This window comes from Ambystoma mexicanum, chromosome 12 (genome assembly GCF_040938575.1).
Source record: "Ambystoma mexicanum isolate Mex_15411 chromosome 12, UKY_AmexF1_1, whole genome shotgun sequence".
Classification (NCBI taxonomy): Eukaryota; Metazoa; Chordata; class Amphibia; order Caudata; family Ambystomatidae; genus Ambystoma; species Ambystoma mexicanum.
In genome coordinates, this window is record NC_090936.1 from 19,292,608 (window position 1) to 19,580,965 (window position 288,358).

At 46.2% G+C, this 288,358-nt stretch overlaps 2 protein-coding genes across 3 annotated transcripts in view; both read right to left on the reverse strand.

The window, feature by feature from the left end:
* Positions 1–56,119: 56,119 nt before the first annotated feature.
* SUV39H2 (SUV39H2 histone lysine methyltransferase) lies at positions 56,120–231,925 on the reverse strand. 2 transcript variants are annotated; one of them, XM_069627834.1, is made up of 6 exons: positions 231,815–231,925; positions 196,651–196,796; positions 181,364–182,035; positions 157,443–157,589; positions 150,039–150,168; positions 56,120–57,274 (listed from the first exon to the last, which is right to left on the reverse strand). In XM_069627834.1, exons 1-6 carry the CDS (start codon positions 231,897–231,899, stop codon positions 57,168–57,170), a joined length of 1,287 nt encoding a protein of 428 aa, XP_069483935.1. In that variant the 5' UTR covers positions 231,900–231,925; the 3' UTR covers positions 56,120–57,167. The 2 variants fall into 2 exon arrangements, with proteins under 2 accessions (XP_069483935.1, XP_069483936.1); XM_069627835.1 differs by lacking the exons at positions 56,120–57,274; positions 150,039–150,168 and having other exon boundaries at positions 157,507–158,052.
* A 47,908-nt stretch (positions 231,926–279,833) lies between these two features.
* HSPA14 (heat shock protein family A (Hsp70) member 14) overlaps positions 279,834–288,358 on the reverse strand; it is a 71,758-nt gene continuing 63,233 nt past the window's right edge. The window contains exons 12-14 of the mRNA XM_069627836.1: positions 284,268–284,441; positions 280,999–281,066; positions 279,834–280,250 (exon numbers count right to left, since the gene is read on the reverse strand). Coding sequence (XP_069483937.1) covers positions 280,172–280,250; positions 280,999–281,066; positions 284,268–284,441 — 321 coding nt within the window. The 3' untranslated portion in view covers positions 279,834–280,171. The remainder of the gene's footprint in view (positions 280,251–280,998; positions 281,067–284,267; positions 284,442–288,358) is intronic.

A 288,358-nucleotide genomic window follows, 5' to 3' on the forward strand; every position in this document is an offset into this window, starting at 1 on the left:
TCGGAGTCGTTATCAGGGGTTGAGACAGGATCGGATTTCACAGTCGACTCCAGAGGGGTTCGTTGAAAGGCAGGCTTAGCCTTTTTCCTTTCAGCCCTTCTTTCCTGGATACGAAAGTCTATTTGTAAGGCTAGATTTACCAAAGCCTGAAACGAACTGGGGCGAGCCACTCTGGCTAATTCATCCTTGATATCGTCATTTAGACCCCTGCGAAATAAGGTGAAACTCGCTTCAGGGCCCCAAACAGCCCCTTTTACCAGCTGTTTGAATCTGGTAACGAACTTTAGCATATCCTGGGATCCTTGCCGAAAATCAAGTAGGCGTTCCTGGGCGCTGAACACTTGTTCGGGGCGGTCAAACATAGACTTGAGCGCCTGGATAAATGCATCATAATCGTCCAGGAGGACGTCTCCAGAGTTCACTAGGGGAGTGGCCCAAGATAACGCATTCCCTGTAAGGTGGGAGATTATGAAGTCCACCTTGGCCCGGGAAGTTGAAAAAAAATAGGGCTTGAATGTAAAATGCACCAAGCAGGAATCCAGAAATCCACGTAAGGATTTTGGCGAGCCATCGTATTTGTCTACCACTCCACCCAGTATCACGCTTTCCTTATTGGCAGAGCCACATGACAGCACTAATTGTTTCAGGGCTGCGTTCTCTGCCTTTAAGTTCTGTACCTCGGTTGTTAGCTCCTGCATGCCGCGCATGAGGCCCTGGACCGCTTTCTCCATAGCGGTATCAGTGTTGATCGTTTGGCGTCTCAATCTGTCAAAGGTTTCCCCCCGGCTCACCTGAGTTCTCTTCTTGTGGCATTCCGCGGAGGACTCCTTCTTCCGGGCGGACCGGGACTTATATAAGTGCGCGCGAGTCGAGTCTGACTCCAGCGCGAGCGTTCAAAGTTCCAGGAAGTTGCGTGTTCCAGGAGGTCAGGAAGAGGATCGAAGAACGGTAAGAGATTCTGGAAACAGGGGAAAAGGGAAGGAAGAATAAGGGAGTTGGTCAGGAACTTGGAAGGGTAACGCCGAGCAGCACACACACGTCGAGACACTACCTAGAGATAGCGTTGAGACGCGCGGAGGCGTGGCCCATTTATAGAACGTGCCGTGTCCGACGTACAGGCTAGTACGGAACACGGCACAGGGCACGGCCATGTTGGAAGTATCAAGGAGCACACTCTCCGTCTGGACCAGGACCAGGAAGACCAGAAGGGGTTATGTCCATGGTTCATAACACCACTAGCAGTTCTATATCCATGTGTGCCCTGGGATACAGGGCACCAGTGCTTGCTGGTTACAGGAACACGTAAGAAAGCATGACACAGATTAACATTATCACATGGAATGTAAGGGGCCTACAACATATATACATAGAAATAGATTTAAAACATATCTTCAACGCAAGAAGATCTCGATTGTCAAAGGTTTCCCCCCGGCTCACCTGAGTTCTCTTCTTGTGGCGTTCCGCGGAGGACTCCTTCTCCCGGCCGGACCGGGACTTGTATAAGTGCGCGCGAGTCGAGTCTGACTCCAGCGCAAGCGTTCAAAGTTCCAGGAAGTCGCGTGTTCCAGGACGTCCAGGAAGAGGATCGAAGAAAGGTAAGAGATTCTGGAAACAGGGGAAAAGGGAAGAAAGAATAAGGGAGTTGGCCAGGAACTTGGAAGGGTAACGCCGAGCAGCACACACACGTCGAGACACTACCTAGAGATAGCGTTGAGACGCGCGGGAGCCTGGCCCATTTATAGAACGTGCGGTGTCCGACGTACAGGCTAGTACGGAACACGGCACTGGGCATGGCCATGTTGGAAGTATCAAGGAGCACACTCTCCATCTGGACCAGGACCAGGAAGACCAGAAGGGGCTATGTCCATGGTTCATGACAGCATGCCTCCTCCGAAACCCCGTCCCACCAGGCTTGCCAGGGTGTATGAGATGGAATCTTCTCAGCAATCGAGGGGTGTTTAGGTTGGATAGTGGTTCCCATGTTCTCTCGCTAGGAGGATAGCCTTTCCACTCGACCAGGTATTGAAGCCGACCCCGTTTGTACCTGGAGTCACATATTCTGGATACTTCATATTCCAGCTGATTGTCCACAATCACAGGAAAATATAAGTGTGGTTACGGGAACCCAAGAAACCCAAAGCAAACTGTATTTTGGAAATAAAGGCGCAACAGGGTCTGGAGGACCCCATTAAAGTAACAAGTGAGAACAAACCAGAAGGGTTCAAATATTTTACAATTGGGACAGTAAAGGGAGATGAGAAGAATCCCTCGAATAAACAGAACTTTAAGTTGAAACCATTATCAAGAACAGATACATCTCATGAGTGTGAAAGGGGTGAATTATAGAACTTTTTTGTGAGATAACGGATAAAGATAATTTTGCCTTTAACCGATAAAGGAAGTTTTGTGATATTTTTCTAATGAACACTTTTTTCTTTGAGATAGAAAGTCGGCTTTGACGGAGGACCATTTATTTTCTTTAAAGGGCAGACAAGCACACATTAATTTAGTTTCGTAGGTAGGGAATACCCTTGTAGCAATAGAGGTAGTGAGGCCTTTCTTTATCATTTAAAAATAAACATCCATGAAATGTCCTCTTTTGGTTAACCACAACACACACAAAGTACTTTTGTTACATCAAAATACAGAGATTGGACAAAGGCTAGGAGTCTACTGTTTTTTTTTCTCGTAATAATGTTTTTAGTTTACTACACTGTAACTGCCACCATGAGTTAGATGCAACAAAAGGAGGATGTCCCGAGTGGATTTCCAGGCTGAAGTCATTATCACGCCCTTTGTCAAGGGCGATATGTAAGGTTCAGAGCGAGCCGCTGGATTTGACCAATCTAAGGCCCATCCCAGGCTCAGACTACTCAGGAGACAACCACAGGCTCAGGCATCAATAGATTTTTCGCTGTCAAATCACAGGTGTAATGACGGATAATCAATAACTTACTTTTCTTTCAATTTCTTCTTCCCAGTTCTCAGGGTGCTTGTGTCTTATCCCCACTGCATCAAGGTACCTAACTCCCACAAGGCTGACATTGAGTTTTACTTCCTCTCAAATCAGGCTTTTAGCTTAGTCAGGATCTTTGACAGTACTACCAAAAGGTTGTGGGCAAAGGCCTCCCCTATTAACCCAGATACAGGGCTACCTCGCACCGCCCTTCTTCAATTTCCTCTCTCCATCTTGTAACTGATGTTCCATTTCTTCCTGCTTCATTTCTCTCTATATCGCTCTCTGGCACTGTGTAAACACTAGCCTTCTGCTCAACTGTCTTCCTTCCTCCTTTCTTGTGATCTTTCCATTCTCTAGCTCGAACCTTTCCCTTGCATGCCTTCATTCTCCTAGAATATTTCCCTCCACCAGCTCAGGCTATTGCCCTACTCTCCGCCTGTGTACCACCTCCTTCTTGAATTAGTCTCTCACAACTCCATTCTACCATCACCTTTCCAACTCACTTGCTTGAAGGCTGCTCCACAACCCCTTTTGTACCAGGGCCGCTGAGAAGAATGACGAATTAAGTGTTTCACTGAGGACAAACAGGCCCTGTTGACAGTGGCTGGATGGGCTTGCAGAGGTTCGAGCTTCTCCGTTCGGCATGTGTGCCAAATATTGGCTAGATCATCTGTCACAAACTCACAGCCCTTTGGGATGAGATGATAAATGGGGGGCCCACTATCTTGGAATGAGACGACCCAGTCATGGCAGCTGCCTGAATTCCCTGAACTTGTTGGTGTGTGCAGGCCTTCCCAGCAAATTCTCTCTTCCTCTCCCCACTGCCAAAAAGTGTGCACGTTGATACAGATGGCCTCAATGAAACACAAACTTGCAGATACTGTTCAAGTATTATAAAAAATTTTTTAGCAGTGGGCCGAATGGCCGTACCTATCCCTCTAACCTACGAAGGGGCGAACCCACTCTAACCCAGGCATCCCTCATCCTCAGGCTGGCACTAGAGATTGGTAACGCTACTATCTTAAGAGCCATCTTCTATCTTACTATTGGTGATATCCTAAAGCCTTTTCTATCTAAGTTTCCTCTGGGAACAATCTACAGGTTCCCAACCAGCAGTTTTCCCCGAGAATGATTTGTGCCTGGCAGACACCCTGGGCTTCACCCTCGCTGTTTCGTCCCACTCCCTGTATTTCCTTTCCCTGATTCTCTATACTATTCACCCTCTTCTCCCTCCACACTTCTCGCTACTACTCCACCCACCGTCTACCCTCATTTTCCCTCATGCTCCTTCTACTGTCCTTCCTGCCCTACTCACTCTCTTTACTGCCTCCATAATGTTCCTCCCAGTAGGTTCTACCCCCACCCTCCAATCTTACCCGCTTGTACTACTTCTCCCTCTCAGTACTGATACTCACTCCTATATGGGCTACCATTCTCCTCTTTCTCTCGGTTACTACTCTCCCCACAATTCCTCTCACATCTCTACACCACTGCTCTCAACACCACTGCTCTTCCTCCCCACACTACTACTCTTCTCCCACCTTCCTTCTCTCACTCTCCTTTCACTTCCCCACACACAACTTCATATTCACTCCCTACGCTAACCTACCGTACACATGCACATTCACATCCAGTACCATTTTTTCTCACTGTCTAATACCTCACCTTTCTCACAGCCTGTAACAATATCTTCCCACATGCTCCTCAGCACTGTCCTTCCTCTGCCTGGTCTCTTGGTCTACCTCTGCCTCCGCTGACCTCACCTGAACAACCCGCAACTTCCTGCCTCTCAGCTCTAACTTTACACTTGCCTCTTTCTCCCCATTCGTTATCTCTTCCCACTAGTTGCCTGTACCAATCATACCATGCTCTCCCACCCAGGAGATTTTACAAACAACAGAAGATACAAAAGGGAAATTAAGCCCTCCCCTTTTCCATGTGCGGGCCCAGCTAGTTTCAGTAATGTCAGCCCTTGTTGTTGATGTACGGCGTTCAAGGTCTAGTTCCTATGAGGGCTTGTGGGCATATCAGTCTTCTAGGGAGCCTTTCAGCAGCTCTGTTCCAGCTAGCTACAGTGTTCGTTAAGTCCCAATTCTCATGTGGACTTGTTAGTCCGGTTGTGTAACTGGGAGCCATTCCAAGGCTCTCTGCAAGTCAATTGCATTGTTCACTGAGCGTTCTGTGGGTGTGCGCGCCTCTGCCTCTTCTGGTTTGTGCATTTCCCATGCTGTGCAGCTGATTCCCTGCGGCTGGGACACCAATCATGTCTTGCTCCCCACACTGTTGGTACCTACGCTCAGGCTCTCAGTCACTCAGGGTAACTTCTGTTCTGCCTGTAAAGGAGCTTGTCGATACTGTAGTTTTTCTGAAAATAAGAAGACTGCTCAACATCATGCAAGAAAGGTATGGTGTGATAGTCAGTGGTGATGAAGACAAGAAGGCCGGCACTACGAGAAGGGAACAGGGATTGGGGCCTTCCCAACTGCCACCGTCCTCCTCTGGGGTAGGACTGGCTATTGTTCCCACCCTTATGGGCCTCCCACCCCAGGCTTAGGGGGTCCTCAGTCATATTTGACAAGGTCAGCTTACTGACCTTGTCACAGTGTGCTGCTTATAGTTCCCTACGGCGATCAGAGTTAACCCCGCCGACCGCTTTTATCGTATATAGTCTGAGTCTATGTTTCCTGCTTTACATATTTCTGGATGTGTGTATGAGACAGCTGAGAGTGGGGGAGATGACCTAGGGATGCTACATACAACCTCAGTCATCAGCTCTGCAAATAGGACTGCGTTCATTGGCCCCCAGGGTCTCCTGCATCCCGCCCCCCATCTTCCATGCCTCTCACTGTGACACTAGCCTGAAACCTGAAGAAAAGAATTGAATATCACTCTAGTAAGGGTAATGTCATGTTTACAGAGGGTTGAGCTAATTTAGGATATGGGCCATTGCAAAAAATCAACAAGCTTCTGGGACCTGTGGTGTTTAGATAAGAGTGCCAGTCACTGGTGGATCATCATGTGATCACATTTATTGCCTTGCTTGTTTCTCATACATCCAGCCGGCCTTGTCATTGCGGCCATCTTAGTAAGATGTATACGCACAAATATCGTGCTGGGTAACAAATTGATCAGCAATAAATTCCTTTATGCATTGAAAAACTATTCATGAACTGATTAGAGGAGGGAAAGAATAGAGGTGAAGTTAGGAGTACACTGAGAGCGGATTGTACAAGCAAAATGTGCCTTGTCATCTTTCACATGGTAAAATGTAACATTTTTATTCATTGCATTTGTATAGCGCGCAAAACAACCCGTAGGCATTGAGGCGCTGTTACAGGTACAAGACTTCTAGTCAAGCTGGAGTCATACAGGCATAGTTTAGTCATACAAAAACAAAGGTGACATAAGTACATTAATAAAGTGGCAATTATCATACATGAACAAGCAGTAGGGTGGGGGGGTTCCTGGTCAGAGGCCGGAGGAGGTATGGGGGGGGGGCGGTTCAGGTTTAGGTGAAAAGCGAAGTTGTTCCAGAGTTTGGCAGCCAGGTATGGGAAGATGGAACCTCCGGCTTTGTATCTCTTTACTTTGGGAACAATTAGTCGATCGGTGTAGGGGGTCCTAGTGGGTCTCGAAGAGTGTGCTCTGGCAATTCTTTTGGAGAGGTATGGAGGGGCTGTGTGGCTGTGTTGGAGAGGCCCTTGTGGGCAATGGAGAATGTTTTGAAAGTGATCTGCTCCTGGATGATGAGCCAGTGTGCTTCTCTTCTGGCTCTAGAGATGTGCTCTCTTTTTGGGATATTCAGATCTGCTCTGAGGGCGTTATTCTGGATGACTTGGAGTTTGTGGATGTTTCTGGATGAGGTTCCATTGAACAGGGCATTTCAATAATCGATCTTGGAACCAATGATTGCACGGCAATGGTTAGGCAGTTGTTTTTAGAGAGGAAGGGTCTGGCTGTATTGAGGACCTTGGTAGCGTAGGCTGCTGAGGAGGCAATGGTGCTTACTTGCCTGGTCATGGTGAGTGAGGCATTGAGATAGACCCCTAAAGTCTTTACGGTGTTTAAGACAGGAATTGAACAATTGTCAATTTGGAAGGCAGTGTAATGATTGTTCAGGATCTTTAGGGCGCTCGGTGGACCAACAACTAAGATTTCTGTTTTGTCGCTGTTAAAACAAAGATGATTGGCTGCCATCCAAGTCTGTATTGTGGAGTAGATTGAGTTAAATGTGTTTGAGTCATCTGTTAAGTTGCCTGAGAGAGGGATCAGGATTTGAATGTTGTCGGCATAGTTGGTAATACGCTATGCCGAGGGAGTCCAAGATGTGGAATAGGGACCTGGTAAAGATATTCTATAGTGATGGGGCGATGCAAGATCCTTGTGGCACACCACAGGTGATAGGGCAGGGAGAGGCGTTCGCGATCTCTGAGATTCATTCAGGAAGGATGCTATCCAGGCAGTGGCTGTGGGTGAGAATTGACTGTAGGTGGTGGCAGAGGATTTGGTGAATGACCAGGTCGAAAGCCGCAGATAGATCTAGGAGGAGGAGCAAGGCAGACTTGCCCTCGTCCCTAATCTCGTCTAGTTGTTTTTTTAGGTCGAGCAGGGCAGATTCTGTACCATGCCTTGGGCAGAAGCCCGATTGATGCATCCCTATAATTTGATTGTCCTCCAAAAAGGGCAGAACTTGCAGGTAGGCTGCTCGGTCCAAGATATTTAGGAGGAAGGGGACACTGGTGATAGGCCTGTAGTTTGAGGGGATGACTCGGTCTAAGTATGTTTTTTCAGGGGAGGGAGGAACCATGCTTCTTTGAGGCTGGCTGGAACAATACTTTGAGCGAACGAGGCGTTTATGATGGTTCTGATGAGGGGGGTTAGTAGGTCGGCACAATCTTGATGAGGGATGCATGGCATATCTCACCTTTGCATTTTGATGGTTTTAGGCTTTTAATCAATTTAGTGACTTTTGTTTGGGAGAGGTCTCTGAAAAAGAACTGAGTGGTGGAGGAAATGGGGATGGGGTGAATAGCTGTTGCTCGTGGCCTTGGGGACTATGTTGAATTTTGCTTGTTGAGAAAGGATTTTCCTGTTCAAGGTGTCAATTTTGCCTAGGAGTGCTACTTGGATGTTTGAGCACCAGGTCTTGTCTTTAGAGATGGTTGTGGGGGCACTGCTGGGGATTCAAGTTCTCTGTAGATGGTGAAGATCTCTTTTGTGTCTGACTTGGCATTGCTGATTCTGGTGTTGAAGGTCTCAGATTTTGCTGTGATTATGGCGGATTTATAGTGTATGGAAATTCTGCCGGTGTCCTGTTTTGCAGAGATAGGGGGATCCTTTAACAAAGTTAACTGGGCTTGTCATGTCAGGGTGCATAGTTCTAAAAGGTCGGGAGTAAAACATGAGTCGAATGTCTGACTATCTTCGATTTGTGTGGAACTAGGGGGCTAAGGTGTTCACTGCCTTAGAGAGGATTGAATTGTAGGTATCCACTAGGGAATTGGGGTTGTTGGTGAAAGGAGCCTGGAAGCAGGGGGTGTTGAGCAGGGGCAGGAGATTGTCTCTGGTTAGCTTCCGTGAGCTCCTTGTGACAGCAGGAGGAAGTGGGTTGGGTAGTGATTTGGGCGTTTTGGGCTGTGTTCTAGAGAAATTGATAATATGGTGGGCTGACCAGGGACAGGGTGTGTTGGAGCTAGTTGAGATTTCACAGTTGTGATCTGCAATCCAGTCCAGTGTGCAGCCTTTGTTGTGGGTGGGATTGGTGATGCGTTGGGTGACGACTAGTGTGTCAAGGGCATCAGAGAATGATTTAGCATGTGGGTCATGGAGGCCCATGTTGAAGTCTCCTACCAAAATTATTTTTGAGGAAGCTTTTAGGTTATCCTGGAGAATATGAAGTATGGTTGGCTCAAAGTTTAGAGACGGGCCAGGAGGGCAGTAGATGAGGTGAATGGTGGTATTACATGTGGGGGATGGTGAGAATTTGAGTGATAAAAGGCCTGTATTTCCATCAATGGAGGTGTTAACTTGTCTGAGGGGGATGGATTCTTTAGCAATCATGGTGATTCCGCCTCCCCTGGAGGAAGGTCTGTCATTCTGGAGGATAGTGTATCCTGTGGGCATGGGTAGGGCTAGGGCAGGGCCAGATGCTTCATGAAGCCAACTATCAGTGATGGCTAGTGTGACAAGGTTGTATTTGGTGATTAAGTCATTGATATTGAGTGCATGGGCAGGAAGGGAGTGTGTTGATCAGGGCGCAGGTCAAGAGGGGCTGAGTGTCAATGGGCAAGGTGCCAGAGACTGGATCGGGGGTGTGCCTTGATTTCAAGAGGCTAAGTGGTAGGTTGGGGAGGTGTCTGATGTTTGGGTGAGGGTTGGTTGGGGTGGGTGCAGGGTACTTTGGATGCTGGAAGAATGGAGTTGCTAAACGATTGGTGTTGTTGAGGATGGGGTTTTATGGGGAGGCTTAAAGCTCTGAGGGGGGACCTAGGGCTAGCCGTCTCTGTTGGCTGGGTGTGGTCAGGTAGTGTGCTGATGCATAATGTGTGGCGCAAATATTTTTGCTGGGTGCAGGGTTGAGAGCAGAGACTGGGTAGTGATTGTAAGATTGCGCTCTACAATTAAGTGCTAAATTAGAAGTGATATGGGGGTAGCATTGTGATAGCTATTCTGTCCGAGGGGGTTGTTGCTAGGCAGAGTGCTGCAGGTTGAGACCCATCAGTATTGGGACTACTGCGCAGCCTAAGGCGTGAGTTCCTTATGTGAGTTTCTTGTGCTGTAGTTTGGGGTGGTTGTTTGCAGAAACGTGATCTCAGTCTGCGGTTTCTGCTAATTAGCACCCGGGCCATTGGATGTGGGAGCGCAAGAGTCTGGGAGTGGAGGAGGCGTGCTTGAGCTGTGGGCAAGTAGTGGTTCGGTGAGTGGGTCACCTGCAGCGTGTCTGTAAGGTAAAGATTGCTTAGGTGTGTTTCCCGAGGACTGGGTAGACACCGTGGATTGGGAGCGTGTGTGTCAATTACCAACGTGTTGTGAAGGAGGCAGGTCGGATTGCGATTGAGGGATACATTGTATCTGGAACGGCTCGCAGAGCCAAAGATTGTGTGAGCGTGAAACGTACTAATAGGCCGAGCTGTTGTCTGCGCATGTGTGTTCGCATGGGTTTCTGGGGTTGGTAGCTGTTTATACGGGAATCGCGCGGAGCATTCCTCTCTTCAGAACGCTGCTCCTGCAGGGTGGGTAGCTTGTGTATGCAAATGAGGCGTGGGAGGGGCATAGCTGTTTTTGCTCGCTGTAGCGTTACTGCTTAGGAGAGAGCTGGTGTTGCTCAAGGAAACAACTCTGTATTTAGCAAATGCATCCTTGTGTGTGTCTGCAGACCTATCTTTCATTGTAGATATTGACAAAGTTGCAAAGGGGAACTTCTCGCAAACGTAAGCGGATTTGAGGTAGACAGTGGCAGCCATATTAAAACTGCTGACTTGCTAATGCTGGTTTCAATGAAGGGAAATGCCTTGGGAGAATCAGAATGTTCCCTGATAACAAATGAATGTCAACAATTACCAAGTGTTCTTAGCTTCAAAGCATCTGTTAAGACAACAAGGATGGTCATGCTAGAGACAGAAAAAAGGAACATTATTCAGAGCTACTTTTCTTAAGATTTTACGCAAGAACCAGCATCTCCTATATGAAATTCATTATTACATCGACACTCAAGCCACAGTCATCTACAGTGATAGCCGGTCCGATAGCACAGCGAGTAGAGCGCTCGCTTTGACATCTGTGCAGAGCCTTCTGACGCAGGTTTGAATCCGAGCAGGACCAAACTCAACCTTTCATCCTTCCGAGGTCGATAAATGAGCACCACACACTGTGGGTAATAATAAGTAGCACTCAGATGCTTGAGGGTTCGTAATGCTATGTAAATGCTAAATTATTATTATTATTATTATTATTACAAAAAAGCAAGTACACCAAAAAGTGTGCTTACAGTAAGCTGTCTTCTTACACACAAACAACAATATCTGACATCAAAACCATATGAATTGTCCAAAATAAGTAATTGGAATCTGTTCCAATTTGTAATGCCCGAGAAATTAAGACATCAATGACCACACCCAAAAAATGGCATTTCATGAACTACTACATCACCTATATGGTCTATGTCATTTAATGCATATGTAAGCAGACCCATGCTGCAAATATGACTAGACTAGCAAGACTACGCATTAACAACAGGAGGATAGCTCTGTGGCAACGCGCGGGTCTTGGAAGCAAGACCACGCTGAGCAAACACAGGTTCGAATCCCAGACCCATGCTTGGGGGTTGGGGGAAAGCACGTCATAAATAACCTGCCATAAATAACCTACCCTTACACAATTAAATTAGCGCCTAGAAAAACTACAGGTTATGTGCCCTGTAAATAAATACAAACAAACAAATATATCGGAGAAATCCAAAACAATCACAAATGCCGGCTGGCACAACACTGGCAACATGAACATGCAATGGATGAGGTTGATCAGCTAAAATACATTGCTATCCAACAAGTACTCAAATCCCCAAGCAAAGAAGATGGAGGACCATCACTTTGTTACTCACCGGACGGTGAATGACCGAGGCAGGAGACCACGTCTGTGTTGCCCTGGGTTTTGTTTGAAGAGCTTGAGTTGGAGTTCTACACACGAGCCTCCTCTCTATGAGGGAAAAAAGATCTTTTCGATGATATGTCTCTTTGCTGTATGAAAAAAAAGGTAAAGAGACTGATCACCTAAAAGAGCGGGGAGAACACACCGCCACGGAACCAGCTGAAAAGAAAGAACAGGCAATGAGAAACAGGTGGTGAAGGTACTTTTAACAATCCCCAAGACTCTACAGGACTATACCTGAAATACTCTCTTTCTGGCTTGTTACGAGGGACTTCTTTCTACCTACAATACAGAAAATAGCTATGAAGACCTATCAAAACCAACAGGAAGAAATATGAAGAGAGGTGGTACTCTTACCACTTAGTTGATTGGGATTTCCTTCAAGGAAAGACAACGACAGTACAAAATAACAAACAGGGAGGTAAGTGAGTGTCCTAGTCCCGAACAGCACGAGGAGCGCGCTAGATACGGGTTGGTGCACACTCTGCAAAGCATCCCCCTGTGCACTTGAGAATACTAGAATGAATTGCAGTCCCAGTACAGTTTGTAGGAGAAAATGCTGCAATGAGGAGCATATGATGTCCCAGGTAGCAAGGTTCAGAGGAGACAGCAGTGGACACTCCAGAAATCCCAACGTAGTGTAAGTCCCCGGGTAGCAAGGACTGTCTGCAAAGTAGGCTGATTGCAGTTCCCCAAACACACTACAAAGCACTTGTCAGACTCAACGTGTTGGAGCAAGGCTAAGACGTTTGCTGGGTAATGCAGAACAGCAGGAGATTCCGGGAAGAGGAAAGAGTCCTGCACGCATGTTGATGGGAGATGAATCGCCGGCAGGCAGAAGGAGGCAGTGTAAGCAAGTAAGGCGTTCGATAAAGTCAAAAGGCAAAAGGAATCTGTGAAACAGGCAACTGGGTTCTGGTACACGGGCTGGCAATAACTTGAACAAGACGAAAGGCAAAAGGAATCCTTAAAACAGGCAAAGGTTTGATACACATGAAGGCATAAACAATTAGGCACGAAGACGAAACTTCAGGGAGCCGGGTTCGGAACTTTAAACAGAAGCAGCGTTCGAAGGCTCACGGCTGCTTTTATGAATGAAAGGATGTAACCCGGAAACGAGTCAATGTTACGTGATTGGTGGAGCAGCTCACGTGACACAGAGCTTCATGGGAACTGTAGTCCGTATTAACTCTTTCTCCACGGCAGCTTCCACAGGGCGTAGAACAGAGCGGTAAAACGCTGCACACCATGATGGAGGGCAATGGATCTGTGTGCATTCTTCTTAGGATGAGTCTGCCTGCCCTGACGTATGGGGGAGCCCCGAGGTGCAGGGAGCAAACAGTGAAGTGTAACAGCATCCACCCCCAAAGGCGGCGCCAACCCCCTGCGGTCATGGAAACGGCGCACAAGGGCAGGGGAATGAATGTTGTGTAAAGGTTTCGAAGATCTGTCCTCAGGACCATAACCCTTCCAATCAACCAGATAGCAGGGACGACCCGTGCGCATCTGGAAGTCCAAGATATCAGCCACCTCATATTCCAAATCACCGTCCACCTGAACAGGAGGCGGACGAGGTGGCAGTGTACTAGAGAGAGGACATGGCTTCAAAAGGCTCACATGGAATACAGGATGTATCTTTCATGAGGTAGGCAAAGAAAGACACACCGCCGCCGGGTTGTTCACAGCCGCAACAGGATACGGACCGACATATCTCAGGAGAAGCCTGCGTTTCCCTGGGATCTTCAGATTGCGTGTGGAAAGCCACACTTTCATGCCCGCCTTGTAGTTGGGAGCGGGAACCCTATGCCATGCAGCGTAATGCTTTGCCCTATTCTCGGCTTGAAGTAAGTGCAAACGGACCGATTCTCCGGATTATCAATAGGAAGAGACGGATCCAGAGGTAAGGATGCTGCTATCAGCACTATCAGACTGATCAATAGGATTGGCTAATGGGTCAGCAATATCTTCATCTTCACTTAAATAACGGAGATCTCCCGATTCCCCCTCCTCCTCCTCCTCACCTGATGAGGTTGAATAGTCCAACTTCTTCCTTCGGGTGTGTCGAGCGTTGGGCTTCTTTTTCTTGAGCAGATAGGGTCTGCCTCGAAAGGAAGCCACTGTGACTCTAGGTCTAGAAATCCACAGTGGCTCCCCTCCGTGACAGCCAGTAATGTTGCAAGGAGAAAAAGTCTTTGGGCACAAAAAAATCCTTGGTTCGTTGGAGAAAACTGAAGATAGCCGGAATAGCTGTTGATGAATTGGCTGGGATGGCAGGAGTAGACACGGCTGAAGATGCTGAACTGGCGACTGAAAGTACCAAATGCAGGATGGAAGGTCCTCAGGATGAAGCGGCACTGAAAACGTCTCTCCTGGAGGAAGTCTGGCGGAAGAGACCACGTAAGTAGTCCAAAAACAAGGGCAGGTGAGAAATCCAAGAGGAATGGTAACGGGGGATGAGAAAGAAAAAGAATGCACAGGCAGCGAGAGAAGGCTGATGCGAAGGTTGGAAGGGGGCAAAGCCAGGAAGCAGAGGGAGAGAGAGAGCAAGCTGGAATAAGCGGGTGGAAAAAACACCACCCGGAGGAATACAAAACGGAGCGCACGCAACGAAGAAAAATCACAGTTGCAACGCGCCGAGAGCCGAATGGTAAATACACTCGGCGGCGGCCATGTTGGAAGAAAAAACTATACCGTCAACCACGTTGACAAGGAAACGTGGCGGCACAGTCTAATGGCGTCCTTGTTTCCACCTTCTCCACACACGCCAGTCGCCCGCGGTTTTGACAGTATGCCCCCTCCGAAGGCCTTTTCCTCCCGGCTTTCCTGGATGAAGTCTGTGGAACTTGAGTAACAAACGGGGGGCACGAACATGAGTATGAGGTTCCCAAGTATCCTTTGATGAAGGGTATCCTTTCCAGTGAATGAGATACTCAAGGCGGCCTCTGTGGTACCGGGAGTCTCGGATTTGAGAGACTTCGTATTCATCAGAGGCCAGAGTGGGCAAGATCCATAGTTTGGGAGTAACTTGCTTCCGGGTATCTGGTACGAAAGGGCGTGGGAATGAGGAATGAAATAATGGATGAACCCGCCTAAGAGTCTTTGGCAGTTTTAGACGATAGGCAACGGGATTGATCCTTGACAGTATTTCAAAAGGTCTGATGTACCGGGGAGATAGTTTGGATGGACGGACCCAACGAGGCAAAAACTTTGTGGACAGCATGAACTTAGTGCCCTTATCCCAAGCAGGTACTTGTTTCCGATGTTTATCTGATTGCTCCTTGTAGCATCTGTTTGCCTCTTGTCGACTCTGTCTGGCAGTGCCATGGGCTTTCTTGAGCTGCTCAAGTGTAGTCTCTAATGATGGGATGTTTTTTTCTCCCCAAAAGGTAGGTACGATGGATTAAGGATGGAACCTGTAGGTACAATGAAAAGGGCTAATACCAATGGCTGTATGCACTGCGTTATTGTATGCAAACTCTGCGGTGGGGAGCAGGGATACCCAGTTGTCCTGTTGCTGGTTGACAAAGCACCTCAAATATTGTTCCAAGGTTCCGTTTAGCCTTTCGGTCTGGCCGTTGGCTTGGGGGTGGAATCCCGAAGAAAGGGCCCTCTCAATACCCAGTAGGTTACACAAGGCTGCCCAAAATCTGGAGGTGTATTGACTTTCTCGATCCGATACAATCTTCTGGGGGAGACCGTGCAACCTGAAGATATCCTTCAGAAAGACTTTGGCCATGACGGAGGCTGACGGTATCTTGCACAGTGGGGAGAAATGCGCAAGCTTGGAGTAAGAGTCCACGGTTACCATAATACAAGTGCAACCTTGGGAAATAGGTAGTTCAACAATGAAGTCTGTAGAGATGTACTTCCATGGACCCGGAGGGATCTGTTCTTGTTGTAACAACCCCAAAGGCCTTAGAGTAGAATGCTTGCTCTGTAAACACACTAGACATGACTGTACGTAGGCCTGGGTATCAGCCTTCATGTTGGGCCAATGAAAAGATCTTTGAAGCAATTCCAGGGTACCTCGTACGCCTCGATGTCCGGCAGTCTTAGTGTCATGACACCACCGAAGGACTCGTAGTCTAAGTCTTTGAGATGGAACGAACAATCTTCCGCGGATGAAGTACAGGCCATCTCTTGTATCGACTGGCAGATTTCCAAGGCCTAGGGTTGACTCATCCGGAGAAGCTTCTCTTACTTCTTGCAAAAAGGAGGTCACTGCAGTAATGATCCGAGCATGGGAAACATAATTTCCTTCTTGTAGGTCGGGTTAGCGTCGTCTCTGCGGGACAAAGCATCAGCAATCTGATTTTGGGAGCCTGGAATATATGTTATGGAAAAATGAAATTGAGCAAAGAAATGCGCCCATCTGGCTTGATCGGTGTTGTAACATTCTTGTTGTTTGAGTATTTGAGATTCTTATGGTCAGTCCGTATTTGAAAAGGATGCAGAAACCCCTGGAGTAAATGCCTCCACTCTAGGCAAGCCAGTTTCATAGCAAGAAGTTCTCGTTCTATGACGGAGTAATTTCGTTGGCTTGGGCTCAAGGTCTTTGAAAAAAAGGGTACTGGATGTTCCTGGCCTTGGTCAGATTGAAGGAGAACGGCACCCACCGCCGCAGCTGAAGCATCAGTTTCCCGGATAAAGGGTTGTTGTTGATCAGGCTGTTTCAAAATGGGGGCTGTGCAGAATCTGCGCTTTAAACTGAGAAAGCTGTCATCAGCTTTCTTGGACCAGGTGAAAGGAATGAAAGACTTCTTTAGCAAAGAGGTTATTGGAAGTGTAAATTGAGAAAATTCTGGAATAAAATTCCGATAAAAATTTGCCAGTCCAAGGAACTGTTGAATCTCTTTGACCGATGAGGGCAGCAGCCAGGCTAGAATGGCATCTACCTTTTTTGGGTCCATGGTAATCCCTTGCTCAGACAGGATAAACCCCAAGTAGGATAAGGAGGACTGAGCGAATGCACATTTCTCCGGTTTCACCAGAAGATGATGCTGCTGCAGTCTGCGTAGAACCTCCTTAACATGTAGTGTATGTACCTCCTGGTTGCGGGAATCAACCAGTATATCATCTAAGTAGACCACCGTGTTTTGACCCAATAAATCCGAGAACAAACGGTCCATAAATCTTTGGAAAATCGAGGGTGCGTTGACCAGGCCAAATGGCATCACCTGGTATTCAAATAGACCGTAGGGAGTGCGAAAGACCGTCTTCCATTCATCCCCTGTTCTGATACGGAGTAGATGAACAAGTTACTTCTTACCTTGTAACGTTCTTTCGACGGGATGTTCCTCCGACGTATTCCTTATCTTTGAACATACGTTTCCAGCTTGCTGGCCTTGGAATTTTTTTCTGTAGAGGGTGCTGCGCGTCGACGTCCGCCGAGTCGATGTCCCTCCACGGCCACCGTATCGGCACCGACGTCACCATGCCCATAAATAGCCACGCGCTGCGTCTGTTGCTCAGTTCCGTTTTGTAGCATAAGAAAAGTCATGCCTGAATTGTTTATTGACCTTGAAGGAGCGTAAGCTGCAACCACAAGGGAAGTATCACTGCGGGGATGGATGGGAGGGGCGATAAGGAATATGTCGGAGGAACATCCCGTCGAAAGAACATTAGAAGGTAAGAAGTAACTTGTTCTTCGAAGGGATTGTGTCCGCCGACGTATTCCTTATCTTTGATAGACTCCCATAGCAGTGGCATGTAATTGGAGGTGGGAGTGAGAATGTTATGTATACCTTTAGGGATGGACTGAATGTAATACGGCCTTGCCAAATCTGATCTCTTGACTAGTGGAGGAATCCAGATTGTAAAATTTTGTGAATGTATGTGCGGACGACCATGTGGCAGCCGCACATATGTCTCGGACCGGTACCCCTCTTTGGAGAGCCGAAGAGGCTGCGATACCCCTGGTTGAATGAGCCCTGAGATTTTGGGGTGGCTCTTTCCCTGCCAGTTTGTAACATTCCAGAATGGCCAAAATCTTCCACCTGGAGATGGTTTGTTTTGTTATGGGTAGTCCCAACTTGTGACCTGAGTATCCTACAAACAGTTGGTCTGCTTGCCTGATCCTAGCCATTCTGCTGATGTAAAAGCTGAGAGCTCGCCTTGGGTCGAGCCTATGTAGCCTTTCTTCCTCTTTCCCCGGTGGGGAGGAGGGTAGAACAAAGGTAAGGTAATTTTCTGAGTAATATGAAATTCAGAAACCACCTTTGGGAGGAAATTAAGCTTCACCTGTAGGACAACTTTGTCCTTGTGGAAAATTGTATGTGGGGGTTTACAGGAGAGAGCTTGTAGCTCGCTCACCCTCCTAGCAGATGTTAGTGCTACCAATAGGACAGTTTTAAGCGTGAGAAATCTCAGCGAACAAGAGTGAAGTGGTTCGAATGGAGTGCCCATTAGGAAGTTTAAGACTAAAAAAGTCCCATAAGGGAACCTGGAATGGTTTTGGAGGATAGACATTAATTAATCCCTTGAGAAATTGTATCACTAGAGGAAGTTTGAAATACAATGGTTCCTCCGCAGTGCGCTTGAAGATAGAAAGCGCTGCGAGATAGCCTTTTACAGTGCCAACTTGAAGGCCTGAGTTTGCCAAGTAGAGTAGAAACGATAACACCGTTGGGGTACCACATGAAAAAGGGTCGATATTCACTTCCCTACACCAGCTGCAAAATTTGTTCCAACGGCAGCGGTATAAAGACTTTGTTGCTGGCCTTCTGGCCGAAAGCAACACCTCCATGACGTCATCAGGGAGATCCCAATCCTTGTACCTCACCCTTTCAGAAGCTAAGCGTGAAGGTTGAGGGTTCTGGTGTCTGGATGGAGAACCTGACCTCCCTTCTGCGAGAGAAGATTCTCTTTGAGTGGAAGACGGATTGGAGGACAGGTGGACATATCTAGAAGGTCCGGGTACCACGTTCTCCTGGCCCAATCCGGGCCAATTAGGATCATGGTTTTCCGGAATCTTCTCAACCTCCTGATCATTTCAGAAATAACAGGGACTGGTGGGAACGCGTAAAGGAGTGGAAGCTCCCAGTCCACTATGAACGCGTCTCCTAGAGCTCCTCTCGGGGGAAATTCCCCTGAACAGAACAGATCGCACTTCCTGTTGGTGCTTGTGGCGAACAGATCCACCTGAGGGGTTCCCCAAAGGGTGAAGATCTCTTGAAGGACTTCTTGAGCTAGCTCCCACTCGTGGGAGACTGTGCTCTGCCTGCTCAGAGCGTCCGCTGTCAAGTTCTTCTCTCCGGCTAGGTGGACTGCCGATAGAGAGATTCCTTTTTGGATTGCCCAAAACCAGAGCTGCATCGCCTCTCTGCACAGTGGCAGTGATCCTACGCCTCCTCTTTTGTTGAGGTAGTGCATGGCCACCGTGTTGTCCGTCATTATCAGGACATTTCTCCCCTGTACTGATGGCAGGAAAGCTTTCAGCGCTAGTCTGATCGCTCTCAGCTCCAATAGGTTAATATGTAGTCTGGACTCCGATGGAGATCAACGACTGCTGATGGTCAAGTCGTTGGCATGGGCTCCCCACCCTGTGAGTGAGGCGTCTGTGACTACCGTTATCTCCGGCCATGGTTGCCAAAACAGTTCTCCTTTCAAGATGTTCTCTGGATAGGCCCACCATTGAAGGTCGCGGGCTACCTTGTCCGGAATCCGGAGAAGATCTGTCATTCTCCCTGAGAATTGCAACCACTGACTTCTCAGTGCCCACTGAAGAGATCGCATTCTCAGACGAGCCTCTGGCACAAGGAGGATGCAGGATGCCAGGAGGCCTAGCAACCTCAAAAAGTCGAAGGCTGGGAGACGTTGGGCATTTTGAAACTTGGTGACCATCTGTAGAATATCTTGAGCCCTCACCTCTGGTGGCGAGGCTTTTCCCAGGGAAGTGTCCAGGACCGCTCCAATGAACTGGAGTCTCTGTGATGGTATCATCTGTGACTTCTTTAAATTGAGGGAGAAGCCCGGTTTGTGAAGGAAGTGGCAGACATAATCTAGCTGGGCCTGGACTTGTTTCGAAGATACAGCCCTGATCAGCCAATCATCCAGGTAGAGGTAGACGTGGATCCCTTCCCACCCTAGACTCGCCACCACTACCGACATCAGCTTGGTGAAAGACCCTCGGGGCGGAGGTCAGCCCAAATGACAGAACTCGAAATTGATAATGAGAGTCGCCAATTGCGAACCTCAGGCATTTCCTGTGTTTGAGATGGATTGGCACATGGAAATAAGCATCTGAAGGTCCAGAGATACCAGCCAGTCCTGGAGCTGGAGGGGCTGAAGGATCTGAGAGAGAGTTACCATCTTGAACTTGTCCTTCCTGAGGAACTAGTTAAATTCTCGTAAGTCCAGGATGGGTCTCAGTCCTCCGTCCTTCTTTGGTATGAGAAAGTAGGCGGAGTACCAGCCCTTGTTCCTGTCCGCTACAGGTACCGGTTCTATGGCGCCTTTCTCTAGCAGGTCTATAATTTCCTGCAAGAGGAGCGGATCTGGAACTTTTAGAGAGCTGTTCCCCGGTGGATGACTCTGAGGGATGTGTAGAAAGGGTAGGCAGTAACCCTGGGCAACTGTCTCCAATGCCCAAGCATCTGACCTTATAGCCTGCCATTCCGTCAGATGGCGAGTTAACCTGCCCCTTACAGGTGTATTGTATGGAAAGGCCTCAGAGTGGTTTGGGGGCGGCTGATGCAGATGCCGAGGGTAAAGAGGCACCTGCTGCTGCTCCTGCGGCCTTAGTACCTTTGACCCGTCCACCTCGGGTGGATCTCCTTTGGCCTCTTTGAGCCGGCTGTCCTCTGCCTTTCCCGAATGCGGAATAATAGCGAAAGGACTTTCCTCTCCCAGAGGTTCCTGAGGGGCGAAAAGGAGTTTGGTGGATAGCAGCTCCTAAAGATGTTGCTGCTGCTTTAGAAGTCTGCCACTTTTCCAGACTGTCATCAGCCTTTTTTCCGAATAGTGAAGAGCCGTCAAAGGGCACATTCAAAAGTCTGGCCTGTACATCTGGAGCAAAGCCAGACTTTCGCAACCACGCATGCCCGCGGATTGTTGTACTTGCCGCCATGGCCCTGCTGATACTGTCAGCGGAATTGATGCCAGTTTGAAGTGATTCGCACATGGCATCTTTGCCATCTTTAATAATGTTAAGGAAGGCTTCCTTTTCCTCTCCTTCGAGTATGCAGTCAGCCGCTGTTGAAGCACACTCCCACAGTGTGTGACTGAACCTGGTGAGCGTACAGGTGGCGTTGATGGATTTCAACGCCATACTACAAGCAGAGAAGACTTTCTTTGCCATAGAATCATACCTCTTGTCATCTCTATCCTGTGGGACAGTAGGGTAAGCGGTCCTACTGCTAGATGAAGTTGCCGCTTGAACCACCAGGCTGTCTGGAGTCGGGTGTTTTGATAAGTATTCAGGGTCAGCAGCCGCTACCCTGTACTTGGCTGACAATCTTTTATTGACCGCTGGGATAACTTCAGAAGTTTCCCAATTAGATGTAATTTTCCTTTGTAAGGCTGCATGGAAGGGGACCACAGGGTCCTCCTGTGGACCTTTGTCTAATATGTCTGTTAGGCCATCCTGTTGAAAAACAGGCGAAGGTGCAGACCAACCCATAAATTCAATAATTCTTGCCATAAGGGTTCTATAGGGTGTTTCGGCATGTTCCTGGGTCTGGCTTAACAAATTCCATTTCTGGGGAAGTGTCCAGCCCACTTGCCTCATGTAGTGACTCCTGTAGGTCCTTCAACCTTCTTTCCTCAAAGGTGAAATCCTCTGAAATATGCAGTGTGGTCCTCTGTAACCCAAATGTTTCCTGGTCAGAATCTTCCCCCTCTTCATAAATTGAAGATAGTCCAGGGTACTCTGACCTCTGAAATGGTGTAAAACCCATCTCTAAGGCAGAAGGAGCCAAACTCGTCATTATTGGGTGAGAAAACGTCGATGTCGTCGATGCCGATGTGACAGGCTTTGAAGGCGCTGAGAACGACGTCGAGAAAACTGTAAGAGGTCTCGAAGAACTCGAGAGGATCGGGATCCTACTCGAGGACATCGACGACGGTCTCGGCATCGTGCAAGAGGCCCTTGGAATCACCGTTGGCTTTGGAGTAGCCTTGGTCTTCTCTTTCATCCGCGTCGATGTCGGCGTCGACGATGGTGTCGAGTCGATCGACCGATGCGTCGAGGAACCCTTCGACAACGGCGTTGATGGCGCCGATCCATGCGTCAAATGAATCCTCGACGACGGCGTCGAAGATGGCGCCTTCTTACCCGATGGCTCGTGGCGCTCTCGGGTAGAATGTTTCGCCGGGTGCTGCGACTCGCAGCGTTTTATCAGGAAGGGGATCTTCGACGTCTCTTTTTTGAGTGTCTTGATCTCGACGAATGGTGGGAGCTACTTCGAGATCTAGAATGGGAATGTTTTCGACGGCGAGGAGACGAATGCCTCGACTCAGCTGAAGAAAACTTCGAGGAGGTTTTACCTCTCTCGAGCTTCCCCTTGCGCTCCTTCAAGGCTTTCGCCGTCATGGACATGCAGTCCTCACACTCCGAACAATGGTGCTCGGCTCCCAAGCACCACAAGCAGATCCTGTGTGGATCCGTTATCAACATTTTTTTACCGTAGTCTCGACATTTCTTGAAGCCGCTTCGGGGCGTCGTCGGTTCCGATGAAGATACCATCGAGAACGAGTAGGTATTTATTCGAGTAGATATAGGGTTATCCTGACTGGACTGAGCAACGATGTTCCTAGGCCCCACGAAGCGCGGGAAAACAGAACTGAGCAACGGACGCAGCGCGTGGCTTTTTATGGGCATGGTGATGTCGGCGCCGATACGGTGGCCGTCGAGGGACATCGACTCGGCGGACGTCGACGCGCAGCGCCCTCTACAGAAAAAAATTCCGAGGCCAGCAAGCTGGAAACGTATTATGAAAGATAAGGAATACGTCGGAGGACACAATCCCTTCGAAGATAGGCATTCTGTAGGTCGAGTTTAGTGAACACCACTGAACCCTGAACTGCTTCCAGTATTTCTGAGATGATGGGCATATGATAGCGATCCTTGATGGTCACTTTGTTTAATCCTCTATAGTCGATACAAGGCCTCAATTCTTTGGTATCCCGTTTGGGTATGAAAAATAATGAGGCCCCTGCAGGTGACTTGGAAGGTCGGATCAGTCCGTTAGCGAGGTTGTCATCGAGGTAGCTCCGGAGTACCGCCTTTTCTGACATAGACAGGGGGTACATCCTACCAAAGGGAACCAAGGCCTGAGGGACAAGGTCTATACAGCAGTCCTCGGGTCTATGCGGAGGGAGTTTAATGGGTATCTGTTCCTGGAAGACCTCAGAGAACTCAGAAAAACACCCGGGATACAATGAATAGAACTCCTTTCAGCCGCACATACGGTCTGGACGGTTTCGAACAAAGGCTCAGGTAGGCACTCTTCTTGGCAGTATTTGGAGTGAAAACTCAATAGATTGTCCGTCCAGTCCACAGTGGGGTTGTGCTTACGGAGCCAACCAATCCCCAATAGGACCGGAAAATGGGCTGCGCGGATTATGTCAAACTTTATCAGCTCTGTGTGTTGCTGTATGGAAACCTGAACTTCTTCCGTGGTATGGGTTATGAGTCCGGAACATAAAGGAGTTCCGTCTACTCCCTCTACCTTTTTGGCAATACTGAGCAGACCCACCTTATCCGCCCATAAGGTGTCCAGGAAATTTCCCGCTGCTCCACAGTCCAGTAGTGCCTGAGTGTCAACTTCTTTTCCTCGGAATCGAAGTTTGATAGCTATTACCATCAAGCGCAAATCTTCAGCCAACTTGGCGGAGGTTACAGAGAGAGTGGTGTAGGAACTAGGGAATGCCCCTCGATAGTCCGTCCTACCAACTACCGAGGGTGTTCGTTTCCCGACCTCCTTGGGGGCACATCTGGGCAATCTCTCAAGAGGTGTGTGGCCGATCCACATTACATACATAGACTTCCTTCACTTCTCCTCTTTTTCTCTTCAGCAGTCAATGAGGCTCTGGTAGTCCCTATTTGCATGGGTTCATATCGGGCAGTGAGTGTAACAGGTGAGGAGGCTGAAGTGTGTGTCTCCGGAAATGGGGTAGAACTTCGAGTCTTTTTCTTTTCATTCTTCCGTTCTGTCAGGCGGAAATCAATTCGTAGGACAGCCGTTAGGAGATCCGAGAAGGATTCAGGACGAGGGATCCCGGCAAGTTCATCCTTTAATTCTTCCCGCAAGCCCCTACGGAAAATAGTGTACTGGGCCTGTTCTTGCCAGCCAGCCTCTGCGGCCAGTTTCTTGAAAGTGGAGATGTAGGAAAGTAGGTCAGAGCTTCCTTGGCGCACATCTAGTAAGTCCTCACTGGATAAATGTGCGCATTCTGTCCGAAGAAAGGTTTGTTTCAGGAGGTCCTTAAATGCAGCGTAGTCTTGTAGAACAGGGTCAGACAGGGATACCAAAGGAGTTGCCCATACCAAGGCATTCCCCGTCATATGGGTTATCATAAAACCCACCTTAGCATGATCAGTGGAAAAGGCGTTTTGTCTGAATGTGAAGTCTATATTACAGGCTTCCAAAAATTCCTTCACCTTCCTTTCTGAGCCATCGAACTTCCCTGACACCAGAGGTAGAAGGGGTAAATCTAACGCCTGTTGTTCCCTGGCGGCTACTCTTTGCTGGAGGGCCGGGTTGTCGGTCTTGAGTGCCTGAACTTCCACATTAAGGTTCTGGACCGCTGCCACCAGCTCTTGCAGCTGTTGTGGCGTTGCCATATCTTCACCTTGGCGTTGCAAGCTATCAGGACTATCAGACTGATCAATAGGATTGGCTAATGGGTCAGCAATATCTTCCTCTTCACTAAAATAACAGAGATTTCCCGATTCCCCCTCCTCCTCCTCACCTGATGAGGTTGAATAGTCCAACTTTTTCCTTCGGGTGTGTCGAGCGTTGGGCTTCTTTTTCTTGAGCAGATAGGGTCTGCCTCGAAAGGAAGCCACCGTGACTCTAGGTCTAGAAATCCACAGTGGCTCCCCTCCGTGGCAGCCAGTAATGTTGCAAGAGGAAAAAGTCTTTGGGCACAAAAAAACCCTCGGTTCATTGAAGAAAAGTGAAGATAGCCGGAATAGCTGTTGATGAACTGGCTGGGATGGCAGGAGTAGACACGGCTGAAGATGCTGAACTGGCGACTGAAAGTACCAAATGCAGGATGGAAGGTCCTCAGGATGAAGCAGCACTGAAAACGTCTCTCCTGGAGGAAGTCTGGCGGAAGAGACCACGTAAGTAGTCCAAAAACAAGGGCAGGTGAGAAATCCAAGAGGAATGGTAACGGGGGATGAGAAAGAAAAAGAATGCACAGTCAGCGAGAGAAGGCTGATGCGAAGGTTGGAAGGGGGCGAAGCCAGGAAGCAGAGGGAGAGAGAGAGAGAGAGAGCTGGAATAAGCAGGCGGAAAAAACACTGCCAGGAGGAATACAAAACGGAGCGCACGCAACAGACAAAAATCACAGTTGCAACGGACCGAGCCGCCAAGTGCCGAATGGTAAATACACTCGGTGGCGGCCATGTTGGAAGAAAAAACTAGACCGTCAACCACGTTGACAAGGAAACGTGGCGGCACAGTCTAATGGCGTCCTTGTTTCCACCTTCTCCACACACGCCATTAGCCCGCAGTTGTGACAGCTGCCCATACAAAGCAAAGAAAGGAGACACACCAGAGGCTGAATGCACAGAATTGTTATAGGCATATTCTGCTGGAGGAAGCATAGCCAACCACGTAGTTTGGAACTGAAGATAGAGACAACAAAGAAATTGTTTAAGAGTGGCATTGACCCTTTTGGTCTGTCCATCTGTCTGTGGATGATAAGCTGAGCTAAACCGGTCCTCGATGCAGAGGGATGACGTCTAAGCTTTCCAAAAGCGTGATGTAAATTGTGTCCCACGATCCGAGACCACAACCGAAGGGAGACCAAAAAACCTGAATACATTTTTGAGAAACAGGGCCACCAGGACTGGGGCCGAAGGGAGGCAAGTGCATGGAACAAAGATTGCCATCCTTGTGAAGTAATCTATGACCACCCAGATGGTGTCAAATCAGTCTACAGGAGCCAAGTCCACTATAAAATCCATGGAAACCATGTACCAAGGCTTATGTGACACTGGGAGCGGTTGCAACAGGCCAATGGGCTTAGAGCGTGAGGTCTTACATTGGGAACATGTAGAACAGGAGGCTAGATAGTCAATAACGTCCTTTGACATTGAAGGCCACCAGGCCCAAAGTGTCATGGACTTCCTGGTCCCTGACACATAGGGGCTTGCACTCAGCAGTACTCCCAACATGGCTGTCAAACACAGAACGCTGTTTACCAGATTCCACGTCGGACGCATCACGTTCTATAAAGCAGACACGCCCAGCGGCCCTGCGCGTCTCTACGCTACCGCTTGCAGTGGCTAGACGTGTGCTGCCGTAGTTCGCTCTTGTTAACTTCTTTGGTTCATGGTCCCCCTATTACTTCCTCCTCATTCATTCCTTCCCTTTTTGTCCTCACTTGCATCCCGGATCTCTGTGTACTTGCTTCCCGAGTACACGCTTCGCTGTTTCCAGGACTTCCCGGACATTCTGAACGATCCAGGAATCGGGATGCTGATCGCACGCCTGAACCCGAAGACATACGCACAGGGTTATACAAGACCCGCACTGTGCGCAAGAAGACTCCATCGAAGAACTCTAATAAACAACACAGACAGGTGAGAAGGGGGGAAACCTGTTACACAAAGGCGTATAGATTCCAGGGATTTTGTCATGATTCCTGCCCCTCATTTCCCCAGCCCTCCAAGATGTCAGGCTGGAGCCAGGCCACGATCACCTATATGGGCCTCAAGGGCCTCTCCATCCCTCCAAAGACCCACTTGGAGTCAGACATGGCGCTTGTGGCAACAGACTCACTCACTCCCATAGGATAACATTGGGGTTTGGACTTGTAGTGCATTGTGGGGACAAGATGGATGCCTCCACATATTTTGGTTCCCAGAAATGCATGTGCAGTCTAGTCTTTTGGGTGTGGTTCAGCCCAAAGACACCTGGGATACCCAGAGACTATTTAAGCCACGCCCAGGCTGAGAAACATGCTTTGTGTTTTCTGCACCTGCAGCGTGACACTCACCGTGTTCGGATCGGTCTCCAGTAGGCCTGCATCTTTCTTCTGGGCTCAGCTCCTGCAAGAACAAGAACACCGTTGGGAACAGCCTCACCTTGCGGCTCTTCTGCCCATCATTCATCGCTTCTTCTGTTCTGCGGGCATCTTCGGCGGTGTCATTCCCATCCCGGCACGCCGCTTCCTAAGGAAAAGGGAAAAGGACAGAAAAAAGGCATTAGTAAGTATTCAGCAAATCTTCGCTTATTTTTAAAGACTGTACGAGCTTCAAACGCTTACCTGAATCCCAGCCGCTCTAAGGGAACTCTGTCTCCGGAACTTCTCATCCATCTGCAAGAGGGAAAAGACACTCCAGGTTAGCGTGGAAACATCTAGAGGTGCCGCATACCGCGCTTACTCACTGCATTTCTTCTTCATAACTGGCATCCATGCTGAAAACATCGCGGCACCTAAAAGACACAGAAAAATAACTCAGTTCAATACAAATACGAAAGGGTCACATCGCGCATCGCGCTCTCACTCACCTTCAGCGCTACTCATCTCAGCAGCACGTCGCCATCCCCGCACGCCGGCCAACATCTAAGGAAGGAAAGGAACGAAGTTAGAGAACTGTTCAAAAGACTCATTATACTTACCTGTCAGGCTCTTGCCAGTGAAGTAACTAGGCAGCAACGAGCCCGCATCAATCAACGTGCCCCTGCGCTGAAAGCAGGACGGAGAGCACACTTTCCAAGAAAACAAGGCCCAGTCTCCAGTCGAGTAGTCTCCAGGGAAGGGTTTGAGGTCGTAAGAGGTCAGAACAGGCTGAGTGACGTCCCCGTGGATACCAGGTGAGCATTACAGTTTTCTGTTGGCATGGATGTGCCGCCAACAAAGAGTCATGGGATCAGCACGAAGACGCGTCTCGCCTGGAGGCAAGTACAGTCCACCTTGAATAAATGGCAAACCCTGCACAACATCCAGGTTGAGATCAACAGATTCCGCAGCATGTGAGGAAACCCAATCGGTGACCAGAGATCGCAGGGGCAGTTGTGGAGTACATCCACAAACAACCCTGCAAGGCAAAACCAAAGGATGTTCAGTTGAAGTACTCCGAGACCCGGGAGCCAGACGAGACAAGGCGTCTGCACATGTGTTGAAATGGGCATGACTATAGGTGATGGTGAAATCAAATTGAGAAAAGAAGAGATGCCAGCGGGCCTGACGAGCAGTGAGGCATTTCATTGACTTGAAGGCCAGGAGACGGCGATGGTCTGAGAAGACAGTTACAGGATGGCAGGCACCCAAACAAATGGTGTCTCCACTCGGAAAAAGTGTCCTTAATAGCCAGCAATTCCCTTTCTGTGATGGGACAGTTCATCTCGTATTGGATGAGTTTTCTAGAAAAGAAGGAAATCGGGTGAATCCCCCCTGAATCAGGACAACGTTGAGACAGTATTGCACCGATCGCCGACCCCGAGACATCTGCTTCTACCAAATAGGCCAATAGAGGGTTAGGATGTTGCTTGTGGTCTTGTGCAGAAGGGATGTGACCTAGCAGTTCGGGCTGGACTACCCCTTTGGGGGTGGGACCAAGCCTGATTTGCGTATGGTCTTTCCCCTTTTGTAATGGCTTGGCAGGAGAAGAACGATGTTCTGGAGGGTTGCCCAGAGCGATGCCAGAGGTTAAGATTCATTCTAAACCTTCCAGCCATCACCTCTTTTGTTTAGCTATTGTCACCCCGAGTGGGACGGGTATGCCCAGACGTGGGTCCCGTGCCTGCTGGGCCTAGAGACCCAAGCTACTCCTCACTGATGACGCCCAACAAGGCTGAAACATGTCTGGGGATGCTTGTGGTCTCGTGCAGAAGGGATGTGACCTAGCAGTTCGGGCTGGACTACCCCTTTGGGGGTGGGTCCAAGCCTGATTTGCATATGGTCTTTCCCCTTTTGTAATGGCTTGGCAGGCGAAGAACGATGGTCTGGAGGGTTGCCCAGAGCGATGCCAGAGGTTAAGATTCATTCTAAAACTTCCAGCCATCACCTCTTTTGTTTTGCTAGGATGTTGCAACACCAGAGCAGATGAAAATGCCGCCTTTAGGGCGTCAAAGGCCTGTTGCGCCTCTGGGTTCCAACGATACGGCTTCTTGGAGCTGGTCAAAGCAGTCAGAGGGGCCGAGATGGATGAGAACGAGTGGATAAATCGTCTGTAGAAATTTGAGAAGCCCAAAAACGACTGAAGCTCTTTACCGTAGTAGGAACAGGCCATTCCAAGACTGCCTTGACCTTGGAATTACTCATTCTGATGCCGTGGTTGGTAAGGTCTTAACCAAGGAATTCCACCTCCGTAGAATTGAATACGCATTTCTCGGCTTTGACAAACAAATGGTTTTCCCCAAGTCTTTGTAGGACGAAACGCACGTGTTCAGCATGCACCTCTGTGGATGACGAATATATCAAAATATCATCCAAATAGACCACAACGAATTGGTCCAGGCAGTCATGGAAAATGTCGTTCATGAATGCCTGACAAGTGGCCGGGGTGTTGTACAACCCGAAGGGCATCACGAGATATTCGTATAACCATACTGAGTTTTGAAGGAAGTCTTCCATTCGTCCCCTTTTCATACGCGAACGAGATTGTATGCACCCCGGAGATCCAGTTTAGTGAACACTACAGAGGAACCAATTTGATCCAGGACCGAAATCAACATGAGACGGTATTGTTTTTTTTTACCGTGATAGCTTCCAAAGCCCTGTAGTCGATGCAAGGGCAGAGATCACCTTCCTTCTTTGGAACAAAAAAAAGAGGGGAAGCCGCAGGCGACCTGGACGGCCTTATTAACCCTGTGACCAAGGCATTATCAATGTACTCTTTCAGTACTCTGCCCTCTGGTAATGTAAGAGAGTATACTCTCCCAGCTTGAATTTTAGCCCCAGGTATCAGGTCGATGGGCCAGTCGTAGGGACGATGTGGAGGTAAGTGGTCAGCACTACCTTTATCGAAGAAATCCCGGAACCCCATATACTCTGAAGGAATGCTGGTCCATCTGTTGTTGGTAATAGCCCAGGTAAGTGCTGTGGAGGGGACCAAGGCCTGGCAAGAGGAATCTGGAGATACACTGGTATTCTGGAAGCAGTGTTCATTAAAGGAAGGGAATTCAACTACCATCTTAGCCCTATCGATAGAGGGGTTATTGTGCTGTAGGCAGGGTACCCCTAATATGATTCGCAACTGAGGAGCTGTCAGAATTCTATGAAATTCATGGTTGGAGTTCTGCTCCGGCAGTTAAACCCGTTGTGGAGCCGACGAGTTCTTTCTGCCAATGTACCTCTCAGGGATGTATAAAAATCGCCTGAGAAGTCTATTGACCCAAAGATGGATGGACGCCACAGGTTTCCACTGACCTGCTATGGAAAGTCAGGGTTGATACCACAATTTATTTACGTGAGCAATAAACAAGGCACGATTGTGATCCTGAGCAAACATTAGAGCAAATGAGGACTTGCACCTTTGGACTAGCGGGTAAGGTCCCTGTAACAGGATCAGTAATCCTGGTCTAAGGTTCACTGTCGTATCCTATGAAAAGGATAACAGAGTATGGGAAATGGGTTATTTAACCAATGAGTGTAACAGTGGCATGAACAATATGACAAATAATGACAATACTCTTCCCATATGCCCAAGAGTAGGGTTCCGTAGAATGTAATATCCGGAATTGGATTTGTTATGGAATGATGTCGATACACCTACCAGCCGTAAGACAGTCCTAGTACAACAGACGTGAAGAAGATGCTCCTCCTAAGACCCGCCTGCTCGAGGACGCCTAGCAGAGTTCTCAGACGACAGTCCAAGTTCAACAGATGTGAAGAAATGCTCCTCCTAACACCCGCCGGCACGAGGATGCCTAACAGAGTTCCAGGAGGCAGTCCTGATACGCGAGAGGAAGGAAGTCTCAATAAAGGTAGTATTCCTAGGCTGAATGCGGGAAGGGTTTTCTGAGTCCGTACGATGAACAGCAAGTTCCGAGAGCAGGAATAGGAGTAAGGTGGGTTCCGAGTCAATAACCGTGCAGACAGAATGAAGTACAAAATCGGCAGACGTAGAAGGTCAAATAGCGTTCCAATGGTCATAACATAGCTTTCTTGAATAGACAGACAGGGAGCAAGGCAAAGAAATTCCATAAGACGTAGCTGGGTAGGTAACCAAGAAAACAATAAAGCAATATCACCAGATGCAGAAAGGCTGTAGAAAACAAATTCAGAAGCAGTGAATTCAAAACAGGCGGGGTCTAAGTAGGAAAAACTGAATCATATGACAAGGTGGAATTGGGCTAACGTGAAAAAGACACGTGACCTGATGAACGCGGAAGGACCTCGTTTCCATGGTAACTCCCAACGCCGCCGAACAGATGCACGGCGGATATGCGCAGCTTTGGGAATATGTGGAACAGATGCCTGACAGTGCGAACGTAAGTGAGAGCTCGGGAACCGACCCCTTGCTTGAATACGAGTTATTAGTTTCCCCGAATGTCTGGGCCGCCACAGTTTCCCGGCAGGAGCCTTGATCAGGTCAAAAGATATGTTCTCCACATGTACATCTTCTGTCTGCATTTGGACGATAGAGGTATTTTGTGTGACTAATCCGGAGACCAACGAGGTACCGTCCACAGCGTGAACGGAATCAGGCTGAGCCTTAGGTAACAAGGGAATGTTGTGGGAGACGGCGTAATCGTAGTCCATGTAATTCCCTGTGGCTCCGGAGTCAATGATAGCCAGAGAAGAAAAAGAGATGTCAGGTGCCATAGTAAAGACCACAGGCAAACTAACAGGAGCAGAGGTTATTTTGTGAGAGTCCAAGGAATGTACCCCTGGCGTAGGGACTCTAACTACCGCCGGGTTCTGGCATTTCCCGCCTTCTTGACGGGTTACTTTGGACAATCCTTTATTTGATGCTCATCCGAACCACAATACATGCAAATATTGTTTGTTATGCGGTATTCACGTTGAGCAGGAGTCAGGGGGCCACGTACCGCCCTTACTTGCATGGGCTCCGGGGCAGAAAAAGGTGGACCGGCGGCGTCCAAGAGGGGAGACAATGGGGCAGCTGATTTGTGTTCCCCTTTTCTCTCGGCTCTTCTGGTGTCTATCTGCAACACCAGATCCAACATTTCACCGAAAACAGTAGGAACCACAGGTATGGTTGCCAGAATGTCTTTCAGTGCCTCGGAAAGCCCCTTGTAAAAGACTGCTGACTTCTTTTCTTCCGGCCAGTCAGTTTCTGCTGCCAATTGGTTGAACCTAGTAAGATACGTGAACAGGGAAGACGTCCCTTGACGCAGATTCAAAAATTCTAGGTCTGTGGCTTGTGACTTATACCACGTATCAAATACTCTGTTCATAGCTGTAATAAGAGCATCGCAATCGTATAGAACGTAACTATTCGATTCAAGCAAAGGATTGGCCCAAGCCCCTGCAGTACCACCAAGTTTAAAAAGGACAAACGCAGCTTTGGTAGTAGAATGGGGAAAGGCTGTGGGACGACAAAGAAAATGCAATTTGCACTAATTGATGAATGTCCTGTATTGCTTTGGATCACCAATGAACCTTTCAGGGGGGTCCAACGGGAACTGCGAAGCCATAAGAACCGGAGCCAGAGAAAAACCTGAACCGGAGGCTGTAGAAACCCCTGAAGCTGATGCAGCCGCAACAGACGTGTCGATACCCAGATTTTGAGGAGTGGAAAACTTTGCAGGCCGTCAATCCTATGATGCAGGGCATCATGGGCTGCCGCCATGTCTGCTCGGAGCTCGGCCACCAAACGAACCATGGTGGCCAAGGGATCGCAACTTTAAACAGAAGTAGCGTTCGAAGGCTCACGGCTGCTTTTATGAATGAAAGGACGGTAGCGGACGTAACTCAGAAACGAGTCAGTGTTACGTGATTGGTGGAGCACCTCACGCGACACAGAACTTCATGGGAACTGTAGTCCGTACTAGCTCTTTCTCCAGGGCGTAGAACGGAGCGGTAAAACGCTGCACACCATGACAGAGGGCAATGGATCTTGGTGCATTCTTCTTAGGATGATTCTGCCTACTCTGCCGTATGGGGAAGCCCCGAGGTGCAGGGAGCAAACGGCGAAATGTAACAGCCTTAGAACCCCAGCACAGACGAAGAGCAGGGATACTGTTTGTAAAAACTCCAACTCTAATAAGCGGTCATTCAACTGTACTGAAAAAGTGGTCAGACTCTTTGCATGAGGTAAGAGACTGTATCCAGAACCACATCTGTCCTATGGATTGACATCAGCAAAAAAAGAAAATTCGCAATTCTCAAAACACGTCAAATTCTCAGCAGGAGTTTAATATGAGCTTCCCAATGCAGTGAATATTGACACTGCAGAAGGTGGCCTCTTTAAACCTGCACATGTGAATTTGTGTTTCAACTCTGCTTAATGGAATGTTTTTTGACATTTGTAGGTTTGCTTGCTTTATCTCCTCAAACACTTACAGTGGATGTTGCCTCCTGTGAACAAAGCTGCACTATACACTAAAATATCTACCAAGATATGTATGAGAACTTTCAGCTCTATGAACAAGTGCACAATTAATCTGCATCCCTTTTCGGTTTATAGGGCTGGAGCAGTCCAACTGATCTCAAATAAAACCTTTCTTCAAAGAATTTTATTTGTTTTATCTGTAGCCATCTTTTTACAAGGACCACTTCCATATAAGAGGCTGTGGGAGAGTTATGTTCACCCCTTACAAAGCCCATTAACAAATGGCCACCACTTCACGGGCAGTCAAAGGATGCACATTCTTTAACTGTATTTGTGCTATGATCTTAATATGCCCAGTGTAAAAGACAATTATTGTATTTGACGTACCTCTTCATGTATAACATGGGTTAGGTTTGTGTGCCGAGCCCAGTGCAGGCTATAACCCTACGTGTTTATAATTTAAACACAGTAAGTGTCACAAGTCTCTCCCCTTCTCACCTGTTTTTGTTGTTTGCTTGAGACCTTCTTTGTTGACTTCTTTCGCACGGTCCGGGATTTGTATAAACCCGTGTGCTGGTCTTTGGATTCCAGCGTGAGGATAACAATCAAACTCCAGGATACGTTCAGATGTCCAGGACGGAGACCAGGAAGGAACAATATCCGAGCTCGTAGACACGGAACGCCGTGACCTGAGCACTGGCAAAAATCCAGGAAGTTATAAGGTAAGTTTGAGGAAAAGAAGGTGGAAGGGGGATTCAAGGAACCGGGAAACAGGATTCAGTAGAAAGCACGAGCGAACTCCGGCAACACACGTCCAACTACAGCAAGTGGTAGCGTTGAGACGCGCAGAGCCGCGGAGGCGTGTCTGTTTAGTAGAACGGAGTGCATGGAACGCAAAGACTGGCGAGCAGCGTCCCGTGTCAAATGGCCATGTTGGAAGGATTATGGCATTCAATCCCCTATGGGTCAGGAACCACGAGGTCCAGAAAGGACGTAGCCGACGGTTCATGACAGTATGCCTCCTCTGAAGCCCAGCTCCTCTGGGTTTGCCTGGATGGATAAGATGGTATCTTCGAATCAGCCTGGGGGCATTCATGTTTGATACGGGTTCCCAGGTGCGCTCACTGGGAGGATAACCTTTCCACTCGACCAAATATTGTAATTGACCACGTCGGTATCTAGAGTCACGGATTCTGGAGACTTCATATTCGAGTTGGTCATTGACAATCACTGGGGTAGATCTTGGACCAGTTCGAGAGGGCTGAAAATATGGTTTTAACAGAGAGGTGTGGAAGACTGGGTGGATCCTTTTCCATGACTCTGGTAGTCGGAGTCGAAAGGCCACTGGATTGATGATTTCTTTTCTCTTACTGTCATGAACCATCACCTATGTTCTTTCTGGACTTCGTGGTCCCTGACCCATAGGGGATTGAATGCCGTAATCCTTCCAACATGGCCGCTTGACACGGAACGTTGCTTGCCAGTCTTTGCGTTCTACGCACTCCGTTCTACTAAACAGACACGCCCCTGCGGCTCTGCGTGTCTCAATGCTACCGCTTGCTGTAGTTGGACGTGTGTTGCCGGAGTTCGCTCGGGGCTTTCTACTGAATCCTGTTTCTGTTACGCTTACCTGTTTCCACGGGGCGCCACCCAGCAGTTGGGGTTCAGATGTCCCAGATGCAACCAGCAGAAGAGTTCTGCCTGGAATACAGGTAAGCTATGTTCAGGACTGGGCAACTGGGGTAAACAGCCTCCCACCTCCCTGTAGGTCTGCGACCCTTCTGGACTTCTCCTCACCTTGTTTTAGATGTTGGCGGGTTCTCCGTCCTGCTGTCTTGGCAGGGGCACATTGAGCTTGGTGGGCAATGGCGATCGAGTTGCTTCACTGATGCCAGCCCGTCTTGAGTCTTTCAGGTAGGTCTTATTGCTGTGAATATTGCTGTTCTTGCATGCCTTTTAAACAATGTCTTTTCTTCCTAGGTACGCGGAAGTCCAATATGTGGCAAGGCGGAATCTGTGTTTCGCCGGTAAGTATGGGCGTTTTAGGAGCGCCTTGATGCGGTGAGTAGGCGCTATGCGCTGCGCTTAAGATGCCTTGCCTTTGCTAACCTCTTATCTTTTCCTCTCCACAGGTCATGGTACTCGGCCGGAGTATGGAATTTCCGTTGTGATGCTGATTGAGGGGCGGCCGGCGAGGTTAGCCTTTCGGCACAGTTTGTTAATTGTACAATGTCTAATGCCTTGTTACTTCTCTTTTTCAGGTCCGTCGATCCGGAGGAGCGCTGGTTCCAGGATGATGGTCGGAAGAGCTGCGGACCGCTGGCAATGAAGTTCAGGTAAGCTGCTGCCTTTTTCTCACGATGTCTTCTCCTTTCCTTTGCAGGTGCTGTCCTTACGAGGTTCGTGGCTGAAGCTGAACACGGTGAGCGTTACGTTGCAGAAATGCAAACTAACCCGAAGCGTGTCAGTCTATTCGGGTGTGGTTTAAATAGCTTCAAGAAAGAAGTCCAGGTAAAATAGTCTCCATGGTACCACACCCAAAAACACTACACTGCAAGCCTGGTTTCAAGGAGCCAGGTTATGAGGATGCCTCCACATGACTGGCATTAATGAAAAGTAGTTCCCAAGCACAAGTCCATATTCAAACATGAGCCTGGCACCAAAGAAGGCCTATGCTACAATTTCTTGGGTTTAGTGGGGGCTGGAATCAATACTCTCCCTGGCCCATAGGTTGGCCAGGGGGTCTTCAGAGTGTGGGTCGTGACAGCACTCCCCCCCAAGGCCCCTCTCAAGGTGTTCCTTCTGTCCGGCCCAGGCTTAGTTGGGAAGTTTCGATGATAGCTTTTCATCAGTCGCAGTGCGTGAACATTTTCACAGGGTTCCCAGGATCTGTCTTGGGGTCCAAAACCTTTCCAATCTATTAGGTAGTATAGTCTCCCCCTTGAGTATTTAGAATCCAGTATGCCTTTAACTTCGAATTCAAGTTCTCCGTCGACAAGAATGGGTTTCGGAGCTGCTTCAATCCGTGTACCAGGTTGCATTGGTTTTAAAAGGGGCACATGAAATACCGGATGGATGCGTAGATTGGATGGTAAATCTAACTTGTCGGCCGCTGGACTGATAATCGTCTTGATGGTGTAGGGTCCCAAATACCTGGGTTGAAAGGTCCGGGTTCCTTTGATGGGTATAAACTTGGTGGCTAGCCAAACTTTATCTCCTACTTGATAATCGGGGGCCTTCGTCCTGTGTTGGTCGGCAAATTGTTTTTGCTTGGCTTTGTCGTGAATCAGATGTTCTCTGGCATTTTTGAAAGCCTGAGTGATGCTGGTGTGAAGGGTTTTAAACACAGGCATTTCCAATTTGGTTGGGAGATCCAATTCTGAGGTACGTGTGTGTCTACCATATAAGGTATAAAAAGGTGTTTGCCCAGTACTGGAATGTAAGGAGTTGTTATATGCGTACTCAGCTATCCATAGTAAGTCCTTCCAGTCTCTCAACTCGTGATGCAACATACACCGTAAGTATTGCTCAAGGGTCTGGTTGGTCCTTTCGGTCTGACCGTCCGTTTGGGGGTGGTGGCTAGTGGATAACCGGACGTCAATTTGCGCCATAGCACAACACTTTCTCCAAAAGTTGGAAATGAACTGACTACCTCGATCAGAGATCAGGACTGATGGGAATCCATGTAATTTAACAATATTGTCCAGAAATACCTTGGCTAGAGTGGATGCATCTGGAAGGCCTTTGAGTGGAATAAAGTGGGCCATCTTCGAGAATAGGTCTACGACTACAAGACTGGTGTTAAACCCTTGACTGGTAGGCAGATCCATGATGAAGTCGAGGGAAAGGTTGTGCCATGGCGCTGGAGGAATGTCCAAAGGTCTCAAAAGACCAGATGGTTTATGTTTTTGCGATTTGGTTTGTGCGCAGACTCCACAAGATTGAATGTATTGGATTATATCTCTCCGCCAGGTAGGCTACCAAAAGTTCTGTTTACCCTTGGCTATGGTCTTGGTGATTCCAGGGTGCCCTTCGATTAGGGAATCGTGGTAACCTGAAATGACTTGCTGTTGTAGGTCCTTAGTGGGTATGTATAGGCGGCCCTTAAAAAGGGGTAAGCGGTCTTGGATGGAATATTGTTCTCCTTGCGCTTGCCATGCAAGGAGAGCATCCAGATTCATGATTTGTTGAATTTCCTTTTTCAGCTCCATGTTTGTTAAGGCTGTAGTCAGGCCTAAAAGTTTGCCTTCAGGTATGATGGGGACTGGATCTGGGGCTGTAAAAACCAAGTCATCAGTTCCTGTACGAGAAAGTGCGTCAGCCTTTCCATTCTTGACGCCTGGTCGAAAAGTTATGACAAAATCGTATTCAGCGAAGAAGAGAGCCATCGCAGCTGGCGTGAAGATTGGGCCTTTGCTGTTTTAAGATACTGCAGGTTTCGGTGGTCAGTAATAACTGTAATGGTGTGTCTGGCTCCCAGAAGGTAGTGTCGCCAGGCTTTGAAGGCAGATTTGATTGCCAAGAGTTCTTTGTTGGTGATGGCACAGTTAATTTCTGGAGGTAAAAACTTCTTTGACCAGAAGGCCACTGGATGTAGCTGGCCAGTTTCGGGATCTCTTTGTGAGAGGACAGCTGCCATTGCTATACTGGAAGCATCCGTCTCTACGATATATGGGTGGTCAGGACGTGGATGTCGTAAGATCGGTGCTGAGGTGAATCTTTTCTTTAGTTCCTGAAAGGCTTTTTCTGCGTCTTCGGTCCAGGTGAATTTCTTGTTATTTTTTTTGTAACAACACGGTGATTGGGTGTACGATTTGGGAGAAGTCTGGTATGAACCGACGATAAAAGTTCGCAAAGCCTAACATACTTTGTACTCCCTTTATTGACGTTGGTGATGGCCATTTCAGAACGGCGTCGACCTTGTGCAGGTCCATCCTGATGCCTCGGGAGTAAGGATGAAGCCTAGGAACTCCACTTCAGTTACATGAAAAAAGCACTTTTCCAGCTTGGCAAATAAACGAGTTTTCGCGGAGCTTGGCGAGGACTGAACGGACGTGCTTGATATGGTCTTGTTTGGAAGTTGAGTACACCAGGATATGATCTATGTACACTAGGGCGCAGACATCAATTAACTCTCTCAAGACGTCATTCATGAAGTATTGGAATACTGCCGGTGCTTTGCATAACCCAAAGGGCATGACTTGATATTCGAATAACCCATATTTAGTACGGAAAGCGGTTTTCCATTTGTCGCCGCTTCTGACCCGAACCAGATGATACGCTCCCCGAAGATCCAATTTGGTGTAAATTTGAGTGTCCTTGACCTGGTCCAGCATTTCCGGAATAAGTGGCAAAGGGTAACGGTTCTTCACCATGATCTGGTTTAATGCGTGGTAATCAATACAGGTCCTTAAATCCCCTTCTTTTTTCGGCACAAAGAACAAAGGACTGGCTGCCGGGGACTTCGATGGACGGATAAATCCATTTGCGAGGTACTGGTCAAGAAAGGACTTCAGGTGAAGATTTTCAGGTACAGTCAGAGCATAGATCCTCCCACAGGGGACTTGGGCACCAGGAACAAGGTCAATTTGACAGTCGTAGGGACTGTGGGGCGGCAGGGCATTGGCTTGGTCCTTCTGGAATACATCCTGGAAATCGTGGTATTGCTCAGGTAAGGTACTGGTTACACCTAAGATAGATGTCGTGGTTCCGGGAGCGTAGAATTACTGAAAGCAGTCTTCTGTTCTTGATAGAAACAGGCTGGAGAGCAGTCACTGGGGAAAGTTCATTTCCTGTCTCGCCAGTTAATCGAAGGATTATGAGCGACTAACCATGGCATCCCTAGTATAAGCCGAAATTGAGGTGCCTTGATGAGGACGAACGAAATGAGTTCCCTATGCCCATCCTGGCACAGCATTGTTACCTCAGCTGTGCATTGGGTTACGGGTGCGGAAGCGATTTCAGTCCCATCCACTGTAGTCACCTTATATGTAATCGGCTTGGAACATAAGGGAAGTCCCATCTCTGCAGCCAGATCTCGATCAATATAATTCCCGACTGCCCCACTGTCAATGTAAGCTTCTATGGCATGCATTCTGGACGACCGTTGGTTATTGATCAAGATCACTGGTATTGCAAAGTGTGAGGTCGGTGGCTCCTTTCCCTCACTCGACAAACTGACCTCTACGTTTGCCGAGCTGGGTAGTTTTCCGATTTATGTTCTTTCTCTTGGTCTTTTTCCGTGGCCCCAACGACCTTCTTAGGGGGTTTTCACCAGACAGTCCTTCAAGAAGTGCCCAGATTTTCCACAATACAGACACAGTTGTTGTTGCCTTCTTTTATCTCGCTCTTGTTTTGTTAATGGGGGTCGCACTCCTCCAAGTTGCATGGGCTCAGCAGGGTTTTCTTGTGCATGAGCTACATTGTCTCTAGACCGAACATACACCGCCCGTGGATCCATTTTGGAGCAATCTGCTTTTCGTTCTTGCAGCCGGTGGTCTATTGTACAACCAAATTTATGAACTCCGAACAGTCTCGAGGAGGGTCCACTACTTGAGCTAGAACATCTTTTAATTCGCCTCGTAAACCCTGATGAAACAACATGGTTCTTTTGTTTTCAGGCCACCTGGCTTCAGCGACCAATCTGTTGAAAGTAGCAATGTACGTTAACAGGTCCTGATTTCCCTGTCGGAGGGAAAGGAGTTCATTGTCCACTACATGTTCTCGGGTATGACGAGCAAAAAGTTTCTCCATTTCCCTCTGAAATCCCCCAAAGTCATGTAGCAGAGGATCATCATGTGTCACCAATGGAACTGACCAGTCTGCTGCGCTACCGCTCAGGTATGACAAGACAAAGGCCACCCGAGGCTGGTCGTTTTGGAAATGCTCCAGGCCTGCAAAGAAAGTGAAGGCGGCATTGATTCATGAATGTGGCGTATTTCCGTGGATCACCCGTAAATTGTTCCGGTGGGGCCAAAGGAACTGTTCCTGGTAGCACGACTTGCACCGGAGTAGAAGAAGTGGATGGCAGGGTAGGATTCTGCATCGTTTCCCGGTAGGGGGATCTGGCCCGCTTGTGATTGCAAGTATTTTTTTTATTGTTTATGGTTTAAAACAAACCTTTACAAAATTGAACAAGTTACAGATTAAAATGAAAAAAAAATAAAAATTTACAAAATTACAAGTCAGTTTTCAAATTCATTCAATATTACAAATTCAGATACATCTAAAATTTCTCAAAACAACCATTCCTCGATAAGAACAAGACATAACAATAAAATAACAAAACAATACAATATCCTTGTCCAATTAAAATCTAAGTATCTCAAAATAGACTAAACCCTAGTTTCTGTAAGCAGTTTATACTGCAGAGTTAATGTTGAATCCAGAGGTCCTAAAAATCTTGTCAAACATAGCATCAACCGTTGGCTTGAACCTTCCATACACCTTCTCCACAAGGATTCTTTCCAAGTATCAGAGTCATTATACATATACAGCCCAAAGGATAAATTTCTTTGGGAGTCAAAAGATGGACAAAACATAGTAAGGTGTTTCAAGGTTTCAAGCACTTTCCCTTGTTCACAAAAGCGACAGTTACCCGTAGGTTTGTTACGACTGAACTGAGCCCACAAAAGCAACCTTTCATTTGTGATAAATTGATTCAGTTTAAACCTCATGTACAGCTTTCTTGCATTATTACACGGGAACATTTCCAAGTAATGCGCACGGTCTCCAAGTTTTCTGGTGAATTTGGCATATTCATAATACATTTTACTTTTACCAATTTGATCCACCATAACACACCAAAAGTATTTTTGAAATTTCTTTTTACAAGCTGGGATTCCTATTATTAGATCATCCTTGTCAATCGTGGTCTCATTTAGTATTTTATCCATTTTATCTTTATATTTTACGATGGAGGGTACATCCTCCTCATTCAATAATTGTGCAAAGCCCTCGTATAAAGATTTTTTTGGTGGAGCCAATAGTTTGACATAGTTGTTAAGTCGTCGCCAATACCATTTAACAGATAAGTGTAAGATCCCAACTTCGTGGCACATCATCATATTCGGTATAGACATAGCCATCCCCAGAACTTGCTTCCATAATTTTCCCGGTGTACAATCCAAAAAGTCCTCTATCTCAAATATACAAATATCTAAGATATACAAGAGTATTGGTTCTACCTTTAGTAAGTAGAACTGTATTAAAGGGTCCAAAGAAAATTTACAATATCTATTTGTTAGCCATGTTCTGAAAAGTCAAAATCTGGGGTGGAGGCTCAGTTGACTTAATGCCAGAGCAAGCCATCGCTAAGGTCATAAATTGCTTAAAAAGTTCCTCATTCAATGGGGCTGGGAAGGCTCCCTCATTAAACCCCATTTGCGTTGTCTGCTTAGCGACTGTTATTTCAACAAAGAGTTTCGCTAGTTCTTCATTTGGAAATATAAATGGGGTTAAACCTATCAATTCGAAATCGGTACTTTGAGCCCAAATCATCCTCATGATGATATGCGAGTGATAACCACAGATCATCCTATTATTGTTATTGGAAGATAATCTGACCCAATCGATATTGTCAGATCTGATAGTTCTCAATGCTGGTATATCTTGGAAAGCTTTCAAGATAGCAGATCGATTTAGGCTCATTTTCCCATTTGATGGTTCATTAGATTCCCAACCCATAATAGATGGCATCTCTGGAGAAAGCTGTAAATCCGCCTCCTCTGGGAGTATATCAGTGGGGACTTCTGCCCCAATGATTTCTCGACCATGGTTCTCAAGAGTCGAGGAGTCAGTTAAGCCACTCACATGCGAAGGAGCACGGGGACCTCCTTGAGGTTCTTTAGTATCAATTTTAGATACTTGTTTTTGAGCCAGTTTTTTATGCTCATTCAACGGTCCAGCACCGCTTCCTCCCTTCATTATGTGCAAGGCTTTCTTGATTTTCATGTTAGGGAAGAAGTTCAACAGATTCGATTGCTTAAAGTTAGGAAATTCCAAATTTGTATCTTGTTGTACTGTTTCTATTGTATCACCTAGGATACCCGGTTTCAAATTAGCATGCATTTCAATGATATGAGCACGCAATCCCTTAGGCTTCAAACCGGTAGAATCACAAGACTCAGGTAAATTCAATAATTCCTTGGATTCTGGATTAAGTTGCTCCAAGTCAATGACCTGATCTTCAGGTATCATGGGGATGCACGGCTTCTTATTGGCCTCAATTAAGGCATTTGCTTTCAAGAAGTCATTTTTAGTTTTTTTGTTGGCCGCTTTGATATTTTTTTCTTGATGCAATTTCCTTTTTTGGGCTCTTGCAGCCATTTTTCTCTGCTTCCTAGTCATGACACCACCAATCGGAACTTGGGAATCAATGGGAGAGGGTAAAATGGACATAGAGGGCCCATTGAGATATAGTTCATCTTCAAGCTCTATTAGATTGGTGAGGTCAGACGGGTTACTAGTGAATTCACTCCCCTCGATGTGTTCCCCCCTCCGTTCCCCCCATTTCTCGAAGGATGCGATCCGCAGGAGGCAATTCACACGGAAGGTCACTAAAGCGTTTCGTCAACTGCTCTATAGCCAGCACATTGGCTGAGATAGCGAGAGACAGCTTCTGGATCATTGGCTCAATCACTACTTTGGGATCAATTTTGGGGACAGCTGTAATGGCGGCAAAGGATGGATTACTCTCCCCTGCCATCCTTGGATCTGCCAAGGTTTGCGAGGCCTGCTGTATGCCCTCAATACGAGGTTGCATTGCCTCTAATTTCAGATCTGGCAGGGTCATTTGATTAACAGTCGAGTGGACCACCTTCTTTATATCCTTACCCATTACACCCGCATCGCAAGCAAATAGAAAACCTTCTATCCTGCTAATCTTTGACAAAACATCAACTAATACACCTTTTAGTATACCTATTTCACCATGGGTTTGTTCATGTCCCTTATCTAGCAAATGTAATAGTCTAGTCATTACCGGAAAATAAGTAGCCATAGACTCATTACGTGATTTCTGTTGCTCAGTTACATTGTGAGTGCCAAGGTGTCTAACATCTGGATTCTGTGATGCAGAGAACATTGCAATTTCATGTTCCGACAAAGAGAGTACATCTATGGGGTCAATATTAATTTTTGTGTCAGTGGGGGAACTAGATTTAACTTTATTATAGTCCCTTCCCATCAATTTGTTAGGGCACGTAATAACTGTCCCACTCATACTTTGAGATTGGCCATCTACGTTGTTAAATAGATGGACATTTTCTATGCCAAATCTTGAGTGAGTAACGGGGGTGGAGGGAGCCTTGGAAAACCTCATACGATTCCCCAATGCAGCCTCTATGCCAGGTGGTATTATAGAGACATCCGCTACTTTGACATTACTTGAAGTTCCTCCAACAAGAGCCGGTACGCTCATGTTGACGAGGGACTTTGAAGTCATCGAAGGAGATTGGTTATACAATATCTCCTCGCAATCATTAAGGTCATTGATTTTGAAGGTAACCACACTCTCTACAGAATCGGTAGGTCCCATATAACAAACCCCAATCGAATGATGGATAATGGGGGCATTCTCTAACAAAAGCATCTTTGACATGACTTTGGAACATGAGTTGCGCGAGGGACCTACACACATAGAGACATCAGTCATAGATAACCCCATATTGGCACTAGCAGATAGAGAAACCCCCCTGATAGACTCATTAATAGTATTATCTGAATCATTGCTAAATTCAGGTAAGGTGTCACAAAGTTTCCGCCCACTGCGTAGGCCATTAACCATATTTTTAAGTTTCCTATACTCTTGTGTGGCCAAGATACAAGCGACCTTCCAACACATACGTAGAAACAATACTGTATATCAAATCACTATGAATCACCTCTAACCAGCACAGCCCGTGTCCCGTCAAACAGTCCAACAGTCGGTGCACTTACGAATGCACTTCCGGGATGCGCGCGCGCGGATGGGTGTGCACTCGGAAGATATGGACTGCGGGAACTCGTTGGTGGGCGTGGGCTGGGAGAGACCAATGAAAACACTTGTGGGCGTGCAAGGCACCACGTCACAGCAGCAGTCCAACAAGCCGCGTTTCGTGGAGCGTAGTGTTTCCTTTTGTCGATGAGCACTTTGGAATAGTCCAGCAAAGAGGATTCCGGCAGCAAACCAGGAGATAAGAAGCAAAGAGGGCAGACAGTCCAACAGTCGGTGCACTTACGAATGCACTTCCGGGATGCGCGCCGTTGCAAGTATTGTCTGCTAATGTCTTCTAATGTCTTCAGTGCGCTCCTTAGTCACTATTAAATCTCTTCTGAGAGCATTAGTCTCCTGAAGGGCAGAATGAACCTCAGCGCGCAGTTCTCCTATTAGTTGGGCCAATTGGTCTAATTCAGAGGTTTCTATGGCGCCCAAGTGGATTTAGTTTTGGAGGCTTCGCGTTCTGTTATGCTCGCCTGGTTCCACGGGGGCTCCACCCAGCAGTTGGGGTTCAGATGTCCCTCCTTGCGATGCCCAGATGCGACCAGCGGAAGAGTTCTGCCTGAAATACAGGTAAGCTATGTTCAGGACTGGGCAACCGGGGTAAACAGCCTCCCACCTCCCTGTAAGTCTGCGACCCTTCTGGACTTCTCCTCACCTTGTTTTAGATGTTGGCGGGTTCTCCATCTTTCTGTCCTGACAGGGGTGCGTTGAGCTTGGTGGGCAATGGCAATCGAGTTGCTTCACTGATGCCAGCCCGTCTTGAGTCTTTCAGGTAGGTCTTATTGCTGTGAATATTGCTGTTCTTGCATGCCTTTTAAACAATGTCTTTTCTTCCTAGGTACGCGGAAGTCCAATATGTGGCAAGGCGGAATCTGTGTTTCGCCGGTAAGTATGGGCGTTTTAGGAGCGCCTTGATGCAGTGAGTAGGCGCTATGCGCTGCGCTTAAGATGCCTTGCCTTTGCAAACATGTTATCTTTTCCTCTCCACAGGTCGCGGTACTCGGCCGGAGTATGGAATTTCCGTCGTGATGCTGATTGAGGAGCGGCCGGCGAGGTAAGCCTTTTGGCACAGTTCATTAATTGTACAATGTCTAATGCCTTGTTTCTTCTCTTTTTCAGGTCTGTCGATCCAGAGGAGCGCTGGTTCCAGGATGATGGTCGGAAGAGCTGCGGACCGCTGGCAATGAAGTTCAGGTAAGCTGCTGCCTTTTTCTCACGATGTCTTCTCCTTTCCTTTGCAGGTGCTGTCCTTAAAAGGTTTGTGGCTGAAGCTGAACACGGTGAGCGCTACGTTGCAGAAATGCAAACTAACGCGAAGCGTGTCAATCTATTCGGGTGTGGTTTAAATAGCTTAAAGAAAGAAGTCCAGGTAAAATAGTCCCCATGGTACCACACCCAAAAACACTACACTGCAAGCCTGGTTTCAAGGAGCCAGGTTATGAGGATGCCTCCACATGACTGGCATTAATGAAAAGTAGTTCCCAAGCACAAGTCCATATTCAAACATGAGCCTGGCGCCAAAGGCGCCAGGACTCGCCCCAAGAAGGCCTATGCTGCAATTTCTTTGTTTTAGTGGGGGCTGGAATCAAGACTCTCCCTGGTCCATAGGTTGGCCAGGGGGGCTTCAGAGTGTGGGTCGTGACAGTTTCCCGGTTCCTTGAATCCCCCTTCCTTCCTTCTTTTCCTCAAACTTACCTTATAACTTCCTGGATTTTCGCCTGCGCTCGGGTCACGGCATTCCGTGTCTACGAGCTCAGACATTGTTCCGTCCTGGTCTCCGTCCTTGACATCTGAACGTATCCTGGAGTCGGATTGTTATCCTCACGCTGGAATCCGAAGACCAGCACACGGATTTATACAAATCCCGGACCGTGCGAAAGAAGTCACCAAAGAAGGTCTCAAGCAAACAACAAAAACAGGTGAGAAGGGGAGAGACTTGTGACAGATTGAGACGCCTACAAAACGATACAGACTCAGAGATGGAAGCCGCGGTTCAAGACCTCATGCGAGGCATGCAGGAACTAACCACAGAAGTCCAGAACCTTAAAGCTGAGAATGCTGCATTAAAGCAGTTAGTCTTTGTTAGGCAGAAACCTGTGCAGTTCCCTTAGGGAACACTGCAAAAGATTTAAGACTACAGGTGTTGGCAGTAAACCCACTTGGTAGCAGTCTGTACCACCCAGATTTACCTGGTAGCTGTGGCTGAGCAGTCAGACTTCCCTCAAGAAGAGTTAGACATTATGCAAAGTATACACAATAGGCACTCAGATACAATAATACAAGCAAACACTGACCAGAGCTTTGGTATCAAAGTATATAATTATTTATTTAAAAACACATGGTTTGAAACACTCCAGCACTCTTGTAAAATATTCTAAACACAGTTACTATTGTAATATGAACACCCCTTTTTCCTTATCAGATAAATCACAGTAAACACCACTTATTTTCATACAGAGGTGAGTGCTTAACTAGATGGCACTCCAATAAGTTTGTGAGAAAGGGAAAAAAGACAGAATATGGAAAGGTACACCGCTCTAAGGTTCAGGAACACTGTTAGCAAGACAGAAGAGCAAAAGTCACTGGTGAGCCAAAGTCCAAAGGCTGGGCCCACTCTTAGAGAGAGCAGAGCACAAATGCACCCAAGATCACACAGTTACTTTAGGCTTAGAAAGTCTTGCGGAGAGTTCAAAAAGAGTTTAGAGAGGCTTAGGAAAGTTTAGCCAGGGTGTCCCAGGCTAACCCAGGTTCAAAAGCCGGGGGCTAAATCTACCCCGTACAGTCGGTAGCAAGGGAAGCCAGACAGGACACGGTACCTCAAGTGGGAAGGATCCTCCAGCGGTGGCAGTTGTTCCTGGCAGTGGGTGCAAGTTGCGTCGTCGTCCAGGGGAAGAGAAGATCTCGACTTGGAGGAAAGATGAAGGTCGTTGCACTACCAGGGAAGAAACCAGCCGCAGAGTTTTCCGGTTAAAGGTGGTACCTTTGTTTCGCAGTCGTGGTAAAACATGGTATCCCGGTTGCCGGGGTGCTTGGCACAGGCAAGGCGGCCACGAGGTACGTCGGGAAGGCGAAAAGACGGTGAAACTGGTTATCCCCACCAGTCAAAGGAAGAAGACTCTCCGGCGGGAGATCTCCTCTGTCGTTGGGAAAAGTGGTGAGGCGGTCCAGCAGGGCTCCACCGGTGGTGGTGTCGTGGCAGGTCGGCTCAGCTTCTCCCTCGTCGGATTCTTAGGTCCTGTGGCGACGTCTGAAATTCCAGTCCCCAAAGCCCTGCTTTTATGCAGTAAACCCCCATTCACTCAGCCTAGCTGTCACTCAAACATGCTAAGTGGTGAGCCGGCCAGCTCACCACTTGGGTTCAATCAGGACAGAGTGCGACTTCAGTTGCCTAGGCAACTCAGTCCAGGGTGCCTAAATTCCCCTCCACCCCTCCTAAGTACCCCAGACAGAGTGGCACCACTTTGGAGGGCTTCTGTGGAGAAGCCTGCCAAAAAGTGGAACAAAGGGCTCGACTTGGGTTGGAGTCACAGAAGAGAACACAAACGCCATTTTAGAATCAAGTTTTGGCAAAAAATACCAACCGGAGAATTAATATTAATTAAATAAACCGGCGGTATGTTCGAGGCTACCGTAAATAATTAAATAAAGGTAGTAGCCTAAAACAATGGGAAATCCCATAGGAAAATATTCGCGGTTGAATATAAAAAGTAGTATCCACTGCCACCAGCCAAAACTCGTTCAGGGGGGACGGAGACGTGCCCCCTCGACTAACAGACCCCGGGGCAATTGAATTGCCCCAGCCAGTACGTCCACAATATGATGGTTTGTACTGGTTCTGTTCAGAATTTAAGACAAGTAAAGTCAATGGTGACTTTACATGCCCTGGGAGACAGTAGTCAGTCCCAGGGTATGTAGTCTATACTGGGGGGTCACTATGACACCCCTGTGTCACTGTACTGAGGGTGCTGTGTAACACACATCACAAAAACACATGAAGCCCTATGGAGTAAAAGACCCCATAGCCCATTAAACACATCTAGATTCAAAGAAACACACTCAAATCACGCCCAAGAGTGAGGGTAAAAGTGTCTCACTCTTGGCAGGAGAAAAAAATAAACCCCAAAAATCCAGCAAAGCTGCTGAGGGACTCACTAGGTTGGGAAATTCAGCCTAAACAGAGAATTCTCCCTAACACTCACCCCCCCCTCCCCAGACTAAGGGACAGGAGGATTTAATCCACTCCTGGATGAACCTCATACCTCTAGTCGATGACATACATCCTAGAGAGTCCATCAGCATTTTGATGGTGACACCTTGACCTATGTTCTATGGCCCAAGCAAAGGTTTTCCTTTGTAAGCTATAGGACCTACACACCCTTTGAGGAACATCAGTCTTTTTAAAGTTATAGGGGACCTGGTTGACCAGTCCCTCAGAAGTTGTTACAACTTCTGAACCTGTGCTAGGCTTTTTCAAGGGGTTCTTATAAAGGATTCCCTTAGATCTAGAGGGGCCTCCAAGGTTCCTCACCACCTCTCTTGGGGGAGCAGGTTGGGTCTTAGGCCTCTTGGTTGGAGGGGTTGGGGTTAGGCAGTGTACCTGCTTCCCCTTCCTCTTAGATCTACCCTTACCTACTTTAGGAGTTTCCCCCCTAATATTAGGATTTGAGTTGGGGTCTTCAGTAGAAGGTCCAACAGTCTGAAGGTTTTTGGCCTTAGACTTTTCTTTCCTGGTTTTCCACCAGCATTGAGAATTGCCAGTTCTCTCAGGCCTAGGTAAGGGTCCAGTAGGTCTATCCTCCTCTTCCTCAGAAGCAGGGGGGTTCACAGACTCTGAAACTGGGGGAACAATGATGGAGCTTGGTTGGGGCTCCCATTTCCCTAATGTACTAGCCTTAAATGTGCCTGGGTTAGAGGTCAACTTAACACCAGGGCTTGTAGTGGGGGTCTCAGTAGAGGTTCCCACAGGCTTAGAGTGGTCCCTTAAGGTGGCCTCTCTAGCCAATTTGGTTAGGTTCTGGTTCTCCATACTGGGAGGCCTGGGGTATGTGACACTACTCCTAGAGTTCTCAGGTAATTCCCCAACAGGACTTTCCCAGGCACCTCAGTCTGCACACTGACAGGGATCCTCACTGTCATGTTGTTATACTGAATGAGGGCTGGTAGAATAGGGACCATTTGGACAGGGCCTCCAGACATCCTAGTGGGACCTATGGGTGCTCTTGCCACATCCTCAGGTTGAAAGAAGCTTTCATCCACTACTGTTCTGCTGGCCCCAGTGTCTCTCCTGGCAGGAGTATCCTGGCCATTGACAAGAACACTGTCCACATAATACACCTTAGATTTAACAGGTAGGGAGTTATACACAACCCTATTCTGGGGACTAACCAGACTCATAGGCTCTTAGTTTACAGTTGCTTGAAGACCCAAGGGTTCTTCAGCAAAGAGTTCAAAGTGGGCACTAGCCATCTGTACTTCATCCTCAAGAGTGAAGGCTAAGGAGAATGTGCTGATACCTGCAGGTTTACCCTTGCATCTGGGATCCCCTTTGATATGGTCAGTAGCCTTACAGATATAGCATTGTCCAAATGCTCTCTGAAAGGGTGGCTTGTTCTGACCTCCTTCTGGTTGTTGACCAGAAAGTATACTAGCCTGATTTGGTTTACCCTGGGGCTTACCCTGGTTATTTGGTTGTTTGTGGCCCTCTTTGGTATGGGAGGTATTAGAATTCTCTGGATTCACGTTAGGTGGCTGCTTTCCCTCATCCTTTTTCTGAGTGACCCCTGAATCCTTGTGAGTGGCCCTGTTGGAAACCCACAAGTCAGCAGCCTTAGCTAGCTTTCTGGAATCTAATTCCTTTGAATCAGCTAAGTGCTGTCTGAGCTCAGGAGAGCAAGCATCATAAATTGACTCCAAAGGAAAAAGATTTTTCATACCTTCATAAGTGTCCACCTTGTAACCCTTAATCCATCCCTCTAAGTTTTTCAAACACTCACTCACCCAGGGGCACCATCATTCTTTTTGAGGGTCCTAAACCTCTTAAGATACTGGGAAGGGGTCTTCCCAAATCTAGCTATCAGAGCTAGTTTCACACATTCATACTCTTTCCTATCCTCCTCCCCCAACTCCATTACCACATCAGTTGCAACAGGGGGAAGCCTAGAGAACAACCAGGTGAGTAAGTAATTTCCTGTGATGTTCTGGAGCCCATGATTATATTCAAACAGAGACAACCAATCCAACACATCCAACTTAGGCTCATACATACCAACCAATTCTTTAGGCATCCGGGGTCTTTTAGGACTGGAACTTCTAGAGGAGCCAGAGAGAGAACCATTTTCAACAGATAATTTCTTCATTTCTAGCTCATGCTTGAGCTCCATTTCCCTTAGCCTTAGTTCTTGATTCAGTTCCTGATGTCTCTGTTCAGCCTGAGTATTCAGTCTCTTGAACTCTAGTTCAAGTTTAATTTTCTCTAATTCAAGATATTGAGGACTAAGTGTGGGACTTGGCAAAGGCCCAGTAGGTGCAGCATGTAGAGCAGACAGAGGCCTAGGGGAGACAGTCACATCAGCCTCACCCTCCTCTTCTGACTCTTCCTCAAGATTATCAATATTTTGATCAATATCAATTTCTATACTGTTATCTACATTTTCTGGTATGGTAGGTTCCTCTGAACCATCATCCAGACTTTGGTTAGCTAACAACCTTTCTATCAATTCCATTTTCTTGCCTTTAGTCAGGAGATTCTTATGCTTACATAGGACTCTTAAACAATCAGCAGTCTTTGTAGCAAGGGACTCTTGACTATAAGTTTCCATAGTTGACATGTTAGAAAGATTACTTTTTCAGTGCTAAGCTTTGTGGTTAGTTGTACTAAGGTATCCTAAAGCACTTTAAAGTGTATACTCAATACAAATCCCACCGCTGTACACCAGTGTTAGGCAGAAACCTGTGCAGTTCCCTTAGGGAACACTGCAAAAGATTTAAGACTACAGGTGTTGGCAGTAAACCCACTTGGTAGCAGTCTGTACCACCCAGTTTACCTGGTAGCTGTGGCTGAGCAGTCAAACGTCCCTCAAGAAGAGTTAGACAGTATGCAAAGTATACACAATAGGCACTCAGATACAATAATACACGCAAACACTGACCAGAGCTTTGGTATCAAAGTATATAATTATTTATTTAAAAACACACGGTTTGAAACACTCCAGCACTCTTGTTGTAAAATATTCTAAACACAGTTACTATTGTAATATGTACACCCCTTTTTCCTTATCAGATAAGTCACAGTAAACACCACTTATTTTCATACAGAGGTGAGCGCTTAACTAGATGGCTCTCCAATAAGTTTGTGAGAAAGGGAGGGAAAAAAGACAGAATATGGAAAGGTACACCACTCTAAGGTTCAGGAACACGGTTAGCAAGGCAGAAGAGCAAAGGTCACTGGTGAGCCAAAGTCCAAAGGCTGGGCCCACTCTTAGAGAGAGCAGAGCACAAATGCGCCCACGATCACACAGTTACTCTAGGATTAGAAAGTCTTGCAGAGAGTTCAAAGAGTTTAGAGAGGCTTAGGAAAGTTTAGCCAGGGTGTCCCAGGCTAACCCAGGATCGAAAGCCGGGGGCTAAATCTACCCCGTACAGTCAGTAGCAAGGGAAGCCAGGCAGGACACGGTAGCTCAAGTGGGAAGGATCCTCCAGCGGTGGCAGTTGTTCCTGGCAGTGGGTGCAAGTTGCACCATCATCCAGGAGAAGAGAAGATCTCGACTTGGAGGAAAGATGAAGGTCGTTGCACTACCAGGGAAGAAACCAGCCGCAGAGTTTTCCGGTTAAAGGTGGTACCTTTGTTTCGCGGTCGTGGTAAAACGTGGTATCCCGGTTGCCGGGGTGCTTGGCACAGGCAAGGCGGCCACGAGGTACGTCGGGAAGGCAAAAAGACGGTGAAACTGGTTATCCCCACCAGTCAAAGGAAGAAGACTCTCCGGCGGGAGATATCCTCTGTCGTTGGGAAAAGTGGTGAGGCGGTCCAGCAGGGCTCCACCGGTGGTGGTGTCGTGGCAGGTGGGCTTCTGTGGAGAAGCCCGCCAAAAAGTGGAACAAAGGGCTCGACTTGGGTTGGAGTCACAGAAGAGAACACAAATGCCATTTTAGAATCAAGTTTTGGCAAAAAATACCAACCGGAGAATTAATATTAATTAAATAAACCGGCGGTATGTTCGAGGCTACCGTAAATAATTAAATAAAGGTAGTAGCCTAAAACAATGGGAAATCCCATAGGAAAATATTTGTGGTCGAATATAAAAAGTAGTATCCACTGCCGCCAGCCAAAACTCGATCAGGGGGGACGGAGACTAACAGACCCCGGGACAATTGAATTGCCCCAGCCAGTACGTCCACAATATGATGGTTTGTACTGGTTCTGTTCAGAATTTAAGACTAGTAAAGTCAATGGTGACTTTACTAGTCAATGGGAGACAGTAGTCAGTCCCAGGGTATGGAGTCTATACAGGGGGGTCACTATGACACCGCTGTGTCACTGCACTGAGGGAGCTGTGTAACACACATCACAAAAACACATGAAGCCCTATGGAGTAAAATACCCCATAACCCATTAAACACATCTAGATTCAAAGAAACACACTCAAATCATGCCCAAGAGTGAGGGTAAAAGAGTCTCACTCTTGGCAGGAGAAAAAAATAAACCCCAAAAATCCAGCAAAGCTGCTGGGGGACTCACTATGTTAGGAAATTCAGCCTAAACAGAGAATTCTCCCTAACAGTCTTGTCACGTGACTCTGCTACTAAGGAAAGCGTGTTATAGTGAGGAGTAGTGGATACATTTAATGGTTCTTTTCCACTCTTAGAGCAAAGGTGGGGTTCATGATCTCACACCTCACTGGTAACGCCTTGACCTGGGCAACCCCCTAGTCAATTTGGTCGACGCCCTCCAGGATAATTATGATGGGTTCGTGGAAGCACTAAAGGCCATGTTTGATCGCCGAGAGCAGGTTTACAGCGCTCAAGAACGTTTACTTGAATTTCAACAAGGATCCCAGGATATGCTTACCTATGTGACCCACTTTAAACAACTTGTGAAGGAAGCTGATTGGTCTCAACGTTGGAAGATTGCTGGGGCATTAGCAAGTCCAAAGGGCATAACCAAGTACTCAAAGTGGCCAAAGGGTGTTCTAAAGGTTGTTTTCCATTCGTCACCTTCCTTTATTCGAATAAGATGGTAGGCACCCCTGAGATCTAATTTTGTGAAGATGACTGCACCTCTGACTGCTTCCACGATGTCTGAGATGAGAGGCAATGGATAAAGATCCATGAGAGTGCACTGGTTAAGGCCACGGTAATCCAAACATGGCCTAAGCTCCTTGGAATCCTTCTTAGGAACGAAGAAGAGAGAAGCGCCCGCGAGGGACTTGGAAGGTCAAATAGTTCCATTTTCCAAGTTGGTGTCTAGGTATTCCCGGAGGGCCCTTTTTCAGGTTTGGATAGAATAAACATTCTTCCGAAAGGAATCACTGCTGAAGGCTGAGTGTCGATGGCACAATCCTCAGGTCTAAGGGGTGGTAGAGCTTGAACAATAGCTGTTGAGAATACATCTGAGTAAGCCTGATATGCCCTGGGAATCCAGATGATGTTAGAGACAGTGACTGGAATTTGCTGAGTTTCTTGAGAGTCTTCAGAGGACCTTGGTAAGGTATCTAGGGACAAACAGTTGGACATACAATGTTCAGAACCAAGGAACAAGGAGCCTGCTGTCCAATTGATGTAGGGGTTATGCTTCTGAAACCAGGGCATGCCTAGAACCATTGGATAGAGGGCAATCTTATAATGTCAAATTTAATCCTCTCTTGATGGTGGTTTATAGAAAGCAGGATCTCTTTGGTTTGAAGGGTTATGGGCCCCAAAGACAGGGGTCTCCCATCAATAGCTTCTACAGGTTGCATTGTCTCTCGAATGTCATGTGGAATGTTGTGAGTAGTGACCCAATCATGATCTATGAATATGCCCATGGCTCCGCAATCCACTAACGCCAGGATGGGGTAAGATTCTTTCTTGGAAGGTTATAGGAATGCCTGTAAAATCACAAGATTATTTTGTCCAGAAGAGTTCAAGGAAGGAATTGATGTGGAGCAGACATCTCTCTCCGAAACTGTGCCCCATCTAGGATCGGGAGCTGGCGTTTCCCGAACGCCGAGGAGGAGCAATAGGACATTCTTTCTTGTAGGGTAATGGGTCCACGGAAGGCCCCCAGTTGCATGGGTTCTGGATCTGAGGTTGGAGAAGCTGTGGGCTCTGGTCTAGATGGGTGGTCTGTGAAAGCCTTTTGGAAGGTTGACTTAGACTTCTTTTTCTCTGCCTTTCTTTCCTGGATTCGAAAGTCAATTTGCAAGGAAAGGTCCATGAGAGCCTGGAAGGAGTTTGGGCGAGCTACCCTGGCTAACTCGTTCTTTATTTCTTCATTCAGGCCTCTTCGGAAGAGGGTGAAGCTGGCTTCTTGAGACCAATCAGCTTCCTTCACAAGTTGTTTAAAGTGGGTCGCATAGGTAAGCATATCCTGGGATCCTTGTTGAAATTCAAGCAAACGTTCTTGAGCGCTATAAACCTGCTCTGGGCGACCAAACATGGCCTTTAGGGCTTCCACGAACCCATCATAGTTATCCGGGAGGCCGTCGCCCAAATTGACTAGGGGGGTTGCCCAGGTCAAGGCGTTACCAGTGAGGTGTGAGATCATGAACCCCACCTTTGCTCTAGGATTGGAATAGTAGTAGGGCTTGAAGGTGAAGTTTACCAAACATGAATCAAGGAAGGCACGGAGCGTCTTTGAAGAACCATCAAATTTGTCCACTACTCCTCCCAATAACACGCTTTCCTTAGTTGCAGAGCCACGGGACAAGACTAACTTCTTGTAATGCAGCATTTTCAGCTTTAAGGTTCTGGACTTCTGTGGTTAGTTCCTGCATGCCTCGCATGAGGTCTTGAACCGCGGCTTCCATCTCTGTGTCTGTATCGTTTTGTAGGCGTCTCAATCTGTCACAAGTCTCTCCCCTTCTCACCTGTTTTTGTTGTTTGCTTGAGACCTTCTTTGGTGACTTTTTTTGCATGGTCCGGGATTTGACAAACCCGTGTGCTGGTCTTCGGATTGTAGCGTGAGGATAACAATCCGACTCCAGGATACGTTCAGATGTCCAGGACAGAGACCAGGAAGGAACAATGTCCGAGCTCGTAGACACGGAACGCCGTGACCCGAGCACGGGCGAAAATCCAGGAAGTTATAAGGTAAGTTTGAGGAAAAGAAGGAAGGGAGGGGGATTCAAGGAACCGGGAAACAGGATTCAGTAGAAAGCCCCGAGCGAACTCCGGCAAAACACGTCCAACTACAGCAAGAGGTAGCGTTGAGACGCGCAGAGCCGCGGGGGCGTGTCTGTTTAGTAGAACGGAGTGCGTGGAACGCAAAGACTGGCAAGCAGCGTTCCGTGTCAAGTGGCCATGTTAGAAGGATTACCGGATTCAATCCCCTATGGGTCAGGGACTACGAAGTCCAGAAAGGACGTAGGCGACAGTTCATGACAGTAAGAGAAAACCGTGTTTTTTAACTGTAAAGGCAGCACATGTAAAAATCAAGCAACCTAAAAGTGAGAGTGCTTTTAAAATGTTCTTTTGTAATATGCATGTTTAACTTAACCTTCATGGAAACAAAGGTGTGTACAAGACAAACAACAAGGTTCATTTAAGTCTAAATTTAATTAGAACTTTCTCAAGATCTAAATTACAAACATGTTTAAACTTGACAAAAAAATATGAATTTGTTCATCTTTGATCCAAGCCAAACAAGTGGCTACAAAATTCCTTTTGCGGACAATAATTTCCCTCCCATGCCTCTGTGGTGTCCCTTTTGTGCTAAGGAAGAGTCTAGTACTTCCTTTTGGTGGTAAAATAAATGTCCCCTTCACAAGAATCTTTTACATAAGCACATAAGTAAAGGTTATAGCCTTCTCTTCCAGAGACTTGGTTGGTTTATGAGCTAAAGGTGACAGCAATTTCTTTGAAGGACAAACAGAAAGGCCAGAGTTTGAGCAAAACCTGACTATGGTATGTCGTAGGTAGACCTGTTTCTTTGGGAGGGAATACGATATGGGATTTCACTTAACAATATGCAATTCTTACTGAGTATGGCCTTAAACAGAAATGAAGTTCACTGGGAATGCAGCTTTAATGTAGTGGCTGGCACTAGCTATTCAGAGGCTGAATGCATAATGGGCCTGGATATTTTCTTTTATAATGCCAAATTGTGGACCACTAACTTTAAGGAGTGTTTAAGTCACAAACAGTTCTGCAACACTAACATCCTACTTAACTTCTTTCAGAACAGGCCTACCTGCTCTCTTACCAAATCTCCAGGGTCAAGACCTACTTTGTAGTTTGGGATGTGGGACTGAATAGGATTCATATAATTTATGACTTTCTATTATGTATGGTTATTTAACTTGTCTAGATGATTATATGCTGAGGACCATATAATTTATAAAGGTCCTGTAATAGGTGGCCTGAATTTTTATAACATTAACATTATTCACTATAGCTTTTACATGGTTGCAGGAAGAACAAAAATAGCTTTGAGGAACTTGATTCTTTTCTTTGTGTGAAGCAAATGAAACGCATTCGTTTTTCAACTTAAGCAAAAAAGTTAATAAGCAACATGAACACTAATTTGTGTTTAGTTCACATATTTGCATTACAGCAGCACCTGCTCCTACAAATAAATAACTAAAATATAGTTGTCCTTTCTTTTTGTGAGGGATGCAGTTTGGCAATTGAAAAAAATGGCAAAAAAAGTCAGATAAGATTCATCTTGGAACCAGTCTGAAATTTCACATGTATGTAATAGCACACATTTTGCAAGATGCATACATTATTGTAGTTCATTTTAAACTTCAGTTGAGATATCCTCTGCAGTGTACAGACCCACATTTGCAAGACGTCCTAACTCTTCTTCTAGCTGGGCTAATGCCTATCAAGTCTGAACTTAATTCTCCAGAACCTACACAAAGAGAAAAAAAAAAACATATGTCAAGAAAAATCAAGTTTATTTGGATACAAATTGAAATATAAATGTCAATAACCACCTTTGTTAGCTGGGTAGCCATGATACAAGTACAAGTTAAACCATTAGAGACATCACCTGTGACACAGAAATTGAGGTTTTTGTACCTTCCATGCTTGCAAATGTAGGCATCGCTAATACAAAAACTAAACACAATCATTAATTACCAATATAACAAAATAAAAAAGTCATTGATGAACAACAATACAGTTTTGTTAAACACAAACGTGAAAATAATTAAGGTGTCAAGACAATGACATAATAGAAGGCATTGTTGAAGGCAATAGTTGTAAAGCGATCCTCATCAGAAGCAGATCCTTTCAAATGTTCAAATTAGACTTTCTCCCTCTACCAACTATCCTTTGGATATATATATATATCAAACAAAGCAAAAAAAAAAGAGAAAAAAACCGCCATGAAAATGGACAGTTCAGCCTGCACTCCAAGTCATGCAAGAAAGCAGCAAGGTCCCGTTCGTGAATGAAAAATGCCAGAAACTCGAAATAAATTACTTTGAAGTTTATTGAAGATACAAAAAGTGCATCATGTTTAAAAAACTGCCATAGACCCCAAAAACAGAGGCAGGACACTGAGAGAGCATATATATATTACATGGCAAAGCTAATCACCCTATAGTTAAGGTGAAACTTCTAGGTCTAATAACAGTGTTTTTTCACTTGTTGCACTTGTTTTACCAAAGGACATAGGGAAAAGGTGCAATGTTTGCTCAATTGAACAGCCCAAACCATTGACAGATTTTCACTAAATGAGAAAAGTTGTGCACAAAGCGCTAGAATGTAATCTTTTGTTGGTTATGCGTAAATCTATCCAGTGGTTTTTTATTATTTGGCAGTGTGTGGGTGCCACTAATGGCCAAAAATGTAGTTATATGTCCCATGATGCATTACTTGACCCAAGGCTTTTCATGTTTTATAATCTGATTTATTGAAAATCGAGATTTTCGAAAGCAAAGGGAACTAGATGTATTGTTTATAAACTCTTATAAAATGGTATAAGGGGAAGGAGTAGTGTAATTTTGAAGATGGGGAGCATGTGGGAAGGGTAAGAGAGACAGAACAAAGAAAAATGTAAAGTTTTGGGGTCTGGGGGTAGTGTTGATTTTTTTTAGCTTTTCTCCAAGATCTAGATGTAAGATTTATATTCTTTTTGAGTGGCAAAAGAAAAGAAGAAATACTTCACAAAATAAAATAATAAGATGCGGCAAGCACACCATAAACTATTTGGGGGAGGAAAACTATTTTAAGTGAATTTAAGAAGCAAATCCTGCTATAGTTTATTTTAAAAAATGAGGGGATGGCTACCTAAATTAACCTGAATGCGATTATCCGAAGAAGCTTTAATTTGTGGATTGAAATTGAAAAGAACTGCACCACAGATGCACGAGTGTTGCAAATGCATGTTTTCGTTATCCTTTCTTTGGATTGAACATGCGTTTTACATTATAGAACAATGAAAATCCGCATTTTTTCAAAGATCTCGATTCTCATTGCAATCTAAGATCTTAATTCTCATCGAGAGGCACGTCTGCGGTAAAGATCTCAATCTTGGACAGGGAACATGTAAAGAGCATTAAATAGAGATAGGATCAAATCACTTTGGAAATTGATAGAGCGAAGATTCTTATTGCGATCGAAGATCTTGATTCTTATCGGGTGCAAAGGAAAAGACAAAATCGTTCACATATATAAAATTATATGCTACTTGAGGGGTAAAGAAGTATTTCAGGTGAATGAAGAACAATGAAGATCTCAATTTTTTTCCAGTGGTAAAAAAAGATGAATTACTTAATAAACCCCATACTAACTAGTTTAGGAACACATATCAATAACAAAAGATATGACATCACTTATGTCATCAGACGAAACTAAGGTAAATGTACAGGTGGTGGGATGAATGTCACAACAAAACCCTTGAACTTAGTTGAAAAATATTTTACTTTAGGGGCAGTTAAAGTGAATGTGTTCAATACAACAAAAGCCTTGAAATGTGTAGGTCTTGCAAGTTACGTCACCTTAACTATAAGGCCCCTATTGCACACTCTCTAAGCACACTGATGGCATCATATGAGAAATTAGTTATGACACCACTTATGATATATAAATGCAGCTATAAGGCATTTGTATTTCTGAATAACCGTGATTTGTATTATTGCATTCATTGTTGCAAAATTTCAGTGCACCAGGCCACTAAAGATGCTGAGCTATAAATATAGGGAGATGTGAGAAATGAACCCTAGGTCAGCCCAAGAGATCTCACCAATGGCTTGTAGAAATATTTGAACCATTATTCAACTGCAAAGTTGAATAAGGATGTCAATCGAATATTAAGATGTGTCAGAAACAGCATGTTGAGCATGTGGATGTAATGGCGCACAGAAGAACAAGTTACTTACCAACTGTAACGTTCTTTTGACTGGATGTTCCTCCCACGTATTCCTCATCTTATGATATTCATACCCTGCCATTTTGGCTGCTTCGGAAAAAATATTCTCAGCAGAGGGCGCTGTGCATGAGGTTGTGGCATCGATGTCCCTCGATGGGCTCCGTACCGTGTCGACGTCACCATCAGTATAAGCAGCTTGTGCTGTGCCAGTTGGCTTCCGTTCTGTTTTTTCAAGGAAATATTCGAGGAACACCCAAGCGTGCCCCATGACTGATAGACTCTTCATGAGAGGAAAGTGTAAGAAACGCAAACTGTACTGCGGGGTAGGATGGCAGGGGCAATGAGGAATATGTGGGAGGAACATCCACTCGAAAGAACGTTACAGCTGGTAAGTAACTTGTTCGTTGAATGGATTGTGTCCTCCAACTTATTCCTCATCTTATGATAGACTCCCAGAGCAGGCAGTGGTAATTTTGGAGGTGGGAGTACTAGTTATTGTTCTCATGGATGGAATGAAGTACCACCTTGGCAAATAAACCCTCATTGGAGGACGAGGCATCTAAGCAATAATCCTTGATGAAGGTATGCATTGATGCCCATGTTGCAGCTGAACAAATATCTGCTGCTGCGACTCCCCTCTTCAGAGCCGTAGAAGTAGCCATCCCCCTAGTGGAATGAGCTCGAAGCCCATCCGGTGGGTCTTTTCCCGCCAATCTGTAGCACTCAATTATAGCCAGAATTATCCAGCGGGATGTAGTTTGTTTTGTCACTGCTAATCCTAATTTATGACCTGTATAACCCACAAAAAGTTTGTCGTCTTGACGTAAGTTTGACATTCTAAGAAATGTAAAAACTGAGAGCCCTTTTGGGGTCCAGTCTATGCAGTCTCTCCTCTTCTTTGCCCAAATGAGGAGGAGGATAGAATGTTGGTAATATGATTTTTTGTGACAAGTGGAAGTCAGAAATTACTTTTGGTAAGAAAGATGGTTTAACCTTAAGAACCACTTTGTCCTTGTAAAAAGTAGTATATGGAGGTTTACATGAGAGAGCCTGTAGTACATGAGAGAGCCTGATGTTAAGGCCACAAGAAGGACAGCCTTCAATGTTACAAGCCTCAAGGAACAGGAGTGTAGCGGCTCAAAGGTGTACAACTTAGAAACTTAAGTACTAGATTTAAATCCCAAGTTGGGACATGAAAGGGGACTGGAGGGTATACGTTAGTAAGCCCGTTCAGGAATTGAATTATCAATGGAATTTTGAAGTAAGAGCCCCAGATTGGCAAGATGGAATAGGAAAGCGAGCACCATTGGGGTGCCACATTGAAAAGGGTCCACATCCTTATCTTTGCACCAGTTACTGAACTTGTTCCAACGACACCAGTAGAAGGATTTTGTTGCTGGTCTTCTGGCCGAAAGCAAAATCTCCATTACGTCATCGGAAGATCCCAATCCTTGTATCTCAACCTCTCAGAAACCATGCATGAAGGTTGAGTGTCTTGACCTCTGGATGGAGAAATCGACCTTCCTCTTGCGCGAGAAGATCCTCTCTTTGCGGAAGATGTATTGGAGGGCAGATGGACATGTCCAGAAGGTTCGGGTACCACGTCCTCCTGGCCCAATCCGGGGCAATTAGGATCATGGTTTTCCTGAACGTGGTCGCGAACAGATCCACTTGAGGGGTTTCCCAAAGGACGAAGATCTCCAGAAGGACTTCCTGAGCTAGCTCCCACTCGTGGGAGACTGTGCTCTGCCTGCTCAGAGCGCCTGCCGCCGTGTTCTGCTCTCCGGCTAGGTGAACTGCCGATAGAGAGATTCCTTCTCGTATTGCCCAGAACCAGAGCTGCATTGCCTCTCTGCACAGTGGTAGTGACCCTACGCCTTCTCTCTTGTTGAGGTAGTACATGACCACTGTGTTGTCCGTCATTATCAGGACATTATTTCCCTGTACAGAGGGCAGGAAGGCCTTCAGCGCTAGTCTGATTGCCCTCAGCTCCAATAGGTTGATGTGTAGTTTGGACTCCGATGGAGACCAACGACCGCTTACAGTCAGATCGTTGGTGTGGGCTCCCCACCCCGTGCATGAGGCATCAGACACTACAGTTATCTCCGGCCATGGTTGCCAAAAAGATTCTCCCTTGAGGATGTTGTCGTTGCAAGTCCACCATATTAGATCCTGAGCAACTGTGCTTGGGACTTGCAGAAGATCCGACATACTCCCCAAGAACTGGGACCACTGAGTTCTGAAGGCCCATTGAAGGCATCTCATTCTCAATGTGGCCTCTGGTACCAGAAAAATGCAGGATGTGATGAGGCCAAACAACCTCAGAAAATCAAAGGCCGGCAGATGCTGGGCATTCTGTAACTTTGTTACCATCTGCAGAATGTGGAGAGCTCTCACCTCGGGAGGTGAGGCTTTGCCCGAGGAAGTATCCAAAACTGCTCCGATAAATTGGAGCTTTTGGGATGCTATCATGTGAGACTTCTTGAAATTGAGGGAGAAGGCCAGTTTGTGAAGGAAGTGACAAGTGATCAACAGATGCTCCTGAGCTTGTTTGGGAGAACGCGCTCTGATCAACCAATCGTCCAGGTAGGGGTAGATGTGAATCCCCCCTCTCCTGAGACTCGCTGCCACAACCGCCATCAGTTTGGTGAAAACCCTTCGGCGGAGGTCAGCCCGAATGGCAGAACATCGAAACTGAAACTGAGAACCGCCAACCGCGAACCTCAGGTACTTTCTGTGATTGGGATGGATTGGCACATAAAAGTAAGCATCCTGAAGGTCCAATGATACCAACCAGTCTTGGAGTTGGAGAGCCTGAAGGTTCTGAGAAAGGGTTACCATCTTGAACTTGTCATTCCTGAGGAACTTGTTCAAGTTTCTTAAGTCCAAGATGGGTCTCAATCCTCCGTCCTTCTTTGGAATGAGAAAGAAGGAGGAGTACCAACCCTTGTTCCTCTCCGCTACAGGTACCTGTTCTATTGCACCTTTCTCTAGCAGGGTTAAAAGTTCCTGCAACAGGAGCGGATCTGGAATTTTGACAGAGCTGGTTCCCGGTGGATGGTCCTGAGGCCTTTTTAGGAAGGGAAGGCAGTAACCTTGAGCTACTGTCTCCAATGCCCAAGCATCTGAAGTAATGCCCCGCCATTCTTTCAGATGCTGAGAGATTCTGCCTCCCACTGGGATTTTGTGTGATAAGGCCTCAGAGTGATTTGGAGGCAGCTGCAGGAGCGGCTGAGGGCAAAGATGGCATTCCTGAGGTTGGTTTTGCACTTTTTCCTCGTCCACAACGAGCGACAATTCTCTTGCCTCTTTGAATGGCCAGTCCTCTTTCTCTACCAAAAGAGGAGTAGTACCGAAAAGAATGACCTCTCCAGGAAGATGAGCCCGAATAAGGTTTCTGAGACTGTCGCATGGAAGCGCTAAGAGATTTAGCTGCCGCTTTTGAGGTCTGTCTGTAGTTTTTCTAAGCTTTCATCAGCTTTACTACCAAACGGCCTCAAGCCATCAAAAGGCATGTTGAGAAGTCTGGCCTGCACATCTGGTGCAAACCCCGACTACCTCAACCACGCAAATCTGCGTAACACTGTGCTTGGAGCCATGGATCTGCTGATACTATCAGCAGTATCCAGTCCAGACAGGAGGCATTCCCCCATTGCCTCCTTTCCGTCTTTGACAATATTCGGGAAGCCTTCCCTTTCCTCGCCTTCCGGAATATGTTCAGCCGCCGCCGAAATGCAGTCCCACAGGGTATGGATGAACCTGGCCAGGGTACAGGTGACATTAGTTGACTTGAGAGCCATGCTAGCCGTGGTAAAAACCTTTTGGGCCCAAGCATCCACCTTCTTATCCTCTCTATCCGGGGGGATAGATGGATATGCTGTTTGTCTTGAGGAAGTTGCAGCCTGAATGGCCAGACTTTCTGTAGTGCGATGCCTAGTTAAGTAATCAGGGACAGAACTAGAAGTTCTGTACTTTTTTGGAAAATTACTGTTGACTGCAGCAATAGCATCAGGAACCTCCCAGTTCTTTTCCACTGTTCTCTGAAGTGCCCTATGGAAGGGGAGAACTTGGTCCTTCTGGAGGCCCTGATCAAGTATGTCAGTCATATCATCCTGATCAAAAGTGGGTGAGGCTCTACTAAGGGCATGGCTGCCTCCAAACTCGTAATGAGGCCCATAGACTTAAAGAAGTCTGACTTAGGTAAAGGAGTAAATCTCCTTTCCTGTTCATGAGTACGGGTCGAAGGAATCGAAGGAACATTCGATGGTATCGAAGGAATCTTCGAGGACACAGATGATGTCTTCGACAAAGGCGTCGAAGACGCTTTTGGCTTCGATGTCGAAGCCGTCGGCACTAATGGCGTCGACTAAGTCATCGAGGATTTCAACAACTTTTGTTTTTTATACAGTGTCGGGGAAACACTCGATTCTCAAGGAATCTTCAACGATTTGATGTCGACTCGAGTCTTACAACTTTCACCCATAGTGGTTCCTGACTTCCCTGTGTCGTCTGACGGAGCGACCGGGTCTGGCTCTTTTGCGGCTTCTTTGAGGGGGTAGAGGCCGCATTCTCAAAGACCTCCATCATCTTCCTTCTAAATTCTTCCCATTTTTTTCGGAAATCCGACTTAGTCGGGCATCGTACCAATTCGGTAGATGTATCGGAGGATGAAGAGAGAGATCTATGTCTCCTCTTAACCTTTTTTGAAGAGGAAGATGAAGAGTGTCTCGATCTACTACGAGATCTAGATCTCTTAGAGTGTTTACGACGATCCAATTCTTTCGAATCGCTCGACTTATGTCTTTTTGACAAGCCCTTCGAGGAGGCCCTGGAAGCTTCCCGCCCCACCGCCAGTTTACCTTTCCTCTCACAAAGGGCCTTCTCCGTCATCGATTGACAGGAGCCACTTTCGCCGTTTCGATGATCTGAACCCAGGCACCAAAGACAAACGCAGTGAGGACCTGTAATCGACATCTTCAATCCGCAGTCGATACATTTTTTGAACCCCATCTTGGGAGTAGAAGGGGTGGAAGAAGACATTTTCTGAAGAAAATTTCGAAGAGCGCCGTTCTTGAGAGCGAAGCAATCGGAAAAACGGAACTGTAGTCAACAGGCGCGGCATGAGCTACGTATACTGATGGTGATGTCAACACGGTGCGGAGCCCGTCGAGGGGCATCAACGCCACGACCTCATGCACAGCACCCTCTGGCGAGAATTTTTTTTCCGAAGCAGCAAAGCTGGCAGGATACGAATATCATAAAATGAGGAATACGTGGGAGGACACTATCCATTCGAAACATCATATTCCCTGCTCGAAAAGGTATGGAGCTTAGTACAATGCACCATTTGGATAACCCTGGTATTATTGGTGATACATGCAATGAGTTATACAGGCTATGTCAAAGCCATTGCTATACATACAAGAACAGTTTTGACATGGTTATTACCATTACTTTGCTGAAGTCTCTGTAATGACTTCCAATAAAGTCCAATTATTCTGTGTTTTGCAGTCAGGGAGATTAGATCCTTAACATTGATGCTAATGTTTTAAATTAGGAACAAATTCAACATTTTCTCTTTATTTATCCATTAAAAAATATCTTTTTCCTGGAGGTTGTTTGTTACCTTTTATCACTTGTAATGTTAATGCTCGATTTCTTTTGCCGTTTTCGTGCGGTTAACAGATTATTTAACGGGATAAGTAGTCAAGTAAAAATTGGGAAGTCAGCCACTGGAATTTGGATTTGCTAATTAAAGTAAGCATTTCTCACTCACTTGTCAATCCACTCTACAAGATTCTGGGTATACTTCTGATCTGGCTGTATCCGGTTTTCCCCTTCTCTCGATTTCACTTTTGGATGCAACTCTCGTTTTATGCAAATCAACATCTTTGGAGTTGTCAACATGACTATATGGTCAAGCTGTATTTTGCAGACAAATAATTAACTATAAGAATGGAGTACAAAAAGACCCTAATTCGTGGAATTATTTGCGTGCAAAACAGGGATTTAGGTGCCATTATGTCCGCAAATCCCCATTAGTCAAAAAGTGATTTACAGGCAGAATGGCACGCAAATCCCTCCTTTAGATGCAAATAATTCCATGAATTGGGGCCTAAGACCTCTGCAAAGAAATTACGTAATTGGAACAGTCACAACTCCCAGTGCCCCTGGAATCTTTGTTATGGAGAAGTCTTAAGTCTCACCCTGTAGGATCTACAGTGTAGATGGTCTCTCAACCATGCATGATCTACTTGTTTACTGAGACAGGATCAACAGTTAATTAAATTTGAAATAAAATATCGCCCTCTCTTCATGACAAACTCAGAATTTTCTTTAGGCAAGAACCAGGGGACTTTTACTGAAGGGAGGATGGTCTGAAAAAACTAGGGCCATTATATATTAATGGAAATGCCAAGGTATTTGCTAGGTGTACAGCTGGATTTACCCACCGGAATCAAGAAGAATTCAAGTATTTGCAGCAGAGACATAGAGCTAATAATCCCAACACGATTATGGTTGCAGAGAAATGAACAAGTTACTTACCCCTCATAACGTTCTTTCAACTGGATCTTCCTCCCACTTATTCCTCATCGTATGATATAATATCTTCCAGCTTCAGCTGCTTCAGAAACTTTTTTCAACGGAGGGCGCGGTGCATCGGGGCAGTCGACTCGATGTCCCTCGAGGGCTTCCATCCCGGAGTCAATGTCATCGTCGGTATATATGGAACGCGCAGCGCCAGTTGGCTTCAGTACTATTTTTACGCCTTCCTCGTGCAGAATTACCAGCCTCAGTGAGTCCCAAACAGTACTAGACTCAAATATAAAGCCTGGAAATTCTAAAGCGGGGTAGGCTGGGAGGAGCGATGAGGAATAGGTGGGAGGAACATCAAGTCGAAAGAATGTTACCTGGGGTAAGTAACTTTTTCTTCGAATGGATTGTGTCCTCCTAAGTATTCCCCATCTTATGAAAGACTCCCAAAGCAGGTTGAGGTTTTGGAGGAGGGCGTACACATTTTTAGTTTTAAAATTTGTCATGGACCGAGTATAAGACTGCTTTCCCAAATCCTCCTACCTGGCTAGAGGATTAATCAAGACAGTAATGCTTCATAAAAGTATGGATGGTAAACCAAGTGGCTGCCGCACAAATGTCTTTTATCAGCACCCGTCTTTGAAGAGCAGAAGATGTTGCCATGCCCCTTGTGGATAGGGCTCTTAGACCTTCCGGGGAATCTTTCCCAGCCACTCTGTATCACTCTGAAATAGCCAGAGTTATCCATCTGGACAAAGTTTGCTTTGTAACTGGAAGACCCAGATTGTGTCTAGTGTATCCAATGAAAAACCGATCGTGTTGACACATCTTTGTCATCCAAGAAATGTAAAAGCTCAAAGTCCTTCTGGGATCAAGCCTATGCAGCCTTTCCTCTTCCTTGCCAGAATGAGTGGGCGGATAGAAAGTTGGAAGCACAATTTTCTGGGCTAAATGGAAATCTGACACAATTTTTGGCTAAAAAGAAGGTTTAACCCGAAGGACAACCTTATCCTTGTAAACAGTGGTAAATGTTGCAATAGGGCCTGCAACTCACTCACACTGCAGGCTGATGTAAACACAACTAACAGAATGGTTTAAAATGTTAGCAGTCTTAATGGACATGAGTGTAGTGGCTCAAAAGGAGCACACATCAGAAATTTCAATACCAGATTAAGATCCCTCTCGGAATGTCTCGGGAGGATAGCTCAGGGGCATTGCGCTCCCCTTGGATCCAAGCCGACGTGGAGAAACACAGGTTTGATCCCAGGGACTGCGCTTAGAAACCTCTGGGTATTAAGAGCGTTCTAAATAACCAATTACAATTACCAATTACAATCCCAAATTGGGACTTGAAACAGTGTAGGAGGGAACACATAAGTGAGCCCTTTAAGAAATGGTATAATCAATGGAATTTTTAAATATGATACCTCTTCTGAGGAGCGCTTAAGGATTGAAAGCGCCGCCAAGTATCCTTTAATGGTGCCATTCTGGAACCCCAGATTAGTCAGTGTAAAAAAAAGACAACACCATAGGTGTATTGCATTGAAAAGGATCCACATCTTTTTCCCTACACCAGCTGCAGAATTTGTTCCAATGGCAGCAGTAGAAGCTTTTCGTTGCTGGCCTTCTATCGTCCGCGAGGTCCCAATCCTTGTATCTCAACCTTTCAGAAACAATGCATGAAGGTTGAGTGTCTTGACCTCTGGATGGAGAACCCCACTCTACTCTCGCGAGAGAAGGTCCCCTCTTTGTGAAAGACGTATTGGAGGGCAGATGGACATGCCCAGAAAGTCTGGGTACCACGTTCTCCTGGTCCAATCCGGAGCAATTAGGATAATGGATTTACCAAACTTTCTCACCCTCCTGATCACGTGAGGAATGACAGGGACTGGAGGGTAGGCGCACAGGAGTGGAAACTCCCAGTCCACTATGAACGCGTCTCCTGGAGGCCCTCTTGGGGGAAATTCCCTGAAGCAGAACAGTTTGCACTTCTGATTGACACTGGTCGTGAACATATACACTTGAGGGGTTCCCCAAAGGGTGAAGATCTCTTGAAGGACTTCCTGAGCTAGTTCCCACTCATGGGAGACTGTGCCCTGCCTGCTTAATAAAAAACCAAGTTTACACCAATTTTTCCAAATGATAACATTATTGATACTTTTCATCAGGCTGTTATCAAGGATATTCATCGACTAGCAGATGTAACATACAACCACCCCCCCACCCCCGAAACACAGGTTGAATTTATCAAAAGCTGAATATCTAGCCATGCCGAACCTGACGGACAACTCTGAATTAATAATTAAGGAGGCAGACAAGAGGGGCAATGTGGTGGTGATGGATAAAACAGACTACATCACGATGGGGCTCAAGCATATCAACTCTGGTGGTTGTTATTTGGTACTTCCTTCTAATCCCCTAACCCAGATTAAAACCTTGGCTAATCAATTAATTCAAAAATGGCATAAGAAAGGCATACTGACGGATGTAGAAAAATAATTTCTCTCAGTTGATGGGCCTACCATCCCGACTGTGTATTTTTTGCCCAAAATACACAAATCATTTCAATATATACCGGAGGGGCGCCCAATTGTTAGTGGGGGAGGAAATATTTTGGAACCTATCTCTGTCTACATTAATGAATGTTTGTTGCCTGCTGTATTGAAAACCCTGACTTATATCAGAGATACTATGCATATTTTTGAAATATTGGACAAACTTGTTTTTCAACCTAATTGTTGGTTAGTAACTCTGGATGTGAAGTCTCTCTACACATACATTCACCACCACAAAGCCAATGAGAGGGTCAACTATATTTTTCGGCAAACATCTGCATCTTTCTATGAGCACATAGAAATGATTAAGGAACTGTTTTAATCACTTTACAACATAAAGTATTTCTTTTTAACAACATTTATTACAAACAATTTATTGGCATCGCAATGGGTGCAAGTTTTGCCACAGCGCTGGCCAATTCGTTCATGCACCAATTTGAGCAGGAATTTGTTTATAATAACGTGGAATTTAAGGACTTTATTCATCTATGGAAAAGGTAAATAGATGACGTGATGATGATCTGGACTGGTACAGAAAATGATCTGACTTGATTTGCAGGATTCCTTAACAGTAATAATGTTGGAATTCAATTTGCTGCTCTGTTTCCCTACTTAAGGAGCCCTCCAGCTTCTTTTCCTTTGCAGATGGGGAGCAGGTGCAAGTGGATCTAGGTCACCTGGCCTAAGTCTCGCCCACCTGGTACCTTCCTGCCTGCTGCTCTTTTTCACCACTTAGCAAGCCCCGCCCACCTGGTGCCTTCCTTCACCATCACTGTCTTGTGGCCAATGCTGGATTTGACTTTTATGGACTTCATTCACGGCGCGTCACTCTTTCTCAACTCTCATGCTGGACTTCCTTTGCATCTTGTACTCATGGTGGCCCTGGATCATGCTGTTCCCATCTTCATCTTGTATCCTGGCTTGCAACATTATATGTGTTACTACCAACTTCTGCAATTGTATTCGCTCTCCACTCTTGCTTCTCCACTCTTTTTGACTGCTTACTCTCTTTTCTCTCCTCCTTTCCCTTCTCCCTTTTCCTATCTCCTCCCCTTACTTTCTTCTATGCACTTACTCGATCAGAATTGTCCCTGGACCTAATATGATAGCAACCTCATCTGTTTCCTCCACCCTCCCATTACTGTTTTTTTCCTCCCGACCACCCCTCCAGCACTATCTGAAATGTCGTCAGGCCTAGTATGATAGTCGCTTGTTTTGTTCCTCCCCTCCCTTTCTGCACCCCTCTCCCTCACCTTTTGTTTTTCTCCGGCTCTACCAGAAATGTCGTCAGGCCTAGTACGGTAGTCGCCTGTCTGTTTCCATTTCCTTCCCACTCTCCCCCTCCCTTCCTTATCTATGTCTTAGCTCTTGCACTATCTGAAATGTCGTCAGGCCGAGTACGATAGTTAATTTCACATCCTTACTGTTCATGGCCTGTAAGAATGTGGTTGTATTTTCCCTTGTTCCCTCCCTTGCCTTGAAGCACTTTGAAACACATTGTGTATAGGCGCTATATAAATAAACAATCATATCATATCATATAGTCAAACTCATATTGACTTTCTTGATTTGACCATCTCAGCATCTGCAAGTGGGTTCGCTACTAAAACGTTTCGCAAAAGTACCTCGGTTAATTCAATCCTGCATGCGGAGAGTTGCCATAAGAGACACGTAATTGAGAATATCCCAAAAGGGGAATTTATATGCGCCAGAAGGAACTGTACGGAGACTACAGATTTTGAGTCAGAAAGTGCCTGCATCAAATCCAGATTCCAAGCTAGAGGGTACAAAAACCCTAACCTCAATAAGGCTCAGAAAGTTGTACAATCACTTAAGAGAGAAGATTTGCTCGTGCCGCGATTGCGCGACACTTCCCTAGCGGATAAGAAAATCCGACTAATTACCAGATATAATACGGACAGTGCCAAAGTGTACAGCATTTTCGGAAAACACTGGCACCTATTACATTTCGACAAAGACATTACCAATTGGATTGATCCAAACCCAAGCTTCACCTATAGCAAGGGCCGAACTCTTAAAAATAAGCTGTCTCCATCATTCATGAGTAACCCTACACAGAAACTGTGCTAGCTTAATTTGGCCCAAAACAAAGGGTTCCATAAATGTGGGAGCTGTTCCATGTGTAGTCATGCTCTTGAAACTCCGTAGGTACATTTTAATACATTAGGTGATCATTTGATCGAATCCTTCATAAATTGCAACTCCATGTTTGTGGTGTACTGTGTGATTTGTGTCTGTGGACTTAAATATATAGGGAGTACTCTAAGACCACTCAAAATTAGAATACGGGAGCATTTGTCAACGATTGGCAATCAAGAAGCTAAATATCTACTTGCCAGTCATTGGCAAGCCTGCCACCAAATGGACTGTAAAGAGGACATTACATTTGTGGGACTTGCCAATGAAGTGTTGCCTCAAAGAGGGGGCAATTTAGTCCTCAAACTCAGACAATTGGAGGCCCGTCTTATATGCAGATACCGTACAGTCTATAAGGGCTTAAATTCAGATCATGAATTCGCAGTCTTGCTGTGATTTTGTGTTCTGATATGCCCTTTGCGGTTACACCTGTGTTTCTCTTAAATTAATGTAAAAAGTATGCAATTTTCTGTTTTCTCTTTATGCTGTACACTTTCTCCCCCCTTTCGTTTCCCCCCTTTTTTTTCAAATTGAAACCACGTATTTACAATGTATAATAACTAATGCCCAATCTTGAATATACTGCATACATTCTGGTTTTTCATGTGAAAAGTTTATCTTGCCTGTATGGGAGAGACGGGTAGAGTAATATATGTGACCTATATTGATTGCCACTTCAGGTCGGCGTACCAGGATTGTTGGAAACACTAATTCAAGTAGCCATTGGACATTTTTCAAAGTAGCCACAAGGTAAAAATGTTTTACCCCCCTCCGTTTCCCTTTCTTAACCAAATGGGGTTTGTGGCATTCACGCCTTATTTTTCTAACAATTCCCCCTCATTCACATATTCCCTTGCTTGCTCCATTATTGGTATATTTAAACTGCTTTGACACGCGGCTTTGCTTTGTACCACGCCTCACCTTCATTGAACTTGTTAGTTACCCACCCAAGATGGCGGAGCGGGACGTCCGCATTAGGCTTGTTGACTTAACAGTCCAAGCATTGCTTTTTTCAATTTACTTCAGTGATCCTCGCGCGCCGATGCTAGCTGGCGTTCGAGGACACTGCACTTTCAATTGTTTCACTGCCAAGGTAGGCTAGAGTTTTTTTCATGATCCCTTGGCTGTTAGTCCTTAATCTAGAACATTGTTGGTGCAGTCCAGGCATTTTAATGCATTCACTTGGCGCACCGTGCGCTGTTATGCCAATTAGCAATCATGAATGTCTTTACAGATACATTCAATAATTTATTTTTTCTAACCTCAGTTACTAGCTCAGCCTCCAGTATTTTGGTGCCTAATTTATTTAACCCGCTATTGGGATATTTATGCATATTTGCTGTAATAAGCATTTTCATCGATAATGATTGCCTTGTCAGCTATGGTTTTTGTGGGAGTTTAACGTAGTGTCTCCCCCCTTTCCCTTTTCCTATGTGTCTTTTTTCTGTTGTTTTTAGCTTTTCCGCATTTGCGAAGCATAAGAGGTAGGATTCCATTGTTACCGTCTTAGTGTTGTGTATTTTAACGAGTCCTTATCATTGGTATATTAGACTAGTATTGTTCCTGCAATGGAGTTATACATTGATCTGGGGGTGAGACTGTTTTCTGAGGTTTCATCTTTAATGCAATTTAATGTATTTCCTTGGAATTTTCAGTTACTACTAATTTGGTGAGTCTCGTTGCAACCCGTAGTATCAATCAAAGGTACAGTGCAATGTTGCACACCTAACGATGCCTTCAATTTTTGTTTTCGACCATCTTGTCGCGCTGCACTGAATTGGAGTCATATACTAATTAAAAACCTGTGGATCTCTCTTTATTCCTCTCCCACCCTTCTTCCTCATGTACCATTTGGTTGTGGCCAACACTGCTAATCATGTATGTATTCCTTTCAATTCTTTCATGTTTTATGCAAACTGTTACTTGTGAATTTGACCTCTGTGGCATATGGTTGTGCCCTTTTGTGTATTATAACCACACCGATGTGCCCCCCTGACTTGAGGACCTTTTATTTAATTTATTTCATTTATGATTCATTTGCATAACTATTTTTGTTAAATTTGACATTGGATTGTAAATTTTATAATTAATCAGCCTCGGAAGAAGGGCTGGATAGCTCGAAACACGTGTCATGCTGACTGCCTTCTGTTGAATTAAATGCAAAATTGCATCCTCAAAATTATGGAGTTTTTGTGGTGCAGTGTTTCTGGAAACCCCTTGCGTTCATTTCCTCATTACCTTGGCGTATATTGGCAATATACCCAGCTTCTTCCAGCTAACCTGCAGCCTACTAGTCCGTTTCTAAAGTTGTGTGTGCAAGCGCTGGGCATCCCTTTGGCTTTTGTGCCGTTAGTTCCTCTTTATACCAAAAGGTGGGTTACATAATACCAGGAGGACAAGGGTTGTGTAGTCTCTCACTGGGTTACTACATCAATTCTTGCCTAACACGCCACGTTACCTTATCACTGCCACTGGGCCGAGGGTGATTACTCCTGATGCACAGGTTACAGTCTCTTTCACCAGTAGCCTTATCTTTGCCACTGGGCCGAGGGAAATTCATCTTGATGCACAGAATATGGTTTCTTTCACTAGAAACCTTTTGATCTGCCCCTTCCAATCCCCGGATTCCCACCAGGTCTCCGGTGCTTCCCTTTACCTTCTTCTGGGCTGCGGCATGTCACTGGTTCTTCCTGGGACTGGTGTACGTGTTGGCGGCTGCTCTGGTTTATCTGTTCTGTTTCTGCTTTTCTCTGATGGCTCAGCGGTCCTCGACTCTGCACGGTGTCGGCGTAGTTGTTGGACTGAACGGTCCATCTCATGGAAGTCATGCCACTGTTTCTCCTCTCAGGTCTTATAGTAGGGTCTGCTTCTGCTGGACCCTCGCAGAACTCTCTCAGCTTGGTGTCAGCATCGGCCATTCTCCTGTCTGTCCTCAGAGTATGTAACTCCGGCCTGCTGTCTGCTCCACTCCTGACACTTTTCTAACTCCATTGTCTCTTTTTATACAATGTTGCCAGTTCCTCCCTGCGGGCCTATCAGAGTCCTTTATCACTGTCAGGGAATTGATCTTTATGCCTCCTCAGGACCTCCACTGTTCAGTACTTGAGGAGTCGACTGTGTTACAATATAACATTTTGGCACTATGAAGAGTGTTATAGGACTGCAGTGGGTAGCTTGGGTGGGGGGGGGGGTCAGGGAAACGAGCCAAAGAATGAACGTCTCCATCCCCAAGAGGGGAATCCTCCCCTGGAAGGTTCTCCCACATGTTACCACCCCTAGGGGGATTATTGGTTCGTGCCGCACCACCCTAGCCTTACAGGGAAGGTCTCCCACCTGGGGAGAAGCGACGTCACCCAATGATTCATCACAGGCTACTCTCAAATAGACAATTGTGCTACTTCCCTTACTGAGTCTGTGTGCCACCGCACCTCTGAGTGTGCGTGCTGGCTCTTACCATAAGCATGTATGTACAGTCTGAGCATGCGTGTTGTCTCCCTTTTCTCACAACTGTCAAAGTCAATAAAAAAGTTTGAACTTTCAATTATTTTGTTTGAAAATAAAAAAATTAAAAACAAGCATATCTTTTAGAGCACATGTGATGCTACAGTATTTATAGTGATGTATGTTATGTTATGGTGTGTTATGTCATGTTATTTTACTGGTATTTATACTAAACTACACTGTCATTTGCAAGGTATTTGTATTTGTATTTAGTTTATTTATAAAGCGCAGCCAGGCCCGGGGGCATAAGGGCGCGTAAATGAGGATCTAGTTACAAAGGAGCAATTAAATGAGTTACGTTACAGTTACAATTACAGGAAGGTTACAGTTACATAAGTGTACAACAATACAGTAAGCCAAGTTCCAAAATAGTTACAGGTAGGAGCTGGTATAGTAAGCAAGTGCATATTCCAAGTGATTGGCCATGTCCAATAGGTTAAGGTTTAAGCTGTCATGAGTCCATATTATGGAGCCAACACTTCGTGCTATGTTTGAATCGGTTAAATGAAGGTTCTGCACGTAGATGTGGGGGGATGGTGTTCCATAGTTTAGATGCTTGTACCGGGAAGCTAGCTCCACCCGAGTTGTGGAGTTTAAATGTCGGAATGGTTAAGGTGTTAGTTTGGGCTGCTCTAAGAGGTCTCGAGGCGGAGTGTGGTGTGAAATGGTTAGTGAGGTATGCTGGAGCAAGGTTAGCCCTAACTTTGTGTGTGAGGGCAAGCGTTTTCAAGGATATTCTATGCTTGACTGGGAGCCAACGTAGGTTACGTCTGGTCTCAGATATGTGTGCTTTTTTGGGGATGTTAAGGGCAGCTCTGATTGCATTGTTTTGGACTACTTGTAATTTATTGATATTTTTGTAGCTGGTGCCCAAGTAAAGGGCGTTGCAGTAGTCTATTTTGGAGAGGACTAGAGCTCTCGCGAGAGTGATACAGTTGGGTGCGGATATGAATGGTCTACATGCAGTAATAAGCTTGCAGGTGTAAGCAGCTGATGACGCTACTGCGTTAGTTTGTTTATAGAGGGATAAGGTAGCATCGATGTAAATACCAAGAGTTTTAGTGTTATTGGAGACTGAAATGACGTTGCCATCTATGGTAAAGGCTTTGAATAAAGGATTGAGATTTTTAAGTTTGGCATGAGTGCCCAGGATGATCAACTCAGTTTTATCGTCATTGAGACACAGGACATGGTGTGCCAACCATGCTTGTATGACGGAGTAGATTTCGTTGAGGGTTGTGCTGTCTATTCCGTAGTCACCCGTGATAGGAAAGAGTATCTGGGTGTCGTCCGCATAGTTGGTATACGTAACACCCAGATAGTCTAGGATATCGAAGAGGGGTTTTGTGAATATGTTATAAAGTGTCGGGGACACGCAGGAGCCTTGCGGGACACCACAAGGTACTGGAGCCGGCTCGGCGGAATCTGTGGGAGAGAAGACCCTCATGGTTCTGTTCACCAGGAAGGAGCCGATCCATGTCGTGGCTGCATCTGAGAAGTGGGCTGCAGATTTCAGGTGTTGACAGAGTGTTTGATGGTTAACCAAATCAAACGCTGCTGACAGGTCAAGCAACAAAAGGAGAGCTAGTTTGCCATGGTCTTTCAAGGTTCGGATCTGAGTAGTGAGGTCAATAAGTGCGGTTTCCGTACCGTGTCTTGGTCGGAAGCCTGATTGCCTGAGCCCTAGGAGATTATTAGCTTCTAGATAATCCTGTATTTGTAGGTAGGCTGCTCTGTCCAGTATTTTTAATAGGAATGGTACCGTCGTTATTGGTCTGTAGTTAGACGGGTTGGCTGGGTCAAGCGTGGGTTTTTTGAGGAGTGGAATGACCCAGGCGTCTTTAAGATTGTCAGGGACTATTCCGGATTTGAAGGAGGCATTTATGAAATTGGTGATGAATGGCGCCAGATCGTGTGCAGCTGCTTTAACAATCGGGGCGGGGCAGGCATCCCCTTGGCAGTTTGAAGGTTTTAGTTTCATGATGATGTTTTCTACTTCCCATGTTGAAAGGGGTGAGAAGCTGAAAGGTTTACAAGTTGTCTGGAAGGTTGGAGGTATGTTGGGAAGTTGTTTGTGGTTGGGCTCAGCAGATAGCAGGGATTTTTTTGAGGTAATTTTGGATTGTAGGCAAGCTATTTTATCTAATAAGGCTTTCTGGATATTGCTACACCATAGTGCATCAGTAATAACTTTGTCACTCGGGGCAATAGGTGATTCTAATTCTTTGAGTATTTTGAAAAGTTCTTTAGTGTTGGATTCTGCTTGTGTAATCCTTTTGTTATATGAGTCTTTTTTGGCGAGGAGCATGGCTTCTTTGTAGCTAGAGGATACTAGGGTTAGTTCAGCTTTGTTAGGAGCTGTGGGGTATTTTTTCCAAAGTGCCTCAGCGGTTCTTTTGGTTTTACGTAGTTCTCTTAACTGTGGCGTGAACCATGTGTTAAGGTGACGCTGTGGTTTCGGTTTCCGCAGTTTTAGCGGGGCAATGGAATCCAGGGCTTTAAGTATAGCCTGGTTGTAAGTGTCCACTAGAGCTGTTGGGTCTGCATCTGAATCAATATTATTCAGAATAGGGAGTAGTATAGGTAGGAGTTTGTCGGGAGTAATGTCTTTCTTGTTTCGCGTGCGGATGGCAGGGGCGATGATAGGCGCTGAGTGAGTGGTGTTAGCTTTGATAGCAAAGATTAGTTTGTGGTGGTCAGACCAGATGCATGGGTCATTAGATAGGAGGTCAATAGAGCAGTTGCTGTGTGAGAGCCAGTCTAGGGTTCTACCTTTGATATGGGTGGGTTCGTGGATAATGTGCGAGTGACCCAGATCAGATAGGGAATTAGCTAAATCAAGGGCGTTGGTGTCTTTGGGATCGTTGAAACCGAGGTTAAAGTCCCCAAGTAGGATGGTTTGCGAGTTGGGTTTGGTGTTTATAGCTATAAGTGATGCGATGTCCTCAATGAAAGAGGAGATGGGTCCTGGTGGTCGATAAATGAGGTGCACAGTGGCTGTGTGGTTGGGTGAGAGGGGTAGCTTAATTGACAGGGATTCGGCAGACGGGATTTGCACATCTTGGATGATTTTGATGTCGAATGTATTTCTATATATGAAGGCAAGTCCGCCTCCCTTTGTTTGAGTGGTGTTTCTGTCAGATCTTATAATGGCATAATCGTTAGGTATTGCGAGGGCCAGAGATGGTCCAGATGCGGCATTCAGCTAGGTTTCCGTGACTGCGAGGACATCAAGGTTTTCATAAGTTATAAAGTCAGCAATGTCGAGAGCATGGGCAGGAAGAGACCTGGCATTCACAAGTGCTGCTTTGATGAGTTTATCTTTTTTGAGGTTTTTTTCAGATGTTGGCGGTGGATTATGGGCGAGATTATTGGCGTCAAAGAGGGGAGCAGCGTGATTATGGGCAAGATGCGAGTGTTTCATGGTGCGGGCCCTTAGTCTGGTGTTCCTGCTTAAGATACTGGGGTGGTGAGAATAAGGGGAGGTAGGATGACTGGTTCGGATGTTTAGACTAGTATTTCTCTTCAGTGTGTTAGGGTGGAACGAGCCCTTTCTAGTTCTGGAGTTCAGTCTGGAATTTCTGATGGTGATAGTGCAGGGCTGGTTGTGTGTTGGTTTGGTGGCAAAGTGGCGTATCCAGAGTGCTGGATCGTCCAAGTATAGATTTGCGGGGGTCGTGGTGATAGGCCTCAGGGAGGAGGTGGTGGGTGCCATTCCTAATTTGGTGGAAGTATATTGATTAGAGTGTATAGGCTGACTAGACCAATAACTACTGTAAGTATACAGTAGATGGATGAGCGTTGATAGGTACCAATACATGATGTTTGAGGTGATGCAGGTACACAGGGTGATGGGGGAGGTCTATTAGCTGACAGAGGCACAACATAAGTTGATAAAAATTGATCAATGAGTATCTGTGCCAGGCATCATAACAGGCAACGTGGTCTGTAGGCGACCAGGTGACCAATGCACAACAAATGTAAATGTGGTCTAATAGGGGACCAAAAGGCACAACACAATGGTAAATGTGGTCGGATAGGCGACCAAAGGCACAACACAATGGTAAATGTGGTCAGATAGGCGACCAAAAGGCACAGCACAGGTAAATGTGGTCAGATAGGCGACCAAAAGGCACAGCACAAGGTAAGTGTGGTCAGATAGGGGACCAAAAGGCACAACACAATGGTAAATGTGGTCTGGAAGGCGACCAAAAGGCACAACATAATGGTAAATGTGGTCTGAAAGGCGACCAAGAGGCACAGCACAATGGTAAATGTGGTCTGAAAGGCGACCAAAAGGCACAACACAATGGTACAGCATAGACCTTGAATGCATAGATTGGTGAAAAGTGGATTGTCCAGTGTTGTAGGTCATCAGACCATCATAGTTCAGGGCGGCATTAGCGAGTGTTTGCTAAGAACAGATGCGTGGGCAGCAACAGTGTTGGGCACGCTGCACGAGCTGGGTGCACATCCTGTGATTTAGGCGTGAGCTAGGACCACCCTAGGAACGAGTTTGCGTCTGGCTAAGATCATCCAACATGTGATAGGCGGATGTGCCATCCGAGGTGCTTTGGTGGAATTGAAAGTGAGGGGGTGGGTTACATTAGTGGGGAAAGAGGTCAAATGCAGGATAGCTTTAACGTGGTGCTAGTGCCTGCTGACCGGAAGTAAGCTGAGCTCTGCATCCAGGTCACTTTCTAGGTGTTCTCAGTCAAGCGCGTAGAGGCATATATGTCCAAGAGGAGCCACATGCATTGATCGTTAATGTGATATAGAAATTGATTGTACAGGTTTAGTGTTCTGATGTGTGATCTTTGTAAGCAGGGTGTTCAATTGCCATGTTTGTGTGTCTTCTGTTCAAACTTAGAATTTGAGCGTGTTCATGTGTGGAGCAGACAGATAATCATTTTTTGACAACAATAAATGCATTAAAAATAGAAATGTTTGTTTTGCTACAAAAATGTATTGTTTTGCATTTAAATAACTATTAGCTAATATCGATCTACTTATAATCACAACTTAGTTTGCTTTGTTGTTAAATAACATTTGTGTTTTTTCCAACTCACTTAGATGTTGACTGCACCTGCTAGACCCCCACAAAACTCGCTCAGCTTGGTGCTAACGTCCTCTGTTGAACAGTCCGTCTACTGTCTGTCTACAGTCTGCCTACAGTCTGAGTGTTGAACTCCCGCCTGCAGTCTGGTCCACTCCTGCTGCTGTTCTCAGCTGGACTTGACATGTTGTTAAGTCCATTGCCTCTTTTTATACAATGTTGCCAGTTCCTCCCCAGCAGACTATCAGAGTCCTTTATCACTTTCAAGGGATTGATATTCATTCCTCCTCGGGCCTTCTCGTCTCAGTATTTGAGGAATCGACTGTGTTACATTATAACATGTTGGCACTATGAAGACTGGTATATGACTGTGGTGGATAGCTTGGGGTATCAGATGGAAGGAGATCAAGAAAGGGAACCAAAGAAAGAATATCTCCATGCCCAAGAGGGGAATCCTCCCCTGGAAGGTGCTCCCACATTTTACCACCCCTATGGGGATTATTGGTTCGCTGCTGCACCACCCTAGCTGTACAGGAAAGGTATCGCTTCTGGGAAGAAGTGACATCATCCAATGATTCATCAAACTCTGTTCTCAATCACTTTTCTGAGAAAGAGTCGATATGTGAGGGGTTATAGTTGGCACGGTAATCCGGGCTGTGTGTGCGTTTCTTCAGCAGGGGGAACCCCAGTCTCCTTTGCAGTGCATCTGGGAAGTTGCCTTGTGTGAAGGACATGTTGATGACGTTGATGAGTGGTGTGCATTGTTCACCATTGATGGCCTTCACCAATGGCGGAGGGGAGAATGTCTTCTTTGCAGTTGGTGGGTTTGAAGGCTGCAAGAACGTTGGTCACGCCTTCAGGAGTAATTGCCCTTAATTCAATCCATCCTGATATGTTGCAGGCTAGTATGGGGTGGTGTGTTTAGAGCCGTCATTGTGTTGCCTTATGTTGTCTAGCTCTTCTGTGAAGAAGCTATTGATGGTACTACATTTGTCAATGGATTGTGGTATTCCGGGGTCTGATAGTGGGTTCATGCAGTGCTTCACGGCTTGGACGAGCCCTCTGCTCTTGTTGGGTGTTTTCATGATGGGGGTTATATAGTAGTTTGCTTTGGCTGAGTTGACGAGTGTCCTGCATGCTGATCGAAGTGTCGTCCAATAAGTGGGATTTTCTTCTGTGAATGGCCCACTTGCTACTGATCCGTTCCTGATTCTACCAAGGTATGGAGTATGTTGCTTACCTGTAACTCCTGTTCTCCAGCATTGGATCTTTCACGGATTCATATGCTTTGACTAGATTGCCACAGCAGTAAACATCTTGTAATAGGTGGTGTAATGGGAGAAGGCAAAAGCATTGCAGGACGGCTCTTCTGACCTTTGCTTCAGCCTCTCCTTGTCCCACCATGCAGTAATGCTTGACGAAGGTGTGCAAGACTGCCCAGGTTGCTGTCCGGCATATGTCTGACAGGGGAATCTCTGCCCACAGAGCCGCTGAAGATCCTACTGCTCTAGTGGAATGAGCATGAATGTAGCGGCCGATTGGCCTGGATGTGCTCTGTGGAAATAGTGGAGGAGACCCATCTAGCAATACCTTGTTTTGAAATAGGTCGTAATTAGGGGCCCCAAAGGCAACAAATAATTGTTCTGTCGATGTAGAACTTTATAACTCTTCGTGGACCCTGTTCTGCTGGTGTGGATGGATGCACGAAGAAAAGTGGTAGAGTAACCTCAGTTTGTAAGTGGAAGGTGGATAGTACCTTGGGAATTAACATAGGGTTTGTTCTCAGGATGACTTTGTTCCTTTCTAACCGGAGATATGGAAGTTTAACAGATAGCGCATGTATTTCTGACATCCTCCTGAAAGACGTGACCTCCACCAGAAAAGCGGTCTTCCAAGACACACACTTTATGTCTGTGGTTGCCATTGGTTCGAACAGAGGTTTCATTAGAGCAGACAGCACAGTGTTTAAGCTCCACTGTGGTGGTGCTTTTTTCTGGGGTGGGTAGGTGCAGAATAGGCCTCTCATGAAGAGTTTTACAAAGCGGGCTCCGAAGATGGGAGCTTTTCCTTGCTTTTAACTGGTACAGAAGGATTTGGTGAGGCTCCATGCACAACAGATCCAATTGTTCTTGAGAACACCAAGTGCAAAACCGATCCCACTTGTATTTGTTTGTGGATTCAGCCTTTGCAGTCTTTAGGATGTTTATGCACTCCTGTGTGAGTGGGAATTGCCCAAACTCATTGAGGTCAGGAGCCCGTCCTTTAAGTTGAGCACCCATGGATTGTGGCATTGCACCTGTTGGTTGCACATGGTTAGTAGATCGGGGTCTTAACCCAGAGTAATTCGATGATCCTGGGACAGGTGAACAAGCTCCGAAAACCATGGTTGTCTCGCCCATGTTGGCACTATGAGGATGACCATGCACTTATACATTGCAATCATTTGTAGGACCCTGCGTATGACTGGCGTTGGAGGGAATGCATACGAAAAGATTCCCTCCGATGACATTGCAAACGCGTCGCCTAGTGATTGATGGTGCGGATATCTGCTTGTGAACAGGGGACATTTCTTGTTCTCCCATGTGGCAAATAAATTGATGGCCGGTGTTTCCCATCTGTTGAAGATCTGTAGGAGTTTCTTGTCTGCCAGCTGTTAATCGTGTGACTGGTTGTTGGCCCTGCTCAGCTGATCTGCAGTTTCATTTTCTTTTCCTGGGAGGTGAAATGCTTGTAATTGCATGTTGTTCTGGATGGTCCAGTGCCTCAGCTGTTGGGCTGCTCTAGACAGTGTCCTCGATGTCGTGCCTTCCTGTTGTCGTGCATAATACATTGTGGTTGTGTTGTCTGTGAACACTCGTACCACTTTGCCTTTGAGCCTGGCTGGAATGAGCGGAGGGCGTGAGCCACTGCTCTAGTATGTTGATGTGGAGTTGTGCCTCAGTCAGGGACCAACAGCCCTTCACTGACAGTTGGTGTGTGTGTGCGCCCCATCCTGTTAGTGAGGCATCTGTGATCAGGGTTTCCTGAAAAGGCAGATCCCTGAATGGGACTCCCTTGGAGATGTTGGATGGAATGAGCCACCACCGCAAGCTGGCTGTGAGCGACTTTGTTACGCTCAGCTTGTCATTCCATGTTGTCTTTAGCTGGGACCACCGATCCGCTAGGAATTCTTGTAGCGGCCTCATTTGTAACCTGCAATGTTATATTAGGGGAATGCATGACGACATGGTGCCTAAGAGTTGCATGACAGATCTGACTGTGACCTTGGCGTCCAGGTAGAACTTGTTGATCAGACAGGGTATTGACACAGCGCTCTCTACCGAGGGACGTACTCAGCCCTCATTGGTGTTGAACTGCGCCCCTAGGAACACTAACGTGTTTGATGGCTTGAAGCAGGACTTGCTTGAATTTATTGCAAAGCTGAGGCGTAAGAGGGTGCTGGACACTTGCCGGATCACTCTTTCCGCCACTCTGTGCGATGGTCCTCGTCCCAACCAATCATCTAGATCTGAATATACATGGTACCCTTTTTTCCTGAGAGACGCAGTTATAAGAGCTAGGCATTTTGAGAATGTTCTTCGGGGATGAGCGAAGGCCAAATGGGAGGACTTTGAATTGGTGGTTTGTGCCCACAACAAATCTTAGGAAGTGCCTGTGATTTCTGAGAATGGCGATGTGGAAGTATGCGTCTCTGAGATCTAGTGACACTAGGAAGTTGTTCTCCCTTATTGACTTGATGACCTCTGCCAAGGTGACCATCTTGAACTTTTGTTTCTCGACATATTTGTTGAGATGTCTTAGGTCTAGAATTTGTCGCCATGAGTAGTTTATTTTTTATTTTTTTTAAACCATATTTTTATTGATTTTCAACAGTGTACAACCACTCCCACCAATAACTTCCCCTCCCCCCTCCTCCCAGAACCTTCATGTGGGCAACAACAATACTTGCACAGTTCCTCTCTTCCTATCAACAAATTACAATCAGAGTTTCCAGCCCTCAACATCCTTTATAACATGTCCAGAATCCTTACGTTGTGAGGGCACCATTGGATCATAAAGTCACTCTGGAGATAGGTGAGAACACTGCCCCACTCTGTTTGGAAGGCTTCTTGATTACCTTGCAGTTTATAAGTCACCCATTCCATAGTTGCAAACCTCCAAACCTTCATGAGCCAATCATATATTGTCAGTGGGTTTTTTTAACAAAAAATCTGGAGTAGGTTCCGTTGCCCCTTTGATGTTGCTGGACTTTTTCGATTGCTTTTTTCATGAGAAGATTCTCCACTTAGCTCTTTAAGATGTTTAGGTGTGGCTGGTGTTGAAATATTGGGGGCATTGGAGGGGGGATTCCCTGGATTCTATGGTGTGACTGTTTTTTATGATGTCTAACACCCACCTGTCTGTGGTTAACTGCTGAAGATGGTGTTGCAAGTTGCCCCCTACTTGCTGCAGTTGGACCGTGGGTGTTCGTGTCCGACAGATGACAGGCTTGCTTTTGCCGCCTGTCACTAGAGGAGGATGTAGTTTGTCGCCTTCTTGGAGCTTGACTGTAGTCTTTTTGCTTATATGGGTACAACCAGCAATATCCCTGGTAGTACGCTTGCGAATATGAGGATGTCCTTTGGTATGCCTTTCCGCCTCTACTTGTCGATGTAGAACGACCAGAGGCCCCTTGGAAGGAGAGAAAAGTGCGCCTCCCCATCAGTGTGGTGAGCAATCTCGCTGTATCAGTGTCTACTTTTATGGCTTTTAGGGCGTCATCAATTTGGGGACCAAAGACCATCAAGTCTGTGCATATTAACCATGCCTGTCTTCTAAGTACTACTCCATTACAATTTGTTTAAACCCTGTTTCTGCTATGTCAACTGCTACGTTGATAGCATTATTGGAGGCGTCTTCACCCTCTCTGAGAATGTCCAGGGCCTGTTTTCTTTTGTCTTCTGGCAGGTAGTCTAGCAGCAGTGTGAGCCGGTTCCACATCTCCCGGTCATATCTCGAGATTATTGCAAGCGAGTTAGCTGCTTTTACTGTTGTGGCTCCTGTGGCTAGGCTTACTTACCGAAAGCGTCTTGCTTCCTGCTGTCATTGTCAGGTAGAACTGACCTTGCGTGGCTGGGATGTACATTTGGGGACACCTCAGGTGCCTTATATTTCTTCTCCAAGCGGCCTTTCAATGCTAGTTCTGAGAAAGGTTTTCTCATGAATAATAGCCCTTCCTCCCAAACATGGTCTAGGATGGGAGTGGACATTACCGCCTTTCTGCATTTAATCAAAAAGGAAGCAATCCTTTTTCTGCTCCGATGGTATTAGGCCACATTTTTCAAAAGCCTTTTATACAGTATTGTGGAAAGCAGTTATGTCATCCAGTGGAGACTCATGCAACGGTTTTTCAGAATCTTGGATCACACCCAAATCCATGTCCTCACAGTTATCTGGTTGTGTAGATTTTAAGGTCGAGGTATCGGTATCTCTGTTACCTTCTTCATCGTCGGTGGTAGAGGATTGGAGCTCTCCTTCCTCTTGACTGTACAGGGAATGGTGTGGTCCTGGTGAGGCCCTTCATGTTCTAATGGGGCTTCTGGTCCTGTTGGGTCGTCTGTGCCTCATAGGCCTGACGGGCGGTCCCCTTAGTTATTTCATATGGTTTCTGTCTAGTCTGCTGGGTTCCCCCGAAGGGCCTGGCGCCTCGCTGGGCGTTTGCGGGAGGGGCTGGCTTACTGGTAGCCTGGTCTCTAGTTGTTGAAGTAGGTTCTGAAGAGTAGATAGTACTTGTAAAGATAACAGGGACTGTGGGTTGAGTTGCAGAGGACCAGCCGGGGTTGGTAATGTCAGTTGCGGTACCTCTTGTAGCCTTGGTTCCACTGGTGTTCTCCGTGGTGAATATTGGCTTTCTTCAGATGACTGGGGTGAGAATCCCAGTTCAAACTCTGAATCAATGTGGTGCTCCAGTATCTGGTCTGCAAGAACTGACGAGACCGACAACAGTGCTGGACCCTTGGTTGCTGTTGGTTCATCAGCGTTCCCTTCATGTGACTGAGGTGAAGAATGTTCCCCAGCTTCTGTTGTAATGCTCTTCCATGATGTTAGGCGAGTGTAGGTGCTTAATAGGCAGTTTTAGGACTATCAGACCTTGTTAGGCCGATGCAGAGACCAGTATTTGCTCTTGCTCCTTCCTATTTGTTACATGTTTGTCGTCCAACGTGTTTTGTGCTTTGTTTTTCTAAACCTTCAGTTTTCCCTGTTTTTGATATTTTGCACGTGCCCATAGACGTGGACGCCTTAATGTTCTCCCCCCCCTCCCCTGTCGACGGCGCAGACAGGAAAGGTGTTGCAGACCTTCCATGTACTGTTAGTGATGCCGCATTGTTTCCTGTGGACGGGACCGTCGACAGGGAGGAAGTTGGCATTGTTGTAGATGGGGCGAGTGTTGTCAACAGGCGTGTCGACAGAGATTAAATCTGCTTACCTGTCGGCGAGGTTGGTGACGATGGTGTCGTCGACGATGACGAGGCCGCCGACAATGGTTTTGTGGCCGTCGACCATGATGGTTTGATGGTCGTCGTCGATGATGAGGCCGATTACGATGGTTTTGCTGTTGATTGAGCGCCTATTGCCGACTGCCACCGCTTTCGTCTTCGGTGGGTTACTCGTCAGCGATGTCGTCGGATGGATGTTTTTTTCGTTTTTTTTTTCTCCTTTTTCCTTTTGTGGGTCACAGATAAAGAGGAAGATGTCATTTTCTCCTCTAATCTGGCTCTTTTATAGGCTTTTGCCCTATCTGATTTGCCTTCAACCACACTTCTAGAGGATTCTGCCTCTGAATCTGCCTTCATTGAGCCAAAGGGCCAGTCTTCTCTTCCTATCCTTGATAGTTTTTGTTTTAAAGGTAGCATAGATTTCACAATCCTCATGAATATGATTAGGATAGACGCAGTATATGCATTCAGAATGCTTGTCACCCTCAAACATTCTTAATACCACATGACTGGCATGCCTTTAACAGATCCTTTCGTTTTTCCTCCATATTAAGAAAATAAGAAGCACTTATCAGTCTAGATGATATATATGTAAAGTTGTGAAGAAATATCTAGAGTTTTTGTTGGTTCTTGACTTTTTTTCTCCAGGATTGAAAGCCTCGATGACTCCTCAGCACGATGTGCGATTAGAATCTGAAGATGGCCTCCTGGGTGGGGCTTGTCACTCGCCGTCCCATTGGCTGAGGCACAATACACCCAAAAAAACATACATGGGCTACTAAAGTGAGCTTAAAAACTCTATGATAAGCTATAATAAAATGTTACAGAGGATTCACAGCGCGGGGAATATTCAAAGCATGTGAATCCATGAAAGATCCAATCCTGGAGAAGGATGTCTTATGTTGAGTTTCAGTAGTGCATGGTATTATGGAGTCCATTAACAGGAAAACATGTTACTCTCTCATTAATCTGTAACACTGTGTTTATTTAAGTTACAGCATGAGCAGCCCCAGTACATTTCCCTGCCTGCAGCCTCTCTTCCTTTCAAAGCCAAATATTCTAACCCTCTCCAGCTGTGGCATAAACATTCCACAGTTTCTAACATTCTATCAAGTGCAGATCCTATCTAGATAACCACTAACTAAATCATGTAATGATGAGAGATACTACAATAACGAAAGATAATATATACATTGTCACATGAGTGCATATGGAATATCCCTAACATCCTAAACTCCAATATAACACCTCCTTTCATCAGTACTTTTTTTTAAAATGAAGAACGCACTTCAAAACACCTTGAACCTACTTGCAAACCGGTCATTCATCCCTCCACAAAACTACCACTCTCTCCTTACTTCGTTTTTGCACAACCACACAGCGTGTCCCATGTCTTCCTCAAATCTCATGGGCCTTGAAAATGTTGACATCCCCTTAGCAACTCTCCTTCATAATTTTATTTAAATCATCGCCCCTCTTCAGCATTGGTATATTTCTCATACAGTTCTCTCTTTGGCCCTCCTTTGATCCAGCACCATTTATTTATTTTAATTTTTGATAACGCGCCTGCTCGCCTAAGGGCCTCAGGCACACAAAACATTAACAAGACAGGACCACACAAACTTAGTGTCAGCGGGAGGTGAGAGGGATTTTAGATTGAAGGTGCATTGAAAAGGAAGGTTTTCAACCTTTTTTTTAACTCAGTCGTGGTTGGAATTGTTTTGAGTTCGGGAGAGATGGTGTTCCAGATAGGAGAATCTAGGCTGAACTAGTTTAGCCTGGTCCTGTGATCTAAGAGAGCGCGAGGGTAGGTATGGTTTCAGACACTCTGTGAGGTAGACAGGCGCCTCATGGGTCAGGCACTTGTGGGCTAGGGTCAGGATCTTATGAGACACACGTTGCCTCACGGGTAACCAGTTCAGCTCTCTTCTTGCCTCGGAGATATGATGCCATCTAGGAATACCTAGAACTGTTCTTACTGCCCCATTTTGGGTTACTTGAAGAGCAGAGAAATTCGACTGGGCAGTGCCAGCTAAGAGACTGTTACAGTAGTCAAGCAGCGAATTGACTAGGGATGCGGCCAGCTGAGACATGTTTTTCTGAGAGAGAAAGGGTCAAATGTGGCTGAGGAGTTTGTTAATGAGCCCGCATGATGCGCATGACTTGGCGACGTGCTGCCTCATGGTAAGTTCAGCAGCCAAAGTGACATCCAATGTTTTGACGCTCATGGAGTCGGTTATGGTTGAATTGGCGATGGAAAAGTTGGCATACTCTGGGGCCTGTTTCTTTAGCATATGGTTGGATGCAGTGATAAGGATCTCGGTTTTCTCTGCATTGAGGGTCATTGAATTTGCTACCATCCAGGAGTGGATGGTGGCATATATGGAATTGATGGCCTGCGAATCCTGGGAGTAGATGCCTGAGAGTTTTAGGATGACCTGAGTGTTGTCTGCGTAGTTTATATACAGGACACCTAGGTCATCAAGAATCACCAGAAGTGGGTGGATTTAGATGTTAAATAGAGTGGGTGAAAGGGAGGAGTCTTGGGGTACCCCATGGGTGAGTAGTGTAGGTGAGGAGCAAGCATCATCTATGGTGACCCTGGCTGTATGGGGGGCCCAAATAGGAGGTCACCCACTATGTTGCTGTACTGGTACAACCTACCAGGGATTGCATCCTGGTCGGCAGCAGTTCATGGTCATCCAGGTCAAAGGCGGCGGAAAGGTCCAGCAACATAAGAAGGGCCGGGTGGCCTTGGTCGATGATAGAGGAAAGATTTGACTTAAGGTCAAGCATGGCGGTCTCCGTGCCATGTCGAGCTCTGAAGTCGGATTGCCGGGGGCCCAGTAAGCCGCTTTCCTCAATGAATTTCTGAAATTGCAGGTATGTGACCCGATCCATGATTTTAAGGAGGGCCGGGACATTTGTGATTGGACGATAGTTTTTAGCCTGAAGGGGGTCAAGGTTGTCTTTTTTGAGTAGGGGGGTGACCCACGCTTCCTCGAAGTGGGGGGGGGACACACCCTTCAACAAAGGACAGGTTAATGAGTTTGGTCACCCAGGGGCCTAGAATATCAAGGCAGCTGACCACGAGCCTTGAGGGACAAGAATCACCCTCACATGAGGTAGGCTTCATGGTAGATATGATCCGGGTAATTTCGGCATACAGTTCTCTCTTTGGCCCTCCTTTGATCCTGCACCATCCTTTCTCTCACTTCATCTTCGGTCACCCCTCTCTCCCACTTCTCCTTGTACTTATTCATCCAACGTGGATAAAACGTTCTATTAGGCTTACTTCTTCTCAGCACTTCGAAAAGTAACATCCCCTTCATTTTAAGTGGAGCCAACCTGTATTGAAAGACACTTTCAATAACAGCAGGCACCCACTCTCCACCTGTAGCAATTTCAATCGGTATGACATCCATTAATGTTCAATTAAATCTCTCTGGCACTGAATTCTCTTTTGGATTGCACAAAGCTGTCGTGGAATGCTGCACACCATTCTCGTTAAAAAACTCTTCCATTTCTCTCGCTACAAATTGGTGACCATTATCCAGCACAATCTTTCTTGGAACGCCTTCCCTCCAGGAAATAGATTCCACAAACTTCACCACCCTGCACACACTAACATCTCTAACAACTGTAAAGGTGTTGAAGAAGGAAACTGACACAAAGGTGGCATGTTGGTTGCGATAAGCTTTTACTTAAAGTAAAAAAAAAAGCCTCACTATTCTTATCTTCTAGGAGGGGTTTCCCTGCCTCAAAATAATACAAAAGGATATATCAGAATGTCAGTCAAAATCAAACTCCACCTTCCTGTGTAACAGCCTACTTCTATCCCTTACACTACAACTAAAGAATAATCCAACAGAAAATTCTTTCTCCTCGAGAACGACTCCCTTCTCCTGGTATTCGGGTGGTGTTCCCAAAATGTTCTCTTGCAAAAGGATGACAGGGGGAATTACTCCCTTCCCCTGGCTTGTGGTTCCAACAAAACCTTTGTACAACTCAACCTTCGGGACCAGGAGAATGACTCCCTTGTCCTGGTATTGGTCGGCACACTGCAATATAGTTCACAACAAAGCCAGGGGGAATGACTCCATTGCCCTGGCGTCTCTTGAGTATATTCAAAGGGCTTCAGTTTCTTCCCTAGGAGAATGAATCCCTTCTGCTTGTGTTTGAGACTTATTTTCCTTATCTTTCAACTTGATGTTTATTTTGCCACTCTCTCGTGGTATTAGCAAAGTCCCAAATCCTTCACTGGATTTCAGTGGACTTATCTCTACCACTGTGATGAGGATGATTTCCTCTGATGTCTGTTTCACTGGCTTTGGCGTCCAGACCCTTCTCTGGTTGTCAGTGGACTTAACCCTGCCATTGCGACGAGGTTGCTTTCCTCGAATGCTCATTTTACTTATGTTGGGGTCCCGGACCCTTCTTTGGTGCCAGTTGGCGTATTGCTGCCACTGTGATGAGGATGTTTTTCTCGGATGCTTGACTGAATATTATTAAGATCTCCGACCCTTCTCTGGTGGTCAGTGGGTTTATCGCTGCCACTGCGACGAGGACGTTTTCCTCAGATGCTTGATTTAATATTGCTAGGGTCTCGGACCCGTCTCTGGTGGTCAGTGGGTTTATCGCTGCCAATGCGACAAGGAGGTTTAACTTGGATGTTTGATTTAAAAGTGTTAGGGTCAGGTGTAAGGTCCCTGACCTGTCTCTGGTGGTCAGTGGACTATTGCTGCCACTGTGATGAGAAAATTCTCCTCGGATTCTCACTCCACTCTTCCCAATAGCTGGGTTGTTGCGACTGGCCAATGGGAGAGCTGCTCGAACCTGCCTCTCTTCCACCCCCATGTCCTCTCTGGGTCTCTCATATCTCTTGTTACCTCATTTGGGACTTCGGTAAGCCACCAGGGCTTCCTGGGACTGGGGTCAATCTCTCAGCTCTTCTGGCTCCTCTCCCCTGCTTCCGCAGCACCTCCACGCTCTGCTGTACTACTCTTTTCTCAGTGTCCTCCGCTCTTCTGTATCTCCGGTCTGCCAACAGGATTTGAAACTCCCGCTCTGGATGGTTTCCACACGTGTTGCCTTTGCCGGCTGAACGTCACAAGTTCTTTACTCCATCGTCTCTTCTTATACATTGATGCCAGTCCCGCCCTGGCGGATTGCCAAAGTCCTTTGTTTCTTTTGACACCTTGATCTTCATGCCTCCTATGGGCCACCTTGACAGTAATACATTGTTCTACCCTCAAGGAATTCTTTTGGAATTGAGGGGGGTTTGGGGAAGGTTGGGGTGTGACGACATTCAATGGGCTGTACCTTAAATGGTCATCATTGTCCTCACCCCTATGGGGACTATTGGGCAGCGCCAGCACCTCCCTAGCCTCATGGAAAAGGCTCCCCTCTGGGAAGAAATTACGAGAGTAGGTTAATGGTCACACAACACACAACTCTGGCCACTTTGACAACATGTCCACAGTGAATATCATATCATTTTCTTGACTTCCCCTCACCACAATCGGACCAAGAATGTCCTTCAACAACATTGCATAATGATGATGGCGGCTCCACCAAACACATGAGCAGCACTCTCGTTATCAATGCTTTATCACTATTTTTGTGCATTCTTAGCAACCTTTCAACAGCTGTTGCACATGGAAGTCCATCTCCGGCCATCAGTACCCCTGACAGATCACCCCCTTCGTTTTGCAAACCCCAAAATGCCCTTTGTGCGCAATTCTCATAACAGTTTCTCTCAGACCTTCCAGCACAACCAGACTTCTGCACATCAGCAAACCTTTTTCCACACACAGTTTGTGTTTAATCCTCCTGTACATATTTAATTAATCTCCTAACTCCTACGCCAGCCAACTTTTCCAAACTCCATTGCTCTTTTGTACACGCCATCCTTCTCACATTGAGCTCTCTAATCCTCTTCTCCACCAAGTAGACTAAGAGCAAATACTTTTCCCTCCATATCCTCCCTACCATCTCGGTCCAGATCATCAACATCCCCAACGACATTGCGGGACAAAGCATCTGCAACCACATTTTGTTCCCCTTTAATGTACCAAAGTCCAAACCTTGCATTCCTGTTCTGTAAGCAAGGCATGGTATCAAGAATAGACAGACACAAGTGTTAGATTTTTGGCCAAAGTGTTAGATTTTTGCTTACTTCGGTTGCCTAGCAACCACACCAGCCTGCCGTCTAACCCAATCGTGGGCGAGCGGAGGCGGAAGCCGGCCCCATCTGCCTAAGGCCCTCCTGACCAAGGCCCGCCTGTCGTGTGCCAGAGGGGGCGACGGCCCATACACTATACCCATCCGATGTACAACTACTAAGTAAGAAATCACCTCACTTATCTCACCCCCCATACTCTATGTGTTGTACCTCTATGTCCTAGTGCACAAGTCCCACCACGCTACCAAGAGACCATTATTGTCCTGACACCAGGTGACCCGCATCACTTCCACTTTGGAAATTCTGCAAACTGCCTATTAACTGCTGCGCTACTTACTAGCGACCTATCCACAACTTGATGCTCCAGACCGCGCCCACTGTCACATACTAAGAGACTAGCCCATCTCGATTCTGTAACTGACCAATTCATGTGAGACCATTTTATTTCTGCTCATAACCATGCTAATGTGGGACTAGCCTATTTGATTTACTTACCTGCAACCATGCTAATGTGGTAGTAGCCTATTTGATTTACTTACCTGCAACCATGTTAATGTGGGACTTGCCCATTTTGACTTACCTACAGCCATACTAATGTGGGACTAGCCTATTTGATTTACTTACCTGCAACCATGCTAATGTGGGACTAGCCTATTTTGACTTACCTACAACCATACTAATGTGGGACTAGCCTGTTTGATTTACTTACCTGCAACCATGCTAATGTGGTACTAGCCTATTTGATGTACTTACCTGCAACCATGCTAATGTGGGACTAGCCTATTTTGACTTACCTACAACCATACTAATGTGGGACTAGCCTATTTGATTTACTTACCTGCAACCATGCTAATGTGGTACTAGCCTATTTTGACTTACCTACAACCATACTAATGTGGGACTAGCCTATTTGATTTATTTACCTGCAACCATGCTAATGTGGTACTAGCCTATTTTGACTTACCTACAACCATACTAATGTGGGACTAGCCTATTTGATTTACTTACCTGCAACCATACTAATGTGGGACTAGCCTATTTGATTTACTTACCTGCAACCATGCTAATGTGGGACTAGCCTATTTGATTTATTTGCAATCATGCTAATACGAGTCCAGTTTATCTCATTTGAATACAACTATGCTAACACGAGACTAGCCTATTTTACGACCTGTAGCTACCCTATTGTTGTGGAACTTGACTATCGTGCCTTTACCTACCTTGCCTACGAGGGACGAGACTAGCATACTTGTCTGCTACCACCTCATCAATGCAGGCTAGCCCATTTGCTTAGCATTTGCCTTGCCCATGTCGTACTAGCCCACACCAGAAAGACCCAGCTGACCAACACACGACTTTCACTTCTTTGCACCCTCCCAATAATGGCCTGCATCAATTTCATACCCTGCTCCTTGCAGGACAGAAACCATAGACTTCGAGCAAGACTACGACAAACAGAATCAGGTTCCAAAACCCGCTCCTCAATCATAACACTACCACCATAGATCAGGAACCTTCTACGCCAGCTCTAGAAACCTTGCAAAAAACACAGAACTGCGCCATCGCCCCCTCCCTCACTCCCATACGCGAACCAACCCCCCAAACGTAGACCCTCCCCTCCCCTTGGGCAGAACAAGATGACAACAATCTCAGGAGCTCTTATCAACGCAAGATCTCTTATGGCACACACTACTGAAATCGCAGACATACTATCCATTGATGATTTAGACATCATGGCAGTTACTGAATCCTGGCTTCATGATGCAGCAGGCCCTGCCCTCATGCTAGCTATACCAGATAACTACCAAATATTTAGAGTAGACAGACCCAATGCCAGAGGAGGCGGCCTAGCTATTATAGCTAAAACGAATCTGACAGTAAGAATAACCACACCTCCTCAAATTAAATCTTGTGAAATACTGTCAGACAAATTACCCATATCCAACAACAGCACGCTAACTATCCTCTTGTTATACAGACCTCCAGGACCAATAGGTACCTTTGAGGAGGACTTATGGAGCCTCCTTACCAACAACACTAAAGGCTCTACACAGCAACTACTCTTAGGAGACTACAATTTGGGCTTCAACGACCCTGAGGACAAACATGCACAATCAGTTGAAGCTATCTTGACTGAACATGGTCTTACCCAAAAAGTTCTTGACTGGCAACACGCCAACCCCTCCCCCATAACCTGGAAATCTCCTGCCTGGGCCGACAATACAAATGGCAGGCTGGAGCGACTGCATTCTCGGAGCATGCCTCTTGTAGAGTGCTAAACACGAGGGCATAGCATTGGTTTCGCTGGATTCAATGAATCAAGGTCCGATCAAGGTGCGTAAATCCTATTCTACAAGTCCCATCATTGACATTATAAAAATCAATACAAAAATGTGCAATGTCAAATGAGAAACTAAACTCTCAAACAGAATGCACCTTGGTACCCTTGTTCAGTAATAACGTAGAGCATCTTCATCCTGCCAGACAGCATAAAAAAGAGATCTGCTAGTTGAAGATTAATCCAGTGAAGGGTCTGCTAGTGACTGCATACCCTAAGAACCAGAAGAACTCCCATTAATTAATGGGAGAGGGCCCACAGCAACGTCAGAAATGAAGAACATAGAGAGCCCGCGCAAAATGCCAGTGAGGTGATGGCGCTCTGATGTAGGGGGTGATATACTGTAAAATAAACCGCTTAATCCGCGCGGTTTGGAAATGTTCAACCTGAAATGGCAAGCTCACAGCAGGGGGATCAGGATGCTGCCACCCTCAACCGATCTGTTGGTCGTGGAGTCTAAACGACACAAAGGCCGACACAAGCTAAGGAGAAGACTGTGTCTCATGTGCGAGATGACATGGCAGAGCCCACCGATTACACCGGAACAGTGGCTCCCCCCAATAACGCCACAGTATATTAGGTGAACGGGACCCTGTAGCTGACAAGGGACCATGGGGAGAACGAAGGACTAGCTCTCCCAGGGACGCCTCCTGTTATGAAAGATTTCCATTTATGTGTAATTTTCCCTATAGTTGTGTACCCCCCAACATTTTTGCTGCTGTTTAACACCATAGTCTGATTTACCACGGGAGCCCAGCCTTCTGCTGCCCTCCCCTGGGCTTTCGCTCAACTTTTATGGGGAAACTGACATGCCCTTAAGACAGTCGGTACTGGGAGACTTTGTTTCCCTTAGTCCTATCCAATGTTGCAACTTTTCTGCAACATGTAACAAGTGTACAATGTACCTTCCAGTACAGTACATTTGGGGCATTTCCAAAGGCTCTAGATACTCTCGAAGGAATTTTTAGGAGATGTGCAGATGTGTCACAGACAGGGCTGGTGGCAGCTTATCTTTTCATGTATTTTTTAACCCTTTCCTGCCAGGTAAATCGCGATTACCGCATCTGGCACAAATAGGTGGCCTGGCTCCAAAATGGCCATGCCATGAGGTTCTTTGTTCTGGCCTTTGGCCATCTTGCCCCTTTGCCTTCCCCAGGTCGAGCCGACCCGGGTGAGTCCTTATTTGGGCATGCATTTTCCCACGAAATGCCAAGCTTTCACAGGCTTCTGCATGCCTTGTGTGTGTGCCTCCAGGTTGTGGGCTGGGCTGTCTGTCCCCAATGCACATCCTGGGTGCCAGAGAGTCTGGAGTGTTGTGAATGCCTGGGACCACCGTGGTACATGATTGGTCCACGTATGGTATGCCTGTATGTGAGCAGATCTCCCATTGGGTCCTCTTCGTTTTGGCACGAAGCAGATTCTGGATAAGAGAAGCCCCCAAACACCCATACCATGTCGATCTCTGGAGTTCTCACTGAACGAAGGATAGGATCCAAGTATCCTGAAGCTAAGAAGCCGAGTTGAGGAACCGCTGGTGAACCGCTGGAATGTTTGGCACCCTGAGCCCGCTGTCGTCACGTGGGACTCCTCTGCATCTGGTCGTCCTAGAAGGTCTGCAAAGACGCTTTAACCCATTTTTAACCCATTTGAATAGTAGGACCAACTATTCTCTGCACCTTCATCAGACTGTAGAAGTAAGCCTTCTCGGAAGTGTCCCCGGGCCAACCAGTGGGCTGATTAGCTTACGGAAGGACCTTTGCTCTGTCTCCGCCGCTGTTTCGAGGAGGCCCTCAAAACTTGGTATATCGCTAGCTCTGTGTTCACGGCACCCTCACACTGAATTTTGTACACTTGGCGTTCCCAGGTCTGATGAGAGACCAGTGCGCCAGAACTGGAGCATACGCGGATACCGTGTCGCTGAGCCGTGGTGATGACCTTTGCAGGTGTGCTGAATTTGTGGCCCTCTTGCCCCTTAAGCGGCTTAAGCCTGCTGCAGTGAAACTGGCCCGATCCATCCACCAGGAGCGGAGAAATCGCCACTGTCCCGTTTGGGAATCATCGCTGTATCTTGAACCTGCAACCGAAGTGGACTCGACTGCAGAAGTTTGGTCCGGAGTGCGCCGGGGATCGGTGAGTAATCGCAACCCTAGCTGGTGGCCCCTAGCACCTCCATCCATTTTTACGCACGAGTGGCCCCTGAGGGCCCCTCCCCTTTCAACTGCTAGTGCGAACTAGCGAACTATTCCCAACTCTTGGAATCGACTCTGCCCTCAAGTGGAGACCCTCCTCGAATAGTGGGAACCTATTCTTCATCGCCTCACCCACCTTCCTGAGTTGCTACAGACCCTTGAAGAGACCCCATTTTGCCCATATGAATTAGCGCGTGCGCTTGCATTGCATGTACATTTGAGCATTAGGCTCCACTCTTCTTATGGATTGGACTGCCTCTTAGTTAGGAGTGTGTTGGATGCAGAAATTACTAAAGACTAGTTGCACTGCCTGTTTCCTTCCCCTTTTAGGTTGTGGACCCATTTCGTGCATTAACCCTTTAGACACCATTGGTCTTATATATATGTATTTAGACAGGATTGTGTTGGCTTAGTAAGTATTACTGTGATTTGAGTGTTTGAAACTCAAAGGCCTTGAAATAAATGTATATGTGTTTTTTATATATATAGACCTGACTAGGAGTGATTTGTAAGTGTCCTTTATTCCGTGTGCTAATTGAGGTCTTTCAGTCACCCTCACCCCTCCTGAGACCTAGGTTTGACCGCCGCCAAGCTACCTTGATTGGTCTGGCTTGTCCAGAAGGTTACCCTGTTCCAAGAAACTAGGCTGGCCTTCTGAACCTCTGTCCACCAGGTCAGAGTTCAGAAATCCATCTTAACACCTCCCTATGACCCATCGTTACCTACACCACAAGGAAAAGAGGGACGCAGGCAACATAACACGCATACGAGGACCTCACACATCCACAGCGGCTACCAGCAAAAGCTGCGCACCTCCTGCCTGGACTATACGACCCATCAGCACGGAGGACGCCAGAGGTACCCACGCTGCAAAGAGTTATAGCGGTAAATCAATCTGCCCCCATAACAGAGCACAGATTACCCACAAGCCGCCATGCCGACCCCTGGACTGTGTCAATGAGGGAGGGCCAAACCACAGTTAAATAACACTCCACACAGCACCCGGCGACACAAGCTGTGACTATCCTGGCATGAACGAACACCCAATCAGCAACCAAATTCCACTAGGTCACAGTCAGATGGGCCAAACACAGGGGAGCACCATACCAATACCTACCAAAGATGGCAATAGTTGAAATGCATGGATTGCGCGTCACTCGCCTCAAACAATAACTCAGTATGCAGAGCGCCTGATTGTAACATCGAAGCCCACAGGGGCCCCACCTGCCATTTGAATCAACAAATATACACGACAAAGTTTCCTCACAGGCTATCACATCTGCCAGCACACCAGACATCCGTTGCCCCACACCACAACAAGAAACAGTGTGGGACCCGCCCACCACTATTGAGGAGCATCGTCTGTCCACATAAACCCACGCACACTAGAGGAAACCAGGCTGCTGACGTTGAGCAGCAAACACTGAGCCTACTGCCACAACCTTTCTGACTTCATCCATGCAGCAAGGTTCACTTGCAACTAACCAACTCAACTAGCCTGAAGTGTTATTAAATCATCACACACACAAATCGGCCGCAATGATGGAATGATTCACCCTAGCACCTCCAAACAACGGTAATAACTATATCACCCAAGATCTACGTCAGTGGTCTGTGTGAACCAACCATCCTGATCATAAGCTCAGACATTGGCTCAAGAGGCACCCGATGTACCTGTGGGGCAAAGGGTGCAACCATTTCGACCCCCTCATTCAGCACCAGATAACACCTCTGGGGCTGCAACGGGCCACGGGGCGCCACAAACTCCACTCTTTGGACAACAGCTCGCCACCTGGGCATGACAAAACCTCATCTGAAAGCAACATCAGCAGAGACACTGACCTAAGCTCAACTGAAACGCCCTTACGTCAGTCCGCACGCCAGCAACCCACGATGGATGCTCAAAACCAACTACAAGCAATCCTCATGGAAATGAGAGCTATAGGCAATAGAACCCAAGAGACAAATGTCACAATCTAGGAAATCCAGCACAACATTCAAGATATCAATATTTATTTATTTGTATTCAGAATAAAAAATGTACAAATATTTTGAATATCAATAGATCACAATAACACATTTACTAAAATTAAATTTTCAAATAACATTGTGTACCTTTTTTTTCTTTTTCCAAACCTGAAAAGCCTAAAGCTAGAAATCCAATTAATAAAACTAATAAAACCAATGAATATAATAACTTATCCTGAACCAATCAATTAATGCCTCAGCCTCACTAAGGGCATACCTCTAACAAACGCTAGACTCAGATTTTGATAATTAAACTTCGTTCATATACATATTGTAATCACATCAGGAATTCATATATAGATTTCATTATACAAATCCATTAATATTAATATAATAAATAATAAAATAGGACCATGAAACTAAAAATTATTAAACTGGAACAATTACATCAACATCCTCCACTCCCCGAATTACGCAGAGACAATACATTCAGCCCTTTTCTCATTATTAGTTTCCATAGTCTATGTAACGCAAAATGTAACTTTTGATTTTCCGAGTTCAAACAATATGACCAAAAATAATCTGTTTGTATATACTCAAGATTGTTAACAAAAACCCTAAGGATCTCAATAATAGCCGGAGCCAGTCCAAAGCATTCCGTAAAGAGATGGCTGGCTGGTTCAATTATGCTTTCACTATTACATATACGGTGTGTGCGTTCTTCACCCGGAATATTAAATCGTGGTCCCAACTTCAGCAATGTAGGTAGCCGATTAGTCCTAAATCGTAACAAGAACATCCTCAAAGCCAGACTCGGGCAACACTTAATGTATTTTTGCGCCCTAAGATATACGTGGGTAACACTCGCCACTTCAGCGTGTGTACTTAAGACTATAAAGATGTTCATAATTATTAGTCCAATCCCAGAGACTCAGCTTCTTTTTAAATATCCACTTAAAGACTTCATAGCTAGTACCACGGATGAAGTCTGGGCTCTAAGCAATCATTCCCAAACATTTTTCAACCCAGCTATCGAAATCCTTAGTTATCGCTTTTAGAGGATTACCATGGGTATTTGCCAAAAGTGAAAGCAATTCACAATGCGGTACAGTGCTTTTTTTCAGATATAGAGATCCTTGCCTCGCTATGGCCTGTCCCCTTAGCGATGTCAAGCCTAATTCCAGCCTTATATATTCAATAGGCATCGACCGGGGCAGGCCAAGGACAATTTTCCAGAAATAACTCTCTAATCTGTCCAGCCACTGCATATTATGCATTGCCAATGCATCCCATCCGTAGAGTATCAAGGGAACATAACATTGCTTATACAATATCACAATCCCCTCAAGAGAATACCCTGCAGTCTTTTTTGTGAATTTACAAATTCGATTGGCCAACTGTAACGCCTTGAGTCTTTTAGTTACTTTAATGTAGACATAGGATCTTGACACGCTCATATCAAGTCCCAAATAGGGGTATTTATCAACCTTCGCTATTATTCCGATGGTAGTGGATAGGACAGGGCATTTAGTAGATTTAACTCCCACTACCATCAGGTTTGTTTTGTCCAGGTTAATAAGTAAATCCTTATTAATCGTATATTCAACTAATTTCTCAAACATACTCTTAACCCCACTAAAAGTATAATTAAACAAAATGAGGTCATCTGCATATAACATGCCTGGCAAAAGTCATCCCCCAACTTTAGGGCAACAGCCCATAGTTTGAGAGAATATAAGCAGGAGATCTGCCGTATACACACAATAAAGCAGGGGCGCCAACGTGCAACCCTGCTTAACCCCCACGCTAGTACATATAGGAACAGAAAGACCTTCATTATCATCCAACCTAACCCTTACAGATGTATCGTGGTGCAAGCCTTTTAGAACATTTAGCAGTCACCCAGGGCAGCCCCATCTTTCCATCTTAGCCCAGAGTTTTTGCCTATTTACCCGATCAAAGGCAGCCCAAAAATCCACAAATATGGAATATATGGTCTTCCCCTCCCTTACTCGTAGCAACTCTGTATAGAGTATCCATTACCATGATATTATGGGATGTACTGCATCCGGGCCGAAACCCTGTTTGGGCAAAATTCAAAATGCCTCGGTCATCCACCCATTTTTGTAGGGCTGCTAGTACAAATGACCCAAATATTTTCCCTGTAGAGTCCAGCAAGGATAAAAGCCTGTAATTCTCAGGTGCTGTACGCACCCCCTTTTTGTAGACAGGCACAAACACTGCTTCCTTCCACGAATGGGGGATACATTGCGTAATACATACTGAGTACATATAAAATCTTTGCCCACTTCCCCAGATTGAGCTTAAGCACAGTGTTGGCCAACCCATTGGTTCCGGGTGCCTTAGAGTTGCTTAAGCTCAATATCTTTTCCTCTAGTGCCCTCTCGTTTATCTTCAAATGCCACCCCTCCAGAGAGAAACTTGGTAAGGACATAACATTCCTATTTCCGTTAACCTGCTTAATATAATCGACCCAAACTGTTTCCTCTATCGGGTTGAGGGTCCTGGTTTCATTAGCAATTTTAGCTGTATTCAATTCTCGCCAAATATCCTTTTAATTTCTCTTACCAAGTACCCCCACCATTTCTTGCCAACATTTATTTCTAAGGGAGTGTTTCCACCATTTAATCCTTCCCCTATAGGTATTCTCAGCCCTACGTATTTCAACATTTTTTACTTTATGAGTTAAAGTGGTATCCCTAATATTTTTTATTTCCTTGCGCAAATTGCGCTTAGCGTCTCGCACCACAGGATCAAAAGTATGCTTATGCTTAGTATGCTGCACAAATTGCCCTGGATAACACTTCCCAGTTAACAGTCAGTTGCCTAATCCAATCTTCAATGGAGTTTCCACCCATATATCCCAGGGTCTGCACCTCATTAAGGTCAAGATTATCCACTTCCCTGGCAATCTTAACCACATTTCTTTCGTTCCATTTTATAAGGTTACCTGAATGATTAGTCTGTACCCCAGAGCACACATACCATCCATCCAGTTTTTCTTTTCTCATAATCATTTCCAAAGACAGTTCGAGTATATAATGATCACTAAAAGCTGGGTCATACACTTCCAGTTTTTTGTTTAGCATACAACAAGCATTATTGCTAAACAAATAATCTAGTGTGGCAAATGTAGTAACTCCCCTCCAGGTATAATGGCCAGGAAGATCACCCTTGGTACGTCCATTCATCATAATAATGTCCCACTGTTTAAAGAATCTAACCAATTGCTTCCCTCTGCAATTATCTATTCCTTAAAGCATATTACTTCTAGGCCCAACATTTGTGTATAGTGATCCCAAAGAAGTATCAATACAGTGAGCATTAAAGCCCCCCCAGCAGGACTAATCCATCAACCCCATTTACTTTAAGGTTTTCAGCCAAACAATCTTCCAGTTTGCTTAGAAAGCCTGAGATGGATTTTAAGCTTGGGGATAAATACACTTTGATAACCAACATGACAGTTTCTAGATTTCCATTAATGCAGCTAATTTCCACCCCAAGGGCAGACCCCGCCTCATTGGTACACCATACTTCACGTGAGCTCAGCCTCTGGCTAACACCTATAATCAATCCTCCTGCAGGTCTCCTTCTTTTACCCTTCTTAGCCAGCAGGTGATACAGATGATATCCTTCAAAATATACAAGTCAGTCAAGCCAGGTCTCTTGTAACATACAAATGTCTGTGCCCAACAGTATAGGCATAGATCCATCCTTATTAAACAAATGACCATGCCGACGAGTGTTCAGCTAATTAATTTGATGGGTCAGCAATTATCAACATTATCCTGCGGGAGAACCACAATCCCCCATTCCCCCCAAGATCACCCCGCACAGTTTCTGAGGATCCCAGTGACCCCTGAATACTAAATATACCAATTTTCCCTGGTTTTTCATCCAAGTTGTCATTCATTATTTCCCCACTTATCAACAAGCTCAAACCCATTACTTCCAAAGCATCAACATTGGCACACATCAATGCTGCCACTACCGGGCTGGCAACTCTCAACAATACCCAATTCGTGGAGCTGTCCAATTCTAGGAAGATCAAGTTCCAATATGTCAGCAGACCTGATGGTGGACAACCATGGCACCATAGCCAACATCCGCAGCAAATTAGATCTGTTCATAAACGTGCTGGCCGCCGTAGTATTCTTCTCCACCAGTTTTATCATATATCCAGGTCTGAGTAGGGCTACAGACTTATCCAGCAAATTTACTTTAAAGTCTATATTGGACTTTATTCCTCTGTTCACCTTCTCGTAGGGGCCCGAGATACTTCACCCAACGTCCCTTGGGCAAACTTAACCCGTGGGGGCACAATTATTTTAGAATTCCGTTCCCCCAGGGAAAACCCACTTACAAATGCAGACCCATCTAAATGCCCAGGCAGAACGCACAACGGACAATGAACAACAAATTAGCGCACTTGAAGATGATAGCGCAGAGGCCACTACCGATCTAGACGGTTCTGATAAAAGAAGTACAGCGCCTCAGAGCAAAAGTCGAGTACCAGGAAAATTGCTCGCAGCGCAATAACCTTCGCCTCATCGGCCTCCCGGAACAGGTCGGTGGATTGGACCTCGAGGCATACACCTATCGCCTATTCCAGGACCACCTACACATCCAAGATCCAAGGACATACATGATCGAAAGAATCCACAGGGCACCAGTCCCACGACCCGCGGCAGGAGATAGACCACAGCCCATCACAATGCACCTCCTTAACTTCCAACATAAGGTAGCCATCCTGCTTGCCTATAGAGCTGCAGGCACAATTCGCATGGAGGGGGCAGACATCCATATATTCAACGATTATTCCGCCGAAGTGTCCCACTGGAGGAAGACATTTGCTCCCCTAATTGAGGCATTACAAGGCACAAATCACAAAAACTATTTGAAATTCCCTGCCATCTGGTGCATCCAACTGGACAAAAAATGGCACTCCTTTGATGATCCAGAGGATGCCTGGCGCCTCTTACGACAAAAGCTTGTTTCCACAGACTTTCCCACCGAAACCGAGGATGAGAGACCAATTTACCAAATAGACTCTTCACAATGGCACCACCAACAACAGCAACAATCGAAAGGCAAAAGACAGCGTTCCGGCAGACGCCCAACTGGACTGGGCCACAAGGACTCCTGACTCCCAAGATGAAAGACTCTGATCTATCTCATGCTTCTTCAGTGGACCTCAACATACCAAGGCCAAACAAACAATCTGGCTCTCTTGTCCTGGACAAGGACATTTAGGAGAAGAAAACAAAGCCGATGACATCATGCCCATTAACCAGAACGCTTCAACTCATGCGGATAATACCGTAACAACCTGCCTTCTACGTTGAGCCATCCCCCACCTCCCCCCAACCCCTGTGAGTCCCCAGTGTTACTGGTGGCCCCAGACGGATCCCACCAGCATGCCAGGTGGGTGGATGAGATCCCCATTATCTCTCCTATACCTCACTGGACATGGGCTTATAAGAAGTAGTATTGGGATACTGTTGGTTATTTCCAATGTTAATGTTACAACCTACATGTTTGAGGTCATGTTTGATTTGTTAGGATTTTAAATTACAAACATGCACACGTTTTTTGACCAACAAAGCACTCTCTGGCATAACTTCACCTTCCTTCACTCAATCCCACCCGCGAACCAAACAGTGCTCCCCAGAAATGGCTGACCTATGCCTAGTGACCCTTAACGTACATGGGATTGGACACCCAATTAAAAGACGTCAAGTTCTCAATCACCTAAGGGACATAAAGAGCGACACCCTTTTCCTTCAGGAAACGCACCTTGATGCACAGGAATCGGGGAAATTAAGCCGTGGATGAGTTGGGGCAGCAGCTCATTTTCTGCATCGAGGTAAAAGAGGGATTTCGATCTTATTTCACAAATGCAACGTTCAACCCTGCTAATGCTCATGTCTGAATTGGGACTAACAGACACATGGCGAGCCCTCCACCCAGAATGCCTTGACTATACATTCTACTCAAATTACCATAAATCCTACTCCAGAGTAGATTACTGGTTAACTCCTGTTAATGCCCTACCACATATAAAACAATGCACGATACTCCCTACGACGGTATTGGACTCTGCCCCAGTACTCCTCCATATTAAACTCCCACGAGCCCCGCCTTACAGGCCACAGTGGCGCCTAAACTTAAGAGCACTGACATACCCAGATTTCCTCGAACACCTCGGTGAAGACACATACCTATTTTGCCAGACCAATCTGACTCAAGGATACTCCCCCATCACCTCCTGGGATGCCTATAAAGCCTTTCTCAGGGGGCAATGTATTTCTAGATGGGTCCACAAACTAAAGGGGTGAAGGGAACGTGAAGCCCAGATCACTGCCGACATAGCACATGCAGAATCCCAAAATAAACGGGCCCAGAATCCCTGCACATACGCCCAACTCAACAGGCTAAGAGCGCATCTCAAACAAATCTCCACTCAATGTGTGTAAAAATAATTTATTAGCTGGTCGCAGACCTACTACCAAATGCCAACAGGCCTCTCCATTTGGTGGCATTCACCCTTCACACAAGACAAGCCTAACACCATATAACCGGCATCCGAGACCGAGATGGGAATCTATTAACAAATGAAAAACATATAAATAAACGCTTCGCAGAATATTATGGCGAGCTTTATGCCAGCCCAGACCAAACAGCACCAGACTATCTAGACACCTTCCTTACCAATCTTCATTTACATACAATCAGCGATACACAAAAAAAAACAACTGGGGACACCAATCACAGCAACTGAGATAACCCAAGCCATAGATTCCCTAACAGAAGGGAAAGGCGTTTAGACCAGATGGCATACCGATAGATCTATACAAAGTAATGGTGGACAACTTTGCCCCGCTGCTCGAAACAGTATTCGACGAGGCACTGACCATGGGCAATTTACCGGGATCGATGATTGCAGCCAATTAAATTGTTTTCCACAATCAGGGCCGCGACCCAGAAGATTGCGGGTCATACCGACCGATCTTGCTAATAAACGCTGATGCCAAAATACTGGCCAAATGCCTAGCACGCAGGATTGAGAAAACCCTCCCACAACTTATCCATAGAGATCAGACTGCATTATCCCTGGTCGTCACTCAGTAGACAACGTGAGACGCCTGCTACACATACTCACTGTACGGAAAGACCTTGATGAAATAATACTAACGGTCGATGCTGAGAAAGTCTTCGACAAAGTCCGGTGGGACTTCATGTTCCGGGCACTCATAGCTTATGGATTCCCACAAACGCTCCTTGGGCTCATACAATTATTGTACACAGACCCTAAAGCATCAGTGACCACTAATGGGACCATCTCGAACTCGTTCGATCTATACTCAGGCACCAGGCAAGTCTGTCCCCTTCCCCCCCCCTTTTGTACGCACTCTTAATCGAACCGTGAGTCGAAAAACTTAGCAACGACCCAGATTGAAGGAATGGTGTGATGAGAGGGGCTGAGGAACACTGAATCTCCCTATACACTGAGGACCTTCTGGTTTATATCAGCAAGCCCGCGGCATCACTCCCCCACCTAGACCAATTTCTCCACGAATAGGGGCACATGACAGGATATAAAGGCAACTGGACCAAATCGGAGGTCCTAACTCTCAGACCCGACATACCGTGGGACCCGGGCAGGGTAGCCCCTTTCCGACTGCAGTTACATTCTATCAAATACATGGGGGTCCTCATCACCCCATCCATCCATGAAGTCGCAGACCTTAACTATCTACCGACTCTCTCAAAGATCAAATCTGACTTTATCAGATGGAATACACTCCTGCTGTCCCTGGTAGGCCGCATAAACGCCTTTAAAATTAACTCCCTCCCCAAATTCATATCTAGCAATGATGCTACCTTGCGGCACATCGCAACAAATGTACAAAGACCTAGACACACAGCTGTTCAAATTCATCTGGGGAGGTAAAAAGGCAAGAATCCTGCTCAAAATCCTACAGGCCTCAAAAAACGACGGTGGAGTAGCGGTACCACCCTGGCAGATTTACTATCAGTCGGCCCAAATATGCTGGGCCAAACGTTGGCTCGATACTCTTGGTTATCTGACCAAACAAACTACCTAAACGCATCATGTTACACCCACTGATAGGCCCAACGCTGACGCAATGGCATAGGATGAGAGAACTAATGGGCTTGGATGTCCGGGTGGCCACAGCCTGGGTCAGCATACAGGCAATCCTTTCAATAGGCCTGGACCACACATTACACAAACACCAAGGGCCTCATTGCTCTGCTGAGCGCTGTCATAAATGAGTGCAGGGTTAGTGCATTGGGGTTCAATAGTTCCTTTGTGTGCAGCCAGTGAATGGAAAGCGGTGGACCATGGTGCTGTTAGCACCATGGTCCATGCCGGATTCCGCCATGGTGGAAGGCGGAATTACCGCCCCATTACAAGGTTGGTGGGGCGGTAATTCCCCATTCACCATGGCCCCTTCCCCATTCTTGGCCCATAGGGCACAATGGGAATGGGGAAGGCGCTAATTACGGCACCGTAAATTACGGTGCCGTAATTAGCACCAAGGTCCCGTAACGGGTTGGACTTTAACGCCTGCAAAAAGCAGGCGTTAAAGTGTGAATCGGGCGTTAAGGGTGTAACGGCGCTGCAGCCTTTTACGGCGCCGTTAACCCCTTAACGCCAGGGTTGTAATGAGGCCCCAAGACTCCCACTGGCCTGAGATTAGAGTGCTGGGCCTGTATATTGATGATATACCCTTGGGGTTCCAAGAAACTAGCCAAATATTTTGACTACGAAACACAGAGTGGCTAGTGTGCCTTACTATACTTGAGATGATCAGATCCAATACAACCAGGCAGACACTACAGAACACTACATCTGTGGGAGAACTGGAAATAGAACAGAATAAATCGGATTTCTCGCGATTATGCTCATTCTACACCATCTTCACCCCTAATAACATCAAACGCAACTTAATACTCGCAACACAATGGTCCAACGATTTAAACACCCCAATAGACGCAGGCGATATCTATGATTATTTTGAAAACATAACATCAATGTCACACAATATCCGTAACAGAGAAATACAATACAAACTGGTCCAAAGACTATTACACACCGTATGTGTTTCATAGAATCCTCCGCTTGCTGGCGACAGTGTCATGAATCGACAATCAACCTGGCCCCAGGGCCAATGCTGTTTGGCTCGAATGATGAAGACTGGCATACCGATCCAATTATAAGAAAACTGACACACATAATTCTCTAATCAGCACGCAAACCTGTAAGCACACATTGGAAAACTGACAAGGCCCCCACCAAACAAGCCTGCCTAGACCACGAGGCAAAACTGTACGGGCAGACCACTTCAGGGATTTACTAGACACATAAATCAACTAAGATGGTAATATATGTAAGGCCCCCCCACCTAACTACCTATCTGTCATTAGGATTGGTACCAGGCTAGAACAAGCAGCACGAACAAGTGATGCCCCAAATACTACCTCCTAAAAGACCATGGTAATTGGGAGGTGAAACAATCATCTCAACCGAGCGGACTCCATCTATGTATGCAATGCCAGCAATCATGCAACATGTGTGTAGTATTATTATTAGTCTTATCGTTACTATTGTTATTTTTGGGTGGGGGATGGGCGGTTCACCGTTGAGTGTGAATAGAGGCGAGGTTTATATTTTTAGGGAGGGAGGGGGGTAGTGGGCGGTTAGGTATGGATTACTGTTATTGATGCCCGGCCTCTGTTCTTGGTCACTGGGCTGTGTAAGCTGTTTATTACAAGCTCTGCAAATAGCTAATAAAACAAGTACAAAAAAAGAAAAATGGAGAACATAGTTATTGTGTTACAACTGTAGCATAAATCAACATTTGAAAACAGTGTCTACAGCAAGAATGCAGTGGTATTTCACCCATATAAGTCAGCTCTCGTCATGGAATTATCCATTAGGAATTCCTGACCATTGTAAGGGTGTGAAAGGAGGAGAGTGACACACATGTGGCATGGTTGTTGGCAGAGATATTTATTCAACAAACAAGGGTTGGAGAAATACCTCACTGACCCTAATACTAAGAGGGGTTTCCCTGCCTCGAAATAATATTCTAAGGAGTCCGTCAGTATAGACCAAAAGAAACAAGTCCACTATTGTGTCAAAATACCAAATTTCCAGCCCTCACACTAAGAATGTAAACTAATGTGCAAAGGGGATCTTCTTTAGTTTTCGAGTTCTGTTCAAACTCACAAAAATAAAGTTCCAAAATAGTGTACCAAATAAACTCCAAAAGAAAGGACAACCGAGAGGGCCACCAGGGGGCGCAGGCAACATGGCTGCCTGAGCACGTTGCTACATCCCCTTCCCTGTGGTCGTGAGGAGTTATTACTGCAATATCAATTGATGGCAGGCTGAGAAGTCCCACACGGGCTAGTGAAGGTGTGGAGGACCCGCAGCTCTATTTTGGGACTCGGAGGTGCCGGGGGAGGCGAGATCCCAGGGTGCAGAGGTGTGAGTCTGCCAAAAGACGAGAACTCCCTAGGCGCAGGTGAGAGACGGTGGAGAGGAGCCCGCCTGGGAAGAAGAACCGTTGCGGACTGGGCACGGCGGTAAGCAGACCCCCTAAGGCAAACTGCAGAGAGTGGTGGCTAGTCAGGTGAGGGGTCCGCTGCACCACAGTTACCGGGAGAGCCTCTGGGCCCCGTGGGCAAATGTGGAAGCCGACTGCAGGCCACGGCCGGACGGCAGCACAGAAAGAGCCGAGCAGGTGGGAGGAGGCCCGAAGCGCGGGCGAAAAGAAGAGCAATGAGGAGTGGGAGTGCTCCAGCGACGAGCTGAAGTCTGGTGAAATACTAGATGGTGGAGGAGGGTGGGCCACCTCCCCCTGCTCTCTCTCCTGGGAGAGCAAGGGGAAGGCCCAGGGTACATTGGTGGGAGCGGCCGGGTACTGTGAGTCTCCAGAGCTGAACCCCGGGGGTCTGTCATCCAGGTGGCCAGGACACAGCCATCGCTATTGGATCCAGTTCCTGGGGGTGGACCAGTAAGGAAGGATCGCCTGGATGGAGGGTCCTCGGGGAGTGGGATGCCAACGGGTTGGATGCAGTATTCCCCTTCTTTCAACACCTTTTCCCCATCCTACCACGTAGGACATTCAAGACCACTACCCCCTAACCCCTCTTTTCCAACATGAACACTTTCGCACGACACACCAGAGAACGGACTAACACCAGAGCTGTTTACCTGACATGTCCCAATACAATACAAGGGTCAGGCAATTGATCAGAATCACACACACACACCTGACGGTCCTTTGCCTTCCCCACAGGGATAAACGGTGGAGCAAGAGAGCACAGTACGAGCAAGGCAGACCGCACGACAAAACAGCTATCCAGACCTGGCTGTTCAAAAGGTGGAGAAAGGCGGCAAACATTGAGAGGCTCACGAGGAGAGACACAACCTTTCCCTTTTCGACTAAATCCCACGAAACCTCTGCAGAGGGAATCGTAAGACCGACTGCAATAGCACAAGTGTGTTGCAGCAGATGTCAACGGTTCATGCAGCATATCGATGTTGATAAGCCGGAGCAAAGGAGACTCCTGCTACCGTGGTACCGGCCTTGACTCCAGCTACAAGGAAAGCCAAGCGGTTTACCACAGCTGGTGGGTCGAAGGGAGAACCGATAAGAACCAGGCTGTGGTGAATGAAAGTCACAAAGTGACAAAGTGAGAGAAGTTCAAAGAACTGTAAAATTGTAAAGGGAAGAACAGCTGCAGAAGGGGACCGGCACCACGTGGGTGCTGCTCTGAGAAACTCTGGTCGATCCCCATCTGAGTAAAACTGTAAATACAAGAAGGCTGTAGGAGAGCCGTCAAGATAGGTCACAGTGGTTATACAGGAGTTCAAGCAAAATCCCTGTACGTTCGAAAGCCTTTGACCTAAGAACTATAAAGAATGCAAGGGAAGTAAATCCCGTATACATTGAAAGTGAAGGTGAAGTTGGTAAGAGTGAACCCAGATGAGGGATGCTGATGAGAAGGGGGTGAAGTCTAAAGTCCCAAGAAACAGTGTGTTGACAAAGGTGAACCCGGCCGAGGGATGTGCACTGAAACTGTTTAAAAAGTCATTGAGATTTCTGAACGAAGGAAAAGTCATAGTGAACCCGGTGGAGGGAGGCTGAAAGCAAAGAGGGGTCTGCGCCCAGAAGAGGGGGACCCAGGGACAAATTCATTACCCAAGAAATACGTACAAACAGAACTTTGTGTTTGTTGGTTTTTAGTTCTTGGTAAAACCTATCAGGCCCTCGGGGCCAGGATACCACAACCACCGAAAGCCTTGCTATCGATGCAAACTGTTTTGGGATCCTAGCCCGGAAGAGAGAGATCCAGGGGGTGAAAAGCTATCACCCAACACCATGAGGAAACGGGTCAGCGCCCGGAAGAGGGGGACCAAGGGGTGAAGAAGCCTCACCCTAAGTGAAACCAGGGAAGGAACTTTCATTTTGTTGGAGGAACCTTTTATTTGTTATTTGCAGACGTCAGACCCTTGAAGGCAAGAGATTTTGAATGTGAAAGAGACTTGGCCATCGAGACTCCTGATAAACTGGAACGGAATTTTCAACTCATGCTGGGAAACCTCAAGTGTGTGCTGTGCTCCAAGATCTCACCTTACCCTGTGCTCAAAACGTGGGGAAGGAAGACCCAGGCTCCCACATCCTGACATGTTATTTGTGAACACTTCTTTATTTTCTTGAAAACCATCCCACACCCTTTTTGTATTAGTTGTAAGGTTTGGATATAGGTTTCTTAGTATAGGCTCTTTTTATTTGACACAACACCACTAGGACTGCCTTATTTTCAGTTGATGGTGGACGCTTGCTCCCATATTAGATCTAGGTTTAAATTAGAGGTTTTTCCAACCTGCATACAGTTTAATAAACACCCTTGAACTGTGATCACTTGTGTCTGTCTTTACTGATGCCACCATGAGTTCCTTGCAGTACCCCCTAAGTTCTAAAGGCCCCCCCAGGGGTGAGACGGAGCTGGGGGGACCTGCCGTTCAGCAACGTGCTGGGAGGACCTGGTGCCACTGCACTGTACTGGTTGTCAGCAGAGAAGTTTTTGAGGGCCCCACGGAGCAGAAGCACAGTGGAGAAGGTGCTTTGAGGAGTGTCCACGCACTGTGGAGCAGGCAGAGTGCAGGTGGCTCTGCTGGGTGGAGGAGAAGGGGGTTTGTTCCCAGGTCCCTGCCAGGTGGTGGGGAAAGGTCGCTGAGAGAGGCCGTGCCAGAAGACTGAAGTGTGGCGGTGAGTTTGGCCTACAGGAAGCGGATCCCAGAGGCATGTCCCGTGGTGATGCTGGGCTGGACCGAGGAGTGGCCTAGGACGACCTGCGTGTGGAAGGTGGCACTTCCCTCTGGGGATACCTGGTGACAACGGCATGGGGGCTATCGAGCCCCTGAATGTGGAGGCTAGTGAGCTCTAACCCAGTCGCGGCTTACTGACTGGAGGTGGCAGTGGCAGTGCACAGGCTCTGCACAAAGTCCTAGGGAGTGAGGTATAGAGGCTGTGAGGATCCCAGCGCGGGGCTTGATGAGCTCCAGGGAATCGCTGTTAAGATTTCAATACCAAGCTGGTGCGCAGCTGGTAAAGGTGAAGGGGGACCAGGCGGTCTCGGCCATGAATGCTGGGATTGGCACTATCAAGTCCTATAAACGGGTTATCCTGGAGGAAATTAGGGGAATGCGGACAGACATTTGGGCCAAAGTAGCCTACCTCCCTAACAAGGTGGACACTATGGAGGAGAGGTTGATAGGCCTGGAGGCCACCCCATCTTCAGTGGACACTCTGGAAATGCAGATGGATGTTCGTCTCTCGGAGGTGGAACGATGCGAGGAGGAGATAAGTCTGAAATTGGACGACATGGAGAATAGGGAGCATCGTAACAACCTGAGGTTTTTTGGCCTGAAGGAGAAGAATGGGGAATCAGCATTGGGCCTGGAAGTGTCAATTAAGGAGGCACTGAAACTGGTCCTAGGAGACAAGGAAGGCCCGTGTATCCTGATTGACAGGGTGCACCGTGCAGGGGGAGGGGGCCTGTTCAGTATTGGTGTGGTTTCATTATTGTGGGGACAAAGCGAGGGTCCTTGAAAGGGCCAGAAGGTTGGGCTTGTTCAACTATGGAGACGCAAAGGTGGCTATATACACCAGGATTTGTCTGCCTTCACTCTGGCCAGGATGAAGAAGTGTGCGCTCCTGACCAGATGGCTACAGGAGAAAGGGGCTTTGAGAGGGAACAGATGGGGATTCCCTTTTGCTCTGGTCTTCGATTGGGGGAGGTATGAAGTATAATCTGGTAACTGAAGACATTTCCAGGGTCACAGAGGAGTTGCTGGAGCGCCAAGCAAACACAGCCCTCAACCCCAGATACGATGAGAGGAGACAATGATAGGGGGAAGGGAATATCTGATTGCTGGCGAGTCCAGGGAGCGAGAAAATGCCAGCTCCTCAACATGCCTTTGCCAAAGAAACTGGTAATTTGAAGGGAGAGTAGATAGCCTTGTCTCACAGATCTTGCACTGGGGTGGGGGGGGGGTGGCCTTAGGGTATGGATCTCGGGGGGGTGGAGGTCCGATGGGGGACTGCCACGATTTGCTCCCTTCGCTGCTTTTCCTGCCACTTGGGGGCCTGATGTGGGGTTTAATCCCTACTGGACTTTCCATCCAGACCTCATTTGACAGTGCTGTAGTGAATTGAGAGCGCTAAATCCTTATTTTCCATGTTACTTCCCTTCCGGATCCATTCAAGGTTTTTGGCAGCCAGTATGCGGCTTTAATCAAACAACTATGCTTCCCAGAATGCCTCGCCCACTGCTTCATCTCCACCCTTTCAGGACAAGGGTGGGTGGAGGATAAGCAGCACCTTTGGCTGACCTGAGACGTGAGCTTGTTAGCCAGCTTTAAAAGCCTCAGTTTGCTCCAGTCCAGCGGTGGTCATTGATGCAGTGTTACTGTTTGTGACCGGTCCCTCGTGCCTGGTTCTTAGCTTAGTGCCTAGTTCCTAGTTTCTATTTTCTTGTTCCCTTTTTCTCTGGATTTCGAATTTAGTGTGTGTATTAGTAATTTCTGCTTCCTAGATTCCCTTTCTGTCTTCCTCTGCTTTGCAGTCAGCTGTCATGATCCACAGAACGCGCCCCTTTTGGACTTCCTGCCTGGTCCTTGCCACAACGGGGCTTGCACTCTTTGATACTCCCAACATGGCTCTCTAACGTGGTACGCCTTGCACCAGCTTCCACGTCGGACGTAGCACATTCTACAAATAGACCACGCCCCCGCGCGTCTCAACGCCATCGCTGGTAGTGACTAGACGTGTGCTCCCCTGTCCTTGGTTCCCGGACCCTCTAATTTTCTCAATTCATTCCTCCCTCATCTCTTACCTTGTTTCCCGGATTTTGCGTACCTCCTTCGTGTACACTTCCTCGCTTCCTGGACGTCCTGAGCATCCGAGTATCCTGGAACGCTGAACGCACGCTGGCGTCAGAGGAGACTCGCACAGGCTTGTACAAAACCCAATCCGTGCGCAAGAAGACTTCCTCCAAGAAATCCTGCAAAGAGCGATCTCAGGTGAGAAGGGGGGAATTCCGTGACAGTTTGAGACGCCAAACGACCGAAGTTGAAACCAACATTAAACAGGCCGTTCAGGATCTCATGCGTGGCATACAAGAATTAACGACCGAGGTGCACAATTTAAAGGCGGAAAACGCTGCATTGAAACAACTAGTTTTGTCCCGCGATTCTGCCACAAAGGAAAGCGTGCTACTGGGTGGCATTGTAGACAAATACGATGGGTCTGCAAAAACCCTTTGTGGATTCCTTGACTCTTGTTTAGTCCACTTTACCTTTAAGCCCTACTATTTTTCAACTCCCAGGGCGAAGGTGGGCTTTATAATCTTGCCCCTCTCCGGGAATGCACTGACTTGTGCTACTCCTCTAGTCAGTTCTGGAGATGCCCTCCTGGATGATTACGATGGATTCATACAGGCCCTTAAGACCATGTTTGATCGCCCAGAACAGGTCCATAGTGCCCAGGAACGTCTACTTGACTTTCGGCAAGGATCCCAGGACATGCTTACGTATGTCACATGATTCAAACAATTGGCCAAGGAAGCGGATTGGTCTTCAGAAGCAAGCTTTACTCTTTTCCGAAGGGGGCTAAATGAAGAGATAAAAGACGAATTAGCCAGAGTGGCTCATCCAAGTTCATTCCAGGCCCTTATGGATCTTGCCAGGCAGAGAGGAAAAAGACCAAGATGCCTTTCCAGAAGGTTTCCCTTGAGACCTCATTGAAACACAACCCTACTCCAGTCTCTGGTTGCGATCCAGAACCCATGCAAACAGGGGCCTTCCGTGGACCCATATCCCCGCAAGAAAGGATGAGAAGGATCCACACGGGCTTATGCATGTATTGTGCCTCGGATAAACACCTAGTTAGAGAATGTCCTTTAGCCCCTCCACGGCGTTCGGGAAACGCCAGCTCCCGATCCTAGATGGAGCAAGGCGTCGGGAGAGAGATGTTTGCTCCACGTCTATTCCATCCTTGAACTCTCCTGGACACAACAATCTAGTGATTCTACAAGCCTTCCTATCATCATCCAAGAATGAGACCTACCCCATTTTGGCCTTAGTGGATTGTGGGGCTATGGGAATATTCATTGATCAAGATGGATCTTTAAACACCACATTCCATATGAAACACGAAGTATCATGCAACCTGTGGAGGCGATTGACGGAAGACCTCTCACTTCAGGACCTATATCCTTGCAGACCAAAGAAATCAAACTCTCGATAAACCATCACCAAGAGTTGATCAAATTTGACATCATCAAGTCAGCCCATTAACCCATGGTACTGGGTATGCGCTGGTTGCAGAAACGCAATCCTTACATCAATTGGGCAGCAGGATCCTTGTTTCTTGGTTCTGAGTTTTGCATGTCTCACTGTCTATTCTCGGATTCCTCCTTGACAACTTCCGAAAGCACACCAACAGACCAGCAAGGCCCACTCATGGTTTCAAACGTCATACAGGTTCCTAAGGCTTATCAGGAATATGCAGATGTGTTTTCAACTGCTATAGTCCAGGCCCTACCCCTTCACAGACCTGAAGACTGCGCTATAGATACAGAACCTTCAGCAGTGATTCCCTTTGGGAGGATGTTCATTCTATCCGAACCGGAAAAAAAGGCCCTTAGAGAATACTTGGATACCAACCTTGAAAATGGCACCATAAAACCATCTAAATCTCCAGCTGGAGCTTCGTTGTTTTTTGTTCCCAAGAAAGACACTAAAGAGCTTAGACCTTGTCTCGATTATCGTGGATTGAATCAGTGCACCCTCAAGGACCGCTATCCCTTGCCCATAATCTCTGATATCCTGGAAGCGGTGAGAGGAGCTGTAATCTTCACAAAGTTGTATCTCAGGGGAGCCTACCTTCTGATCCGTATCTGGGAAGGAGACAAATGGAAAACGGCCTTTAGAACACCCTTTGGTCACTTTGAGTACTTGGTCATGCCCTTCGGGCTTGCAAATGCCCCCACAGTCTTCCAACGCTTCATGGATAGGGTGTTTTCAGCCATGTTGTTCCTTTTCGTTATCGTTTACCTGGATGATATCTTGATTTACCCCAAGGATCCTCAAAAGCATGAAGAGCATGTAAAGGCAGTTTTGCAATGGCTACATGAACACAAACTCCTAGCTAAACCCGATAAATGCCTTTTTCATGTCACTTCTGTTCATTATCTAGGATTTGTCCTTAGTCCAGAAGGAATAGGAATGGATCAATCAAAGGTAAAATCTATACTATCTTGGCATGTTCCCACATCTATGAAACAGATTCAATCCTTCCTGGGGCTTGCCAATTTCTACCGGAAATTCATACCATCCTTTTCTGAGATAGTTCAACCGATCATTACATTATTGAAAAAAGACACCCCCTTCCTCTGGACCCCAGCCCAGGACAAGACATTCCAACGATTAAAAACGGAGTTTACTCAAGCCCCTATCCTTGCTCAACCCGATATTAATCGACCATTCCTAGTGGAGACGGATGCCTCTAATTACGCCATAGGAGCAGTGCTAAAGCAAGAATTCGAGGATAAATTAGAGCACCCCATTGCTTACCTCTCACGAACCCTGACTTCCAGCGAGACTCATTACTACATCTTGGAAAAGGAACCGTTGGCCATCCGTCAAGCCTTCACCGAATGGCGGCATCTACTTCTGGGAGCTAAACATCCTGCCAAGTTCTGCAATCTATGGAATGCAGGAATAGCCGTCAAGCCCGTTGGGCCTACTTTGTCCAGTACCATTTCCACATCCATCATGTCCCCGGATCACAGAACATAATTGCTCGACGTCCTGATTACGAAACTCTTGAAGATCGGGCCTACCCAAAAATGTTTCCCCACACAATTTTTGTAGCTCAAGCAGTCAGTCTCCTGGAATACATACAAATGGAAACCCAGTCCTCTGAAATCAGGAAAGAATTCACAGGAAAGAATCAATGGAGTCTAAAAACTAGAGACGGATATTTGTTTAAGTACAATGCCCTGGTCATTCCCACACAGACTGCAACTACGGATTATTAACCTCTGTCATGACACTCTTCACTCCGGGAATCGTGGTGCCACTAACACCCTTCGTCTCGTACAAAGACAATTTTGGTGGCCCAAAATGAAAACAGACATTCAACGGTACATTCAAGCTTGCGCAGTCTGCAATCAAAACAAACATGATAACAAGAAACCGGCCTGTCTCCTACTTCAACCTACACTACCTTCTAGGCCCTGGGAGTTCATCGCTACGGACTTTATCGTGCAATTACCACCATCTAGGAGCTATACAATAATCATGGTCACCATTGATCTATTCACCCACATGGCCCATTTTACACCCTTGTACAAATTGCCATCTTCCTCAGAACTCGCTGGCATTTTCCTGGAACGTATATTTCGCCTTCATGGACTCCCTTCCAAGATCATATCAGATCGAGGACCTCAATACATCTCTCAATTCTGGAAACATCTATGCCGTATTCTAGGAATCCAACGTGTTCTCTCATCGGATTATCACCCACAGACTAATGGAGCTACGGAACGTGTAAACCAGACCCTGGAACAATACCTTCGTTGTTTCGCCACCAAGGTACAGGACGACTGGTCACTCCTTATACCCGTGGCTGAATTCACTTACAACAACTCTGATCATTCATCAGTCAAGACCAGCCCTTTTTATTGCAGCCAAGGATTCCACCCGTCAGTTCTACCTTCCATTCTCCCACATCCCACACCTGTACCAACAGTTGACTCCTGGATTGAAACTCTCATCAATGTTCACAAGGAAGCCAAAGAACATTTAGAAAAGTCCCGGACTCACGTTAAACATTATGCTGATACCAAAAGAAGACCAGGGCCTTCTTATGCCGTCGGTGATCAGGTCTGGCTGTCCTCGAAACTACTACCTCGACATTTACGACCAAACATACTAGCCCCCCGTTACTATGGACCTTTTTCCATAAAGGAAATCATAAACCCAGTCTCATTCTGGCTCAAGTTACCAGACTTCTGGAAGAAGATTCATCCAGTTTTTCATACCTCCTTATTAAAACCTTACATCCGATCCTCCCGGAAATCCTGCAGACCCAACCCCGTGGTTGTGGACAATCAGCTGGAATATGAAGTATCCAGAATATGCGACTCCAGGTATAAACGGGGTCAACTTCAATATTTGGTCGAGTGGAAAGGATATCCTCCGAGTGAAAGAACCTGGGAACCACTTTCCAATCTGAATACCCCCCGATTACTCAGAAGGTATCACCTCATACACCCGGGCAAACCTGGTGGAACAAGTTTTCGGAGGAGGCATGCTGTCATGATCCACAGAACGTGCCCCTTTTGGACTTCCTGGTCCTTGTCACAACGGGGCTTGCACTCGTTGACACTCCCAACATGGCCGTCTAACGTGGTACGCCTTGCACCAGCTTCCACGTCGGATGAAGCACATTCTACAAATAGACCATGCCTCCGCGGCCCTGCGCGTCTCAACGCTATCGCTGGTAGTGACTAGACGTGTGCTTCATAGTTCGCTGAACTATTCCTGGAACGCTGAATGCACGCTGGAGTCAGAGGAGACTTGCGCGGGCTTGTACAAAACCCAATCTGTGCGCAAGAAGACTTCCTCCAAGAACTCCTGCAAAGAGCGATCTCAGGTGAGAAGGGGGGAATTCCGTGACAGTCAGCACTTCCCAGTGCTTTCCCTTTTCTGTGCAGCCCAGTTTGTCCGTGTTCTTTATTCCTTTGACTTAGCCCCATTCTGCAGTGAAACCTTGATACTTTGGTCACTCCTCATTTAGAATTATTAGTATTTTGTCCCAATTTGCCTTTCCTTCCCTGGGTGGGGAGGGGATAGGTTTTGCCATTGTAATTTAATTTTCTCTGCTCCTGTTCCTTTACTTATTCTTGGAGACTGTTCCAGGTTTTTACTTGCACTTCTCCCTTTGTTCCATATTGATTGATAGGTGTGGTGTGCTGTTGTAGCCAGCTCCTCTGTGAATGCCCATGTTTTCTGTACTATTCTGCAGTCACTAGTCCAGTTGCCCCTTGTCAGGAGTCTTATGTTTTAAGCTATTCTCCCCTTTGCTGTTATAGCCTTTCTGGGTCCCTGTTTGATCAACAGGGTTCGTGGGCTTCATTGACATTTCAGGTGATATTTCTCGTACTCGTGAGTATTGTCTTTAAGTTTCCTTATCCAACACCATCAAGAGTGTTAGCTCACAGATCCTGTTGTTGCTTGCCCTGAATGTGGGCTTAGCGCGGACAGTACCTGTAACAGCAATTGTGGGTAAAGGCGCTTGATGACTTTCTTTGTAATCATAAGGAGCTTCGTAGCGTTTACCCCACATCCCTTTTTGTATATTTGTATTCTTATCACGCTCTACTTGCACATCCTGGGGTTTGGTGTATATGTGTCTTGGTTCCTAAATGTTGTTAGACTCAAAGCTGTTCACTGTGTGATCTTGTGCATATTTCCCTTGACATAGTCACTGCCTTTGTCCTCTCATGACAGGGACCTATTGGAGTGGAGCAGTGCTCGTTCTTTACGAAGGGGTGCAGAGTCGGGTCAGCACCCCAGAGGGGCATAAAGGAAGGGGTTGAGGATGCTTTGAAGGGGTAGGGAGGTGGCGCAGGTTCAGAGTGAGGAAGGGAGAATGGGGGAGGGGAAGGGGCTGTTGTCATTACGCAGTACCATACTGGGTGTTTTTTTATTCATGTAAGGTGGGAGTGTACTGGTGGTTTGACCATTCTCAGAAAGGGTTGATGGGCGGATGGTCTAAAGCCTGGTGGAGGGTTGAGGGGGGCGTTTGTTCACTTGTTGGGTTTTTTTCTGGGGATGGGTTACTCTTGTTTATGTTGTCGTTGTTTGCCTCTCCTGTCTGTGTCTGTAGAGGGTCTCTTTAAGAACTTAGCGTACTTTGAGAGGGAATGGATCACGTGTGGAAGTGGGACTGGTTTTGGTTGAGAGGGTGCCCTGGGATGATTGGGAGCATGAAGATGGGTAGGGAAAGCATTCAGCTACGGTGGGGTTCATTGAATGTAAGAGGACTCATTTCTACCTTCAAGAGGTCATTACGTATGAGAGAATTCTGGAAGCAGAGGTTGGACATGCTCTGTGTACAGGAGACTCATTTTCTCAAAGGGGGAGAGGCTTGCCAGAGGTAAAGGGAGAGCAGACTCCTTTTTTGCTTCTGGGTGTGATGGGAAGAAAGGTGGGGTTGCCATCCTGTTGGGACCGGCATGTAGATTTCAGATGTGGGTTACTGACTGCAACATGGAAGGGCATTTCCTTTTCCAGTAAGGTTTGCTGCAGGGTGTTGTAGTAACAGTGGCGTCTATATACTGCCCTAACACGGGACAAGGGGCTTTTTGGGAATTGGTGGGGTGCCGGCTGTGGCAGTCTGGGGAAGGTAGCCCCCTAGTTGGAGAGGACTTCAGTATGGTCTTTGACCCGGTAGCAGATAGGTTGAGGACAAGAGGGTGTGGGGGAATGTGGATAGAAGGGGGGGATTCTCTAAAATGTAGAGAAACCAATGAATATCTGACGTGTGGGAAGCCAAGGCTAGTGAGACAGGCGATGGAACGGATAAACAGTCACTGTTTACCTACTTGTTGACAGTGCATGAATCCTTTTCTAGGATTGTCTGGTTGTTGGTCGACGGAAACGCAGCACCAGAGATTCAGAAGACGCTAACGATTGAAGTCCCTTGGTAAGACCATGATCTGGTGTTAGCAGAGATAGGGGTGCAGGAAAAGGGCACCATGGAGGGACGCTGGTTTCTAATGACTTCCTCCTGAAAGAAAAGAAGGTGCGTGAGGTGTTGCTCCAGGACGTGAAGGAATACTTTCAGTTCAATGATACAGTGGAGGTCAACATCGATATCCTTTGTGAAGGGTTTAAGGCCACGATTCTGGGAGTGCTGGGAGGGCTGGGCGCAAGAGCCAAGACGGAGCAGGGGAAAGAAAAAAGGAAGCTGAGGGACCGAATCGATAACTTGAAACCCCGGGGATGGGTGTATAGGGAGGTCATTAGGACAAGGATGAAGGAACTTCAGAGTTGCAGGCGCTTTTGGCATACAAAACGGATTGGGCACTTAAACACCTTAAACAGAAATACAGAAATACTACGAAAAGGGTTAAAGGGCGTATAAGCTTCTTGCATGGAGATTGAAGGCTCAAACCAATGCTAGAACGGTTACTCTCATAAAGGATGTTGATAGGACAGTCGCTGTGGTAACAAGGATATTGTGGGGAAGTTTGCTGCATTCTATGCAGCCCTCTACACTTCTGATCGTGGGACCGACCCAGAGGGGACCCGGACCTACCTGAGGAGGGTGGATTTACCGCAGCTCTCTGGGGAGGACACAGGGGTATTGGAGGACAATATTGAAGTTGAGGAAATCCTTGCCACAATAAAGGAGATGAAGAGTGGGAAATCTCCAGGGAAAGAACAGCCTTTCTGTATGTTTCTACCATTTGTTCGGGTTAACTCTGGCTCTCATTCTCGCCAAGGTCTTTAATGAGGTATCGAGCGGGAATTCCCTCCTTAAAAAGATGCTTAAGGCGCTGATATCCCAATCCCAAAGGAGGGGATGGATCCCAGCGAGTGTGCTTAATATACACCGATTTCCCTGCTTAATATTGATGTCAAGACTTTCGCGTAAATCCTAGGTAATAAATTGGACAAAATTGATTCATGGGGTCCAGGGGGGGTTCTTGAGGGGCAGGCAGGGGGCAGATAATGTACAGAGGACACTCAACCTTGTATATTGGGCATGGGAAGGGGAAGCACAGTGCCTGTCTGGTTTCTTTATACACAGTGAAAGTTTTCGACAGGGTTGAATGGTGCTTTCTCAACGAAGTCTTGGTTAAGATGGGTTTTGGGGTTATTTTTTATCATTGGGTAGGGACTCTTTATACTAACCCGACAGCGAGAGTGTGAGTGAATGGCCTGCTATCGGAGGAGATCCCTTTATACAGGGGTACTACCCTTTATACAGGGGTACTAGGCAGGGTGTCACAAGTCTCTCCCCTTCTCACCTGTTTTTGTTGTTTGCTTGAGACCTTCTTTGGTGACTTCTTTCGCACGGTCCAGGATTTGTATACACCCATGTGCTGGTCTTCGGATTCCAGCGTGAGGATGACAATCCAACTCCAGGATACGTTCAGATGTCCAGATCGGAGACCAGGAAAGAACAATGTCCGAGCTCGGAGACACGGAACGCCGTGACCCGAGCGTGGGCGAAAATCCAGGACGTTCGAAGGTAAGTTTTGAGGAAAAGAAGGAAGGAAGGGGGATTCAAGGAACCGGGAAACAGGATTCAGAAGAAAGCCCCGAGCGAACTCCGGCAACACACGTCCAACTACAGCAAGCGGTAGCGTTGAGACGCGCAGAGCCGCGGGGGCGTGTCTGTTTAGTAGAACGTAGAGCGTGGAGCGCAAGGACTGGCAAGCAGCGTTCTGTATCAGGTGGCCATGTTGGAAGGATTACTGCATTCAATCGCCTATGGGTCAGGGACCACGAAGTCCAGAAAGGATGTAGGCGACGGTTCATGACACAGGGATGCCCCGTCTCCACTCATTTTCGCCTTGGTCATAGGGCCCTTGGCACCGGCTATACGGGCCAATCAGGAGATTAAAGGAATTATGGTTGAGGGGACAGAATTTATGGTATCCTTTTTGCCAATGATGTTTTATGTTATCTCTGGGATGAGGAGGGCTCCCTGGCCACGTTGATGCAGGTCCTCAGCGACTATGGGAGGTTTGCAGGCTTGATGATTAATCACAAGAAGTCCTTCCTTCTTCCCTTGGGAAAGGAGAGTCCGGGGGCTAGGAAGGGAGTTCCCAGGGATAAGCTGGCAAGGGCGAGAGAGTAAATTACCTACTTAGGGGTCATAATACTGCATAACCTCAACCGCTTAAACAGCCTGAATTACGACCGACTCCTGGCGGAAGTGAAGAACTATCTTAAGTGATGGTCAGAGTTGACGTTGTGTTGATAGGAAGAATGACGGTGGTGAAGATGAACGTGCTCTGGAGGTTTTTATTCCTTTTTCAGGTGCTCCCCACTGCTCCCTCCCCACCAATCTGGGCCTTCTCTTTGTGTGGTGTAAAAAGAGGGCGCAGATAGCAAGGGAGACTCTATGTCTACCGAAATCTCAAGGTTAAGCCCTGAGGAAATAAGGGCGAGGAGCAGCTGTTTGGCGAGATCAAGCTTCCTGCTTTTGCAAACATTCAAAATCTCAAGTGGGGGTTTCGGGTCCCGGATTTCTTCCTGTGCTTTAAAGCGCTCAGTTAAGAGTTATGCTGGTATATATGTCTGAGGATTTGAGGACGTATTGGTCCTACTTGGAGGATTGTGCCACCGCCCGAGGAAGGTGCAGTACTTCCTGTGGATGCCTTGCAGACCTATCCCCACCGAGATAAGTAACTACCCCATGCTTGGCATTTTGTGGACGCTTTGGTCCAACTCGAAGGTGAACAGGGAATTATCCACGTGGCCCTCCCCTTTGGGGTTTGTATGAGGGTACACATTCAGGTTGGGCAATAGGAACTTCTGTGGGGCACAGATGTGGTCAGACCTGGGTTTGAAGAGGGTAGCGCACCTACTGCGAGTTGGTAAATTTAAGGAGTTCGAGGAGGTGAGAGAGATGCTGGGAAGAGAGAACTTAGGGATTTATGAGTACCTGCGACTGAAGGGTCTAGTGCTGGACCCTAAGTGGGCTGAAGAGGTGTTGCAGGACCTCACGCTGTTGAAATTGGTCTTAGAAATAGCGTCTTCAAGAAAGGGTATTACTATCTAAACTGTAAAAGCTCTCATGACCCCCCGTATGAAGTTTAAAAGGAAGTTCAAGGGGTACTGGGACCGACTGTTGGAGAACCGGTGCCAGACAAATTCTGTGCCAAAATATACCAGGTAACGTTCCATGGAAAACTCTCTACCTATGCTATAGAGCACAACTTTAAGGGCCTCCATGGCTGTCAGGGTCTTGAAGAGGTTTCTGGGGGTATCACCGCTCTGCACAAGACAACGTGGGGTAATGAGAACCTTGGCGCCTATCTGGTGGGTATGTCCCCGTATCAAGGTTTTCTGGACTGAATTGCTCAGTTGGATAAAGGACATTACGGGGATCCCCATTCCTAACAAACCCCTTACAGTACTTCTGGGTATCCCCCTGGAGGGCTATGAGTCTTATCGATTTCCGAGAATGTGGGAAGCTCTGCTCCGGGCGGGTATGATAGCAGTAGCACAGAATTGGAAAACGGTCATGCTCCCGGAGAAAGCGCACTGGATGGGGGGGCTTGGGAGGTTTACTTGATGGAGAAACTTACATACATGGCACACAATGCTATGACATCTTTTATGGAGGAATGGGCATAGCTTATGAACTTACATGGCTCGGGAGAGGTGACGTAACAATACTCCCAGGCAAAGCGGGAGTGGATAGCCCATAGGGGGCGTTGAGGAGTCAGAAGGGCTTGGTACGAGATGGCTGGCCCCCATCAGATTTGGGCATTGGGGGAAGCAAAAGGTTCCCTCCCCGAAGTGGGGAACCCCATCTAGGAGGGTAAACACTCCGGATGTAGATGTACGCTATGGAACTGTGGGGTGAATTGTCGAGATGACCTTTCCTATTGTGTGGTGAGTTGTTTTTTCGGTTGTTTGTTTTCCCCTGTGTTATCTGGCAAGGGCGACACCTGGGACTGCAGTGCGGGCCTGCTGGTACAAGGGCAGTGGCCTGCATGGGAAAGGGGACTTAGTGCTGCCAGAGGGCCCGGCCGAAGTACTGTAGCCACCAGCTTCACTTCTGTATACCAAGTGCCACAATATGATTTGTATACTACGGGTACTATTTCAGTTGGAAGTTTGTTTTGTCTGTTGTTGCTATAAAATTTCAATAAAAATTGAGTTAAAAAAATAAAAAGGAAGGACAACCGTACTCCAAGGTTGTCGTGCCATCCAAATGCTCTTTGAGGGTGGTCTTCAAATTTGAATGTTCAAGGACAACCTTACTCCATGATTGTCGTGCCCTCCGAATGTTCAATGAGGGTCTTTTCCCCTTTTAGTGTTCAAGGACAACCTTACTCCCAGATTGTCGTGCCCTCTGAATGTTCAATAAGGGTCTTTTCCTCTTTCCTTCTCCTTAGTTTCACAGCCAGCCTGGTACACTATCTTGCCAGATACTATGAATAATGATTAACTCCCTCTTCATGTGAGTGGGTCCTAGTGAGTCCTAGTGTTTGTCTTCTCTGTACTTCCCAATTAGGAGTTTTCTTGCCTGCCACAACTATTTTCTTCTTACAGCCAACCTGGTATACTCTCCTGCCAGGTGCTGTGTGTTTGAAGAATACTTTGGCTCTCCATGAGGGTGTGAAGCTCTTTTCTTTAAATGCGTTCTTCTTGGTTGACTACGACTACTTACTCCTTTGGTCACTGCCAACCTGGTATATTCTCCTGTAAGGTAGTGGGGTATGACGATTGCTTTAGCTCTCTGTTCATGTGGGTGCAAATTCCAGACTCACCTTTTCAACTACTACTACTGATTTGTTAGTCACAGCCAACCTGGAATATTCTCCTGCCAGGTACTGTGACTATGAGGATTGGTGTGGAAGCTTTCATTATGTACATGGGTGCAGGTCTCAGACTCACTTCCGTGCTCCTCCCTTCTTCTAGCAACACCACCAACTGTCCCGGTCTCCCCGACCTCTCTGGAGAGCTTACCGGTGCCTTTCAGTTGTTCACGGGTGCTTCAGACTCTCAAGGCTTCCCTTCGCTGAGTCCACTGCTTGCGGCAGCTCTGGCTGGCTCCCAGCCTGTGAGCTTTGTGTCTCAGCTTCCACATGTGCTCCAGGCTTCCCGACTGGATGGGAGCTCAGGATTCTGCCTTTCACAGGCCTTCATCTGCGACTGAGCTTCTAGGTGTCCTTTACCAGCGGGTAAGCATCCTGTCCTCTGTACTGTTGGCATCCCGTCTTCTCTACAGCTGTCAGCAATCGAATCACCCGCTTCCTCCTGGGAGGGCCGTTCTCCCTTCCCAGTCCTTCTTCCCTTTTTATGGTCAGAATGGTATTAGCCTTTTCTCTCTGACCGACCGGGTTCAACTGGGCCCTTTTCTCTCCCCCATTTCATTCTCCACCTGTGGTGTCCCGCAGGGCTCTATCATCTTGCCTTGGCTATTCGACATCTACCTGGCTCCTCTAGTTCATTTGATCTCCACCTTCTCTCCTAAATTCCATTGTTATGGGCATGGCACGCACCTCTCCTTCAAGCTTCCCTCCTCTGCCTCCTCCTCTTCCTCACTCATTCCTGACTGCCTGTCTGCTATTCAGGCATGGTGCACTGCTGACGATCTCTGCCTTAATGCCAGTAAGACAGAGATCTTTCTCATTGGGACCCCTGCTCCCTCCTTCCTTCCTACACTCTGACCCCCCCTTCATGGGCCCGCTCCTCTCACCCTCCTGTGAGGCAAAAAACCTTGGTGTCATCTTCGACTCCTCTCTCTCCTTCTCTCCTCAAATCACTGACCTTGCCAAGAAGTCCCACTTCCAGCTGCACCTCCTCAGAGGCATTCTCCCTTTCCTCACCTTCCCCCAGAAACTCAATGTCTCCAGAGCTCGGGTTCTCTCCATGCTGGACTACTGCATCAGCCTCTACCTCAATCTGCCTAACTCCTCCTTTCGGCCCCTCTAACTAATCCAGAATAGGACTGCAAGATTTATTCTTGGCATCAAGCCCAGGGACTGCAACTCTCCAGCCCTAAAATCTCTCCACTGGCTCGAGGTTGCTGTGAGGATCAAGTGCATCATCCACAAAGCTTTCTGGGGCCTAGTACCCCACTACATCCAACTCTCTCTCCCTAAATAGCTTTCTGCTAGCACCCTTTGGTTTTTTAGCTCCAACTCTGCCGATCAGACGCTTTTCAAAGCAGAGAGTGGGGGTACATCTCTCGCCTCTGCAGGTGCCTCCCTCTGGAATGGCCTTCCTGCCCCTCTCAGTCTTGAGCCGGATCTCCTCAAATTTCGGAAGCTTCTCAAGACCTTCCTTTTCTCTTCCTTCTTCCCGCTCCCCCTCCCCTGCCAATGTCCCTGTCTGCCTCTTGACTAGCGGCCTGGTTCCATCAGATTCCTACAGGGCACCAGGCCCTCCTCGTCCAGTCTACCCTGCACTTGGTCTGCCCTGACCCCTCACCCCCTCAACCTGCACTTGCCCTTCCAGTTCCCCTCCCCCTGCACTAGCCTGGCTGTGCCTGCACCTTTGAGCCCTTGCAGCCCCTTACCTCGCACTTAGCACGTGGACCTTCCTTCCCCTGCACTCTCGGTATTCCCCTGGCTCTGTCCACCTGGCCTCCCCTAGCACTCGCTTATCCTACGGGCCCTTCCGCCCTGACTGGCACTACTCCCTCCGCTCCCCTGCACTTCTTATTACTGCACTTGCACAATCCGAATGTCTTGTTGCGCCTTGGAAAACATTGTGTATAGGGGCATTATAAACACCCAATAAATAAAAGGGCATCTAGTCCTTGCATCTTGGTTCTGCGGGACCTTGCACATGCATCCATGCCTCTTCTTCGTCTCAGTAGTGAGGTCTTCACTCATCACTAGGTTGTTGTTGCTCTTCCTCGTCCTAGTAGTGAGGTCTTCACTCCTCATTAGGTTGTTGAAGCTCTTCCTCATCCCATTATTTCTTCGGGAAGTGACACTGTCTGTTCTGAAGACATACGTAGAAGTATGTGGGTTATGTCTTGTGCAGGGTAACAGGGTCAGGGAGGTCGGGGTGAAGGGGAATTATACTGCATGTCTCCCAAGGTGTCATCCCTCTTCCATACGGGCTTTACCTCCCCATGAGATTCGCCCGCTGAGTATCACACCGAGGGGAACTATCGGGTAGCGGCCTCACCTCCCTGGCCTCATGGGGAGGGCCTTTCACCATGAAGCAGTGACAACATCCTGGGATTCGTCACATACCCTTACCCTCATGACATTGGCCCCTCATCTCCCAAGGGAAAGCGGCATAGAAAAATCGGCATTCCCTTGGTCCTTTCCTTTACGATTCTCTACCCCAAAACAAAAGGATTGGAGGTCAAAGAACCAATAGATGATTCAGGGATTTGTGTCCTTCCTCAGATTAAGCAACTTCGGTGGTGCGTGGTCTGTGATAAGAGTGAAGTTTCTCCCAGTGAGATAATACCAGAGGTGTCCTATGGCCCACTTGATTGCCAAGGCCTCTAGTTCTATTGTGGCATAGTTATTTTCCCTGGGCAACAAACTCTGGCTAATATACAGCATAGGGTATTCAATTCCATCATATATTTGGGATAACACGGCTCCTAGCCATACTTTTGAGGTATCTGTTTGGAGCAAAAACTCTCTATTAAAGTTCGGCATTCTTAGAAATGGTTCACTACACCAGATGGCGTTAAGGAAGTCAAAACAAGTTTGATCTATTCCCACTTTATTTTCTGTGGTTCTGCATTCTTCAACCTGTCATTGAGACATTATGTATTAGAGGAAAAGTTAGGGATGAACCTTCAGTAATAGCCTACTAGACCTAAAAGAGCTCTCAGGTCTCCTGTAGTTTTTTCTGATGGGAGCTTCTTTGACAGCCTTAACCTTTTCTGTTTGAGGTTGGGCCAGTTTGTTACCTACAAAGAAACCCAGGTATTTAACTGCCGACGGGCAAGGTGGCATTTCTTTGGGTTAGCGGTAAGTACAGCCCGTCTCAAGGCTTGAGTGGTTTCATATAGAGGTCTCATATGTTCCTCCCATGTCTGACAATAGATGACTATATCATCTAAATAAGCTCCACTAAAGTTGGAATAGGGTTGGAGCAATTGATCCATCAACCTTTGAAAGGTTGCTGGGGCTCTGTGAAGCCTGAAGGAAAGTACTTTAAATTGGAATAATCCGCTAGGGGTGGAGAAGGCGGTCTTTTCCTTATCTTCAGGTTTCAGAGGGACCTTCCAATAGCCCCTGGGCAGATCAGTCATGGAAATGTAAACAGCTGTGTCAAGTTGATCAATTAGATCATCAATCCTTGACATAGGATAATTGTCAAACTGGAACACAGTGTTTAACTTCCAGAAATCTATGCAAAATCTCCACGATTGATCTGGTTTGGCTACCAGGACTATTGGGGAGGACCATGGTCCCTATGAGAGTTCTATTATATCAGCTGTCCGCATCTTCTCCGCCTCTTGGATAATTACTTCCCTAGGAGCTTCTAGGATCCTGTAAGGTTGCAGTTTGATGACTTTACCAAGGGGTGTTCGAATGTGGTGATAAATCCCTTTGACTCTCCCTGGTTCATCACTAAAAGCGTCAGGAAACTGATTCAAAGGTTCTTGGATATCTTCCTGCTGTGGCGCTGGAAGATTTGTTGGGATTCAATTGAGGTCTCCCTTTTCCTCCATTAGCAGACTGGCCATAACCACTGAAGAATGATATGATAATGATATATGGCATTCATAATGCGCCTGTACACAAGTGTTTCTAGGCACCACAAGACAAGGAAGGGAAGACATAGAGAGGACAAGACAAACAATCCTACTAGGCCTTGTGTCATTTAGATCGTGCAAGAGCGACAATAGAGGTTCAGGGGGATGTGCAAGGGAGAGGGAAGGGGGAAGTGTGATCTGGGCAGCATGGCTCTGAGTAAGTGCAGCGAGGGCAGCGCATCTCTGGGAAAGTGCAAGGAGGCAGGGGGCTGTAGGAGTTAAAGCTCCTAAGTCTGCGGTAGGCCAGTAGGCAGTGCAAAGGAAGACGGGTCGTGGAGGGGCCTGGAACCCAGTGAGACCCTGAGGGAACAAAGCAACCAGTCAGCGCAGACAGGTAAGTTAGCAAGGAAACAAGAGAGAGAAGGCAGAGGAGAAAAGAAGGGTCTTGAGCAGATTCCGGAACCTCAGGTTTTCCGGCTCAAGTCTGAGAGGGGCATAGAGGCTGTTCCAGAGGGAGGCACCTGCAGAGGAGCGAGATCTACCCCCCCCCCCACTCTCTGCCTGGAGAAGTGTCTGACCCTCACAGAGTTGGATGTTGCTGAGCGAAGGGCTCTAGAAGGAAGGCATTTTGGAAGAGAGAGTTGGATGTAGTGCAGGCCCCTGTCCCAGAAAGCCTTGTAGACGATGCAGAGGGTCTTGAACTTGATCCTTACAGCCACCGGGAGCCAGTGGAGAGATTTCAGGGCTGAAGAGATACAGTGCGTGGGATTGAGGCCAAAAATGATTCTTGTAGTCCTGTTCTGGATTAGATGCAGGGGGTGAGCAGTAGAGGTAGGCAGATTGACAAAGAGGTTGTTGCAGTAGTCCAGACTGGAGAGAACCATGGCTCTGGAGACAGTGGGCTTTTGGGGGTAAGTGAGAAAAGGTAGAATACCTCTGAGGAGGTGCAGCTGGAAATAGGCCTTTTTGGCAAGGTCCGTGATGTGAGGAGAGAAGGAGAGAGTGGAGTCGAAGATGAGTCCAAGGTTTTATACCTCACAGGCAGGCAAGGATAGAGGGCCCAAGGAAGGAGGCCAGAGTATGAGATGGAAAGCAGGAGCAGGGGTCCCAATGAGATGGATGTCCGTCTTAGTGGCATTAAAGCAAAGATCGCGGGAGGCACACCAATCATGAATTGCGGATAGACAGTCAGGAATGAGCGAGGGAGGAGAGGAGGCTGAAGGAAGCCTGAAAGAGAGCGGAGTGTGATTAGCATAACACTGAAAGTTAAAAGAGAAGGTGGAGATCAGGTAGGCCAAAGGGACAAGATAGACATTGAGGAGCCAGGGTGGGGAGAGAGGTGGTGGAGAGAAAGGACCCGAGTTGGTCCTGGGAGGCATGGTCCAGGAGGATTGAGGTCAGCCACGCCAGAGCCAGATCTCTGATACCCAGGTTCACACAGAGTCAGTTGATCAGGGTGGTGTAATTGACTATGTCAAAAGCAGAGGAAAGGCCAAGGAGGATGAGGACAGAGGGGGAGCCGGAGTCGAGGTTAGAGAGCAGATCATCACAGGTGTTCAGGAGAGCAGTTTCGGTGCCTCGGGCTGCTCTGAAGCCAGACTGATATCATGGAGGTAACCAACATATTCAATGTGGAGGGTAAGCTGGGAGATGGCCAGCTTTTCCAGGAGTTTGCCCAGGAAAGGAGTGAACGAAATTGTGCGATAGTTTGCCGGACATGTAGGATCTGCAGAAGGCTTTTTTAGTGGGGCGGTGGGGTGCACAAGGGGGTGCTTGAGAAGAGAGGGGAAGATCCAGTGGCGAAAGAGCGATTGCAGAAATCAGCCAAGGCTGGAGTGTGGAGAAGACTCCACCGGCTCTTTCTTCCACTCCTTTAAAAGGTTTGTATGGTAAATGTGTGACTTGAATATTCTATCAGGTTGGGATACCTGGTAATTAAATCGACCAGTCTGCTCTAGTATTTCGTAAGGGCCATGCCAGCGAGAAAGCATCTTATTGTCGGGTGTGGGAAGGAGTACAAGGACCTTCTGTCGGATGGAGAAAGATGGCTGTACCATTTTTTTTTCATATTGGCTCTTTTGATGTTCTTGAGCTTTGGCCAGATTAGATTGTACTATACCGGTTTATGGTCTTTTCATCGAAAATAAACCATCGAAAGGAAAATCCATCAACACAAACGCAATGAAAATAAATGCATAGAAATGCTATCTTTTACATTAAAAAGTACATATCCATCGAAACTTGTCCATCGAATATTGGAATGGACAAGTTTCGATGGATATGTACTTTTAAATGTAAAAGATGGCATTTCGATGCATTTATTTTTAACGTTAAAACGTTACATGGAGCTGTCCAGTGCTGAAATCTTTAAAGTATTTTGGTACTGGCCAGCTCCTTGTAACATTTTACTGTTTATTGTATATTGTATATTGGGGGGTTCTTCCCAACCTCCAAGGACACCCCCTAACCCTAACCCAACCCTAATCCTAACTCCAAGCCTAACTCCAAGCCTAACTCCAAGCCTAACTCCAACCCTAACTCTAGCCCCAACTCTAGCCCCAACTCTAGCCCCAACTCTAGCCCCAACTCTAGCCCCAACTCTAGCCCCAACTCTAGCCCCAACTCTAACTCGGAAATCTAACGAAAATGATTCAATGAAAATGCTTTTAGATGGAAATGTATTTCAATGGATAATTTGAGTTGGATTTCAATTGGATGGAAAAGTTTTCGATGGAAAGTCCAGATACCACTATACCTCTTACACCTCTAATAAGCAGCATATGCGCTTTCATTCTCTGCGCTATATGGGACAAGGGCAATATAGCTTCTTTCCTCTCTTCTCATTTTTCTTTGAGCATATCTAATACATCCTGGGTTTCTTGTCCGCATAGAAGTTTGAACAGTGAAAACCCCAGGGATAATTGGGGGGCTTTTCGGATGTCAAATAGGGCCCAGGGAATCATCATAGCCCAATTTCTTCAATCCTCTTCGACTAGCCTTTTTAAGATGGTTTTAAGGGTCTTGTTGAAACATTCTACCAGGCCATCCACCTCAGTATGGTACACGGATGTCCTGAGTGTTTTAATTTGAAGGATTTCCTTCATCTCTGCCATAATCATACTCATGCATTTCGTGCCTTGATCAGTGAGGATTTCCTTTGGAAACCCTACACGAGACAAGAATGGAATGAGATACTTTAATTTTTGCTGGGATATATTACTTTGCATAGGCAATGCCTCTGGTCTAAGTTAACCAATACCTATCGGTTCCCAAGTCGAGAGGGTTTGAAAGGTCTCACAATATTTTTTTTAATTCTTTTTTTACTATACACTATATGGTTTACAATTAAAACCTTTCACCAATTTCCAGATAAGAACATTTAAAAAAAAGACTTCAGAGCGCATATCCAATACAGTACAGTTATACAAGCAATTTGAGAAGAACAAAACAGCATGCTTGCCTGTTTTCAAGTCCAACCTTAAGATGCTTGATTATGCAAGCATTCCAACAGAGAGAATATTTTCTGTAGGAAATGTATCAAGGCCAGTGACAAAGAAATGTGCTCCCCTTGCAGTAGCATAATCCACCACTGTTCCGCCCCAATCGCCGGCTGTTCATTGACAAAGTTTCCCAGCCACTTATTCCCGATCTTGACAATTGCTGAACAGAAGAGCACCAGATGTTTCTGTGTCTCCCTGCAATTTTGTTGCATACAAAGTCTGTAGTTGAAACCTGATAATCGGCCCATTGGCCTGACTCCCAGGATCTCTCTCGACGGAAATAGGTTAAGTCTGAACCTAAGTAATTGCCTCCGATAGAAGGGATTTGGGATTTTTTTTAGATATTTTGGGAGATAATTTCTGGAACGACATTCCAGCCATGTTTTCCCATAGCCTTTAAATTTGGTTCTATCCTCCTGTGTCTTTATCCAGTCTTGCTCGAACAGTAGGCGCTTTACTTTCATGGGATTAGTTAGAAGAGAGTCTTCGGAGGATTCCAGGCTCTTCAGAATACCTAAATATATTGTTCTCCATTCAAGTGTGACCTCCTTTCCTTCTTATAATGCAGCCTGCACCATTTTGAAGCCTAGTAGAGGAGCTGGTGAAACTTATTTTCGGTACAGACTCAAAGACTTCCAGACAACTCTGGCATGAAGGGATGTTAGACCTAATTCCATTCTAATTACCTGGATTGATGTTCCTTTCAGGAGGCCGAGTACTTTCTTCCAAAACAATCCCTCCAATACGGGCCATACCATCGCTGGGGGGGGGAGAAAGCTTCAGCTCCGTAGGTAAGGATGGGAATCACCTTAATTTGATAGAAAGTCAGAATGGGAGATAATGAAAATGTGCAGAATTTTTTTAACAGAATCCTTACCTGTGAGGATAGGTTTGCCACCTTGTTTCGTAGGATGACCAGCCTGGGAGCACCAATGGTACTTGCAGTTACACACATCCCTAGGTATGTCATCGACACTTTAAGGACTTTCTCTCCATTTAGGCACCAGCAGTTTTTTCATTCGCCCTTTTTGGAATTGATTCGATTATCAAGACTCTCGACTTTTTTGCATTTACTTTCAAGCCGTTATCCTTCGCATAACTTGATAGCACATCCAGTTGGTGTTGGAGCCCAATAGGGGTTTGGTGCACCAGGAAGATCGTCAGCGTACAGCAATCTGCCCAGTGGTTCCACTGCGATTTTAGGAGGGAAGCACCTTGCAGTATCTAAGGCATGGTGCACAACTAATAAAAAGAGGTTAAACAGTGCAGGTGCCAATGCACCCCCTTGCTTTAAGCCCTTCGAAGTCTCAATTGATTCCGACAGGGTGCCACTGATGTCAAGTCTGACACTCAAAGATGTTCCCGTGTAACGATCTTTAGCGTCATCCAGGAAGGTCGCCTGGGCATTTCCATTGCTCTAGTTTTGCCCATAGATGTGTTCTGCCCAGTGTCGAAGGCTTGGGCCAGATCTATGAAGGCTAGGTAGATTTTTATGTTGGTTTTCTTTTTTTCTTGTACCCGGCCCTTGAGGATGATTTTCTTGGGCCCTTGAGGCCCAAGAAAATGTTTAGGGCCGTACCCACCCCTTTCACAAATCCGGCCTGTCTAATGTCGTCGATCTTAGCCGCGGCACTCCATTTTGTAAGCTCCCGCAGAATTAGGGCCGCAAAGATCTTTCCAGCTACATCAAGTAGCGCAATCGGCCTATAATTTGCGGCGAGCGTTCGGCCCCCCTTTTTAAAAATTTTGACTATTACTGCCTTCTTCCATGACAAGGGGACCTTCTTCACCTTTTTAATGTGGTTTAACAAAGTCCAAAGAAAGGAGGCCCACAGCTCAGGGTTTTCAGTAAGTGGCACGTTTGACATCCCATTGAATCCAGGTGCCCTCGAGTTACTAGCCCTACAAATCAGACCTAAAATGTCTTCTCTACTAGAATCAAAGGCCCACCAAGTGGAACTCCAATTTGTAGATGTTTGAGAGGGACATTCCAAGTCTTGCAGCAAAAACGTAAAGTGTTCACATCAGGCACTTGACACACCGTTTATAAGAAGGGCTTCCTTGGGTGCATTACTTCCATTTAATGCTTGCCAGATTTCACTTGTATTTTTCATGACGATGTTCTTTTAAAAAAATTCGGAGTCAAGATGTAACATCTCAAACCTGCGCGCCTTGACCCAGTTGTGGTACCCTTGTTTTAATTCCTTGTCCCTTACAACAGCGGTTGTACGATTCTCCTTTTTTTTTTTAAGTACCTTAAATTTGCGTTTAGAGTCTTTTTCTTAATGACCAACTGTTTTGTGTGTTTTGGGCACAAAGAGTTCCTTTCAGGGGTTCTCCTTTGTTCCGCAAAGTCAAGGAGGAGAGTGGGATAGTCCAGACAATTGTCCATCAAGTCTGGCTCAGTTTCCTTAATTTGTGTGTTAAGTCTATCGATCAAGCTCTCGATTCTCCCCGAGTTAAGGAATAATCTATTTCTTCCAGGGCGTACTTCCAGTCTCGCTGAGTAAGTTTCCTTCAATCCAGCATTCAAGCGGGAACATGAACATTTTAAGATGTTGTGATCACTTCGTAAGGATTCATTACCTCCAAGACTTTCACATATTTCTGCATATTGTTGGCGACAAAGATGTAATCTAAAATGTTTCCTCCAGTGGCATTTCTCCAGGTGATATTTGGTGGATAATCACTTTTTGTGGTCCCGTTGAAGATGTCATTATTTCTAAGAAACAGGTCTTGTCTCCATATCAAACCTCTAGACTCCGAATCAGATGCCCCTAAATTGTCAAAGTTGATCAGTTCTTTATTAGAGTCAAAGCAATGGATGTTAAGGTCTCCACAGATTATTTTCTTGCTCTATCCACAATGACTAAAACTGTCGCAGGCAAATTGACAGCCTCAAGTGAGGCTGCGTTCCAATAAAGATTACACAGGAGCATCCTTTTAGGTTTGTTCGAATAGTGATTCTTCACATCAGTTTTTCCTGGCTGTTATGATCTTTTAGTATTTACTACTAGAGCCTCGGCCACCCAGCTCCAGTTTTGTTGTCCGTTTGTGGTACATTGACAGTTTCCACTTCAGCCGCTCCCGGAGCTTTAGCTGGAATCCTCGCTGTAAAGGTTACTGATAATTTTTACTTGCCGACGCTCTGATCCTTCAGGAATTTCGGGCCTTGCGGTTTGTACTGCCTATCACCTTCACCAGCATTGAATATTCTTTTGTCTGCGCCAGGCGTTTGGACCCCTCTCTCTCACTTCTTTCTTCTTTCCTACGTACTTCTGAGCAAGTTAGCTCTCTGAGGTCGAAACCCACCCTCAGAAGCTGTGGAGCCTCCTTCAACAGTAGCTTTTTGATGAGTTCAGATGGAAGTTGCAGTATAACCATATCCAAACGGCCTTCTTCAGGGAAGTCAATGATTTTTACGTCATTGTATGTTATTGACCTCAAAGATGATAAATGGTGTAACAGTCCGAGCACATTTGCTCGATTCATTATTAACCCCTCTTTGATTTGTAGAATCCGCTCAAGAAGTAATGTAGGATCTTCAGAGCCACCTTCATTTAACTTGCCACTATGGGTTTTCAAGCCAGAAAGCAAACTTTTACTAAATATTGCAGATTTCCTCAGCTGTTTTACATTATACTGTTGGGTTCTTCTCTCTTCCATAGTCATACATTCGAGAGAATAGTCCCTTTCCTTGCCTCCCAGATCATTTTTTACAGGGGATTTGTGGAAGATAACAGTTCTACTACTCGCTCTAGCTGGTGGCTACTGTCGGAATCGTACAAAAATGTTGCCCTCATTTGTGCGCCCCCGCAGTTACTGAGACTTTGGAGGCGCACAAAATGAGGGCAACATTTACTGCGCCCAAGTAGAGCAGGGGTTGCGGGGGAGTCCCCCCGCTCTGCTTGGGCGCCGTAACGGGGGTCGGGTGTTGCGGGGTGTCCCCCGCTTACCATTTTGGTTAGCGGGGGACACGAAGAAAAAAAAAACACCCTGCGGCATCAGCTCTAACCCACGTTAGTGGGAGGAGCTGATGCCGCAGGGATAGAAGGGTGCAGGCGGCACACACAGAAGTGTGCCGCCGCGAAAGGTAAGTTGGGGGTAGGAAGGGAAAAGCAGGCCGGGGGAAGTGGGCATAGCGATCTATATGGTCACTGCGCCGCGCCGTAACTGGCATCTGCATTTCGGCCGTCGCAGTTATGGGCGGCGCAGTGATCACAGAGATCCCTCCTGTCTTCTGTGCAGGCCTTATTTAACGCCATTGTAGGAGCAGAGATCTGATTTCTCAGTTTCAGAAAGTATTTCAATGTCGAACACCTCAAACTCAGTTAACTGGTCCTCCCTAGCAATTCCTTTGATCAACTGGACACTTGCTTGACACTAACTTCTTTTTAAAACCAGCGGTTCAAATAGTTAGTCCTCACCTCCCATTTGGTTTCCGCTAGCATTAATGTGAAGTTTTCTGCCTTTGTTTTCATCAAGCTCTGTCAAATCCTCGTCCACTACCGGCTCCAACCTCAAGCTCTTCACAGTGCGAGAACCTTGGGCACCAGACGAATCTCACCGGAACCCTCTGGATATTCTTACTCCAGTTCTGCAGTGATAGTTACCAAATGTTCGTCCTCCACCTGCACCACAGCAGGTTTGTCCCTTTCCCTCTGTATTACAGTTTCGTCATCTGACACGACTGTAAGTTGACAGGTTCATTAAGTCATCCCATGATGCTGTACTAGGTGCGGGAGACGAAGGGCAATTTTCCAATTTGTGCCAGGAGGTGACTGTTGCAGAATCATGCTTCACCCTAATAGTTTGAGTAACGGTTGCCTTGTTCAGATCACCTTTCCCTGTAGGGAAGGTAGAGTCAAGTTTCTCACAAATTATCTGCTCTCATTCAATCTAGCTTTATTTGGTAGTTTCATGTTCTAAGATTTTTTTTTGTGTTGAAAGCAACTGGTTTGCAACCCTACCCTTCAAAGCTTTCCCTTTAGCCCCTGTTGTTTCAGGCTTTGGTGGTTTTACGACTTCCCCTTCCGCCCCTTTGGCTGGTTTCATGGTAAATTTGTGATAGGCTATATTAGCAGTCAAGCCCTCTCAACTTGACATAGGGGCAGGGACGGGGAGCAGAGTTTTCTGGCTCATGTGCTATGCCACTTGTGTTCAGATATTCCGGCTCATTCTTCCCTAATCCGTCACTATTTCCAAGAAGAATGATTTCTGGTTCAGATGTGCGCCCAAGTTGTTTGTCTACCACCCTTGGTTCATTATTTCTCATGGGTGGAGGATCCGTTTTTGCAGGGCCCATCGTCATGTTTATTTCACGGGTGTTATGGCTACCCGTACTCGTGGCCAAATCAGAGCTCTGTCGTCTTGAAAGATCGCAATTCCTGAAACTTTCAGAGTCCTTATGTGTATTGCCCTGAAGTATAGATCTTTCAATGCGATGTTCATCTTTTTCCTCAATTATTTTATTTATTTGTACATTTATAAAGCGCTCAAAGCCCATAGGCATCTAGGCGCTGAAATTTAGGAACACGGTTCCAGTTTTGTGCTTCGTTAATACAGTTACAGTTAATCAGATACATGTTCATTATTTACTCAGAGGCAGGAATACACATTAAAATGCAGACAATCTATGTAGAGTAATTAAGAGAGCAGCGGGGCGGCAGGGGGTAGTATCCTTGAATGTTTATAGGATTTTTGTGCTTATTGTTGGGAATTATTTTAGTGGTTTGCATTGCACTTGACTCCAAAGTAATCTGCAACGCTGTCACAAACCCCTCCACAAATATAACTTTGGAATGCAGCATAGCCAGGACTGTGGTGTTGTCCTTTATTTGATAATTCAGTGTCTCATGAAGTTTCATGAACGGTGCTAAGGTAAGGGATAATGTAGCTATCATATTGCTGTCAATTCCTTGGTTATTTGCACTTGTCGTGTTATTCCCTGCACCCTTTAGGGGCCCGATTACATCTAGTTGATTTATTTAGACTCCTCAGTTTATTTCCCAGAGAGACAGGGCCTTTTAGTTAAAAGCTTGCTGTGCGCGTACTGCAATTGAATTGAGTGCTCCTGTATAGATGGATCAATCAACAGGCAACTTGAGTTCTGCATATTGGATTTCAAGATGACTTTTTGTTGTTATTTGGTGGGGCATGAAAAGGTAGAAGCATCCACACTGCTTAGGTTTGTTGCTGGCCCCTTTTCTTTTTGGGATGATACCTTTGCAGACGTCCCAATCGGCTGTTGCACCGTTGGGGCCAAAACCCCTGCTTCAAACGTACGCACATTTTCTAGGAGTTCGGCGTCCGCCATTTCTCCACTGGACGTCGTTTGGGTGATTGTCTGTGTTGGGGCCATGAATATAGGGTTAGTCGCTTTCCGATCTCCATTTAAATGCTTTTTCTTATAGTGGAAGGTCTGGTTACCCAGTAGAGCTCCCATGACTAAGCCCGTCAGCTTCCAGATTGACCTCTGGGTGCAACCCTTTTGATGGTAGTTAAGGCCTTTTGAAGGTAGGCAAGGGTGCAGAGCAGTCCAAGGAAGACTCCCAGACCTTGCCATATTTATCCTTTTGCAGAAGTTTGTTGTCTGCCAATGACATCCCTGGGCTTACCCCACCAGTACTGATGGTAGAGCCTCCATAAGTAGACTCCACTTTGTCAAAAACTTACAACGTTTTTTTGAGCTTGCCCTTTGCTGTTAGATCCAAGTTATTTTCCCTTGTTTGAATGTCATGTCACATGTCAATTGGCGTCCCGTTTGAGAAAGGCCCCAGGCTGGTAAGGGGGGTTGAATTGGAATTCAGCTGCTGGCCATAACTTTGGGACTCCTCCGCCTGATTTGGCAGCGCACAATCAGCCATCAGTGTCAACCGCCCACAATCTTCCGGCGCCGACAGCGGGGGGCAATTCAAGATGCTTGGGCGCAGTATAATAGGTTTGTCACTCTCTACTCCCTGAAGAGTCCCCTTAGCAGGAACAGTCAAGGGAAGGGGCAGGGATCACAGACTCGTGGGAGGGAATGTCACAACCCACAGGGGTCTGGGCAGTGCAAGTAATGTCTGCTGCTGAGAGGTTAGTGGAAGCCTTGCTGACTCGTTTCACACTCACCTCCAAGATCCCCAGCTGACACACGTCCTTAGAAAACATTGTGAGCTGAGGAGGTTGATCCATGCCAGAAGCCTGTGCATAGAGCCCGTCTCCCATTTACAACGGGGAGCCCACTACAACCGCCTCCTGCAACAGACTGCAGAGACTGCAGGTAAACTCATCAAACTCCGCTATGCTCTGCTTGGCGAGGGAGTTTTGCTGCAGGGCTCCTCCTCACGATAGAGGCAGTAGAAAGACTGGTGCTGGTGCTGATACTGCCGTCACTGCTGCTTGCGCTGCTCACACTCCTCCTCACAATAGTCAGTAGAAAGACTGGTGCTGAATACTGGCGTCACTGCTGCTTGCGCTGCTCACACTGCCGAGACTGCAGGTAAACTCAGCGAACTCCCACAATATCTACTCCAATCCAAGAGAAGGGGACATCTATTATCAGTAATGGCTGCAAGGGAACAGGAGGCGGTCTATGTGGGTCGGTGTTTTGGCACAAGGGGCAGGTTAATACTAAACTTTTAATATCTCCAAAGATACCTGGTCAATCAAATCGGCTCACTATTTGAGCCTGTGTTTTGGCTGCTCCTAAGTACCCCGAGGTGAAAAACTGGGACCTAGATACCCCTTCTTTGGTTACAGCCCCACAATATAGCAATCCTTGCTTAATAAAGAAAAAGGGACACCCTTTATTCCTTCCTTCTTCCTCTTGGATAGCTTTAAAGAGGGCCTCAGCTAGTATTGGATCCTAAAACTGACAAAATGCCAAATCGGTTATTATTTCTACCTCTTCTGTGTCTACTCGAGGAACGGTGGCTTGTGTTTTTGGGTCTGTAACCACCCCTTTTCCCCCCTATCTGCTGGTTCTTGGTCAGGGGCTTCTACTACATCAGGGAATACTGCTTTTTCTAAAATCTCTTGGGCCATCTTGTCTCCTATCTTAACATGGTTGGGGTGCTTCCCATTGTTTTGCATAAGGATTTTTACATCACCCCTATAATCGGGGTCAATGACACCTGCTAGGACGTCTAGCTCAGGTTTCTAGGCTAGCCCGGATTTTGATGTCAGTATGTGCCTTTGGGGGGGGGTTAGAACTAAGCCTGTAGGTATGAGTTGTCTTTCCCATGGAAGTATAGTCAGCTCTCGGCAGCTAGAGAAATCAAAGCCAATTGTCTCATGAGTAGCCACAGATGGTGCAGAGCCTCTCTCAGTTCATTTGGTAAATTCTAGGGTTCCCTGGTTTGTACCAACGCGGACAGATCACACACCTGACACCACATGTAAAGGTGTGCAAGGAGCAGATTGACACACAGGGGGCATGATCGTTGGCAGACTTTTGTTCAACAAATAAGGGTTAGAGAAATACCTTCCTGACCCTAATACTAAGAGGGTTTTCCCTGCTTCAAAATAATATTCTAAGGAGTCTGTCAGTATAGACCAAAAGAAACAAGTCCAATGTTGTACCAAAATTCCTATGTCCAGCCCCCACACTAAGAACGTAAACTAATGTGCAAAGGGGATCTTCTTTAGTCTCAGAGTTCTGTTCAAACCCGCAAAAATAAAGTTCCAAAATAGTGCAACAAATAAACTCCAAAAGGAAGGACAACCTTACTCCCAGGTTGTCATGTCCTCTGAATGTTCAATGAAGGTCTTTTCCTCTTTTAGTGTTGAAGGACAACCTTGCTCCCAGATTGTCATGCCCGCTGAATGTTCAAAGAGGGTATTTTCCTCTTTCCTTCTCCTTGGTTTCACAGCCAACCTGGTACACTATCCTGCCAGGTACTGTGACTACGAAGAGTGCTTTAGCTCCCTCTTCATGTGGTGGAGTCCCAGGGTTTGACCACTACTGCTTTTCTGGTCACAGCCTACCTGGCAGAGGCATTGCTTGGGGGGGGGGGGGCTATGGGGGCTATAGCCCCTGGTCTTTTGGTTGTAACCCCGGATAGAATCTCAGGAGCTACAATCAAAAGGCTAGCTAGCCCCTAGTCCCAACAGTTCCGACATTAGCGTAGCCCCGGGTCTTTTCCAGACCTAGCAACACCCATGCTACCTGGTATACTCTCCTGCCAGGTGCTGTGTGTTTGAAGATTGCTTTGGCTCTCTCTTCTTGTGGGCACAAATCCCAGACTCGCCTTTTCTTTAAATGTGTTTTTCTTGTTTGACTACTACTACTGCTACTACTGCTCCTTTGGTCACAGCCAACCTGGTATACTCTCCTGCCAGTTGCTGAATGTATGAAGATGGCTTTGTCTCGTCATGCGAGTCTGAATCCCAGACTTGCCTTTTCGACTGCTACTACTGCTTCATAGGTCCCAGCCAACCAGGTATATTCTCCAAATTTGAATGTTCAAGGACAACCTTACTCCCAGATTATCATGCCCTCTGTATGTTCAATGAGAGTATTTTCCTCTTTTAGTGTTCAAGGACAACCTTACTCCCAGATTGTTGTGCCCGCTGAATGTTCAAAGAGGGTATTTTCCTCTTTCCTTCGCCTGCCTGGAACACTATTCTGCCAGGTACTGTGACCATGTATAATGCTTTAGCTCCCTCTTCATGTGAGTGAGTCCCAGGGTTTGGCTTATCTGTGCTTCCCAATTATAAGTTTTCTTGCCTGCCCACTACTGTTTTCTGGTCACAGCCAGCCTGGTATACTCTCATGCCAGGTGCTGTGTGTTTCAAGAATACTTTGGCTCTCCATGAAGGAGCGAATCTCAGACACGCCTTTTCTTTAAATGCGTTCTTCTTGTTTGAATACAACTACTACTACTCTTTTGGTCATTGCCAACCTGATAATACTTTCTTGCCAGGTTATGGGAGTATGAAGATTGCTTTGGCTCTCTGTTCATGTGGGTGGAAATCCCATACTCGCCTTTTCAACTACTACTACTACTACTGCTTCGTTACTCACAGCCAACCCGGCATATTCTCCTGCCAGGTACTGTGACTATGAGGATTGGTGTGGAGGTTTTGATTTATGACTCTGGAACTCTGCCTCCAGTGTTGTTACTATGTGCCGCACCTCCCTGCTCAGGACTTAAAACCTCACCATCTTCCCCGCGAGGGTGAAGTCCGCAGGGACAAGGGCGCAGGGTGTTGGTGTCCCGCCTGGTCTTGCAACTCTGCCTGCAGTCTAGTTGCTGTTTCCCCCGCAACCCTGCAAAGGACTTCAAAACTCACCACCTTGCCCGCAAGGGTGAATCCCGTGGGGACAAGGACACGAGGTGTTGGTGCCCCGCAGGGTGTTTGTGGGCCCGCTTGGTGTGCATGTCCCTTACCCATGCACATTCTGCGCCATACTCTGACCTGCTTAATCTGGAAATGTCAAGGCCATTTTCACCCCTAGCGGTTGTTGTGTGTCTTCTCACTCTTCACTCAGCAATGCAGGACCAGTAAGGAAGGGTTCAAGGTAACAATTGGTGTCGGCTGCCCTAGCGCAATGTACACATTGAGACCCCGTAAACATGTTTGTAGAGTCTATCTATCTATATCTTTAGAGCATTGACGTGAGGCAACATGGCCCGGATCGGCTCGTTTTCCATCTCAAGCTCTGTTTTCCATCACAATCACCATGTCAGCCTTACATGACAAGGAATCTGCGGAAGTACCCCACATTGTACCTTTACTTGGATCCAGGCTTGGTTTGGGCCCCAAAGGGAAACTACTGAAACTGAAGAAGAGAAAGCAACTCCCAAACTTGCTCACCCCGGAACTCCCAGGCACTGCTGAATTACTGGATTTTAGTATGGTTGACCCTGCCAGCGCTTTTGGTGAAGCCCATCTGCTAATTAGCGAGATCCAGCAGTTTCTGAGTGCAACTAACACCCCCACTAGTTTGACTCTTGGGAAGGAGGAGGGGGAATTTCCTGCATCCATGGTCATTACCGATATAACAATGGCTGCCAAACCATTACTCCCTCCAACCTGTCCTACTGTTGTTAATATGGGTCTAGCATGTTCTGAGTGTCTGGGAAAGGGGGGCGGGGCGGGACCTGCTGATAGCTGGCCCGTCTCCCAAGCCGAGCAGTCTCAACAATTATCTTTAGGGGGGTCCCTCAGTATTTCTGACCCGGTCTCCCCAGTTTTAATCCCTCTGGAACAGCCTCCCTGCCACTTTAAAACTTGAGGAGAACCATCTCCGGTTCCAGAAGCACCTCAAGACCTTCCTCTTTTCTTCTCTCTTGGCACTGTGCACCTGGCCACCCTCTGTCCTCCGGGCCCAGGTACCTGCTCACCCTGCCACCCTCCTGCACTGCCTCCGGGACAGCCCTTGCACTGGGGTCTGTATCTGTACCCATACAGCCCCCCCCCTTTTTCTTCCTGCACTTATCGGATCTACCCTGTCTGCTGCCTTAAACCTAGCACTTGCAAATTGCTGGCTGCACTACCACTGTTTGTTGCCTTTATTATTTATTTATTTATTGTTATTTATCTATTTCTCCTCTGCTTCGCACTTTCCACTTCTCCCCCCTTCCATGCACTTTTCCCCTCTCCCTCTCCCATGCACTTGCGCGTTCTAAATGTCACTGGGCCTAGTAAGATCACTGTTTCATTTTCCCATGTTCCCCTCCCTTGCCTTGTCGCGCTCTGAAACACTTGTGTACGAGCGCGATAGAAATAAAATATCAATATCCCCGCCCTTACCACCCTCTGCCCCAGGCAGAGTAATACTCCTGGTGGTCCCCCTCTTATGTTAGATTGCGGTTGGGGTCAACGCACTATGGTTTCGAACAATGACTTTGCCATTAAGTGGGGGTGAGGGGTGTCTCATGTGACCTCCTAAAATAAATTCGGAGTCTACTAACCACCCCCCTAGCCCATCAACCATAGGAAAGGGGAGTGAACTCTGGGGAGCAAGGTATGCAATCTAGGGGCAAATAACTCAGCCCTGCTGTTCAGTACACCTAGCCAAGCAACCAACCTTAAGGAAATGCTTATCACTATTGCCGAGCAGAAAGGGGAGGGGGCCGAGGACCAAAGGAGTGCTGCTGCAGTTGTAGCATAGTTTTGGCTGAACTATTGCTAATAAAGAACCTGCTTTTGACCCTAACTGAAGCTGCCGGGCAGGGAGTGGATTCAGGGAGACCTCCAGTTACCCAAGTGGGAGAGAAGAGGGCCACGTATAATTCAATCGATCTGAGAACGGCTGACCCCACCCTCAAGAAGCTTATATAAATCCCCCTATGATAAGCCAGGGAGGTACTGAGACCTGTGATGGGTTTATAGTAAAGCCTAACAACTTGAAAGCTCAAAGGGGCACTTTGTAATTCAGCATTACATAGGGTCCTTGCATCTTGCTGCTCGGCCTTCAACGAGGCGGTTCAGCCGTGTGCAGGTAGACAGAACCCACAGGACGAATGTGCTACCTGTGAAGGCACTTAATGTGATAGCCCAGGATTCACTGCTTTTCCCACACAAATTCAATAGGTATCCTGCAACCAGGACAATATTCTTGCACAGAGTCCCCAAATTGACCCCAAAGTGGCATGAACCGAGGGAAGCACTTTTAAATAAGTGCTTACATTGGCTGCAATCTGCAAGGGGATGCCACTTTGTTACCAGGGAACACATTGTTGATTGCACCAGGTTTTCCAAAATTGGGGTGGATACTGAGTTTTAATAGGTCATGCAACCCCCTGGCAAATAGTGTCATCAAGATAAGCCCACACTTTTGGGGACGACTGCCATATGGGTCTGTATTGTCAGGAGCCAACGCGGTCCCCTTGGGGGGGGGGGGGGGCGATAGGTACTTATGTCTGTTGATGCATTACCTAACCTGATCAGCTAACTTACTGTTATGAGAAAACTATGGATTCTGGGATCACTTTGTTTTGCGCTACCCATTTGTGTTTGTGTTATTGAAATGTAATGGGATTGTTTTGTAATGTAGAATTGTTGTTGTGGAAATGTATATGGCTATGCGGCGAAATAAAGTTATAAAATGAACTATGTATACGGGTGCGGGTCCCAGACTCACTTCCGTGTTCCTCCCTTTTTCTAGCCGCCCCACCAACTGTCCCGGTCTTCACTGCCTCTCTGGAGAGCTTACCGGTTCTGTTCAGTTGTTTGCGGGTGCTTCAGACTCTCGCAGCTTCCCTTTGCTGCTTCCACTGCTTTCTGGTGACTCTGCAATGACTCCTGACCTGTGAGCTGTACATCTCGGCTTCCACATGCACTCCAGGCATCCCGACTGTTTGGGAGCCCAAACTTCTGCCTTTCATTGGCGTTCGTCTGAGACGGAGCTTCTAGAGACACCTTTCCCAGCGGGTAAGTGTCCCATCCTAGGTACTGTCGGTGTCCCGTCTCCTCTACAGCTGTCAGCGTTCGAATCTCCCGCTTCCTCCCTGGAGAACCTCTCACCGTTCCCGGTCCTCCTTCTCTTTTTTTTTTTAACAACTTTATTTATTTCGGCTGCAGCAGAACATACAAATAGGCATGTGTGACGACCTGTCTCTTACAAAGTGTTGTGTAGCTTGCCCCAGATCCTCCCCCTCCCTTTCCATGTCCCTTCTTCTGTCTCACCCGGAGTTCTAAAGGTAGTCCATGGGTCCACACTGCCAATGAGCTGGGCGAGGGGCTCTAGGATCTCAGGAAGGACGTCACCAGCTGTGGCTGAAAGGTTAGCACCAGGAACTGGCGATGGTATTCCAGAACCAGGGCCGAGCAGTCGGTAAAGCGGTGTCTCGCTGCCGTGACTTTCTCGGCCACCAGGATCTCCCACACCTTGATCCACCACAGGGAAATCAGAGGGCCCTCCTGAGTTTTCCATTTGCGGGCCACAGTTATTTTAGCCGCCAACAACAGTTGCGTGAGTAATTTGGCAGTGTGACCTGTTTTGGGGTAGCTCTCCGGTCTCATTACTCCCAGCAGGATCGCCTCCGGGTCCATGGGTATCTTGCGGTGGGTGATGTCTTCAATGATACATGTGATAATAATAATCCTTTCCCAGAAGGCCTGGATCCTCGGACATACCCACCACATGTGGAAAAATGTCCCCCGCGCTCCACATTTACTCTAGCAGACCGGGTCTATAGATGTCTGAAAGTGGTGTAAGAGTTCCGGGGGATAGTACCACCGGTGGAGGAGGAGTTTCAGTGTGCATTCTTTATTGGTGATACACCTAGATGCTGAGTTGATTCTAGTCCAAATATCTACCCATCTTTGGTCCTCAATGGGGTGGCCCAGATCCTCCTCCCACCTGGCCATATAAAGAGGTTTGTTCGTCAGCATATCTCCCTGCAGGAGACTATACAACTTGGAGAGCCGCCCCGTGCGGGGACCCTCCGGCAAAGCGTGTTCCAAGGGGTGATGGTCCATTCTGGCTCCTTGTCTGACTGCTGGTTGTGAGATCCAGTGTCGAATCTGGGCGTACCTATATCTCTCAGTTTCCGTGAGCTGGAAGCGAGTCTTGCATTCTTCGAAGTCGAGTGGAGTGCCATTGTTGTAAAGCTGTGAGAGGGTCTGCGGCCCCCCTCTGGACCAGTTGCTAAAGTGTGCCATAGTCATTCCGGGTGAAAAATCTAGATTCCGGAGGATCGGGGAGAGTGGGCTCAAGCCCCTAGGTAGCTTCTTCCTGCACCGGGCCCACACCCATGCATTTAGAGTAGCATTAGTGGATATGATTGTTGGCCATCGGCTAGGTGTTATCCCCGGAACGTAAGGCAACGAGTTCAGCTGGAATGGACATTTTTCTTGTAAGTTGCAAGTCCATTTTGGGGGGTTTACCTGGTCTGCACAGGCTGTGGCGTTCGCGGGTTGAGCTGCTATGTAATAGTTTATAAGGTTGGGCAGGCCCATCCCTCCCCATTTGACCGCTCCAGTCATAACTCTGAGGGGGATTCTAGCTTTGCCCCCTTTCCAAATTAATTTTGACAGATTCTTCTGCAGCTGTTCCGGGTGTTTTTTCGGGGGAGGAACAGGCAGGGTTGGGCTGAGGTATAGTAGTCTGGGGAGCAAGTTCATCTTGCACGCTGTAACTCTGCCTAGCAGTCCTGCTTCCCTTTTTATGGTTAGAACGGTATTAGCCATCATATGGCATTTAGTCTGCGCATCTTGGTTCTGCAGAACCTACCACATGCATCCGTGCCTCTTCCTCGTCTCAGTAGTGAGGTCTTTACTTCTCATTAGGTTGGTGTTGCTCTAACTCATTCCAGTATTTATTGGGGAAGTGACACTGTCTGTTCTGCAGACATACATGGAAGCATGTAGGGTTATGAATTGTGCAGAATAACAGAGTTAGGGAGGTTGGGGTGCAGGGGAATTATACTGTGTCATCCCTCTTCCGTAGGAGGTTTGCCACCCCATGAGATTCACCCAATGATTACCACCGCCAGGGGCGCTATCGGGTAGCGGCCTCACCTCCCTGGCCTCATGGGAAGGGGTTCTCCCATAGAAGCAGTGACAACATCCTGGGATTCGTCACACCATGCTTTTCACTACTCTGCTGTATGAATGTCAACAAACTGAAATTCCCTTTGGCTGGGTGAAGAAGCATCAGCATGTGATAAATATAACTGTTCGGATGATATGGCAGTTTGTCAGGGTCCATTGCAATACATCCTAGCTACCTGTAAGATTTCAAATCGAGCACAATGTGTCTGTGATGGCCCAGCAAACTTTGTTAAGGTCAGGATGAACTGCCTCAGCTGTGAACAGGATTACAAACTTCAGAAAGCACCAAAAGGCCAGGAAAGTGACCAGACTCCCAAGCTGAATGGCAGTCCTTCCCAGGCATTACCTCTAGGTCAAAGAATGTTTTGTGGCCACTTTCCAGGAAGTTGTATTAGATCTTTATCTGTCGGGATCTTACATATAACTCGGGATGACAATTCACAAGACCGCTACGGTACGCTCTCGAAGAGTAGAAGTACATGTACTATCGCCAATGTACACATACGTTCCACTGCTTCACCTTCACAAACTCCGTATTCGTCTAAGAAAGCTGCTGTGCATGGCTCGTGGATGTCTTTTGTCACCCGATTTTCTGAAGTACTACCTGGGCAGCTCAGGCCATGGAATTAAGACAGCATTCTACCTTAGATCCTAGCTTTTGTGTCTTGCTGGGTTTAGTTCACTCTTCCTACATTTCAAACTGTACTCCCTTGCAATGGCATCTAATGTATTTGCCAGTATTTCACATCAGGGATGATACCATCTTCCCCCACCTTCTAATCTGCTTCCTATTTTGCTTCCTGGAAAATCCTGACTTCTCTTTCTTGCAGGGATACAGTCTCTTCCTTTCCCTTTCTCATGACACCATCTTCCAAAGTACTGTGCTCATCGGCTTCCTTCACCAGTTTAGAACTCATTAGTTGATTAATTGTGCGACAATACAAATGTACTAATCTTTAGCACGATATTGAATATGTTTTAATTGGGTTATTAATAGTACTAATGACCATCCTTCATGAAAATATATTGAACTTGCTCAGATAGCAAATAGTGTTGTGCTGTTTAAGGTGAGATTTTCATGAGTAGACAAATATTACAAGCTCTGAAGAGGAGATCTCATTGAAAGCAGGTAGGGATGGCACAATTAATTGAAACCAAATAGCTTTTTTTCTGATTGTTGTTATTGTATTGTTTCCAAGTCAACATCATTTTATAATTGTGCTGACATTCAAATGCAAAAGGAATGACTGATGCCTGCTTGCACAAAAATATTTATATTACTAATACCTTTCATTTGATAATCAAAAGTCAGCTCTTCACCAGCTCTGATGGTTCGAATGGAAAACAGTGCTATCCGAGGAAGACGAAAATCAAGATTTTCGATGAAGAAATTGAACACCTGAAGATTTGGGTCACACTGAAAGAGGAATTGACAGTTTCACTTTTCAATTACATTTTAGAAATCACATCTTCAACAATGGTGTTTCAAAATCATACTCAGCCATCCTCCTATACAAATATACTAGCACAAACATAAATGCATACATACATACATACATACATATATATATAAATACAAGGGTTCAGATGATATTACGGCTGAGAAATGGAGATAACAGCTTGTAAAATGGACTACAAGAAAAAACATTTCTATACTATCCTTCTGTAAGGATTCAAAGTCCAATGTGGAATTAAAGGGAAGTGTAGGTAGAGACAAAGGAAGATCTGCCTCTCTAGTGTCAAGACTATGCAAGGAAATTGGCAGACAGGATGATCCATCAGGCCAGTTGCTGCTAAAGCCAATTTATATCTTGATGTATTTTATGCAACAAAAGTAAGCACGATACCTAGAGTTTTTTTTTCTAATTGTCCTTTTGTGTTTTATTTTGAGTTACTACAGTACTTGCCATTGACATGTGTCATATCGGCCGACATGCTATGCAACCCTTTTGCCGTGATACAAGACCTGCATCTTTGTGAGCGGCCATCCACAAATGTATTTCTTTTTCCATCATTCGCCCATAGGCCTAAAGGCGAACTAAATGTGTCTCTAGTTTTTTGTAGTGTAGTGCAAGGCACTCCATGTCATTGCGAAGATGGCCTCGAGACCATAGTGACTACCGTGAGGAGTTCAAGCTTATGTGCGCTTCCTGAGCATGTCATTGGTAGTGTATAGATTTGAGCATCGTACTTAAAAAAGGGGGCAACTGGGTGTGAACCTGTCTGTCAATGTATCTGTTTTTATTGTACATATTTATTTAGACGCTGGAAACACATTAAAGTATGTGTGTGTGTGTTCTAACTTGTTAAATTAAATTCTGGACAACTTCAATACACAAACTGCAAGACTTCTAAAAGCCTACAATGTTGCCCATTGCACCACTGACCATCACCTCTTCTATATTTACAGTTCTACTATGCATTATTCTGGATTGCACACAAACATGTTAACCACTATCAAGTTCAGCTGTTCTTGATACTGTATGCTTTCAATATTTTAATCCTTTGTTTACTTGTTCATTGTACTTTTTGACCTATCTGTTTTTGTTCAATGGCTTTTACTGCAATTGTAGAATGATGCTTTTGGATCATTTCTGTTTTTAATATTTACTAAAGTAGACATTAGGCAGACTATTTTTGTTTCTTTTCTACATAAGTTGGACCATGTGTATGATGCCAAACATTGCCATCGTAGGGATTTATTAGCAGAATATTTAGAGTACAATTGCCTCCTCCGCGGTGTTCCAACTTCAATGACTTGTATGTTGCCCTAAAGTTAATCTTTAGATTGACACGTTTTCAGCAAGTTCTAACACTCAAACTCCAAAAATGTTTGTTGCTAGTGCAAGCCGTTATTTTGGCACAGTCTTTTGTGGTTAAGGTTTGAAATACAAGTTGTTCAATGACTGTTAGCTGGAATAGATCTGCCAGGAACTTTTGAAATTTTAGCGTATGAAATCAAGCAAAATGTTAAGAGACCATGCTGACCTTCATTATTTTAAGTGCTTGCATGTCTTAATATCTTGACAATTTCAAGCTGCTCCTGCATGAAGCTTTGTTTATTCCAATTTTCTTTTATGTTCTTCTGGTGCCATAAATAGTCTATGCTTTGTGATGTTGCCTGTATACACAGCAAGTCCTGTTGAAGCAGCATCTGCACAGGCTTCTGGAACATGACATATTTCCCATATGCAGGTGGACCCAACTTTAATTAGTTTTATTTTGCCTGTACCAGTATGGCCACTTATGGATGAGTGTTGATTTTTTACGATCTGCACAATGACAAATTTGAAGGTCACATAAACACTCATGATCAATGGTATTCACAAATTTTGTGAAGACCTGTTTGTTCACAAATCTTGCGGTTCCGCTCCAGAGCATCTGACAATTGGGTAATTTTTGGAACAAACAGGTGTTCTAACCAGTCCTTCCAGTGCTGTGTTGTGCTTTTACTCGAAATCCAGGGCTATAACAAGATTTGACAAGGCCATTTGTGCCCAATTTCTGGCTATAGGTTCCCCAGATTGTGCTGGTTCAACGTACATGTCATTTGGTGAAGTAGGGAGGGTCTTTTTGCAATTGATCCAAGCAATTCCTCTGGTCAATTTCATCATAGAGCATTTACAAGTAGTTTTGAAATTGTGGACTGGATAGTATCGTTTTGTTGTTGAACACCTCCCTGCAAATGCTATGCATTTCTATGAATAGTTCTTCCTTCCACCAGAGTTAGACTGGCTGCAGATGACCGTGATGATATGCTTTTTTTTCTTACTGTATTTGACATTAGCTTTTCGAGTCGCATGTTGTACACGGTAAATAATAGTGTCTTTGCTTTCGTATTGTACAAGTTCTTTGCTTTCCCTTCCATCTTTCCTGCAAGAATAGCATTGCAGAATTTCAATGGTGATAGCCATTTCAATCAGTTGAGTTGGAATCTATCAGTTAATCTTTTTTTACTGTTATGTGCACTGCTCTGATCACTGTATTCTAGCATTGTACTTTGAGGATATTCCTTTAAGGCTCTTTTCCTTCTTTTTTAGGGTATCCTGGAGTGGTACGTTTGTTGGTATAAACTTATATTTAAATGACAATAAGGGAAACACCTACCTAGCCCTGTTACTAAGAGGGGTTTCCCCGACTCAAACCAAATACTAAGAAATCTGTCAGCGTTTATGGAAAAAGTATTTAGTCCACCGTCCTATGTCCAAAACCTATTTCCGCCTTTACCTAATCAACTAAACCAGAATGGAAGTGTGTCTTCATCCAGAAGAATGAATTAGAGTTCCTATTTGGGGAAAAACAAAGTTCCAAAGCATACCGAAACAAAGTTCCAACGTATACAAAATCACAGTTCCGAAGTTGCAAAGTTCTCTGGTTCAAAAGAAAGCTAAGTTCCAACCCAAAATGTCGCTGCCAACCAAGAGAATGGTTCCCTTCTCTTGTACCTTTAGGTTCTTTCCCGGTAGTCTTTGGTTAGCGTCATGGTCTTTCTGCTTCGGTTTGGGCTTCTGCAATCTTTCCCCTTCACTGGTGTGCCGCTGCAATTCCACAGCACGTGGTTCCCCTGGTTCTGTCAGTTCTTTTGGAAAGGGATTCTCCTGGGCTCCCCCAGTCCTCCTAACTTCGCCAGCGTGATAAAGGTTACTCTTCGTTCTGACAGACCTCTGGTCCACAGTTTCTCCTGCTTCTACTTCAGCACAGGAATCCTGCACCTTGCTCTTCCAGGGCGGGCTTCTCTCATACCTTCCGAGTCTGGCTTTCCTTTTATATTGGCTCTGGCCAATAGGACTTGGGAAGACACTAGACCACTCAACATGGTTCCTATAGGTAATCCTCATGCCTCCACTCTTCTCCATCGAGACAGTACTGGTCTTAGGACTCCCTTGTGAGTCATTGGGGTTCTTCCTTGTCACAGTACTGGGAAAGCGATCTTCACTTCGGTAACTCCTATTCTTGCTTGTCCCAGTACTTTCTAGGGCAATGGTAGGGTGACTACACTTTTTAAACTTATTAGGGAAGTAGTTGTTCTTAGGGTTGTAGGAAGGGAATAAGATCTCATGCACAGGGGCTCCCCCTAGTGAAAAGGGGACCACATCCACAGATTTGTCACAATCTAAACAGATCAAACTGACAGAAATGCGTTTTTTCCAGTGAAAGTTTCTTCCCATAAATCTTGTAATTGACATGCGTCTGCTTTCATTCTGCATTAACTCACTGCGCCATTGAATTATTGTTCATTTTTCAAAAAGGCAATGTACGACTCCCCTTTTATGCTGGAAGTCATAACCCTCTCTATAATGAAGGCCTACACTATTTGTGTATTGATTGTACATGTTACTTAAGTAAAGTATCACCCAGTGGAAGAAGTGTACATCCACCCATCCATGTGTGCCTGTAAAAAGTCTGATGTGTATCTTCCCACTTTTTAAATTGAGGGTTTATTTTTCTAACAATATCGGTTACATATTTTAGTAGACTGACCTAGTGAACATTTTCACTGGAACCTGGGTTGGTTTGTGTACTACTTTTTGCAAACTTGTTATCACGTACCTAGGTGTAGGTTTTTTCGGATGCTGCATTTGTGTATTGCAGTATATTTTACTTTTCGGGCATACAACTTTTAATCAAGGCTGTAGGTTGTTTGCTTTTGTTAGGCTAAATCAATTGTGATTGTTGCAAGGATGCCTAAGTAAGAATCTGACATGGAGGGATCATAGTGGTTGGCATAAACCTTTATTATATTACAAAAATGAAACGAAAAGCCTAATTTACCATAACTCTAAGAGGGGTTTCCCTGCCTCAACCAAAATAACTACTGTCACCGTCAGGATGTACAAAGCAAAAAGACTCAATATCCAATGTCAGAATCCTAGCCCTGTCCCTCACACTCTAAGTTAATCTAAACAAAAAGCAGGTCTTCTTGGCCCAGAGGAATGACCCTCTTCCACTGGACAAAAAGACAGTTCTGGGTTTATTAGTTCCTTTAAGTTGTGGGGGGATGTCTCCCTTCCCCAGCCTTCCTTATGCTTCTGGTGTAGCTCATCAACTGCTGTGGAATTTCTCCGGTAAACAGTCAATTCATCTAAAACATTACAGAGTGGTACATTTCACTGCGGACAAACACCAAAAAACACAGCAAACATTAAATAAATATATAAAGGGTAGTGGTATAAGGGGTTAAAATGGGTTGGGTTGAGGTGGCGTTATAAGGGTGGAAAATCAGTGGGTTTGTCTCCCTTCTCCAGCCTTCTTTAGTTTTGCAACATTCTTCAACAATTGGTGGTGAAATATCTCTGTTCCCCAATTGGCCATTCTCCCGGGTCTTCTCTGTCTCTGGGGTCCCCGACCCTTGGATTAGCAAACCTGATTCTTTTTTTTTTCACCAGGCACTATGAAAAAAAACAGGAGCTTGGTTAAGCCTCCAAACTGTAGTGGGTTCCTCACCCTGGAGCGATGAAGAAAGAGTGGCTTGGATGCTCCTCCAAGCAGTGGTGGGTCCCTGGCCCTGGTGGGCAGACCTGTTTTTTTCCTCCTACCAGGTACTCAGATGAAGAAGAGTGGCTTGGGTGCTACTCCAAAATGTGGCGGTTCCCTGACCCTGGTTGGCAGACCTGGTTTCTTTCCCCTTCCTCAGGTCTCATAGTTTCAAACACAGACTTGGTTCACTCACCTGCCAAGCTCTGTGTTCCTTTGTATTGATCTCACAGTTCTTTTTATGGTCTCTTAATTTCACATAAAAACTTGGTTTACTCCCCTGCCAAGTAGTGTCTTCACATATATTGCTCTCACAGTTTTCTTCATGGTTTCTGTTATGCAACAGTCCTGTGTCACCGTCCCTCCCCCCCTCTCCCCCCAAGTACTGCCACAAAGAAGATTATGCCTTGTTATCACTTGATATGTCCTTTTCTCAGAAACTGTCCCCACATTTCATTAGATATGCTTTTCAGGGTTTCCTTCACCCTCTGGGGACCCCCAACCAGAGGCTCAGCCACCCAGTTACCTCCAGAGTCGTGGCTGCAGCCCTGCGGTTGGTCAAAGGCTTTCCGGTCTTCTTTTCTGACTCGCCAGAACTCTGGCATTCTTGTTGGTTTGACGCAGCGGCTCCACAGCTCTAGATACACTTCGGCAACTCCCTCTTTGCCAGACCGCCTGTTCCTATTGGGCTGCGCTGCTCACACTTCCCACAGCCAGCCTCTTGGTTTGTTTAGCGTTCTGGTGGAGACCGCCCCTTCAGCATCTATGTGCCTGGATCTGCTATTGCCGGCCTCCTCCATGAGCCTTGGTCCCTCTCGCGGTTCCGCACCACAGCATCTGACAATTGGGTAAGTCCATTGTAAGTCTTTATGCCACTAACCAGTAAGCTCTGTGACCGAAGACTAGACCGTTCAGCTGGATTTCCTGTGTGGCACTGCACCTCTTCCACGTCACAGTTTTGCTTCAAATCTTCATTGTATTCATCCCTATTCTTCCTCGCCTCAGTCCTTCCTATTTCTTGCATACTACAGAAGTATATAGGATTGGGGGGTAGGGGTGAAGACAGTAGGGGTGAAGGAGAGGTGGGGGTTCAAGGTGGATTTTGCATTCTCCCACTATAGTCGTCACTGGTCCGATAGGGGTTTTTCTTCTCCTATAAGGTCCACCTGCTGAGTACCACCCACAAGACCACTATCGGGTAGCGGCCTCACTGCCCTGGCTTCATGGGAAGAGGATCCCCCTACGGAAGCAGTGACCATATCCTTGAATTCGTCAGAGTGTGTTGAACAACAACGTTAAGCTTTGGTTTTACTGTAGTGTTTTGCCTCACAGTATCTGACATATGTCGTCATGATACATGTGGTGTGTAGGAGAACAGAGCAAAAACAGAATGCATAACATTTGTGTTTTTGGCTACTCGTTAGTTGCATGTATTCTGTGCCTTCTATTTGTGGCATTACGTTTTACTATGTGTATTAAATTAATGTATTACTATGCAGCCTAATATTACACTTAAGACCTCCATGAATCAGGCAAATAGTGGATTTAAGATGTCTAGGCCAAAACTCCCACGTTACTTGGCTTTGAGGGCACAGATTGTAGAAAGTTGGCAGAGAGATAGCGAACTGAATATGGGTTGGGATTTGACACATGGACAATAGATGTACTTGAGAGTATGTAAACGTCGATTCCTTGTATTACAGCGGATTGCAACCTCCTACACTATTTTGCAGGAAGTGCCTAGTGAATGCTCCTAAAATGATGGTTTACTTATTTTGTTTATGCGATTATGTATTGTGAAAACCAAAATCAATTAACAGATGTTTGAAAATAAACAACGAGAGCACATTAACACCATTTGTGAAAAGATTGGAAACACAGGTAAATATTTGTGAGAAAAGCTGTGAAAACAGAATCATTTTGTGGCTGCAGATCCTTGGCCAGGATCGAAGAGTTAGATGATAACAAAAGAAATAAACACGACATGACAAAGGAGAGGGATCAAAAGAGCAATGATGGCTAACTTAGATTACAGACAGGGAGGCCAGATTTTTAAAATCAACCTGTTTCATCTTCGATAGAAGGCACCTCACAGATGGTACTAAACATAAGCAGAGTCGGTGCACAATTCTGTATGCTTAACTTGAGCTGCCACTCAATGTTGAAAAGAAATTGAATAAAACAGGTTTAACAAATCATTTAACAAAGGACCCTTACACTGTGATTTAAAAAGTGGGATATATTTCCATAGCGACCAGCATCCACTGTGAATTCATCTGACACATAGTCTAAATCAAAGAGATATGTCATGCCTTTACAGTCATATTGCCATCCTCTTCTCTCCGCTTCTTCACTTGTGATCACCTAGAAAAACAAAACTCAGAGACATTAAAGAATACCTCTTGTTAAAAAAAAGAATCTGCAAAACCCACACGAACAATCTACTATTAAAATAAAAACAACGACACAGTTAATAGTTTGGTGTTTGTGCAGACATTTGCCAGCTCTTGTCATCATTTGCTTGTATAATTGGTCTTGTATTTTGTGTGAAGACAGGGTACTTTACTTAAGATACTGTTCTTCTCGTTTGCTGCTAGTCCAGAAAAAAGCAGGGCAAAAATGTTAACCAGAAGAGTGGAGTGGCAGCACATGCGGAAAGCAGGTGTAACAAAGTCACTTCTGCCAGAAAAGGGAGACTGGGCAACTCTAGAGGCACACACACTCTGATGCAACCAGTCAAGGCAGTGTGTGGGGTCCCCCAGTCTTCGCAATGCTGGAAATAACAAGTCAGAGAACATGTGCCTCCCCAAGACAGATGGCTTCGAAACTGCAGAGAGAGAGAGAGAAAGAGAGAGAGGTGAGAACACATTGAGTAGTTCAAAAGTGGCAATGAGAAAACACTTGCCACATGACCAGGACCGAGTCTTTGGGTCCACGCGCGTAGTGGGAGTACAGGCACCACATAAATCAAGGGGCACAAAACCTGGCTTGAATCACAGATTGAGTCTTAGAGCAAAACATATGGCAACTTGGATAGAGATCGGAGTTAGGTGTTCGCGAACCGCATCGGTCAGTGTCAGAGAGAGAGGATGGCCAATTCGCCAGTCAGATTACAAACAGATGCCGACATTATTGCCCTGCCTGACATTAGTATGGTTGACCTGCATCAGGGCTTGACTAACATTCCTAAACTATCCACACCTTCAATCAATCAAGGTGGAGGGGGGGTTTACTCACCAAGAGAGAAAGTAGGGGCAGAGGTGAGTGCAAATCACGATTAGGGTGGTCGAAGAACACAAACAGCCAGTGAATCAGAACCCTTATTGCCACCATCAATCAATTATGAACAACATAAAAAGGGGCAGACCTCCACTAGCTATGTGGGAAAGAGGATGATATTCCAGTTTAGTGTGAGTGTGGAGTAGCAAAAGGAGGGCAAGATCAGTGCTAGTTTGATGAGGGTCACCGGGCAGCAAGGCCAGGGAACAGGTGGCCAATTCCAGGGAACCACAGGGAACAAGAGGCCCGAGTAAAACTCCAGACAAGAGCAGGAGGGCTGAAAGACCTGTGCAGAAAAGCTATCAGGGGCCATGCAGACGAGGATAGAAAAGGTGATAGGCAGTCAGGGGTGCTATAGCTTCTACAAATTGGCAGAGCATGCAGGAGCTATATCCCCACGATCTACATACCCAGTGATGCAAACCCTGAAAGGAATACAAGTAAGATTCCCTGAGTGTCCAACCTCCCTCCTCAAGCACAGGGTCTAGGCAAGTCAGATGTAGATGATGGACAAGAAGACATGTTTGAAAAAGATGTTCCAAGCCCAAACACTAAGATGAGTTCCCTGCTCTAAAAAAACAACAAACGGGTGTTAGGCAGAAACCTGTACAGTTCCCTTAGGGAACACTGCAAAAGATTTAAGACTACAGGTGTTGGCAGTTAACCCACTTGGTAGCAGTCTGTACCACCCAGATATACCTGGTAGCTGCGGCTGAGCAGTCAGACTTCCCTCAAGAAGAGTTAGGCAGTATGCAAAGTATACTCAATAGGCACTCAGATACAATAATACAAGCAAACACTGACCAGAGCTTTGGTATCAAAGTATATCATTATTTATTTAAAAACACACAGTTGAAACACTCCAGCACTCTTATTGAAAAATATTCTAAACACACTTACTATTATGATATATACACCCCTTTTTCCCTATTAGATAAATCACAGTAAAACACCACTTATTTTCATACAGAGGTGAGCGCTTAACTAGATTGCACTCTAATAAGTTTGTGAGAAAGGGGGGGGGGAGACAGAATATGAAGAGGTACACCACTCTATGATCCAGGAACACTGTTAGCAAGGCAGAGAGCAAAAAGTCACTGGTGAGCCAAAGTCCAAAGGCTGGGCCCACTCTTAGAGGGAGCAGAGCACAAATGCGCCCAAGATCACACAGTAACACTAGGCTTAGAAAGTCTTGCAGAGGGTTCAAGAAGAGTTTAGAGAGGCTTAGAAAAGTTTAGCCAAGGTGTCCCAGGCTAACCCAGGTTCGAAAGCCGGGGGCTAAATCTACTCCGTACAGTGGGTAGCAAGGGAAGCCAGGCGGGACACGGTACCTTAAGTGGGAAGGATCCTCCAGCGGTGGCAGTTGTTCCTGGTAGTGGGTGCAAGTTGCGTCGTCGTCCAGGGGAAGAGAAGATCTCGACTTGGAGGAAAGATGAAGGTCGTTGCACTACCAGGGAAGAAACCAGCCGCAGAGTTTTCCGGTTAAAGGTGGAACTTGGTTTCGCGGTCGTGGTAAAACGTGGTATCCCGGTTGCCGGGGTGCTTGGCACGGGCAAGGCGGCCACGAGGTACGTCAGGAAAGCGAAAAGACGGTGAAACTGGTTATCCCCACCAGTCAAAGGAAGAAGACTCTCCGGCGGGAGATCTCCTCTGTCGTTGGGAAAAGTGGTGAGGCGGTCCAGCAGGGCTCCACCGGTGGTGGTGTCGTGGCAGGTCGGCTCAGCTTCTCCCTCGTCGGATTCTTAGGTCCTGTGGCGACTTCTGAAGTTCCAGTCCCCAAAGCCCTGCTTTTATGCAGCAAACCCCCATTCACTCAGCCTAGCTGTCACTCAAACATGCTAAGTGGTGAGCCGACCGGCTGACCACTTGGGCCAATCAGGATGGAGTGCGACTTGAGTTGCCTAGGCAACTCAGTCCAGGGTGCCTAAATTCCCCTCCACCCCTCCTAAGTACCCCAGACAGAGTGGCACCACTTTGGAGGGCTTCTGTGGAGAAGCCCGCCAAAAAGTGGAACAAAGGGCTCGACTTGGGTTGGAGTCACAGAAGAGAACACAAACGCCATTTTAGAATCAAGTTTTGGCAAAAAATACCAACCGGAGAATTAATATTAATTAAATAAACCGGCGGTATGTTCGAGACTACCGTAAATAATTAAATAAAGATAGTAGCCTAAAACAATGGGAAATCCCATAGGAAAATATTCGCGGTTGAATATAAAAAGTAGTATCCACTGCCACCAGCCAAAACTCGATCAGGGGGGACGGAGACGTGCCCCCTCGACTAACAGACCCTGGGGCAATCGGTTGCCCCAGCCAGTAAGTCCACAATATGATGGTTTGTACTGGTTCTGTTCAGAATTTAAGACTAGTAAAGTCAATGGTGACTTTACATGCCCTGGGAGACAGTAGTCAGTCCCAGGGTATGGAGTCTATACTGGGGGGTCATTATGACACCCCTGTGTCACTGCACTGAGGGTGCTGTGTAACACATATCACAAAAACACATGAAGCCCTATGGGGTAAAAGACCCCATAGCCCATTAAACACCTCTAGATCCAAAAAAACACACGCAAATCATGTCCAAGAGTGAGGGTAAAAGAGTCTCACTCTTGGCAGGAGAAAAAAATAAACCCCAAAAATCCAAAGCAAAGCTGCTGGGGGACTCACTAGGTTAGGAAATTCAGCCTAAACAGAGAATTCTCCCTAACAACAGGTGCTCATCAGGATGCCTAACAGATAAACTCGATCGTTTTTCAAACCTATGCTATTCTAACATCTGCCCTAACACTATGAAAAGAAAGAAAGGCAATCTAAGTTTTGGCTTAGAATATGTTTACTCTCCTCCTTGGTTAAATCGGGGGTGGCTGGTTTTCTGACCCCAACAAAAGAATGCTTACAAGTCTTATCGACCACTCTTGGCCTGGTAGTCCCAAAAAATAAAAGGGTCTCTCAGTGTTCTTTTGGCAATTCAACAGCTTTACCAGCGGTTCTACGTGACTTGGTCGATTTCTTTTTGTTGAATTCTATTTTGTCTACATATTTAATTTTTATTTTTTTACATTGGGCTGCAAATATATGCGGTAGAGACCCCCCTTAGCTCCCCCTGACCTCCACCTTTCTTTATTATCAAGATTACCCCCCCCCCCCCATATATATTTGCGGCCAAAGTCATCTAAAAGAATTTGACGCATTTGAATTCAACAAATTCTGCCGCAATGTAATCTCCCTATCACTCGACCCCTGATTTTTTGTTATAGGGGGGCTTATACTAACAGAACGGCGTCTCTTAACAGTAAGGCAAAAGACAGAGTATAGAGCTACCCCTCCCTCTAGTGTACAGGCCTCGTATTTCCTCTCACAATAGTGCAGATATAAGGTAAATACTAAAATATACAAAGCTCCCCCTCCTGTATTAAAAAACTTCACAGTTTATTTCAACATTTATCAATATAACCCAAAAAGAACAACATATGCAAAATACATTCATACATAAAAACACTAAAACAGTGCAAGGCTAGTAAGGGTATTTCTTTAATATGTGAAAGATGTGTTCAAACAAATTATACATAGTATGTTTAAGTGGATATGTTGGGCACCACTTCTAGGAATGCCCAGAATTGGTTATCTTGTGTTCCAATCCTTTTCCAATGTCTGGATGAAATTTGTTATTCACAAGTGGTTGCTGCAAAGCATTGCCCTACGGATCACAAAAAGATGACTCTAATTTCCGCTTTTGGGATGTTATCTATGGAGTATTGTCGACACAACGTGTTTCGGCCCCTCTTGCGATGATTCGCACATCACAGGGATCATCCTATTGGTGGGATTATAGGGACTTCCTCAGGATGGTAGGCTATTGGTTCTTGAGGTTAAGTCATTCTTCTAACCTTTTCAATATCTAAAATTTGTGATTAGACAGAACACATAAAAAAAGAGGTGTGAGAGCAGTTATTATATACCTGGGCACACTCACTGGTGTAGAACTCAGTCGGAGGAGGCTACTAACCTGAAGGTTATTCAGACACATGGGGATGTATACATAATTGGTCCAGGCAGAACTTTCTTTCCGTTCAGGTACGTATGATTCTTAAGGGCTCTCTTCCTGGATTAAGATGAGGACCTACATAAATGGAAAATATATTTGTACAACCTGGCATATATTCATCAGGTATACAGTATGGCCGCCGCAGGCGTTTGTTACTGACGTTGCAGCGGTTGTTTCTGCAGGCACCATGTGGTGCGTACTGTTTAATTTCGTGCTTCTTTCTTCTGACTCTCTTCGTGAGTGCTGAGGAGAGAGATTACAGATTAAAATGCACTCAACTCATACTCGTGATCGTCCTGTCGTTAGTGTCATATCAAGAGTACCACTCCTCTCCAATAGCTATATTCAACTCCACATATTCCTGGAGTGGAAGTTAAAGTTATTGGAATTGCTAAACCCTTTAGGCATGGGGTCATAATAAATTCTGGAAACAGCCATGTTGTAAATTACCAGTGACAGGGTAGTTGTATAATGGCCATATTTTGCCAAACAGTTGAGCATATTCCTTCACATCACTATAATTATATCCCATCTGCCTCCATCCATGCCACGGTATTGGGGGCCATGACTACCCGCGTTGCTATGGTAAACTGTGTGTATCTGAGGGGCCGAGCGTTCGTTTAAGTAGTGGACACTAATGTGCACATAAGTGAATATTTTAGCAAACCATTGTGAAGGCTAGTACTCACTTCTTATCGCTCTAGGGACACTGCGGCACAGGGTTGGAGTGGTCGTCGCCACTGCGCTAGGTCTGTTGTGTTGCAGTCGCCAAGGCAACGAACGTGCATCTTTTTCTATGTTAATGACTACCAGTGGGCTCGGGGCCTAGATATGGAAACCCGGCGGCCATCTTGTAGTATATTTCACAAACTGTCAGAATTCAAAAACACTTATGCTTCACAAACACGAGTTGATTTTGTAAACACATGCAGGGAATAGATAACCCTATAATCTACATCTTTTTATGGCATATTTTGGCGCTAGGGCTGATATTTATTTACATATTTATGTACTGCGTGTTAATATAGACTACAGAAACGTACTAACATATTATATTAATGCAGTGTATGAAAGCTGCATACAAGTCATGAAGGTGTCATACATACATTCTGCGACCCTCTTTTTCATTGTGTGTTCTACGGTATATGTGGACAGTGACATTTTGACATAGTGGCTCTACAAAACTATCAACAATCTAGTTACTATAGCCTGGTTCTTGAAATTAGTCAAATTATATCTGTTTTTAGTGCCCCAGCATTGTTGATGTGCAAATGCAAATATGTTGCCGGCGGCAGGGAAATGGCCTATGTATGTACATATCATTCTATCATTGATATCCTGATGGGTCATTATATGTGTCTGTTGCATTTTGGGAAGATCATTTCATCCTTTCATCCTCTGGTTTCAGTCCAACACATATCATCATAATCCGAGTTTTAGGATCATTGTGGGAGTTTGATGTGACCACCAGTTATTAGTAAACAGTCTTAAGTAGGTATACTTATGTTACTCCTTTGACAAACATAATTCAATATCCAGCAGAACATTTCAATAGTTGCACTCCCGTCGCCGGATCTGTGGCTAGTGCTAGAGAGTGAGCGGGGGCAATAGTCATGTGGGTGCTACAGGCCTCCCTATCCCTTACCAGCTAGATCGAACAGTTCTGGTTTATCCATTCCTCAGGGATGTATTAAACATAACAAGTTTCTTTGATTTGTATCAGTTGATATTGGAAAAACACAACTTTCCTCTTATTCCTCTTATATCTCTACTTTCAGCCTTGGGCAGACTATAGCTTGCTAAGCCCAACATTGGTCCTTGATTTGGTTGTGGCTTCTCTCACTCCCTCCTAGGGTTCTCAAATTAACAGCCCGGTGTGAGCTACAGGCCTGCTCAGCCCTGCTTTGGTTGCGGTTTCTCTCACCCCATTGTGGGTATTCAGTTTATCAGCCCTGTGTGGGATACGGCCTGTTCAGTCCTGCTTTGATTGCAGTTTCTCACATCCCCTTCATGGGCATCAGATTATCAGTCCGGCGTGGGCTACGTTGTGGTCTCATCGCACGCTACTCGTGTAATACCACATGCCATTTTTCCAGCAGTTGTCCTCATTACTGCAGGCAGTCTCTCTGACAAGTGCATACCGGCGTTCTCGTCCTGTCTCTGCACTGCACTGTCGGCTACTTCACGTCAGTTTTTCACTTCAGCTTCGGAGAAGCAGGATGCTGGTTCGTCTCTTGATGTTGCTTCCTCTTTCAGCAGTCCTGGGCTCAAAGGGATTTCTGCCTTTGTGGGAGTGGCAGTGGGATGTAGGGCTGACTTGGGTCTCCACCGCCCACACTGACTGTGTAGCTCTCCGGTTCTGCTTTTCCTGCGAGGCGTTACCCCGAGTGAGATCCCACTTGCCCTGTCCCCTAGGGAGGGTATTGCATAGTGGGTTCACCTCTCTAGTCACAAAGGGAGGGGGTCCCACTAGCGGAGAAGGGATGAATTCCCTCGATTCGTCACAGCGTCCACAAAATAGTACCAATCCATAAATCCGAAAAGCAGAGCCTACCCCATGAAAAGGCAGTGAATGCATTTTATGGGTAACATCAGGGTTTCTTTCCCCTTAGCGGCGCATCACGCACATCTCTCCTTAACCCAACAGTCCTAATATTTATGTTTACCAGTAGGGCAAGAACTAGATCGCAAATATTGTATGAGCTTGCCAGTTTAAGTTGCGTGGGCCGGTATCCAGTTACATTTTCGAAAAATATTTTCGAAATGCCATTTTGTCAAAAAGAGAATGCCGAAATTATTTTTCGAATTTTTTTTTTTAATTTTGTTTTATTTTTGTTTCGTTAGTAAAAAAAAAGTGTCAAAATAAAAAATAAAAAGATTCAAAAAAAAAAAATGGCAATTTTGTGTCGACAAAATGGCATTTTGAAAATATGGCATTCGAAAATTTCACTATAAACCGCGTGGGTCTTTATGTATGTAATATCTACACTGCTGAAAACAAACGGAAACAGCAGCAGCTCTCAGAACATTCGGTACCACCCAGGGGATGGTGAATGCAAGAAGCCAAAATAGTTCTTTCATATGCAGAAACATACAAACCTGTTATTGTCTTAGTAAATGGACATCCGGCTGCTCGTTTTCTTGTTAAAATACAGTGCTATGTTGCTGGACTATAAAAATGAAAAGGCACTCCCTTTCACTGAATATTAAAGTGAACTCCCTTCCTCGAAAATACACGCAAGCTTTGAGAAGTTCATTAAAGCTACTCAATGTTGCATTTTTCCACTTTAAATTCACACATTGCAACCAATCCGTGCAGACTAATTCAACGGCCGTAACACTCTTGCCTTCTCGAAGATGTCCCAAAACATTGCTATTTTTGGCCTGCGGAAACCACAACCGAAAGAAACTTCTTGAAGCTCCTTCCTTAGTGATATTTCCTTGTACCTTTTTACTGCCCCCATTAGAACGCAACTTCGACATACCATCCCTTACTCTCCTCTCACCCTTACCTTGCACCAATAGAACATTGAGCTTTTTTAAAATGTGTATTGTGATTTGGTTTACAAAAAACCTTACACAAAATAAAACAATTCATCAACAAGAAAAAAACATGTATCAGAACATTGAGCTTTGCAAAGTCCCACTAATCAATTAGCAGTGTCTACAACTATCCCACACCTCATCTCTGCGCAAAGTCTACACATCATTCACACCAAGCCTTCATTGGAGGACCGACTGAGGAAGAGGGAGCAAGTGGAAATGATGGCCCTCACTTGCTGTATTGTAGGGGAGACCCAGGAGCAGACAGTTGAAGCCAATGAAGGTCAAGTCCCGAGAGGCGCCAACAGTTCTCTGAAGAGCCTAGGTCAAAAACAACATCAATCAAGATTTCAAGGTCTTCCATGGAAATTTTACGAGACTGGGCAAGCTGGAGACAAACGTACATCGCAACTGCAGCCATAATCCTGGTAAATACTTGTAATGATAAATTCAGATGGAAGGGGAAAACCTTCCACTGAAAATTGAGGTATCCAGCCAAAAATCACAGAAGTGTCTGTGCTCCACCAATATGGGAAAGTAGATGCAGGCTGCCAGTCGAGAGCTTGATTATGGTGTGTAGGCCAACCTGGTTGGACTTTGGAGGCGTGAAAAGGTTTAGTAGTAGCCTAGGCCCCTCTCTAAACGGAACAGTTTCTATAGCCCCACCTGAAGTAACTTCGAATCCTCCTTTATCATGGAAGGTGACCAAACGGGACCAAGAAGAGGTAGAAGGGCAAGGCAAAAGTCCTGATTCGTCACACAGGGGTCTTCTAATTCTGGTCTTCCAAGCTCCAAAGTGCAAGGCAGCCACATCCAACTCTTCCCAACCCTCATCGGAAGACTGTAGGGCCTGACAAACATCCCTTGTTGGATTTATATGTGGCTCCAGAGCTGGAGTAGTTGCCCGAGGAGGACTGGGGGGGGGGAAAAACTGTGTGCCCGTGTGCCGTTTCTTCCAGTGAGGGCTCCCTATCGAACTGCCTAAACTTCTGCTCTTGGTGAGCATGCTATTCTCGTTGGTAGAGATGGATTCATAAAGACAGACAAGGACTTGGCTGTGAGCATACTATTTTCGTTGGTGGAGCTGTACCACTCTATCAAGCAGACGTTCTTCCACATTATCTTCGGTCACCTTTATGAAATTGGTGGCAAAAAGCAAGGCCCATATACATACATCAGCACCTAAAGCAACACTCTTAGGCAGACACAAGTGGTGGGACACTGCTTCAAGAAGGTTGTGGCTGTATAACTTAGCATTCGCAAAGCCCCCTTCAAACAATTTCAGTTTCTCTGGTGAGATGAAATTCTGAACTGACACCAATTCATGTCATAACCTTTGATTAGCTACGGCCAGCAATGCTTAGCAATAGCTTATGCTTTCAGACTTTGTTTTTACCTGCTTTTTGGTGGTGGTTCGTCTCTGGTGCAAGTAAGGTTGTTCTTCTGCCGATGCCAGGACTGCCTGAGTGAGAACAGGGCAGGTGGGCAACAAGCAAGGCCAGACCCAAGGAAAAACTCAAGCCTGAGTGAGAAAACCTTGGGGAGGATGTTGTTCCAACGAGGAGTGGTGAAGAGTCGGGTCTCCTCCTTTCAGGGTGCAACGATATTCCAGTACAGCAATAACCCAATAGGAATCCTAATAACAAGCGAATCAAGTATCGGGGAAATAAGTGGCTCAGTGTAAGATGAGAAGGAAGTGAAGCCAGCGAGAGCCGAGTATAGCAACAAGAGATTAGGCTTAGAGCGAAGACAAAGAACTGAGAGGTACCGCTGGAGTGGCAGGAAGGAATAAGCATTGAGAAAAGCCACAGAGGTAGAAGTGGAAGGAAACAAGGAAGAGTGAAACAAGCGTACCGCCAACAAGGAAGTTGCAATGCATCGCGGTGCGTTGGAGAGTCGCTTTTAATGTCTGGGTTCTGAAGCTCCTGTCCTGCTATGGAGAAAGCCAAGTGTAGGATGCGTGTCAGCCATATTAAGAATGGCAAATACACGTTGAGGATTGGTTGGCAAAGGTCTTTTCCTTCAACGATCCGAAAGGGACTACGGGCGTTTGGGAGTTCTGATGCTGCATTAACTCAAACCAGAGTTGCCAGGAATCTTCTTGCCTACAGACTTTAGAGCCTTATTGTCCCTTGTCAAAGCCTGCACAGGACATGATGTACAGGACTGCATCGAAAACAATATGGCGGCGGCAGGCCTCGATGAAGAGGGTCGAGAGTATGAGGTCAAAGGAATATGTGCTGAACCCAGCGGGCAAAAGGAATTTTCCTGTTAATGAGTAACAACAAGTGTGGCTTGGTCCATATTTTCCTTGCCAAGTACATCCTTTTGCGCTGAAGTATTTCACATCTCGTGGGCGCTCTAATCAAAAGTACAGCTTAATTTTGCAGTGTTTCTAGGCAGGGAAATTTACCAAAGAGCCCTTAAGATCAGAAAGCAGACAATGAAATGCCCTGGCTGAGGAACGCATCGCCTCACAAACATCATCCTGGGGAGCATCCCCATCCGGACAAGATTGCTCACCAGCATCTTCCCATTGGCGGCCTTGGATCAGGCAAATGGAGAGCTGGTGTTGGAGGACCTAAAGGTCGTTTTAAAGTCAAAATGGTGGTGTTTGTGGTGGCCCTCCTGGCCCCTCTGAGATGAAGACCAAAGAAGATTGAGGTAGCCTCTGAAACTCATTGAAATGGCACAAGATCTTTTATCAGTTGTTTGAAATATGGTCTGATTGCATCAACACCTGAAAGCACACAAAGGAGTCCTATGCTGCCTGATTTGAACAAGGAGCCATGATGGAGGGGGCTGCTGCGACTAAGAGTCCGCAAACACCGACTGCCAGGAAGACCTAGCCAGCCAGGAGTCTGTGCAATGTAGTGGAGAAGAAGTGGAAGGAAATGAGCGAGTGAGTTTAAAAGACATCCCAGTGGGTGCCAACCATTTCATTCTTAGTGAAAAAGTGTCTCTAACAAACAAAGCCGATGGCATCGATCACTGCCTCGCTTCAAAGGACATGTGCATAATGGGCTTGACACTCAAAATGTTCGCCTCTGTAATGTTATGGGTGCCCGCCATTTCGTGGTGCGGAAAGGAAAAATGTGTCATACGCGACTCAGGCTTCCTCCTGAAAGAATCCACTGGGAACCCCTCTGTGCTCAACTTAGCCCTGCTGCCTGAGGGAATCTTGGGATGTAAGCTGGTAGCAGCCACCTTTGCCCCTGACCAGTGAACCTCGCCAGAGCTGGTAGAAAGTGTGGCCCTCAAAGGGAGCCAGTAGATTAAGCCCCTGAACTGGTAACCTCGGGTAAGTCGATTGTAGTTTTAGCTGCATATTGGGGACCCTCAGGGCAATCCCCAGTCATATAAGTCCCTGATTGGGGGGAACCTCTGCCCTTGCTTAGCTCCTCAACAGGAGAACCTAGGGGTCATGTGATGACTCGCCTACTCTTGTCACTTCTCCCCTGATGGGAGCCCCATTCCATGCGGCTAAGGTGGTAAGGCTGTTAGCTGACAGTCCCCCTAGAGGTGGTAACAAGTGGGAGGACCTCATGGAGAGGAACTCCCCTCCTGGGACAAGGACATGAGTCTGGTGCGAGGCCTCGTAACACCCCAACCCCACAGGCAAATAATAACACCAGATCCATGTGGGGGTAAGAATTCTCTTCCCATGATGGACCCTAATCGCTCTTTCATCCTTGAAACCCCTAAGCTTAGAAGATCGATGAAGAGCTCTTCCAAAAGTGCCAATGTATACTGTTGCTCAATCCTTTCTTCCAAGTCTGTTGTTCATAATGTTGTCAGGAAGTTTAAGCCAGAGCAGTTAGCTAATTGTAGCCTTTTTGTGAACAGTGCTTCGAACCATGGAAAACAATGGAGTGGAAACAAGAAGTGACAAAATAAACCAGTTATTGAATCTAGAAAAGACTGAGACGATGAAGAGCAGAAACCCAGTACAAGGAAGAGTAAAGAGGGCAGTTGCAGCATACGTCAATTGCAAAGACGTTATGCAGGTTAGTAAAGACTGAGAAGGGGCAAAAGTGAGAAGCGAAAGAGAAGAGAGCGTAGCGTGTGAACACAGCCGTTCGAAGGGTTAAAACCTGGGCGTTGGAGATGCAAAGTCAGGAGAACCATGCAGAGACTGGTGTTTCACTAACTCAGTTCGGGAACCTTTTTCTTTTTTACAAATCTGTTTGTTTTTTGCAGAACAAATAATACATATCAAAGTACGACTTATGCATAATACAGTTACGGTTCAACTTGGATTTCTTGCTGGTCTGAGAGCGCGCCTTGAAGGCGCTGGTGCGGAGAGTCCAGTGGGGGAACATACAAGTTCTTAGTGTTCAGACGTACCACCCAGTTAGACCTTGGTCTTCCCATTTCCCCCATACCTTTGTAAATTTCCAGGGGTTGCCCCTGGCTCTGTATACCCTCCTTTCCAGACCCAGACAACGGTCCATATCCGACACCCATTGGTTTAGTTTGGGGCGCTCCGCTGAGCCCCATGCAGCTGCTATCAGTCTTTTAATCAGCCCTCTGGCTACGGCCAGGAAAGTTTTCTCATAGCTGTTAAAGTCCGTGCTTTCCCAAATTCCCAGTAATGCCAGTTTGGATTCCAAGGGGATCGTGGCCCTCATTATGGTGGACAGTTTCCGGGTGCACTTGGCCCAAAAGGTTCTAATTTGTGAACATTCCCAGAGTGTGTGGTAGAAAGTGCCACCATCCCTTCCGCCTCTGAGGCAGGTATCACCATCTATCCTTCCCCATCTGTTTAACATTGTGCGAGAGTAGTATACCCTCTGGAGGATTTTAAATTGCATCAGTCACAGCCGTGCCGCGATCCAGACCTCTCTTGGGAACATCAAGGCCTCTACCCATTCTTAAGGTTCGATCCTACCCAAATCTTGCACCCATTTGCGTTGCAGGTTGATTAGGTCTTCTGCCCCGAACGCTGTGAGTACCTGATATAAGGTGGATTTTACCTTAGTGGGAATGCCTGCTTCAAATAAGTTGGCCTCCAGCGGGGAGTTGCTCGGGGGTGAGAACTGGGCTGAGATGGCGTGGGATATTTTCCTGTATCTGAAACCCTCTGCTGTGGACAGCCCGTACTGCAGTTGTAGTTCCCGGAATGGCCTGGGCCTGCCGCCCTTTCTAATGTCTGCCAGGTTGTCTATCCCTTTCTTTGCCCAGCTTTCCAGGTACCCCACTTTCAAAAGTTCCCTGAGGAGTGCGTTGTGCCAAATGGTTGTGCGAGGGTCGGTCTTTGGCCCCATCCTATGTCTTGATGAGCTTCTGCCCAGACCAGACACGTGTGTTTCATTGGCCCGGGTAGGGTTCCATGGTATCGTCCCCCCTCCCCATATAGGGCCTGTCTGGGTGTCCTCCCTCCCCGTCGTCTCCTCTCCGCCGCAATGTGTGGGAGAGACTGGTCTCTGTGCAGCCAGTCATTTACTGACCCCAGCTAGTACCTGCTCAGATTGGGTAGGCCTATCCCTCCCTCCCATATAGACCTCTGTAGTGTCCTCAGTGCCACCAGGGTTGTTTCCCTCCCCACAGGAGGCCCCTCAAGGATCCCTCAATGTCAGTGAATGTCTTGGGATTGGGAGCGGGGCGTTTTGCAGGACATATAGAAATTTGGGCAGGGCCGGCATTTTGAACAGGGCTGCCTTGCCCAGAAGAGTCAGTGGGAGGGATTGCCAGTAGGTGACATCAGATGCGAACCGGTTCATCACCGGGGTTAGATTGAGTTGGGTGTATTCTCCCAGTTGAGGGCTGAACTGGATTCAAGGTATTTAAAGCCTGCTGTGGACACCGTGTATGGGCATTCTCGAGGGGGCCCTATTGTTTCGCCCTCTATTGGGAAAAGGACTGATTTTTGCCAGTTGATTTTAAGCCCAGAAAATGTCTGGTATTCTTGTAATATTCCTGTCACGATTGGGTATGAGACCCTGGAGTTGCTCATATAAATTAGAAGGTCATCCGAATAAAGCGATACCCTGTCTTCTCCCCCCATGGCCATTTGAATCCTGCCCAGTTTGTACTCTCCCTGAGCCGTATTGCAAGTGGTTCTATAGTGAGGATGAAAAGCAGTGGTGAGAAGGGGCAGCCCTTTCGCGTGCCTCTTTCCAGTGCGAAGGTCTGGGATGTGATCCCATTTACCCTCACTGCGGCTACAGGGGAGGTGTATAGTAGTCGGACCCAGACCAGGAAGTTCTTGCCAAATCCCATTCTGATCATTATTTCCCAGAGGGACTCCCACCTCACAGAGTCGAACGCCTTCTCGAAATCTATGGTGAGCAGCGCCAGCTCATCCAATATCGTGGTGGCTAAATCAATGGCTAGTTGCGCCCTGCAGATATTCATACTTGTGGATTTGGAGGTCATAAAACCGCACTGGTCCGGGTGTATTAGTGACCCTATCACTGGCATTAGGTGGTTGGCTAGAATTCGAGCTAGAACCTTGGCTTCCCCGTTTATTAGGGAGATTGGCCTGGATGATGCACAACATTCCAGGGGTTTGTCCGGTTTTGGGAGGACGACTATGCATGCCTGTTTGAGGTCAGGTGGGAGGTCCCCATCTACCTTACATTGTAAAAAGAGCGATGTAAATGGCTGTTAATCTTATTCCCCAGTTGCTTCCATACCTCTATCGGAAACCCGTTGGGACCAGCTGTCTTCCCGGGCTGGGCGATTGCTTCGGAAACTTCCTCTTCTGATATGTCTGCTTCCAATCCAGAAGCCTGTTGAGCTGATAATTTCAGGATGGGCACTTGCTCAAGAACTGCCGGCACCCAGTCTTGCCGGTCTCTGCTACCCACACTGTATAGCACTTCATAGTATTGCGCGAAGGCTTCGGCTATTTCTGTGTCCCCGGGATTTCTTCCCCTTGGGTGTTTCTTAGGGCGTGGACATGCCTTGGCCCTTCATCCCTCCTTTCCAGCCAGGCCAGCGTTTTCCCCCATTTGTCCCCCAGTTCGTGGATCCGGTTCTGACAGACCTGGTGGGCTTCTTTGGCGTTGTCCAGCACAATGTTGCGTAGCGACTCTTGCGCTGTGACGAGCGCTCGCTTGGCCCTCTGCGCCGCGGAAGAGAGGAACTCCTCCTCCGTTTGTTGGACCACCCTCTCAGCCGCCTCTACCTTCTCCCTGTGCTGGCTCCTTTTGGCTGCGACCATTGACAGGGCTTCCCCTCGTAGCGTAGCCTTATACCCTTCCGAGAGCATGACTGGGCTGTCTACCGTCCCTGCGTTTAGCTCGAAATATTCATCGGTCTTAGCTGTGAGGCCTTCAATGAACTCGGGGTCCCCCCAAGTAGAAGGTGTTCAGACGCCAGGGTCCTTGGGGCTTTGCCCTCCCATTCTTTAGTTCGGTATCAGGGGTGGAGTGGTCTCAGATTTCCCTTGCTAGGAATTTAGCTGACAGCAGCCGGTGTGTCAAGTTGGCGGGGACGAACAGGTAGTCAATGCATGGCATCGAGGAATGGGCCCTAGAGAGAAAAGAGTATCCCCCTTTGGTGGGATGTAGCCACCTCCACGTGTCTACCCATCCCAGGGCTTCAGTGAAGGATCACAATTTAGTGCAGGTCGACAGGCTTCTAGAGCCTATGTGGGATCTGTCGAGGCCACAGTCCATCACTTTGTTGAAGTCCCCACCTAGTACCCAGGTGTCAGCCTAGCATTGAGCCGTGAGTTCTTGCAGTTCTGTCAGGAGATCCATAGAAAGTGGGGGGGGGGGGCATAAACTGCTACCATTCCCATGGTGTTGCCTCCATGTTCTCCCCTAGCCAGGACGTATCGTCCCCTTGGGTCAGACCTCACCTCCATCAGCTGGAATGGGACCCTTTCGTGCAAGAGTATGAGTTCCCCCCCTGGAGTCCCGGGAGAAGCCTGCATGGAAGGCCACCTTTATAGTTGGTCCTAAGGAAAAACCTGCACTCCGTCCCCTCCAGGTGGGCCTCTGTAAGGAACACAATGTCGGGGGAGTGCCTGTTAAGGTATTGCAAGACACATCTCCTTTTTACCCCAGAACATAACCCATTCAAGTTCCAGGTCATCACTATGATTTTCCCTTCAAGAGTCATCATCCAAGGGGAGTCCCATTTCTGCCCGTGTGGTGCCTCCTCCTCCCACTTTGATCCGGTAATCCACCCACCCTTTTCTGTGTGTGTCGGCCCCCAAAAGGGTGCCAATGTGCGCTGCGTACAATCGTAACTTTGGTAAAAGCATAATCAACCAAACTATGGTCTAATCTACCTCTTGACCCTCCCTGTACTCCTCCCCAACTAGAAGCACCTGTATCCCTAACTTTGCTCCAACTGAGTGCGAAAAACTGAGTCAATCGGTTGCGGGGTGGTCGCTGCAGCGGATTGTGAGAGCCATTGCCTCCGATCCCGAGGCCGCTAAAGTCGCCTGCTCCTGTGCCAACTGCGAGGGTGCTGTTGTGGTCTGTGGGCCCCGGGACATCCTTTGCTCTCTCTCTCGGGCTCAGATTCAGTGTGAGGTGCAGGTACTGTCGGTTGCGTTTCCCTCAGCGCTGGAGAGCGACTTCGGTATGGTCTTCCATTGGGTCGTCCACTGGGTATGCAAAGTTTGGCTGCGACAGGTCATGCGTTTCGAGCAACATCCATGCTTCCTTTGGGTTGTGGAAAAGGTGCACCGTGCCATCATAATGTACTTTGAGTTGTGCCGGAAAAATAGAGAAAAAGAGTGCGTACTTAATGCCAAGTGAGTCTAGCTTTTTTTTAACTGATTCAAAAGATTGGCAGGCTTTTTGAACTTCTTTGGTATAGTCCGGGAAAAACCCAATTCGATGGCCATTGTCCGTAATGGGGCCGGCGGCGCGTGCCATCTGTAGCAGGGAGTCTCGGTCCCGGTAGTTTAGCAAGCATGCCATTATGGTGCGGGGGATACCCTGGGAATGGGATGGCCCGTTGGCATACTATGCGCGCTTTCTATCGAAAAGAATTTGGAAAGTTTCTTGGGGGAAAAGAGTTCGGTCAGCCACTGCCCCAAGAAGAGCTCCATGTTGGGTCCTTCCTCTTTTTCCGGTACTCAGAGGATGCAGATATTGTTCTGTCTGGCTCTCCCCTTGCTGTCTTCTGCCCGGTTCTCGAGTTTCTGGGTCACCGTCGCTAGTTGTTTTTCCATTTTCTTTATGGCATCATCTGAGTCCGATATGCGTTGATCTGCTTCCCCAACTCTTGAGCTCATGTTCCTCATGTCCTGTCTAATGAGGGTCACCTCCGACGAGAGTCCAACCCAACTCTTGAGCTCATGTTCCTCATGTCCTGTCTAATGAGGGTCACCTCCGACGAGAGTCCAACCATTTTCTCTTCCATGGAGGATCTGGATTCGTTTATGGCCTTCATTGTGTCACATAGCGTAATTTGGGAGTCAGTCAGCCCCACTTCCATGTCCTCTGTTCCATTGGTGCTTGCCCTTGTTGTTTGGGAGGCCCCTACTGTGTACTGGTCCATATTGCTTTGGAGACCGGCCTTCTTTACCTTGTCTTTCTCTATAGTGTTATGTTGGTGGGCCACAGCGCAGCAGGCTTCGGCTTGAGGTGTTATAGCGGTGGGGGTTGAGGTTTTGTGCCGGTGGGGGCTTGATCCGTGTAGCATCCGGTTAGGCGCAGAGCCTCTTCCTGCTCCTTTGTGTTCAGCCTTGTCTGGATGGGGTGAGCTTGTCCCCTTTGCAAGAGGAGTGTGTCCTTGCGGCTTGTGGTGCCGGGCGTCCGGTGCATCGGCACTGAGTTCCCTTGTTCTGTCTACTGGTTTTTGTTCCGGCAGGCCCCCGTTGCCGGGCCTCTTCCCGTGGGGCCCCTTATTGCCCTGCCGGATTTTGTAGCTCGCAGGTCTCCTCAGGACCATGTGTTGGACTGCTTACCCACCCATGCAGTGGCCTCCAGGCTTTAGGAAGAGCTTGTTCCCCTGGTCTTGCAGGTTTCAGGATTCAAAGGTCTGCTGCAAGGGGGGGGGGTCTCTCCCCAAGTGTGCCGGAGTCTAATGCGGGTTCCCCAACCATCAGTTATGAAGCGTGGGGCTGGTGGCACGGGTCTACCCTCCGCTCCTTGCTGCGGGGATCAAACCCCCGTTGGAGGTGAGGGCTGCCCTGGTCCTGCGAGCACTTGGGCCCCGCTCTGTGCCCTCCTGCAAGTCGCAGCGGGGGAGTTTTGGGGTGCCGCCATGTGCAGCAGCGGGGGGAGTGCGGTCTCAATTCCCCTCCTCCTCACCTGAACACCGCCGCGGGTTGCGCCGCCTCGCGGGCTTGGGGGATTGGTGGCGGTCCCGGGTTCTCTGGTGGGTCTCGCTGGGTCGGGTTCTGTGGGCGTGACACTCCGCACCTCTGTGCGCGGGTGGGGGTCCACCACGATGCTTGTGGCCGGTTGGGGTGCGACGGAGACTTTGACCTCGATGCAGGCCGGCGCTGGAAAAGATGGCGCCCGTCACCCCTATGGACTTTAGGCAGTCCGTTGGAGAGGATCCTGGCTCCGATTCTCTTCGGGAGCTCAGCCGTCGCTAGTACGGAGCTATCCCCTGTTAGTGCTTTCTTGGCAGGGAGTCGGGTCAAAATTGCAGGATGTTTGCCGCGGCTCGGGAGCTATGGCTGCTCACGTCCTCATGGTTCCAATGCGCAACAGAGCCCCTCAGTTCAGGAACCTTTAACACAGCGCTGGGGAAGTCCCAAAGGGAAATCGATGCTTGGAAAAGTGAAATTGGAAGAAGAGGTGGTTCTTCATCATCCTCAGACATGTACGACAAGGGCCTATACGATTCTGGCAAGAAGGAACCTGTAAAACAACCAGAGGGATAACCAGGCAACCGAGGAGGCCACATCGAAGCCTGGAAAGCTGGTGCAGGGCTTCGGGAGACTGCAGTGAGGCTCATCTCCAAGGCTGAGAAGAGTATAGCAGGAGACCTGAGAAGTGCCTTGCGAGTTGGTTGGGAACCAGCGTGATGAACTTGCAGTGACTGAGAGGTGGTGGCACGACCTGTAGTGGGTGTACTGTTTGGTCTGACAACAGTACCAAGACCGCTTACAGTAGAGCCGCGTAGGTGACTATCGGGAGAGAGGGAGAGACCATGGAGGAGGCGTTACCAGTCACAGCGGCAAAGCGGGTCCAACAGCTACACCAAGGCGTAACATTCTCAACATTAGCCATTTCATTAACAGAAAGGGGTTTGGATAAAGGTCTAGCTTTCCCTATACTAGCAAGAGTATCCCTTCCTATGAAACTAAAACTAAAGCAGTGTGTCTTTGTGTCCAAACACAATCTGACCCTCCCACTAATCCAAACAAAAAGTGCAAGGTAAATGTTTTAAAGTTTAACTCAACAGAAAAGTGCAATAACACAAACATATAACCTCAACTAAAACACTTAAGGCTAGCTCCCTTCCCCTGGATTATTTCAAGCAAATTATTCACAAGGTTTTTTTAAAGGCATTACAAATGTCTCTTTTACCTAATATTCTCCTCAAAGTGACACAACAAATGTTTTTTTTTCATGGGACTAATTTGGAAAAGCGAAAGTCTCTTCTATTCTTTCAGAATGGCAAAACAAAGTATATTTTCTACAGTGCTGGTTTGAATAGGGTAAAGGAAAGTCTTTGCTACTTTTCAGGATGGCAAAACAAATGGCTTTTTCAGAACAGGTTTTCAACTATGACAAAAGGGAAGTCTTTTCAAAGTTTCTGGTTGACAGAATTTTCAAAAGGAAACTAGAATTTAATATAACCAAGTACCTTTTCAACATACCAATAAATGAAAGAGTTTCCCAGTACACTCTCCTGCCAGAAAACTCAGCTGAAACCCCTTGACATACAGGTTTACTCTCCTGCCAGGAATATCTCCCCTTTGGCTCACTCAGATCCCCTTGTGTACTCTCCTGCCAGGTATCCTTTTCCAAAAAAGGTTTCACCGCCGGATATCTAGATCAGGCTTCTCTTCCCATTCACTTTCTCCTTAAGTACCACACAACTGGGCTTCTTCACTAGCACACTTTTATTGACTTCAACTGTTACGTGTACCATTTTTCCCCAAACTGACATCCAATATCTGAGGTCTTGTTCAAGCTTTTTCTTTCAACAATCTCTCTTGAATCTTATCAGGATTCTCTCGCATTGGTCTCTCTGGCATCGCTGGTGAACGAGTGTGCTCTTCCCAAGATGGCGCTCTGCATTCACTGAGGCCGCCCATTCCAAGAAGGCCACCGCTGCAAGGACACTCGCAGTAACGACCCACAGACCGGAAGCACTGCAGTCCCTGGTCGCTTCGCTTCAAATTGGCTGTTCACCAGTAAACTGGCGCGTCGCAATTTTTCTCCTTTGTTGCACTGGCGCTGCTGTATTTTCCAGCCTTGCTTACTCTTGCCTTCCGCACCTGCTCCTCACGGCACCTCCTTTCTTCCTGATCCCCTGCCCGCTTCGCACTACCTTCCGGTCTTGCTGAGCCCTCTGTCTGCATCCTCCAGACGCTGGTGTGGGATTGCTCTGTGCTGCCTTCCACGTTCTTCCTGGACTTCCACGCTCCTGATGGTATTACCAAAGGGATTTTTCCACTGTTGAGGTTTTTCCCTTGTTGGGCTGTTTCTCCTGAGGAGCCTCCTTGTTTCTCTGTGCCTCCAGAGTACAGGGGGCTGCCCAGGAGGACAGTCCCCATCCCTTCCCTGAGAGGGCAAAAAAGGGGAAAGAGGTAAGACGCAAGTCTGATCATTCTTGGCAATGTTGGTTCCGGGATTCACCCCAACTGACCTCTAGAGTCATTAGAATTGCATCATATTTGCCTTTTCCATTAGTTCTATTAGTTCGGTATTCAAAAGTACTTTTAATAAGCATTTCAGCATATCTGCACGTCAAAGGGCCCCCTTCGCTAGAAGGCTGACTCACTGACTCTTCGTGGTGCATATGAGAAGAGCTTGCGAGGGGTCGGCTTCCCTTTATTGGCAGAGTCCCGCTAGGTCTCTGCATCGGCTCTTCCAGCCACTGGTGCCTAGACCATCACAACTTTGCAGGACTGCATCTCCATACACGGCACTGCTGCGCACCATATGCTGTCTATGGCCCTGAGGTTCTCTGATCCAGTCCTGAACGCTGCCCGCTGACTTCTGGCTAGCTTCTCTTCGTACAGTCCTTCGTAGAAATACCTCTGCCACCATCAGGTTTCCCGCTCTGCACACTGTGCAACCTGCCTTCTCTCTCCATCCACGTTCACTCAGCTGCAGGTGATTTGGGGATTTAAAAGTCCTGCACAACTGATTAGATTTGTAACAACTAGACTACACAGTATTCTCAAGGTCACATTTCCTCCACATGAACTTCCTTGTCACAGTACTTGTGGCTTTCTGGGACTTTGAGTCCAAGGAAGTTTAAATGGATTTTACATCACATGGTTAAACAGTTGTAACAACATTACAATCAGCATAAACATCAGATGTTTTTTAGTTTCACCATATCTGCATGAAGACTGAATAGGATCTTGTTCAAACAGAGTATTTCTTAAGGTTTTAGAATCAGATGGCTTTGAATAATGGTAGCAAGCACATTCCATCTCTCCTTGTGGAGTCACCACTCTCCCCTTACAGCCATCTCCTCCCATGTGATCCACCATCGGAATACCACCCCCAGCGTCAGGATCAGGTAGCGACTGCCATCCCCTGGCCACATGGGAGGAGACTTTCGGCTGGGGATTAGAGATGACTTTGCAGGATTCATCACAGTGAAGAGAGGCGAGACGTGGAGGACTACTAAAGGAAGACGTTGAACTAAGAAGTGCGTACCTTCGATCCCTGGCAAAACCGGTAAAGAGTTCCCCGGGAGAAGGTGAAGGGAACACGCACAAATCCGGAAGGTGCCCAGGAAGTTACGAGACTGAACCATAGGCAAACAGAGAAAACCGTAAATCAGTTTGTGATACAGTTCCCAGGCCAGTTCCACAAAAGCATGTACAGGAGAATCGAGAGGAACAGCTTCATCGTCCTAGTGGGCGCAGATCAAGTATTGTGCAAAACCTAGAGATTGTGAAAACCTCCCCAAGGAAGCTACAAACCTTATTTAGAACTGTAAAAGATAGCCGGGAACCAGCTAGGAGAAGAGAGTCATTCTCCTAGCCCCACAAGAACTTTATGTGATTGTTTGATATTCTGTTGGGTCACAGAGAACTCAGAACATTTATGGAACTTTTGCTTTGAAACACCTGTGAGGCGTTTGGACGCTTTGCATCCAGGAGAAGAGAGTCATTCTCCTGGATTACGAACAGTAGCTGGACTTTATGGTGTTTTGTTGTAGTTCCGGGGATAGAGTAGGAGCCTTTGTGACAGGGAGGGCGCCTTTTTGTTTTGACTCACACAGACTTCCTGACGAGAACCCTAGTTTCTTTAGTTTAGGTAGCGAAATCCCCTTATAGTTAGGGAAAATAAGTTTGGTTTATCATTTAATACATTTTATAGCAACCACTATGCCACCACTTCTCTTCATTCCTTGTCGCACCAGTCGCCACTTGTATCTTTGGCCCGCAAGTAGGAAGTGTGATGAATCCTATGGCGTCCTCGCAGAATCCCTGCCTAAAGTCTCCTACCAGGTGGCATGGGGAAGGCAGCCACTAACTGATTCTAGCCCTGGGGGTGGTAGTACCCAGGTAGATCAGCTGGGAAGAGATGGCTCCCAAGGGAATAGGAGGGCTCTGCTAGGAAAGACGAATTACTTATCTTCTGCAGAGGGTGAGATATCCATGATGCCAGAATACCTAAAGAATTGGTGTTAGGGTAAGACTACCCTTCACAAAGGTATCCAACATGTTAGTAATGAAAACCCTTATGGTATGCAAAAGAATAGTACTTGTAAGGATCGGAACGCCATTAATTCTAAGAGATGGGATTTCCCCTTTGGTATGAGTTGTGAAATTAACCTTTATCTAGAAATGTGTCTTATAAACAGGGTGAGTTTGGTAAAGTTAAAACCGAAACCTGTGAAGAAAAGAAGACTAAGAACCTTGGGAACTTCAAGTCCCATAATGCCATAGGTACTGGGACGAGGAAGAGAAAGTGAATGCAGTTCCTGCCGACTGTCACCATAGTGCATTATTTTCTAAACATCCTTGCTAAGGTCTCCATTGCCCCTTAAAGACATACCCCAACAGTGACAGCGAAAGTTACAACTCAGACTTTCGTTGAATTTGGCTATAATCTAGAACTAAAAACACCCAGATTGGACAGTATCATCATTGCTCTAATAGAGGTCCTTTGGAAAACATTTGCAAAAAGGTTTTGTCTAAAATATATCCATACCTCTCCAACGTATTCCATCACAAAACTATGCCGTTGAATTTTCTGCAGCGTTTTCACTCCCCAGCCACGACCATTGCTGGTTCTAAAGATGCACAAAGAGTAGGGTGGGCCTTTTTGGATAACTCTGTTCGGACAATCCAAACCGCATTTACAGCAAGAGTTGCACTCAAAAATAGGGAAACCAGGCTCAATTATGAGTCGTTTATGTTCATTGTAAGCAAAAACAACTCCTGCTGCCGCTGGGCAGCACTTATCAAGAAGGCAGTCTGAGCAGTCACAGCCACACAGGACTTCAGCATTTAAACAGATTCCGGGGGAAGCCTTATACTCATTGATATAGTGGAAGTCCAAAGGGGGCCCTTCAAGATCCACAGTATTTTCAACATAAATCTTGCCACTTTGCTTCTTTTTCCTGTTAAGTTCTTCTTTCCATCTTGTAAGGGCTATTCTTTGTTTAGCTTTTTTTACTAGGAACTCTACGACAGAAGGCTTTATCGTTCTCACATTCTTTTTTGTAATGAATGGACATCCTCCCTTTATTTTGGAAATGTACATGTTTAAATCATCATGGAAACGTTTAAGCATCAATGGACATTTCAGGTTGCTCCGTGGCTCCCATGTGTTTGTAGATTTAGGCCATCCCTTCCATTTGACAAAATAGTAGTCCAGGCCCTTAAAAAGAAGGTACAATTATTTAGAAAAAGCATCTTCAGACAGGTAATAATCAACAACAATTATTGTATTACTATTCTGGCATCAGCATGACGAGGCAGACATTGCACAAAACAGCAAGCTAAGTTTCTAAATATATAGGTAGATTTTCTGCCAGGGATCTACTGAATGCAGTGACAAATTCCCATGCCTGTGTCTTGATGTAAAAGGTGGGGGTGATCACACAGCGGGTTCCCACGCTATATGAAGCTGTGCCCAGGTGAGGAGTGCCGATGTCCTCTGGCCTACCCAACCAATCCTGCTTCCCTGTTAAGAGGCTTCAGTGTTGATAACATCCCAATATGTTCTATAGTACTCTTCCGGTTCAAGCCCTCTCAGAATTAGAGCCCAGAATATAAATCGAGCTAACAAGTGTGTTGAGTCAATCAAGTCTTCTAGAGGGCCACTCCACTGCCCCCAGGCTTTGGACACAGTCCGCTATAAATTCAAACTAGCCACCTAGACTCAAATATGTTTTGTCCACGTAGCCGTACTCCGCAGCAGCAATAGATTACCCATACAGGACTCCAATAAGACAATCCTGCTGCATCGATCACATGTGACTCCCACCTATTGCCCAAAGCTGATCCAGTTAGGAAGGGGAGCAGCCCAACGGGACGGGGCTTCAAAAGCAAAGGGCAGTTTCACCAAGGTGTGGGAGTTTGGTGTTGGCAAGCTAGTGTGATGGGAGACTGAGGAGGAAGGCGATGAAGGTGTAGGAAGGAGACTAGAGAGAGGTGCTGGAGAGGAGGAGGATATTAACATGGCTGGAGGGAAGTAGGGCATTAAAGAGGAGAATAGAAGTGGTCATGGTAACAGTAATAAGAAGGCTGCTGGTGGAGACTTCCAAAAGACAGGTTGAGGGATTGTTGTGGAGGGAAAAGGTACATCAAAAAAAGAAACATACTGCTGGGTGTTGATACCCAGAATACTGTTATGTTGCAAAGTTACTAGATATCACCAATGGGTTTGACCAACAACAAATACCAATATGAATATATGTGGCATGCCCAAAATCACAAAGACACAGCCTGTGGTTATGTCGAAAAAAGGAGAATTATTATTGGTCCGAACACAAATGATAAATGTGGGCAACAGTATATAATATAAAGTGATTAGTACAATAAAAGTAAATGTAAAACAATACAAAGTAAAAGCAAACTATAAATCCATTAGTCATACTCTGGTAACATTAATCTATATCCTAAGTGTGAACAGACAACACTTAGATGAAAAAAACAACAGCAACATAATAGCTAAGTGGAAAGATAAGACCCAGTGTTGAGACGGTGTGGGTGAACTGAGGGATGGTCAAATAAGGTACGGAAAGAAGAAACCGAAGGGAAGAACCCTCAAAGATATAGAACAGCTGTTTGTAATTGAATCAATAAATCATCAATTGTAGAACCAAGTTACACTTGGACTTTTTAGAGTACTGTTTCTTCGTCCAATTGCCCATCTCTAAATGGAGACAGCTTAAAAAACAATGAATTTCCTTATATATGGCTGGAGGCCATTCCACTTCCATTTACGTAGCATTCCAATGTCAATACAGCAACTATTTGGAAGTGAACCCCCATTGGGTCTTGAGGGAAAAGGGCCTCAGAGGGGGATGAAGGAGGAGCTAAGAGGAGGCAGAGCAGGTGAGCCGAATGCCTGTGAGAAGTCTGTTGAGATAGAGTGGAGGTATGAGCATGTAGCAAAGCATTGAGTAGAACTAATGGGAGGGGTCAGCGGGCAAGTCCAAAGCCTATGATGAAAAGCAAGCCGAGGTATGGTGAAAGTACAAGAATGTGTTGAGGCATTGATGGACAGGTGGAGAAAGAAAGAAAGTGAAAAGAAATAATTAAAAGGAGCTGCAGGATAGATCCCCTTTGGCATGAGACTGATGTGAATCATCGAGGAGGCAATCAAGGTCAGAGTGTTGGGGACTAGAGCCAGGACCCTAAGTCAGGGAAGTGGCAAGAAAACTCCAGTAGAGCCTACAACCAGGGTGGGAAACCTTTTGGCAGCCTACTCTAGTGGTTTCCCTCCCTGATATCCATTACTCGGAACCTGCCTTTACCAAAACCCTTGTATAAGTAAACGTAGGCCCCAAATCCTTGGGGGAGCAGGGCGTGTCTCTCTCGATAGAAGGTAGACAAACAGAGGACTTAAAGCTACAGACGAGAAGCAAAGCACTTCAAACTACAAGAACTAGGAGACAAGAAAGAAGTGAGTTAGCAACTTTAAACCCTGACTCCCTCAGATTGAGATGGGGACATTGAGACCGCTCCAGAAGGTACTTTGGCATTCTATCTGCTGAACCCAAGAGATGGCGGCACAATTGAGGGGAGGTCATTCTCTTGCTGCAGTACAACTCTCGGTAGGGAAGCTCACCGGTGAACTTTCTGATTGTTTTCTACCCTGAGGAAAAGCCATGTGCGTGGATTTTTTCTGATTTTCTGATCTTGTACAAAACCCCTAATCAATCTTTGTATAATCTAAATCCTACATGGCGATTCACAAGGTGTCATCACATCTCCCCAGTTTCCTATGTGGCTAGGGTGGTGCAGACCCTACCCAATAGTCCCCCCTAGGGCTGCTTTAGTACAAAAGGACCTTATGTGGAAGGACTTCCCCCCTCTAGGTACAAAGACGATCACCTAGGGTACAGCCCGTTGAGCAATGCCATTCTCAAACATTCCCTAGCCCCCTCCCCCCATTTCATTGAGAGTAAACCCATATATGCTTGTAGTACATGGGATATAGCAGAACAAAACATACTGAGACAAACATAAGAAGAATGAAGAATAACTAACTCTTAAGTACTGCCACAAGATGGTTCACGGGAGGCATGAGAAAGGCCAAAGAGACATTGACTACAGGTGTGGACGCTGCGCTGGGGCAGAGTACCAGGGACAAAAAGGAAAGAGAAAATGGACTAAAGTGTGTCCAATCCTGGGGAAGCCAGGAGCCTGCTGGAGAAGGTCCGGAAGAAAGGCTGTGCAGAGGACGCCAGCGGCAGGCTGCAAGAGTCCATCGTGTGTCTGACGGAAGCAAACCCAACTTCAAGGCCGAACTGAAAAAGCAGTGGTGTGATCGGAACAAGGTGGACCGTCAGGTCCAAGAGCAAAGACTGTAAGGAGTGGAGGATTGCAAAGGTGCAACCGGACCGTCGAAGCAGGTGATCAGAGCAGATGAAGCTGCCAACAAGGAACCCCATCCCAGGAAGGACCAGTAATGTGCCGCAACGCATGAAAGGTAAAGGGAGGCACGAAAGACGCGGCAGGGATACAGGGGCAGCAGAGAGGGGAGTAATGTTCCTCACCTCAGTGACAGCTATAGGGGATCAGCACAGTATAGAGTGCATCAGGGAGGATCTCTGTCATCCCAGTAGTAATGAAAAGATCACTGATCACCAGAGACGGGTCAGCGCCCTAACAATTGCGAACCCCGCATCCGAGGAGAGCTTCCTCGTCGTCATAGCAGCAATAAGCCCACTGACCACCAGAGAAAGGTCTGAGACCCCAAAAAAAGGGAACTGAGCATCTCAGGAGAACCTTCTCATTGCAGCAGCAGTAATATGCACACTGAACACCAGAGAAGGGTCTAGGACCCCAACATAAGTGAATTGGGCATCCGTGGAGGACTTCGTCATCGGAGTAGTAAAGTCCCTTGATAACCAGATAAGGGTTGGGGACTTTGCTAATTCCGAGAGAGAGTGGCAAAATATACATCAAGTGGAAAGACATGAAAAAGAACTTTTCAAACACCAGGAGAAGGGAGTCATTCTCCTGGAGAAGAAACTAAAGCCCTTGCAACTTACTCAACAGAAGCCAGCAGAAGGGACACATTCCCCTGGCCTTACTGTGGAATAAACTTCCTGCAAGTATCCGCTTCCTTCAGGATTTTGGGCTTTTCAAACCGAGTCGGAAGACCTACCCATTTGCCTCAATATCTGTAGCTGTCCTGCTCATGCTTTAACAGCGCCATGATGCCTTTGGCGAAAGAGCTCTCTATAAATATGGTGATTGATTCATTGTGAACTGTACAGAGCAATACCAGGAGAAGGTTCCCCCTGGCACCCTTTGTGCAAGAGAACATTTCTTTGAACAAAACCTGAAAATCAGGATAAGGAAGTCATTCCCCTGGAGAAGGAACTTTCTGTTGGAGTATTCTTTGGTTGTAGCGTAAGGGATAGAAGTTAGTTGTGACACAGGACGGTGAAGTTTGAATTTGACGGACATTCTGACAGATCCTTTAGTATTAGTTTGAGGCAGGAAAACCCCTCTTAGAAGATAGGGATTGTGAGGGTCTTTTTTCCATAATAAATGTTTATAAATACCACCATGTCACCTTTGTGTCAGCTTCCTTCTTTGACACCCTTACATAATACAAAGGTACGCAACAAACATTTGCAATGTCAAAAGATAATTCCAACTATGTCTGTCTGCCCCATCACAGAAATCACTACAGGAGTTTGGGTCCATTTCCTGGAGACAAGAAATGCTGCTATTTTGACACAAATTTTCTTCTCAAAACCTCTGGATCATCTATCTATTTATCCATACATTTTTTATATAGCGCCACACACCCAGGGGGCTCAGAGCGCTGACAAGACAGACAACAGAGCACACAAAGGCTCCTACTCAGAGACCAAACCCAATCACCTTAATTGTTACCTTTATCGAAGACAAATGTCTTCATACTCTTTTTAAATAAGAGCAGTGATGGAGTCAACCTTATTGACAGAGGCAGGGCATTCGACAGCATGGGGGCCCAGACATCCAAACCGGTACCTACATATTTCTTTAGTTGATAACGTGGACAGCGCAAATGTACCTCCTTATTTGATTGCAGGGTTTGTTTTTTGGGAGCCCTTTTAATGCAAGAAACGGAGATACACAGGGGCAACACCAGAGAGAGATTTAAAGACAAGGGAATATGCTTTAAACTGTACTCTCTGCTCTACAGGTAACCAATGCAGCCTCAACCACATGCCATCACTTCCCAAGCCCACAGTCTGCACACATCGCTCCATTTTGCACCGTTTGCAATTTCTGCATGTTGTATTGTGAGGTACGGACCGAGAGACAATTACAACATTCAAGTTTTGTGTCAATAGGGGAAGATGCCACTATTGCCCTGTTCTCATTGAATAACTATGTTCGAAACTGCCACAACAGTATGGTCATATATGAACATGAAGACCTGAAGTGTGCCACCTGCTTATTCGAAGTGAGGTGGGAGTCAAAGTAGACTCCCAGGGTTTTAACATGTTGGGCCACTTCAGTGACATTACCAGCAATCATAAATTGTATTACGGGACCATTTTATTTATCCTTTCACTGGTTCCAATGTTGAGTAAATGTTTTTTGTTATTCAGAGCTAAGGAGTTGTTGCCCATCCAAGATTGGATTGCCAAAAAAAACCTGATTGACCCTTGATACATTCTTCAAGTACACTCCAGAAAGTTCAAAGAGGATCTGGGCGTCATCCGCGTAATTTGGTAAACTGGACACCCAGATTATTCAAGAGATCACATAGGGATTTAATGTATGCATTGAACAATAAGGGGGATAGACAGGATCCTTCCGGAACACCACTATTCAGAGGTACTGAGGACCATTTATAATGACCTTGGATTGTCTAAACCCAAGAAAAGATTGAAAACACTTGGCCGCGTCAACTGACCATTTCACTGTTTTAATAAGTCTCTTAATAAGCAGCTCAGGGTCAACTAAACCAAAAGCGGACGATAGGTCAAGTAGCAGGAGAAGTGCCGTCGGAGCCTAGTCAATGATTTTAACAATATTGGACTTAAGGTCTAGGTTTCTGTCCCATGATTTAAACGAAAACCAGACTGTCCTAGCGCCAGTATGTTAAGTTGTTAAACAAACTTACAGTATTGGCGATATGCAATTTTGTCCAAGATTTTGAGCAAAAAAAGGTATACTAGTTATGGGGCGGAAATTAGCAGCTATGGATGTATCTAAATGATCCTTCTTTAAAAGAGTAGAGATGCAGGTCTCCAACAGGCAGTGTGGGACCTGGGATTCAGAGAGCAACATGTTAATTAGTTTTGTCACTCATGGTAAGAATGGAGGAAGACACCCTTTAAACATGGCAGCGGGTAAGATATCACACTTACATGAGACTGGTTTTATACGCTTCAACAATATTTTGTATCTCAGCTTCAGATAACTCCATAAATGAGAAGGATAAGAATGAATCTTCCGATTCACCTAGAACAGGCTGAGCTTGAGGTTCAGACACCTGATCCCCCCAATTGCATGACACATTCCGCAATAGCATCCTGACACATTCCGCAATAGCATCCTGATGTTGTGTCACTTTCTGAGAAAACTCATCCTGCCTACTGTGACTCAAACCGTCATCAACCACACAGCTAGAGTTAATGGTTTTACCTTCTAGTTCATGAAGAATCCGCAAACGTTCACGCAAGCTTGAGCTAGCTGTACTAATTCTAGCACTATAGTTTGCTTGTCTTGCCTTAAAGATAGCCTCTCTATATTCGTTCACAGTCAATTTGTGCACCGCCAGAGTTGAGACACGTTTACTCTTCCTGAATACCACTATTTCTGCAAGAACCAATGATTATGTTTAGAGTCCTGTTTTGGCTTAACAGAGCGCAGAGGTGCCAAAGCGTTGAACTCACTATTGGTGAAGCTTCCGAAAGATTTTGTTAGATTTTCTAGAGACATGTCAACAGGTAGGCTAGCCAGTTATGGAAGCACTATGGATGACAATGCCTCAGGCATTACATTCCTGCTGTTTCTCACCATTACATGCTCCAGTGTATCAGAAAGGAAGGCAGTTTCAGAACAAGACGGGCAAAGATTAAAGGAGATCCATTAATGATCAGACCAGGGACAAATGTACACCATAAGAGGAGACATATTAAGATTTCTGGTCAATGCCCAATCCAGTATGTGCCCTCCAATATGTGCAGGGGTCTTCACATATTGTGTAAAACCAGCAGAATCCAGCAGTGTCAATAGTGACATAGCGTCTGAATACAATGGATTATCGGCCCAAAAATTAAAATCACCCACGCTAAGAACATGGGATGATGATTTAATTGAGGTGCCTAGTATAGCCATGAATTGCTCTTCAAATTCTGGAATTTTATTGGGTGGCCTATATAATACAAAGATACTCAAGGTGGACGTTGCATCAATGTTTACTTTAACCAGCATAATAAACAGTTATCTAGATCCAGTAGAGTGTATTATGCATTTTAAAATGTTCTCTGAAAATTACAACTCCACCACCTCTAGAACCCACACGGTCAGCACAGAGAATGTTGTATCGATCTGGGGTAGCAGTCAATGTAGCATGAGCATAGACTTCATTTTTCAAAAACTGGTTTAGACTTTCTTTTTTTTTACCTAATAACCAATTGTTAAAATCTGAACCAAACTATTTTAAGCTGCAAATGAAACAAGTATTAACAAAGCTAACGGTCTAGTCTTTTGTAATGAAAAGGTTTTCTGTGATCATGCACATGTAAGCGAGAGTCAGGGAAGGGGGGGTCAGGGAAGAAGAAGCTGGGCACAGAGGCAGATGGCGCAGTAGTAGAATGAGCCACATTGTTCGATTACATTTATTGACATCGTACACCCAGTCACTATGATAGTGCCACCGAGAGGCACAGAGCTCCACTGCAATGTCCTTCAATGTCAGAAGTGCCAGGGAGATCATCAGCGTAGGTGGCGACAAGTAACCCTGCCAAGGTGCACCATCTGCAATGTGGGGCATCCCAGAGCATAAGCCCTGCCCCTAGAAAGGGAGTTGAGCCCTGCTCCTCACTCAACCCCGTTTATCCTTCTCTGAGGGAGCCCTTGGTCTCCTGCTGAAAATGACATGGTGCGATAGGCTGCCACAAGAGAACGATCTGCTCCTATTGGTTCGGCTTGCAGCTGCCTGGTCAATTCAATTCTATGTTGGTTGCATCAATCTACAGAAACACTAGTATGTACTGTGGTCATATGTTGATGGCTTGCATGTAGAGATGCAATCTGACTGTCTCCATTTCTTGTGGAAAATAATGGAGTAACAGAAAGAATATCCAGAAATATACCAAACAAGGTTGGGTGCTCATATAAAGCCCATACACATGTTTTATCTCGGTTATGTCGAAACGTCCTATATGCATTGCATAGACATTTAAAATTTGAATAAGCAGCAGCTTACACTTCTGCCAAGTCGATCTTTGAGGATTACTAAAGTGTATGAGAATCTTTGAGAAATCTAAGTTGACAAATGCTGAATGCAGGTTTTGGGAGAGAAGGCTCTGTAAGCACATGAAAGACTCAGTGAAACTAAAAAAATCACTGCATAAAGTGCCAGGAGGGAGAATCCCTAGAGCATGGGAGAGTGTTTCCACTTGTGCCGTCCGATCACAGCATCTGACTCAGTCCCAGCCACAGTTGCAGACCCTCACAGGGAGACACCCCCAGGGATGCTCCCCAGTATGAAGTGCATCAGGCAATACCTTCCTCAGCCAGGGCATTTCATAGTTTGCTTTCTGACCTTAAGGGCTTCCTGGCAATTCCCCAACCTAGAAAAGGTGATTAGAGCATCCGCAGATGTGAAATACGACGGCACAAACGGGTGTACTTGTCAAGGGAAATATGGACCAAGCACAAAGCCACAGACAAACAGCCTGAAAAGGATACCTTCAACCAAGGGTCAGGATTGTGCCCCTTATCGAGCTGCCAATGACATATTAGACTGCTACGTATCCGTCCCGCCCCCGTGCTGGAAAACACTAAAACTATCATCCGGGCTGGAACATGAGAAAAAAAAACTGAAGCGGCCAGAGGAAGAAGGCATAGGAAAAGGCATGCAACGGCCAACAGTGTTCTAGTCTCGCACACTTGAGTAACAGCGATTGAGGGTCAGCACTTGAAAAAAACAGCTAGCAAGACAAGGAGGGCAAAGTAGATGTTCTGATCAATTTTCATAAGGCTATAAAACAGTCTTTAAAAGTAACACAACAACAAAAGAAGCCAATTTTAATTAATATGGCAACAGTGCCTAGCCCTGTCACTGCTTGAAGCTTTGTAAAAGATGAATCACACTGTACAACAAATGTAAGCTCACTGATTAGCCATTGTGAAGAATCCTACAAACCCCTCACTAAACCCCTGCCTAAAGTCTACTCCCAGGTGGCCAGGGAAAGGCAGATGCTTCTTGATCCTGGGGGTGGTATACTGCGGGAGGATCACCTGGGAGGAGACAAGGCCCAGGGTGGTGAGGAGATCCCGAGGAATGAGACACAGTATTTGTTCTTTAAAAGGGAGAACATTTTAAAATGGCCAGTACAGGTAATGGCCTATTGTCATTACGATGTATCAGAACCACATAGAAGATCTGTGGCTCTAAACACAAATACCTTTAAACCTGAACAGACCTTAATAGCAGAAAGACCATGTGAGGGAATTTAGGATAAAAATCCTCCTTACTCCCAAATGTATAATGATAAGGAAATCAGAAATATTGCCTTAGTAAATTGTCTTCCTCTGTAACAACACATTCTAATTGTTCATCCTTAAATGACTCTAAGGGAAATAAAATATACCCGTAAAACTAAGAACTTTCCAAAAATAACTAATTTTGTTGTTGGGGACTACAAGTACCATAATCCCATGAGTATGGAATAGAGGTGTACCGAAATTCAGCTTCGAGTAAGTATTCTGCCGAATTCCGGCTGAAAATTAGGTATCCGGTTTCGGCAGTATACCTAATGGAATCCTTACTCGAAGCCGAAGTTTCACCCCTAGTTGAAAGAAAGAAAAAAATCAAACTGGAAGCTTCAATGACATGACAGAGCTGCCATCTGCTGGACGGAAGCAGCAAGCTTCGCCTCTTAACTTCAAACTAATCCGGCTATTGTTTTATTGAGGAAACCTGTTTCAAACAGACACTTCGAGCAAGAGAAGGTACCAGCGGCTGCAGGATGCCTTCGAAAAGTGCTTTACAGAAGTACACATTGAAGTCCAGACCCGCTGCTTTGTCCACTGGGAGAATAACTTCAATGAATCAAAAAAGCGAGAAAAAAATGAAATGTGAAAGGCTGCGTGGGCTGAAGAACTGGAGTAGCCGAAGGAGAGAGGGCCGTCTGGCAGCTGAGCATTAGCAACAGACCAGACTCGGCTAACACTGGTGGCTTTTAGAAACCAACATGTATGAAATATACAAAATGTAGTGGAGACCCAAAGGGAGACCAAGAAAACGAATTAAAGTCTTCTGGACAAGGAGGGCTGATGCGGTCGCTGGAAACGACATTAAACCTCCCAAAATAGTGTAATGCGAGGTTTCATTTTCAACGAAGAGGCGCGAGGAGAGAGGGTCATAGAATTGAACCCGGCGCCTAAGGCCTCTCCTCTTGCTGCCAACTACTGCTGCACCATCAGCCTGTTTAAGAATTTGCGCATCTCGTTAGAGCTGAAAGATTCAGTTGCCAGGAACCAGTTAATTGCCCTTAGCACCTTTTAAAGATTTGCATTGCCTTTTGTTGCCCACCTGCAGCAGTAACTGAATTGCAAATTGGTCCTTATTTACTACTTAAACGCTGACTGCCAAGAGCGGGTAACTTACTGAATGTCAACAGAAATGAAGTAAAAATGCAGGGCTCATCCCTGCGAGATCCAGTGCTTGCACAGCAAGGCACATTAGGAAATCCTTCTGTAGGTGTGGTGCCACATGTGAATAAAGGGCCCATTAGCACAGTGGACCAGTACTAGCAAAGTTATTTAATGGTGTTGATCTGGCCGCCCAGCTCTTTGTTTCAGTGGTGACAGCCTGGCTGCCCCTGCAATAGCCCCCTCTCTTCCCTTTGAATGCCATTGTTTTGTTGTTGACAGCTCCTGGGGGTGTGGGAGGGGTGTACAGGGGTGGACAGAAAAAAAGCTTCCTCGAACATCCTTTGTTGCTGGCTCCACATTTCAGATGGGCATTTGGAGAGCCTTTGCAACAGAATGTGGGGCAGGTGGGGGGGTGAGAGAAGCTTGACATTCCAGGTTTGATGGCCAGGACCTCCCATTCCCATTGCAGACACGCAGTCTGAATTACTTGTGTCGGTGCATCTGGCTGTCAGCTGCTAAGAGTGGACTTGGGTGCCTTTGCTGGGTGCAGAACTGAGCTGGAGGGACCAGGACACGAGAGCAGCAGCCGTAACCCGCCCACCCCATGAATGATTGATGGCCATCTCTGCACTGCTGCCCAGATCTGGAGGGGGCAGCCTCTCCATGCTTTGGGTTAAACAGACACATTTCACGAGCCTGCAGATTTTTTTACATTTTTTTTTATTTCTGTGCGGCTGGCAGTAGATGACAGAGGCCGCCTGGGATGTTCAAGGTGAAAGCAGATGAGGAGGCAGAGCCACCTTTCTCTGTGGATTCGCACTGCCCCTCACCCCGCCCCCATTCAACTGACTCTCACAACATATGACGCTTTCATGCCTGGCACTTAAGCTTACTGGACTGTGTGCATTGCACCCGGTATCATGTTACTCACTGCTGCTGTTGCTGTTTTAGGAGAGGGGAGTGCCTCATGGATACACACGAGTGGGCTGACATGCACGATTGGTGGCCGCAGGCTCGATGCACAGTGTAGGAATGGATAGGTGTGTTTTCCTTACTACACCCACATATCCACAATTGTACAGAAGCTGGGGTAGAGGAGGCTCGTTCATACTTTTTGGCAGTCACTGGGCTTTGCTTACACCTGGCACCAGTGCTTCTCCACGAAATGGCTCAGTTGCCTCCATTTTAAAATGGCAGCGCGGGTGCCGCACCAACCAGCAGAGATTTCAAATGCGCTGCGCTTGTTATGCATATCTTGATTCATTTCCAGTAGTATCTTGATTCATTTCTACTATTCGGTCACTATTCGGCTCAGACCGAATACTTTGTTGAACTATTCGGTATTCGGCTGAATAGTACATTTACTATTCGGTACGCTGCTAGTATGGAATGAGGAAGAAGGCTGAACAGGCATGCTGTCGTAGTAGTCAGGCAATTAAGCCTAACAGCCCACAACTGAAGGAACCTGAGAGGCATAAAAGGTCTCCTCAGGTGCAGGCAATGAAAGGAAGGAGCTGGAGCTGTGGCTGGAGTTTGTGCAGTCAAAGCAGAGGCAGAAAGAAGATGGCACAGTGCTGGCAATACAGGCAAAAGTGGCAGAACCGAAGGGACGCAGGAACTTTGATACAGCAGATTTCACCTGCTTATTCTGTGAGGGTCCTGTTCCCCCAAACTCTGAAGTGCAGAGGCTGCGCAATGGAAAGCATGCTGGAAGGATACCTTTCCCCACATGAGCCTAATTGCAGAGGTTGCCGTGCAAAAGTGTTCCAGAGACCGAGGCGAGGAGCTGTTGTAACGCTGTGGGTCTTAGGAACGAGAGGGGCTCCTTAATCAAGTGGCCGGACTGGAGTACAAGTTGTGCAACACGTGGAACAAGGATCACCAAAGCCGGTGAGTTAAACCTGGCATTCTGATTCCTTGCGCAAGCACTGCCGGCAACAGTATCCAGCTTGATACTCACTTGCATATAAGCAGAAGCGAGCTGAAGTTGTCAGTTGAATTCTTAACAATGGGACAATCGAGAAACGTAGCACTCACGTGTGATAAGTTATTCTTTCTTTCTTTCACTCGCTTGAAGAGCATCCACTACTGAAAGCCATTGTTTGACATATAAACCTTATAAAACTTAAGTAGAAGTGGTTGCGTGTGTCTAATTTTGCTTTTCCAGAGAGTGAACTTTGAATCTAACCAATACTGTGAACCTAATAGAAGTTCAACCTGCCCCAAGAGACAAGTGTGCAAGCATTACCTGAAGCCAAGAGAGTGGCACCAGGGCTTCTGGGTAATTAGTTTGGCTAATCATTGGCAGAGTGATGTAGGCAAAGTTGGGGAAGGACAACTTGCTGCTTATAAATATTATTTGAAGTTGACACAACCTATTCTGCCAAAGACTAAGAGAAAGAGAGAAGTGGGTCTTAAAGGCAAAGTTGGGTTGCTATTGGTTGCAGATAGACAAGGTCGACAACTAGGGTGCCTCTTTGGAAGAAGGATATTCAGATGAAGCGTGCCTTTCCTATTTAAAGGTTTTGAAGTACCTAAAGGTGAATCTTGTCATAACCAAAATGAAGTCACAACACACTGAAGCTGTGGTGGTATATCTGGTTGTTAGTAGATGCAAGACTTCAGTAGTCAAGCTGAATTCTATGAGACAAAGGGAATGTCCTCATGGCAGACTGTGGTAGAAGTGAAGTTGTTGGAGCAGAAGCAGCAGCACTCTGAAGTCATCCTGACAAAGATATCTATTGTGATATCCTGTAAAGAGAGACATAACTGTTAACCAAGAACTGTGCGTCACTAACATTTGCAGAAGCTATATGTCCTTTGAATTGTGATAATTGTTCTTGAACAACTGGAAGTGGTGGAAAAGAATTGTGGCTAGGAATAACATTGATACTATTGGTCCGAAGTGGAATGTCTTATCACCAAGAGGAGAAGCGTTGTTGTTATTGGAACTTTGGTTAACAAACCTTTACCTTGACATTTAACCATCAGGAACTGAACAGAGACTGCTCCATCTAAGTGGATCTCCTTGATTCTTTTGGTTTAACATTGGAGCTGAATTTACCTTGAATCCAGGGCAAGGGAGTTCACAAAGGTTACTAAAAACGTTATCAAGGAACTTTGATATATAATTGTTGATGTTAATTGAAATACCATATGTTTGCTTTGTATTTGATGTTTAAGTGTGAGGGCCAGACATCCTGTGTTAGAGTGTTAAGCCTTAGTTTTGTTAGGCATGGATATCCTCATCAAATTAACAAGAGTGAGGCGTTTGATAAGTTTAGGATTTAATAAAATGGCATATTTTGAACAAACATGCAAACGTTGTCCGCCTCGTATTTCTGACCCCTCACACCATGTAGGTGAGCAGATTCATCATGCAAGGAAATATATTTAAAAGTATTATTTAGTGTTAATTTCTATACAGCAACTTGACATATGCAACCAAGCATGTTAGAATATGTGCAAGTCATCATCCAAGCACACAGGAGGAGCAATAGTAGAAAGATACTAACTTGAAGTAAAAGTATTGGTCTCCCGATTTTGGGAAATTGGGATTTAAATGATTTTTTAGGAGTAAAAACATAGTTATTAATCCAAGTGGTGTATTTTTAGGATAGTAAAAATACATTTCAATATAAAATAAGCATATTCTTGCAATCCAAACAGGCGTCATAGCTAGCATTTTCTGTAAATGAAAAAAGCAGTTTTATCATACATACTATAGCCCAGGCCCTCTTTGCGAAAGATTCTACTCATGCTACCTGACCAGAAACAACTGAGCAATGCAGGGGGCATAAAGGAGCATACACCTGCATACCTGTTACTTCCTGTCTTTCCTCATTGAATGTATTGGCCTGATTTCTGGGAGTTAAATATGCAGGTATGCCACTTACCTGGATCCTTGCTTATAATTTAAAAAGTAGCCAGGACTGCCTGTCCTATTGGTCCTATATCTGGTCTACTTGGCGTTTACCTTACCTCTATTACCATCTGGTCGCACAGGTATTCCACTTCATACTTGCTCTGAAGCTTCGCAGTAATGCCAATTGATTGACACGTGAGCTTTTCCTTCCTGCATATTTCCTGTAGAATATCATGGGTGGCTAGACATTGGACATAGCAGGCTACAGGAAGAAGAAACACATTTATGTTCACAAAATGTATTTTATGTTTGAAATCAAATAAAACAAACAAAATGGAATATTTTCTTTATAAGATAAACCATGACAGTCCATTAGAAATGCTTGCAAAACATGTCATTTTTGTGATGGCCGACGCACAACCGACTGATTTGTATATTTAGTGATCTTGGAAATGCAATAACTATAAACACTTTAAATACAGATTCCGTTACATTTCTGCACACCGGCTATTTACCTACTTAGAATGCTGATGCAGAGGGCTGGTTAGATCACAGTCATCAAGTGGTCAAAGAGCTTTGGGATACTGCCTCACTACAATGAAGGCACAGTGCACCAGCCATAACCAAATCAGTGCATCTCGAGAAACAGGATGGACATTTCAGTTTATTACTTGTAAAGCATAAGTAGCAAAGTTGCATAGAACCTACAAGTCAGTGGTTTGCTAAGCATTCTTTTTAAATAGGTTTATTCATACTTTAGCAAAGCCTGTACCCTGGCATTGCCAGCAGGCTGGGGAGAGGGGCTGCAGTGGGGGTTGGGGGAGGAAAGCAAAGGATTGCCTTTCATATACTTTGTCTTACCCATAGGGCTCCATTCTGCTCAGTTCCAGATTGCATAAAGAATCTATTTAAACCCTACAAGGAACCTGAGATCAGCTAAAAGACTCTTACTTTGTACTCACTGCGGGTGACTCTTGGGGCATAACTACTCCATGTTCAAGTGTCGACTTAGTCTTTAAATCTCCCCAAGGCCTATTTCCCCTAAACCTAAGAGATACCATCTCCCTCTACTCACAGACTCTGGTTCTTTGCTCTTCAACTTTCCACAAAATGTTTGTCCCTTGCACCCCAATTGGTCCTGCCTCCCACATCCTTTGCATCGCTTTTCCTGCTCCTCACCACTGGAATGTTAACCTTGCACCAATATCTAAGCAATTCAACCATTGGAACTATTTGAGACCAGATTTAAGCACTTCCTGCTAGTCTGGGAAGGGAAATCCTCTACCCCTGTTCACTGCCCACCGCCCAGCCCAACCTGCTTTCGAAAATGGGGCGAGATAATTCTTCCTAGAGAATCTCATCCTGTTGGCAAGGAGGGAGAGGAAGATGCAGAGAATAACTATGTCGAAGGCAGCCAAGCTGGCGAGTACTTGTATAGCATCTACTTTTTCCAAGATTTTGTCAATAAACGGGAGTTAAGTAACGGCCTGGAAGTTTTCCAGGTCATCTGGATCTTGGGTTGTTTTTTTCAAAAGAGCTTGTATAAGACCAGTCTTCAGGGTGTCCAGAAATGACCGTTCTGTGAGGGAGGCATAAATAAGGCTGCAGAGAGCGCTGGGCCCGTCAATTGTGTTGATTCCGTCATATTTATCCTGACCTGCTGGTACCTTGGGGTTTGGTACAATGTTGCACTACTTCAAAAAGGGCGTTGCTCCTGTTAGAGGCTGCCTCAGTGCTGGCGGAGTACGAAGCAGCTTTGGCCTTTGTAATCAGAATCCTACAGTTGGTGTGGAGAGATTTGAGGCTGACGAGGTCTCTGGCGTTAGGTTTCTTTATTTTTGTGCCACTGTTTCTGTAGGGCTCTGATTGAGCGTTTGTTGGAGGCGAGCTTGGGTGTGTACCAAGGGGCGATTGGTTTGGTCTTAAAGTGGTTGGTTTTTAGGGGGGCATGACTGTCTACCAGTTTCATGGCAGAGTTATTGAATAATTCTAGGAGGCCCAAGGCATTCCCTAGGTGGGCAAGTCACTCCTGTGACGTGGTCTGTAGATGAGGTGGAAGGTGATGGATTCCTTGTGCAATAAAGGCAACAGTGCATCAAGGGTGTTGCACAAGATGGGGTCAGCGATCTCTGCAGAGTGAGCAACTGCTGAGCAAGCATTCATGAACATTAGAGGGTGTTTGTGTGTGTGGACTTTGGGTGTTGGATGGTGCCATGGGCGATTTGGATGAGGTTCGCTACGGTAGCTTTCTGGGACTGCCCAAGGTGCTTGGGCATTCGTCCCCTATTGAGAGTGGGGATGGGCTATGGAGGGAGGAGACACATGGTGATGTACATTCAAGCACAATATCTGAGGAACTAGAGGTGCAGGGGAGGAGCTATGATCCCGGCACAGAACCACAACGCAATACTAGAAGACGTAAAGGTCCATGGATAGAACCCTCCTGACCCCTGCACGATATACAATGCTGAATAATCAGCCAAAACCTAATCTTGTTTATACAGTAAGTATTAACACCAATAGATGCACAACTTGAAAAAGAATGTTTTAAACAGAAAATAAAAAAAGTTTAATAACATCAATGTTTCCAGGATAATAAGCAGTCCGAAGAGTGCTGACACATTTCGGGGATTACACCCCTTCAAGAGCAGTTCGGACTGGAAAATACAAAGCCAACAAAAACCATATCAATCAAGTGTATCTCCTTAATTGGGTTCACATTCAATTATCTTAGAGCCAAAAAGAAAAACATGCTTGGTGTTACAAATGTGGAGCATTTACCATATTCGGAATAAGGCATCCACCACTAAGATCCAGCTGGATGTGTACGTGCAATAAAGTAAAGATCAGACAAAGAGTCATGATATAGTGACACTCAGTGTACGAGTGAGCACCCTGGTATTACTTGCCAAAATTATGCATGTGCTTGCGGTGCATGCAAAAATAGCCCAAAAGAAATTAAAAGGGCTTCAACTGAGCACCATAAACGTTGTAGGGTAAATATAATGAAAAAGAAAATATAACCAAGAACAGAATCCTAGAAGTAATGCAAAGGGTAGGAAAACAAAACACAAAGGGTAGGAAAACAAAACACAACATATGTCATTAGACACGCCAGCATGTCTAAACTCTGATTAGAAAAAGAAGTATCAAGGGGAATAAGCGTACACACCTGGGAAAATCCCCAATTGTCCACTTAGAGTTAAGGAGCCAATCCTGGCCAAAGAACCCCTGTTGTATTATAAATTAATGATGAACAACGTCCTCCAAAGCAAATAACATTCCTGCAAATGAAATGGTAAAATAAACGCCATGTTAGGCTCGAAGCGTCCCAACTCAAATGACCTAACTAGTTGTACCACTGTTCAATGCATCTAGTCGCTTCCAAGTTCCACAGGTCGAAATTAGTAAAAGATCACCCCATCCAAAGTAAAGGATTCCATAGGTATTGAAATAAGTAACTCCACAAATGCAGAGACGCGAAGCTCTTTACATTCAAATTGGGAGACTCAGTCACACCACTTCCGTGGTAAAATCAGGGTAGAATTCGGAGAAGAACGCAGAGACCAAATTAGAACGGTGATAGTAACCCAGCACATAAATAGTTTGTTATCACCCTAATGGGTAGATCAATGGAAAAACAATGTAATCTAAAGGCACTTATCTAATAGGTACAGCGGCTCAAAGTCTCAGAGTGCATAAGTGTCACACAAATTCGTGACTGACGCTACAGAGCCCACACATGGCTCCTTGATGTGCAATAGAGGTCTATATTGCCTCCTCCAAAGTGGGTTCATGGAGCTGCCAGAAGGCTTTCTATAAGTATGGGGCAGAGTATCCATGAATTGCTCTAAACACCAGCATATCCTTTATCTCCTTGTATTTATTTGCCTGACAGCCACTCGTTGAGTGGATCTCTTAGATATCTGACTTGGGGTTTCCCCTTGAAGTAGGCATAGATGTTGAAAGCTAAACCAATAGTGTTCTCTGTCTTGTCCTAGTCACTCACAGGTACCCTTCTTCAGATCTTCAATGGAGTTCTCCCATCAGGTTTAAGGCTTTCAATGCCTGTTGGGCTTTCCCGGTCAACAATGGGGAGATATATTTAGTCCAACAGTTATGATACGTTAGGTTATTTATAACACGCTTAATACCCAGAGGTTTCTAAGCACGGACCCGGGATTCAAACCTGTGTAGCTCCGTGTTGCCTTGCTTCCAAGGCGAGCACGTTGCCCCTAAGCTATCCTCCCGAGATTTGCAGTGCCATTATGCTAAGCCACTCTCTCAAAGTTAATAAAGAAGGACAGATGGATCTTTTCCAGTGCCCATCTTTTGTAGGATATTCAGGGGTACTGAAGGCTGCTCTTGTCTCTCCGCCATCACACCCTGTAAAGCTGCCAATGTTCCTGGAGTTGACGACTGATGTTTAGCTGGCTCCCATTTTTGTCTGGTGGGGGTCTTGGGAGGCTGGTTTGCCTACAACCATGGGAAGGGAGGATATTTATTCGTCTAAGCTTGTGGGGTCTCTCCACTGACTGGAGGTGCAGTATCCGGTAAGATCGGGTAGCCTGCTTCCAGTAGTTTGAGCTCTTCTCCACTAACTGGTCTTCTCCCGGGCCTCTTGTATCTATTCCAATATGCATTTGTTGGACCCCTCTGCCAAGAGGGTCTATTCCTCTTACAGTGTAACCTAGACTGGTTGGCTATCTGCCTCCATCTTCTCCATGTAGTCCTCCTCTTCCTAGAGGCCTAGAGGCAAGCTTAGGAACTCTAACTCGATTCCTAGCTCCCAGACTTCTCTGTCCCAAGGATCAGTACTGGCAGTTACCCAGGAACCGTCTGCTTCAGATATATTATTCATGTTTCCTTGGCGTAGGCTGAACTTTGTGTCGGAGTCTGTGGATCCCACTGCTGACACCACCAGTCATAGATGGCAGAGAAAAACTCAAACTCTTTGAGATGATTCAAGAGTCTTTATTGAATATATAGATTGGGCCTTTGAGCCGCCCCTCTCTCTTTCTCTACTGAATATTGACCCTTACTGTCTAAAAATTGGTTTGTGCATGAGATGATGATCCAAATGACATGGCTATAGAAAATTCCTCAGGGACTTCCTAACTTTTCCTACTCTATCGAGTGGTTAGTGTTCCAATGAGAATTGGGATGGACATTGCAATTACCCGGTTAGATTCAGGCCTTTTCTACTACACACATACACCTCTTTCTTTCTACTCTTACTGTATAGTTCCTCCACCTTACTCCTCCCACAAGTCTTTTACTCCTCCAATGTTCTCCTAGGTCTTGCCTCCACCATTTGATGTCACTCCTCCTCCCCACTACTTCCTCCTCTACCTACTACTCCCCCTCTTACTACTACTACCTCCTCCAAACCACAAATCCTTCCTCCAAATCACTTTCTCCTACAAACCACTATTCAAACACGCTCCTTTCACTCAATAACATTTGTTTCACTATCACTCTATACACTACCTTGTCTACACCTCACCAAAAGGCCACGCACACTCACACTGCACAACCACTTTCACTGCCTCTTCAATACCTCACCTGCTCCAGATGTCTCCACACCCGCTGTTCCTTCATTCCTACTGCTGGTCTGTTGGCCTTCTACCTCCTATGACCTCACCCTAATATCCAAAGCTTCCTGTTTCCTGTGGGGTCCTGATATAGCCCTCCCCCTTGTCTGGATTAGTTCTCATTCCCTGGTCAATCTGGCTGTCAGTTTCAACATTTGGGCCAGGAGGAGGAGGTGTGTGAGGCTAATTAAGCGTTAAAATACATGTATGGAGTATTGTCATGCGCCGCATTCCTTCCTGGCGTGTGTGGTCAAGGTTCCAGTTTGGCTAGGAAGCGCTTCACGTACACTGCAGCGTACACTTGCGCGGTCTAGTCTTTTCCCCCAGACTTACGCAGCTCTTCTTAGCCACGCCCTCTCTGCAGCATTTCGCGTTGCAACCTTCTCGGTCAGCCGCTCTTCGCGGCCGCTGTTGCGTAACGCTGTGTTTACTTTTCTTCTTGCTCTCGCCATCTCGGTTGGTGCTTTCCTCTTTGTTTTTTTCCTGATGCTACCTGCCTATCGCCAGCTTCCTGCCTTCCTTCTCCTCTTTCTGCCGTGTCCTCCTCCGGCTTCCCGGATGGGTTCTCTCTTTCCCCTCTTCCCTTGCTTGCCTCACTGTTCTCTTAGTGGCTTGCCTTCCCATTGCGCTGCTTTCTATTTTCGGCGCTTTACACCGCTCGCCCCCTTCACGAGGAGCCCAGTTTCCAGGGGGATTCCGGTGCCATCAGCAGAGGTTTTTTGTGCCGCTCACGGCTTTTTCCCCTCATTGTCCCTCCCGGGAACGGGGTCACAGTGGGGTGCCTTTATTTGGCCTCCACTGTGGCTTCCTCTCGTGTGCGACACGTACGCCCTACAAAGAGGGAGAAAGACTACAGATCACGGAGGTCCATCAGCCCAGAGGACACTGACCACTGTTGCACAGGTGAGGAGGGGGGAAGAAGAGAGTATCTTGGGCACTACGGATATTTTTCACACAGAGTCTGACAAGTATGGAACTACAGTGCCAAGCAGCTTGGGAAGGGAATTATAGTCCTTCTTTGCGCACGCTTCCCCTGCTGACTACAATCACTTCGTCTATTTACACGCTGGCTGCCCGTGCCCAGGTGCAGATTATTGAAGCTTTGAGGCACGGGCGGTCACGGCGGCATGCAGGAAGCTTTAACATGAATTCTCGGATGCCGGAAGGCTGCTGGCTACGTCCCCGGGCCGGGGAAGTGAATAGGGAGGCAACAGGCATTTCCAGCAGCCCGGGTTGCGGCGGAGAAAGGATGCCGACACTGCTGGCCATTTTCACTGCGTCATTTCTTCAAGTCCGGGTGGTCCTGCGGGGCGCCCGGACAACCAGATAAGTACACACATTTGCTATGAGGTGATTTTGCTGTCTGTCTAATTGTCCAAGAAGCCTGATAAGGGTTCAAGAAACTACTAGTGATACATGTGCAATTCATTAAAGGGGCCAAGGCTCATTGTGAGGGTTCAAGGACGTGGCAATTAAAGAGGCATTTAAGTTTTATGTTTTGAGTCTTGCTACGAACATTCAGTAGATGGCAGAGGCAGGCCTGAAACCTCCATATTTTATGATTTTGGAACTGCTTGAGAGAATACAAACCAGGGGTTCTGCTTAAGTTAACAGCTTTATGTTTAGCTGTGTGTTGCTTTGCTTACTGTATGGGCCATGTGTATGTTTTCTTCATATAGGGTGACACCCTTGTTTGTTACATGTGCTGTGCTCCATGTTAGTTTGCGCATTCATGTACATTACGCTGAACATTGCTACCAGTCTGAAAGATTACAATACCATGTGTTGGGTTACAGGCTTATGGTAAGAGTGAGGCGCTAGGCAGGTCTGGAGGCAGGAATTAAGGTTCATGTATATGTACGTGTTCTCCTAATGTCCCCCATACCTATCCACACATGTTTACCGTAACCTTTTCGGTTTCCCTAATCTCCTCCTCCCTAGCCACAACCTCTCTCTAACCCCTCTTCCCCCCAATGGCTGCCACGCGGTATCCTGTTATTTCTGACACCAGGTACCCGTGCCAACCACAGTGGGAGAGTCAAATCTATTCGGCTTCTGTGGTTCGGGGGAAGAGTGTCAATACTATTACCCTTTAGTATCCTGACACTGGCCCTGATTTTTCCACTGAGTAGGGTTTGTATACAGCAACCATTAGGGGACTAAGCCACTCTCACTTCTTCCACATCGGCTTTCTGGAAGCAACAACAATGGCGGCCTGGAAGGTTCAGTATTTCAGTTCATGGTTGGGGGCTTGTTTCTGTGTGTCCCAAAGGTACGTCCTTGGCAGAGGTCGAAGTGGGCGGGAGCGGTCGGGAGCGGTGCTCCTATACTTTTTTTCAGTTTCACCGTTCCTGTACTTTTATTTTTAAAAGAAACCGTTCTGGAACGGTTTCGTTTTAAAATAAAAGTGTAGGTAGAAGTTGAAGCTTGCACTTCAGTGCACTGCACTGAACATTCCCTTAAATAACAGGTATGCTTGTTTGGGGTTTTGGACTGTGTGTGGGAGGGGCTGCAGCAATGGGGTTTGTGGAGAGTGGGGCAGGCCGGCAAGGAACATAGCTCCACTACTTTTTTTCGTACACTTCGACCACTGGTCCTTGGGGAATTTGGGTTAATGTCCGCAGTGGACTAGGGGTTTGAGTGGTGTTGCAGGTTCCCTGCAGTGATGGGAGCCTCTGCACAGCTTCTCTACCTCGTGCATACTGGTGGTGCTGTGGCTTCTATTTCTCTCTGCACCTCCATCAGCAGCATATCGCAGACTCCAGAGGCACTGTAGGCTGATGATCTGGTCATAGTCTGCTAGAAGTGGGGCATGGGATCATGGCTCACAACTGGCTTCCCCGGGATATTGGTGCAAGAAACCAAAGAACACTCATAAGAAAAATGGTGTTGATGCATGGCTTTAGTTAAAGCTGGTCTGCACAATAGCATACTGGCACAAGGAAGTGGGACAGGAATAGGAGCCTTGTTAAGAGGCCTTGCCCTTAGATTTAGGGCTGAATCTGGATGTCTCCCTGTCTCCCACACCCGGCTGAAAGGGGCCCTCATACCCTTGTGACAAGGCCAGGTTTCTGGCTTTGTCACGCCCCCTTTGGCCAGCCCTTTAAAATCTGAATTTAGTACAACATGAAAGTGATCACTAGAAGGTTCTGAATTATTATTATGGTATTTATTGAGCACGGACCTAGCTCCCAGAAGCAACAGAGTGCTTTACAGAGCTATACAACAATACAGATACACAACGGAGCGGAGCGCTTTACAGAGGTAAACAACAGCACAGATGTATAACGGAGTGCTTTTCAGGGGTAATGAAAATTGAATGACATTTTTCCTGGGACATTGCTATGGGCAACCCTCCAGGGTCTGCCATGACATTACAGATGGGTAAAGACCACATGCAAATCAAACTTGGTATAACCCTAAAAGGGGCCGGCTAGCTCATAGCGCTAGGTGACATCCCTTCAGCATAGGACCACTAGCAATCCCAGACATGTTTTGCGTCATTGGACATCACCAGAAAGATGTAGCTTGGCGCTCCCAGGTCAGCAGGCTCACAACTCATATCTAGGCACACGCGTCCTCCTCGAGGTGACTTTAGCAGAAACAAAGAAAAATGAATGTCTGCAAGGCTTCAGATTTACCAATATAGCTGCATTCTGTGCAATACTGCTTCTCCAGGTGCTGTACAGTCATGCGTTAAGGGATAACCCTCACTGCTCGCCTGGCAACTTTTTATCCAACTTGCAAGTTCATATTGCGTCAATCAAGCCCCCCACTCCTCTGGTAGCTGCCAGACTAAATTTCATCTACTTCACAAATTTTTAGCTGCATTAGCATCCCGCCAGACTGCTCCTTCAGGGTCAATGAGATCAAGGGAGCATATCCCACACTACCCCAAGCACATCCTAAAAGACAGTGGCCGAAGTATTCCAATCCGTGACACCGCCCGGCGCACTTACATAATGACAGGCACACTTCAAAAATTGAATTTTTATGTGTGCCATTTTCCAAAATTAAAACAAATGGTGGAGAAATCCCTACTGTCTGTTTATAGAGTTCTTGCACAGAGCCCTTATGGAAACTTCAGACTGAATGCCGAGTACATTTGAGAGTTCAGATAAATTAAGGAGAACAAATGTGAACTGTTGAGCGTGGTTTCAGAGAATGTGGGTATGACCTGTTAAATGCTTTGATGTTGAGTATCATACTCTGTTCCTCTAACACTTCCTGTGATAATACATCACACTATATATGCTGAGTCCCTTTGTTATGACGTGTGCACTACTGAAAATGAAAGGGCAATGTAGCAGATATAGGACAACCAATCTGGAAACAAAACTGTGTTTAATTATCATAACAAAAGACATGCCCAAAAGATCCAATTGGAGAGGCAAGAGGGCAACGTAGATGTCAAAAGGAACTCCACTAACTAGGCACTGCAGATCGGACATGCGTGGTGGCAGAAAGACACATGTTGTATTTCTGCAAAGGAGAGACCCAGCACAGCACCCTACTACCTGATCGGTCACAGATGTGCAATAAGGGCTGTGTGGCTATGGGACCATCGCTAGAGAAAAATGTCCTGTTGTACCCATCTATAAAAAGGTGGCTGGGTCTGCAGCCTAAAGAAAAGGGAAATAACCAGAGAAGCACATCGAGCTGGTGGAAGATGAAGACAACATGAGACGCTGTTGTTTCAGAGTTGCCAAATCCATGCCAGGAGGGGAACAGATTCCTGATTAAGCTTCACAGAGGAGTTAAATATTCGAGAGGATGGAAGCAAAACGACCGAAGTGTAGGAACTTGCAAATGCTACAACAGCAGAAGGAACAAAAGATGCTTAGATGCAAGAACAACAAGTGGTCAGAGACAGAAAGTTTGGACATGGAGCCAGTGCCAGAAAGGGAAGAAGCAGTGAGAGTGAACCGGATTGCAAGCAGTGCTGAAAGACTGAAGCCAAGTGGCGATAAGTGGGGCACCTGGCAGTGTATTACTCTGCTCCCTGATTCGAGTGTTTGGCTGTGAATTGAAGGATTGCAATTGGAACTACGCCCAGTGATACTGAAATAAAGGATCCTTTCACTTTAAAATTGCCTGGGATGCTGTGTGAGCGGAAGTGTTCCACCCCCTTTTTGAACAGCTAAAACCACTTCAACTACACAAAGCGGCGCAAAGTGGAGATAGGTGGGACAGTTGGCAGTAAACTGGGAGCAGCAGTGGCAACGGCTAGCAAAGATCCGTATCACTGTGCATATAACATTGCGACGATCGACGAAAGTAGTGGGTGATTACTACGTACCGAAATAACTAAGTACTATGCGAGGCTGAGAGAGACGAGTAGAGTTGCCTCACTCTGCGGTTCTAAAGATTTCTCCAACACAATTATCGTCTGCATTGTGGCACGTCAAGGCAGCAAGCCTCCGGATCTGGAATTGAGTGACTTTAGTAAACCCGAGCACCCACTATCTCCAATGACTTGTGAAATATCTTCCTTGAACTTGAAAACTCCTCCTCTCCTATTAAAATAGAGGACCACAGTTGGGATTTTGCAGTGGGATTTCCCTTTGTAATCACAGTGAATTGAACCTATGATAAATGCAAACTACTGCGGGACAGACATTGGGAATGCAAACACGACAGCTGGCCAAAGCTGGTGGATCCTCTGGGGAGATCCATTGTGAAATGATGGATGTGGAATTGTCTGGTGACTCCAGGGGTCTGCCAGGTAACCTGGGTAGTGTGACAAGAGGGCCAGTAGGGTCGAGGTCCAAACTCCACCAGATTGGCCTGGAAAGTGACCTCCATGGAAAACCTTTTACAAAAGCCAGATCAATCAATCTCTGATAGATTAAACCCCCCGCCAGAGGTGTATATCGACTCCATCCCATCGATCTTGGGAACAAAAAATGTACCTAACTCCAACAGGGTACTGAGAGAAAAGTACGAGTTGGAGGAGTCAAGTGTTGAGGATGGTGAATGGGAAGGAGGTGTTGGCCCTACTGAGATAGTGGTTCCATTACTGAACCGGCAAGTGATAAGGTGGTGGTCAACAAGGTCCAGTTGTATAGGCCAGTTTCCATCCCAGTGCTGGCTACCCCTAGACAGCAGGTTGAAGAGCATGAAAGAGTGATTAGGGAGAGCGAGGGGGAGAAGCCAGGCCATTAAAATGTGCGTAAGAACTCGGAAATTGCTCCTAAATTGCCAGAGATCTTTCAGAATTAATTGAAAAAACCTCCACCCAAAAGAGAAGAAGTTTAGCCTCAATTCAGAACAGGCTCTCCGAAATTGAGGCTAAAATGTCAGAGGAATTGATCTCAAATCCTCCCCTGCATTTGGAGATAAGTGAGCCCCGGAGTGGGTTTCACAAGGAAATTGAGGAAGGTGATCAGTGGGAAAACAACAACTTGGTCTTTCCTACAATTCCTCCAGCGAAACTGGGTCAGGAGTATTCTGCTAAAATATTACCCAGCAACCCGGTGGACAATGACTCGATAAACTCCTCTGATTCAAGCCAGATGAGTCAGATTGGGGTAACGATAGTGGGGTAGGTTTACCTCCCCCAACAAACATGGATGCATCTGAGCTGCAAAGAACCATCTTGGCTTCCCTTTCAATGTCCCTGACTATTTACAAAACTATGAAGCCATTAATGACACCATGAGAGACCAAGGAACTTTGATCGCGATGCTCCAAGCCAAACTTGGGGCATTGGAGAGCTTTGCAACCAAAGTAGAATCCTGCCTAGATAAAGAGGCAGAAACATCTGCTCAATGGCAGAATTGCTTGTGCGATCTATTACGAAGAGAATCTTCAGATAAGTCCATTATAATAGAGGCCCTTCTCGAAGATTGTAGATGGATGAGGAGTATGTGGAAATCTGAACAAAGAAGATAGTCGTCCCCCCCAGCGAAGGGGCCCCTGCTTAACAACTCAAGGTCTGGAGCCAGATCAGACAAAGGCTGATATGTTTTGGATATTTCTCTGTGAAAGATAGTGAGCTAAATAATCTGGGTAAGGCTCTTGTAACCAAGACTAATGTCTGGCAGAGAGACTCCCAGGACCCCCTTGTTAATTTGCATAATTTACGTAGCTTTGGGTCTCACCCTAAGTTACTAGGGGAATCCAGACGTGGACCCTTGCTCACTATTCTTAGGGAGGCACAGCTCCACACTACTGATGAGGTCCAACCAGACCGAAACACGTGTCTGGGGTTGCTGTTGGTACTCTTGTCCAGGGGAGAATTGCCTAGCATTTCGGTGCTGGACTGCCCCAGGGCAGGACAAAGACTGATAGGTTTTGGATATTTCTCCTCTGTGAAAGATAGTGAGCTTAAGAATCTGGGTAAGGCTCTTGTAACCAGGTCTAATGTCTGGCAGAGAGACTCCCAGGACCCCCTTGTTAATCTGGAGCCAGATCTTCACCAGTGGGTCCAGCACCTGCTAACCACAAAAAGAAAAAATAATTAAATATCTTCTCTATCTTTACAGACAAGGATGCTGTGGGGCAGAAGGGGGAAATGCGAAACAACTGATAAAGCAAAACAAGAAAACTAAAACCAACAGGCTCCGAAGAAGAATAGATCTAACGGATTAAGGGCTTTTCTTCATAAGCCAAGAACCCCACCCCCACTGCCAATAAATCAATCTCCTAGGAGAGCCAGAAAGCAGTGGTCATTGCCTGTGGAGGGGCCTCCTAAAAAGTTAAGTATGTTTCCGGAGGTAAAGAGCCAATCTAGAGGATACTCCTGGGAATTTGGGGACGATACTTGTCTCAGTGATTTAGTTGAAATCATTGAGCAAGACAGAGAGGACGTGAATTGGAACAATCTAACTCGGAAGGAGTCAAAATTGAGAGATTGGTTGCCAAGGTTACGACTGTACAAGGAATAAGGGTGAGAATAGAGCAGCCCCTCTGGGAGGAAATCTTTCTTACCGTGGACAAGAAGCAAATGAAGCTGAATCAAATCAAAACTACTGTACAGCCGAGAAGTCGTTTCACATTGAAAAGACCCCCCTGTTAAGACAGATATACAGAAAAGGGGAGTCTTGAAAATTCACTTGGAACGCATAGTGAATGGTCGTAATGCTCCCATTCTAAACAGGAGTAATGTCATGAAATTGCTCCAACATATTCCAGGTCTGCGATTTATCTCATCTGATGACATTAGGGTTGTGAAATTTGTCTCAGAACAAGCAACTGATTGGGGGGTCCTTCACTAGTCTCGTCGGAGATAATGACGCAATTCTGGAACAGAGTGAGAAATGCAGCCCCTCAGCTATGATCTGAGATACTACCAAGGGTTTGAACTCCTTTCAAGTTCTACTGTAAAACGGAACAACCAAAAGGGAGCACCAAGGAGAAAAGTCTCCTGATAAAGATGCCTCACAAATAAGTTGCGAGAGGCTCTGGTCTACTAGACGTTGCGAAACGCCCCGGTCTTCAAATAAGATGCTCTTCTTCCAACTGCGGACTCGGGGGGGAAAACATAAGTAAATAAACCAAGGCCGCCAATGGTCATTGAAGCGAAACGTGTCAATACCTGCCCCCTGACAAGAAAAACTCCCCCAAGGAAGACGCTGCCTTTGAAAAATATTGACCAGAGAAAAGTTAGATTTACAGTGAATAACTATCAGAAAGATGGAAAAACAGGTCAGGAGGACAGGTGTGAGAATTGGGAATGATTAGCAGAAGCTCTAGCCCCTAGGAGCAAGAAATAGATTGACTATAAAGAGGACGCCCAAGTGACCTGGTTTTGCTCTTGGAACACAAGGAGCTTTCAACATCTGTTCACGGACGATATGAAGGCCCTAAGTAAGTTTGATATCATTTGCCTCCTGTGAAGGCGATAACATTTTCTTGATCACTGCTGGCAAAGGGATCATAAAGAGACCCTTTTCGGGTTTGTTAACTCTGTTAAAAGTGGATTCGGAATTTGCAGTGACCGCCCATATAACTCCAAACCCTTACATGCAAGTGCTAAAGTTAGCCAGGCAAGTACGAGGGAAACAAGTAAAAATGCTTCTAATAAATGCATACTAGCGAGTTAATTCAGAGAAAGAAATTAACTTTGTTCAATCAGTGTGCAATGTGATAGGCCAGGTCGTGGCGGACCGGGGGGAACCCCTGGTGATTATTTGTGGTGATCTTAACCTACATTTGTTGGACCAAGAAGGTCTCCCAAAAAAGGAGACAAAACTAGAAGGAAGGGTCCTGATGTGGCTTCAGGAAATAAGTTTGAGAGATTTTAATATGTTGAATGGACAGACTGTGGGAGATACCGCAGGGAGATGTACATGGGGAAGATGCCCTAGAAGATTCTGCTTGGACTACTGTTTTGTGACAAATAACTTGAAGGATAGAGTCAGGAGATTCGAAGTAAAGGAGCAAGTTGCGAGTGATCATGATTTGGTCACGTGGGCACTGGAAACTAGGGGGAAACTGGAAGCTAGGGATGTAATGGAATCAGTGGAACTATCCTGGGCGAGAAACAGGTTAAGGGTGGGAAAGAGGGATATTCTGATGATCAGTGGGCAATTTAAGAAGGCTGTGGAGGTTGATAATGTACGGGTGGACTACAACTGGATCCTTAAAAAATGTCTAAACCAGGGAAGAAGTGTATAAAGGAAGGTCCAGCTGCCATGCATGCTTATGACTCGTTGGTCAATAGGGCCATAAAGGAACTTTGTGCAGCCCTGAGGGACATTCAAGTTAAAACCAGCCAGATTGGGTGGAGTTGACTCGGTTATGGAAACTGTCATGATGCCTACCCCCGGGGACCCAGACCACGTCCAGCAACCCCGGAAGCAGGCATCAAGTTATCCTAAGCAAGCCCAACAAACCCTGCTAGGGGCTATCTGGGTCCAGTCCTGGCGCCTATGGCGCCAGGCTCAAATGGAGAGCCAATCCTGGCACCATAGGCGCCAGGCTCATAGATTAAAACTCACCTGATGCAGACCATGCAGCAAACTTACCTGATTCAGACCATGCTGCAAGAGCTCCAAGCCAAAAGAGGCTTGGAAGGGACTACTTTGCTTAGGGACTATTTTTTACTCGGGCGGGGCTGGGGAGGAATACTTACCTGGGACTACTTTGGAGGCTATTTAAACCACGACCGAAGAGCAGCACACGCTTCGCGTTATTCTGCATCCAGCAGCGTAACGCTCATCGTGCCTGCAAGTCTGCATCCAGCCTTCTGCCACGCCCGCCTCGAGTTTGGAGCTCCTAGACAAAGGGAGAAAGAAGGAGAAAAGGTTAGAACAAGAGCAATACCTTCAATCCTTACCTGAATTCCCGATCCATCGCGCCTTCGAGCTGGAAGAAAGAAGTTATTTTATGCGCGTTGCCTCGCCTGCTGCAGCGCCGCGCTGAACTCACCGGCCTTCGCAGCATCTTCACATTCCACTGCATCCTCCTGTATGTTCCCGCCGCACTCCGGCACCCAAGGAGAAGACAAGAACAGCAAGGTGAGCCAAGGGAATACACAGAGGAATATTAGTTACCCTCCCATAGACTTACCTGATTTTACCACTGGGGGTACCATTCCAATTCACGGGTCGGCGCAGCTTCCACTGCATCTTCGCCGAACCCCGGCTCCTAAGGGGAAACAAAAGGACAGCAAGGTGAAACAAACGGACTAACAAGGGGAACCCTCCTCACCACAATAGACTTACCTGATTTTACCGCCAGAGGTATTATTCCCCAAGACTTCATACTTTCTCTCAGCGCCTGAATAAGGGAGAAAGCAACAGGTTACATATTGACATTATTTTATCGAACTGTGTTGGAAAATACAAATCCTTACCAGAATACTAGCAGTTGCCACGAGGAACTCTTCATTAGGATCAAGCTGCAACCTGCAAGGAATCGGACAAGAGTGAAAGTCAGGCATTTGAACTCTTACGAACTTTATACTTACGGCGTCTTGCCGGGAATCTCGGAGTCAATATTGTTCTGGAACTCACCAATTCCTTCGAGCCAGTGAAGCAACTGGTTATCAACGCGCCCCTGCGCTCAATGCAGGATGGAGAGCTCATCTTTTCAAACCATCAGTTGAGACTAGAAGAGGGGACATCAAAGGTGATCGGTGGGGAGAACAGCGGGGGTGGGTTGATTTATGCTCAACTCCACGGGTGGTTAATTACCTTTCTCCATTTGCAGAAGAATATTCCTACGGGCCAAGCAAACGAAGCTAGGTGGGCCAGTCCAGTCTGTCATCTCGGCCTTACGCGTCACATTGGTGGAGACCGCAGCTGTCCAGTTCCGATCGACGCCTCTGTGGGAGCCAGGTGAGCGTAACAGAAACAGAAGTTCAGGAACTGGCTCATCTCCACCAAAGGACAGAGATTGCAATCCAAGGCAGAGCAGATGCTGAAGGTGGTGTGTCAGAAGACTACTAGAGACCTCTGGGAATTATTGAATAATGGGGGGTCTTTTAGAGCTGATCTCATGTTGGGCCAAGTTAGTGAGACAAGCTGGTTGGCCCATTATACAGGGCTTTTTTCTGACCCGGGGGGTGTACTTCTAACAGAGACACCTAACACTCACTCCAGGTGGGAAGTGGCTATAGAAAGGGAGTATTTGGTAGCAAGGATCAAAGGGCTCAGCTCTTCAAGAGTTGCAGGACCGGACGGGATCTCCAATCATCTCCTCAAAGAAAACCCAGAGGAGTGGAGATTGCTCCTGATACATATCTTTGAGAAGGTTCTCCGTACAAGGTAGGTACCGGGCACATGGTGTGAGGTGATAGTTGTCCTCATTAACAAGAAGGGCGATAGAGCAGACCCGAGTTACTATCGTCCGATCTCCCTTCTCGATTCCATGGGGAAGCTTTTCGCCTCAATCCTACTGCTGGACCTGACAGACTGGGCGACTAAGTCAGGAAGCATGGGCCCCCATCAAACGGGGTTAGTAAAAAGGGGTGGGAATATCTCTAAATCTCTTTGCAATTGGGAACCTAAAACTGGGAGTAATAGAGTCTGGGGCCTGCATCCACATGGCCTTTTTGGATTTGGAGGAGGCCTTTTTGGTTTACATCACAGATTTAAGTGCTTCCTTCAAATCCTAGAAGCCAACGACATTAAAATGAACGTCTGCAAATCAAATATTCTAAGTATGACGTCCGCCCATAGGAGTCAACAAAGAGATCACATTTGGTGGATAAGTGGGGAGAAGATCGAAGTGGTGGATACCATGGTTTATTTGGGGGTGGTCATTAATAAGAACAGTGATGACAGTACCCATTACCACTCCCTTCGATCTAAGACCAAAGGATTAGCAGCCCAGGGCTCGAGAATTCTTCCCAAGTATGGTTCATTTACCCTCATACCTGTTCTGGCCTTCTATCGCCAGAAGGTGGTGCCCATCTCAACCTACGGGTCGGAGGGAATGTTGCGTAAGCCCTGGAAAAACTGGGCGTTAGTTGAGGGACTGTTCCGGCGGAAGTGCTTAAGGTTGCCCAACGCACTGCCAATGCCGGTTAGAAGACAAGAACTTAGACTCCAATCTTTGGAGGGAATTGCATTATGGAAAACAATAGTCTTATACCGGAAATGTAGAATAGCGGAAGGCGGCACCCCCTTTGAAATCTTTGACCCGATGGAAAATTCCACAGACATGCCTCTGAGGAAATGGCAGGGAAAGAATGAGGGAAGGTAGAACAAGAATTGGATGAGAAAGATCTCCTTACCAACACTATAAAGATTAAAAAAAGCTACAAGATTAAGACTGGATCGAAGCGGTCCGTCTAAGGAATCTAGAGCCCCAGAGGCCCTGGGTGGAAAGGGAAAAAAAAAAAAGGGCCAGAATCAGCTTCCCCAGTATATGCTGAAATTCCCTTCCGCATACTATAGAGACCTGCTGTTGAGGCTGAGATTAAATATTCTTGATACAAGAGAGGTGGAGTTAGAAAGAAAATTAATCTCACAGGAGGAGTCACGTTGCTGATACTGCGGTTCAGCAGGAATAGTGGAATCACTTAATTACTGGATAACCTCCTGTGTAGCCCCGACGTGTATGCAATCTAAATACTTTACAAAAACCAAGAGACTGCGAGTTCCAAGAGTGGGTGGCAGATTTCCCGCAGACTAAATGGGCAATACAGGACATAGCGGTGGCCGGGGGCCCGCTCTCGAACCTCTTGTGGTCCCACAAGAAGTACAGACACCCAAACACACGAATAAGTGAAATACTGAGCGCCCCCTCAACGCATGGGACTCAGCAGTAAGGAGAGGAAGCCTGACGACACACCCCTCTCCGTTCACGCCGCTATTTCACAATCCCGATTTCCCACCGGGTATGGATCCGAAGGCCTTTTCATCATGGAAGCAAGCGGGCTGCACTAGAATTGGAGAGAAATTATATTGTGCCTCCTATCTCAATAAATATATGTATATTGGCCTACGCCAAGCTGCTCACAAGTCGCTTGCGAAGGAATCCGTGTTGTAAGTTCCTGACCTTAGAATCAATGTAAGCCGCCATTTTAGTTCAATCCGCCATTTTAGGTTCGCTTTGTAAAAGTCACCCTGCGAGTTAAAATGGTGGACGATGTCATTCCAAAATACAACATGGCCGTCTTGACCTCTGTACGTACCTAATATGTAACTTGCCTGCAGGCCACTTGTTGAGGTTGTTAACTGAGACCTTGGGTAGGCGGTAAGGGTTTACCGGTACCGGTAAGGGCACCGGTACCGGTAAACCCTTACCGCCTTACTACGAGGTCCCTTTGCGGGACCCGACCTGAACGGCTGGTGTAGATCAGCCGTTAAAGTTGGGACCCACAAAGGGACCTTGGTGCTAATTACGGTACCGCAATTTGCCGTACCGTAATTAGCCCCTTCCCCATTCCCATTCCCATTGAGCCCTATGGGGCAAAAATGGGAATGGGGAAGGGCCATGGAGAAAGGGGGAATTACCGCCCCGCCAACCTTGGAAAAGGGTGGTAATTCCCCTTTTCTCCATGGTGGTACCAGTATGGTACCGGTGGCAACCATGGTGCTAATATCACCATGGTTTACCGCCTACCGTGTAATGAGACCCCTTGTCCTTCGTTGACCTGTGTGTAAAGGATTACTCGTGCAATGAAACTAATCCACGAGTATACGATAAGAACAATGTATTCAAATACTGAACATAGAACACTTGTTTAACTACATTGTATTAATGTTTAAGAAGACCAGCATGAAAAATCCCCAAATACACAGTTGCCGTATAGTTGATATATGTATTAAAAGCAAACAAGTTAAATGCGTATGTGAGAGACTTGGCATGAACCCTAGATCGGTGATGTATTAGTGGAATATTAACCCGAAGTGGGGCTGGACATCGTGCTCACAAAAAGTATAAAAAGCCAATGCATTCTAATGTACAGCGTCTCTCACTGAACACATTGAACCACGCTGGAGTTCGTTGTGTTGCACTGAGGGCCGATAGCTATCTGATTTTTGCTCTGTTGTTAGTAACTGGATTCAGTATAAAATAAAGTACTTTGTATGTTCCTTTGTAACCCGTATTCGGTGAGTTTCCTTTTGGGGTACTCAGCCTCGATATTTTGATTTTGTTTTCACAGGCTAATCAGGTCGTTTGAGGAATGTGTACAAGAATTGGGAGTAGCAAGGACAGAGAAATACCGTTATGTTCAATTGTACCACTGGCTGTCATCCCGACCCAATGAAGAAGCAGCAATGAGAGACCTTACGCAATTTGAGACTTACCTGATAACTGATCCGGGCATGCAGAGACTGATCTCAAATCTCTACACTCACCTGAACTTGCAGGGGGAAAAGATATGCTGGCTCTACATGAATACGTGGGTGGGGACACTGGGGATGGAAATTCTGCGCTCTCACTGGGAGAGAACATGGCGAAATCTCACCACCTTGACAAGCTCCATCCAACTGAAGGAAATGTGGCAAAAAGTTCTGCTCCAATGGCACATTACCCCAAAGAGACTGAGGGACATGTATCCGACAATGGATGGACTGTGCTGGCGGGGTTGCCATCAAGAAGGAGACTGGAAACATATCTGGAAAACATGCCCGATTATCATCCCCATCTGGAACGAGGTTAAGGAGCAAGTGGGGAAAATGGTTCAAGGGGCAGAAGACCTGGGGGACAGCATATGGCTAGCCGGTATATGGGACCCCACACAGAAAACATACCCTAAGTGCCAACAGAAGGTGATTATGGACCTGGTGGTGGCGGCATGGCTGGTCATAGCTCAAGATTGGAAGCAGCAGAAGCCACCGACTCAGCTCCAGTGGGTAACATGTAAACTGCTGGGCGCCACCGAGAACTTCCGTATGAACTCGGGTCCAATTCTGCAATATCTCCAGAGTGCCTATATGCTCCAATGGTGCCCTCATAACATTCGTATTCTTAATATGTTTTGAAGCCAAACTTTAGTGTCCTTGTTATATGAATGGTTGTAAAGTTATGTCGTCTCGAGCCTCAGGGAAAGAGGGGCGGCTGGGGGGTGGGCATATGAGAGGGATGTTAGTAAAGTTGAATTTTGTAAAAAAAAAATCAATAAAAAGATATTAAAAAAAAAACAAGAGAATAGCCACATAGAATTAGATCAACAATGGTGGGAGTGGATGTTGGTGGGGGAAGAGTGCAAGCCTCTGTTTGGAAGTGCGGCAATTCATAGAAGCTGTATTAAAGCTCTCAAAAGAACTAGTGGGTGGACAAACATTGCCCCAATAAGTAGGTGAGGGCTGGTTCCCTTTAGGTGGGGGGGGGGGAGCCTGCTGGTTAACCAATAAGAGTCCTTAGGACAAACCGGGAGTTCTAGTTCGGTACATTTTTAAGTAAAATTGGAAGTTTAGTTTAAAGTTTTTAGATTGTATTACTGTGTTGGTTTTAAAGTGAAGATGGGATGAGCGATGGAATGTGGAAACAACCATTTTCTTTTATGATTTGAAGTTAGTTCGTTGATTGGATTAGATTAATATAAATGGTTAAAATAGCTTATTTTGTACAAATGTTGTGTGTTAATAAGTGGAACCAATAAACATTTATAAAAAAAAAGAACAAAGACTGAAGCAGAGTCTGGAGGAACAGTATGCTGGGAATTAGGATACCAGCACACTGCATAGATGTGTGAAGAACTGTGAGATATTTAAAAAAGCGATTGTGAACTTTGTGTTCAAAGTTGTACTCCCCAACATGGTACAGGAGGTGCCGAGGGAAAGAAAGCAAAGAAGTGTGAAACTTACTGGATGTCGTTCTTACATAAGGTTCATCTGGCAATACTGCTAGGTCTCTAGGGAAACAAAGTGAACTAATATATTCAGGAAGTTGAAGCTCTATTACTCTAAAATGAGAGGCGATGTGAGAAAGAAAACAAACTTGTGAGTATTACTTGTAGCAAGTATTGGTTCTTAAACTTCACAAAGCAAAGGCTGTGGTTATGGAAAGCCTTCAGAGAACCAAAGTGAACTATTTTCTGCTTGAAATTTGCCAACATGGCACCAGAGGCACTGAGAAAGAGATATTGAATAAAATGAACTATTACGTACAAGAAAAGGAAAGGCTACCATGCCCATGGGCGACCGAGTATTTCGAACACACATTTAGAGAAGAAAATTCCTACTGATCACAAGCAAGTTAGCCAAAATGCCAACAAAACTACAGGAGTACACTTATAAAGATGTGCCAGTCTGGAAGAATGGCCAGGTGGATTACATTAATCACAGAGACTTTCCTCAAGAATAAGTGCACACTTGCCAATTTGACTGATATCTGTGAATTTGGTTGTCAGACCAGAGGCCTGGAAAACCTAAGAAGATAGCAAAAAAACAAGAATGTTAAAGTAGCTTGTCATGAATGGTTGGCCGGACGAATGTAAACTCCCTGTATGGCTATGCCATTATCGATAAACGTAACGCAAACTCACAGTTGCAAACATGGTATTCAGAGGGACAGGATTGTGTGCCCAGTAGAAATAATAAATGAATGAACAAGGACACAAATTACATTTAGGGGCCACACTCAGAACATAAGATGATGTGGCTATTGGTAGCCACTAAAGGACCAGGAATGACCCAACTAGTTAAACAATGCAAGGAATTCCACAATAGTGTTGGGAAGCGGGGACAATCGTCCCAGGCCCCCCAAGAGGTTTTGAATGCGGCAAAGGCCGAAGACTGCGTGAAAGGTGCACAGACGTGAGAATAGCAGCATTTTGGCCAGGCGGAAGACATGGGCGATGGGGCAGCCGACCTCAACCTCAACCAGTATTTTGAGTAGCACCAAGGAGGTCAGCAGCAGGGAAGAGGAGGTTTACAAGGGGGCACAGGGGAGCTTGGTGGAATGGGGCCCAGGGGCGGTATGGGACCTTCTTAGTGTTGGAGTTGTGGAACGTGGGGACACTTTGCAAGAGAATGTATAAGTAGACAGGGAGCAATGCATAACGCATACAGCCAACCGGCCCCTGCATTGCCGCAACCATGCTCCATCCCGCCCCCGATGTTCACTTCTATACCCTACGAAATATACCAGGCTTACACCCAATTACCACCAAAACCCCCACACATGCAGACAAAAGCACCGCCTAACCCACAAGCACAGATGGCCCAACGAAAAAAACCCATACGGATGCCAAATGTCCACGTCCAATGTAGTGCCAAACGGGACAGTAGCACCTTCTCGAAGGGTCAGTGTCATGGGGGAAACTCTTTCACGTTCCCAGGTACCAACACCTACCCTGATTAGGACAGCCCACAGAAAACTCTTGCGTGCCCAGCCCTGTCCATGACTACCCACCCTGATGAGGAATCCTTGGCGAGCGCGGAGTTAGGTAACAAGCAATTCATCTTTAAAGTCGACACAGGTGCCACTAAATCATCCATCAGTGAGGGAAACTTTGAGCTATCAGTTATAACTCTCGACACGCAAGGATTCTTTGGGGCTGTCGCAACAGTTCCCTACCCAAAAGAGGTAGCTATCAAAATAGGAGGGAAAGTGGTGCGTGCACCCTTACTATACTCAGAAGCCTCCCCCATTAATTTGTTGGGACAGGATAAGTTGAGCTAGTAGAACATGGCCATTTCCTTTACGGACCTCTGGGTGGCATGCGCCACCCCAGACATGTGTGCCTTAAGGGCAATGGTCATCATTCAGGCCCGAGGAGGGAGGTGGTGGACCGCGGCATCCATGTAAACCCAAACTGGTTTGTCTATGGAATAACAGTATTGCTTGATGTGGTGCCCCAGATTGGCAAGGCGTTTTGGCGGATACCTTCAGATTTCATATTTTGCCCTGTGGTAACACCGGAGCTTGTGGCACGTACGATACTGCCCCTAGATTTGCAGGGCCTGGTTGAGTCAGCTAAAAGGATTGTTGTGGTCGGGACAGATACCCATGGGTGCGATTGGCGGACGGTGCTGCGTATAGACCCAACAGTGCCCCTTAAAGAAGTGACAGATACAGAATTGTTGGAAGACAGGGTTGAAGACAGAGATTGTGTTAGCAATTTGTATACCCTGTGAGATCATGGTACAATATCGCAAGGTACAATGTAACTTGATGGCCCTTGTTGCTCCACCCCTTCACTGAGACCGACCTAGAGCAGGTCCCAGAGAGATTATGGACAGCCAATGCCCACGATGTAGAGCTCTTTCAGGGAATAGCGTAGGTCCGAATAGCACACAAGCCAGGAGCAGTGTTGCCCCGAGCAAAGCAATATCCTCTATCTAAAGAGGCAGAGGAGGGAATAAGCAACACCATCATGGCCCTCCTGAATCAGGGAATAATAGTACCTTCCACCTCTCATGCAACACAGCTATCTATCCGATCAAAAAGGCAAAAGTGGGGAGTTGGAGAATGATCCAGGACCTTTGCCCTCTGATTGTTCAGGCAGAATTCCCTGTGGTTCCGAACCCTGCAATGATACAGTACAGCATTCCAAAGGAGGCAACCCATTTCATTGTGGTAGATCTTATAAACACCTTCTTAATACCCCTGCACAGTGATTCGCAGCACCTCACCGTGTTTATGCATGGGGGGATGCGTTTCAAGCACACAAGATTGCCTCAGTGGTATTATGATTCCCCTAGCATCTTCAACAGGATATTCCATGCCGACTTAGGGAACATCCAAGTGCCCAGTACCATCATTCAGTATGTTGACGACCTATTGGGATCCAGTGACAGTGAGCAGCAGTGCCGGAAGGACTTCAGCACCCTTCTCCAGCTGTTGGCATATAAGGGGGCACAAGGTAGACAAGGCGAAGCTGCAATATTGCCTCCAAGGAGTGCTCTATTTAGGTCAATTGATATCTGTTCACAGCAAGAAAATTGGACCCAATCACGCTGCCTCAGTGTGCAACACTCTCCAGCCCAAAACTGTCTAAGAAATGCAGACATTTATAGGATTGTTTAACTATTGAAAGGGATGGATTTTAGATTACGCAGCATACACCAGACCCTTGCTGCATGGCCTCAAGGAGACCCAGCAATGAGACCATAAGATTATATGGGATGGGGACATGGTCAACAGCTTCAATTATCTGAAGTGATAGCCACTGCCACAGTGTTAGCAACCACTGATTACACCCAAGAATTGTATCTGTTCTCCCATTCCAATGGCCAACTGATGACTGCGATACTCACACAAAAGAGCAGGATGGGCCACAAGTCATTGGCCTACTACAGTGGAGTGCTAGATTCTGTGATGCAGGGGTAATTCCCATGTGAACAGGCTCTTGCTGTGGCTGAATTTGTGATTGAGAAGAGCTCCACAATTGCTATGCAGTGTTCCGTAACATTGTGTGCAGAGCATGCAGTGTTCGCCATCTTGGAGCGCTCAAAATCAACTTTGACTACACAGCGGGCATCCGTGTATGATATCATCCTGTCCAGCCCAAATATTCATATAGTGATGTGTAAAACTGTTAACCCCGACACCTTTTTAACAGAACCATGTACAGAGGAAGATCTTGGAATGCACAATCGTGTAACATTTTAGGGAGAAGAGGACGATATCTTAAAAGTGAGGGACAGTCCGCTCGAAGAGGCGAGGTGCTCTCCGTTGATGGGTCAGCAACTATTGACCAGGACACAGGCATACTGGGGTGGTGGTGGTGCGCCTAGTAGAAGGGGTCTACGAGGTGATAGTGCAAAAGAGACTACCCATGCACTATTCGCCCAAACAGCAGAACTTTTAGCACTTATAAAGGCGCTTCTAGATATGGGCGAAAGGTGTAATGGGCCTTCTTACCTAATAGTAGTTGTGTGTCCTTTCTCACAGTGGGTGGAGGCTGGTCCTTGTGCACACCTAGATGCAAAATTTCTAGCCAGGTTGTTGGCCAGAGAGGTTTTTCCTCCATGAAGGCTATGCAAGGCAATAAGGTCCGATAACGGCACACACTTTCTCAAGGAAATCACAGCATTATTGGGTATCAAGCATCGAATGTGTACAATTTACTACCCTCAGGCCAAGGGGTTGTGGATAGGGTAAATGATCTTCTAAAAAGTAAATTGTCCAAGCTTTGGACCACATTAAAGAAAAAATGGGTGCACTGCTTGCCCCTTGCTCTGTTCAACATGCGCACGCAGCACTGTAAGGATCACCATTTATCGCCTCATCGGGTGGTAACATGGTGGTGCCGCATGCACACGCCCCGATCTCAAATCAGGAGAGCATTTAATGCTCACATGGCTGCGTCTATTCTATGGGACGAATGTCACAGCTACTTATGTGCCTTAACCAAAGCCATAACATTGATCTCTCAACAGATCACACTGCTATGGACTGAAGATACTGCCAGGGCTGCATTTGTTTCTTCGCCCATGTCGCCTTTTCCCTGGTGACTGTGTCTTCATAAAGAACTTTGTCTGCCGGTGGAGCAAGCCTAGCTATAATGGCCCCTTTGAGGTTGTCTATGCTACTCCCCTTGCAGTGAATGTTTGTGAATTGGGTTATTAGTTGCACTTATCTGATGTACCTCAAGCACCCCCGCACAAGGTGATGACAGGACAGGCTAGGCTAGTGAAATGGGTGGTACGCGTCTGCTGATGACAGGCTCAGAGGTGGGGTATATGATTTAGTGCCGCAAAAGCAGGTCAGCCAGGGCGATGGGGCAAGTGAATAGAATTATCACAAAATGGCAGCGCCCTGGTGCCTGTTTTCGTGTGCGTTTAATGGACGAAAACTCAGGTAAGGTCCACAGGAGATTTTTCTAAAATCGAGCGACTTAGGCTTAAAAACACATGCCGACCCGTAGGGACAATAAAAATTTCTGACCGAACCATTCCTTTAATGTCTCCTTCTGGACTGTTTTTTAAGCAATACATGTAACTGCAGGTTTTTTGCTCGTTTTTGGCGTGTGGTTGATCTTCATTTTTAAAGGTTCTGCAACCAACCTACCTCTGCAATACATAAAAGAGCTTCTGTGTATCGTTTTGCACAGAAAGTACTTTCAAGCTCTCTCTCTCTTTAAAAAAAATGACTTCCTGTGTGCATTTCTTTGGTAGAGAACAAAAGGAGCGGTCCAATGCCCACTCAATGGGAGATCGGTTTTTCCTCCACCTACATGTGTGCTACCCATTGCATTGCTATATTATTTGCCTTGCCTACGTTTATATTAGGGAGGTAGTTTTATATGGGGAGGTCATATAAAAAGAGAGGGGACAATGGAACGTTACTAATAGTACTAAAATTAGTGCCAATCTTGCCAATTATTTAGCTGAATGGTCCTCTGTAAATGTTAAGAGTATTACGAATGTGTTAAATGCTGCAAATGTAACTAACAATGCATATTTTCCTTATATGAATGACACCGCAGTACAAATGAGCAAGTTCACTGAGTTGGTTATGCCACTGGTTTGTGCCCTACTGTTTCCTAACATTTTGAATATGTCACATAACAGTGTTTAAAAGCCTTTTAAAAGACAACTAAGAAGACACAAGTTTGATAAGTACAGGGGACTGGGTATAGATGTTATTGAAGATGTGCACCACCCAGAGTTAAGTAATAGTTGGTACGCAGACATGCACTCAGTGGGCAAAAAGAAGGTTAACGGGAGCAGTCATATCTGTTCCCAGATAGCGAACGTGCCAGGGGCACCCAAGGTATTAATGCCACAGGAGATTTTGCTCTTGGAGACTTAGGGTCTGGTCCATCTCACACTTTGCAGGCTGCAAAGCACTTTTGAAGCACAAAGTGTGCAACTTGTGATGATGGACCCTGACGAGTTGGAGTGTGCTTGCAACCCCAGGAGCCCGCAGTGCTTACAGAGACCTTAGCTGATGTTGGAGGGTGTGCAGTTTTTGGCGAACAGATGGCAAGAAACAACTAGCTGTATTTATTTATTTAATTGTTTTTAATAACGCACCTAATACCATATCTGAGTTTGGTTTCTAAGCGTGGATCCGGGATTTGAACCTCTGTTGCTCTGCGTGGTTTTGCTTCCAAGACCAGCGCGTTGCCCCTGTGCTATCCTCCTTAAACAAGAACGAATGGCAGGAGGACTAGTGGGATTCAGAGAAGAAGTGATCCAGAAATAGAACACGGTTTGCAGAGAGTACTGGAATGATCATGTGGCGAAACTCATGTGGATTGAGGCAATGGAGAAACCAGTACAAGTGCAAAAACAGGAGGAATACAAACTGTGTTTTACAATGAAGGAATTGTCTTTGGGAGAACCAGCAAGTGCAATAAGACATTATACATACCAGTTCTCAAGAAAGGGACAGCACCACTAATGGATAACTACTGGGTGTGTGGCCAGCCACTATGGAGGGGCACCCGCTCACTGGCCTCACCGAGCCTAGAGGTCCCTGAAGAGCACTTGATAGTGGAACCAGGTGGCTTGGCGACCCCAGCACCAGTGTCAGATGCACCTATCACAGTGCTGCCACCACTGCCTTTATTCCATATCCTGCCAGAAAAGAAGAAAGAAAAACTACGGAGAAGGCGAAGATCCAACTATTGGTCCCAAGAATCCTCAAATTGCTCAAAGACATACCAATATAGACTGTACAGCAAAGAAGAACCTTTTTTGCGTTATTATTGCTATCAGGAGCGCAAGCAGCCACGAATGCGAAATGGCTCCAGATCGTGCATCAGGAGGTGATACAGCTGGCCAATGACAATGAACATAGCCTCAAAGCTATCAAGATAGAGATGCGAGCGATCCGGCTGATGACGTTGCAGAACCGCTATGTGCTGGACCTCCTCACGGCCATGGCAGGAGGGGGTTTGCCAGAAGACTGGCGATTCTTGCGGTACCTACGTGCCTTCTAACAACACCGACAACAGGTACCTCACCAGCATAATAGGGACCCTACACACTGTGAGAAACCTGATGGTGTCTCACCCGCTAGTCCCCGGGGATCTGTCATCCAGGTGGCCAGGACACAGCCAACGCTTTTGGATCCAGTTCCTGGGGGTGGACCAGTGCAGGAGGATCACCTGGGTGAGGGGCATTTAGGGAGTGGGACACCGGATGGCGAGACGCATCATCCCCTTCCCTGTAACACCTTTACCCCAGCCTACCAGGTAGGATACAGGAACTCAACCCCCCCCCCCTTCACAACACAAACTTTCTAACGGACAGCTCATAATGAGAAAATGGACTAACACCCGAGCCGTATACCTTACATGTCCCAATACTCAATCTTGAATACCGAACTGAACAAACAATACTGTTTGAACAATTACACAGGTTTAAATACAGAACTGAATGAGAAGCACAGTGTGAATGAAAATATGCAATATTAAATACCGAGCAGGAGAGAAAGTATTGTTTGAAGAAAAACCAAGGCATATTAAACACCAGCATTTTAAACACTGAATGAACACTGGCAAATAAACTGACAAGGAGCGTCAGACCAGGGTTCGAAATTGAGGGGTGCTGGGAGCTATTTAGCTCCTCGTTCTAGTATAGTAGGGCATGGTTAGCTTGAAACAACAGATACCAGGAGCCGCCACTTTTGGCTCCTAGGTCCAACTGATGCTTTCCAAACATGTAAATGTGACATTAACTTTGAGTATTTGAGAATGTTAATAAAGAAGAATTAGAACACAACTAGTATACAGATAAGCACAATGATTCATACAAAATGGACAAAAAGTTAAAAGGAGCGTCTCTGGTAGCTCCTGGTTCCCCTGCAGCAGCTCCTGCCATCAGGGTGATGCCCGACACCCAGGAGCTGCGTTTAGCTCCTGCTCATCGAATCTCAATTTCAAACCCTGCCGACTGAAGTGAAAGCAGCATTGCAAACGCAACTAAAGCAAAGAGGTTAACAAACCAATGTGGAGGAGACTTGCAAAAGACTGATGTACAAGAATGTAACAGAGGCCAAAGAGGAGGAACTTATGGTTGCACGACATGTGATAGGTTGACCGTGAGGTCTGACAACTGCGCCTAGATCTGGGAGTTCCCCACTGTGAAGTTCACCTACAGTGCAAATCAAGTCATGGAGAAGCACAGGGCTCCTGGTTGCGTGACATGTGATGGGTGGACCGTGTGGTCCGTCAACTGCGCAGAGACCACGGGGCCCTAGATGGTGAGAAGCCTAAGACTTCGTGGCAAGTCAATCGAGTACTACAGTGCAGTCTTGGGGAAGGGAATCCTGAGAACTTAAAGAACTAAGAAATGCAGTCTTGGGGAAGGGAACCTCAAGACCCCCTTTTTGTGAACTGTGCTAAATTGAACTTGGGAAGGTAACCTCAAGATTTGGCAGAACATTGGTTAATCCAATAGCTATTGGAACTATATTAACTATATAGCCTTACACCACCCTGATATTTTAATAAAGCTTGTTGAAACTTGAGTTCTGTTGTCAGTGTTGTCTCTCTTGATACCATCCCTGTCTCAATACCCAGGAGCCGCTTTTAGTTACTGCTTATGCAATCTTAATTCCGATCCCTGCATCATGCCAAAACACAACCAAGACTGAGAGACGCTTGGGAGGTAAGAAAGAGGGGGGGTTAAGCCGGAGACAAGGCGCCAGGATCAAAAGCAAGAACAAGTAAAAAAATTCAAGAAAAGTAACAGCAAACAGTCATGTGGCAGACCTCATCGCCAGAAGAAACTACCAGTGAGGTAACCAAGACTATGAAACAGATTGGATGGGAAGTGCAACATTTACACTTATGAAAGAGGTACGTCATAGTCTGGCTCGTTTGCCAGTGAATTGTCACATCTTGCAGAGAACTCTGATAACTTGGCCAGAACAAACTAATACCATATAAGGCTGTGCCAACGAATTGGGAGCTGCAGAGGATGGAGTGTGCTGCCGGCCTTTCACTGCTCCCTATATGCTAGTTCCCCTTTTGCTACTACCCCACTGTATTTTTGTGCTCCACTTGATGTGGGACGGCCCCTGCCGCTTGGAGGCCTATTGGGGTTGTTCATTTGTGTTTGTTGCACCACTGGTTTGCTGATAAAGGGGTGCTAAGGGCTGCTGCACTGGAGACCTTGCCATACTGTGCCCCTGATTCCCTGACTGGTGGTCACTTGGAGGGGAGCTGCATCCTGTCTGGCTGTAGCGGAAGACTGGAGGCAGCATTCCGTGAGGTTCTGGGAGGAACCCTTGCATAGACCCGGGCTGCAGGGTACATATCTGCTTCAAGTGGACCCACTTTGTGTCGCTGCAGAGAATCTCTTCACTCGTCTGGAATTCTTCTCTCATGGACCTGGCTTGTCTGCAACTGTCGTGCTGCTAGCCCGCCTGGTGAGTTCGTCATGCATTGTGTAGTTGCTCCGTGTATTACTGTTTCTCTGTCTCTCTCCCTCTGCTCTCTCCCTCCATAGTGCTCTCCGTCTCTCCTATTTACTCAAACTGCTACTCTATCACCTACCCTACCTGCCTCTCAATGCCTAGAAGGAGAACGTTCAGAAAAGATCCCCTGGTCTCCAATCCAGGCCTGCCTATTCCTAACATCGATGTCAATGCTTCTTCCAGGCAGTCTGTCACGGATATCCTCTTTGCTGCTCCCTCTCCGGACCTATGAACTCCCCACATGGTCTCTGTCCTCTCCCCTTCTCGTCACCCATTAATGGTGGCACCAGATGGGAAGTACTCTTGGCAGGCTTCTCATCCTCCATTTGCATCTTTAATGTCTATCAGAATGGCACTGTCATGGCCCGGGGCTCTCTTCTTGATAAGGGTCTTCCATCTCTCATCAACTTCCTCCCTTCTTCTGCCACCCCTCTTGATCTTTCACTAGCGACATGTATACCACATCCCTGTACCGCTCCTTCGAAGACCTTCAAAGGTGGTAATCAGCTTCACCTCGCTATCCTCAACTCTCGCTCTGCTGTTAAACACTCCTCTGATATCTGTCTCCTTGGTATAGGTCAAAGGATCGACTGCAAAGGGTCGAATGACAAAAGGTTCGAGCCAATAGTCACAAAAACAAAAGGTTTGAAAAAATGTTTTTTAAATATATTTTTTTGGTGGGGGTTCCCCCCCAACCCCTGTTTTTGTGGTAAAAACCACTTTTTTTTACCTACACGGAAACCCAAAAATAAATATATAAATTGAAAAACAAAATGGAACCTTTGGTTTTTGACCCTATTGACTCTCACCTTTTGCATTCGAGCCTTTTGTAATCGATCCTTTGACTGGACACCTGTCTCCTTCTTGAAGACTTTGACCTTGACGTTCTCACTCTCACCGAGACATGGTTCACTGCCGGCGTTGTCACTGCTTTTGACACACTCCTCCCTGAGGTCTAAAAGATCCTCTCTAAGCCCAGTCCTAACCGGTCAGGAGGCGGAGTGGCCTTGATCTTCCTGCAATGGGTCCCTGCTACTATAATTCCCATTCAGACCTACTCTTCCTTTGCATGCCTCGTCTGCATGCTTGGTATCTCTCCAACACTCTTGCCACCATCTACAGGACGCCTAGTCCGGTCTCCCTCTTCCTCTCAGAGGGGTCTGAACTCACCTCTTCTGATCTCCAAGCTTCTCCTACTCAGAGATTTGACTATTCACCTTAACTCTCCTGGTTCGGCCACTGGAGTCTTCCGCAGCCTCTGTGACTCTTTCCCTCACTATTCATCCCTCCGGTCCGACGCATTCAGCCGGGCACACCTTGGATGCTCTCATCTCATCAGACATCCCCATCTCCAACCCTCATACTACACCTCTATCCTGGTCTGACCATGCTCTCCGGTCATCTCACCTGGATCTCTTATGTTCCCCGGCTAAGCCTCTGCCTGCACTCCAGTCTCCTTCTCTGTTAGTATATCGATGAAGCGAAGTGACAAATGCTGCTTTTTCTGCCACTATCATTCCCCCTCCAACTCCTGCCAGACTCCAACACTGACTCTGCCATAGCTAATCTTCACCTCTCCATCACCAACACCCTGCACATCCTTGCCCTTGCCATAAAGATCTGCATGAAGCCTGCCTCCAAGAGCATCACCTGGTATGACTCCGACCTAGCCCGAGTAGAAGTGGCAGGCACATCCTGACAGACTGGCCTGCTCCAAAGGCAATACAGACTCTCTATCCGCTCAAAGAAGAGGGCCTATATCCAAGCCTGCATCTCTGGGGACACTAACAAAACGGGCAAACTGTTTAAAATCTGCAAGGAACTCACCAATCCTTCTGCAGTCTCCACTTCTCCCCTGCAATCCCCGATGCTCTGTACTTCACTGGTCGCCCACTTCTTAACCAAAACTCAGGACACCTTGGCCCCCCCCTCTCCTCTTCCCTCCTACTCTCGTCTTTCTCGCCCAGAGCATTGGATGAGGTCACTAGACAAGTCCGCTCTATGAAAGTCTCCTCCAAACAGGTGCTCTCCTGCTCCTCCAGAACCATCCAGGACAACATTGCTTCCCTTGGGCCGGACTTGGCCGATTTCTGTAATCACTCGTTTGCCACTGGCTCCTTCCCGCTACCCCTCAAGCACTCCCTTGTGCATCCTTTCCACAAAACGCCCCCTGCTCACCCATCCTGCTCGACTTACTACCCCCCTACATCCATTAACCCCTTCCTGGGCAAATTCCTGAAGAAGTTGGTAATTTCCCAACTGATCCAACACACTGAATCTGTTGGCTGTCTCCACAACCACAAGTCTGGCTTCAGAGCAGCCAGAGGCATGGAAACTGCTCTACTGAACACCCATGAAGACTTGCTCTCAAATCTTGATTCCAACTCTCCATCCGTTTTTATCCTTCTGGATCTTTCCTTTGCCTTCGACATGGTCAATCATGCCACCCTGACCACGGGCCTGGCACTGGCCTGGTTGACCTCATTCCTCACTGACCATCCTTCCTAGGTTCAACTGGGCCCTTTTCACTCCCCTAACACACGCTCCTCTTGCTTCGTCCATCATGGCTCTACCCTCTTGCCGTGGTTCTTCAACATCTACCTTGTCCCTCTGGCCCGGATCTCCTCCTTCTATCCTCCCTTCCAGTGTTATGCAGACGAAACGCAGCTCTCCTTAAAGCTTTTCTCTACGGCCTCCTGTTCCTCCTCTCATCCTTGACTGTCCGACTGCTCTTCAGGCATGGTGTGCTGCCAATCATCTCTGCCTTAATGCCCGCAAACATCAGTTTCCATTTCTCGTCTCTCTCTGAATAAATGACTATTGTGGAAGTTGAGAAAGACAATAAGGGGGAGGGATTTCTCCTATGTGGCTTCGTCCTCTTTTTGCCCCCTTTATGCAGAATGCCCACAATCTTATCCAGCTGTGCCTGGGAACCACCTGGGAGTCTGCTTTCAGGGTCTCTTAACATCCATAGTATGGCAAGAAAAAGGTTAAATAAACTGAAGTCTTTTTGAGGCTCAGCTTTAGCCCCACAACATACCATGCATACTCCACATTACTTACCAATTATATGCAGTTATCTCAAAGGAAGGTGATCTGCCCACTTCCTCTTCCATGTTCCCTGCCAGGGCTGCAGCATAAGGACAAACTTACCCGAGCGAACCTGCCACTAATGAAAGGGGAGGTATATGGTCCTGCTTCTGTACAGACCATCCCAGCAGGCAAAAATGATTAATATAAAACAATCCGCTGGCCCTGCTCGCCACGTCATAATATCTGCAAAGCCAGGCAAAAAGAACAAACAGTGGCACACAAGAGCTTGTAGGTGCAATTAGATTAACCAAAATTTGGGGAGGGTGAACCAGGGGGGCCTCTGTAAAAAAAAAAAAAAAGAAAAAGGGGGTATATGGTGGGATTGGATATCTAGCATAGGCATACTTTCACTTAAGTAATGAAAAGGGACAAGGGACTAATGTACACTTGACAGGGGGGGGGGAGTGGTGAGGGGGTCTTCAACCTGCTATGCTAAAAGCAGATATCCATGATGCAACTGCATTTTCTGGAAGTGGTGTGCAATTATGCATAAACCTGCGGTGAATTCCGACAGTGCACAATAAGCAAAATCTGCCTCGCAAAGTACTTACCTCTTGTCGAACCAATAATTACAATGCATGCCATTCATTTAAAATGAAAATGGGAGCATCCTTACAGTAGTCTGTCTGATGTAAGTCTGTTGCATCACACAGCAAACGCGTCATAGAATAACCACGACGATGGCACGCGTCTCCATGGGGTGGCAGTCCGCGGGCCTACCCTGGAGGATGTTCCAGCTTCATGTGAGCTGCACACACTACGGTCTCGCGCCTCCTCCGGGTAGGCCCGGCCTGCGGATCCCCCCCTCCCCCCCTCCCCCCCATATGTTTCCCCTTCGATGAGAACGTGTGTGGCCCTACGAGTTTACCATGTGCTGCCGCTCGGCCAGTGGGCGGGCAGGCGGCCGGCGGCCCCTCACAGTCCAGCGTGTGACGCAGCTGACTCATCGCCATCCACACAAGCTCCAGACGCGCGTGGCGCGAGCGCTGCTGACTGGCAGTTGCCGGGTGCAGGCGACAGTTGCCCCGCGCGCCAATCAACTGCGAGGGCGTGCCGCCGCCGCCTCAGCACCGTGCCTCGGGTCTATTTGCATGCCAGGCCACGCCCACCGCGGGATAGGGCTCGGCCCATAATGTCTTCAGGGAGCTGCGCTGGGGGGGGGGGCTCTGTTGCCGAGGAGAGCCTTGGCTCTTCAGAGAATCCGCATACACACATTATTTATTATACTTTCTAACTTTTTTATTTGTGCGCTCTTTTAAAACAAACCTTACTCAAAAATGTTGTTAAAAAACATATTCCAAAATTACAAGCAAAAAAAAGCAGCATAAGTGGATTAAAAAAAATAAAATGTTTTTAATTGTATTTCAGTTCAAAGAACTTTTCACAAAGTAGATAACATTCACATATATTAATACTTTATTCATCAATACATAGCATAAGTAAAATACATTGCATCAAATAGTAATTCATGTTATTTTTTTAAAACATTGTTAAATGAAATCCCTATAATATGCAAGGGTGTGGTAAACTAAGCCACCTTCTTCACAGAACAGGAACCACCCGATGGTAAGTTTACATGTAGGTTTATTCTCCAGTTCTTAAGTAGAGAAAGCACTGGGACATCCATCCAGCCCAGCACATTAGGTCCAACTGACACCAGTAGAACCCAGCACTCAAATCTCCACCAACACTCCACATCATACATTCCAACATTCAGACACAGCTGGGAGGGAGATTTCCAAAGGGAAATCGGGAGACCAACATTTCCCATAGGAATGCATTGGGGCTACAGCTATTTCAGGCGGGAGACAGTGAAAAATAGCCCAATTTTTCACTGAAAAATCAGGAGTCACCCGCCTAAATCGGGAGGGTTGGCATGTATGCTCCACATAGAATGTCAGTGACATCACCACACCATCATAACACACACAGCCCATAATCAGGCCCCAGCACAGATTATGACAAAGGGCTTTAAATATCTAATAACTGTCGGGCTTTAAATATCTAATAACTGTCAGAGAAAGAGAGAGATGGTATCTCGAACACACCTAGAGCTAAAAAGTCCTCTGATCTAATAAAATACTGATTTTCCATACTAACGTTATAGAAAGTCAAGATTCTATTAAATACACAGAGGCAAAGGATTATGCTTTTCTTTCTTTACTTCAGTCTCGTGCAGCATTATAAAAAAAATACCAGTACACATAAATTAACACAAAAAGAAACTACATTTCCCAATAAAAGCTATTCTTTTTGTAGTCCATTTATGATAGGGTATGAAGTGGAACATGTGATAATTTCCACCAATCTCCTCTCTATTAGTCCATAACCTCAGCTTCATATCCTTGTCCTTCCTCTTTCTTTGTCTGTCTCAAAAATGTTATAACGTACACCCCAACTGGTAGACGCTGAAACATAATTATTTCTTCCTCCTGCCTTTCTCAGGATCCTGCTGTCCTATTCTCTGATCCTGCCAAATAATCAAATAACAAGGCTGAGGCTAGTCATGATAGGGTGGATAATCGTTTGAACACAATTCCTTTTAACAACATTATTGCATAAAACATTTAATCCATATATCAATTACATTTCATACAACGATTGATCGGATTATGCTTGTTCAAAGCTTAATCACCACCAACACAGGCACATGACCTACTGGTCGAAAGTAGAAGTCCGTGTAAACTCATTCGACCAGTCCGCTACCTTTAAAATGTCCTCTAACCATGCTCTTACGCTATATGCTTTAGATGTCATTGCTCCTCTTATTGAATGAGCCCCGTATGTCATGAACCATCGAACTCGCCCCTTCTGGGCTTCCTGGTCCCTGTCACGTCAGGCCTTACACTCCATAATACTACCAACATGGCGGCAAGCTCAGCACGCTGCTCACCAGTCTTCACGTTCTACGCAGCGTCCTCTATAAAGAAGCCACACCCCCGCGGCCCGCGCATCTCAACGCTGCTACTAGCTGTGTTCGGACGTGTGTTCCAAACTCCTCTAGCGCTACTTGCTATTCCCTGGCTCCTGGATTCCCTTCTTTCGACTTCTTCCTTCTTTTCTACTTCCCGGAATCTCTGTGCCGCTTCCGCGCGCCCCCAACTCCTTCTTCTCCTGGAGTTTTCTGTGATCCTGGACATCGAAGCTGAACGTAATCTGGAAGCCGAGGACGGCCGAGCGGGCTTATTTAAGTCCTGAACCATACGAAAGAAGACTCCCCCCAAGGAGGACATCAGGCAACATAGACAGGTGAGAAGGGGGGAAACCTGTGACAGAGTGAGACGCGACCTGACCGAAGTCGATACAGACATGGAGGCGGCCATCCAGGGTCTTATGCGTGGCATGCAAGAACTATCGACCGAAGTACAGAACTTGAAAGCGGAGAACGCCGCGCTGAAACAATTGGTACTCTCACGCGACTCTGCCTCAAGGGACAGCGTGTTATTGGGCGGCATTGTTGACAAATATGACGGCTGTGCAAAAACCCTCGAGGATTCCTGGATTCTTGTTTGGTCCACTTCACCTTTAAACCTTATTATTTTTCCACCCCAGGGCTAAAGTGGGCTTTATTATTTCTCACCTCTCCGGGAATGCCTTAGCCTGGGCCACACCATTAGTTAACACCGGAGATTCTATTTTGGATGATTATGATGGATTCATTCAAGCACTAAAAACTATGTTTGACCGCCCTGAACAGGTCTTTAGTGCTCAAGAACGTTTACTTGATTTCCAGCAAGGCTCTCAGGACATGCTCACCTACGTAACTCGATTCAAGCAATTGGCTAAAGAAGCGGGTTGGCCTTCTGAAGCTTGCTTCACCCTCTTTCGAAGAGGGCTAAATGAAGATGTTAAGGACGAATTAGCGAGGGTAGCACGTCCTAGTTCTTACCAGGCACTTATGGATCTTGCTCTACAAATTGATTTCCGAATCCAGGAAAGAAAGGCAGAGAAAAGGAAGACCAAGTCAACCATCCAAAAAAATCCTCTTGCAAGCCCTTCAAAATCCGAAGATTCTCCTGCTCCTACAAATGAACCCGCACCCATGCAGCTAGGGGCCTTCCGTGGACCCATATCCCCTCAAGAAAGGCTGAGAAGGATCCATACTGGCTTATGCATGTACTGTGCCTCGGACAAGCATTTAGTCAGAGAATGTCCCTTAGCCCCTCCACGGCGTTCGGGAAACGCCAGCTCCCGATCCTAGATGGAGCTCAGTTTCGGGAGAGAGATTCAGGCTCCACATCTATACCATCCTTGAACTCTCCTGGACAAAACTCTCTGGTAGTCTTACAGGCTTTTCTATCGTCATCTGAGAAGGAATCCTACCCCATTCTGGCACTAGTGGACTGTGGGGCCATGGGAATATTCATAGATCAGGAATGGGTCCTTAAACACCATATTCCTTACGAATCCCGGAACGTCCAGCAACCAGTGGAAGCAATTGATGGAAGACCTCTTTCTTCTGGACCCATAACCCTTAAGACTAAGGAAATTGAGCTTGCTATAAACCATCATCAAGAAAGGATAAAGTTTGACATCATAAAATCTGCCCATTACCCAATGGTGTTGGGAATGCCCTGGCTGCAGAAACACAACCCATACATCAATTGGACAGCTGGTTCCCTGTTCTTAGGTTCTGAGTTTTGTATGTCCCATTGTCTGCTCCAGGATCCTTCACCAACTACATCAGAAGTACATTCAACAACTCAGCAGGTTCCTAAAACCTACCAGAATACGCTGATGTGTTCTCTTCTGCTATTGTCCAAGCCCTGCCACCCCATAGGCCTGCGGACTGTGCTATTGAGACTGAACCTTCAGCCGTGATTCCCTTTGGCAGGATGTTCATCCTGTCTGAACCAGAGAAAAAGGCCCTTCGTGAATACCTAGATACTAACCTAAAAAATGGTACCATATGCCCATCCAAGTCTCCGGCTGGAGCTTCATTATTCTTTGTTCCTAAAAAAGACACCAAGGAACTCAGACCTTGTCTTGATTATCGATGTCTTAATCAGTGCACCCTTAAGGATCGTTATCCATTACCCTTGATCTTGGATATCCTGGAAGCCGTAAAAGGAGCTGTAATATTCACCAAATTGGATCTTAGGGGTGCTTATCACTTGATTCGTATTAGAGAAGGTGACGAATGGAAGACAGCCTTCAGAGCACCCTTCAGTCATTACGTATACTTGGTCATGCCCTTTGGACTCTCTAATGCTCCGGCAATCTTCCAACGCTTCATGGACCGGGTGTTTTCGGATATGCTATTTCTTTTCGTCATCGTCTACTTGGACGATATTTTGATATTCTCTAAGGATCCTCTCAAGCATGAAGAACATGTTAAATCAGTGTTACAACAGCTACGTGAACACAAGCTTCTAGCAAAACCCGAGAAATGCCTTTTTCATGTTTCCACTGTTCACTACCTAGGATTTGTCCTTAGTCCAGATGGCATAGGCATAGATCAATCCAAGGTTAAAGCCATACTATCCTGGCCAACTCCGACCTCCGTAAAACAGATCCAATCTTTCCTGGGCTTGGCCAATTCCTATCAGAAGTTTTTACCATCCTTCTCCGAGATTGTTCAACCGATCATCTCCTTATTGAAAAAAGATACTCCCTATCGATGGACCCCAGCCCAGGAGAAGGCTTTCCAACGCCTAAAAACAGAATTTACACAAGCCCCCATCCTGGTTCAACCTGATATAAATGGACCATTCTTAGTGGAAACAGATGCCTCTAACTATGCCATCGCAGCAGTTCTGAAACGGGAACTAGATGACGGACTGGAACATCCTATTGCCTATCTTTCACGGACATTGACCTCCAGTGAAACTCATTACTCAGTCTTAGAAAAGGAACTTCTAGCCATCCGCCAAGCCTTCACCGAGTGGCGTCATTTACTTCTAGGAGTTAAACATTCTGTCCAGGTTCGGACGGACCATCAAAATCTCCAAGTGTTACAGGCCCTGGAATGCAGGAACAGCCGTCAGGCCCGTTGGGCGTTCTTCTTTGCTCATTACCAGTTCCAAATTCACCATGTTCCGGGAACACAAAACGTAATTGCTGACGCCTTGTCTCGGCGCCCTGACTATGAACCTCCTGATGACCGAGCATTTCCCAAGATGTTTCCCCACACAATAATTGTAGCCCAGGCGACCAGCCTCCTAGATGAAGTCCGCTGTCAGACTCAATCCTCGGAACTCTGGAAAGGTATCTCGGACAGGAACCAGTGGAAACTGAAGACCAAAGATGGATACTTGTTCAAAGACAATGCCTTGGTCATCCCAACACAAAAACTACAGCAAAGGATAATAAATCTCTGTCACGATACTCTTTACTCCGGGCACCGTGGTATTACCAACACCCTCCGATTAATACAAAGGCAATTTTGGTGGCCTGGAGTGAAAACTGTTGTACAAAGGTATATCCAGGCATGCTCTGTCTGTAATCAAAACAAACAGGACAATAAGAGACCAGCGGGTTTATTGCAGCAACCTCCACTTCCAACAAGGCCTTGGGAATTCATAGCAACAGATTTCATTGTGGAATTACCACCTTCCAGGGGATACACAACCATCATGGTCACCATTGATTTGTTCACCCATGTGGCCCATTTTACTCCTCTGTTTAAAGTACCATCCTCGTCAGAACTTGCTGGAATTTTCCTGGAACACATTTTCCGACTGCATGGACTCCCTTCCAAGATCATATCAGACAGAGGGCCCCAATACATTTCCCAGTTCTGGAAACATCTTTGCCAAATACTAGGAATCCAACGCGCTCTTTCCTCGGGATATCATCCCCAAACCAACGGAGCCACAGACCGCGTAAACCAAACCTTGGAACAATACCTCCGTTGCTTTGCTACCAAGGTCCAGGACGATTGGTCCCTCTTAATACCAGTGGCAGAATTTGCATATAATAATTCGGACCACTCTGCTATTAAGACCAGTCCTTTTTTCTGTAGCCAAGGATTCCACCCTTCGGTTCTACCCTCCATCCTTCCTCATCCTACACCAGTTCCAACAGTCGATTCCTGGATTGAAATGCTCATTAATGTCCAAAGAGAAGCCAAAGAACAATTAGAAAAGGCCAGGACCCAGACCAAACTGTATGCAGATTCCAAACGAAGACCTAGCCCCTCCTACACAATAGGGGATAAGGTTTGGCTGTCCTCGAAACTACTACCACGGCATTTGCGACCAAATAAATTGGCTCCTCTATATTATGGGCCATTCCTTATAAAGAAAATCATCAAACCAGTGGCCTACCGACTCAAGCTTCCAGACTCCTGGAAGAAAATCCACCCAGTCTTTCACAAGTCCTTAATAAAGCCATATGTTCAGACCTCTCGAACTAACCTTCGGCCCAAACCAGTAATCATCAATGACCAACTGGAGTATGAGGTCTCAAGGATTTGCGATTCTAGATATAGACGTGGCAAACTCCATTACCTAGTGGAGTGGAAAGGATATCCCCCTAGTGAACGCACTTGGGAACCTATCTCAAATCTAAATACCCGCAGACTACTCAGAAGGTTCCATCTCATACACCTGGGCAAACCCGGTGGAACGAGTTTCCGGAGGAGGCATGCTGTCATGAACCATCGAACTCGCCCCTTCTGGGCTTCCTGGTCCCTGTCACGTCGGGCCTTACACCCCATAATACTACCAACATGGCGGCAAGCTCAGCACGCTGCTCGCCAGTCTTCACGTTCTACGCAGTGTCCTCTATAAAGAAGCCACACCCCCGCGGCCCCGCGCATCTCAACGCTGCTACTTGCTTTGATCGGACGTGTGTTCCAAACTCCTCTAGTGCTACTTGCTATTCCCTGGCTCCTGGATTCCCTTCTTTCGACTTCTTCCTTCTTTTCTACTTCCCGGAATCTCTGTGCCGCTTCCGCGCGCCCCCAACTCCTTCTTCTCCTGGAGTTTCCCGTGATCCTGGACATCGAAGCTGAACGTAATCTGGAAGCTGAGGACGGCCGAGCGGGCTTATTTAAGCCCGAACCATACGAAAGAAGACTCCACCCAAGGAGGACATCAGGCAACATAGACAGGTGAGAAGGGGGGAAACCTGTGACACTGTAGGCCCCAATGTCAATACCCACCTGTATCATACTCCAATTAACCCGCATAGCCAGGGTTGCCACAGAGACTGCAGTGAATGGTCTCCTTAAATCAATCAATAATTGAGTCACCCCTGTCGGTCTAAGACTGTCTGTCATAGCTTCATACGTCTTCAGACAACGTACAGGGCATAGCTGGGGTTGATCTGTGAAAGCTGTGTATGAGATATTTTTGATATCTGTCTTAGTTCTCTTGATAACATAAAATGTGACCCTTGAAGGATTTTCGGTCCACTTCTAGAGTTCTAACATCCAACACCCTTTTACATCATGTGAGGCAAAGCAGTGTAGCGAGTTTTGCTGATAACGCCCTCCTCGAAAGCTGATAATTGTCTGGCCAGTTAATAAATAAATTCAGGACTACATTAATGTCCCATGTTTGAGAGTACTTGGGCATTGGAGGCTTCAAGAGCCTTACCCCTCTAAGGAGTCTGCATACTAGCGGGTGTTCCCTTACTGCCATGCCTTCTATCTTAGGGTGTCCAGCTGATATGGCTGGTCTACAGGTATTCACTTTCCTGTATGCTTTACCTTGAGCTGGCAAATCCGCAAGAAAATTCACTATCTGAATTATATTTGCTCTAGAGGGGGGAGTGGCTACATGGCTGCGTGAGCGGACGTGTTCTCAGAGGGCTCCCGCGGATCCGACATTGATCCTTTGAAATGGATGTGCTTTACCCATGTCATGTATGCCTGCAGCACACCCAAAGAAGCATGAATATCAGGGGCACAAACAGAGCGTTGTGACAACTTGATCCGCAGAGGGACAGGCGAGTTACAGCTGCTGGAAGAATTGGGGAGCCTGAGTCTTAGAGGGGCACAAGATGGCAGATGGCAAACAAAGGGCCATAAACTGACCGCTGCGTCGCGGTAGAGGTGGCAGGCACGGCGCAGCGGAGATCGAGCATCACACAGTGCCGGGGCCCCTACACATTAAGCCATAAAAGGCTGACATGACAAGTAAGCTGCTGAGAAGGGGCTCCAGTTTTGAGTAGACTAAACAGCCCAAATAACAAGGTGGAACAACACACAGCCCATTCCAGGGCCTGTACCGGAAACTCTGGGGCACGCTCAATACAGCCTGCTCATTAACTGTGCCCAGTGTATAGCGCTGCAGATACCATCGCCAGGTGGGAAGCAACAGTACCTTTTTGGGGCCAGCAAATACACCAGAGGATCCGAACCAACTGGGGCTCGGGCTCGGAGCCCGAGTGAGTTGAATAAGCCTACTTCATTACGGGGGAGGACACAGCCTATTCCAGGAGTTAAATAGGCTGCCAGCAGATACCCCCGACACGGACGGGCTGGGCCCAGACACTAAGAGCCGTCTAACTTTATTTAAGCCAGGGGCTACAAGTAGTCGGGCTGGCCCACACTTTTCTGATACAGCACGATGACCAGCAAACCCTTAAGAACAAAGGGCAAGCAGCCCACGCTCGACGACTACGCCAAAACATCGCCGGGTGCAGAAGGGGCCAGGAGCAAAGACAAAACCCCCGTAGGGGGCACAGAGACCATGTGCATGAACCAGGAGATCCTTGCTGCAATTGTGGATCTGAAAGTGGCCTGGGAGACCAAATTGGGACTGGCTATGAACGAATTAAAGGCGGCTCAAAGTCGGGGCAGTGCAGGAAGAGGTGAACCTTCTTCGGCAGGATGTCAGGACACTGGCGAAACGCACGGGGGACCTAGAAAAAGAGATGGCCCCGAATACAGCAGCCTGCGCAGCCCATAAATTGGAACTTCATGCCCTGGTGCAGCATGTGGGCAACCTAGAAAGTACGGCGGATGAGGCGGAGGGACACTCCCGAAGAAATAATATCCGCATCGTGGGATTGCTGGAAGGAGCTGAGGGATCCAACCCTACGGAGTATAATGAATCTATGCTGCTGCAGGAGATAACCGGAGGAGTGTTGACCCAGGGGTTCGCTGTGGAAAGAGCGCACAGGGCCCTGATGAGAAGGCCACCGCCGGGAACCCCCCCTAGGCCGGTGATAGCCAAGATCCTGAATTACCGGGATCGGGAAAAAATTCTTGAACACTTTCGGAAGGGCGGAACAATAGAAAGGGGGTCGGCAAAAATAACCGCATACCCAGATTACACCTTGCAGGTGCAGTGCAGACGTATGAACTTTGGGACTGTGAAAAGAAGATTGCGGGAAGCAGGCCACAAGTATATGTTGATCTACCCGGCCAAGCTGAAGGTGTTCCACAAGAGCAGAACCCTGTTTTTTGAGACCCTGGAGGATGTTATGAGGTGGCTGGACACGCAGAGCTGCCCCCAAGAAACGGGCATCCAGACAGGAGAAGGAGAAGATAAGTAACATGTGGCTGCGGCACCTAAGGGGTCACAGCCTAAGACAATGGGACTTGAATATAGCATAAGACATGGCTTATGGGAAGGTGCTGCTAGGGCTATACATTCATGCATGATCCGATAGTACAGAGAAACCTTGATAATAGTGGGGGAGCCTTACAGAGCCAACCCTCGTACCCCCACAACGAGAAGTTTAGTTATGTCACCGGTAGCCCGGTGACACCCTGCCGGGTTCCTCTGCTCGGCATTCCGAGGCAGGACCAAACGCTGGGGGGCCTGAGATCCAGGGATGGAGCTGGGAACTTGTTGGGGTTGGGTGGGAAGGGGGGGGAAGGGGTTGTGTGCAGTGGTTTGAAGTTGGGAAAAGGGGGGAGGGGGAGTTTGTTGGGAGCGTGAGGGGAGCGAGCCAAACTTTGTGTCATCATAAGCGGAAGGGGAAACTGGGAGGGGAGGCGGGATACCAAATAAATGGCGTCGGGTAGCCTCAGAATGGTGACCTGGAACGTGAGGGGCCTCAATAGTTACCTATTAAGTAATGATGTATTTAAGAAGGATGAAGATTGATATAGCATTATTACAGGAAACCCACCTCACTAGGGAAAACTGGAGGTGGTCAAGAGGAAATGGAGGGGGAGCATTACGGGAGCCACATATTCATCTTACGCAAGGGGAGTCATCATATGGGTGGCACCGCGTGTACCGTTTCAGCTGATTCGGTCGACGGTGGACAGGGAAGGTAGAATGGTTGTAGTGCAGGGGATGCTGGAAAACCGGGAAGTGAGCATTATAAATTTATACGCCCCTAACCAAGATACAGCGGCTTACTTCAGGATTCTATATGGCAAAATTAGCCCCTGTTGGGTGGCGCGATCCTATGGGGAGGGGATTTCAACTGCACTTTCAATCCCAAAATGGACAGATTAGACAGTAAACTAGACAAACCCACCCCGGCCGCTAAGGCGTTACAGGCCCTGTTAACAGATTTTGACCCTGTAGATGTCTGGAGGCGGCTGCACCCAGCGGACAGGCAGTACTCACACTACGCGGCGCCATATGACTTACACACGAGGCTGGATTATGTGTTTGCCGCTGCTCAGTTAGTAGGAGAAATGGTGGGCGCGGAATATAAAGCCAGGATGCTTTCGGACCACTCCCCCTTGGTCCTGGAGTGGCGACACCAACCCCCTAGGGCGCGGAACCCGATGTGGAAGCTCAGAGCTGAGGCCCTGCAGGATTTGGGATTTTGGGAGGACCTCAGGGAGGCGATCACTGAGTACTTCGACATTAACACCGGCAGTGTGCAATCTGTGGGAACAGTATGGGAGGCATTTAAGGTAGTAATGCGGGGTGTAGCCATATCAAAATCCAGAGGGCTCCAAGGGAGTATAGCACGAGAATTTCAAGAAACGGAAAGGGAGTTGGAGGACATAATGCGTAAGGGCAGTGCCTCTCAGGAGGATGGGGTAAGGATGAGGTTGCTGCAACAAGCCAGCAGTGAGCTCTGGGATAGATTATGTAAATTGAGCTATAAGAAATATGTGGAAAGGCACCATGCGGGAGGAGACAAGCTGGGTAGATTGCTGGCCTGGTTATATAAAAATGAGACACCACAATCTGTGATCAGAGAAGTCAGGGATGACGGGGGCCAGATCTGGGATACCCAAGAGGGAGTAAACGAAGAGTTCCTCAGATACTATTAACGTCTGTATGAGGACGTAGGGGAAAATATGGACCAAGAGATCCAAGAAACACTAGAAGACATAGGTCTGCCTTTTTTAGATGTCCTGGAACGGGCAGACCTGGATGCCCCAATCCCCTCAGACGAACTAGAGATAGTGATTCAGCACCTGCCCACATGCAAAGCTCCGGGGTCGGATGGGCTCCCCAGTGAATTCTATAAAACATATAAACAAGAGTTGCTCCCGCCGCTGCTGGCGATGCTCAATGAGGCATATGAGTGTGGTAGGCTGCCGGAGTCCCTACGGGAGGCGGTGATCATCCCGCTCTTGAAACCAGGTAAGCCAAGCACAGACTCTGGGTCATATCGATGCTCAATCAGGATAGTAAAATCATCACAGCCATGCTGGCTAATAGGCTTAAATGAGTCATCGGCAAACTGATACACCCCACCTGGCAGGAACATAACCGACAATCATAGGAGACTTCACCACATTATTGACCAAACAGAGAAGGACCCCGGCGAGTTGGCAATTGTCTCGCTGGCTGCGGCCAATGCCTTCGATTCAGTGAGGTGCCCCTGGTTGCTGGCGACCTTGAAAGAATACGGGATGGGGCCGGGGTATCTGAGATGGGTCAAGATGTTATACAGCTCCCCAATTGCAAGGGTTAAAACGGGCACTACAATCTCAGATAAATGGCAACTTAGCAGGGGCACTCAACAGGGTTACCCCTGGTCGCACATGCTATATATCCTAGCATTAGAGCCATTGGCAGTCTACCTCAGACAACAATACGGGGAGATAGGGATCCGCACTACAGGAGGTACGCATCTTATATCATTGTATGCCGATGACATGCTTTTATATCTGCGCTTCCCAGAGGAGAACCTACAATATGTCCTGGAGGTGATGGAACGTTACGCTACCCTCTCGGGCATAGCAATGAACCCCAGGAAGTCCAGTGTGTTCGCCCTTGGGAGGTATAGAAGTGCCCCACCTAGAAGTCTACCGGTTTTGCCAATACCCTGGCGAACTGAGACGTTTCGATACCTAGGTATCGATATATACCACACAACCGGAACAGAACACAAACACAATACAGAGAAGGCAGTTGAAGGTATTAAAAATAGCATGGGATTTTGGTCCAGATTGCCCCTGGCCATGGTGGGGAGAGCGGCTCTGCTTAAGGTGGTAGTCCTGCCCAGACTGTTACACTTTTTTGTAAACATTCCATATGTGATCCCTAAACGCTTTTTTGCCAAACTCCATAGCCTGTGCAGGGGTTTCATAAGGCACAATTCCAGGAACAAGGTGGCCCTCTGGAAACTACAAAACTTGTGTGATAGGGGGGCTATAAACCTGCCGAATTTTGAGTTATATTATATTATGACTGTGGATGCCATACATGTTTTCTGGTAAAATATTCTCCCTCTCCCCTTTTATCCTGGCTTTCCCCTATCCCCATGCCTGCCTATCCGCCTCTGTCCCCCGAAAGGTGATTTTGCTCTGTAGTCCTGTTGAAATAACAGGGCAGATCCACATTAAGAGAGGATTTGGGTTCATACTCTTTGCGTGGCAACATGGACCTTGACACTGCTACATATGATGATCCATTCTTGTATGAAATGTCACAATACACTGATATCGTAATCATATTTTTCTTAGTGTACTGATGGATAATGCTTTATGAGGCCATTTCCTGTGATGTCATGGAGGGGAGTGTGGGCAAATGGCATCACTTCCTGTGGGGGTGTGGTCAAATGACATCACTTCCTGTGAGGGCATCTGATGTCACGTGGGGGCATGGTCAAATGGCATCACTTCCTGTGATGTTACTCTTGGGGGTGTGGCACTGTGATGTCACTTCCGCTACCTCTGGCATTTTGGTGAAATGACGTCCCTGGGTCTGGCAAAAGCATTTCTTGAACAGATTATAAAACTGCTTGATTTCCCCTCAGTCCTAATCTCAGATCGTGGAAGCCAATGTGTATCCAACTTCTAGAGGAAATGTTGTACCATGGCACAAATTGATGTTCGATTATCCACTAGCCATCACCCCCAAACGGATGGACAAACAGAAAAAACAAAACAGACATTAGAACAGTATCTACGTTGCATGCTGCATCAGGTGGAAGAGAATTGGAAAGACTTGTTATGGATAGCGGAATATGCATACAATAACTCCATACAAACCAGCATGGGACAAAGCCTGTTCTACACAATATACAGAAGACATCCACGTACCACTGAACTAGACTCCCCCACGACCTTAGAAATGCCAGCGGTAAAGACTCTACACACAAGCATTACCCAAGCCTTCAAAAGAGCAAATGAATATTTACTGCAAGCCAAAGACCGAAAAAAAAATCTCTCACCGGCATCGAAAGAAAGCTCCCGATTACCAAGTTGGAGACGAAGTCCGGTTGCCATCAAAACATGTGCCCATAAAAAGTACCCGGACCTTTCGTCCAAGATATCTACAACCCTATAACATCGAATCAGTGATAAATCCGGTGGCCGTCAAGTTAGCCGTACCACCAAGCATGCAAATTCATCCGGTGTTCCATGTGTCACTTGTAAAACCTGTACAACCAGGAACCTGAGTCTTAACACCTCCAAAACCTGTGCTAGTTGATGGAGAGCCTGTATTTGAAGTTAAAAACATCCTGGATTCGAAAAAATACCAGATCTAAGCGATACTATTTAGTGGACTGGAAAGGGTATGGGCCTCAAGACAGAACTTGGGATCCAAGTGAACATATTCACGTACGACATCTGCTTAAGAGGTTTCACCTGGATAACCCCACCAAACCCGGACCGGACAGGAAGTATACTATGAGAGGGGCCTTGGGGGGGGGGGTGCTGTCATGACCACTGTGAGGGTGCACAAGTTGTGCCACAAGCAGGCTCCCACCAGAAGCCTGACAGCCTTAAAACCACTGCAAAAGGGCTCCTGGAGCCAGTCCTGGTGCCTTTGGCACCAGGCTCATATGTAGGAAGGAAGGGCTATTCAAACTAGGTCCCATTTATGTACATGGGCCTTTAAATCCAACATGGAAGCACCCACACCATCTAGTTCTAAGAACCAAGCCATGCGGTCTAATGTTTTGGGTGTGGCAGGCCTTGAACTACTTTCCCTGGTACTGTCCTGACTAGGACGTTCTCGCCCTCCTTCCTCCCCACTCTCCTCACCTGGTGATAGGTTATCCAAATCTTCTGGGTTGAAGTTCCTTTGATTAAGGTAATCCTTTTCCTTTTTATGTGGAGGGAGCCTGCCGCGAGAGGAAGCGACAGTGACCGCTAGCTATAACAGCAGTCCTGTGGCCTCGTTCCCGCGAGCAGCCAGGAAGTAAATGGAAAAAGCCGAACGGCAGAAAAAACCCTTTTTGTCCGTAGTGTTGTTCCGCTCTAAGTTGATCCAGGAATGGAAAGTGGTCTGGAGATGGTAGTAGTAACAGGTAGGTGGAAGATGGTAGAGAGGCTGGCAATCCTTGAGGTAGAGGTAAGGCTAACCACAAAGAAAGAGTGGAAATGAAAGCCACTGAAGAGAGCGCCGGCCAAGCGGAAAGCGAAGTAAAAGTTAGAAGGCAGCGAGGCAATGAGATAGAGGAGGAAAGGACGCCAGAAAGGCATATGAAAGGAGTCGGCGAAAGAAAAAGCCGAAAGAGGAAAACAGCGTCTGACCCAAAGGAGAGCGAAGCGCTAATCTAAGGGGGTTGCAACGCAACGGTAACCCGGAAGTAAACAGAATTTATACTTCCGGGCAGCCGTCAGGATGTAACAACTAGACCTGCACAGAGAGGAAACTAACCCCGCACTCTACCGTGACGAAGCCGCCAACGCGGAAGTAAACCCCATCCGGCACGGTGGATGATAGTATGCCCCCCTCCAGTGCGAAGGGACCCAGGCTTACCGGGGTGTAACCGGTGAAAACGGCTCAGCAACCAGGGAGCATGGACATGAAAAGCTGGTTCCCAAGAGTCCTCCGACTCTGGGTAACCCTTCCACGAAACCAAGTATTCCAAGCGTCCCCGTTAATACCGTGAATCCCGGATGGTGGAGACTTCGTATTCGCCCGTCCCGTCGGGATGAGCATTAATCTGCTTGGGAATTGACCTCTGGAAAGAATCTGAGACAAAAGGTTTCAGAAGAGAAGCGTGAAAAACCGGATGGATACGACGAAGATGAGGAGGGAGGTCAAGCTTGTAGGAAACAGGGTTAATCTTAGAGAGTATAGAAAAAGGACCCAAGAAACGGGGAGACAGTTTGGAAGGATGAACCCATCTGGGTAGGTATCTGGTAGAAAGCCATACTCTGTCACCTTTCTCCCAAGTAGGACAGTTCTTGCGGTGCTTGTCTGCTTGAGTTTTGTTCTTTCTTCTACTCTCTTCTAGACACTGTCTGGCTGAATGGTGTGTTTCTCGAATAGACTCGAGAACAGCTTCGGCAGTGGGAGAATTAGTGGGAACAGGAAGAGTGGGAAGAAAAGACCTTGGATGTACACCCTATGTACAGAAAAACGGAGTGTGACCCGTGGCAGAATGTTTTGAATTGTTATACGTGAACTCTGCTTTTGGAAGTAATGAAACCCAGTTATCTTGGTATCTGTTGCTGTAGCACCGTAAATACTGATCTAACGTGGCATTCAGTCGTTCCGTCTGGCCATTAGACTGAGGATGAAACCCCGAGGATAACGCTCTTTCAATACCAACTCGAGAACAGAGGGCTTTCCAAAATGTTGAGATGTATTGACTTCCTCTGTCAGAGATGATCTTGTCTGGAAGGCCGTGTAACCGGAATATGTCCTTAGCAAAGGTTTCTGCCATCTCAGTTGCCGTAGGTAATCCGATTAACGGGGAAAAATGAGCCAATTTGGTGAAAGAGTCAATCGTCACCATAATGCAGGTACAACCGCTAGAAACTGGCAAACCGACAATGAAATCGGTTGAAATCAAGCCCCACGGACGTGTGGGTATCTCACATTGGGTAAGCAGTCCTAACGGTTTACCAGAAGGGTATTTGGCAGTGGCACACACCGGGCATGCCTTCAGATACTCCCTAACATCTTTTCTGAGTCCTGGCCAAAAGAATGATCTAGCAACTAGATCTGTAATGTTCTGCACTCTTCTGTGTCCTGCAGTGGGTAGATCGTGACACCAACTGATAATCTTTCGTCGCCACATTCCGGAAAGGAATGTACAACCGTGTACCATAAAAAAGCAAACCACCTTTGTCAGTGTAAGTATGACTGTCTCCTTGTAATAACTGAGGCCTTTCGACAGCTTGAGCGGTCTTGATCTCCTGAAAAAATGTTGCCGTAATTCCAAGTAGCCTGTTTCTTTGGAACATGGGCTCCCTTAGAAGGGTTTCTCCTTCGCTGACAGTCTCTTTTCTAGATAATGCATCCGCTACTTTGTTATTCGTTCCAGGTAAGTAGGTGATAAGAAAGTTGTATTGGGCGAAGAAGTATGCCCATCGGGCTTGTCGTGAGTTAACACAGTCCATGTTCTGTAGGACTCGTAAATTTTTATGATCTGTGCGAATGAGAAACTGATGACGTGCTCCCAAAAGTAGATGTCGCCATTCTTCACAAGCCTGTTTAATAGCAAGTAGCTCCTTCTCTAGTACTGAATAATTCAGTTGACTAGAGGACAGTGTTTTCGAGAGGTATGCTACAGGATGTTCCACTCCGTTGTGAGTTTGAAGCAGAACCGCTCCTATGGCAGAAGCCGAAGCATCAGTCTCGACTATACACTGTAGTTCTTGATTAGGGTGTCGAAGAATGGGAGCTGAACAGAACATCTGTTTTAAATGAACAAAGCTGTTTTCTGCTTCTGGCAACCATTTGAATGGGCCTGAACTCTTTTTAAGTAGTCTGGTGATGGGAAGAACAATCTCAGAAAAGTTTTGAATGAATCTCCTGTAGAAATTTGACAAACCCAGAAATCTTTGGACTTCCTTAATATTGGTGGGTGAAGGCCATTCAATAATAGCCGAAATGTTGCCAGGATCCGTAGAAATACCATCCTTTGAGAGAATGTAACCTAAATAAGGTACCGAGGATACTGCAAACTTACATTTTTCTTGTTTGACAAGGAGCTGATATCTTTGGAGACGTTCCAGTACTTGTAGGACGTGTCGAGTATGATCAGTTACATCGGATGAGAATATCAAGATGTCATCTAGATAGACGATGACTGAAACCGAAAGTAGATCTGAAAACACTCGGTCCATAAACCGCTGAAACACAGCCGGTGCATTAACGAACCCAAACGGCATGACCCGGTACTTGTATAACCCGAATGGGGTACGGAAAGCCGTTTTCCATTCATCGCCTTCAGCAATGCGAAGTAAGTGATTAGCATTATGAAGATCAAGTTTAGTGAAAATGTTGGCTCCTTGCACAGCTTCTATGATTTCGGTTATCAACGGCATAGGGTAACGGTCCCGGATTGTTACTTTATTTAGACCCCTATAGTCGATGCAGGGACGGAGTTCTGTGGAATCTCTCTTTTTTATGAAGAATAATGAAGCCCCAGCAGGGGACCTTGAAGGTTGGATGAGACCGTTTTGCATGTTTTTCTCCAAATAGTCTTTGAGGACCGGTCTTTCCGGCTGAGTAAGAGAAAACATTCGACCAAATGGAACTAAAGCATTAGGATCCAGGTCGATCTTGCAATCTTCCGGCCTATGTGGAGGCAAAGTAGCAGGCCTTCTTTCCGTGAAGACCTCCTGGTAAGGTGTACAAAACTGGGGTAGAGCATGTATGCCCACAAGATTGCTTGAGTAGTTTGTCATGGTATAAACTTCGTCTTTAGCTGTAACAGGAAAGCAATGAAGTTGACAGCATGAAGAGCTAAAACTTAGCTGATTGTTGGTCCAGTTTATCTGAGGATTATGCTTCCGTAGCCAAGTAATACCGAGGATAATGGGAAAATGGGCAGCTCGTATTATGTCGAACTTGATGGACTCTGAGTGTTGAAAAATGGTGATTGTGAGCTCTTCAGTAGTATGTGTTATGGGTCCCGACGAAAGGGGGGAACCATCCACACCTTCCACCTTCTGGTTATGATTGCGGACTAATCGGTGGAGACCCACCTTTTCTGCCCACAGTGTGTCCACAAAATTTCCCGCTGCTCCGCAATCCAGGAGAGCTAAAGTTTCCACGGTCTTTGCGGGTAGATTGATAAGAACAGGAATGACCATAAGCCTGGAGTCTTCTTGCGTGTTGGGAGCCGAGATAGAAAGCGAAACATAGGGACTGTGTGAATCATCAAGTGTTCCTCGGAACCTAGTCCCTACTGGTACCGAGGATTCTCGTTTCCCTGCCGCTTAGTAGGAACTTCCGGACAGTCTTTAAAGGGATAGTCCAGCAAAAAGATTTATTTAAAAAATAGATAGGCAACATTAAAAAAAAAATACTAGCACTTTTTTTTTTTTAAACTTCCTAAGTAAAATTTTGAGCTATTCAAGCTCAAAATTCGCAAAAGCAAGCACATGGGCGCATCCATTTTGTGAAATGGATGCCCGCCTGTGCTGGCTTTTGCGGCATTAATGAAGGAAAAGCCAGCCAGCTGTTGTAAACAAAAGCTACCGCTGGGTGGCTTTTCCTTCATTGGTGCTGTACGTGGAGGACGGGGACCGGAGACCAGAGCAGGAAAGCTGCAGCTGAATCTCGGTAAGTGCACCGGAGACCCAAAGTGAAAGCCAAGGCAGGCAGAAACACAACGCGGTTGTGTTTACATGCCACAGTGTTTCTGCCTACAGCTGATTTCCCATTTGGGGCTCTCGGGCTCCCCACGGGGGGCCCGAGAGCCCCAAATGGGAAATGCTAAATGCTGCAGTGTTTCTGCCTACAGCTGATTTCCCATTTGGGGCTCTCGGGCTCCCCACGGGGGGCCCGAGAGCCCCAAATGGGAAATGCTAAATGCTGCAGTGTTTCTGCCTAAATCTGATTTCCCATTTGGGGCTCTCGGGCTCCCCACGGGGGGCCCGAGAGCCCCAAATGGGAAATGCTAAATGCTGCAGTGTTTCTGCCTAAATCTGCTTTCCCATTTGGGGCTCTCGGGCCCCCCGTGGGAGCCCGAGAGTCCCAAATCGGAAAGCAGATTTAGGTAGAAACACAACCGCGTTGTGTTTCTGCCTGCATTGGCTTTCACTTTGGGTCTCCGGTGCTCCCTTGGGGGAGCACCGGAGACCCAAAGTGATAGCCACAGCAGGCAGAAACACAACGCGGTTGTATTTGAAAATGCTGCGGTTTTTCTTTCCGAGTTTCTCAGGCTCCTCCGAGCCAGAGGAGCTTGAGAAACTTGGAAAGAAAAAGCGCAGCGTTTTCAAACACAACGTTGTATTTATGTTTGCGGTCGCTTCAAAAGCGACCGCAAACATAAATACAATGTTTTTAAAGCTGCGGTTTTATTTCTAAGTTTTCCGGGCTCCTCCAGCCCGGAAAACTTAGAAAAAAAAACGCAGCTAGTGCTTATTTAAAAAAAAAAATAATGTGCACTTACCGAGATTCAGCTGCAGCTTTCCTGCTCTGGTCTCCGGTCCCCGTCCTCCGCGTACAGCACCAATGAAGGAAAAGCCACCCAGCGGTAGCTTTTGTTTACTACAGCTGGCTGGCTTTTCCTTCATTAGTGCCGCTCAAGCAAAAGCCAGCAGAGGCGGGCATCCATTTCACAAAATGAATGCGCCCATGTGCTTGCTTTTGCGAATTTTGAGCTTAAATAGCTCAAAATTTTACATAGGAAGTTTAAAAAAAAAAGTGCTAGTATTTTTTTTTTAATGTTGCCTATCTATTTTTTAAATACATTTTTTGCTGGACTATCCCTTTAAGGAGATGCTGCTCCGAACCACAATATGCACAAAGTCCCTTTTCCCTTCTTCGTCTTCTTTCTGCTGATGACAACGGGCCTCTGGTAGCTCCTATCTGCATTGGTTCTTCGTGTGAGTGGGGGGAAGAGGACAAAGACGTGGCAGCTGTCCTGGAGTCCGGAACTTAAGTCGTTGTACGGTGTCTGTGGCGTTCCGGGCGCCGCTCTTGTAATCGGTATTCTATTTGTAAGACAGAAGAGAGTAAATCAGAAAATGTTGGAGGTCTAGTAGACCTAGCAAGCTCGTCTTTGATCTCCTCGTTTAAGCCTCTTCTGAATATGGCATACTGAGCTTGTTCCGGCCAACAAGCACCGGCGGCCAGTGTCTTGAAACGGGATATATAAGTAAGGACGTTGGTAGCCTCTTGTCGTACATCTAATAGATCTTTGCAGGCTGTAAACGTTAATTCTGGTCGCTCAAAAGTCTGTTTCAATAGTGTCTGAAACCCTGTGAAGTCATGCAAGATAGGGTTAGCACTGGTCACAAGAGGGGTGGCCCATGACAGTGCATTGCCTGTCATATTTGAGATCAAGAAACCAACCTTAGCTTGGTCAGTTGCAAATGAACGGGGTCTAAAAGTGAAGTACACAATGCAAGCTTCCAAGAATTCCTTCACCTTTTTTGGGGATCCATCAAATTTTCTGGAGGAGAGAGACATAGCTGGCAATTCCGCCGGGGAGGCTTCCCGTGAGGTAGCCATCTGTTCAAGGATGGCATTTTCGGTTCTTGGGATAGGCCTTGAATGGCCTTCCACAGTTCCTGGATCTGTTCTTCCGCCGACATCTTGTCTTGGCGTTGCAATCTGTCCTGACTAGGACGTTCTCGCCCTCCTTCCTCCCCACTCTCCTCACCTGGTGATAGGTTATCCAAATCTTCTGGGTTGAAGTTCCTTCGATGAAGGTAATCCTTTTCTTTTTTATGTGGAGGGAGCCTGCCGCGAGAGGAAGCCACAGTGACCGCTAGCTATAACAGCAGTCCTGTGGCTCGTTCCCACGAGCAGCCAGGAAGTAAAGGGAAAAAGCCGAACGGCAGAAAAAACCCTTTTTGTCCGTAGTGTTATTCCGCTTTAAGTTGATCCAGGAATGGAAAGTGGTCCGGAGATGGTAGTAGTAACAGGTAGGTGGAAGATGGTAGAGAGGCTGGCAATCCTTGAGGTAGAGGTAAGGCTAACCACAAAGAAAGAGTGGAAATGAAAGCCACTGAAGAGAGCGCCGGCCAAGCGGAAAGTGAAGTAAAAGTTAGAAGGAAGCGAGGCAATGAGATAGAGGAGCAAAGGACGCCAGAAAGGTGTACGAAAGGAGTCGGCTAAAGAAAAAGCCGAAAGAGGAAAACAGCGTCTGACCCAAAGGAGAGCAAAGCGCTAATCTAAGGGGGTTGCAACGCAACGGTAACCCGGAAGTAAACAGAATTTATCGACTTCAATAATACCCAGATGAGAGACAGCGCCAAATATATTTTTTGGAAAAGTAGTATTTATTGCATGTAGCCCTATGTATGACACGTGTTTTGGCTAATCTCTTAGCCTTTCTCAAATACGGACTGTGAGGTTGTATATTTTCAAAACATAGTATTTGATGCGACAGAAAGTGACCAAATTAAAGTTATTACGATAAACAGTGAGTAAATTAAATTTGCGAACAATTTGAAACATTGTTTACACATTTTGTAGTGAATGCACCATGTGATCAGAATCATAGTGTACGATAATCACAGAGAGTCAAGAGTTGGTGACGGGGAGGATTCATGGGGTATAAAGAGGAAAAATAGAGACAATTGTGCAAACAATATAAAGAAAGAAGAGAGAAAAAAGATAGTTTATTAGTCCCAATACTTTTTTAAAATAACGGTTGCTCATTTTAAAGCTGGTCAAGCTAAGGAGATAGTTTGTATCATGTTACCTGTGTGGCTGTATATTTTCAAAACATAGTACAGCGTCTTAATAAAAACATTGTTTGTTGCAACAAACAATGTTTTTATTAAGACGCCGTACGGCGCACACATAGAATGTAGCTGAGCGCAAAGGCGCTGCGAGATATTTGTCCAGGTAAGAGACCGTCCTTAAATTACTATGAGCGGGTCTGTCAAAACCTGCGAACGCAATATGTAGACTAGGTTTGGACATTTCAGTGGCATCCACTGTTTATGCAAGATGCACATTACGTGTGCTTTTGAAATCATTGCTTAAGAGAACATGCGTTTGAATTTACTAAGAAGCGGCTCACAATCGAGTCGAGTGCCTCTGGACAATTGATTTAGCATTGCTACAATACTAATGCAACTTTAAAGGCACATGTTACTAAAATATACGTGTGTTTTTGAAAGCATTGGTTAAGAAATAGATATCTGAAGTTACTAAATAAGCGGCTCACAACCCAGTCGAGTCCCTCTGGATACATTGATTTAGTACCACTACAACACAAGTGTAATTAGACAACTAGGACATCCTTAAAGACCGAAATAAAACCTATATCAAATTACGTAAAGGAGGTCTCACAGTATAGAAACTGATCATTGAATGTTACACGTATGTATCTTATCTTTTTACTCGTAGGGATTGAACCCAGTTAATTACGACCGCAACAAATACTATGTTTTGAAAATATACAGCCACACAGGTAACATGATACAAACTATCTCCTTAGCATGACCAGCTTTAAAATGAGCAACCGTTACTTTAAAAAAGTATTGGGACTAATAAACTATCTTTTTTCTCTCTTCTTTCTTTATATTGTTTGCACAATTGTCTCTATTTTTCCTCTTTATACCCCATGAATCCTCCCCGTCACCAACCCTTGACTCTCTGTGATTATCGTACACTATGATTCTGATCACATGGTGCATTCACTACAAAATGTGTAAACAATGTTTCAAATTGTTCGCAAATTTAATTTACTCACTGTTTATCGTAATAACTTTAATTTGGTCACTTTCTGTCGCATCAAATACTATGTTTTGAAAATATGCAACCTCACAGCCCGTATTTGAGAAAGGCTAAGAGATTAGCCGAAACACTTGTCATACATAGGGCTACATGCAATAAATACTACTTTTCCAAAAAATATATTTGGCGCTGTCTCTCATATGGGTATTTTTGAAGTCGACAATTTGTACCAGTGGTTTTAATGGCTTTTTTGTAACCACCACTCAGTTGAGACGCGACATTTCTTTCATTACCTTTGCTGCAAACCATTACTTGTACAAACCTATCTCTGTCGCCTTGACAGATTGTGCTTACAAAGCCATAAAGTGTATGCAATTGTAAACAGAATTTATACTTCCGGGCGGCCGTCAGGACGCAACAACTAGACCTGCACAGAGAGGAAACTAACCCCGCACTCTACCGTGACGAAGCCGCCAACGCGGAAGTAAACCCCATCCGGCACGGCCGATGACAGGTGCTACTTTAACTGATTATTCTGTTTTACCTGAGAAAACGTAGTAACCACAAAATGGAGTTGAAAGGCGATTGCCTCCCGTTTATGCCTCAGTATTATAACACACCAATAACAAAAGGCTAAATAATTTACAAAGTTATTCCTAACGCTGAATCCCTAGAACAAAGTTAAATGCCCCTATCTGTAAAAAATCTCGTATCGATTGATTGAAGGCCCTAGTGAGTGCTGCTGAGCCGACTACAAGGGATGTCGAGATCCTGACCCTAAACTCTCTAAAACACTTTCCTAGTGTCTACAAGTGCACACAACATGGAGGTCGGTATTCTGTGTTTTAAACTTTCCGCCCCCACAGCGTGTGTCTTATCGTTAAAACAACAAAGTGACTCTATGACCTGACGGTCAATAGAAGTATTCTTAAAAACAACCTATTTTCTAACCACTGTTGTGTAGTGGAGAGTCTGTTGACTATTGTCAAGTGGACTGGTTGATAACCCAGACCCCAACACCCTTATAAATAAAGAAAAGGGCTTGTTAAAAGAAATTGTTTTAGTTATCATCACACATTTTCTCTCCACTAAGTGTTGTGTGCACTTGTAGACACTAGGAAAGTGTTTTAGAGAGTTTAGGGTCAGGATCTCGACATCCCTTGTAGTCGGCTCAGCTTCACTCACTAGGGCCTTCAATCAATCGATACGAGATTTTTTACAGATAGGGGCATTTAACTTTGTGCTAGGGATTCAGCGTTAGGAATAACTTTGTAAATTATTTAGCCTTCTGTTATTGGTGTGTTATAATTACCTGAGAAAACACCATCCAGCACTCAGCATTTCAACTGGGCTGAAATCTGTGGAAGCCGAGAGAAGAAGAAACATCACTCCTCTGTGAGTACTAGCTTAAGGACTTCCGGCGAACCGTTACCACAGCTGCTGTTCGAACATTGCGACCTGCAATAACGAGAAAGGGAAAAACAATAGTAGAACGCGCGCTTCCAAAACATCGAATTCCATCAGTCTTACCTGAATTCCAACGCGTTACGCCACGCTTCCATCCGGAGCACCACAGCAACATCTGCAAAGGAAAAGAGACATATTCAGGTTCGCTTTCATTATTAAACAACCGCATAGCGCTGTACTTCCCTTAATGGATTCCGGGGCCTGATTTTCATCGCACTCTAATCCACTTGCAGCACCACAGCGGCCTGTGAGGAGAAGAAGAAGAAAACACAGGTTAGCTTTAAAAGACAATAAAGGCGCTGCGCATCCCGCTTTCTCTTACCTAGAAAACGTGCCTCTCCGACCGGCATGCCAGCATCAAGACCTTCGTACCTGAAAAGAAGGAGATAAAGACATTAACGAATTCCCACCATAAACAGAACAAAGACTAACAATGAACAAACCTACCTGCCTACCAGCAGATTCAGGGTCACAGCAGGCCTGGGCCCAAGGAAGGCGAGCTGCACCAGTGAAGCAACTCAGGCAGCTCGCCAACAAACATCAAGCGCCCCTGCACAAGAAACGCAGGACGGATAGCTCACCCTACAAATAACTAAGATTCATTATTCAGCACTGGGCAACTACGCATCCAGGGTTCCAGATCTCAGAGCCTTCCAGACGCGCCCGGGGATATCAGGTGAGCGTAACAGTCAGCTCCAATTCAGACTTTTATTAGGAATCCCAAGCACTGTAGCAGGTCGAGTTCTACCCTTGCCGGCTGTTCATTTGGTTTTAGTTCAGTGAGGTTTGTTTTGTATTACAAGTGGTCAGCCGATATGTGTTTCAATCCCGCAGGGTCCTTTTCAAGGCTGGTAAATATACAGACAGGTGTATAAGTGAGTAGGTGACATATAGTGAAAGTGATAAGGAGTGAGCATGAGTGTGGTACATCAGTTTATGTTCCATTAGTTGATATTTACATATTGCACATATTTTGTGCATATTTGTTATTATATATACATAGTAACATAAGCATAGTTGTAACGCACTGTTAGCATATACATAGGTCAATTGATAGCATAAGAGTGAAATAACAGTACTGTGGGGAGGGAAGGGAGAGAGGTATTTGGGTTAGTTCACATGTAGTCTACGGGGGTCACTTAGTACATAAGGGGCCTCCTTGAGGCATATTACGTAGTATTTGTTGAGATTAGGCCTTACCTAGGGTTTGCTTGTTTGTGCCACGTCTTTCGAGTGTGGTAAGTAGGAATTTTCACAATGGCCAATTGGGGCTGTTGGCTGTGGAGAAAACCAGATTTGAATTTAGAGAGTTCTGTGTGCTGGTGCAATTGCTTGGTGCAGGACTAGGTGATTCAGGGTTTCTGGTTGGTGTCTGAAACTGATTGTCTGGTGTGTCCTATGTGGTTGCTTAAGACGTGAACCCTGTGACAGTAGGTACTATACAGAATAGTAAAGCATTGCCGGGCATATTCTGACTGGTGCTAGGTACAGGCAGCTACATGCATGACCCGCACATTGTGCGATTTATTGGCGCATCACTGACTGATTCAGGGTTTCTGTTTAGTGTATTAATCTTACTGAATGGTTTTACCCATTTAAATAGAGAACCCTGTCTCAGAGTTAATTTAGACGTTAGCCCCGTAAGAATGGGTGCTATATTTCCTAATTAGACGAGTCATAGTATATTGTTTCTGGTGCTGGGGACATGTAGCTCCATGCATAGAACTGTTGCATTTTGCTGAATTACTGAGTTGATGTCTAGTGCACTGTTATGCGGATACAATAGTGGTTGGTGCTTGAATCTTATGAGGTTGGGCGCTGTACTTGTTCCCAGGGGGTTCCCAGGCAAGTTCTGTATAAGACCATTATTGCTATTTCATACTTCACTAGCCTAAGCGTGTGAAGGGGTGAATTGGTGTTCCCCAGCATAATTTGGCCAGTGTGGTTCCATTCTGTTAGTCATTGGTGAATAGGGTGAATAAGTGCTTGCATGCTATGGGCATGTATTGAAGTAATATTAGGGAGCGTGGTACGGGTCGGTAATATGCACAGGCATATTTTACTGAAAGTGGGGTGACATACCTGTGCAGCAGTATTGCCCAGTGTATTGAAGCATAATTGGATAATAGCATACAAGCACTTATTATATGGACTCTTCATATGGTTGCTCTGCTCCCTCCCTACTCTTCCTTACAAATTAACAGTGGCACCCACTGGGAGGTCATTCTGCCTTCTTCTCCACCTCCAGGGTCATCATAAATGTCTATCGGAATGGTACCATCCTGGTACAAGGGCCTCAATTCAACCTCCTGATTTCTGATAAGCTCCTCCCTCACCTTATCAACTTTCCACCTTCCTCATCAAGGGCTCCCTTGCCATCTGCTTCCACGGCCTCCCTGGCTCCCTCCCCTCCTCGTGACTGTATGGCATCTCTTACCAAAGTTCCCTTGCCGCCTTCAACCCGCCTGGCTCCCTTGCCTGCACTCTCCTCACTGACATCCTTGTCATCTTCCGGTCCCCTTCCTCCTCCTACCTTTATCTTTCAGGCACTCTCGCCGCTTATGCACTTATGTGGGGGGACTTCTGTCACTCAGAAATAGTAACCTGTTCACTGTTGCCATGGATAACTCTCGCTCTGCTGTCAAGCACTCCTCTGACATCTGTCACCTCCTTGAACATCTGGATCTCAGGGGTGTTGCTAGGTCTGGAAAAGATCCGGGGCTACACTAATGTCGGGATTGTCGGGGCTAGCTAGCCTTTTGGTTGTAAACCCTGCAATTATCTCCGGGGCTACAAACAAAAGACCCGGGGCTATAGCCCCCTAAGCCCCCCCTAGTGAGCCTCTGCTGGATCTTGATGTTCTTGCTCTCAATGAGACATGGTTTAAGGACGGGTCTGTCACAAGTTTTGACACACGTCTCCCTGAAGGCTACAAGATCCTTTCTGAGCTCAACCCCAACAGGCCAGGAGGTGGAATAGCTCTCATGTTTCCTGAGTGGATCTCCGTTTCTGTTATTCCCACTCAGGCCTACTTCTCCTTTGAATGCCAGGTAGGCAGGGTCTCTATCTCTCTCTCCTGTCTCCTCTCTTACTCTGGCTACCTTCTATTGGCCGCTGGGGTATTCTACCCCAAAATCAAAGGAAATAGACCAAGCAACAACATTGGCTTCTGCTAAAGACTCCTTCTGCAAATCATCCAGACCAATACAAATCTTTATTTATTAATTAATTTACCATTTTCATATAGTGCAAACAAGGCCAGAGCATCTGAGCACTATACATAATGGCACAAATAAAAAAAAAACACATGCAAAACAAACAACAATAAATAAGGTGATGAATTAAAGTCTAGCAGAACAAGAATAAAAACAAAATAAAATGGAACAAAAAACTGAATTCCAAAGCCATGCTGTACTTCTCCAAATCTCAGGTACTCAGATATGTTCTGTATGTACACCAGTGATGAATTCCAGGGACTGGTAGCAGTACCAGAGAAATATATTTTTGACGTGTACACATGTCTAAACGGATACACCTCCAAACGATGAGAATCAAAGCTCCGAGAGCAACCAGAATGTTTTAGGTTCACTGTCGAATAAGATTTTGTTTTCAAGTCAAGTGCTTTGCGCTCAATACACAACTGTTAACAATAATTCTCTCATTGGGAGACAACCAATGAGAGTTGAAGGCATGGGTTGACTGTCTTTTGTGCCATTACATGCTTATAACTTATCTAATTTTTGTATTTCTGTTTCAAATTCTTAATTTATATGATTTTTAGACCAGGATCACGTCCTGTCGTAGAACCTGTTTCTTCTGCTGGACTTGCATATTAATTGTGTGTCCATGATGATTATGTTTTCCTTTATTTTTCTTAGGGCATTGAGTTAATAGATATGTCATTGAATCCTGGATGAACGTCACAAATGGGGCCGGAGTAAACTATTTTTTGCAAAAGGTTGTTAGGGCATCCTACTCGTAAAGAGCACATCATTTCATTATATTTTAACAAATGTTTAGCATGCCATGTAATTCAAGTTGCTCGAGGCTAGACTAACAATGACACATTCTCTTGCTTATAACACCAGGGATCATCATAGTTCAGAACTGTCATTAGCCTAGCATGATCATTTATTTATTTATTTATTGAGCATGTGTTAGGCGCTTTTACAACACAAATTGTGGAAGGAGGCAAATGGGGAAGGAACAAGGTGAGTAAATACAATGCAGAAGAACAGAAAGTATACAAACATGGTCCTACTAGGCCTTGTGGCATTCGGACATGCAAGTGCTGCAAAGAGATGTGCAGGAGGTAATGAATGACAGGGGTGGGGGGAGGAGGGAATAGGGTTGGAAAAGTGTTGGTGAGCTAGGAAGGAAGTGCAAAGGGGTACCAGGGAGTCCACTAGCTAAGTGCTGGCCGGAGCGATCCCAGGGGCGGGATGCACAGCCACAAGGGCAGTGCTGAGGAGGTATTGGTGCTCACTGGGCAGAGCACCTGGTAACCTGTGAGATTCATAAAGGTACCAAGCCACCAATCTCAGTGGCAGTCGGGTGGTTAGCTGGGAAGGGAAGGAGAGAAAGAGGTAGATAAAAGCAAAGTTTTGAGAAGTTTCTGGAACTTGAGGAGGTCCGGCTCAAGTCTGAGAGGGGCAGGGAGGCTGTTCCAGAGAGAGGCACCAGTCGAAGAGAGAGACCTGCCACCCACCCTTTGCTTAGAGAAGCATTTGACAATCAGAGAGCTGGAGCTAGAGGAGCAGAGGGCTCTAGAAGGGAATTATTTAGGGAGAGAGAGTTAGAGATAGTCTGTACCCAGGCCTCAGAAAGCCTTGTGGATGATGCTGAGGGTCTTAAATCTGATCCTTGCGGCCACCGGGAGCCAGTGGAGAGATACAATTCCTGGTCTTGAGGCCAAGGATAAGTCTTGCAGCCCTTTCCTGGATTAACTGAATGGGGCATAGGGAGGAAAGGAAGAAATAGAGGAAGAGGCTGTTACAGTAGTCCAGCCTACAGAGGACCAGAGCTCTGGAAACATTGAGGTTCTGCGAAAAGGTGAGAAAAGCAATTCATCTAAGGAGGTGAAGCTGGAAGTGGGCCTTCTTGAAAAGGTCCAAGGTGGGAGGGGTGAAAGAGAGACAGGTGTAGAGAGGTACTAGACCCCTGGCCCCCTCAAATTGAATACAGATAACATGATAGATCTATCACTGGTTCCAGTATTGCAAAAATCAGAATCATAGCACTTATATTGTTTGATAAGGAGTGCATAAGGGATGGCACATTTTTTAGGGTCAGAAGGACCCAGGAAGGGAGGGTGTCTCAGGTATTACATGCACATGATGAATATCTAAAAGTACATTATGGAGACTGGATAGAAAATTATTTATGTACACAATTAGAGTGGTCGTCCGTTTGGTAGAGTGGCCAAACATCTAGGCTGAATAGACTAAGACAGATTCTAAAATGGATGCCAAAATACAAAATGGCTTTGGGATCAGTTGTGAAAAAGCTGAATCATTCTGAGTGAATAATTCTTTGGTAGCAGTTCATTGTGAGATAAAGTACGTCTGGGATGGTATATTTAGAAATGTTGGGGGATGGTATATTTAGAAATGTTGGCAGGGAAAGCAGACAATGTTTGATAGTAAATCAGATAAGTGCATGGAAAAGCTACCAATTAGAAAGACCAGCTGCTTACTTAGCAACAAATAGGATGAACTCATGAAGTTTCGCACAGTATAAACTGCCAAGTAAATTTGGCAGGTCTCGAGGAGTAGATAAGAGCGTGTTTTTGGCAGGCGATAAAGGATGTGTAATGGTGCCCGGCTGAGTATGAGGCTATCTTATCAGATTATGTGTCAGTCAAACCATGCTTGCCACGATGAGCTAATGTGGGCTTTGTGAGTGACATATAAGCCAACCAATCAAAGACAAGGAGGGCTTATATTCTAGTTAAGAGAACCAATTTGAAATGTATCCTGAATTTCCATGAAAACATTGGATCATTGAAATAAGCCCATAAAAGCAAGCTAATTGAAGCAGATCTGTGTGCCTTCCAGTCGTCTCTTGAATCTGTATTAAAGATGGCTGTGAAATTGCATCCAGGTGTCCGTGTTCCTTCTTTGTCCAGTCTCCAGTGTCAGATTCCACAAAGGTCAAGCCTGAAGAGGTGGAGGGTCCCCTTTTACAGAGGAGTCAAAGGTGATCCCAAGGTTCTTGGCCTTAAGGGATGGTGAAGGTAGAGGGCCCAAGGATGGGGGCCAGATGGTAGGAGGGAAACAGGGGACAGGAGTCCCGATAGAGAGGATCTCCATCTTACTGGTATTAAGGCAGCGGTCATTAGCCGCACAACATGCCTGGATCAGGACAGACAATGAGGAATGAGAGAGCAGGAGGAGGAAGTAGTGGAGGGAAGTTTGTGTCATCAGCATAACACTGCACATGATTAGAGGAGGAGATTGGGTGAGCAAGCCGGGTGAGATAGATATTGAAGAGCCATGGATGCCGCAGGTAGAAAGTGAAGTGGTGGAGGAGAACGAGCCCAGCTGCAACTGGGAGGGTCGGTTGGTGTGAAAGGAGGTCAGCCAATCCTGTGCCTGGTCCGTGATGCCGAGGGTATCTCTGAGACATTTTATGAGGATAGAATGGTTGACCGTGTCAAAGGCAGAGGATAGATCAAGGAGAATAGGAACAGCAAGAGAATTAGAGTCAAGATTTGCAAGCTTATCTTCACTGATATTCAGGAGATCAGTTTCCATAACTCTGGATGCCTGGAATCCAGATTGATGGTCATGGAGACAACCAACAAGTTTGGTATGAAGGGTCAGTTGGGGAGGGCCAACTTCTCCAGGAGTTTACCAAGGAAGGGGGTGGTGTATATGGGACAATAGTTAGCTGGGCAGGATGGGTAAGCAGACGGCTATTTTAGGAGAGGTGTACAAGGTAGTGCTTGAGGGAAGGAGCCAGTGATGAAAGAGTGGTTAGTGAAGTCGGCAAGGGCCAGGGAGAGAGGAAATGTTGTCCAAAATGGCTCTAGAAGATCAGGGGAGCATCTGTTTGCATGAGACCTTCATAGAGCAGATAACTTTAGCAACCTTATCAGGTGTTATGGGTAGGAGGGAGGAGAGTACAGGGGGGGGAAGGAGAGCCAAGGGAGGCAAGACTGTGGGAGCCGGTATGGAGGTTGGGGTGTTGGAGAGTGAGGACAGGATGTTCTGAGTTTTAGAGGTAAAATGGGAGGGCATGGCGGTGCAGAGAGCGTGGGTAGGAGGGAGAGAAGTAGAGACTGCAGTTGGATTGGCAAGTTCCTTGCAGATTTTGAAAAGTGCTGACATGTTGTTGGAGGGTCCAGATACGCGGGCTTGGATGTGGGTCCTCTTCTTAGAGCAAACAGAAAAGCGATATAGCCTTTGGAGCAGGCTACAGACCAGTTTGTCAGAAGATGAACCTGAAGATTGCCACTTCCGTTCAGCAGCTCTGCACTTGCATTTCAGAGATGCCAGAACGGAGTCGTACCCGCTGTTGAATTTAAAGACAGGCTCCAGGCGTATCCTCATGACAGGAGCAAGGATGTCAAGGGTGTAGGAGACGGAGAGGTGCAGGTTAGTTCTTTAGTATTGTTACTCTTCCCAGTGGGCATCCAGGTACCAGCTATCAAAAACCCCAACAAGGCTGATTTGTCCTGCCTCACCTTCTTCTAAGAAAGCAGCCATAAAGTAATCTAATGCATCTAAGATCCGTTCTTGTGATATCATCAAAGGATTCCAGTAAATATTAATAAGTAAAATATCCCCAAAGGATGAAATACTTCCAATTCCATTTAATCTAACAGCCAGTAGGCCCTGACAAGTATCATATGTTTTATCAGTGAGACCACTAGTTCTTTTTTAATCGCTATTAGCAGAGCCCCTGGAGGCCAAACTTTATTACCCCGAACTGCCTGTTGGGTCGTGATCTTGTGTCAGTCTATTACAGGTGGGTTCACCAATGAAGTTTCCTATAAAAAATATCTAAATCCTGAAATTGTGAACACAGCTGTTCGTTATTAAATAAAATAACCATGACAATTACATGATAGGAAGTTAAGGGCCTCATTACGAGGTTGGAGGTAACCCGCTGGTTCCACCAGCGGGTTGCAGTCATCCCCGTAACACTGTTTCCACCGCCTGAGATCCCTGTGCCACCGGAACATTATAAGTTCCAGCGGCCCGGGATCTCAGGCGGCAGAAATTTTTGTTCCCCATTCCCATAGAGTCCCACAGGACTCTATAGAAGTGGGGACACGGAAGCACCAGCACCGTTTCTAACAGTGCCGGTACTTCTGTGACAACTTTACTTTATTATATTTATATAGTGCAGCCATGGACCCTAAGGCGTGAGGGCGCTACAGGACATAGACGACAAATAACAAAGATCATAAAAAATACATATGTGAATGCTAAAAGGAGCAGTTACAATCATCAGGTAAAAACTATGAGTAAATTAATTAAAAAGGTGAGTCTTCAGCCTTTTCTTGAAGGTCTCAAGTGACTCAATGCATCTCATATCCAGAGGGCGAGCATTCCAGACCTTCGGCCCAATGGAGAAGAAAGCTGAATTGCCCACTTTGATAGTTTGACATTTCGGCACAAATAGCAAGTGCTGATTATTAGATCTTAATGTTCTAGTATTGTTTCACGCAATAAGGAGCTGTTGTAGGTATTCAGGCATGTTGCCAAGTCTACGTTTTTGTACTAAGGATAGAGTCCTGAACAAAATTCTGGACTCTACGGGCAGCCAGTGGAGATCACATCTTGCAATCGTGACATGGTCTCTGTATTTAAGTTTCATGACAGTTCTGACCGCCCCATTTTGGCACACTTTCAATTTGCTTCAATCAGACTTTAGTCCCATTAAGAGACTTAAACAGTAGTCAATTTTTGATCCTATTATCGTTCTTGCAATGGTCGTGGCATTGTCTTGAGATATAAGGGGCCTTAGGTGCGCTAAAAGCTTGATATAATAAGCACATGATGATACCAAACTGCTGACATGTTGCTTCATGGTCAGTCGTTGGTCAAAGGTCACCCCCAGTGTTTTCACCTTTTTCAATGGCGTGATGGTTTCGTCTCCCAGCTGAAAGCTATCATACTGTGACCCGAGTTTGTTTAGTGTATGTGAGGGTCCTTTAACAAACAGATCAGTCTTTGATTTATTCAGGGCCGACTTATTATGAACCATCCAAGTTTCAATTATGGCAAAGACTCTATTGATGGCAAGTTCATCTAAGCTATGTGAACCAGAGAGTGGGATGACACTGAGTGTCATCCGCGTAGTTGGTAAATATTATGTTCTCATGGTCAAGCATTGCAAAAAATGGAGTTGTGAAAATATTGTAGAAACAGGGGGAGGGGGGAGGTGCAGGCTCCCTGAGGTACGCCGCAGGTGATCGTAATGGATTAAGATTCTGCCGGGCCGCAAATAACCCTGCTATCACGGTTGTTAAGAAAAGATGAAACCCATTTACATGCAAGGGGGGAAAAGTTTGCGACTTCGTGCAACCTGGTGGCCATGATATCATGGTCCACCAGGTCGAATGCTGCCGAAAGATCAAGTAAAATAAGTAATGAGGCCTCATTACGATCAATGCGGGACATTAGCTTGGACTTGAGTTCCAAAAGCGCACTCTCAGTACCAAAACCAACCCGGAAAACAGAATATTTCTTTAAGTGGTCTGCAATTTGTATATAGGCCACACGATTAAGAATTTTAAGAAGGAACGCCGTATTAGTAATAGGCCGATAGTTATTTGGGACATCGACTGAGAGGCCAGGCTTTTTTAAAATAGGCATAACTCAGGCCTTCTTAAGATCCTGTGGAACCGTGCCAGTGATTATGGACGCATTAACACATTTACCGATAGAGGTGAATAATGAGGGGGAACAAGTTTAAGTTGATTAATGATAATTTCTAGCTCCTTCTCTGTGACAGGGGATAGGTTAATGTAGGAATGAGCGGCGATCTTTGGATCTTTGCCTACCTGGGCCGCTGTGCCCGGCAGGTCAGACCTGCCAGTCGCAGACGGCTTGGCATTCACAGTTGTAGACCGCGGGTCCGGAATGGGTGCCGGTATGTTGCTACTGCACCCTTTATTCCAGACTGGCAGACTTGTAATGAGTCCCTAACTCTAGACACATTAAAGGCAATGATTCAGTGGCTCAATTTTGTTCTGGGTTAAATTTAAGGCCCTCAGTCTTCCTGGGGCAAGTTTGTGGAAACGTAATTCTCAAAAAATTGCACCATTCTATTAGGATTAGTACCCTGTGTGCAGTTTAACAGTAAGCCCTTGTATGACTGAGCTTTAGTCATTAACGGGTAACTCCTAGTTAGAGAATGATTGAGCTTCTTCTACAGTCTCAAATAAATCGTACCTCAAACATAGAATAAATCTCAGAAATCAGCATGTTATGAACAATTCTGGAGGATATGTGAAGCAAAACTATATCAGTGTGAGAGTCCTCAATGAAGCCCACCCACTCATTGTCCGTAGTGTCTATGGACCTCAAACATGGAATGTCATTAAGTAATTGCAATATGTTAGCTCTATTGTGGACTACAGAGGAATGGTTATGTAAAACAAACTCCAATGACTAACAATGGACTCTGGAAGAGGTAACTTTCTTCATAAAGATGACCTTTGCGAACCAAAGCGTAACCGTACACTTGATGTGACTATAGTTTTTTTGGCTGTATTCTGGGCACAACCATCCTCTTTATTTTTGTTCATACAGGATATGGTCTTCCAGGGGAGGTAATTTGCAAAAGTGGGGGTGTAGAAATGTTTCAACATTACTGTAAAGAGTTCAATACACTGATCGATCGTTGCAACTATGGGCGCACCATCAGTCCCTGGTGGTGATTTTGATTTAATAAAATATGTGCTAATCTCATTCGTCTGAGAAAATGAACATGACTTATACGTTTTACCCAATTTTTGTTTCGGCTCCTTTTTTACTACCAGGCATGAAGCCGTAGGTGTATCTTTTTGATTCCTGTACAAACCCAACCGTTCCGGGGAGGCCGATTTTCGAGGTCTCTGGAATTTCCTTGAAGACTTATTTTGCGAAGAGGGAAAGCTTTTCTAATTTTATTCTTTCTTAGGTTTATTTACTGTGAAGAAGGAACTTCTTCAGGTTCCAATGTAGGCCGAGGTTCGTTAGGAAGAACTTCGTTAATCTCTGCGTACTTGCTCTCCTCTATTATTAAGGACCCACGGTTATCGGCATTGTTACTGTTCATTATTTGCAATGTTGGAGATACATATTCAAGACAGTGTTTTGCACCATAGGCAAGAGATTTCCCACAAGTTTACGCTTGTGCACTGCCAAACCGCTCCAGTTAAGTTCAGCGAAGATGTTTTCTTTCATCATTCACGTACCATTTTCCATATGATTTTTAAAACATGAGAATAGGATTTTATTTTCTCATTGATATTATCGAAGAGCCGAGCCAAACAAGAGAATTCAAAACTAGATAAACAGACTAAATCAAATTTTGTGCCAATTCAACAGATCTACGCTCCATGTTTGATTGGACAGAGTGAAGATTTCTTAAGTGAGATGAGGTGTTTGGATGTTGGCGAATGTTCTGTGAAAATAGATGAGGTAACTGGTAATTAATTCACGAGTTGTTTCAATATGGCTAACATCAAAGACCAATAATAAATCAGACCTCAAAACGTCAATAGAGTGAACCAAACGTTCTGGTCCTGTAGTCCCAGAATTGGATTTGGGGGATTCCAGTTGTTCTCTGCAGTGGGGATTCTTTGGTTAAAAAAAAACAATAAATACACTTGAATCAACCCTCTATGGTGTCTGGCGTTTTATTTACATTGGTAACCTCACTTCTTTCCTAACCGGGCCTAATTTGGGGCAGATCATTCTCTATGGACCGACACCACGACACAATGAGAAAGTATTGCCGGCCAGACAGCAGTAAAGCCTCCCATAACAAAGGGTATCTAGTATATCCATCGAATGCCTTTCCATCGCATTCCTTTGCATCAAGGGGTTTGTAATGAAAAAATATGCATTGAATGCATGTTTTTGAGGGTTAAAGGGTTAATTTTATTTTGGATGGGTTTCAAAGGGTAAAAAACAGGGAGTTGGGCTCCCCCAACCCCTGTTTTTTACCCTTTGAAACCCATCCCAAAAAAATGTAAACAAAAAAAATGCGTTTTTTCGTTGCAAAAAATTAAATGGAAATGTCCCTCGATGCAAAAGATTAGATGGAAAGACCATAAAGCATAACAAAGCCCCTCTAATCCTCAGTGACCATAGAGTACCTGAATAAACTGATCTAGAAAACGGTAGATGCAACCCACGATAAGCAACTTCCTCCCCTTTTTATAATTATCATCATTATGGTATTTTGTAAGCGCGGACCTGGCTTTGATAAGAAATGGAGCGCTTTATAGAGGTATACAACAGTACAGATGCATAACAGAGCGTTTTTCAGAGTTAACACCAGAACAGATTTACAGCGGGGGTGGGCTACAGAGGGGCACAGTTTTACCGGGTGGCGGGGAGGAAAGAGGCAGGTGGGGCCTAGTGAGTCAAGTGGTGAAAAGGGCAACGTGATGGCCTAGGTGTTGAGGAGGAGAGATTCTTTGAAGAGGTGGGAGTTCTTTTCGGAATGGTAGGAGTGTTGTGGCGGGTCTAATGCGGACGGGGAGGAGGCTCCATAGTATTGAGGTATGGGCAGAAAAGGCTCGTTTTCTGGTGCTTTCCTTTTTGCAGCAGTGGATTTCAAGTCTGCACATGTCCTGGCTTCTAGCAGTGCGCCGTCAGCCTGAGAAGCTGCGTTTCCCCGCAAGGTAGCTGGGTGATTTGTGGGCGACTGCCTTATAGATGATGCAGCAAGACTTGAAGGTGACTCGTGGTGCAGTGTGAGCCAGTGAAGGTCGATGAGGAACGGGGTGATGTGGTTGTATCTGCGTAGACCCTCGATGAGACGTGCAGCCGCATGTTGGACACATCTCAAAGGCAGAAAGGAGGACAACGGGAGGCCATCGTGGGATGCATTGCCTGAATCCAGCTGGGATAGAAAAGGTGCTTGAACAGTGGATTCAAAGCTGTTCCGAGGGACGAAGGGCTTGACTTTGCGCAGGAGCGAGAAATTATACCAAGCTGTCTGAGTCTCATTAACTATGTGTGTCTTGAAGGAGAGGTGTTTGTCGATGTGGAACCCAAGGGACATGGCACAGGAGGTGAGCTCAGGTGTGAATCCCTCAGAGCTCATAGTTGAGAGCCAGTTCTGTATGGCTGAGTGTTCAGTGTTGATGGTGAGGAGTAGGAAAAGACTCACTCGATCTATTGATGGCTCTTGTTTGTAAGGGGCATGGGCTTCCAAAGAAAATTGTGTCAGACTAGAGTCCACCATTTGGGGACTGACATCTGTCCCAAGAGCACATTCATGTGATATTGCAGGTGCCTAGCTCTGAAACTCAAAAGCAAATGAGAGGAATCCTTTGAATTACCAGCTATTGCCGCCAATGGTTCTTGGGATATGCTTAATTATAAAACCTCCTCAAAATCTTACCGTTGATTTGGTTACTGAACCCCTGCCTTGGGTCCACTGTTTGGAGGCGACCTTCGTCAAAATGAAGCAAGAGTTGTCAACAGGTCCAGCTGTGGGCTTGCCCAATTATCAGTAGTCTTTTTTTACAGATTTTTGCTGTGGGTTTGCCCAACATGTATTGACTCAATTGTATGGTGACAAGCATTGTCTGATTGTCTATCAGAGTCAGTGGCAGCAGGGTTACACTCTTGCTTACGAGCTAAGATGGTTTACGCATTGTCTGTTGAGAAAGCAGATACTTTGGGTCAGGGACACCCAGTCAGTGTTGCAGTGCTGCATGAGTATTACTTCTGAAGGCAAAACTCGGACCATATCAAACTCGAAATTAAGCAAATATGAGAAGTTGCTAATTCAGCTGTTAATGTTACCCTCCCCAGATGTTATGTTTTGAATCCCCCCTCCGCTCCCAAATCCCTGTGATGGTGAACCCCATGAATGCCTGGTAGCAATTGAAACCCAATGACTCCTAGAGATGATCTGAAGGATGTGTCTATGCATAACCCAGAAATTGTTTTTGTTGGTGGTTCTTGTTTATGTAATAACAATGGGGCAGATTCTTTGCTGGTTACACAATATGCACTCCGCATGAGGTTCTGCAAGCATATCACCTGGCCAATGGAAATTCAGCCCAGCCCAGGAGGTTGAACTAATTACATTCACTGTGCTTGTATCCTCAAAGAGAACAAGTCTACCACTATATACACCAACTCAAAGTCTACACATGTGGCAGCGCATGATTTCAGCATCCGTTGGCAACAGGGAGGCTACATGACCTCTTCTGGTTTCCCCATTCTTAATGGAGTATATGTTTCCTCTCTGTTACAAGTCTTTTTTACTCTCCTCTGCTCTGGCAATTGTTAAAAACAGACGTTATGTTGCATCACTAAACATTACGGCCATGGCTAAAAGTTGGCTGATTGATCAGCCAAAAATGCGTCCCCAAATATCGCCCTGGCTACCAACGATGTTACCCTTCTTCCCATATTGTGTGTTAGTCCCACAGGACAGTTGCTACAATAGGACTGAGTCAAAGAAGTCAATAGGGAGCGAAGCAGTCTCTCATCACAATATCGATCATTGCTCCTTTCCCAGATTTTGCTATAGAATATTCTAGTCTGTCCAGATATAGTAGAATAATTATAGGCACTACTAGGCAGCCATCTGCAGAGCACCAGAGTGAATCGGCATGCAAGTTAGTTTATCTTGTACCACAGCTCCTTCTCATCTCTGGTGCTCGGTTTTGTGGCACAGCCAGGCTGGAAAGAGTTGCATGAATATCAGAGGGACAGACAAGGGGAGCAGATGGAAAGCTATTAGATGGAGGGATAAGAGCAAGAATAGATTGGAGAGTAGGCAGAAGGAACATAGGGGAAAGGAACAGAAGAGAAGGAGTGAAGAGAGACAGGAGCCAGCAGGTACCTGCTAAGGCACCACAATTCCATAATTTGATCTGGGGAGTGTAAGCATAGAGAACCCTTGAACAGTGGTATTCAAACATTTTGACGCCGAGTCACCTTTGGTTAACAAATATTGTTGCTGGGCCCACAAGAGGCCATACCAGTTTATATTTTCTATTGAAAGCAGTGCCCTCTACACCCTTTTTTAAGAGTCTCGCGCCCCTCGGCCATACTTCAGGCCCCCCATTGGGGGGGTCAACCCCACAGTTTCAAGTCCACTGCCTTAGAAGAACCCTGGAGGGAGCCAGATAGAAAGGCTACGGCCTTTAGGCTCTCAGAGTAGCAAGTTCATAGACAATAGAGATAACCGATCACTAGTTGACAATCTGGGGTTTAGGGAGGCCTTGGCTAGGAAGGAGTCTAGGGTGGATGAGGCAGGCACACACACTAATGCACCCAAACTCCCCATCAATCTGTTACAAGTCTTTGTTAGAAGAACTCCTAGAAGCCTATGGAGACACTGGAAGTTACATCAACCACGATATACTCAGTGGAATCCAAGATGGCGGCTCCTTGAGAACATCTCTATCCACTAACAATGCAGGTCTTTTTCTTCCACTTTGTCCTTCTTCTCTTTCTACCAATTGTTCGTACTTATTCCCCGCGAACAAACTGGAAACTGCGTTGCTACTCTGTTCTATAGCATTGCTCCCTTGTTGTTGTTCGCTCATATCTTTTGGTACCTGCTCTCACTCAGACCTCCTTCTGAGTCCTCCCTCTTTCCCTCCTCCTTTTCCCTTCCTTCGCAAGTCACCGTCACTTCGGTTTCTTCCTATTCCTTTCATCCCGCTTCCGACTCCTCCGTTCGGAGCCTGTCGCCTATTAGCCGTTCTCGGCACTGTTATCTGCTCTCTGTCTTTTCTGCCGCCCTTGGCATCCTATCCCTCCGTCTCCTATTCGCAGCCGCTTGCGGCCCCTGTTCTTTCCAGCCGTTCACGGCTACTTCCGGTGCTTACCTTTTCTGGTGCCCTCGGCATTTATTTTCCTTCGGCTTCGGTTAGCCTCCGCTTGCAGCAACTGTTGTTGCAGCCGCTCGCGGCTTCTTACTGCGCTTACCTTTCACCCGTCTCAGCTTTGACTTACCTAACTCTTCTTCTTCACGGTTCTAGCTGTCCTTCTCTCTCTCCTTTCATTCTTCTGTCTCTCCTCTGTCCCTTTATTCTGCTGCCCCATTCCTTACCTTCTTGCTACAGCTGTCCACGTATTCTACTGCATTCAAGAATCTTCAGCCATTTTTGCACCGATTGGTTGGGATATTCTTCGTCCTTCTACCTGACACTACAGACATTGTGCATCCGATCCTCCTCTATACCTGCAGAGTCTGGGTTTTCTTCCCCAAGAGGGTTTCCCAGGGGGCGGCCCCCTGGGGAGCACAGAGCACAGATTATCTGGCCTCTGAACCTCCGGGGGGACGCCTCTTACCTCTTTAAGTCTGATCTTAGAGTCCAAACAGCCGTGAGTACCCCGTCTGAGTACCAAAGTTGTAAGAGTCTTGACATCTTGTGTTCAATGAAAATCCTTGAACCACACTCAGTCTGGGAGTTTGTGAGCTCATCTATGACAGCTGGCAGAACACCAACATAAACTGGCATTACTGGGAATAAGCACAAGTCATTCTGGAACACTTTATTGGGGTCATTTATTTACCCATACGCCAAACTGTCTTTCATGAGTCAAATGCCTCCCAGGGAAGGCTATTGCTTGTTCCAACCTACTGGCACAAGGAGATTATCGTCAGTGCTATGGTGCTCCTTAGAAGCAAAACTCCCACAGCTGTGGTGCTGTCTGGTGGGTTTTCTTTGTGATGACCTAGAATTGGGGTTGCAAGAATACTCCATGTTACGAGTGACGCCATGTCTCAGTACTGGGCTTTTACTTCACCAATTGCTTGCTGGCAGTTGTAGTGTTGGGAGAAAATGAACTGAATTAAAACCAATTTAACAGCAAAGCATAGGCGGTAGTCCCCCTTGACATTTTTTTATTGGATATTTATAAGGCACTTATACAAGACAGTGTTTCAATGCACCACAAGGGAAGGCAACAAGGGAGCAAAAAAAACAATGAAGATGACAATGAATAGATGGAAAGGAACAGCGGCCCTACCAGGCCTTGTGACCTTCGGAGCGTGCAAGTGCAGTGAAAAGAAAGGGGGAGGGGTTGGGAGAGGTGGTACTTGCAATTAGGGTCCCCTGGGGGAGGAAGTGCCAGAGGTGCCGATTGGGGAGGCAACGGTTAGGTGCATGGGCAGAGACATCCCAGGCAAGAGGGAGTAAGGAGAAGAGAACGATATTGAGTCATTTGCAGAATTTGAGGTGGCCCGGTTCAAGACAGAGAGAGAGGGAGACTGTTCCAAAGGAGGGAGACAGCTGAGAGAGATCTGCCTCCAGCTCTCTGCTTGGAAAAACATTTGAACAGCAGAGAGTTGGAGCCAGAGTATCAAAGGGATCTGGAAGGAGAGTATTTGGTGAGGGAGAGTTGCAGGTAGCGTGGCCCCAGGCCTCAGACAGCCTTGTGGATGATGAAAAGGGTCTTGAATTTGAGCCTTGCAGCAACCAGGGGCCAGTGGTGAGATTCTAGAGCTAGAGACATATGGCTGAGGGCTTGAGGCCAAGGATAAGTCTTGCAGCCCTATTCTGGATTAGGTAAAGAAGACAGATTGAAGAAAGAGGCAGGTTGATGAAGATGCTGTTACAGTAATCTAGCGTGGAGAGGACCAGAGCTCTAGAGACATTGAGATTCTGGGGGACATGGAGTCATCTGTACAGGTGGAGACAGAGGATGGTGTAATATGAAGATACCACTAAAAGGTGTGTCTTGCACCCTTTGCTGCACTTTGGGATCTATCAGTTCAGTCTTGAAGATCATGCGCCTTCTACTATTTGGCCCTCTACTCTTCCACGGAGGATGTGTGTGGACCCACAACTGGCTAATGCTGTAGTGTCCAGCATATTGAAAATAATTGGCCACCTGTTAATTTTAAGGGTAGAGTTGTGGTTCCCTCCAAGATGGTCAATAATATCCACCTCACATTTTGTAGCATTGTAACAGGCAATTATGCCTGGCTTTTTGGACACCACAGACACCACCATTTATGCACTGAGGAGAGGCGAGTGCCAGATTTGCCTTTTTGGGAAGACAATACCAAACTATTGTCGCCACCAAAACCAAAGTGTGTTGACAGAGGTTCCATGTACGAGGTGGCTGAATTTGGTTGGAATGTATGGTTTGTTTCATCGCAGTGTGCCAACACCTTAGCAAGTTCAATAAATGTGAAAAAAACATCCTCCACCCATTAGGGTTCCATTATTCTTGTCACCACATTGACCGAAGCTAGGATTCCCACGCAACTCCAAACTTCCTGCATGTTGAGAGGACATGCTGTCCTAGCATTTCAGGACCACAACACCTTTGTTCAACATTTTCCTAGTTTGCTTGGCATTTATTGTTTGAGTAGACATCTCCACCTGAACTGGACCAGTTGCTCAGAAAAAGCAAGGTCTGCCCCTGGTGTGGACTTCAAGGGTAGATCGTCCATAAGCATGGTCAAAATATATCAAAAAGTCCACAAGCTTGCCTGTAGCTCGATACATTTCTCTTGTTGCATTATTATCAGACCTCATATACCATGGGTGGTTAGCAAACTTTTCTAAGGTTCATACCTGCCATAAAGACAGAGCACCTTGCAGCTGAATCCTAAAGTTCTTTCAAGGCTTCTTGCAGTCTACAGTACATCCCAGCCAAATCAATAGTCTAAAGGTAGGGCTTCAACCTCATGACATCTAGGTGCACCCCAATGTATTGTGGTAGGATTGATCTTATTCAACGCACTGGTGACATGCTTCATCTCTTTGTGCCATGGTTGGAGAGGCTCAATGCTTCTGAAAAGGTCTTCAGGCAACCCTCAATGTTCTTGCACAATGTGTCTGGCTGCCCTTGGGTGAACCGGTTGTAGAGGCTTGTTCCAGGTCCTCCCACTCCTGCCTTCCAATGTAACTATTTTACCATGCTGTTCCACTTGGACAGATCTGTTGCACATGATTCCAACTCATGTCCACATCGTCCACTACCTGCTTATCCGTTGATGGTGAGAGGGAAAGCCAGTTGCAACAAATTTACTTGTTCTGAACAGCTGTTCACATGGGACAGACTCTTCTCCAAAAGCAATACTATTGCTCTTGCAGTCAATCTGGAAGAACAGGTGCAAAGGTTCCCCTGGAACTCGGATGTGGCTGCTTACATACAACTCAAGCCTGCAAAATCAGAAGAAAATACAGGAAAACTCTGTTTCTAGCTGGCCCCTCATTCCTACACAACTAGAAACACTTTGAAATGAACATGGCCAAACATGCTTCTGTCTCTTCAGAAAAGCCGAAGGTCTGTAAAATCTTAACAAGCAGAGGAAACATCTTCACCTGTTCAAATTATTTCAAGATTGACATAACACTCACTATGGATGATATTAAAGACATCCTATTTGTTTTGGCTTGGTTTGGTACAAGTACGCATTTGTTAAAGCAGGGAAACTCCTTGTTTTTCCTAGGAGAATTCGCACTGCAGCATTTTGGGTTCTCTGTTGAAAGCAGCAGTCGCTGAACCTTGATTTTAGGTTTTAGTTTCACCATGTTTGGGCGACAAGATGGGTTTCCTCTTCCTCCACCTAAAACAGTATAAGATCATCTGTACGTCCATCAAAAGGGCATGGGACCTTTTATGCCCCGAGATATTTCATTGGGAAGGGTGCCAAAAGTATCCCAATGAAAAAGATAACTGGAGTATTGGGTATTTTATAGGCCACACAAGTTTTGGTTTTTAGAAAGAGGACTGCAAGAGGCAGATGGCTTGAATCTGGTGACATAGTTCCCAATCATGGAGGTGATCCACCTGCTAGAACAGGGGTTTCTGCAATCTATGGCTCACCACTTGTTTGGGAATAGGACTCCCATAATCTCTTTCCATAGACTATGCTAACTAGCTATGATGGGAATTGCAGTCTAAAACATTTGGAGAGCCAACAGTTGGGGAACCCTGTCCTAGAAGGAACTTAATCAAAACAGTGAGAGCCCAGGGGAGTAAACTCCACCATTATACGGGAAGAGGGTTAAACAAATAGTAAACAAAACAAATACACTTGTAAACTGCTGCTCTGCCTCCTCTCTGGACATGGACTCAAACTATACATTGTCCATATATGAATTAGAAATTGCTCTAGAGGAGGGGTCCACACACTTTGGCCCTCCAGATGTGCTGGACTAGAGGTACCCATCAGCCCTAGTCTGGCTAGTCAATGGTGTAAGTTCTTAGTCAAAATAACTGGAGAGTCGTAGGTTGCAGACCACTGTTTAAGAGGAAATGCTGTTCACAAAAAAGACAAAACCTATACATTATTCATTCTTTCTTCAACAAATATAGCATATAAATGAGTATACACATTGGCAGGTTAAGTGAACACATCAAGGGAACTCTGTATTAGCAAGAATGTTTCTTTTCAATCATTCTACCCTTTATCAGCACATATCAATTTTCAAAAGGTTTTCCTGCTCTGTTTAACAGTGGCGGGGCAACTCAGACTTGGAAGGGAGCCTATTTGAAACTCCTGCATTAAGTGGTCCCACCTGTGGTCTTGAAATGGAAATATTCTTTGAATCATCTGTATCCAATTTCCAGTATACATTTTCACAGAACTGTAGACCAAGCTTTTTTACTAATGTGTGAGCGGTCAGCAAGACGGGGGTTGCATTGTGTGAGGATTCATCAGATGTCGTCACTTCTATCAGAGGGGGAGCCCCTTTCCATGAGGCCAGGGAGGTAAGGGCACTATCCGATAGTCGCCCTGGGGGTGCTAAAATGCGGAAGGATCTCCTGGGGTGGGACACCCCTCCCAAGTAGAAGGACGAACACCAGGGTAGAATTAGGCACGATATCCCTGACCCAACCTTCCTAAACCCTTTGCCATCTTGGAGCCAACCTTCACTTGCTAACAGTTCCATCTGCAATTGTAGCATTACTCCATTTATTGACTCTAGTACTGAAACGAAGACGAAAACCTGGGAGGCAGGTACTGACACAAAGAGGATGCATGCATGCAGAAAGAGCACTTCTGTGAACTCAGAGCATTCTAGCCTTTCAGGAAGAAACATACTTGTATAGACCTTAAAAAACAAAGCAGGACTTACCACAAAAAAGCCGTCCCGGGAGCAACTGTGTTTGTGGAAGCTGCTCAGCACAGTAAATTCAAAGCTCTGGTGACTAGGACGCCATTGGAGAAGATGAATCACTAGCAGGTCTGACACAAGAAGCTGGCGAGGCAGTAGCATGGCCTTCAGGAGGAGGTGGACCACGCGGCCCATAACAAGCACAGAATTTGCAAGGGGCCAAAGGCGGCGGAGCGCCGCAGTGACCCAGAAGCTGCCAAAGAGAGAAGCAAGGTCTGTGCAGACACAGGAGAGAACATAGCCTGGCGAGAAGAACCCAGAATGTACGAGAGGGATGGGGCTTACTGCAGGGACCCCAAGAGGGTCCGGGTAACCGAATAATGGCACATGGGGGAAACAGGGGCAAGCACCAGTCCCATCACTTAAAAGCAAGAGCAAGTGAACTGTGTATAAGATGAAATCTTCCTTTTGTCAGTGATGGTGCCAAAACCACCACTGAACACCAGAGAAAGGTCCAATGTGAGAGTTTGACTTTTGCATCCAAGGATGTCTTCCTCGTGTTGGGGGTAGCCCCAAGCCCACTAACCATCAGAAAAGGGGCAAGGACCACAACAATAGAAAACCAGATAAAGATCTTGCACCTAGAAGCACTTGTGTACAGGCGCGTTATAACTTATCATATCAAAGCTACAAGCCATCTTCCTCGTGGCAGTACTTGGCAGAGTAGTGAACCAAGTGGGCCAAGTCAAAGAAGAGGTGAAAGAGACACCAGGATCTGGGACCCAATATCAGAAAGAGATACAAAACATCTTCCTTGTGGCAGTACTTGGCAGGGAAGTGAACTAAGTGGGCCAAGTCAAAGAAGAGGAAACCAGAATTGGGTGTTATAGGTGAGACGCCTGATGGAAAGAAAGGCAGGGGAAGGGATTCATTCCCCTTGGTTGTGATGAACTGAGAGCAAGACACCAGGAGAGGGGAGACCTTCTGCTGGTAGCCGGAAACCGCAGTAAAGTCCAAGATGGTCTGGGGAAGGGAATCTCCCCCCAGGCTATCTGAAAACATACATCAGGAAAAGGGAGCCATTTCCCTGACCCACCAAGGAGTAGTACCAGAGTGTTTGGCACTCTACTATCAGAGGAGGGGAGTCATTCTCCTTGATAACACGTCAGAAGTATTGCTTGAAACATTATTAGCAAGGGGTGGGAGCTATTCCCCCCTGACATGTGAGACACAAGACTGTTTTGAACCGTTACAACAAACCAGGATCTTGAACGCAGGAGATGGGAGTCATTCCCCTGGGATCGGCAAGACCGATAATAATTTCGTTATAGTTGCTAGTGTGAGGGTCAGAAGCAAGGTTTTCATGACAGGAGGGTGGGCATTTCGAGTTGACAGACATCCTGACATTCAGCTTAGATATTTTAGTTGAGGCAGGGAATTCCCCCCCTCCCCCCAAAACCCCCTGCTAGAGATAAGGATTGGTAGGTATTCTTTTATCAACTGTTAGTTCTAAGCACTGTTCGCTTAATACAATTTCCAAATCTCACTTAATGTGAGTGTGGAATTAGCCCAACTAAATCGAAAACTTCATGCCGAGGTGTTTGGGACTCAAAGGTGCATGGCTTGTTGAGATGCTGAAAATATGTTGTTTTAATTAACAATAGTTTTTCAGGGCTCATTATGCTACCTTTGGCAAGACAAATACAATTGTGACAAAGCCGTCTTCCCCTCAGGCATCTGTGAATTGTCCCAACTGTTTTGCCTAAAGACAGGAAACAGCAGTACAAAGCTGCTGTTTTTTTTACGTTATAATCCCATCATGGTAATTGTTTTTGCCGTGGTATGGTATAACTTATAAGATCTCCTCAACCAGCAATGATTACCTTGCCAAATACATAATTTCTGTAAAGAGGAAGATTTGTTTTTTCCAACTTTTTTAATGCAAACTACAACCACATAAATTGTTCTTAATATAGTAACACATACCAAATGTATAAGAACACTTGGATAGCGCACATCTTAAATGGATTGCTTCAAGGCACTTTAATGGATGAATCAGGAAAAGCTAGAAGTTTGGCCTCATTGCACATTATCAGAAGGAGATCGTTCCACAGTGGAGGTGTTTGAAAATCTAAGTGTCTGCTTCCCTTAAGGCCTCAAGGACTTGGCGGAATCTCAAGAAGGTTTTTTCCACTGAGCAAAGGGAGTGCCTAGGTATATATACGAACTAGAAATCGGATATTGGACCATCAACAAGTCTACCAGTCATCTTTCTGAGAGCATTTTAAAAATCAAACAAAGAACAACACATGCAAAGAATACACCTTTGAATTCCATCCATTATGTATAATTAACAGCATGAAAGAAACCATTGTACAGGAGAAAGTGGTTTTCTTTCATATTTGAAGTGTACACAACAAATCCATGGTTTTATTTCACAGAACCAAAGACCCTTTTGATAGGAAAACATGTAATGTTTTGTGGTGATCGGAATGCCTCAAATGAATTTGAAATGATGGCTTCTGGCAACATATGCAATCTGTAGGCTTCAGAAAAAGTTAACAAGAGCTTCTGCTTTCCTCCATTAGTCCACGTGCTGATCTACAGGTTTTTCTTTACATCATCGTGTAACCTGTTAATCACAGCTCCTTCTAGATCATTAAGATGTGACCTCGATCGTGATCATTTCACATTTTCCTGTCCCTTCATCTGTGCAAGTTACATGCAAGGATCCATCTCTGAAAAGCAAAAAAAAAAAAAAGGCTTTCACAATCATGCATTATATTATGTACCACTGTAAATGTAACATTGTCTGAATAATCCTCGGCTGTTTTGTTGGATTACAGAGCATTTGCACAACATCTGTCATTAGCAATTCAGAAGAAGCATACATCAGACACACATTAATGATATGTACTCTCTAGCTGACAACAGTTTTCTCCCACCTCACTTTATGTTTTTGGACAGAACTTATATGGATCAGAAAATTGCTGACCTTTTACTTACATTTTGCACATATCCAGTAAAATATCATCAACATATTTGAAAAAGGATAAGAAAAGCAGATAATGGTATATTTATGAAATAACTGCATTACAAGCTACCTTTGAATAACACGTAGGTAGACTAAGAAAGGAGAACATGCATTTCTCCTCACAACTCTTACAGTACATATCGCTCCCATTTCCAATAAACTGCTTTCCAAGCAGGACGCTCTTCCTTAAAAGAGCTGTTTATGCTAGAGCAAACATAATGGTAGGACATGTAAACTGCTTGGCACAGTAAAGGACACACAACTGCTCCTGTAGGCAATTTTCCATCTAGTTTCATGAAAAGCACCACTGAATTAAACTGTATTTTTTGAAGCAAGATGTATTAATAAGTACTGGTGGGCTCGATAGGCTGAACATGTTAGAAGTTTAAAGTAACACTTTGGGGCGTTTGTATTACCAGCTGCAAGGCATAACTATTTTACAAACTTTTTACCTTTTCATGGTTAGAACTGTTATTATATCATGCTTTCCGTCTTTCTTTTCTAATTCTCTCAGAATAACCTGAAACAGAAACAAGATAGAACACATTAAAAGGTACATACATCCGGCAGCCCTCTTACGCCGCATCATAAATAACTTGCAACATTGCTATATAATTCTGAACAAAATAATTAATGGCATTATTTAGAATTGTCCTGGCATAAGCACATTCATTTACTCCTTAAGTTTGCTTAAGGGGTATAAAATGTTTCCCGTTTGAGATTCTCAAAGAGTCCAGGCACCTGAGTGAGTATTGCGATGAACCAGAGGGGGATCATCCAGAAACCCTGGCCTGGATCCCTTCTTGTGTGGCCAGGGAAAGGCAGTCGCTACCTGACCCTGGGGGCAGTATTATGTGGGAGGATCACATGAGAGGAGGTTCCGGTCAGGAAGAGCGGGAGAATAATCTGAATAATTTCCCTAATGACCATAACGTATTAATGGCATATTGTAAAGTCAGAAATTCTGAGATTAAAATGACTAAGAATATTATGGACTTCAAGTATGCTTTTAGTACTGAGACGAGGAAGAGGTGCTAAGAGTTATAAAACTATAGTGTGCAGTCTAGTGGTTGTAATGACACACCTGAGTGGGACCTTTACATATTTAAAATGCCTTCCAGGTACGGGCCATTAAGAAGAAGCGGCTAGAACAGCAGAAGCAGGAGGAAGAAGTAGGAGACAGATGCCGCTGTATTGGAAGCCGAATGCCTTATCAAGGAACTAGTAGAGGGGTTTGGAGTCCTGTAGAATGCAGAGAACGGGAAGCGGTAAGGCAATTAGCTGTCCTGAGAGGGAGAGAAGTTGAAGTTCTCCTGGCCCTGCATGCTGCTCCGGTGTGTGGCATTTACCAAGGTGCAAGCAGAGAAAGCTCCAACTACAGGAGGCTTGAGCAACAGGAACGTTACCGGAGCTGTCAGACGCCAGTGCAAACCTGGCGAAAGAAGAAACGGGAGCAGCAGGTCAAGCGGAGACACACATGGAAATGGTGAGTTGGTCTTTGTTAGGTAACCGTGGGGTGCTTCGAAACAGACCGCTGACTCAAAACAAAGCTTTTGAATATCGAACTATTGAATTGAAGCAATCTTAAAAGAGACTGAGTTAAAGATTATTGTAACCATCATTGCCTAAGCTAAGAGGCAACAATATTCAAACAAAGTGAATGTGATTCACAAAACGGAAGATCACTTGCAAAAGAAGACTATAACCAGCATTGCCTAAGTCAAAGAAAGGCAATTAAAGAAAACCAAAGATGGCAGAACAGAAGCCCTCCTTGTAACAATCATCAAGGTGGAGAGAAATAGAACTTGCATTGTCGGGGGAAACAAATCAGTGTGAGACATTGTCAATGTGTACTTTATCATTTATAAACCCCTTGTGGTTGTTGGAAATCAAAAGACTTATCCATGAAGCAGTTGTTGATTTTACTTTCCTTTGATGATTGAAGTGTAGAAATATTGAAGCAAACCTCACCACAAAGTACTGGTAGTGGTTGTAGGAGTTTTATCCTGGCAGGCGAGTACACCAAGATAGGGACGATTAGTGGTTAGTCCTGGCAGGCGAGTGGACCAGGAAGAAGATGAATTGAAGTACTGCAATGTGGTAGAAGGTTGTGGTGCAAAGAAAGTTGTACATTAACTGGTGTGAACTATTGTCAAACCATCCTGAGAAAACGGTGTTGCTTATGAAGAAGAAATGTGATATAATGAAAAGTGATTGGTCTTCAGAGAAGAGAATAATTACGTTGTCTTCATACATCAAGTCAGTATGCAAAGTCTTTTTAGTCGGTCAACAGCAGTTTGTGGATACTTTAGCCATTGTCTTTAAGAGTGAGAAATGCTATTTGAAAATAAGATAATTATATTTCCAAGTGAAGGACCTATGGAATGAACAGAACTTTGTGCCATACTTTGCGTGTAACTTGGCTATTGAAAATAACTTTCTTGATTTTGAACTTTGGTTTGAAATATCCTGAATTTTTCCAGGGGAACGGGATTCAACCATGGCTACAAGGATTTATGTTTATAATTTCTCAGTTTGAATTTAAAGGTTATTTCATGAAGTTTGAACAGCCAGATAGTTCCTGTATGATTTTGTTAAATGCATGAGTGTGAGGGACAGAGATCTTTGTACATAAGGCCATTTGCCTTTAGCCTTACTTTGACAGGTGGGGAAACCCTTGTTAGGGAAGGTGAGGCGTTTGTCTCACCCGTATTGTTTAATAAAATGGCTATTTGTGAGAAAACCCTCTACTTGTTCATTTCTCATTTCAGACTCCTCACAGTCTTTTTATTATCAACAAATGAAAACGATTGCTCCCCTGTAGCTAAGTAACACGAAGTTACTAAAAATCTTTTGTTCCTGGGCTTGTCAGTCTTAATGAAAAAAAAACACTTCTTTAACAGTTCATAAGGATTTTGCGGTAATACGAGTGCTGGCACCCTCAGTCTCTTGCGTCCCTCGCAAGACTCTCCTCTTTTCCTCTCTGGGTGCAGTGGGGCGGGGATAACTTTCAAACCTTGCAGATGTTGCTTCATCTCAGCAACAAGATGTAATAGAAGCTGCTGTTTGACCGTCATGGACAGGTAAGCAACACAGCGCTTTGGACCCATGTCCCGCAGGCCTGAGTCGTTGAAGGTCTTATACCTGCCCTTCCCAAGGTCCCCAATATCTACCTTAGACCTTGCTTCACTGAAACTGGCACTGGTCTTCCTCGCCTCTTGCTTCTGCCTCCTCCTACCATAGGCTCTGCCCACTACCTTGGGTATATAGTCCAAAAAGATCTCTAACACCCCTATCATACACACAAACACTTCCCTTTAGCCTGTCTTCCGCTGCCCGTCCCGGTCAGCCTGTCAGCCCCTGCACGCACTCGTGTGTGGCAGGGGCGTGACAGTTAAGATTAAGAACGACCGCTCGGAGGGTTCTCAGAGCGGTTTTTCTAAATCAGGTCTTTTTCATGCTCGGAAAAATGAAAAAGACCATTTCACTTAATACCAGATATTTTCATTTATATCATGGACTCTCCCCTTTTAATCGCATGTAAATTCCCCCAGCCCCCTAAAATATATGGATGGTGCTTCAAAAACCTGTGAGGAGCGAAGAAAATCAGAAAGCTACAGAGGGTATTCTTAACATGTTGCTTGCAAGACTAGAGTTGTAATTTCAACAATGAAAATAAAGTGCGTGATTGCATATTGCTGCAGGGCAGCTGCAGGCTCACCTGTGCAAATTTATATTCTTCAGTTACAGAGTTTTTCCCAGTGGATTCGTACAGCTCTAGACAGACAGACGAAATGCTTCCAGGTGCATGCAACGTGTGTTGCCGTCGTGCTGGCAAGGGAGTGCCAGACGGTAATAGTACTGTGAATTTGTTGGCTCCACATTCATCTACTTCCTGGTAAACGAGAAAGAAGAATCATCTTTGTAGTCATCAATTTCCATGACTGACTTGGTGTTCGTGAAAAGGAACCCAAGTTACTTACCTGTAACTATCTTTCTTTAGAGTTGGTATTTTCCATATACGATTGCTTCGAATTGTACCCAGCATCTGGCAGCAAATTCTCGGTGTGTAATTAACGTATCAATTTTGGCTGTAAAACTAAACCAGCATCACAAGAGTGTCCGGTCTACACCCTTTGATCTTTTCTGGATTCATCCAAGAGTGGATGGCCTCCAACCCACATCCTCTGAGGCAATCTTCAGATTCTTGAGTACAGGGGGTGATATCAATTTATAAAGTTCTACATCGCCTTCCCACAGAAAATGGGGCGTTACACGGGAATTCAGGAGATATAGTCAAGACTACAGAAATGTATTTAAAAGGTAAACACAATTTTATTTACTGAACATTGTCTTTCATAAATGCACAAATATTACATTGATTATAAAATAAAACTATCCCTTGGTATACAGGCCCCAACTTCTAGAATGCATCTGCACTAAAGGTTTTGGGAGTATGGCAGAGCAGCCAGGCTCATCTTGGGAAGGAGATATGAGCTGTTAGTATGTACAAATAAACTCAGCAAATACATAGCCCCAAAGTAAAATAGATATTTATTTAATATACACAAGGTAAGGTTATTCAGGCAAGTAATACTATTTTAACTAATCAACACACTAGAAAACATAAGCAATACTTCATGTGACTAAATCAATAGCAGGGAAATATACAGATCATGAACATAGTCCAATGGTAAGTAAAATCACTTGTTATAGCAACTCAGAAAACGTTCTGTTGTAGAAATAAAAAGGTTAAACCACACCAACAATAGCAGGGCAATACTTTAAGAGACTTGTATTACTTTTGAAAGGACACAAGGCTTTAGCAGTTCATCTCCATCTAGACACGAGTTCGTCAAAGTCAAATGAAGGTAAAGCAGAGTTACAGGGGATTCTTCAATTACAAGTAAGATGCTTTTGTGGGCCAAAAAGATTTCAGCACTCCAGCATCAAAAAAAGGGCGACAGATTGACTCGATTTATGTACCACCATGAGTCCCACAGTACCTGAGGAGTGATGAAGAAGATACAGCTGGATTCTTTCACGGTGCAACCGCAATGGATCCGGTCTCATGTTCCTTGGTCATGGGGATGAAAGGAGGGACTCTGGGAGGGATGCTGCACGGAGAAAGAACTTGCAGCAAAGGATCCTTTGTGCTCCAATGTTGGTTTGCAGTTCTGGCACCTTTTCACGCTTTCCAAGGATGAACGTTTACCGCCTGGATAATCCGCCTCGATTCTTCGCTCCTGCACTCTGGTGAGGAGATTTTGAGGGGGATCTTGTCTCTGGAGGTCCACCTAGAGCCTTACCAAATATATGGGAGTATTTGTTCATGTGAAGATGATGTACTGCTTTAGGCAAGATTTTGTGCAGTACCCTTGGGGTGCACTACACAACCTTGGCAGCCTGGCAATAGGAACCCAACCTTCGGTATGAGTCTGTACTATGGTAGTGTGACTGAGCAGCCAGGCTTATCTCAAGAGGTGTCAAAGCGAACAGTAGGGCAGTTGCACAGAGGTTCACAGTGACAAGTATCCAAATAAACACGTACACTCAAGGTTTCTTGAATAAACAGTTATTCATTCATTTAACAGTCAGATTGAATAAGCCTTCTGCAGAAGGGGAAATATAATATTGACAAACAAATACACCCCAAAATACACACTCTTAGTTTCTCTACATTAGCAAGTACCCATTTGGGATGGCACACAGACACTTCCTACACCCTCAGGTGACAAATATATAGGACACTGTGGACATTAATATATCAATGATACATTTATAGCAATACTGAGATTGGTTTCAAAGAAAAGGTTATCAGAATAAAACAAGAGATCACACAAATATTCTAAAGCAGGTAAGCACTTTTGAAACCCCCCCCAATGCAAAGCAAGTTACCCCTTTCCTGGAAGGAAGGTAAAACACACAGTCAGAGGGAAGAAGAGTCATTCAGGGAGCCACGCACGCCAATGTCCATTGGACAAAAATCTAGGTGAGCTTAAGCACTTCTTGCAGGTAAGTAAACATCTTGCACAATGTTTTAGAAGTCTTTGTAGCTAGAAAAAAATGGAATCAATGTAGGGCCACAAGCTGTTTAGGCTTCTGAGGAGTAAAGCTGTAAGCAACTCTACAAAAGCAACAAGACAAGTTTCAACTGAGAACAAGTAAGGCTACAGGACAAGAGGTAAATTCTCTTAGATTGTACAGTACCTTTGGTTAGACTGAATGGTTCCAGCTAGCTTCTGTTCCTGTGCAGTTCTGCAGTTCCCGTTGTTCCTGGGTCTCAGACGTGGGGACCAGAGGGAGGACGGTCAGCAGTAAAGGACAAACTACAATTCAGCAGCACTTTGCAGTTTCAGCTCTTCGCGTCTCAGCAAATAGCACAACTGCAATTCTTGGCTACCACTTCAGACTTTCCTCGCATCTGGGGTGCAGCACCCTGTTGAGGTGGCTCAGGCTTGGTCAGTCCTGCTTCCTGGGAGTCCGGAGGATCTTACTGCAGCTCGGGTCTGACTTAAAAGTGATGCACCCAATCTGGAGCTCCTCTCCCTGGCACTTCGGTTCCAACAGCAGCAGAAGTACAGCCAGCTCTGAGAGGATGTCCAGATGAGTTCGCTTTGGAGTTGATTGGTCCCACCAACTCGAGAGGAGAAGTCGTCCTTGCAGGGCTTCTCTAGTCGAGGCGAATTCGGAGCTTCAGCACAGCAGCAGGGCTTCCCCGAGCAAATTAACGGTCCAGGAGTTGCAGCAGGCGTCTCTTCCAAGTTCTTCTGCGGATTCCTTCATCCAGGTTCGACTGTGCCTTCCAAGACAAAAAGCCTTGCCTTTTATGCAGGTTTCTCCGATTCATTCCAGCCTAGCTGCCAGTCAAACAGCAGGGTGACTGCCCTTGCCAGACAGCCAGCCAGCCAATCACCTTTGTGTGCATTTCTGTAATCAAGGGGATTAAGTACAGGGAGTTCTTCCTGCCCCTGCCAGACACTCTGGAGCCAAAGGTGGGCTTCACTTGTGAATACCGCCAAAGACAAAACTAACAAAGGGACCAAACCTGGTTTGGCACGCAGAGTAAATCTCAAGAAGAACCTTTCCACAGAGAAACGGCAAAAAAAAGAAGACCGGGGCCATTTTGACAAAAATAGCACCCAAGGGTGCTTTACTGCAGCTGTGAACGCAGCCTGCGGTAAAAACACACTGGTAGTAAAAAGTAAACCACTGCCACCAGCCACTAATCGCAGAAAGGGTAACATAAGAATGTTACATGAGAAGCTAGACAAAGGGGATACCAAGTAACCTCTCCAGCACCCTATTGTAAGACAGTGGATGCTGGGTCTAGAAAGTTAAAAATATAAGTGAAGTCACTGCTCTTGGAAACAGTAGTTTATCCAAGGGAAGGTATTTAAACCTTTGGTTAATCTGAAAGACTTCCCTGTGCCACTTCACTGAAGGTGCCGTTTGTCACAATGGAAAAAGATGCCTATGAAGTTTGTCAGACTCCAAAAACCAAAACACAGAAAACACATCGAATTAAAAAGTACAAAGTCCCAAAATTCAGCAAAAGAGCTTGGGGTCTCTAAGGTAGAGAGGAATTAGCACATTTCTGAGAATTCTCCCTAACAGGGTGATAAGAATCTCATCAGCTCGGGTAGTTAAAACACACATCACTACAACATTCAAATGTTAGTGGGCAATTGGTGGTAAGCCATAGGAGAGAAGGGGGCCTTAACCATTGCTATATGGTCTGTTTCAATTTCAACTTTCTGCATCAATATGCACCTGGGGAAGGGCGCTCAACCAATCACGTGGCTGGAAGAG

Bases quoted from the DNA above. Each gene is read 5' to 3' on its own strand.
- SUV39H2 (XM_069627834.1), bottom strand. From the start codon at position 231,899: ATGGCGATGAGTCAGCTGCGTCACACGCTGGACTGTGAGGGGCCGCCG. The intron at 196,797-231,814 runs GTAAACTCGTAG...TTCTTCCTGTAG, and splicing joins TGGCCGAGCGGCAGCACATG to CCTGCTATGTCCAATGTCTA. The intron at 150,169-157,442 runs GTAAGGGTCCTT...TTCCTCTTTCAG, and splicing joins CCCACTTTTTAAATCACAGT to TGTGACCCAAATCTTCAGGT.